This window comes from Populus nigra, chromosome 10 (assembly GCF_951802175.1).
Source record: "Populus nigra chromosome 10, ddPopNigr1.1, whole genome shotgun sequence".
Lineage (NCBI taxonomy): Eukaryota > Viridiplantae > Streptophyta > Magnoliopsida > Malpighiales > Salicaceae > Populus > Populus nigra.
Genome location: NC_084861.1, coordinates 179477 through 467834, shown reverse-complemented (window position 1 = coordinate 467834; position 288358 = coordinate 179477).

The following is a 288358-nucleotide window of genomic DNA, read 5'->3' as shown; positions in this document are numbered from 1 at the left end:
CTAGGGTCCTTGTCGGCTGTCGAATCGACGCGTCATAAGTGACAGCACTTGGTTGATGATTTCTCAGTCCCTAGGGTCTTTCTCGGCGGTCGAATCCACGCTTCACCCGGGACAGCACTTCGTTGATGATTTCTCAGTCCCTAGGGTCTTTGTCGGCTGTCGAATCGACGCGTCACCGGTGACAGCACTTGGTTGATGATTTCTCAGTCCCTATGGTCTTTGTCGGCTGTCGAATCCACGACTCACCCGGGACAGCACTTCGTTGATGATTTCTAAGTCCCTAGGTGTTTTGTCGCCTGTCGAATCCACGCGTCACCGGTGACAGCACTTCGTTGATGATTTCTCAGTCCCTAGGGTCTTTGTCGGCTGTCGAATCGACGCGTCATCGGTGACAGCACTTGGTTGATGATTTCTCAGTCCCTAGGGTCTTTCTCGGCGGTCGAATCCACGCTTCACCCGGGACAGCACTTCGTTGATGATTTCTCAGTCCCTAGGGTCTTTGTCGGCTGTCGAATCCTCGCGTCACCCGTGACACCACTTCGTTGATGATTTCTCAGTCCCTATGGTCTTTGTCGGCTGTCGAATCGACGCGTCATCGGTGACAGCACTTGGTTGATGATTTCTTAGTCCCTAGGGGCTGTGTTGTCTGTCGAATCTTCGCGTCACCAGTGACAACACTCTATTGATGATTTCTCAGTCGCTATGGTCTTTGTCGGCTGTCGAATCCACGCCTCACCCGGGACAGCACTTCGTTGATGATTTCTCAGTCCCTAGGTGTTTTGTCGCCTGTCGAATCCACGCGTCACCGGTGACAGCACTTCGTTGATGATTTCTCAGTCCCTAGGGTCCTTGTCGGCTGTCGAATCGACGCGTCATCGGTGACAGCACTTGGTTGATGATTTCTCAGTCCCTAGGGTCTTTCTCGGCGGTCGAATCCACGCTTCACCCGGGACAGCACTTCGTTGATGATTTCTCAGTCCCTAGGGTCTTTCTCGGCTGTCGAATCGACGCGTCACCGGTGACAGCACTTGGTTGATGATTTCTCAGTCCCTATGGTCTTTGTCGGCTGTCGAATCCACGCCTCACCCGGGACAGCACTTCGTTGATGATTTCTAAGTCCCTAGGTGTTTTGTCGGCTGTCGAATCGACGCGTCACCCGTGACAGCACTTCGTTGATGATTTCTCTGTCCACAGGTGGTGTGTCGGCTGTCGAATCGACGCGTCACCCGTGACAGCACTTCGTTGATGATTTCTAAGTCCCTGGTGCTGTGGCGGCTCTCGAATCCACGCGTCACTTGTGACAGCACTTCGTTGATGATTTCTAAGTCCCTATGGTCTTTGTCGGCTGTCGAATCCACGCCTCACCCGTGACAGCACTTCGTTGATGATTTCTCTGTCCATAGGTGGTGTGTCGGCTATCGAATCGACGCGTCACCCGTGACAGCACTTTGTTGATGATTTCTAAGTCCCTGCTGCTGTGGCGGCTCACGAATCCACGCGTCACCGGTGACAGCACTTCGTTGATGATTTCTCAGTCCCTAGGGTCCTTGTCGGCTGTCGAATCGACGCGTCATCGGTGACACCACTTGGTTGATGATTTCTCAGTCCCTAGGGTCTTTCTCGGCGGTCGAATCCACGCTTCACCCGGGACAGCACTTCGTTGATGATTTCTCAGTCCCTAGGGTCTTTGTCGGCTGTCGAATCGACGCGTCACCGGTGACAGCACTTGGTTGATGATTTCTCAGTCCCTATGGTCTTTATCGGCTGTCGAATCCACGCCTCACCCGGGACAGCACTTCGTTGATGATTTCTCAGTCCCTAGGTGTTTTGTCGGCTGTCGAATCGACGCGTCACCCGTGAGAGCACTTCGTTCATGATTTCTCAGTCCCTATGGTCTTTGTCGGCTGTCGAATCCACGCCTCACCCGGGACAGTACTTCGTTGATGATTTCTCAGTCCCTAGGTGTTTTGTCGGCTGTCGGATCGACGCGTCACCCGTGACAGCACTTCGTTGATGATTTCTCAGACCCTAGGGCTATGTCGGCTGTCGAATCCAGGCGTCACCCATGACAGCACTTCGTTGATGATTTCTCAGTCCCTATGGTCTTTGTCGGCTGTCAAATCCACGCCTCACCCGTGACAGCACTTGGTTGATGATTTCTCAGTCCCTAGGTGTTTTGTCGGCTGTCGAATCGACGCGTCACCCGTGACAGCACTTCGTTGATGATTTCTCAGTCCCCCGGTGTAGTGTCGGGTGTCGAATCCACGCCTCACCCGTGACACCACTTCGTTGATGATTTCTCAGACCCTAGGTGGTGTGTCCGCTGTCGAATCCAGGCATCACCCGTGACAGCACTTCGTTGATGATTTCTCTGTCCATAGGTGGTGTGTCGGCTGTCGAATCGACGCGTCACCCGTGACAGCACTTCGTTGATGATTTCTCAGTCCCTAGGGGCTGTGTCGGCTGTCCAATCCAGGCGTCACCCATGACAGCACTTCGTTGATGATTTCTCAGTCCCTATGGTCTTTGTCGGCTGTCAAATCCACGCCTCACCCGTGACAGCACTTGGTTGATGATTTCTCAGTCCCTAGGTGTTTTGTCGGCTGTCGAATCGACGCGTCACCCGTGACAGCACTTCGTTGATGATTTCTCAGTCCCCCGGTGTAGTGTCGGGTGTCGAATCCACGCCTCACCCGTGACACCACTTCGTTGATGATTTCTCAGACCCTAGGTGGTGTGTCCGCTGTCGAATCCAGGCATCACCCGTGACAGCACTTCGTTGATGATTTCTCTGTCCATAGGTGGTGTGTCGGCTGTCGAATCGACGCGTCACCCGTGACAGCACTTCGTTGATGATTTCTCAGTCCCTAGGGGCTGTGTCGGCTGTCCAATCCAGGCGTCACCCATGACAGCACTTCGTTGATGATTTCTCAGTCCCTAAGGGCTGTGTCGGCTGTCGAATCCTCGCGTCACCCGTGACAGCACTTGGTTGATGATTTCTCAGTCCCTATGGTCTTTGTCGGCTGTCGAATCCACGCCTCACCCGTGACAGCACTTCGTTGATGATTTCTCAGTCCCTAGGGTCTTTGTCGGCTGTCGAATCGACGCGTCACCCGTGACAGCACTTCGTTGATGATTTCTCAGTCCCTCGGTGCCGTGTCGGGTGTCGAATCCACTCCTCACCCGTGACACCACTTCGTTGATGATTTCTCAGACCCTACGTGGTGTGTCCGCTGTCGAATCCAGGCATCACCCGTGACAGCACTTCATTGATGATTTCTAAGTCCCTGGTGCTGTGGCGGCTCTCGAATCCACGCGTCACCTATGACAGCACTTCGTTGACGATTTCTCAGTCCCTAGGGTCTTTGTCGGCTGTCGAATCGACGCGTCACCGGTGACAGCACTTGGTTGATGATTTCTCAGTCCCTAGGGTCTTTCTCGGCTGTCGAATCCACGCTTCACCCGGGACAGCACTTCGTTGATGATTTCTCAGTCCCTAGGGGCTGTGTCGGCTGTCACATCCTCGCGTCACCCGTGACAGCACATCGTTGATGATTTCTCAGTCCCTATGGTCTTTGTCGGCTGTCGAATCCACGCCTCACCCGGGACAGCACTTTGTTGATAATTTCTCAGTCCCTAGGTGTTTTGTCGGCTGTCGAATCGACGCGTCACCCGTGACAGCACTTCGTTGATGATTTCTCAGTCCCTCGGTGCCGTGTCGGGTGTCGAATCCACGCGTCACCCAGGACAGCACTTCGTTGATCATTTCTCAGTCCTTAGGGGCTGTGTCGGCTGTCGAATCCTCGCATCACCCGTGACAACACTTGATTGATGATTTCTCAGTCCCTAAGGGCTGTGTCGGCTTTCGAATTCTCGCGTCACCCGTGACAGCACTTGGTTGATGATTTCTCAGTCCCTATGGTCTTTGTCGGCTTTCGAGTCCACACCTCACCTGGGACAGCACTTCGTTGATGATTTTTCAGTCCCTAGGGTCTTTGTCGGCTGTCGAATCCACACCTCACCCGGGACAGCACGTCGTTGATGATTTCTCAGTCCCTCGGTGCCGTGTCGGGTGTCGAATCCACGCCTCACCCATGACACCACTTCGTTGATGATTTCTCAGACCCTAGGTGGTGCGTCCGCTGTCGAATCCAGGCATCACCCGTGACAGCACTTCGTTGATGATTTCTCTGTCCATAGGTAGTGTGTCGGCTGTCGAATCGACGCGTCACCCGTGACAGCACTTCGTTGATGATTTCTAAGTCCCTGGTGCTGTGGCGGCTCTCGAATCCACGCCTCACCTGTGACAGCACTTCGTTGATGATTTCTTAGTCCCTATGGTCTTTGTCGCCTGTCGAATCCACGCCTCACCTGTGACAGCACTTGGTTGATGATTTCTCAGTCCCTATGGTCTTTATCGACTGTCGAATCCATGCCTCACCTGGGACAGGACTTTGTTGATGATTTCTCAGTCCCTAGGTGTTTTGTCGGCTGTCGAATCGACGCCTCACCCGTGACAGCACTTCGTTGATGATTTCTCAGACCCTAGGGCTATGTCGGCTGTCGAATCCAGGCGTCACCCATGACAGCACTTCGTTGATGATTTCTCAGTCCCTAGGGGCTGTGTCGGCTGTCGAATCCTCGCGTCACCCGTGACAGCACTTGGTTGATGATTTCTCAGTCCCTATGGTCTTTGTCGGCTGTCGAATCCACGCCTCACCCGGGACAACACTTCGTTGATGATTTCTCAGTCCCTAGGGTCTTTGTCGGCTGTCGAATCGACGCGTCACCCCTTACAGCACTTCGTTGATGATTTCTCAGTCCCTCGGTGTCGTGTCGGGTGTCGAATCCACGCCTCACCCGGGACAGCACTTCGTTGATGATTTCTCAAACCCTAGGTGGTGTGTCCGCTGTCGAATCCAGGCATCACCCGTGACAGCACTTCGTTGATGATTTCTCTGTCCATAGGTGGTGTGTCGGCTGTCGAATCGACGCGTCACCCGTGACAGCACTTCGTTGATGATTTCTCAGTCCCTAGGGGCTGTGTCGGCTGTCCAATCCAGGCGTCACCCATGACAGCACTTCGTTGATGATTTCTTAGTCCCTAAGGGCTGTGTCGGCTGTCGAATCCTCGCGTCACTCGTGACAGCACTTGGTTGATGATTTCTCAGTCCCTATGGTCTTTGTCGGCTGTCGAATCCACGCCTCACCCGTGACAGCACTTCGTTGATGATTTCTCAGTCCCTAGGGTCTTTGTCGGCTGTCGAATCGACGCGTCACCCGTGACAGCACTTCGTTGATGATTTCTCAGTCCCTCGGTGCCGTGTCGGGTGTCGAATCCACGCCTCACCCGTGACACCACTTCGTTGATGATTTCTCAGACCCTAGGTGGTGTGTCCGCTGTCGAATCCAGGCATCACCCGTGACAGCACTTCGTTGATGATTTCTCTGTCCATAGGTGGTGTGTTGGCTGTCGAATCGACGCGTCACCCGTGACAGCACTTCATTGATGATTTCTAAGTCCCTGGTGCTGTGGCGGCTCTCGAATCCACGCGTCACCTGTGACAGCACTTCGTTGACGATTTCTCAGTCCCTAGGGTCTTTGTCGGCTGTCGAATCGACGCGTCACCGGTGACAACACTTGGTTGATGATTTCTCAGTCCCTAGGGTCTTTCTCGGCTGTCGAATCCACGCTTCACCCGGGACAGCACTTCGTTGATGATTTCTCAGTCCCTAGGGGCTGTGTCGGCTGTCACATCCTCGCGTCACCCGTGACAGCACTTCGTTGATGATTTCTCAGTCCCTATGGTCTTTGTCGGCTGTCGAATCCACGCCTCACCCGGGACAGCACTTTGTTGATAATTTCTCAGTCCCTAGGTGTTTTGTCGGCTGTCGAATCGACGCGTCACCCGTGACAGCACTTCGTTGATGATTTCTCAGTCCCTCGGTGCCGTGTCGGGTGTCGAATCCACGCGTCACCCGGGACAGCACTTCGTTGATCATTTCTCAGTCCTTAGGGGCTGTGTCGGCTGTCGAATCCTCGCATCACCCGTGACAACACTTGATTGATGATTTCTCAGTCCCTAAGGGCTGTGTCGGGTTTCGAATTCTCGCGTCACCCGTGACAGCACTTGGTTGATGATTTCTCAGTCCCTATGGTCTTTGTCGGCTTTCGAATCCACACCTCACCTGGGACAGCACTTCGTTGATGATTTCTCAGTCCCTAGGGTCTTTGTCGGCTGTCGAATCCACACCTCACCCGGGACAGCACGTCGTTGATGATTTCTCAGTCCCTCGGTGCCGTGTCGGGTGTCGAATCCACGCCTCACCCATGACACCACTTCGTTGATGATTTCTCAGACCCTAGGTGGTGCGTCCGCTGTCGAATCCAGGCATCACCCGTGACAGCACTTCGTTGATGATTTCTCTGTCCATAGGTAGTGTGTCGGCTGTCGAATCGACGCGTCACCCGTGACAGCACTTCGTTGATGATTTCTAAGTCCCTGGTGCTGTGGCGGCTCTCGAATCCACGCCTCACCTGTGACAGCACTTCGTTGATGATTTCTTAGTCCCTATGGTCTTTGTCGCCTGTCGAATCCACGCCTCACCTGTGACAGCACTTGGTTGATGATTTCTCAGTCCCTATGGTCTTTATCGACTGTCGAATCCATGCCTCACCTGGGACAGGACTTTGTTGATGATTTCTCAGTCCCTAGGTGTTTTGTCGGCTGTCGAATCGACGCCTCACCCGTGACAGCACTTCGTTGATGATTTCTCAGACCCTAGGGCTATGTCGGCTGTCGAATCCAGGCGTCACCCATGACAGCACTTCGTTGATGATTTCTCAGTCCCTAGGGGCTGTGTCGGCTGTCGAATCCTCGCGTCACCCGTGACAGCACTTGGTTGATGATTTCTCAGTCCCTATGGTCTTTGTCGGCTGTCGAATCCACGCCTCACCCGGGACAGCACTTCGTTGATGATTTCTCAGTCCCTAGGGTCTTTGTCGGCTGTCGAATCGACGCGTCACCCCTTACAGCACTTCGTTGATGATTTCTCAGTCCCTCGGTGCCGTGTCGGGTGTCGAATCCACGCCTCACCCGGGACAGCACTTCGTTGATGATTTCTCAAACCCTAGGTGGTGTGTCCGCTGTCGAATCCAGGCATCACCTGTGACATCACTTCGTTGATGATTTCTCTGTCCATAGGTGGTGTGTCGGCTGTCGAATCGACAAGTCACCCGTGACAGCACTTCGTTGATGATTTCTAAGTCACTGGTGATGTGGCGGCTCTCGAATCCACGCCTCACCTGTGACAGCACTTCGTTAATGATTTCTTAGTCCCTATGGTCTTTGTCGGCTGTCGAATCCACGCCTCACCCGGTACAGCACTTGATTGATGATTTCTCAGTCCCTAAGGGCTGTGTCGGCTGTCGAATTCTCGCGTCACCCGTGACAGCACTTGGTTGATGATTTCTCAGTCCGTATGGTCTTTGTCGGCTGTCGAATCCACACGTCACCTGGGATAGCACTTCGTTGATGATTTCTCAGTCCCTAGGGTCTTTGTCGGCTGTCGAATCGACGCGTCACCCGTGACAGCACGTCGTTGATGATTTCTCAGTCCCTCGGTGCCGTGTCGGGTGTCGAATCCACGCCTCACCCATGACACCACTTCGTTGATAATTTCTCAGACCCTAGGTGGTGCGTCCCCTGTCGAATCCAGGCATCACCCGTGACAGCACTTGGTTGATGATTTCTCAGTCCCTATGGTCTTTGTCGACTGTCGAATCCATGCCTCACCTGGGACAGCACTTTGTTGATGATTTCTCAGTCCCTAGGGGTTTTGTCGGCTGTCGAATCGACGCCTCACCTGTGACAGCACTTCGTTGATGATTTCTCAGACCCTAGGGCTATGTCGGCTGTCGAATCCAGGCGTCACCCATGACAGCACTTCGTTGATGATTTCTCAGTCCCTAGGGGTTGTGTCGGCTGTCGAATCCTCGCGTCACCCGTGACAGCACTTGGTTGATGATTTCTCAGTCCCTATGGTCTTTGTCGGCTGTCGAATCGACGCGTCACCCGTGACACCACTTCGTTGATGATTTCTCAGTCCGTCGGTGCCGTGTCGGGTGTCGAATCCACGCCTCACCCGTGACACCACTTCGTTGATGATTTCTCAGACCCTAGGTGGTGTGTCCGCTGTCGAATCCAGGCATCACCCGTGACAGCACTTCGTTGATGATTTCTCTGTCCATAGGTGGTGTGTCGGCTGTCGAATCGATGCGTCACCCGTGACAGCACTTCGTTGATGATTTCTAAGTCCCGGGTGCTGTGGCGGCTCTCGAATCCACGCGTCACCTGTGACAGCACTTCGTTGATGATTTCTCAGTCCCTAGGGTCTTTGTCAGCTGTCGAATCGACGCGTCACCGGTGACAGCACTTGCTTGATGATTTCTCAGTCCCTATGGTCTTTGTCGCCTGTCGAATCCACGCCTCACCTGGGACAGCACTTGGTTGATGATTTCTCAGTCCCTAGGTGTTTTGTCGGCTGTCGAATCGACGCGTCACCCGTGACAGCACTTTGTTGATGATTTCTCAATCCCTAAGGGCTGTGTCGGCTGTCGAATCCTCGCGTCACCCGTGACACCACTTGGTTGATGATTTCTCAGTCCCTATGGTCTTTGTCGGCTGTCGAATCCACGCCTCACCCTGGACAGCACTTCGTTGATGATTTCTCAGTCCCTAGGTATTTTGTCGGCTGTCGAATCGACGTGTCACCCGTGACAGCACTTCGTTGATGATTTCTCAGTCCCTCGGTGCAGTGTCGGGTGTCGAATCCACGCCTCACCCGTGACAGCACTTCGTTGATGATTTCTCAGACCCTAGGTGGTGTGTCCGCTGTCGAATCCAGGCATCACCCGTGACAGCACTTCGTTGATGATTTCTGTGTCCATAGGTGGTGTGTCGGCTGTCGAATCGACGCGTCACCCGTGACAGCACTTCGTTGATGATTTCTAAGTCCCTGGTGCTGTGGCGGCTCTCGAATCCACGCGTCACCCGTGACAGCACTTCGTTGATGATTTCTCAGTCCCTAGGTGTTTTGTCGGCTGTCGAATCGACGTGTCACCCGTGACCGCACTTCGTTGATGATTTCTCAGTCCCTAGGGGCTGTGTCGTCTGTCGAATCCTCGCGTCACCAGTGACAACACTCTATTGATGATTTCTCAGTCCCTATGGTCTTTGTCGGCTGTCGAATCCACGCCTCACCCGGGACTGCACTTCGTTGATGATTACTCAGTCCCTAGGTGATTTGTCGGTTGTCGAATCGACGCGTCACCCGTGACAGCACTTCGTTGATGATTTATGAGTCCCTCGGTGTAGTGTCGGGTGTCGAATCCACGCCTCACCCGTGACAGCACTTCGTTGATGATTTCTCAGACCCTAGGTGGTGTGTTCGCTGTCGAATCCAGGCATCACCCGTGACAGCACTTCGTTGATGGTTTTTCTGTCCATAGGTGGTGTGTCGGCTGTCGAATCGACGCGTCACCCGTGACACCACTTCGTTGATGATTTCTAAGTCACTGGTGCTGTGGCGGCTCTCGAATCCACGCGTCACCCGTGACAGCACTTCATTGATGATTTCTCAGGCCCAAGGTGCAGTGTCGGGTGTCGAATCCACGCCTCACCCGTGACAGCACTTCGTTGATGATTTCTCAGTCCCTAGGGCTGTGTCGGCTGTCGAATCCAGGCGTCACCCGTGACAGCACTTCGTTGATGATTTCTAAGTCCCTATGGTCTTTGTTGGCTGTCGAATCCACGCCTCACCCGGGACAGCACTTCGTTGATGATTTCTCAGTCCCTAGGTGTTTTGTCGGCTGTCGAATCGACACGTTACCCGTGACAGCACTTCGTTGATGATTTCTCAGTCCCAAGGTGCAGTGTCGGGTGTCGAATCCACGCCTCACCTGTGACAGCACTTCGTTGATGATTTCTCAGTCCCTAGGGCTGTGTCGGCTGTCGAATACAGGCTTCACCCGTGACAGCACTTCGTTGATGATTTCTAAGTCCCTATGGTCTTTGTCGGCTGTCGAATCCACGCCTCACCCGGGACAGCACTTCGTTGATGATTTCTCAGTCCCTAGGTGTAAACACCCAAAGGAAAACACTCTATTGATGATTTCTCAGTCCCTAGGTGTTTTGTCGAATCCTCGCCTAAGGGCTGTGTTGTCTGTCGAATCCTCGCCTCACCAGTGACAACACTCTATTGATGATTTCTCAGTCCCTAGGTGTTTTGTCGGCTGTCGAATCGACACGTCACCCGTGACAGCACTTCGTTGATGATTTCTCAGTCCCAAGGTGCAGTGTCGGGTGTCGAATCCACGCCTCACCCGTGACAGCACTTCGTTGATGATTTCTCAGTTCCTAGGGTCTTTGTTGGCTGTCGAATCCTCGCATCACCCGTGACAGCACTTCGTTGATGATTTCTCAGACCCTAGGGCTGTGTCGGCTGTCGAATCCAGGCGTCACCCGTGACAGCACTTCGTTGATGATTTCTAAGTCCCTATGGTCTTTGTCGGCTGTCGAATCCACGCCTCACCCGGGACAGCACTTCGTTGATGATTTCTCAGTCCCTAGGTGTTTTGTCGGCTGTCGAATCGACGCGTCACCCGTGACAGCACTTGGTTGATGATTTCTCAGTCCCTGGTGCTGTGGCGGCTCTTGAATCGACGCGTCACCCGTGACTACAGTTCGTTGATGATTTCTCAGTCACTAGGGTCTTTGTCGGCTGTCGAATCCACGCGTCACCTGTGACAATACTTGGTTGATGATTTCTCAGTCCCTAGGGTCTTTGTCGGCTGTCGAATCCTCGCCTCACCCGTGACAGCACTTCGTTGATGATTTCTCAGACCCTAGGGCTGTGTCGGCTGTCGAATCCAGGCGTCACCCCTGACAGCACTTCGTTGATGATTTCTCAGTCCCTAGGGGCTGTGTCGGCTGTCGAATCCTCGCGTAACCCGTGACACCACTTGATTGATGATTTCTCAGTCCCTATGGTCTTTGTCGGCTGTCGAATCCACGCCTCACCCGGGACAGCACTTCGTTGATGATTTCTCAGTCCCTAGGTGTTTTGTCGGCTGTCGAATCGACGCGTCACCCGTGACCGCACTTCGTTGATGATTTCTCAGTCCCTAGGGGCTGTGTCGTCTGTCGAATCCTCGCGTCACCAGTGACACCACTCTATTGATGATTTCTCAGTCGCTATGGTCTTTGTCGGCTGTCGAATCCACGCCTCACCCGGGACTGCACTTCGTTGATGATTACTCAGTCCCTAGGTGGTGTGTCCGCTGTCGAATCCAGGCATCACCCGTTACAGCACTTCGTTGATGATTTCTCTGTCCATAGGTGTCGGCTGTCAAATCGACGCGTCACCCGTGACAGCACTTCGTTGATGATTTCTAAGTCCCTGGTGCTGTGGCGTCTCTCGAATCCACGCGTCACCCGTGACAGCACTTCGTTGATGATTTCTCAGTCCCTAGGTGTTTTGTCGGCTGTCGAATCGACGCGTCACCCTTGACAGCACTTCGTTGATGGTTTCTCACTCCCTAGGGGCTGTGTCGGCTGTCGAATCCTTGCGTCACCCGTGACAACACTTGATTGATGATTTCTCAGTCCCTATGGTTTTGTCGGCTGTCGAATCCACGCCTCACCCGGGACAGCACTTCGTTGATGATTTCTCGGTCCCTAGGTGTTTTGTCGGCTGTCGAATCCACGCCTCACCCGGGAAGCACTTCGTTGATGATTTCTCGGTCCCTAGGTGTTTTGTCGGCTGTCGAATCGACGCGTCACCCGTGACAGCACTTCGTTGATGATTTCTCAGTCCCTAGGGGCTTTGTCGGCTGTCGAATCCTCGCGTCACCCGTGACATCACTTGATTGATGATTTCTCAGTCCCTATGGTCTTTGTCGGCTGTCGAATCCACGCCTCACCCGGGACAGCACTTCGTTGATGATTTCTCAGTCCCTAGGTGTTTTGTCGGCTGTCGAATCGACGCGTCACCCGTGACAGCACTTCGTTGATGATTTATCAGTCCCTAGGTGGTGTGTCCGCTGTCGAATCCAGGCATCACCCGTGACAGCGCTTCGTTGATGATTTCTCTGTCCATAGGTGGTGTGTCGGCTGTCGAATCGACGCGTCACCCATGACACAACTTCGTTGATGATTTCTAAGTCCCTAGTGCTGTGGCGGCTCTCGAACCCACGCGTCACCCGTGACAGCACTTGGTTGATGATTTCTCAGTCCCTAGGTGTTTTGTCGGCTGTCGAATCGACGCGTCACCCGTGACAGCACTTCGTTGATGATTTCTCAGTCCCTAGGGACTGTGTCGGCTGTCGAATCCTCGAGTCACCCGTGACATCACTTGCTTGATGATTTCTCAGTCCCTATGGTCTTTGTCGGCTGTCGAATCCACGCCTCACCCGGGACAGCACTTCGTTGATGATTTCTCAGTCCCTAGGTGTTTTGTCGGCTGTCGAATCGACGCGTCACCCGTGACAGCACTTCGTTGATGATTTCTCAGTCCCTAGGGGCTGTGTCGGCTGTCGAATCCTCGCATCACCCGTGACATCACTTGATTGATGATTTCTCAGTCCCTATGGTCTTTGTCGGCTGTCGAATCCACGCCTCACCCGGGACAGCACTTCGTTGATGATTTCTCAGTCCCTAGGTGTTTTGTCGGCTCTTGAATCGACGCGTCACCCGTGACTACAGTTCGTTGATAATTTCTCAGTCACTAGGGTCTTTGTCGGCTGTCGAATCCACGCGTCACCCGTGACAGCACTTGGTTGATGATTTCTCAGTCCCTAGGGTCTTTGTCGGCTGTCGAATCCTCGCCTCACCCGTGACAGCACTTCGTTGATGATTTCTCAGACCCTTGGGCTGTGTCGGCTGTCGAATCCAGGCGTCACCCCTGACAGCACTTCGTTGATGATTTCTCAGTCCCTAGGGGCTGTGTCGGCTGTCGAATCCTCGCGTCACCCGTGAAAGCACTTGGTTGATGATTTCTCAGTCCCTATGGTCTTTGTCGGCTGTCGAATCTACGCCTCACCCGGGACAGCACTTCGTTGATGATTTCTCAGTCCCTAGGTGTTTTGTCGGCTGTCGAATCGACGCGTCACCCGTGACAGCACTTCGTTGATGATTTATCAGTCCCTAGGTGGTGTGTCCGCTGTCGAATCAAGGCATCACCCGTGACAGCACTTCGTTGATGATTTCTCTGTCCATAGGTGGTGTGTCGGCTGTCGAATCGACGCGTCACCCATGACACAACTTTGTTGATGATTTCTAAGTCCCTAGTGTTGTGGCGGCTCTCGAATCCACGCGTCACCCGTGACAGCACTTGGTTGATGATTTCTCAGTCCCTAGATGTTTTGTCGGCTGTCGAATCGACGCGTCACCCGTGACAGCACTTCATTGATGATTTCTCATTCCCTAGGGGCTGTGTCGGCTGTCGAATCCTCGCGTCACCCGTGACATCACTTGCTTGATGATTTCTCAGTCCCTATGGTCTTTGTCGGCTGTCGAATCCACGCCTCACCCGGGACAGCACTTCGTTGATGATTTCTCAGTCCCTAGGTGTTTTGTCGGCTGTCGAATCGACGCGTCACCCGTGACAGCACTTCGTTGATGATTTCTCAGTCCCTAGGGGCTTTGTCGGCTGTCGAATCCTCGCGTCACCCGTGACATCACTTGATTGATGATTTCTCAGTCCCTATGGTCTTTGTCGGCTGTCGAATCCACGCCTCACCCGGGACAGCACTTCGTTGATGATTTCTCAGTCCCTAGGTGTTTTGTCGGCTGTGTGACAGCACTTCGTTGATGATTTCTCAGACCCTAGGTGGTGTTTCCGCTGTCGAATCCAGTTATCACCCGTGACAGCACTTCGTTGATGATTTCTCTGTCCATAGGTGGTGTGTCGGCTGTCGAATCGACGCGTCACCCGTGACAGCACTTCGTTGATGATTTCTAAGTCCCTGGTGCTGTGGCGGCTCTCGAATCCACGCGTCACCCGAGACAGCACTTCGTTGAAGATTTCTCAGTCCCTAGGGTCTTTGTCGGCTGTCGAATCCACGCGTCACCGGTGACAGCACTTGGTTGATGATTTCTCAGTCCCTAGGGTCTTTCTCGGCTGTTGAATCCACGCTTCACCCGGGACAGCACTTCGTTGATGATTTCTCAGTCCCTAGGGGCTGTGTCGGCTGTCGAATCCTCGCGTCACCCGTGACAGCAATTCATAGATGATTTCTCACTCCCTAGGTGGTGTGTCGGCTGTCGAATCCACGCCTCACCCGGGACAGCACTTCGTTGATGATTTCTCAGTCCCTAGGTGTTTTGTCGGCTGTCGAATCGACGCATCACCCGTGACAGCACTTCGTTGATGATTTCTCAGACCCTAGGTGGTGTGTCCGCTGTCGAATCCAGACATCACCCGTGACAGCACTTCGTTGATGATTTCTCTGTCCATAGGTGGTGTGTCGGCTGTCGAAATGGCGCGGCATCCGTGACACAACTTCGTTGATGATTTTAAGTCCCTGGTGCTGTAGCGGCTCTCGAATCCACGCGTCACCCGTGACAGCACTTTGTTGATGATTTCTCTGTCCATAGGTGGTGTGTCGGCTGTCGAATCGACGCGTCACCCGTGACAGCACTTCGTTGATGATTTCTAAGTCCCTGGTGCTGTGGCGGCTCTCGAATCCACGCGTCACCCGTGACAGCACTTCGTTGATGATTTCTCAGTCCCTAGGGTCTTTGTCGGCTGTCGAATCCACGCGTCACCGGTGACAGCAATTGGTTGATGATTTCTCAGTCCCTAGGGTCTTTCTCGGCTGTCGAATCCACGCTTCACCCGGGACAGCACTTCGTTGATGATTTCTCAGTCCCTAGGGGCTGTGTCGGCTGTCGAATCCTCGCGTCACCCGTGACATCACTTGATTGATGATTTCTCAGTCCCTATGGTCTTTGTCGGCTGTCGAATCCACGCCTCACCCGGGACAGCACTTCGTTGATGATTTCTCAGTCCCTAGGGGCTGTGTCGGCTGTCGAATCCTCGCGTCACCCGTGACATCACTTGATTGATGATTTCTCAGTCCCTATGGTCTTTGTCGGTTGTCGAATCCACGCCTCACCCGGGACAGCACTTCGTTGATGATTTCTCAGTCCCTAGGTGTAAACACCCAAAGGAAAATATATATATATATATATATCTATATATATATATATATATATATATATATTTAGAGAGAGAGGGATGATGATGGATGCAGTTTTCGCTGCTGATGCAGAAATCGGCAGCGACGCAGTTCGGCTGCCGATTCTGGATCGGCAGCGACACAGTTTTCGCTGCCGATGCAGAAATCGGCAGCGATGCAGTTTTCGCTGCCGATTTCTCAATGAACAGTGACGCAGAGCTGGGAGGGAGGGGTAAAACTGGTTTTAGATAAACCAAACAAGGATAAGGACACACCTAAACCAACCCCCAAACAACCCATTTCATTGGATGGGTAGTATAAATACAAAGAGGGGAGAGAGAATGACCCATCTCCTTCCAAATCCAGCAGCTGCATGCCGTTCTTCCCTTCCCCTTTCACAACAGAAACGTAAATCAGACCAGTAGAGATTACTTTGTGAACTTGTGAGGGAGAGATGAGACCTTGAGAGAGGAGTGGGCAGCTGCATAGAGGAGAGGCAAAGGAGAGCCGGAAAAAAAAAAAAAAAAAAAGAAGAAGGAGAACCAGCAGCTGAATAGTGTCAAACCTTCCTCAAACTTAGTTAAATTCAGAAGGTATGGGTCATGAAACTCTCTTCCTCTCCCCCGTAAGATCAAAAAACGAAAATAAAGAAGAAGAAAAAAACCCTAAGAAAAGAATTGATCTAAGACCTAAGCCAGCTGTGAAGGAAGCTGAAATTAACCAAGAGAACAAGCAAACAAAAGTGAAATAAAGTCAATTTCAGAACATCTAACAAATCATGGTAGAGGGCCGGCTTTAACTAGGGGGAATTAATGTGTTCTGCTGTGATGATTGTTGCTGGAATTAATGTGTTCTGCTGTGATGATTGTTGCTGGAATTAATGTGATGTTATTGCTGGAATTAATGTGTTCTGCTATGATGATTGTGCTGAAATTGATGCTCCCGATTATGGGTTGCGCAGCGAAATTCTGTTTCGCTGCCGCAACTGAACCTGCTGCAGCGAATTAATACTCGCTGCCGAGTTGTGTGTTGCGCAGCGAAATTCTGTTTCGCTGCCGCAACTGAACCTGCTGCAGCGAATTAATACTCGCTGCCGAGTTGTGTGTTGCGCAGCGAAATTCTGTTTCGCTGCCGCAACTGAACCTGCTGCAACGAATTAATATTCGCTGCCGAGTTGTGTGTTGCGCAGCGAAATTCTGTTTCGCTGCCGCAGCTGAACCTCCTGCAGCGAAGTGATATTCGCTGCCGAGTTGTGCGTTGTGCAGCGAAACTGTGGCGCCAACAGCGGTGCAGTTCTCGCTGCCGAACTGGCAGCCCGCAGCGAACCAGTTCTCGCTGCCGAATTGGGCAGCCCGCAGCGAACCGGTTCTCGCTGCCGATTCCTACAATAAGCCTCCTAGGCAGGAATGACTTAAATGCTAATAACAATTTCATGATATGATGGTGTAAAATAGGGAACACTTTAATGTGAACATGTGAACTATTGAAATAAGTGTGATGATGAATGTGATTCAAAAATAAAATAAATACAACTGTGCTGATTTGTGACCATTGATGTCTCAGGTGGTGCAGTCGGGATTGGACCATCATCAAGACAGGAACGACCCACAGGTGGAACAGGTAGGTGACTTGCACCTTTCTTTTTCATACGTTGATCCTTAGAACATTTTAACTTGAGTACTACCATATTGTTAGAACCGATATTAAATTGTCGAACGCTTAATTGTTGATAAAAGAGTGATTAGCTTCGGCTAATGGCATCCAAACGGATGGCCGGGACAAAGAGTGATTAGCTTCGGCTAATGGCATCCGAATGGATGGCCGGGACAAAAGAGTGATTAGCTTCGGCTAATGGCATCCAAACGGATGGCCGGGACAAAAGAGTGATTAGCTTCGGCTAATGGCATCCAAACGGATGGCCGGGACAAAAGAGTGATTAGCTTCGGCTAATGGCATCCAAACGGATGACCGGGACAAAGAATGATTAGCTTTGGCTAATGGCGTCCGAATGGATGGCCGGGTTAAAAAGGGATGATTTCGCTGCCGATTGTGGATCGGCAGCGACGCAGTTCCGCTGCCGATTCTGGATCGGCAGCGACGCAGTATTCGCTGCCGATACAGAAATCGGCAGCGACCTAGTTTCCGCTGCCGATACAGAAATCGGCAGCGACGCAGTTCCGCTGCCGATTCTGGATCGGCAGCGACACAGTATTCGCTGCCGATACAGAAATCGGCAGCGACCTAGTTTCCGCTGCCGATACAGAAATCGGCAGCGACGCAGTTTCCGCTGCCGATTTTGGATCGGCAGCGATGCAGTCTTCGCTGCCGATACAGAATTCGGCAGCGACCCAGTTTCGCTGCCGATTCCTTGATCGGCAGCGATGTAGTTTCGGCTGCCGATTTTAGGATTGGCAGTGACGCAGCTATTGCTATGGAATCCGGATGGATAGCCGGGACAAATAAACGACTAGTTTCGGCGAATGGCATTTGAAAACTTGTGTATCTATATGTACTACTAATTGTTACATCAAATACATGAAGAAATTATAAATGTTAATGCTTATTTAATTGCTAGGCCGTTAGTTACCAATATTATTATTATTATTAAGTATTTGTTTTCTCTTAAATGTTTTGTACTGCTGCAGGGACGTCACACCAACAAGATGTCTAGGATACCCGATACATGGGAACCTACTTTTGCAAAGAATTAAGTAGATGCATTCGAACTCACAATGTATTTTGTAGGGATCAATGTACTGAATGTATAACTTTTATTAGACCCTTTTTGTTTAAAATTTTGTGATGGCTATTAGTAGTATAAGAATGCAAACTCATGTCCATGTATATATATTTTTAATAAGAATTTCAAATCATGCAACACTAATATTATGTGTTTGTGTAAGATTCGCTTTTGAATGAACTGTTGATTGTATGGGTTGTATTTTGATGATGTAAGGATTCAAGTTCTTTGATTACCGGCACCAGGTGTATTAAATATATATAAAAAAAAAAATTTACTATTGTTGGGCTTAGAAATCCGAGTCGTTACAGTTGGTATCAGAGCCCTTGGTATGGATCCTGAGGATCATTAATAAATGTGTTGTTGCGATGAATTTCAGGATGGTACGCACCCGACAAGGGACACAAACTGAGCCGCCCTCCTTAGAAAGGAGGGGCATGAACCGAGGTGCCCAAGGTTGGCAAGACGAAGATCTAGATGATACGGCATCTCATGCTCCGATAATACCGCCCGAAACCTTGCAGGGGGAAGATACGATGGCAGGAGAAGGCCCGAGGCCTCATCAGACAGAGGGAACACCCTCAGTCGCAATGGAGCAGCGAGAAAGACCAGAAGCACAGCCATCTACTGTTCCAACTGGTGTGCCCCCACAATATGTAGATGCAGGACTCCTTGTACAAATAGTTAAAGCAGTGATGGAAGGCATGGCTAATTCAGCAGCACAAACAACCCCTACCACGCAGAATCCACCAGCAGCCCCTACGACCAGCATGACCATGGATAATGTGGTACCACTGGTGCGACTAGTCAAGAGTATGAGGGAAATGGGCTGTGAACCGTATATGGGGGAACAAGATGCAGAGATAGCTGGAAGATGGATCAGGAAGGTAGAAAAGACAATGATTCAAATAAGCATACCCGAGGGTTTGAGGGTAAATTGTGCATCCCAGTTACTATCTGATAGGGCCATGACATGGTGGGAAACAGTTCAGCTGAGGCGTGCGACTGAGACCCTAACTTGGAGTGATTTCAAGACAGAGTTTGAGAATCAGTTTTATTCCAAGTATCATCGCAAGGTGAAAGAACAAGAGTTCTTGGCATTAAGACAGGGTGATATGTCAGTATTGGAGTACGAAAGGAGATTCCATGACCTCTCATTGTTCGCCCCACATTATGTGCCGACAGAGGAACATATGATTGAAAAGTTGAGAGATGGTTTACGACAGGATTTGAGACAAGGATTGATCGCCTTGCGATTTAAATCGGTGAGGGAGTTGATTGAGGCTGCACAAGCTCTGGAGGCATGTATTGGAGAAAGCCAAGGGGGGTATCAGAGTATAAGCAAAAAGAGAGATGGGGACTATTTCAGCGGCAGACCACCGCACCCGAAGAAAGGAAAAAGTGGAGTGTTTGAGCAGCACGGAAAGAAGGGGAGTTTGATATTACCGCCTCACCAACAGTCAAGTGGGAGAATGATGGTGGGACAGTCTCACTTGAGGGCAAACTCTTCAGCTGGGACCGGTGACCGCAGGGGAGTTGACTATCCTTTTTGTGAAAAATGTGGACAAAAACACCCTGGGGACTGCTCAGTTTCCCCTGGGCGATGCTTTGTGTGCAGAGGAGAGGGTCATAGGTGGAGGAACTGCCAGTATCTTAGCCAAGGGTGTCATTACTGTGGTGGGAAAGGTCATTACAAGAGGGACTGCCCCAAAAGGAACACCGGACAAGTACAGAGCTATAGACAGCCCAGTCATAGCCACCAGCAGTCAGTCACCGTTAATAGGCCAGTGAGATCTTCTCAATCAGGGGCAAACTCCAGTCGAGGGAAGCCGAGGGCACAAAATGATCGGACCCCAGGGAGGGTCTTCCACCTGACACAGGAGGAGGCCAGGGCTGCATCGGATGTGGTGGCAGGTACACTACTGTTGAATGATTTTAATATGCATGTATTGTTTGATCCGGGTGCCTCCCACTCGTTCATTGCTAAGAGAAGTATCACTAAATTGAGAAAGGAAGTAGAAATAGTAGAGAAGGGGTTTGTAATTGGAACTCCAATGGGAAACATGGTTGAAACAAATATTGTATATGTGGATGTGGGGGTTAGTTTATCCGGGTATGAAACAGAAGTAGACTTGATTCCCTTAGAGCTGCATGACAACACTTGATTGATGATTTCTCAGTCCCTAGGGTCTTTGTCGGCTGTCGAATCGACGCGTCACCCGTGACAGCACTTCGTTGATGATTTCTCAGTCCCTCGGTGCAGTGTCGGGTGTCGAATCCACGCCTCACCCGTGACAGCCCTTCGTTGATGATTTCTCAGACCCTAGGTGGTGTGTCCGCTGTCGAATCCAGGCATCACCCGTGACAGCACTTCGTTGATGATTTCTCTGTCCATAGATGGTGTGTCGGCTGTCGAATCGACGCGTCACCCGTGACACAACTTCGTTGATGATTTCTAAGTCCCTGGTGCTGTGGCGGCTCTCGAATCCACGCGTCACCCGTGACAGCACTTCGTTGATGATTTCTCAGTCCCTAGGTGTTTTGTCGGCTGTCGAATCGACGCGTCACCCGTGACAGCACTTCGTTGATGATTTCTTAGTCCCTAGGGGCTGTGTCGGCTGTCGAATCCTCGCGTAACCCGTGACACCACTTGATTGATGATTTCTCAGTCCCTATGGTCTTTGTCGGCTGTCGAATCCACGCCTCACCCGGGACAGCACTTCGTTGATGATTTCTCGGTCCCTAGGTGTTTTGTCGGCTGTCGAATCGACGCGTCACCCGTGACAGCACTTCGTTGATGATTTCTCAGTCCCTCGGTGCAGTGTCGGGTGTCGAATCCACGCCTCACCCGTGACAGCACTTCGTTGATGATTTCTCAGTCCCTAGGTGGTGTGTCCGCTGTCGAATCCAGGCATCACCCATGACAGCACTTCGTTGATGATTTCTCTGTCCATAGGTGGTGTGTCGGCTGTCGAATCGACGCGTCACCCGTGACAGCACTTCGTTGATGATTTCTCTGTCCATAGGTGGTGTGTCGGCTGTCGAAACGACGCGTCACCCGTGACACAACTTCGTTGATGATTTTATGTCCCTGGTGCTGTGGCGGCTCTCGAATCCACGCGTCACCCGTGACAGCACTTCGTTGATGATTTCTCTGTCCATAGGTGGTGTGTCGACTGTCGAATCGACGCGTCACCCGTGACAGCACTTCGTTGATGATTTCTAAGTCCCTGGTGCTGTGGCGGCTCTCGAATCCACGCGTCACCCGTGACAGCACTTCGTTGATGATTTCTCAGTCCCTAGGGTCTTTGTCGGCTGTCGAATCCACGCGTCACCGGTGACAGCAATTGGTTGATGATTTCTCAGTCCCTAGGGTCTTTCTCGGCTGTCGAATCCACGCTTCACCCGGGACAGCACTTCGTTGATGATTTCTCAGTCCCTAGGGGCTGTGTCGGCTGTCGAATCCTCGCGTCACCCGTGACATCACTTGATTGATGATTTCTCAGTCCCTATGGTCTTTGTCGGCTGTCGAATCCACGCCTCACCCGGGACAGCACTTCGTTGATGATTTCTCAGTCCCTAGGTGTTTTGTCGGCTGTCGAATCGACGCGTCACCCGTGACAGCACTTCGTTGATGATTTCTCAGTCCCTAGGGGCTGTGTCGGCTGTCGAATCCTCGCGTAACCCGTGACACCACTTGATTGATGATTTCTCAGTCCCTATGGTCTTTGTCGGCTGTCGAATCCACGCCTCACCCGGGACAGCACTTCGTTGATGATTTCTCGGTCCCTAGGTGTTTTGTCGGCTGTCGAATCGACGCGTCACCCGTGACAGCACTTCGTTGATGATTTCTCAGTCCCTCGGTGCAGTGTCGGGTGTCGAATCCACGCCTCACCCGTGACAGCACTTCGTTGATGATTTCTCAGTCCCTAGGTGGTGTGTCCGCTGTCGAATCCAGGCATCACCCATGACAGCACTTCGTTGATGATTTCTCTGTCCATAGGTGGTGTGTCGGCTGTCGAATCGACGCGTCACCCGTGACAGCACTTCGTTGATGATTTCTAAGTCCCTGGTGCTGTGGCGGCTCTCGAATCCACGCGTCACCCGAGACAGCACTTCGTTGAAGATTTCTCAGTCCCTAGGGATCTTTGTCGGCTGTCGAATCCACGCGTCACCCGTGAGAGCACTTCGTTGATGATTTCTCAGTCCCTTGGGTCTTTGTCGTCTGTCGAATCCACGCGTCACCGGTGACACCAATTGGTTGATGATTTCTCAGTCCCTAGGGTCTTTCTCGGCTGTCGAATCCACGCTTCACCCGGGACAGCAATTCGTAGATGATTTCTCACTCCCTAGGTGGTGTGTCGGCTGTCGAATCCACTCCTCACCCGGGACAGCACTTCGTTGATGATTTCTCAGTCCCTAGGTGTTTTGTCGGCTGTCGAATCGACGCATCACCCGTGACAGCACTTCGTTCATGATTTCTCAGTCCCTCGGTGCAGTGTCGGGTGTCGAATCCACGCCTCACCCGTGACAGCACTTCGTTGATGATTTCTCAGTCCCTAGGTGGTGTGTCCGCTGTCGAATCCAGACATCACCCGTGACAGCACTTCGTTGATGATTTCTCTGTCCATAGGTGGTGTGTCGGCTGTCGAAACGACGCGTCACCCGTGACACAACTTCGTTGATGATTTTATGTCCCTGGTGCTGTGGCGGCTCTCGAATCCACGCGTCACCCGTGACAGCACTTCGTTGATGATTTCTCTGTCCATAGGTGGTGTGTCGACTGTCGAATCGACGCGTCACCCGTGACAGCACTTCGTTGATGATTTCTAAGTCCCTGGTGCTGTGGCGGCTCTCGAATCCACGCGTCACCCGTGAGAGCACTTCGTTGATGATTTCTCAGTCCCTTGGGTCTTTGTCGTCTGTCGAATCCACGCGTCACCGGTGACACCAATTGGTTGATGATTTCTCAGTCCCTAGGGTCTTTCTCGGCTGTCGAATCCACGCTTCACCCGGGACAGCAATTCGTAGATGATTTCTCACTCCCTAGGTGGTGTGTCGGCTGTCGAATCCACTCCTCACCCGGGACAGCACTTCGTTGATGATTTCTCAGTCCCTAGGTGTTTTGTCGGCTGTCGAATCGACGCATCACCCGTGACAGCACTTCGTTCATGATTTCTCAGTCCCTCGGTGCAGTGTCGGGTGTCGAATCCACGCCTCACCCGTGACAGCACTTCGTTGATGATTTCTCAGTCCCTAGGTGGTGTGTCCGCTGTCGAATCCAGACATCACCCGTGACAGCACTTCGTTGATGATTTCTCTGTCCATAGGTGGTGTGTCGGCTGTCGAAACGACGCGTCACCCGTGACACAACTTCGTTGATGATTTTATGTCCCTGGTGCTGTGGCGGCTCTCGAATCCACGCGTCACCCGTGACAGCACTTCGTTGATGATTTCTCTGTCCATAGGTGGTGTGTCGACTGTCGAATCGACGCGTCACCCGTGACAGCACTTCGTTGATGATTTCTAAGTCCCTGGTGCTGTGGCGGCTCTCGAATCCACGCGTCACCCGTGACAGCACTTCGTTGATGATTTCTCAGTCCCTAGGGTCTTTGTCGGCTGTCGAATCCACGCGTCACCGGTGACAGCAATTGGTTGATGATTTCTCAGTCCCTAGGGTCTTTCTCGGCTGTCGAATCCACGCTTCACCCGGGACAGCACTTCGTTGATGATTTCTCAGTCCCTAGGGGCTGTGTCGGCTGTCGAATCCTCGCGTCACCCGTAACATCACTTGATTGATGATTTCTCAGTCCCTATGGTCTTTGTCGGCTGTCGAATCCACGCCTCACCCGGGACAGCACTTCGTTGATGATTTCTCGGTCCCTAGGTGTTTTGTCGGCTGTCGAATCGACGCGTCACCCGTGACAGCACTTCGTTGATGATTTCTCCGTCCCTCGGTGCAGTGTCGGGTGTCGAATCCATGCCTCACCCGTGACAGCACTTCGTTGATGATTTCTCAGACCCTAGGTGGTGTGTCCGCTATCGAATAGACGCGTCACCCGTGACAGCACTTCGTTGATGATTTCTCTGTCCATAGGTGGTGTATCGGCTGTCGAATCGACGCGTCACCCGTGACAGCACTTCGTTGATGATTTCTCAGTCCCTGGTGCTGTGGCGGCTCTCGAATCCAGGCATCACCCGTGACAGCACTTCGTTGATGATTTCTCTGTCCATAGGTGGTGTGTCGGCTGTCGAATCGACGCGTCACCCGTGACAGCACTTCGTTGATGATTTCTAAGTCCCTGGTGCTGTGGCGGCTCTCGAATCCACGCGTCACCCGTGAGAGCACTTCGTTGATGATTTCTCAGTCCCTTGGGTCTTTGTCGTCTGTCGAATCCACGCGTCACCGGTGACAACAATTGGTTGATGATTTCTCAGTCCCTAGGGTCTTTCTCGGCTGTCGAATCCACGCTTCACCCGGGACAGCACTTCGTTGATGATTAATCAGTCCCTAGGGGCTGTGTCGGCTGTCGAATCCTCGCGTCACCCGTGACAACACTTGATTGATGATTTCTCAGTCCCTAGGGTCTTTGTCGGCTGTCGAATCGACGCGTCACCCGTGACAGCACTTCGTTGATGATTTCTCAGTCCCTCGGTGCAGTGTCGGGTGTCGAATCCACGCCTCACCCGTGACAGCCCTTCGTTGATGATTTCTCAGACCCTAGGTGGTGTGTTCGCTGTCGAATCCAGGCATCACCCGTGACAGCACTTCGTTGATGATTTCTCTGTCCATAGCTGGTGTGTCGGCTGTCGAATCGACGCGTCACCCGTGACACAACTTCGTTGATGATTTCTAAGTCCCTGGTGCTGTGGCGGCTCTCGAATCCAAGCGTCACCCGTGACAGCACTTCGTTGATGATTTCTCAGTCCCTAGGTGTTTTGTCGGCTGTCGAATCGACGCGTCACCCGTGACAGCACTTCGTTGATGATTTCTCAGTCCCTAGGGGCTGTGTCAGCTGTCGAATCCTCGCGTAACCCGTGACACCACTTGATTGATGATTTCTCAGTCCCTATGGTCTTTGTCGGCTGTCGAATCCACGCCTCACCCGGGACAGCACTTCGTTGATGATTTCTCGGTCCCTAGGTGTTTTGTCGGCTGTCGAATCGACGCGTCACCCGTGACAGCACTTCGTTGATGATTTCTCAGTCCCTCGGTGCAGTGTCGGGTGTCGAATCCACGCCTCACCCGTGACAGCACTTCGTTGATGATTTCTCAGTCCCTAGGTGGTGTGTCCGCTGTCGAATCCAGGCATCACCCGTGACAGCACTTCGTTGATGATTTCTCTGTCCATAGATGGTGTGTCGGCTGTCGAATCGACGCGTCACCCGTGACACAACTTCGTTGATGATTTCTAAGTCCCTGGTGCTGTGGCGGCTCTCGAATCCACGCGTCACACGGGACAGCACTTCGTTGATGGTTTCTCAGTCCCTAGGTGTTTTGTCGGCTGTCGAATCGACGCGTCACCCGTGACAGCACTTCGTTGATGATTTCTCAGTCCCTAGGGGCTGTGTCGGGTGTCGAATCCACGCCTCACCCGTGACAGCACTTCGTTGATGATTTCTCAGTCCCTAGGTGGTGTGTCCGCTGTCGAATCCAGGCATCACCCATGACAGCACTTCGTTGGTGATTTCTCTGTCCATAGGTGGTGTGTCGGCTGTCGAATCGACGCGTCACCCGTGACAGCACTTCGTTGATGATTTCTAAGTCCCTGGTGCTGTGGCGGCTCTCGAATCCACGCGTCACCCGAGACAGCACTTCGTTGAAGATTTCTCAGTCCCTAGGGATCTTTGTCGGCTGTCGAATCCACGCGTCACCCGTGAGAGCACTTCGTTGATGATTTCTCAGTCCCTTGGGTCTTTGTCGTCTGTCGAATCCACGCGTCACCGGTGACACCAATTGGTTGATGATTTCTCAGTCCCTAGGGTCTTTCTCGGCTGTCGAATCCACGCTTCACCCGGGACAGCAATTCGTAGATGATTTCTCACTCCCTAGGTGGTGTGTCGGCTGTCGAATCCACTCCTCACCCGGGACAGCACTTCGTTGATGATTTCTCAGTCCCTAGGTGTTTTGTCGGCTGTCGAATCGACGCATCACCCGTGACAGCACTTCGTTCATGATTTCTCAGTCCCTCGGTGCAGTGTTGGGTGTCGAATCCATGCCTCACCCGTGACAGCACTTCGTTGACGATTTCTCAGACCCTAGGTGGTGTGTCCGCTGTCCAATCCAGACATCACCCGTGACAGCACTTCGTTGATGATTTCTCTGTCCATAGGTGGTGTGTCGGCTGTCGAAACGACGCGTCACCCGTGACACAACTTCGTTGATGATTTTATGTCCCTGGTGCTGTGGCGGCTCTCGAATCCACGCGTCACCCGTGACAGCACTTCGTTGATGATTTCTCTGTCCATAGGTGGTGTGTCGACTGTCGAATCGACGCGTCACCCGTGACAGCACTTCGTTGATGATTTCTAAGTCCCTGGTGCTGTGGCGGCTCTCGAATCCACGCGTCACCCGTGACAGCACTTCGTTGATGATTTCTCAGTCCCTAGGGTCTTTGTCGGCTGTCGAATCCACGCGTCACCGGTGACAGCAATTGGTTGATGATTTCTCAGTCCCTAGGGTCTTTCTCGGCTGTCGAATCCACGCTTCACCCGGGACAGCACTTCGTTGATGATTTCTCAGTCCCTAGGGGCTGTGTCGGCTGTCGAATCCTCGCGTCACCCGTGACATCACTTGATTGATGATTTCTCAGTCCCTATGGTCTTTGTCGGCTGTCGAATCCACGCCTCACCCGGGATAGCACTTCGTTGATGATTTCTCGGTCCCTAGGTGTTTTTTCGGCTGTCGAATCGACGCGTCACCCGTGACAGCACTTCGTTGATGATTTCTCAGTCCCTCGGTGCAGTGTCGGGTGTCGAATCCATGCCTCACCCGTGACAGCACTTCGTTGATGATTTCTCAGACCCTAGGTGGTGTGTCCGCTATCGAATAGACGCGTCACCCGTGACAGCACTTCGTTGATGATTTCTCTGTCCATAGGTGGTGTATCGGCTGTCGAATCGACGCGTCACCCGTGAGAGCACTTCGTTGATGATTTCTCAGTCCCTGGTGCTGTGGCGGCTCTCGAATCCAGGCATCACCCGTGACAGCACTTCGTTGATGATTTCTCTGTCCATAGGTGGTGTGTCGGCTGTCGAATCGACGCGTCACCCGTGACAGCACTTCGTTGATGATTTCTAAGTCCCTGGTGCTGTGGCGGCTCTCGAATCCACGCGTCACCCGTGAGAGCACTTCGTTGATGATTTCTCAGTCCCTTGGGTCTTTGTCGTCTGTCGAATCCACGCGTCACCGGTAACAACAATTGGTTGATGATTTCTCAGTCCCTAGGGTCTTTCTCGGCTGTCGAATCCACGCTTCACCCGGGACAGCACTTCGTTGATGATTAATCAGTCCCTAGGGGCTGTGTCGGCTGTCGAATCCTCGCGTCACCCGTGACAACACTTGATTGATGATTTCTCAGTCCCTAGGGTCTTTGTCGGCTGTCGAATCGACGCGTCACCCATGACAGCACTTCGTTGATGATTTCTCAGTCCCTCGGTGCAGTGTCGGGTGTCGAATCCACGCCTCACCCGTGACAGCCCTTGGTTGATGATTTCTCAGACCCTAGGTGGTGTGTTCGCTGTCGAATCCAGGCATCACCCGTGACAGCACTTCGTTGATGATTTCTCTGTCCATAGCTGGTGTGTCGGCTGTCGAATCGACGCGTCACCCGTGACACAACTTCGTTGATGATTTCTAAGTCCCTGGTGCTGTGGCGGCTCTCGAATCCAAGCGTCACCCGTGACAGCACTTCGTTGATGATTTCTCAGTCCCTAGGTGTTTTGTCGGCTGTCGAATCGACGCGTCACCCGTGACAGCACTTCGTTGATGATTTCTCAGTCCCTAGGGGCTGTGTCGGCTGTCGAATCCTCGCGTAACCCGTGACACCACTTGATTGATGATTTCTCAGTCCCTATGGTCTTTGTCGGCTGTCGAATCCACGCCTCACCCGGGACAGCACTTCGTTGATGATTTCTCGGTCCCTAGGTGTTTTGTCGGCTGTCGAATCGACGCGTCACCCGTGACAGCACTTCGTTGATGATTTCTCAGTCCCTCGGTGCAGTGTCGGGTGTCGAATCCACGCCTCACCCGTGACAGCACTTCGTTGATGATTTCTCAGTCCCTAGGTGGTGTGTCCGCTGTCGAATCCAGGCATCACCCGTGACAGCACTTCGTTGATGATTTCTCTGTCCATAGATGGTGTGTCGGCTGTCGAATCGACGCGTCACCCGTGACACAACTTCGTTGATGATTTCTAAGTCCCTGGTGCTGTGGCGGCTCTCGAATCCACGCGTCACCCGGGACAGCACTTCGTTGATGATTTCTCAGTCCCTAGGTGTTTTGTCGGCTGTCGAATCGACGCGTCACCCGTGACAGCACTTCGTTGATGATTTCTCAGTCCCTAGGGGCTGTGTCGGGTGTCGAATCCAGGCCTCACCCGTGACAGCACTTCGTTGATGATTTCTCAGTCCCTAGGTGGTGTGTCCGCTGTCGAATCCAGGCATCACCCATGACAGCACTTCGTTGATGATTTCTCTGTCCATAGGTGGTGTGTCGGCTGTCGAATCGACGCGTCACCCGTGACAGCACTTCGTTGATGATTTCTAAGTCCCTGGTGCTGTGGCGGCTCTCGAATCCACGCGTCACCCGAGACAGCACTTCGTTGAAGATTTCTCACTCCCTAGGGATCTTTGTCGGCTGTCGAATCCACGCGTCACCCGTGAGAGCACTTCGTTGATGATTTCTCAGTCCCTTGGGTCTTTGTCGTCTGTCGAATCCACGCGTCACCGGTGACACCAATTGGTTGATGATTTCTCAGTCCCTAGGGTCTTTCTCGGCTGTCGAATCCACGCTTCACCCGGGACAGCAATTCGTAGATGATTTCTCACTCCCTAGGTGGTGTGTCGGCTGTCGAATCCACTCCTCACCCGGGACAGCACTTCGTTGATGATTTCTCAGTCCCTAGGTGTTTTGTCGGCTGTCGAATCGACGCATCACCCGTGACAGCACTTCGTTCATGATTTCTCAGTCCCTCGGTGCAGTGTCGGGTGTCGAATCCATGCCTCACCCGTGACAGCACTTCGTTGACGATTTCTCAGACCCTAGGTGGTGTGTCCGCTGTCGAATCCAGACATCACCCGTGACAACACTTCGTTGATGATTTCTCTGTCCATAGGTGGTGTGTCGGCTGTCGAAACGACGCGTCACCCGTGACACAACTTCGTTGATGATTTTATGTCCCTGGTGCTGTGGCGGCTCTCGAATCCACGCGTCACCCGTGACAGCACTTCGTTGATGATTTCTCTGTCCATAGGTGGTGTGTCGACTGTCGAATCGACGCGTCACCCGTGACAGCACTTCGTTGATGATTTCTAAGTCCCTGGTGCTGTGGCGGCTCTCGAATCCACGCGTCACCCGTGACAGCACTTCGTTGATGATTTCTCAGTCCCTCGGGTCTTTGTCGGCTGTCGAATCCACGCGTCACCGGTGACAGCAATTGGTTGATGATTTCTCAGTCCCTAGGGTCTTTCTCGGCTGTCGAATCCACGCTTCACCCGGGACAGCACTTCGTTGATGATTTCTCAGTCCCTAGGGGCTGTGTCGGCTGTCGAATCCTCGCGTCACCCGTGACATCACTTGATTGATGATTTCTCAGTCCCTATGGTCTTTGTCGGCTGTCGAATCCACGCCTCACCCGGGACAGCACTTCGTTGATGATTTCTCGGTCCCTAGGTGTTTTGTCGGCTGTCGAATCGACGCGTCACCCGTGACAGCACTTCGTTGATGATTTCTCAGTCCCTCGGTGCAGTGTCGGGTGTCGAATCCACGCCTCACCCGTGACAGCACTTCGTTGATGATTTCTCAGTCCCTAGGTGGTGTGTCCGCTGTCGAATCCAGGCATCACCCGTGACAGCACTTCGTTGATGATTTCTCTGTCCATAGATGGTGTGTCGGCTGTCGAATCGACGCGTCACCCGTGACACAACTTCGTTGATGATTTCTAAGTCCCTGGTGCTGTGGCGGCTCTCGAATCCACGCGTCACCCGGGACAGCACTTCGTTGATGATTTCTCAGTCCCTAGGTGTTTTGTCGGCTGTCGAATCGACGCGTCACCCGTGACAGCACTTCGTTGATGATTTCTCAGTCCCTAGGGGCTGTGTCGGGTGTCGAATCCACGCCTCACCCGTGACAGCACTTCGTTGATGATTTCTCAGTCCCTAGGTGGTGTGTCCGCTGTCGAATCCAGGCATCACCCATGACAGCACTTCGTTGATGATTTCTCTGTCCATAGGTGGTGTGTCGGCTGTCGAATCGACGCGTCACCCGTGACAGCACTTCGTTGATGATTTCTAAGTCCCTGGTGCTGTGGCGGCTCTCGAATCCACGCGTCACCCGAGACAGCACTTCGTTGAAGATTTCTCACTCCCTAGGGATCTTTGTCGGCTGTCGAATCCACGCGTCACCCGTGAGAGCACTTCGTTGATGATTTCTCAGTCCCTTGGGTCTTTGTCGTCTGTCGAATCCACGCGTCACCGGTGACACCAATTGGTTGATGATTTCTCAGTCCCTAGGGTCTTTCTCGGCTGTCGAATCCACGCTTCACCCGGGACAGCAATTCGTAGATGATTTCTCACTCCCTAGGTGGTGTGTCGGCTGTCGAATCCACTCCTCACCCGGGACAGCACTTCGTTGATGATTTCTCAGTCCCTAGGTGTTTTGTCGGCTGTCGAATCGACGCATCACCCGTGACAGCACTTTGTTCATGATTTCTCAGTCCCTCGGTGCAGTGTCGGGTGTCGAATCCATGCCTCACCCGTGACAGCACTTCGTTGACGATTTCTCAGACCCTAGGTGGTGTGTCCGCTGTCGAATCCAGACATCACCCGTGACAGCACTTCGTTGATGATTTCTCTGTCCATAGGTGGTGTGTCGGCTGTCGAAACGACGCGTCACCCGTGACACAACTTCGTTGATGATTTTATGTCCCTGGTGCTGTGGCGGCTCTCGAATCCACGCGTCACCCGTGACAGCACTTCGTTGATGATTTCTCTGTCCATAGGTGGTGTGTCGACTGTCGAATCGACGCGTCACCCGTGACAGCACTTCGTTGATGATTTCTAAGTCCCTGGTGCTGTGGCGGCTCTCGAATCCACGCGTCACCCGTGACAGCACTTCGTTGATGATTTCTCAGTCCCTCGGGTCTTTGTCGGCTGTCGAATCCACGCGTCACCGGTGACAGCAATTGGTTGATGATTTCTCAGTCCCTAGGGTCTTTCTCGGCTGTCGAATCCACGCTTCACCCGGGACAGCACTTCGTTGATGATTTCTCAGTCCCTAGGGGCTGTGTCGGCTGTCGAATCCTCGCGTCACCCGTGACATCACTTGATTGATGATTTCTCAGTCCCTATGGTCTTTGTCGGCTGTCGAATCCACGCCTCACCCGGGACAGCACTTCGTTGATGATTTCTCGGTCCCTAGGTGTTTTGTCGGCAGTCGAATCGACGCGTCACCCGTGACAGCACTTCGTTGATGATTTCTCAGTCCCTCGGTGCAGTGTCGGGTGTCGAATCCATGCCTCACCCGTGACAGCACTTCGTTGATGATTTCTCGGACCCTAGGTGGTGTGTCCGCTATCGAATAGACGCGTCACCCGTGACAGCACTTCGTTGATGATTTCTCTGTCCATAGGTGGTGTATCGGCTGTCGAATCGACGCGTCACCCGTGACAGCACTTCGTTGATGATTTCTCAGTCCCTGGTGCTGTGGCGGCTCTCGAATCCAGGCATCACCCGTGACAGCACTTCGTTGATGATTTCTCTGTCCATAGGTGGTGTGTCGGCTGTCGAATCGACGCGTCACCCGTGACAGCACTTCGTTGATGATTTCTAAGTCCCTGGTGCTGTGGCGGCTCTCGAATCCACGCGTCACCCGTGAGAGCACTTCGTTGATGATTTCTCAGTCCCTTGGGTCTTTGTCGTCTGTCGAATCCACGCGTCACCGGTGACAACAATTGGTTGATGATTTCTCAGTCCCTAGGGTCTTTCTCGGCTGTCGAATCCACGCTTCACCCGGGACAGCACTTCGTTGATGATTAATCAGTCCCTAGGGGCTGTGTCGGCTGTCGAATCCTCGCGTCACCCGTGACAACACTTGATTGATGATTTCTCAGTCCCTAGGGTCTTTGTCGGCTGTCGAATCGACGCGTCACCCGTGACAGCACTTCGTTGATGATTTCTCAGTCCCTCGGTGCAGTGTCGGGTGTCGAATCCACGCCTCACCCGTGACAGCCCTTCGTTGATGATTTCTCAGACCCTAGGTGGTGTGTCCGCTGTCGAATCCAAGCATCACCCGTGACAGCACTTCGTTGATGATTTCTCTGTCCATAGCTGGTGTGTCGGCTGTCGAATCGACGCGTCACCCGTGACACAACTTCATTGATGATTTCTAAGTCCCTGGTGCTGTGGCGGCTCTCGAATCCACGCGTCACCCGTGACAGCACTTCGTTGATGATTTCTCAGTCCCTAGGTGTTTTGTCGGCTGTCGAATCGACGCGTCACCCGTGACAGCACTTCGTTGATGATTTCTCAGTCCCTAGGGGCTGTGTCGGCTGTCGAATCCTCGCGTAACCCGTGACACCACTTGATTGATGATTTCTCAGTCCCTATGGTCTTTGTCGGCTGTCGAATCCACGCCTCACCCGGGACAGCACTTCGTTGATGATTTCTCTGTCCTTAGGTGTTTTGTCGGCTGTCGAATCGACGCGTCACCCGTGACAGCACTTCGTTGATGATTTCTCAGTCCCTCGGTGCAGTGTCGGGTGTCGAATCCACGCCTCACCCGTGACAGCACTTCGTTGATGATTTCTCAGTCCCTAGGTGGTGTGTCCGCTGTCGAATCCAGGCATCACCCGTGACAGCACTTCGTTTATGATTTCTCTGTCCATAGGTGGTGTGTCGTCTCTCGAATCGACGTGTCACCCGTGACACAACTTCGTTGATGATTTCTAAGTCCCTGGTGCTGTGGCGGCTCTTGAATCCACGCGTCATCCGGGACAGCACTTCGTTGATGATTTCTCAGTCCCTAGGTGTTTTGTCGGCTGTCGAATCGACGCGTCACCCGTGACAGCACTTCGTTGATGATTTCTCAGTCCCTAGCGGCTGTGTCGGCTGTCGAATCCTCGCCTCACCCGGGACAGCACTTCGTTGATGATTTCTGAGACCCTAGGTGGTGTGTCCGCTGTCGAATCGAGGCGTCACCCGTGACAGCACTTCGTTGATGATTTCTCTGTCCATAGGTGGTGTGTCGGCTGTCGAATCGACGCGTCACCCGTGACAGCACTTCGTTGATGATTTCTAAGTCCCTGGTGCTGTGGCGGCTCTCGAATCCACGCGTCACCCGAGACAGCACTTCGTTGAAGATTTCTCAGTCCCTAGGGATCTTTGTCGGCTGTCGAATCCACGCGTCACCGGTGACAGCACTTGGTTGATGATTTCTCAGTCCCTAGGGTCTTTCTCGGCTGTTGAATCCACGCTTCACCCGGGACAGCACTTCGTTGATGATTTCTCAGTCCCTAGGGGCTGTGTCGGCTGTCGAATCCTCGCGTCACCCGTGACAGCAATTCGTAGATGATTTCTCACTCCCTAGGTGGTGTGTCGGCTGTCGAATCCACTCCTCACCCGGGACAGCACTTCGTTGATGATTTCTCAGTCCCTAGGTGTTTTGTCGGCTGTCGAATCGACGAATCACCCGTGACAGCACTTCGTTCATGACTTCTCAGTCCCTCGGTGCAGTGTCGGGTGTCGAATCCATGCCACACCCGTGACAGCACTTCGTTGACGATTTCTCAGACCCTAGGTGGTGTGTCCGCTGTCGAATCCAGACATCACCCGTGACAGCACTTCGTTGATGATTTCTCTGTCCATAGGTGGTGTGTCGGCTGTCGAAACGACGCGTCACCCGTGACACAACTTCGTTGATGATTTTATGTCCCTGGTGCTGTGGCGGCTCTCGAATCCACGCGTCACCCGTGACAGCACTTCGTTGATGATTTCTCTGTCCATAGGTGGTGTGTCGACTGTCGAATCGACGCGTCACCCGTGACAGCACTTCGTTGATGATTTCTAAGTCCCTGGTGCTGTGGCGGCTCTCGAATCCACGCGTCACCCGTGACAGCACTTCGTTGATGATTTCTCAGTCCCTAGGGTCTTTGTCGGCTGTCGAATCCACGCGTCACCGGTGACAGCAATTGGTTGATGATTTCTCAGTCCCTAGGGTCTTTCTCGGCTATCGAATCCACGCTTCACCCGGGACAGCACTTCGTTGAAGATTTCTCAGTCCCTAGGGGCTGTGTCGGCTGTCGAATCCTCGCGTCACCCGTGACATCACTTGATTGATGATTTCTCAGTCCCTATGGTCTTTGTCGGCTGTCGAATCCACGCCTCACCCGGGACAGCACTTCGTTGATGATTTCTCAGTCCCTAGGTGTTTTGTCGGCTGTCGAATCGACACGTCACCCGTGACAGCACTTCGTTGATGATTTCTCAGTCCCTCGGTGCAGTGTCGGGTGTCGAATCCATGCCTCACCCGTGACAGCACTTCGTTGATGATTTCTCAGACCCTAGGTGGTGTGTCCGCTATCGAATCGACGCGTCACCCGTGACACCACTTCGTTGATGATTTCTCTGTCCATAGGTGGTGTATCGGCTGTCGAATCCTCGCGTAACCCGTGACACCACTTGATTGATGATTTCTCAGTCCCTATGGTCTTTGTCGGCTGTCGAATCCACGCGTCACCCGTGACAGCACTTCGTTGATGATTTCTCTGTCCATAGGTGGTGTATCGGCTGTCGAATCGACGCGTCACCCGTGACAGCACTTCGTTGATGATTTCTCAGTCCCTGGTGCTGTGGCGGCTCTCGAATCCAGGCATCACCCGTGACAGCACTTCGTTGATGATTTCTCTGTCCATAGGTGGTGTGTCGGCTGTCGAATCGACGCGTCACCCGTGACAGCACTTCGTTGATGATTTCTAAGTCCCTGGTGTTGTGGCGGCTCTCGAATCCACGCGTCACCCGTGAGAGCACTTCGTTGATGATTTCTCAGTCCCTTGGGTCTTTGTCGTCTGTCGAATCCACGCGTCACCGGTGACAACAATTGGTTGATGATTTCTCAGTCCCTAGGGTCTTTCTCGGCTGTCGAATCCACGCTTCACCCGGGACAGCACTTCGTTGATGATTAATCAGTCCCTAGGGGCTGTGTCGGCTGTCGAATCCTCGCGTCACCCGTGACAACACTTGATTGATGATTTCTCAGTCCCTAGGGTCTTTGTCGGCTGTCGAATCGACGCGTCACCCGTGACAGCACTTCGTTGATGATTTCTCAGTCCCTCGGTGCAGTGTCGGGTGTCGAATCCACGCCTCACCCGTGACAGACCTTCGTTGATGATTTCTCAGACCCTAGGTGGTGTGTCCGCTGTCGAATCCAGGCATCACCCGTGACAGCACTTCGTTGATGATTTCTCTGTCCATAGCTGGTGTGTCGGCTGTCGAATCGACGCGTCACCCGTGACACAACTTCGTTGATGATTTCTAAGTCCCTGGTGCTGTGGCGGCTCTCGAATCCACGCGTCACCCGTGACAGCACTTCGTTGATGATTTCTCAGTCCATAGGTGGTGTGTCGGCTGTCGAATCGACGCGTCACCCGGGACAGCACTTCGTTGATGATTTCTGAGACCCTAGGTGGTGTGTCCGCTGTCGAATCGACGCGTCACCCGTGACAGCACTTCGTTGATGATTTCTCTGTCCATAGGTGTTTTGTCGGCTGTCGAATCGACGCGTCACCCGTGACAGCACTTCGTTGATGATTTCTCAGTCCCTAGGGGCTGTGTCGGCTGTCGAATCCTCGCGTAACCCGTGACACCACTTGATTGATGATTTCTCAGTCCCTATGGTCTTTGTCGGCTGTCGAATCCACGCCTCACCCGGGACAGCACTTCGTTGATGATTTCTCGGTCCCTAGGTGTTTTGTCGGCTGTCGAATCGACGCGTCACCCGTGACAGCACTTCGTTGATGATTTCTCAGTCCCTCGGTGCAGTGTCGGGTGTCGAATCCACGCCTCACCCGTGACAGCACTTCGTTGATGATTTCTCAGTCCCTAGGTGGTGTGTCCGCTGTCGAATCCAGGCATCACCCGTGACAGCACTTCGTTGATGATTTCTCTGTCCATAGGTGGTGTGTCGTCTCTCGAATCGACGTGTGACCCGTGACACAACTTCGTTGATGATTTCTAAGTCCCTGGTGCTGTGGCAGCTCTCGAATCCACGCGTCACCCGGGACAGCACTTCGTTGATGATTTCTCAGTCCCTAGGTGTTTTGTCGGCTGTCGAATCGACGCGTCACCCGTGATAGCACTTCGTTGATGATTTCTCAGTCCCTAGCGGCTGTGTCGGCTGTCGAATCCTCGCCTCACCCGGGACAGCACTTCGTTGATGATTTCTGAGACCCTAGGTGGTGTGTCCGCTGTCGAATCGAGGCGTCACCCGTCACAGCACTTCGTTGATGATTTCTCTGTCCATAGGTGGTGTGTCGGCTGTCGAATCGACGCGTCACCCGTGACAGCACTTCGTTGATGATTTCTAAGTCCCTGGTGCTGTGGCGGCTCTCGAATCCACGCGTCACCCGAGACAGCACTTCGTTGAAGATTTCTCAGTCCCTAGGGATCTTTGTCGGCTGTCGAATCCACGCGTCACCGGTGACAGCACTTGGTCGATGATTTCTCAGTCCCTAGGGTCTTTCTCGGCTGTTGAATCCACGCTTCACCCGGGACAGCACTTCGTTGATGATTTCTCAGTCCCTAGGGGCTGTGTCGGCTGTCGAATCCTCGCGTCACCCGTGACAGCAATTCGTAGATGATTTCTCACTCCCTAGGTGGTGTGTCGGCTGTCGAATCCACTCCTCACCCGGGACAGCACTTCGTTGATGATTTCTCAGTCCCTAGGTGTTTTGTCGGCTGTCGAATCGACGCATCACCCGTGACAGCACTTCGTTCATGACTTCTCAGTCCCTCGGTGCAGTGTCGGGTGTCGAATCCATGCCACACCCGTGACAGCACTTCGTTGACGATTTCTCAGACCCTAGGTGGTGTGTCCGCTGTCGAATCCAGACATCACCCGTGACAGCACTTCGTTGATGATTTCTCTGTCCATAGGTGGTGTGTCGGCTGTCGAAACGACGCGTCACCCGTGACACAACTTCGTTGATGATTTTATGTCCCTGGTGCTGTGGCGGCTCTCGAATCCACGCGTCACCCGTGACAGCACTTCGTTGATGATTTCTCTGTCCATAGGTGGTGTGTCGACTGTCGAATCGACGCGTCACCCGTGACAGCACTTCGTTGATGATTTCTAAGTCCCTGGTGCTGTGGCGGCTCTCGAATCCACGCGTCACCCGTGACAGCACTTCGTTGATGATTTCTCAGTCCCTAGGGTCTTTGTCGGCTGTCGAATCCACGCGTCACCGGTGACAGCAATTGGTTGATGATTTCTCAGTCCCTAGGGTCTTTCTCGGCTATCGAATCCACGCTTCACCCGGGACAGCACTTCGTTGATGATTTCTCAGTCCCTAGGGGCTGTGTCGGCTGTCGAATCCTCGCCTCACCCGGGACAGCACTTCGTTGATGATTTCTGAGACCCTAGGTGGTGTGTCCGCTGTCGAATCGAGGCGTCACCCGTCACAGCACTTCGTTGATGATTTCTCTGTCCATAGGTGGTGTGTCGGCTGTCGAATCGACGCGTCACCCGTGACAGCACTTCGTTGATGATTTCTAAGTCCCTGGTGCTGTGGCGGCTCTCGAATCCACGCGTCACCCGAGACAGCACTTCGTTGAAGATTTCTCAGTCCCTAGGGATCTTTGTCGGCTGTCGAATCCACGCGTCACCGGTGACAGCACTTGGTTGATGATTTCTCAGTCCCTAGGGTCTTTCTCGGCTGTTGAATCCACGCTTCACCCGGGACAGCACTTCGTTGATGATTTCTCAGTCCCTAGGGGCTGTGTCGGCTGTCGAATCCTCGCGTCACCCGTGACAGCAATTCGTAGATGATTTCTCACTCCCTAGGTGGTGTGTCGGCTGTCGAATCCACTCCTCACCCGGGACAGCACTTCGTTGATGATTTCTCAGTCCCTAGGTGTTTTGTCGGCTGTCGAATCGACGCATCACCCGTGACAGCACTTCGTTCATGACTTCTCAGTCCCTCGGTGCAGTGTCGGGTGTCGAATCCATGCCACACCCGTGACAGCACTTCGTTGACGATTTCTCAGACCCTAGGTGGTGTGTCCGCTGTCGAATCCAGACATCACCCGTGACAGCACTTCGTTGATGATTTCTCTGTCCATAGGTGGTGTGTCGGCTGTCGAAACGACGCGTCACCCGTGACACAACTTCGTTGATGATTTTATGTCCCTGGTGCTGTGGCGGCTCTCGAATCCACGCGTCACCCGTGACAGCACTTCGTTGATGATTTCTCTGTCCATAGGTGGTGTGTCGACTGTCGAATCGACGCGTCACCCGTGACAGCACTTCGTTGATGATTTCTAAGTCCCTGGTGCTGTGGCGGCTCTCGAATCCACGCGTCACCCGTGACAGCACTTCGTTGATGATTTCTCAGTCCCTAGGGTCTTTGTCGGCTGTCGAATCCACGCGTCACCGGTGACAGCAATTGGTTGATGATTTCTCAGTCCCTAGGGTCTTTCTCGGCTATCGAATCCACGCTTCACCCGGGACAGCACTTCGTTGATGATTTCTCAGTCCCTAGGGGCTGTGTCGGCTGTCGAATCCTCGCGTCACCCGTGACATCACTTGATTGATGATTTCTCAGTCCCTATGGTCTTTGTCGGCTGTCGAATCCACGCCTCACCCGGGACAGCACTTCGTTGATGATTTCTCAGTCCCTAGGTGTTTTGTCGGCTGTCGAATCGACACGTCACCCGTGACAGCACTTCGTTGATGATTTCTCAGTCCCTCGGTGCAGTGTCGGGTGTCGAATCCATGCCTCACCCGTGACAGCACTTCGTTGATGATTTCTCAGACCCTAGGTGGTGTGTCCGCTATCGAATCGACGCGTCACCCGTGACAGCACTTCGTTGATGATTTCTCTGTCCATAGGTGGTGTATCGGCTGTCGAATCCTCGCGTAACCCGTGACACCACTTGATTGATGATTTCTGAGTCCCTATGGTCTTTGTCGGCTGTCGAATCCACGCGTCACCCGTGACAGCACTTCGTTGATGATTTCTCTGTCCATAGGTGGTGTATCGGCTGTCGAATCGACGCGTCACCCGTGACAGCACTTCGTTGATGATTTCTCAGTCCCTGGTGCTGTGGCTGCTCTCGAATCCAGGCATCACCCATGACAGCACTTCGTTGATGATTTCTCTGTCCATAGGTGGTGTGTCGGCTGTCGAATCGACGCGTCACCCGTGACAGCACTTCGTTGATGATTTCTAAGTCCCTGGTGCTGTGGCGGCTCTCGAATCCACGCGTCACCCGTGAGAGCACTTCGTTGATGATTTCTCAGTCCCTTGGGTCTTTGTCGTCTGTCGAATCCACGCGTCACCGGTGACAACAATTGGTTGATGATTTCTCAGTCCCTAGGGTCTTTCTCGGCTGTCGAATCCACGCTTCACCCGGGACAGCACTTCGTTGATGATTAATCAGTCCCTAGGGGCTGTGTCGGCTGTCGAATCCTCGCGTCACCCGTGACAACACTTGATTGATGATTTCTCAGTCCCTAGGGTCTTTGTCGGCTGTCGAATCGACGCGTCACCCGTGACAGCACTTCGTTGATGATTTCTCAGTCCCTCGGTGCAGTGTCGGGTGTCGAATCCACGCCTCACCCGTGACAGACATTCGTTGATGATTTCTCAGACCCTAGGTGGTGTGTCCGCTGTCGAATCCAGGCATCACCCGTGACAGCACTTCGTTGATGATTTCTCTGTCCATAGCTGGTGTGTCGGCTGTCGAATCGACGCGTCACCCGTGACACAACTTCGTTGATGATTTCTAAGTCCCTGGTGCTGTGGCGGCTCTCAAATCCACGCGTCACCCGTGACAGCACTTCGTTGATGATTTCTCAGTCCATAGGTGCTGTGTCGGCTGTCGAATCGACGCGTCACCCGGGACAGCACTTCGTTGATGATTTCTGAGACCCTAGGTGGTGTGTCCGCTGTCGAATCGACGCGTCACCCGTGACAGCACTTCGTTGATGAGTTCTCTGTCCATAGGTGTTTTGTCGGCTGTCGAATCGACGCGTCACCCGTGACAGCACTTCGTTGATGATTTCTCAGTCCCTAGGGGCTGTGTCGGCTGTCGAATCCTCGCGTAACCCGTGACACCACTTGATTGATGATTTCTCAGTCCCTATGGTCTTTGTCGGCTGTCGAATCCACGCCTCACCCGGGACAGCACTTCGTTGATGATTTCTCGGTCCCTAGGTGTTTTGTCGGCTGTCGAATCGACGCGTCACCCGTGACAGCACTTCGTTGATGATTTCTCAGTCCCTCGGTGCAGTGTCGGGTGTCGAATCCACGCCTCACCCGTGACAGCACTTCGTTGATGATTTCTCAGTCCCTAGGTGGTGTGTCCGCTGTCGAATCCAGGCATCACCCGTGACAGCACTTCGTTGATGATTTCTCTGTCCATAGGTGGTGTGTCGTCTCTCGAATCGACGCGTCACCCGTGACACAACTTCGTTGATGATTTCTAAGTCCCTGGTGCTGTGGCAGCTCTCGAATCCACGCGTCACCCGGGACAGCACTTCGTTGATGATTTCTCAGTCCCTCGGTGCAGTGTCGGGTGTCGAATCCATGCCTCACCCGTGACAGCACTTCGTTGATGATTTCTCAGTCCCTAGGTGGTGTGTTCGCTGTCGAATCCAGACATCACCCGTGACAGCACTTCGTTGATGATTTCTCTGTCCATAGGTGGTGTGTCGGCTGTCGAAACGACGCGTCACCCGTGACACAACTTCGTTGATGATTTTATGTCCCTGGTGCTGTGGCGGCTCTCGAATCCACGCGTCACCCGTGACAGCACTTCGTTGATGATTTCTCTGTCCATAGGTGGTGTGTCGACTGTCGAATCGACGCGTCACCCGTGACAGCACTTCGTTGATGATTTCTAAGTCCCTGGTGCTGTGGCGGCTCTCGAATCCTCGCGTCACCCGTGACAGCACTTCGTTGATGATTTCTCAGTCCCTAGGGTCTTTGTCGGCTGTCGAATCCACGCGTCACCGGTGACAGCAATTGGTTGATGATTTCTCAGTCCCTAGGGTCTTTCTCGGCTGTCGAATCCACGCTTCACCCGGGACAGCACTTCGTTGATGATTTCTCAGTCCCTAGGGGCTGTGTCGGCTGTCGAATCCTCGCGTCACCCGTGACATCACTTGATTGATGATTTCTCAGTCCCTATGGTCTTTGTCGGCTGTCGAATCGACGCCTCACCCGGGACAGCACTTCGTTGATGATTTCTCAGTCCCTAGGTGTTTTGTCGGCTGTCGAATCGACGCGTCACCCGTGACAGCACTTCGTTGATGATTTCTCAGTCCCTAGGGGCTGTGTCGGCTGTCGAATCCTCGCGTAACCCGTGACACCACTTGATTGATGATTTCTCAGTCCCTATGGTCTTTGTCGGCTGTCGAATCCACGCCTCACCCGGGACAGCACTTCGTTGATGATTTCTCGGTCCCTAGGTGTTTTGTCGGCTGTCGAATCGACGCGTCACCCGTGACAGCACTTCGTTGATGATTTCTCAGTCCCTCGGTGCAGTGTCGGGTGTCGAATCCACGCCTCACCCGTGACAGCACTTCGTTGATGATTTCTCAGTCCCTAGGTGGTGTGTCCGCTGTCGAATCCAGGCATCACCCGTGACAGCACTTCGTTGATAATTTCTCTGTCCATAGGTGGTGTGTCGTCTCTCGAATCGACGCGTCACCCGTGACACAACTTCGTTGATGATTTCTAAGTCCCTGGTGCTGTGGCGGCTCTCGAATCCACGCGTCACCCGGGACAGCACTTCGTTGATGATTTCTCAGTCCCTCGGTGCAGTGTCGGGTGTCGAATCCATGCCTCACCCGTGACAGCACTTCGTTGATGATTTCTCAGACCCTAGGTGGTGTGTTCGCTGTCGAATCCAGACATCACCCGTGACAGCACTTCGTTGATGATTTCTCTGTCCATAGGTGGTGTGTCGGCTGTCGAAACGACGCGTCACCCGTGACACAACTTCGTTGATGATTTTATGTCCCTGGTGCTGTGGCGGCTCTCGAATCCACGCGTCACCCGTGACAGCACTTCGTTGATGATTTCTCTGTCCATAGGTGGTGTGTCGACTGTCGAATCGACGCGTCACCCGTGACAGCACTTCGTTGATGATTTCTAAGTCCCTGGTGCTGTGGCGGCTCTCGAATCCTCGCATCACCCGTGACAGCACTTCGTTGATGATTTCTCAGTCCCTAGGGTCTTTGTAGGCTGTCGAATCCACGCGTCACCGGTGACAGCAATTGGTTGATGATTTCTCAGTCCCTAGGGTCTTTCTCGGCTGTCGAATCCACGCTTCACCCGGGACAGCACTTCGTTGATGATTTCTCAGTCCCTAGGGGCTGTGTCGGCTGTCGAATCCTCGCGTCACCCGTGACATCACTTGATTGATGATTTCTCAGTCCCTATGGTCTTTGTCGGCTGTCGAATCGACGCCTCACCCGGGACAGCACTTCGTTGATGATTTCTCAGTCCCTAGGTGTTTTGTCGGCTGTCGAATCGACGCGTCACCCGTGACAGCACTTCGTTGATGATTTCTCAGTCCCTTGGGTCTTTGTCGTCTGTCGAATCCACGCGTCACCGGTGACACCAATTGGTTGATGATTTCTCAGTCCCTATGGTCTTTCTCGGCTGTCGAATCCACGCTTCACCCGGGACAGCACTTCGTTGATGATTAATCAGTCCCTAGGGGCTGTGTCGGCTGTCGAATCCTCACGTCACCCGTGACAACACTTGATTGATGATTTCTCAGTCCCTAGGGTCTTTGTCGGCTGTCGAATCGACGCGTCACCCGTGACAGCACTTCGTTGATGATTTCTCAGTCCCTCGGTGCAGTGTCGGGTGTCGAATCCACGCCTCACCCGTGACAGCCCTTCGTTGATGATTTCTCAGACCCTAGGTGGTGTGTCCGCTGTCGAATCCAGGCATCACCCGTGACAGCACTTCGTTGATGATTTCTCTGTCCATAGCTGGTGTGTCGGCTGTCGAATCGACGCGTCACCCGTGACACAACTTCGTTGATGATTTCTAAGTCCCTGGTGCTGTGGCGGCTCTCGAATCCATGCGTCACCCGTGACAGCACTTCGTTGATGATTTCTCAGTCCATAGGTGGTGTGTCGAATGTCGAATCGACGCGTCACCCGGGACAGCACTTCGTTGATGATTTCTGAGACCCTAGGTGGTGTGTCCGCTGTCGAATCGACGCGTCACCCGTGACAGCACTTCATTGATGATTTCTCTGTCCATAGGTGTTTTGTCGGCTGTCGAATCGACGCGTCACCCGTGACAGCACTTCGTTGATGATTTCTCAGTCCCTAGGGGCTGTGTCGGCTGTCGAATCCTCGCGTAACCCGTGACACCACTTGATTGATGATTTCTCAGTCCCTATGGTCTTTGTCGGCTGTCGAATCCACGCCTCACCCGGGACAGCACTTCGTTGATGATTTCTCGGTCCCTAGGTGTTTTGTCGGCTGTCGAATCGACGCGTCACCCGTGACAGCACTTCGTTGATGATTTCTCAGTCCCTCGGTGCAGTGTCGGGTGTCGAATCCACGCCTCACCCGTGACAGCACTTCGTTGATGATTTCTCAGTCCCTAGGTGGTGTGTCCGCTGTCGAATCCAGGCATCACCCGTGACAGCACTTCGTTGATGATTTCTCTGTCCAGAGGTGGTGTGTCGTCTCTCGAATCGACGCGTCACCCGTGACACAACTTCGTTGATGATTTCTAAGTCCCTGGTGCTGTGGCGGCTCTCGAATCCACGCGTCACCCGGGACAGCACTTCGTTGATGATTTCTCAGTCCCTCGGTGCAGTGTCGGGTGTCGAATCCATGCCTCACCCGTGACAGCACTTCGTTGATGATTTCTCAGACCCTAGGTGGTGTGTCGGCTGTCGAATCGACGCGTCACCCGTGACAGCACTTCGTTGATGATTTCTCGGTCCCTAGGTGTTTTGTCGGCTGTCGAATCGACGCGTCACCCGTGACAGCACTTCGTTGATGATTTCTCAGTCCCTCGGTGCAGTGTCGGGTGTCGAATCCACGCCTCACCCGTGACAGCACTTCGTTGATGATTTCTCTGTCCATAGATGGTGTGTCGGCTGTCGAATCGACGCGTCACCCGTGACAGCACTTCGTTGATGATTTCTAAGTCCCTGGTGCTGTGGCGGCTCTCGAATCCACGCGTCACCCGTGACAGCACTTCGCTGATGATTTCTCAGTCCCTAGGGTCTTTGTCGGCTGTCGAATCCACGCGTCACCGGTGACAGCAATTGGTTGATGATTTCTCAGTCCCTAGGGTCTTTCTCGGCTGGCGAATCCACGCTTCACCCGGGACAGCACTTCGTTGATGATTTCTCAGTCCCTAGGGGCTGTGTCGGCTGTCGAATCCTCGCGTCACCCGTGACATCACTTGATTGATGATTTCTCAGTCCCTATGGTCTTTGTCGGCTGTCGAATCCACGCCTCACCCGGGACAGCACTTCGTTGATGTTTTCTCGGTCCCTAGGTGTTTTGTCGGCTGTCGAATCGACGCGTCACCCTTGACAGCACTTCGTTGATGATTTCTAAGTCCCTGGTGCTGTGGCGGCTCTCGAATCCACGCGTCACCCGTGACAGCACTTCGTTGATGATTTCTCAGTCCCTAGGGTCTTTGTCGGCTGTCGAATCCACGCGTCACCGGTGACAGCAATTGGTTGATGATTTCTCAGTCCCTAGGGTCTTTCTCGGCTGTCGAATCCACGCGTCACCCGGGACAGCACTTCGTTGATGATTTCTGAGTCCCTAGGTGTTTTGTCGGCTGTCGAATCCACGCCTCACCCGTGACAGCACTTCGTTGATGATTTCTCAGTCCCTAGGTGGTGTGTCCGCTGTCGACTCCAGGCATCACCCGTGACAGCACTTCGTTGATGATTTCTCTGTCCATAGGTGGTGTGTCGGCTGTCGAATCGACGCGTCACCCGTGACAGCACTTCGTTGATGATTTCTAAGTCCCTGGTGCTGTGGCGGCTCTCGAATCCACGCGTCACCCCTGACAGCACTTCGTTGATGATTTCTCAGTCCCTAGGGTCTTTGTCGGCTGTCGAATCCACCCGTCACCGGTGACAGCAATTGGTTGATGATTTCTCAGTCCCTAGGGTCTTTCTCGGCTGTCGAATCCACGCCTCTCCCGGGACAGCACTTCGTTGATGATTTCTCAGTCCCTAGGTGTTTTGTCGGCTGTCGAATCGACGCGTCACCCGTGACAGCACTTCGTTGATGATTTCTCAGTCCCTCGGTGCAGTGTCGGGTGTCGAATCCACGCCTCACCCATGACAGCCCTTCGTTGATAATTTCTCAGACCCTAGGTGGTGTGTCCGCTGTCGAATCCAGGCATCACCCGTGACAGCACTTCGTTGATGATTTCTCAGTCCCTAGGTGTTTTGTCGGCTGTCGAATCGACGCGTCACCCGTTACAGCACTTCGTTGATGATTTCTCAGTCCCTAGGGGCTGTGTAGGCTGTCGAATCCTCGCGTCACCCGTGACAACACTTGATTGATGATTTCTCATACCCTATGGTCTTTGTCGGCTGTCGAATCCACGCCTCACCCGGGACAGCACTTCGTTGATGATATCTCAGTCCCTAGGTGTTTTGTCGGCTGTCGAATCGACGCGTCACCCGTGACAGCACTTCGTTGATGATTTCTCAGTCCCTTGGTGCAGTGTCGGGTGTCGAATCCACGCCTCACCCGTGACAGCACTTCGTTGATAATTTCTCAGACCCTAGGTGGTGTGTCCGCTGTCGAATCCAGGCATCACCCGTGACAGCACTTCGTTGATGATTTCTCAGACCCTAGGTGGTGTGTCCGCTGTCGAATCCAGGCATCACCCGTGACAGCACTTCGTTGATGATTTCTCTGTCCATAGCTGGTGTGTCGGCTGTCGAATCGACGCGTCACCCGTGACACAACTTCGTTGATGATTTCTAAGTCCCTGGTGCTGTGGCGGCTCTCGAATCCATGCGTCACCCGTGACAGCACTTCGTTGATGATTTCTCAGTCCATAGGTGGTGTGTCGGCTGTCGAATCGACGCGTCACCCGGGACAGCACTTCGTTGATGATTTCTGAGACCCTAGGTGGTGTGTCCGCTGTCGAATCGACGCGTCACCCGTGACAGCACTTCATTGATGATTTCTCTGTCCATAGGTGTTTTGTCGGCTGTCGAATCGACGCGTCACCCGTGACAGCACTTCGTTGATTATTTCTCAGTCCCTAGGGGCTGTGTCGGCTGTCGAATCCTCGCGTAACCCGTGACACCACTTGATTGATGATTTCTCAGTCCCTATGGTCTTTGTCGGCTGTCGAATCCACGCCTCACCCGGGACAGCACTTCGTTGATGATTTCTCGGTCCCTAGGTGTTTTGTCGGCTGTCGAATCGACGCGTCACCCGTGACAGCACTTCGTTGATGATTTCTCAGTCCCTCGGTGCAGTGTCGGGTGTCGAATCCACGCCTCACCCGTGACAGCACTTCGTTGATGATTTCTCAGACCCTAGGTGGTGTGTCCGCTGTCGAATCCAGGCATCACCCGTGACAGCACTTCGTTGATGATTTCTCTGTCCATAGGTGGTGTGTCGGCTGTCGAATCGACGCGTCAACCGTGACACAACTTCGTTGATGATTTCTAAGTCCCTGGTGCTGTGGCGGCTCTCGAATCCACGCGTCACCCGGGACAGCACTTCGTTGATGATTTCTCAGTCCCTAGGTGGTTTGTCGGCTGTCGAATCGACGTGTCACCCGTGACAGCACTTCGTTGATGATTTCTCAGTCCCTAGGGGCTGTGTCGGCTGTCGAATCCTCGCCTCACCCGGGACAGCACTTCGTTGATGATTTCTCAGTCCCTAGGTGTTTTGTCGGCTGTCGAATCGACGCGTCACCCGTGACACCACTTCGTTGATGATTTCTCAGTCCCTCGGTGCAGTGTCGGGTGTCGAATCCACGCCTCACCCGTGACAGCACTTCGTTGATGATTTCTCAGTCCCTAGGTGGTGTGTCCGCTGTCGAATCCAGGCATCACCCGTGACAGCACTTCGTTGATGATTTCTCTGTCCATAGGTGGTGTGTCGGCTGTCGAATCGACGCGTCACCCGTGAAAGCACTTCGTTGATGATTTCTAAGTCCCTGGTGCTGTGGCGGCTCTCGAATCCACGCGTCACCCGTGACAGCACTTCGTTGATGATTTTTCAGTCCCTAGGGGCTGTGTCGGCTGTCGAATCCTCGCGTCACCCGTGACACCACTTGATTGATGATTTCTCAGTGCCTATGGTCTTTCTCGGCTGTCGAATCCACGCCTCACCCGGGACAGCACTTCGTTGATGATTACTCAGTCCCTAGGTGTTTTATCGGCTGTCGAATCGACGCGTCACCCGTGACAGCACTTCGTTGATGATTTCTCAGTCCCTTGGTGCAGTGTCGGGTGTCGAATCCACGCCTCACCCGTGACAGCACTTCGTTGATAATTTCTCAGACCCTAGGTGGTGTGTCCGCTGTCGAATCCAGGCATCACCCGTGACAGCACTTCGTTGATGATTTCTCTGTCCATACTTGGTGTGTCGGCTGTCGAATCGACGCCTCACCCGTGACAGCACTTCGTTGATGATTTCTCAGTCCTTAGGGGCTGTGTCGGCTGTCGAATCCTCGCCTCACCCGGGACAGCACTTCGTTGATGATTTCTCAGTCCCTAGGTGTTTTGTCGGCTGTCGAATCGACACGTCACCCGTGACACCACTTCGTTGATGATTTCTCAGTCCCTCGGTGCAGTGTCGGGTGTCGAATCCATGCCTCACCCGTGACAGCACTTCGTTGATGATTTCTCAGTCCCTAGGTGGTGTGTCCGCTGTCGAATCCAGGCCTCACCCGTGACAGCACTTCGTTGATGATTTCTCAGTCCCTAGGTGGTGTGTCCGCTGTCGAATCCAGGCATCACCCGTGACAGCACTTCGTTGATGATTTCTCTGTCCATAGGTGGTGTGTCGGCTGTCGAATCGACGCGTCACCCGTGACAGCACTTCGTTGATGATTTCTCAGTCCCTAGGGGCTGTGTCGGCTGTCGAATCCTCGCCTCACCCGTGACAGCACTTCGTTGATGATTTCTCAGTCCCTAGGGTCTTTGTCGGCTGTCGAATCCACGCGTCACCGGTGACAGCAATTGGTTGATGATTTCTCAGTCCCCAGGGTCTTTCTCGGCTGTCGAATCCACGCTTCACCCGGGACAGCACTTCGTTGATGATTTTTCAGTCCCTAGGGGCTGTGTCGGCTGTCGAATCCTCGCGTCACCCGTGACAACACTTGATTGATGATTTCTCAGTCCCTATGGTCTTTGTCGGATGTCGAATCCACGCCTCACCCGGGACAGCACTTCGTTGATGATTTCTCAGTCCCTAGGTGTTTTGTCGGCTGTCGAATCGACACGTCACCCGTGACAGCACTTCGTTGATGATTTCTCAGACCCTAGGTGGTGTGTCCGCTGTCGAATCCAGGCATCACCCGTGACAGCACTTCGTTGATGTTTTCTCAGTCCCTAGGGTCTTTCTCGGCTGTCGAATCCACGCTTCACCCGGGACAGCACTTCGTTGATGATTTTTCAGTCCCTAGGGGCTGTGTCGGCTGTCGAATCCTCGCGTCACCCGTGACAACACTTGATTGATGATTTCTCAGTCCCTATGGTCTTTGTCGGCTGTCGAATCCACGCCTCACCCGGGACAGCACTTCGTTGATGATTTCTCAGTCCCTAGGTGTTTTGTCGGCTGTCGAATCGACCCGTCACCCGTGACAGCACTTCGTTGATGATTTCTCAGTCCCTCGGTGCAGTGTCGGGTGTCGAATCCACGCCTCACCCGTGACAGCACTTCGTTGATGATTTTTCAGTCCCTAGGGGCTGTGTCGGCTGTCGAATCCTCGCGTCACCCGTGACAACACTTGATTGATGATTTCTCAGTCCCTATGGTCTTTGTCGGCTGTCGAATCCACGCCTCACCCGGGACAGCACTTCGTTGATGATTTCTCAGTCCCTAGGTGTTTTGTCGGCTGTCGAATCGACGCGTCACCCGTGACAGCACTTCGTTGATGATTTCTCAGACCCTAGGTGGTGTGTCCGCTGTCGAATCCAGGCATCACCCGTTACAGCACTTCGTTGATGTTTTCTCAGTCCCTAGGGTCTTTGTCGGCTGTCGAATCCACGCGTCACTGGTTACAGCAATTGGTTGATGATTTCTCAGTCCCTAGGGTCTTTCTCGGCTGTCGAATCCACGCTTCACCCGGGACAGCACTTCGTTGATGATTTTTCAGTCCCTAGGGGCTGTGTCGGCTGTCGAATCCTCGCGTCACCCGTGACAACACTTGATTGATGATTTCTCAGTCCCTATGGTCTTTGTCGGCTGTCGAATCCACGCCTCACCCGGGACAGCACTTCGTTGATGATTTCTCAGTCCCTAGGTGTTTTGTCGGCTGTCGAATCGACCCGTCACCCGTGACAGCACTTCGTTGATGATTTCTCAGTCCCTCGGTGCAGTGTCGGGTGTCGAATCCACGCCTCACCCGTGACAGCACTTCGTTGATGATTTTTCAGTCCCTAGGGGCTGTGTCGGCTGTCGAATCCTCGCGTCACCCGTGACACCACTTGATTGATGATTTCTCAGTCCCTATGGTCTTTGTCGGCTGTCGAATCCACGCCTCACCCGGGACAGCACTTCGTTGATGATTTCTCAGTCCCTATGTGTTTTGTCGGCTGTCGAATCGACGCGTCACCCGTGACAGCACTTCGTTGATGATTTCTCAGACCCTAGGTGGTGTGTCCGCTGTCGAATCCAGGCATCACCCGTGACAGCACTTCGTTGATGTTTTCTCAGTCCCTAGGGTCTTTGTCGGCTGTCGAATCCACGCGTCACCGGTTACAGCAATTGGTTGATGATTTCTCAGTCCCTAGGGTCTTTCTCGGCTGTCGAATCCACGCTTCACCCGGGACAGCACTTCGTTGATGATTTTTCAGTCCCTAGGGGCTGTGTCGGCTGTCGAATCCTCGCGTCACCCGTGACAACACTTGATTGATGATTTCTCAGTCCCTATGGTCTTTGTCGGATGTCGAATCCACGCCTCACCCGGGACAGCACTTCGTTGATGATTTCTCAGTCCCTAGGTGTTTTGTCGGCTGTCGAATCGACACGTCACCCGTGACAGCACTTCGTTGATGATTTCTCAGTCCCTCGGTGCAGTGTCGGCTGTCGAATCCTCGCCTCACCCGGGACAGCACTTCGTTGATGATTTCTCAGTCCCTAGGTGGTGTGTCCGCTGTCGAATCCAGGCATCACCCGTGACAGCTCTTCGTTGATGATTTCTCTGTCCATAGGTGGTGTGTCGGCTGTCGAATCGACGCGTCACCCGTGACAGCACTTCGTTGATGATTTCTCAGTCCCTATGGTCTTTGTCGGCTGTCGAATCCACGCCTCACCCGGGACAGCACTTCGTTGATGATTTCTCAGTCCCTAGGTGTTTTGTCGGCTGTCGAATCGACGCGTCACCCGTGACAGCACTTCGTTGATGATTTCTCAGACCCTAGGTGGTGTGTCCGCTGTCGAATCCAGGCATCACCCGTTACAGCACTTCGTTGATGTTTTCTCAGTCCCTAGGGTCTTTGTCGGCTGTCGAATCCACGCGTCACTGGTTACAGCAATTGGTTGATGATTTCTCAGTCCCTAGGGTCTTTCTCGGCTGTCGAATCCACGCTTCACCCGGGACAGCACTTCGTTGATGATTTTTCAGTCCCTAGGGGCTGTGTCGGCTGTCGAATCCTCGCGTCACCCGTGACAACACTTGATTGATGATTTCTCAGTCCCTATGGTCTTTGTCGGCTGTCGAATCCACGCCTCACCCGGGACAGCACTTCGTTGATGATTTCTCAGTCCCTAGGTGTTTTGTCGGCTGTCGAATCGACCCGTCACCCGTGACAGCACTTCGTTGATGATTTCTCAGTCCCTCGGTGCAGTGTCGGGTGTCGAATCCACGCCTCACCCGTGACAGCACTTCGTTGATGATTTTTCAGTCCCTAGGGGCTGTGTCGGCTGTCGAATCCTCGCGTCACCCGTGACACCACTTGATTGATGATTTCTCAGTCCCTATGGTCTTTGTCGGCTGTCGAATCCACGCCTCACCCGGGACAGCACTTCGTTGATGATTTCTCAGTCCCTATGTGTTTTGTCGGCTGTCGAATCGACGCGTCACCCGTGACAGCACTTCGTTGATGATTTCTCAGACCCTAGGTGGTGTGTCCGCTGTCGAATCCAGGCATCACCCGTGACAGCACTTCGTTGATGTTTTCTCAGTCCCTAGGGTCTTTGTCGGCTGTCGAATCCACGCGTCACCGGTTACAGCAATTGGTTGATGATTTCTCAGTCCCTAGGGTCTTTCTCGGCTGTCGAATCCACGCTTCACCCGGGACAGCACTTCGTTGATGATTTTTCAGTCCCTAGGGGCTGTGTCGGCTGTCGAATCCTCGCGTCACCCGTGACAACACTTGATTGATGATTTCTCAGTCCCTATGGTCTTTGTCGGATGTCGAATCCACGCCTCACCCGGGACAGCACTTCGTTGATGATTTCTCAATCCCTAGGTGTTTTGTCGGCTGTCGAATCGACACGTCACCCGTGACAGCACTTCGTTGATGATTTCTCAGTCCCTCGGTGCAGTGTCGGCTGTCGAATCCTCGCCTCACCCGGGACAGCACTTCGTTGATGATTTCTCAGTCCCTAGGTGGTGTGTCCGCTGTCGAATCCAGGCATCACCCGTGACAGCTCTTCGTTGATGATTTCTCTGTCCATAGGTGGTGTGTCGGCTGTCGAATCGACGCGTCACCCGTGACAGCACTTCGTTGATGATTTCTCAGTCCCTAGGGGCTGTGTCGGCTGTCGAATCCTCGCCTCACCCGGGACAGCACTTCGTTGATGATTTCTCAGTCCCTAGGTGTTTTGTCGGCTGTCGAATCGACGCGTCACCCGTGACAGCACTTCGTTGATGATTTCTCAGACCCTAGGTGGTGTGTCCGCTGTCGAATCCAGGCATCACCCGTGACAGCACTTCGTTGATGATTTCTCAGTCCCTAGGGTCTTTGTCGGCTGTCGAATCCACGCGTCACCGGTTACAGCAATTGGTTGATGATTTCTCAGTCCCTAGGGTCTTTCTCGGCTGTCGAATCCACGCTTCACCCGGGACAGCACTTCGTTGATGATTTTTCAGTCCCTAGGGGCTGTGTCGGCTGTCGAATCCTCGCGTCACCCGTGACAACACTTGATTGATGATTTCTCAGTCCCTATGGTCTTTGTCGGATGTCGAATCCACGCCTCACCCGGGACAGCACTTCGTTGATGATTTCTCAGTCCCTAGGTGTTTTGTCGGCTGTCGAATCGACACGTCACCCGTGACAGCACTTCGTTGATGATTTCTCAGTCCCTCGGTGCAGTGTCGGCTGTCGAATCCTCGCCTCACCCGGGACAGCACTTCGTTGATGATTTCTCAGTCCCTAGGTGGTGTGTCCGCTGTCGAATCCAGGCATCACCCGTGACAGCTCTTCGTTGATGATTTCTCTGTCCATAGGTGGTGTGTCGGCTGTCGAATCGACGCGTCACCCGTGACAGCACTTCGTTGATGATTTCTCAGTCCCTAGGGGCTGTGTCGGCTGTCGAATCCTCGCCTCACCCGGGACAGCACTTCGTTGATGATTTCTCAGTCCCTAGGTGTTTTGTCGGCTGTCGAATCGACGCGTCACCCGTGACAGCACTTCGTTGATGATTTCTCAGACCCTAGGTGGTGTGTCCGCTGTCGAATCCAGGCATCACCCGTGACAGCACTTCGTTGATGTTTTCTCAGTCCCTAGGGTCTTTGTCGGCTGTCGAATTCACGCGTCACCGGTTACAGCAATTGGTTGATGATTTCTCAGTCCCTAGGGTCTTTCTCGGCTGTCGAATCCACGCTTCACCCGGGACAGCACTTCGTTGATGATTTTTCAGTCCCTAGGGGCTGTGTCGGCTGTCGAATCCTCGCGTCACCCGTGACAACACTTGATTGATGATTTCTCAGTCCCTATGGTCTTTGTCGGATGTCGAATCCACGCCTCACCCGGGACAGCACTTCGTTGATGATTTCTCAGTCCCTAGGTGTTTTGTCGGCTGTCGAATCGACACGTCACCCGTGACAGCACTTCGTTGATGATTTCTCAGTCCCTCGGTGCAGTGTCGGCTGTCGAATCCTCGCCTCACCCGGGACAGCACTTCGTTGATGATTTCTCAGTCCCTAGGTGGTGTGTCCGCTGTCGAATCCAGGCATCACCCGTGACAGCTCTTCGTTGATGATTTCTCTGTCCATAGGTGGTGTGTCGGCTGTCGAATCGACGCGTCACCCGTGACAGCACTTCGTTGATGATTTCTCAGTCCCTAGGGGCTGTGTCGGCTGTCGAATCCTCGCCTCACCCGGGACAGCACTTCGTTGATAATTTCTCAGTCCCTAGGTGTTTTGTCGGCTGTCGAATCGACGCGTCACCCGTGACAGCACTTCGTTGATGATTTCTCAGACCCTAGGTGGTGTGTCCGCTGTCGAATCCAGGCATCACCCGTGACAGCACTTCGTTGATGTTTTCTCAGTCCCTAGGGTCTTTGTCGGCTGTCAAATCCACGCGTCACCGGTTACAGCAATTGGTTGATGATTTCTCAGTCCCTAGGGTCTTTCTCGGCTGTCGAATCCACGCTTCACCCGGGACAGCACTTCGTTGATGATTTTTCAGTCCCTAGGGGCTGTGTCGGCTGTCGAATCCTCGCGTCACCCGTGACACCACTTGATTGATGATTTCTCAGTCCCTATGGTCTTTGTCGGCTGTCGAATCCACGCCTCACCCGGGACAGCACTTCGTTGATGATTTCTCAGTCCCTAGGTGTTTTGTCGGCTGTCGAATCGACCCGTCACCCGTGACAGCACTTCGTTGATGATTTCTCAGTCCCTCGGTGCAGTGTCGGGTGTCGAATCCACGCCTCACCCGTGACAGCACTCCGTTGATGATTTCTCAGTCCCTTGGTGGTGTGTCCGCTGTCGAATCCAGGCATCACCCGTGACAGCTCTTCGTTGATGATTTCTCTGTCCATAGGTGGTGTGTCGGCTGTCGAATCGACGCGTCACCCGTGACAGCACTTCGTTGATGATTTCTCAGTCCCTAGGGGCTGTGTCGGCTGTCGAATCCTCGCCTCACCCGGGACAGCACTTCGTTGATGATTTCTCAGTCCCTAGGTGTTTTGTCGGCTGTCGAATCGACGCGTCACCCGTGACAGCACTTCGTTGATGATTTCTCAGACCCTAGGTGGTGTGTCCGCTGTCGAATCCAGGCATCACCCGTGACAGCACTTCGTTGATGTTTTCTCAGTCCCTAGGGTCTTTGTCGGCTGTCGAATCCACGCGTCACCGGTTACAGCAATTGGTTGATGATTTCTCAGTCCCTAGGGTCTTTCTCGGCTGTCGAATCCACGCTTCACCCGGGACAGCACTTCGTTGATGATTTTTCAGTCCCTAGGGGCTGTGTCGGCTGTCGAATCCTCGCGTCACCCGTGACAACACTTGATTGATGATTTCTCAGTCCCTATGGTCTTTGTCGGATGTCGAATCCACGCCTCACCCGGGACAGCACTTCGTTGATGATTTCTCAGTCCCTAGGTGTTTTGTCGGCTGTCGAATCGACACGTCACCCGTGACAGCACTTCGTTGATGATTTCTAAGTCCCTGGTGCTGTGGCGGCTCTCGAATCCACGCGTCACCCGTGACAGCACTTCGTTGATGATTTTTCAGTCCCTAGGGGCTGTGTCGGCTGTCGAATCCTCGCGTCACCCGTGACACCACTTGATTGATGATTTCTCAGTCCCTATGGTCTTTCTCGGCTGTCGAATCCACGCCTCACCAGGGACAGCACTTCGTTGATGATTACTCAGTCCCTAGGTGTTTTATCGGCTGTCGAATCGACGCGTCACCCGTGACAGCACTTCGTTGATGATTTCTCAGTCCCTTGGTGCAGTGTCGGGTGTCGAATCCACGCCTCACCCGTGACAGCACTTCGTTGATAATTTCTCAGACCCTAGGTGGTGTGTCCGCTGTCGAATCCAGGCATCACCCGTGACAGCACTTCGTTGATGATTTCTCTATCCATACTTGGTGTGTCGGCTGTCGAATCGACGCCTCACCCGTGACAGCACTTCGTTGATGATTTCTAAGTCCCTGGTGTTGTGGCGGCTCTCGAATCCACGTGTCACCCGGGACAGCACTTCGTTGATGATTTCTCAGTCCATAGGTGTTTTGTCGGCTGTCGAATCGACGCGTCACCCGTGACAGCACTTCGTTGATGATTTCTCAGTCCCTAGGTGTTTTGTCGGCTGTCGAATCGACGCGTCACCCGTTACAGCACTTCGTTGATGATTTCTCAGTCCCTAGGGGCTGTGTAGGCTGTCGAATCCTCGCGTCACCCGTGACAACACTTGATTGATGATTTCTCATACCCTATGGTCTTTGTCGGCTGTCGAATCCACGCCTCACCCGGGACAGCACTTCGTTGATGATATCTCAGTCCCTAGGTGTTTTGTCGGCTGTCGAATCGACGCGTCACCCGTGACAGCACTTCGTTGATGATTTCTCAGTCCCTCGGTGCAGTGTCGGGTGTCGAATCCACGCCTCACCCGTGACAGCACTTCGTTGATGATTTCTCAGACCCTAGGTGGTGTGTCCGCTGTCGAATCCAGGCATCACCCGTGACAGTACTTCGTTGATGATTTCTCTGTCCATATGTGGTGTGTCGGCTGTCGAATCGACGCGTCAACCGTGACACAACTTCGTTGATGATTTCTAAGTCCCTGGTGCTGTGGCGGCTCTCGAATCCACCCGTCACCCGGGACAGCACTTCGTTGATGATTTCTCAGTCCCTAGGTGGGTTGTCGGCTGTCGAATCGACGTGTCACCCGTGACAGCACTTCGTTGATGATTTCTCAGTCCCTAGGGGCTGTGTCGGCTGTCGAATCCTCGCCTCACCCGGGACAGCACTTCGTTGATGATTTCTCAGTCCCTAGGTGTTTTGTCGGCTGTCGAATCGACGCGTCACCCGTGACACCACTTCGTTGATGATTTCTCAGTCCCTCGGTGCAGTGTCGGGTGTCGAATCCACGCCTCACCCGTGACAGCACTTCGTTGATGATTTCTCAGTCCCTAGGTGGTGTGTCCGCTGTCGAATCCAGGCATCACCCGTGACAGCACTTCGTTGATGATTTCTCTGTCCATAGGTGGTGTGTCGGCTGTCGAATCGACGCGTCACCCGTGAAAGCACTTCGTTGATGATTTCTAAGTCCCTGGTGCTGTGGCGGCTCTCGAATCCACGCGTCACCCGTGACAGCACTTCGTTGATGATTTTTCAGTCCCTAGGGGCTGTGTCGGCTGTCGAATCCTCGCGTCACCCGTGACACCACTTGATTGATGATTTCTCAGTCCCTATGGTCTTTCTCGGCTGTCGAATCCACGCCTCACCCGGGACAGCACTTCGTTGATGATTACTCAGTCCCTAGGTGTTTTATCGGCTGTCGAATCGACGCGTCACCCGTGACAGCACTTCGTTGATGATTTCTCAGTCCCTTGGTGCAGTGTCGGGTGTCGAATCCACGCCTCACCCGTGACAGCACTTCGTTGATAATTTCTCAGACCCTAGGTGGTGTGTCCGCTGTCGAATCCAGGCATCACCCGTGACAGCACTTCGTTGATGATTTCTCTGTCCATACTTGGTGTGTCGCCTGTCGAATCGACGCCTCACCCGTGACAGCACTTCGTTGATGATTTCTAAGTCCCTGGTGTTGTGGCGGCTCTCGAATCCACGCGTCACCCGGGACAGCACTTCGTTGATGATTTCTCAGTCCATAGGTGTTTTGTCGGCTGTCGAATCGACGCGTCACCCGTGACAGCACTTCGTTGATGATTTCTCAGTCCTTAGGGGCTGTGTCGGCTGTCGAATCCTCGCCTCACCCGGGACAGCACTTCGTTGATGATTTCTCAGTCCCTAGGTGTTTTGTCGGCTGTCGAATCGACACGTCACCCGTGACACCACTTCGTTGATGATTTCTCAGTCCCTCGGTGCAGTGTCGGGTGTCGAATCCATGCCTCACCCGTGACAGCACTTCGTTGATGATTTCTCAGTCCCTAGGTGGTGTGTCCGCTGTCGAATCCAGGCCTCACCCGTGACAGCACTTCGTTGATGATTTCTCAGTCCCTAGGTGGTGTGTCCGCTGTCGAATCCAGGCATCACCCGTGACAGCACTTCGTTGATGATTTCTCTGTCCATAGGTGGTGTGTCGGCTGTCGAATCGACGCGTCACCCGTGACAGCACTTCGTTGATGATTTCTCAGTCCCTAGGGGCTGTGTCGGCTGTCGAATCCTCGCCTCACCCGTGACAGCACTTCGTTGATGATTTCTCAGTCCCTAGGGTCTTTGTCGGCTGTCGAATCCACGCGTCACCGGTGACAGCAATTGGTTGATGATTTCTCAGTCCCCAAGGTCTTTCTCGGCTGTCGAATCCACGCTTCACCCGGGACAGCACTTCGTTGATGATTTTTCAGTCCCTAGGGGCTGTGTCGGCTGTCGAATCCTCGCGTCACCCGTGACAACACTTGATTGATGATTTCTCAGTCCCTATGGTCTTTGTCGGATGTCGAATCCACGCCTCACCCGGGACAGCACTTCGTTGATGATTTCTCAGTCCCTAGGTGTTTTGTCGGCTGTCGAATCGACACGTCACCCGTGACAGCACTTCGTTGATGATTTCTCAGACCCTAGGTGGTGTGTCCGCTGTCGAATCCAGGCATCACCCGTGACAGCACTTCGTTGATGTTTTCTCAGTCCCTAGGGTCTTTCTCGGCTGTCGAATCCACGCTTCACCCGGGACAGCACTTCGTTGATGATTTTTCAGTCCCTAGGGGCTGTGTCGGCTGTCGAATCCTCGCGTCACCCGTGACAACACTTGATTGATGATTTCTCAGTCCCTATGGTCTTTGTCGGCTGTCGAATCCACGCCTCACCCGGGACAGCACTTCGTTGATGATTTCTCAGTCCCTAGGTGTTTTGTCGGCTGTCGAATCGACCCGTCACCCGTGACAGCACTTCGTTGATGATTTCTCAGTCCCTCGGTGCAGTGTCGGGTGTCGAATCCACGCCTCACCCGTGACAGCACTTCGTTGATGATTTTTCAGTCCCTAGGGGCTGTGTCGGCTGTCGAATCCTCGCGTCACCCGTGACAACACTTGATTGATGATTTCTCAGTCCCTATGGTCTTTGTCGGCTGTCGAATCCACGCCTCACCCGGGACAGCACTTCGTTGATGATTTCTCAGTCCCTAGGTGTTTTGTCGGCTGTCGAATCGACGCGTCACCCGTGACAGCACTTCGTTGATGATTTCTCAGACCCTAGGTGGTGTGTCCGCTGTCGAATCCAGGCATCACCCGTTACAGCACTTCGTTGATGTTTTCTCAGTCCCTAGGGTCTTTGTCGGCTGTCGAATCCACGCGTCACTGGTTACAGCAATTGGTTGATGATTTCTCAGTCCCTAGGGTCTTTCTCGGCTGTCGAATCCACGCTTCACCCGGGACAACACTTCGTTGATGATTTTTCAGTCCCTAGGGGCTGTGTCGGCTGTCGAATCCTCGCGTCACCCGTGACAACACTTGATTGATGATTTCTCAGTCCCTATGGTCTTTGTCGGCTGTCGAATCCACGCCTCACCCGGGACAGCACTTCGTTGATGATTTCTCAGTCCCTAGGTGTTTTGTCGGCTGTCGAATCGACCCGTCACCCGTGACAGCACTTCGTTGATGATTTCTCAGTCCCTCGGTGCAGTGTCGGGTGTCGAATCCACGCCTCACCCGTGACAGCACTTCGTTGATGATTTTTCAGTCCCTAGGGGCTGTGTCGGCTGTCGAATCCTCGCGTCACCCGTGACACCACTTGATTGATGATTTCTCAGTCCCTATGGTCTTTGTCGGCTGTCGAATCCACGCCTCACCCGGGACAGCACTTCGTTGATGATTTCTCAGTCCCTAGGTGTTTTGTCGGCTGTCGAATCGACGCGTCACCCGTGACAGCACTTCGTTGATGATTTCTCAGACCCTAGGTGGTGTGTCCGCTGTCGAATCCAGGCATCACCCGTGACAGCACTTCGTTGATGTTTTCTCAGTCCCTAGGGTCTTTGTCGGCTGTCGAATCCACGCGTCACCGGTTACAGCAATTGGTTGATGATTTCTCAGTCCCTAGGGTCTTTCTCGGCTGTCGAATCCACGCTTCACCCGGGACAGCACTTCGTTGATGATTTTTCAGTCCCTAGGGGTTGTGTCGGCTGTCGAATCCTCGCGTCACCCGTGACAACACTTGATTGATGATTTCTCAGTCCCTATGGTCTTTGTCGGATGTCGAATCCACGCCTCACCCGGGACAGCACTTCGTTGATGATTTCTCAGTCCCTAGGTGTTTTGTCGGCTGTCGAATCGACACGTCACCCGTGACAGCACTTCGTTGATGATTTCTCAGTCCCTCGGTGCAGTGTCGGCTGTCGAATCCTCGCCTCACCCGGGACAGCACTTCGTTGATGATTTCTCAGTCCCTAGGTGGTGTGTCCGCTGTCGAATCCAGGCATCACCCGTGACAGCTCTTCGTTGATGATTTCTCTGTCCATAGGTGGTGTGTCGGCTGTCGAATCGACGCGTCACCCGTGACAGCACTTCGTTGATGATTTCTCAGTCCCTAGGGGCTGTGTCGGCTGTCGAATCCTCGCCTCACCCAGGACAGCACTTCGTTGATGATTTCTCAGTCCCTAGGTGTTTTGTCGGCTGTCGAATCGACGCGTCACCCGTGACAGCACTTCGTTGATGATTTCTCAGACCCTAGGTGGTGTGTCCGCTGTCGAATCCAGGCATCACCCGTGACAGCACTTCGTTGATGTTTTCTCAGTCCCTAGGGTCTTTGTCGGCTGTCGAATCCACGCGTCACCGGTTACAGCAATTGGTTGATGATTTCTCAGTCCCTAGGGTCTTTCTCGGCTGTCGAATCCACGCTTCACCCGGGACAGCACTTCGTTGATGATTTTTCAGTCCCTAGGGGCTGTGTCGGCTGTCGAATCCTCGCGTCACCCGTGACAACACTTGATTGATGATTTCTCAGTCCCTATGGTCTTTGTCGGATGTCGAATCCACGCCTCACCCGGGACAGCACTTCGTTGATGATTTCTCAGTCCCTAGGTGTTTTGTCGGCTGTCGAATCGACCCGTCACCCGTGACAGCACTTCGTTGATGATTTCTCAGTCCCTCGGTGCAGTGTCGGGTGTCGAATCCACGCCTCACCCGTGACAGCACTTCGTTGATGATTTCTCAGTCCCTTGGTGGTGTGTCCGCTGTCGAATCCAGGCATCACCCGTGACAGCTCTTCGTTGATGATTTCTCTGTCCATAGGTGGTGTGTCGGCTGTCGAATCGACGCGTCACCCGTGACAGCACTTCGTTGATGATTTCTCAGTCCCTAGGGGCTGTGTCGGCTGTCGAATCCTCGCCTCACCCGGGACAGCACTTCGTTGATGATTTCTCAGTCCCTAGGTGTTTTGTCGGCTGTCGAATCGACGCGTCACCCGTGACAGCACTTCGTTGATGATTTCTCAGACCCTAGGTGGTGTGTCCGCTGTCGAATCCAGGCATCACCCGTGACAGCACTTCGTTGATGATTTCTCAGTCCCTAGGGTCTTTGTCGGCTGTCGAATCCACGCGTCACCGGTTACAGCAATTGGTTGATGATTTCTCAGTCCCTAGGGTCTTTCTCGGCTGTCGAATCCACGCTTCACCCGGGACAGCACTTCGTTGATGATTTTTCAGTCCCTAGGGGCTGTGTCGGCTGTCGAATCCTCGCGTCACCCGTGACACCACTTGATTGATGATTTCTCAGTCCCTATGGTCTTTGTCGGCTGTCGAATCCACGCCTCACCCGGGACAGCACTTCGTTGATGATTTCTCAGTCCCTAGGTGTTTTGTCGGCTGTCGAATCGACCCGTCACCCGTGACAGCACTTCGTTGATGATTTCTCAGTCCCTCGGTGCAGTGTCGGCTGTCGAATCCACGCCTCACCCGTGACAGCACTTCGTTGATGATTTCTCAGTCCCTTGGTGGTGTGTCCGCTGTCGAATCCAGGCATCACCCGTGACAGCTCTTCGTTGATGATTTCTCTGTCCATAGGTGGTGTGTCGGCTGTCGAATCGACGCGTCACCCGTGACAGCACTTCGTTGATGATTTCTCAGTCCCTAGGGGCTGTGTCGGCTGTCGAATCCTCGCCTCACCCGGGACAGCACTTCGTTGATGATTTCTCAGTCCCTAGGTGTTTTGTCGGCTGTCGAATCGACGCGTCACCCGTGACAGCACTTCGTTGATGATTTCTCAGACCCTAGGTGGTGTGTCCGCTGTCGAATCCAGGCATCACCCGTGACAGCACTTCGTTGATGATTTCTCAGTCCCTAGGGTCTTTGTCGGCTGTCGAATCCACGCGTCACCGGTTACAGCAATTGGTTGATGATTTCTCAGTCCCTAGGGTCTTTCTCGGCTGTCGAATCCACGCTTCACCCTGGACAGCACTTCGTTGATGATTTTTCAGTCCCTAGGGGCTGTGTCGGCTGTCGAATCCTCGCGTCACCCGTGACACCACTTGATTGATGATTTCTCAGTCCCTATGGTCTTTATCGGCTGTCGAATCCACGCTTCACCCGGGACAGCACTTCGTTGATGATTTCTCAGTCCCTAGGTGTTTTGTCGGCTGTCGAATCGACACGTCACCCGTGACAGCACTTCGTTGATGATTTCTCAGTCCCTCGGTGCAGTGTCGGGTGTCGAATCCACGCCTCACCCGTGACAGCACTTCGTTGATGATTTCTCAGTCCCTAGGTGGTGTGTCCGCTGTCGAATCCAGGCAGCACCTGTGACAGCACTTCGTTGATGATTTCTCAGTCCCTAGGTGGTGTGTCCGCTGTCGAATCCACTCCTCACCCGTGACAGCACTTCGTTGATGATTTCTCAGTCCCTAGGTGGTGTGTCCGCTGTCGAATCCAGGCATCACCCGTGACAGCACTTCGTTGATGATTTCTCAGTCCCTAGGTGGTGTGTCCGCTGTCGAATCCACTCCTCACCCGAGACAGCACTTCGTTGATGATTTCTCAGTCCCTAGGTGGTGTGTCCGCTGTCGAATCCAGGCATCACCTGTGACAGCACTTCGTTGATGATTTCTCAGTCCCTAGGTGGTGTGTCCGCTGTCGAATCCACTCCTCACCCGTGACAGCACTTCGTTGATGATTTCTCAGTCCCTAGGTGGTGTGTCCGCTGTCGAATCCAGGCATCACCCGTGACAGCACTTCGTTGATGATTTCTCTGTCCATAGGTGGTGTGTCGCCTGTCGAATCGACGCGTCACCCGTGACAGCACTTCGTTGATGATTTCTCAGTCCCTAGGGGCTGTGTCGGCTGTCGAATCCTCGCCTCACCCGGGACAGCACTTCGTTGATGATTTCTCAGTTCCTAGGTGTTTTGTCGGCTGTCGAATCGACGCGTCACCCGTGACAGCACTTCGTTGATGATTTCTCAGACCCTAGGTGGTGTGTCCGCTGTCGAATCCAGGCATCACCCGTGACAGCACTTCGTTGATGATTTCTCAGTCCCTATGGTCTTTGTCGGCTGTCGAATCCACGCGTCACCGGTGACAGCAATTGGTTGATGATTTCTCAGTCCCTAGGGTCTTTCTCGGCTGTCGAATCCTCGCCTCACCCGCGACAGCACTTCGTTGATGATTTCTCAGTCCCTAGGTGGTGTGTCCGATGTCGAATCCAGGCCTCACCCGTGACAGCACTTCGTTGATGATTTCTCAGTCCCTAGGTGGTGTGTCCGGTGTCGAATCCAGGCATCACCCGTGACAGCTCTTCGTTGATGATTTCTCTGTCCATAGGTGGTGTGTCGGCTGTCGAAAGGACGCGTCACCCGTGACAGCACTTCGTTGATGATTTCTCAGTCCCTAGGGGCTGTGTCGGCTGTCGAATCCTCGCCTCACCCGGGACAGCACTTCGTTGATGATTTCTCAGTCCCTAGGTGTTTTGTCCGCTGTCGAATAGACGCGTCACCCGTGACAGCACTTCGTTGATGATTTCTCAGACCCTAGGTGGTGTGTCCGCTGTCGAATCCAGGCATCACCCGGGACAGCACTTCGTTGATGATTTCTCAGACCCTAGGTGGTGTGTCCGCTGTCGAATCCAGGCATCACCCGTGACAGCACTTCGTTGATGATTTCTCAGTCCCTAGGGTCTTTGTCGGCTGTCGAATCCACGCGTCACCGGTTACAGCAATTGGTTGATGATTTCTCAGTCCCTAGGGTCTTTCTCGGCTGTCGAATCCACGCTTCACCCTGGACAGCACTTCGTTGATGATTTCTCAGACCCTAGGTGGTGTGTCCGCTGTCGAATCCAGGCATCACCCGGGACAGCACTTCGTTGATGATTTCTCAGTCCCTAGGTGTTTTGTCGGCTGTCGAATCGACGCGTCACCCGTGACAGCACTTCGTTGATGATTTCTCAGTCCCTCGGTGCACTGTCGGGTGTCGAATCCACGCCTCACCCTTGACAGCACTTCGTTGATGATTTCTCAGTCCCTAGGGGCTGTGTAGGCTGTCGAATCCTCGCCTCACCCGGGACAGCACTTCGTTGATGATTTCTCAGTCCCTAGGTGTTTTGTCGGCTGTCGAATCGACGCGTCACCCGTGACAGCACTTCGTTGATGATTTCTCAGTCCCTAGGGTCTTTGTCGGCTGTCGAATCGACGCGTCACCGGTTACAGCAATTGGTTGATGATTTCTCAGTCCCTAGGGTCTTTCTCGGCTGTCGAATCCACGCTTCACCCGGGACAGCACTTCGTTGATGATTTCTCAGTCCCTCGGTGCACTGTCGGTTGTCGAATCCACGCGTCACCCGTGACAGCACTTCGTTGATGATTTCTCAGTCCCTAGGTGGTGTGTCCGCTGTCGAATCCAGGCATCACCCGTGACAGCTCTTCGTTGATGATTTCTCTGTCCATAGGTGGTGTGTCGGCTGTCGAATCGACGCGTCACCCGTGACAGCACTTCGTTGATGATTTTTCAGTCCCTAGGGGCTGTGTCGGCTGTCGAATCCTCGCGTCACCCGTGACAACACTTGATTGATGATTTCTCAGTCCCTATGGTCTTTGTCGGCTGTCGAATCAACGCGTCACCCGTGACAGCACTTCGTTGATGATTTCTCAGACCCTAGGTGGTGTGTCCGCTGTCGAATCCAGGCCTCACCCGGGACAGCACTTCGTTGATGATTTCTCAGTCCCTAGGTGTTTTGTCGGCTATCGAATCGACGCGTCACCCGTGACAGCACTTCGTTGATGATTTCTCAGTCCCTCGGTGCACTGTCGGTTGTCGAATCCACGCGTCACCCGTGACAGCACTTCGTTGATGATTTCTCAGTCCCTAGGGGCTGTGTCGGCTGTCGAATACTCGCCTCACCCGGGACAGCACTTCGTTGATGATTTCGCAGTCCCTAGGTGTTTTGTCGGCTGTCGAATCGACGCGTCACCCGTGACAGCACTTCCTTGATGATTTCTCAGACCCTAGGTGGTGTGTCCGCTGTCGAATCCAGGCATCACCCGTGACAGCACTTCGTTGATGATTTCTCAGTCCCTAGGTGTTTTGTCGGCTGTCGAATCGACGCGTCACTCGTGACAGCACTTCGTTGATGATTTCTCAGTCCCTAGGGGCTGTGTAGGCTGTCGAATCCTCGCGTCACCCGTGACAACACTTGATTGATGATTTCTCATTCGCTATGGTCTTTGTCGGCTGTCGAATCCTTGCTTCACCCGGGACAGCACTTCGTTGATGATTTCTCAGTCCCTAGGTGTTTTGTCGGCTGTCGAATCGACACGTCACCCGTGACAGAACTTCGTTGATGATTTCTCAGTCCCTCGGTGCAGTGTCGGGTGTCGAATCCAGGCCTCACCAGTGACAGCACTTCGTTGATGATTTCTCAGTCCCTAGGTGGTGTGTCCGCTGTCGAATCCAGGCATCACCCGTGACAGCTCTTCGTTGATGATTTCTCTGTCCATAGGTGGTGTGTCGGCTGTCGAATCGACGCGTCACCCGTGACAGCACTTCGTTGATGATTTCTCAGTCCCTAGGGGCTGTGTCGGCTGTCGAATCCTCGCCTCACCTGGGACAGCACTTCGTTGATGATTTCTCAGTCCCTAGGTGTTTTGTCGGCTGTCGAATCGACGCGTCACCCGTGACAGCACTTCGTTGATGATTTCTCAGACCCTAGGTGGTGTGTCCGCTGTCGAATCCAGGCATCACCCGGGACAGCACTTCGTTGATGATTTCTCAGTCCCTAGGTGTTTTGTCGGCTGTCGAATCGACGCGTCACCCGTGACAGCACTTCGTTGATGATTTCTCAGTCCCTCGGTGCAGTGTCGGGTGTCGAATCCACGCCTCACCCTTGACAGCACTTCGTTGATGATTTCTCAGTCCCTAGGGGCTGTGTAGGCTGTCGAATCCAGGCATCACCCGGGACAGCACTTCGTTGATGATTTCTCAGTCCCTAGGTGTTTTGTCGGCTGTCGAATCGACGCGTCACCCGTGACAGCACTTCGTTGATGATTTCTCAGTCCCTCGGTGCAGTGTCGGGTGTCGAATCCACGCCTCACCCTTGACAGCACTTCGTTGATGATTTCTCATTCCCTAGGGGCTGTGTAGGCTGTCGAATCCTCGCCTCACCCGGGACAGCACTTCGTTGATGATTTCTCAGTCCCTAGGTGTTTTGTCGGCTGTCGAATCGACGCGTCACCCGTGACAGCATTTCGTTGATGATTTCTCAGACCCTAGGTGGTGTGTCCGCTGTCGAATCCAGGCATCACCCGTGACAGCACTTCGTTGATGATTTCTCAGTCCCTAGGTGTTTTGTCGGCTGTCGAATCGACGCGTCACCCGTGACAGCACTTCGTTGATGATTTCTCAGTCCCTAGGGTCTTTGTCGGCTGTCGAATCGACGCGTCACCGGTTACAGCAATTGGTTGATGATTTCTCAGTCCCTAGGGTCTTTCTCGGCTGTCGAATCCACGCTTCACCCGGGACAGCACTTCGTTGATGATTTCTCAGTCCCTAGGTGTTTTGTCGGCTGTCGAATCGACCCGTCACCCGTGACAGCACTTCGTTGATGATTTCTCAGTCCCTCGGTGCAGTGTCGGGTGTCGAATCCACGCCTCACCCGTGACAGCACTTCGTTGATGATTTCTCAGTCCCTAGGTGGTATGTCCGCTGTAGAATCCAGGCATCACCCGTGACAGCACTTCATTGATGATTTCTCTGTCCATAGGTGGTGTGTCGGCTGTCGAATCGACGCGTCACCCGTGACAGCACTTCGTTGATGATTTCTCAGTCCCTAGGGGCTGTGTCGGCTGTCGAATCCTCGCCTCACCCGGGACAGCACTTCATTGATGATTTCTCAGTCCCTAGGTGTTTTGTCGGCTGTCGAATCGACGCGTCACCCGTGACAGCACTTCGTTGATGATTTCTCAGACCCTAGGTGGTGTGTCCGCTGTCGAATCCAGGCCTCACCAGTGACAGCACTTCGTTGATGATTTCTCAGTCCCTAGGTGGTGTGTCCGCTGTCGAATCCAGGCATCACCCGTGACAGCTCTTCGTTGATGATTTCTCTGTCCATAGGTGGTGTGTCGGCTGTCGAATCGACGCGTCACCCGTGACAGCACTTCGTTGATGATTTCTCAGTCCCTAGGGGCTGTGTCGGCTGTCGAATCCTCGCCTCACCCGGGACAGCACTTCGTTGATGATTTCTCAGTCCCTAGGTGTTTTGTCGGCTGTCGAATCGACGCGTCACCCGTGACAGCACTTCGTTGATGATTTCTCAGACCCTAGGTGGTGTGTCCGCTGTCGAATCCAGGCCTCACCAGTGACAGCACTTCGTTGATGATTTCTCAGTCCCTAGGTGGTGTGTCCGCTGTCGAATCCAGGCATCACCCGTGACAGCTCTTCGTTGATGATTTCTCTGTCCATAGGTGGTGTGTCGGCTGTCGAATCGACGCGTCACCCGTGACAGCACTTCGTTGATGATTTCTCAGTCCCTAGGGGCTGTGTCGGCTGTCGAATCCTCGCCTCACCCGGGACAGCACTTCGTTGATGATTTCTCAGTCCCTAGGTGTTTTGTCGGCTGTCGAATCGACGCGTCACCCGTGACAGCACTTTGTTGATGATTTCTCAGACCCTAGGTGGTGTGTCCGCTGTCGAATCCAGGCATCACCCGTGACAACACTTGATTGATGATTTCTCAGTCCCTATGGTCTTTGTCGGCTGTCGAATCGACGCGTCACCCGTGACAGCACTTCGTTGATGATTTCTCAGACCCTAGGTGGTGTGTCAGCTGTCGAATCCAGGCCTCACCCGGGACAGCACTTCGTTGATGATTTCTCAGTCCCTAGGTGTTTTGTCGGCTGTCGAATCGACGCGTCACCCGTGACAGCACTTCGTTGATGATTTCTCAGTCCCTCGGTGCACTGTCGGTTGTCGAATCCACGCGTCACCCGTGACAGCACTTCGTTGATGATTTCTCAGTCCCTAGGGGCTGTGTCGGCTGTCGAATCCTCGCCTCACCCGGGACAGCACTTCGTTGATGATTTCTCAGTCCCTAGGTGTTTTGTCGGCTGTCGAATCGACGCGTCACCCGTGACAGCACTTCCTTGATGATTTCTCAGACCCTAGGTGGTGTGTCCGCTGTCGAATCCAGGCATCACCCGTGACAGCACTTCGTTGATGATTTCTCAGTCCCTAGGTGTTTTGTCGGCTGTCGAATCGACGCGTCACTCGTGACAGCACTTCGTTGATGATTTCTCAGTCCCTAGGGGCTGTGTAGGCTGTCGAATCCTCGCGTCACCCGTGACACCACTTGATTGATGATTTCTCAGTCCCTATGGTCTTTGTTGGCTGTCGAATCCACGCCTCACCCGGGACAGTACTTCGTTGATGATATCTCAGTCCCTAGGTGTGTTGTCAGCTGTCGAATCGACGCGTCACCCGTGACAGCACTTCGTTGATGATTTCTCAGTCCCTCGGTGCAGTGTCGGGTGTCGAATCCACGCCTCACCCGGGACAGCACTTCGTTGATGATTTCTCAGACCCTAGGTGGTGTGTCCGCTGTCGAATCCAGGCATCACCCGGGACAGCACTTCGTTGATGATTTCTCAGTCCCTAGGTGTTTTGTCGGCTGTCGAATCGACGCGTCACCCTTTACAGCACTTCGTTGATGATTTCTCAGTCCCTCGGTGCAGTGTCGGGTGTCGAATCCACGCCTCACCCGTGACAGCACTTCGTTGATGATTTCTCAGTCCCTCGGTGCAGTGTCGGGTGTCGAATCCACGCCTCACCCGTGACAGCACTTCGTTGATGATTTCTCAGTCCCTAGGTGGTGTGTCCGCTGTCGAATCCAGGCCTCACCCGTGACAGCACTTCGTTGATGATTTCTCAGTCCCTAGGTGGTGTGTCCGCTGTCGAATCCAGGCATCACCCGTGACAGCTCTTCGTTGATGATTTCTCTGTCCATAGGTGGTGTGTCGGCTGTCGAATCGACGCGTCACCCGTGACAGCACTTCGTTGATGATTTCTCAGTCCCTAGGGGCTGTGTCGGCTGTCGAATCCTCGCCTCACCCGGGACAGCACTTCGTTGATGATTTCTCAGTACCTAGGTGTTTTGTCGGCTGTCGAATCGACGCGTCACCCGTGACAGCACTTCGTTGATGATTTCTCAGTCCCTAGGGGCTGTGTCGGCTGTCGAATCCTCGCCTCACCCGGGACAGCACTTCGTTGATGATTTCTCAGACCCTAGGTGGTGTGTCCGCTGTCGAATCCAGGCATCACCCGTGACAGCACTTCGTTGATGATTTCTCAGTCCCTATGGTCTGTGTCGGCTGTCGAATCCTCGCGTCACCCGTGAAAGCACTTGGTTGATGATTTCTCAGTCCCTATGGTCTTTGTCGGCTGTCGAATCCACGCCTCACCCGGGACAGCACTTCGTTGATGATTTCTCAGTCCCTAGGTGTTTTGTCGGCTGTCGAATCGACCCGTCACCCGTGACAGCACTTCGTTGATGATTTCTCAGTCCCTCGGTGCAGTGTCGGGTGTCGAATCCACGCCTCACCCGTGACAGCACTTCGTTGATGATTTCTCAGTCCCTAGGTGGTATGTCCGCTGTAGAATCCAGGCATCACCCGTGACAGCACTTCATTGATGATTTCTCTGTCCATAGGTGGTGTGTCGGCTGTCGAATCGACGCGTCACCCGTGACAGCACTTCGTTGATGATTTCTCAGTCCCTAGGGGCTGTGTCGGCTGTCGAATCCTCGCCTCACCCGGGACAGCACTTCATTGATGATTTCTCAGTCCCTAGGTGTTTTGTCGGCTGTCGAATCGACGCGTCACCCGTGACAGCACTTCGTTGATGATTTCTCAGACCCTAGGTGGTGTGTCCGCTGTCGAATCCAGGCCTCACCAGTGACAGCACTTCGTTGATGATTTCTCAGTCCCTAGGTGGTGTGTCCGCTGTCGAATCCAGGCATCACCCGTGACAGCTCTTCGTTGATGATTTCTCTGTCCATAGGTGGTGTGTCGGCTGTCGAATCGACGCGTCACCCGTGACAGCACTTCGTTGATGATTTCTCAGTCCCTAGGGGCTGTGTCGGCTGTCGAATCCTCGCCTCACCCGGGACAGCACTTCGTTGATGATTTCTCAGTCCCTAGGTGTTTTGTCGGCTGTCGAATCGACGCGTCACCCGTGACAGCACTTCGTTGATGATTTCTCAGACCCTAGGTGGTGTGTCCGCTGTCGAATCCAGGCCTCACCAGTGACAGCACTTCGTTGATGATTTCTCAGTCCCTAGGTGGTGTGTCCGCTGTCGAATCCAGGCATCACCCGTGACAGCTCTTCGTTGATGATTTCTCTGTCCATAGGTGGTGTGTCGGCTGTCGAATCGACGCGTCACCCGTGACAGCACTTCGTTGATGATTTCTCAGTCCCTAGGGGCTGTGTCGGCTGTCGAATCCTCGCCTCACCCGGGACAGCACTTCGTTGATGATTTCTCAGTCCCTAGGTGTTTTGTCGGCTGTCGAATCGACGCGTCACCCGTGACAGCACTTTGTTGATGATTTCTCAGACCCTAGGTGGTGTGTCCGCTGTCGAATCCAGGCATCACCCGGGACAGCACTTCGTTGATGATTTCTCAGTCCCTAGGTGTTTTGTCGGCTGTCGAATCGACGCGTCACCCGTGACAGCACTTCGTTGATGATTTCTCAGTCCCTAGGGGCTGTGTCGGCTGTCGAATCCAGGCCTCACCAGTGACAGCACTTCGTTGATGATTTCTCAGTCCCTAGGTGGTGTGTCCGCTGTCGAATCCAGGCATCACCCGTGACAGCACTTCGTTGATGATTTCTCAGTCCCTAGGTGTTTTGTCGGCTGTCGAATCGACGCGTCACTCGTGACAGCACTTCGTTGATGATTTCTCAGTCCCTAGGGGCTGTGTAGGCTGTCGAATCCTCGCGTCACCCGTGACACCACTTAATTGATGATTTCTCAGTCCCTATGGTCTTTGTTGGCTGTCGAATCCACGCCTCACCCGGGACAGTACTTCGTTGATGATATCTCAGTCCCTAGGTGTGTTGTCAGCTGTCGAATCGACGCGTCACCCGTGACAGCACTTCGTTGATGATTTCTCAGTCCCTCGGTGCAGTGTCGGGTGTCGAATCCACGCCTCACCCGGGACAGCACTTCGTTGATGATTTCTCAGACCCTAGGTGGTGTGTCCGCTGTCGAATCCAGGCATCACCCGGGACAGCACTTCGTTGATGATTTCTCAGTCCCTAGGTGTTTTGTCGGCTGTCGAATCGACGCGTCACCCTTTACAGCACTTCGTTGATGATTTCTCAGTCCCTCGGTGCAGTGTCGGGTGTCGAATCCACGCCTCACCCGTGACAGCACTTCGTTGATGATTTCTCAGTCCCTCGGTGCAGTGTCGGGTGTCGAATCCACGCCTCACCCGTGACAGCACTTCGTTGATGATTTCTCAGTCCCTAGGTGGTGTGTCCGCTGTCGAATCCAGGCCTCACCCGTGACAGCACTTCGTTGATGATTTCTCAGTCCCTAGGTGGTGTGTCCGCTGTCGAATCCAGGCATCACCCGTGACAGCTCTTCGTTGATGATTTCTCTGTCCATAGGTGGTGTGTCGGCTGTCGAATCGACGCGTCACCCGTGACAGCACTTCGTTGATGATTTCTCAGTCCCTAGGGGCTGTGTCGGCTGTCGAATCCTCGCCTCACCCGGGACAGCACTTCGTTGATGATTTCTCAGTACCTAGGTGTTTTGTCGGCTGTCGAATCGACGCGTCACCCGTGACAGCACTTCGTTGATGATTTCTCAGTCCCTAGGGGCTGTGTCGGCTGTCGAATCCTCGCCTCACCCGGGACAGCACTTCGTTGATGATTTCTCAGACCCTAGGTGGTGTGTCCGCTGTCGAATCCAGGCATCACCCGTGACAGCACTTCGTTGATGATTTCTCAGTCCCTATGGTCTGTGTCGGCTGTCGAATCCTCGCGTCACCCGTGAAAGCACTTGGTTGATGATTTCTCAGTCCCTATGGTCTTTGTCGGCTGTCGAATCCACGCCTCACCCGGGACAGCACTTCGTTGATGATTTCTCAGTCCCTAGGTGTTTTGTCGGCTGTCGAATCGACCCGTCACCCGTGACAGCACTTCGTTGATGATTTCTCAGTCCCTCGGTGCAGTGTCGGGTGTCGAATCCACGCCTCACCCGTGACAGCACTTCGTTGATGATTTCTCAGTCCCTAGGTGGTATGTCCGCTGTAGAATCCAGGCATCACCCGTGACAGCACTTCATTGATGATTTCTCTGTCCATAGGTGGTGTGTCGGCTGTCGAATCGACGCGTCACCCGTGACAGCACTTCGTTGATGATTTCTCAGTCCCTAGGGGCTGTGTCGGCTGTCGAATCCTCGCCTCACCCGGGACAGCACTTCATTGATGATTTCTCAGTCCCTAGGTGTTTTGTCGGCTGTCGAATCGACGCGTCACCCGTGACAGCACTTCGTTGATGATTTCTCAGACCCTAGGTGGTGTGTCCGCTGTCGAATCCAGGCCTCACCAGTGACAGCACTTCGTTGATGATTTCTCAGTCCCTAGGTGGTGTGTCCGCTGTCGAATCCAGGCATCACCCGTGACAGCTCTTCGTTGATGATTTCTCTGTCCATAGGTGGTGTGTCGGCTGTCGAATCGACGCGTCACCCGTGACAGCACTTCGTTGATGATTTCTCAGTCCCTAGGGGCTGTGTCGGCTGTCGAATCCTCGCCTCACCCGGGACAGCACTTCGTTGATGATTTCTCAGTCCCTAGGTGTTTTGTCGGTTGTCGAATCGACGCGTCACCCGTGACAGCACTTCGTTGATGATTTCTCAGACCCTAGGTGGTGTGTCCGCTGTCGAATCCAGGCCTCACCAGTGACAGCACTTCGTTGATGATTTCTCAGTCCCTAGGTGGTGTGTCCGCTGTCGAATCCAGGCATCACCCGTGACAGCTCTTCGTTGATGATTTCTCTGTCCATAGGTGGTGTGTCGGCTGTCGAATCGACGCGTCACCCGTGACAGCACTTCGTTGATGATTTCTCAGTCCCTAGGGGCTGTGTCGGCTGTCGAATCCTCGCCTCACCCGGGACAGCACTTCGTTGATGATTTCTCAGTCCCTAGGTGTTTTGTCGGCTGTCGAATCGACGCGTCACCCGTGACAGCACTTTGTTGATGATTTCTCAGACCCTAGGTGGTGTGTCCGCTGTCGAATCCAGGCATCACCCGGGACAGCACTTCGTTGATGATTTCTCAGTCCCTAGGTGTTTTGTCGGCTGTCGAATCGACGCGTCACCCGTGACAGCACTTCGTTGATGATTTCTCAGTCCCTAGGGGCTGTGTCGGCTGTCGAATCCAGGCCTCACCAGTGACAGCACTTCGTTGATGATTTCTCAGTCCCTAGGTGGTGTGTCCGCTGTCGAATCCAGGCCTCACCAGTGACAGCACTTCGTTGATGATTTCTCAGTCCCTAGGTGGTGTGTCCGCTGTCGAATCCAGGCATCACCCGTGACAGCTCTTCGTTGATGATTTCTCTGTCCATAGGTGGTGTGTCGGCTGTCGAATCGACGCGTCACCCGTGACAGCACTTCGTTGATGATTTCTCAGTCCCTAGGGGCTGTGTCGGCTGTCGAATCCTCGCCTCACCCGGGACAGCACTTCGTTGATGATTTCTCAGTCCCTAGGTGTTTTGTCGGCTGTCGAATCGACGCGTCACCCGTGACAGCACTTCGTTGATGATTTCTCAGACCCTAGGTGGTGTGTCCGCTGTCGAATCCAGGCCTCACCAGTGACAGCACTTCGTTGATGATTTCTCAGTCCCTAGGTGGTGTGTCCGCTGTCGAATCCAGGCATCACCCGTGACAGCTCTTCGTTGATGATTTCTCTGTCCATAGGTGGTGTGTCGGCTGTCGAATCGACGCGTCACCCGTGACAGCACTTCGTTGATGATTTCTCAGTCCCTAGGGGCTGTGTCGGCTGTCGAATCCTCGCCTCACCCGGGACAGCACTTCGTTGATGATTTCTCAGTCCCTAGGTGTTTTGTCGGCTGTCGAATCGACGCGTCACCCGTGACAGCACTTCGTTGATGATTTCTCAGACCCTAGGTGGTGTGTCCGCTGTCGAATCCAGGCATCACCCGGGACAGCACTTCGTTGATGATTTCTCAGTCCCTAGGTGTTTTGTCGGCTGTCGAATCGACGCGTCACCCGGGACAGCACTTCGTGGATGATTTCTCAGTCCCTAGGGGCTGTGTCGGCTGTCGAATCCTCGCCTCACCCGGGACAGCACTTCGTCGATGATTTCTCAGTCCCTAGGTGTTTTGTCGGCTGTCGAATCGACGCGTCACCCGTGACAGCACTTCGTTGATGATTTCTCAGACCCTAGGTGGTGTGTCCGCTGTCGAATCCAGGCATCACCCGTGACAGCACTTCGTTGATGATTTCTCAGTCCCTAGGGTCTGTGTCGGCTGTCGAATCCTCGCGTCACCCGTGAAAGCACTTGGTTGATGATTTCTCAGTCCCTATGGTCTTTGTCGGCTGTCGAATCCACGCCTCACCCGGGACAGCACTTCGTTGATGATTTCTCAGTCCCTAGGTGTTTTGTCGGCTGTCGAATCGACGCGTCACCCGTGACAGCACTTCGTTGATGATTTCTCAGTCCCTAGGGGTTGTGTCGGCTGTCGAATCCTCGCCTCACCCGGGACAGCACTTCGTTGATGATTTCTCAGTCCCTAGGTGGTGTGTCCGCTGTCGAATCCAGGCATCACCCGTGACAGCTCTTCGTTGATGATTTCTCTGTCCATAGGTGGTGTGTCGGCTGTCGAATCGACGCGTCACCCGTGACAGCACTTCGTTGATGATTTCTTAGTCCCTAGGGGCTGTGTCGGCTGTCGAATCCTCCCCTCACCCGGGACAGCACTTCGTTGATGATTTCTCAGTCCCTAGGTGTTTTGTCGGCTGTCGAATCGACGCGTCACCCGTGACAGCACTTCGTTGATGATTTCTCAGACCCTAGGTGGTGTGTCCGCTGTCGACTCCAGGCATCACCCGGGACAGCACTTCGTTGATGATTTCTCAGTCCCTAGGTGTTTTGTCGGCTGTCGAATCGACGCGTCACCCGTGACAGCACTTCGTTGATGATTTCTCAGACCCTAGGTGGTGTGTCCGCTGTCGAATCCAGGCCTCACCAGTGACAGCACTTCGTTGATGATTTCTCAGTCCCTAGGTGGTGTGTCCGCTGTCGAATCCAGGCATCACCCGTGACAGCTCTTCGTTGATGATTTCTCTGTCCATAGGTGGTGTGTCGGCTGTCGAATCGACGCGTCACCCGTGACAGCACTTCGTTGATGATTTCTCAGTCCCTAGGGGCTGTGTCGGCTGTCGAATCCTCGCCTCACCCGGGACAGCACTTCGTTGATGATTTCTCAGTCCCTAGGTGTTTTGTCGGCTGTCGAATCGACGCGTCACCCGTGACAGCACTTCGTTGATGATTTCTCAGACCCTAGGTGGTGTGTCCGCTGTCGAATCCAGGCATCACCCGTGACAGCACTTCGTTGATGATTTCTCAGTCCCTAGGGTCTGTATCGGCTGTCGAATCCTCGCGTCACCCGTGAAAGCACTTGGTTGATGATTTCTCAGTCCCTATGGTCTTTGTCGGCTGTCGAATCCACGCCTCACCCGGGACAGCACTTCGTTGATGATTTCTCAGTCCCTAGGTGTTTTGTCGGCTGTCGAATCGACGCGTCACCCGTGACAGCACTTCGTTGATGATTTCTCAGTCCCTAGGGGCTGTGTCGGCTGTCGAATCCTCGCCTCACCCGGGACAGCACTTCGTTGATGATTTCTCAGACCCTAGGTGGTGTGTCCGCTGTCGAATCCAGGCATCACCCGTGACAGCTCTTCGTTGATGATTTCTCTGTCCATAGGTGGTGTGTCGGCTGTCGAATCGACGCGTCACCCGTGACAGCACTTCGTTGATGATTTCTCAGTCCCTAGGGGCTGTGTCGGCTGTCGAATCCTCGCCTCACCCGGGACAGCACTTCGTTGATGATTTCTCAGTCCCTAGGTGTTTTGTCGGCTGTCGAATCGACGCGTCACCCGTGACAGCACTTTGTTGATGATTTCTCAGACCCTAGGTGGTGTGTCCGCTGTCGAATCCAGGCATCACCCGGGACAGCACTTCGTTGATGATTTCTCAGTCCCTAGGTGTTTTGTCGGCTGTCGAATCGACGCGTCACCCGTGACAGCACTTCGTTGATGATTTCTCAGTCCCTAGGGGCTGTGTCGGCTGTCGAATCCAGGCCTCACCAGTGACAGCACTTCGTTGATGATTTCTCAGTCCCTAGGTGGTGTGTCCGCTGTCGAATCCAGGCCTCACCAGTGACAGCACTTCGTTGATGATTTCTCAGTCCCTAGGTGGTGTGTCCGCTGTCGAATCCAGGCATCACCCGTGACAGCTCTTCGTTGATGATTTCTCTGTCCATAGGTGGTGTGTCGGCTGTCGAATCGACGCGTCACCCGTGACAGCACTTCGTTGATGATTTCTCAGTCCCTAGGGGCTGTGTCGGCTGTCGAATCCTCGCCTCACCCGGGACAGCACTTCAATGATGATTTCTCAGTCCCTAGGTGTTTTGTCGGCTGTCGAATCGACGCGTCACCCGTGACAGCACTTCGTTGATGATTTCTCAGACCCTAGGTGGTGTGTCCGCTGTCGAATCCAGGCCTCACCAGTGACAGCACTTCGTTGATGATTTCTCAGTCCCTAGGTGGTGTGTCCGCTGTCGAATCCAGGCATCACCCGTGACAGCTCTTCGTTGATGATTTCTCTGTCCATAGGTGGTGTGTCGGCTGTCGAATCGACGCGTCACCCGTGACAGCACTTCGTTGATGATTTCTCAGTCCCTAGGGGCTGTGTCGGCTGTCGAATCCTCGCCTCACCCGGGACAGCACTTCGTTGATGATTTCTCAGTCCCTAGGTGTTTTGTCGGCTGTCGAATCGACGCGTCACCCGTGACAGCACTTCGTTGATGATTTCTCAGACCCTAGGTGGTGTGTCCGCTGTCGAATCCAGGCATCACCCGGGACAGCACTTCGTTGATGATTTCTCAGTCCCTAGGTGTTTTGTCGGCTGTCGAATCGACGCGTCACCCGGGACACCACTTGGTTGATGATTTCTCAGTCCCTATGGTCTTTGTCGGCTGTCGAATCCACGCCTCACCCGGGACAGCACTTCGTTGATGATTTCTCAGTCCCTAGGTGTTTTGTCGGCTGTCGAATCGACGCGTCACCCGTGACAGCACTTCGTTGATGATTTCTCAGTCCCTAGGGGCTGTGTCGGCTGTCGAATCCTCGCCTCACCCGGGACAGCACTTCGTTGATGATTTCTCAGACCCTAGGTGGTGTGTCCGCTGTCGAATCCAGGCATCACCCGTGACAGCTCTTCGTTGATGATTTCTCTGTCCATAGGTGGTGTGTCGGCTGTCGAATCGACGCGTCACCCGTGACAGCACTTCGTTGATGATTTCTCAGTCCCTAGGGGCTGTGTCGGCTGTCGAATCCTCGCCTCACCCGGGACAGCACTTCGTTGATGATTTCTCAGTCCCTAGGTGGTGTGTCCGCTGTCGAATCCAGGCATCACCCGTGACAGCTCTTCGTTGATGATTTCTCTGTCCATAGGTGGTGTGTCGGCTGTCGAATCGACGCGTCACCCGTGACAGCACTTCGTTGATGATTTCTCAGTCCCTAGGGGCTGTGTCGGCTGTCGAATCCTCGCCTCACCCGGGACAGCACTTCGATGATGATTTCTCAGTCCCTAGGTGTTTTGTCGGCTGTCGAATCGACGCGTCACCCGTGACAGCACTTCGTTGATGATTTCTCAGACCCTAGGTGGTGTGTCCGCTGTCGAATCCAGGCCTCACCAGTGACAGCACTTCGTTGATGATTTCTCAGTCCCTAGGTGGTGTGTCCGCTGTCGAATCCAGGCATCACCCGTGACAGCTCTTCGTTGATGATTTCTCTGTCCATAGGTGGTGTGTCGGCTGTCGAATCGACGCGTCACCCGTGACAGCACTTCGTTGATGATTTCTCAGTCCCTAGGGGCTGTGTCGGCTGTCGAATCCTCGCCTCACCCGGGACAGCACTTCGTTGATGATTTCTCAGTCCCTAGGTGTTTTGTCGGCTGTCGAATCGACGCGTCACCCGTGACAGCACTTCGTTGATGATTTCTCAGACCCTAGGTGGTGTGTCCGCTGTCGAATCCAGGCATCACCCGGGACAGCACTTCGTTGATGATTTCTCAGTCCCTAGGTGTTTTGTCGGCTGTCGAATCGACGCGTCACCCGGGACACCACTTGGTTGATGATTTCTCAGTCCCTATGGTCTTTGTCGGCTGTCGAATCCACGCCTCACCCGGGACAGCACTTCGTTGATGATTTCTCAGTCCCTAGGTGTTTTGTCGGCTGTCGAATCGACGCGTCACCCGTGACAGCACTTCGTTGATGATTTCTCAGTCCCTAGGGGCTGTGTCGGCTGTCGAATCCTCGCCTCACCCGGGACAGCACTTCGTTGATGATTTCTCAGACCCTAGGTGGTGTGTCCGCTGTCGAATCCAGGCATCACCCGTGACAGCTCTTCGTTGATGATTTCTCTGTCCATAGGTGGTGTGTCGGCTGTCGAATCGACGCGTCACCCGTGACAGCACTTCGTTGATGATTTCTCAGTCCCTAGGGGCTGTGTCGGCTGTCGAATCCTCGCCTCACCCGGGACAGCACTTCGTTGATGATTTCTCAGTCCCTAGGTGGTGTGTCCGCTGTCGAATCCAGGCATCACCCGTGACAGCTCTTCGTTGATGATTTCTCTGTCCATAGGTGGTGTGTCGGCTGTCGAATCGACGCGTCACCCGTGACAGCACTTCGTTGATGATTTCTCAGTCCCTAGGGGCTGTGTCGGCTGTCGAATCCTCGCCTCACCCGGGACAGCACTTCGTTGATGATTTCTCAGTCCCTAGGTGTTTTGTCGGCTGTCGAATCGACGCGTCACCCGTGACAGCACTTTGTTGATGATTTCTCAGACCCTAGGTGGTGTGTCCGCTGTCGAATCCAGGCATCACCCGGGACAGCACTTCGTTGATGATTTCTCAGTCCCTAGGTGTTTTGTCGGCTGTCGAATCGACGCGTCACCCGTGACAGCACTTCGTTGATGATTTCTCAGTCCCTAGGGGCTGTGTCGGCTGTCGAATCCAGGCCTCACCAGTGACAGCACTTCGTTGATGATTTCTCAGTCCCTAGGTGGTGTGTCCGCTGTCGAATCCAGGCCTCACCAGTGACAGCACTTCGTTGATGATTTCTCAGTCCCTAGGTGGTGTGTCCGCTGTCGAATCCAGGCATCACCCGTGACAGCACTTCGTTGATGATTTCTCAGTCCCTAGGGGCTGTGTCGGCTGTCGAATCCAGGCCTCACCAGTGACAGCACTTCGTTGATGATTTCTCAGTCCCTAGGTGGTGTGTCTGCTGTCGAATCCAGGCCTCACCAGTGACAGCACTTCGTTGATGATTTCTCAGTCCCTAGGTGGTGTGTCCGCTGTCGAATCCAGGCATCACCCGTGACAGCTCTTCGTTGATGATTTCTCTGTCCATAGGTGGTGTGTCGGCTGTCGAATCGACGCGTCACCCGTGACAGCACTTCGTTGATGATTTCTCAGTCCCTAGGGGCTGTGTCGGCTGTCGAATCCTCGCCTCACCCGGGACAGCACTTCGATGATGATTTCTCAGTCCCTAGGTGTTTTGTCGGCTGTCGAATCGACGCGTCACCCGTGACAGCACTTCGTTGATGATTTCTCAGACCCTAGGTGGTGTGTCCGCTGTCGAATCCAGGCCTCACCAGTGACAGCACTTCGTTGATGATTTCTCAGTCCCTAGGTGGTGTGTCCGCTGTCGAATCCAGGCATCACCCGTGACAGCTCTTCGTTGATGATTTCTCTGTCCATAGGTGGTGTGTCGGCTGTCGAATCGACGCGTCACCCGTGACAGCACTTCGTTGATGATTTCTCAGTCCCTAGGGGCTGTGTCGGCTGTCGAATCCTCGCCTCACCCGGGACAGCACTTCGTTGATGATTTCTCAGTCCCTAGGTGTTTTGTCGGCTGTCGAATCGACGCGTCACCCGTGACAGCACTTCGTTGATGATTTCTCAGACCCTAGGTGGTGTGTCCGCTGTCGAATCCAGGCATCACCCGGGACAGCACTTCGTTGATGATTTCTCAGTCCCTAGGTGTTTTGTCGGCTGTCGAATCGACGCGTCACCCGGGACACCACTTGGTTGATGATTTCTCAGTCCCTATGGTCTTTGTCGGCTGTCGAATCCACGCCTCACCCGGGACAGCACTTCGTTGATGATTTCTCAGTCCCTAGGTGTTTTGTCGGCTGTCGAATCGACGCGTCACCCGTGACAGCACTTCGTTGATGATTTCTCAGTCCCTAGGGGCTGTGTCGGCTGTCGAATCCTCGCCTCACCCGGGACAGCACTTCGTTGATGATTTCTCAGACCCTAGGTGGTGTGTCCGCTGTCGAATCCAGGCATCACCCGTGACAGCTCTTCGTTGATGATTTCTCTGTCCATAGGTGGTGTGTCGGCTGTCGAATCGACGCGTCACCCGTGACAGCACTTCGTTGATGATTTCTCAGTCCCTAGGGGCTGTGTCGGCTGTCGAATCCTCGCCTCACCCGGGACAGCACTTCGTTGATGATTTCTCAGTCCCTAGGTGGTGTGTCCGCTGTCGAATCCAGGCATCACCCGTGACAGCTCTTCGTTGATGATTTCTCTGTCCATAGGTGGTGTGTCGGCTGTCGAATCGACGCGTCACCCGTGACAGCACTTCGTTGATGATTTCTCAGTCCCTAGGGGCTGTGTCGGCTGTCGAATCCTCGCCTCACCCGGGACAGCACTTCGTTGATGATTTCTCAGTCCCTAGGTGTTTTGTCGGCTGTCGAATCGACGCGTCACCCGTGACAGCACTTTGTTGATGATTTCTCAGACCCTAGGTGGTGTGTCCGCTGTCGAATCCAGGCATCACCCGGGACAGCACTTCGTTGATGATTTCTCAGTCCCTAGGTGTTTTGTCGGCTGTCGAATCGACGCGTCACCCGTGACAGCACTTCGTTGATGATTTCTCAGTCCCTAGGGGCTGTGTCGGCTGTCGAATCCAGGCCTCACCAGTGACAGCACTTCGTTGATGATTTCTCAGTCCCTAGGTGGTGTGTCCGCTGTCGAATCCAGGCCTCACCAGTGACAGCACTTCGTTGATGATTTCTCAGTCCCTAGGTGGTGTGTCCGCTGTCGAATCCAGGCATCACCCGTGACAGCTCTTCGTTGATGATTTCTCTGTCCATAGGTGGTGTGTCGGCTGTCGAATCGACGCGTCACCCGTGACAGCACTTCGTTGATGATTTCTCAGTCCCTAGGGGCTGTGTCGGCTGTCGAATCCTCGCCTCACCCGGGACAGCACTTCGTTGATGATTTCTCAGTCCCTAGGTGTTTTGTCGGCTGTCGAATCGACGCGTCACCCGTGACAGCACTTCGTTGATGATTTCTCAGACCCTAGGTGGTGTGTCCGCTGTCGAATCCAGGCCTCACCAGTGACAGCACTTCGTTGATGATTTCTCAGTCCCTAGGTGGTGTGTCCGCTGTCGAATCCAGGCATCACCCGTGACAGCTCTTCGTTGATGATTTCTCTGTCCATAGGTGGTGTGTCGGCTGTCGAATCGACGCGTCACCCGTGACAGCACTTCGTTGATGATTTCTCAGTCCCTAGGGGCTGTGTCGGCTGTCGAATCCTCGCCTCACCCGGGACAGCACTTCGTTGATGATTTCTCAGTCCCTAGGTGTTTTGTCGGCTGTCGAATCGACGCGTCACCCGTGACAGCACTTCGTTGATGATTTCTCAGACCCTAGGTGGTGTGTCCGCTGTCGAATCCAGGCATCACCCGGGACAGCACTTCGTTGATGATTTCTCAGTCCCTAGGTGTTTTGTCGGCTGTCGAATCGACGCGTCACCCGGGACAGCACTTCGTGGATGATTTCTCAGTCCCTAGGGGCTGTGTCGGCTGTCGAATCCTCGCCTCACCCGGGACAGCACTTCGTCGATGATTTCTCAGTCCCTAGGTGTTTTGTCGGCTGTCGAATCGACGCGTCACCCGTGACAGCACTTCGTTGATGATTTCTCAGACCCTAGGTGGTGTGTCCGCTGTCGAATCCAGGCATCACCCGTGACAGCACTTCGTTGATGATTTCTCAGTCCCTAGGGTCTGTGTCGGCTGTCGAATCCTCGCGTCACCCGTGAAAGCACTTGGTTGATGATTTCTCAGTCCCTATGGTCTTTGTCGGCTGTCGAATCCACGCCTCACCCGGGACAGCACTTCGTTGATGATTTCTCAGTCCCTAGGTGTTTTGTCGGCTGTCGAATCGACGCGTCACCCGTGACAGCACTTCGTTGATGATTTCTCAGTCCCTAGGGGTTGTGTCGGCTGTCGAATCCTCGCCTCACCCGGGACAGCACTTCGTTGATGATTTCTCAGTCCCTAGGTGGTGTGTCCGCTGTCGAATCCAGGCATCACCCGTGACAGCTCTTCGTTGATGATTTCTCTGTCCATAGGTGGTGTGTCGGCTGTCGAATCGACGCGTCACCCGTGACAGCACTTCGTTGATGATTTCTTAGTCCCTAGGGGCTGTGTCGGCTGTCGAATCCTCGCCTCACCCGGGACAGCACTTCGTTGATGATTTCTCAGTCCCTAGGTGTTTTGTCGGCTGTCGAATCGACGCGTCACCCGTGACAGCACTTCGTTGATGATTTCTCAGACCCTAGGTGGTGTGTCCGCTGTCGAATCCAGGCATCACCCGGGACAGCACTTCGTTGATGATTTCTCAGTCCCTAGGTGTTTTGTCGGCTGTCGAATCGACGCGTCACCCGTGACAGCACTTCGTTGATGATTTCTCAGACCCTAGGTGGTGTGTCCGCTGTCGAATCCAGGCCTCACCAGTGACAGCACTTCGTTGATGATTTCTCAGTCCCTAGGTGGTGTGTCCGCTGTCGAATCCAGGCATCACCCGTGACAGCTCTTCGTTGATGATTTCTCTGTCCATAGGTGGTGTGTCGGCTGTCGAATCGACGCGTCACCCGTGACAGCACTTCGTTGATGATTTCTCAGTCCCTAGGGGCTGTGTCGGCTGTCGAATCCTCGCCTCACCCGGGACAGCACTTCGTTGATGATTTCTCAGTCCCTAGGTGTTTTGTCGGCTGTCGAATCGACGCGTCACCCGTGACAGCACTTCGTTGATGATTTCTCAGACCCTAGGTGGTGTGTCCGCTGTCGAATCCAGGCATCACCCGTGACAGCACTTCGTTGATGATTTCTCAGTCCCTAGGGTCTGTATCGGCTGTCGAATCCTCGCGTCACCCGTGAAAGCACTTGGTTGATGATTTCTCAGTCCCTATGGTCTTTGTCGGCTGTCGAATCCACGCCTCACCCGGGACAGCACTTCGTTGATGATTTCTCAGTCCCTAGGTGTTTTGTCGGCTGTCGAATCGACGCGTCACCCGTGACAGCACTTCGTTGATGATTTCTCAGTCCCTAGGGGCTGTGTCGGCTGTCGAATCCTCGCCTCACCCGGGACAGCACTTCGTTGATGATTTCTCAGACCCTAGGTGGTGTGTCCGCTGTCGAATCCAGGCATCACCCGTGACAGCTCTTCGTTGATGATTTCTCTGTCCATAGGTGGTGTGTCGGCTGTCGAATCGACGCGTCACCCGTGACAGCACTTCGTTGATGATTTCTCAGTCCCTAGGGGCTGTGTCGGCTGTCGAATCCTCGCCTCACCCGGGACAGCACTTCGTTGATGATTTCTCAGTCCCTAGGTGTTTTGTCGGCTGTCGAATCGACGCGTCACCCGTGACAGCACTTCGTTGATGATTTCTCAGACCCTAGGTGGTGTGTCGGCTGTCGAATCCAGGCATCACCCGGGACAGCACTTCGTTGATGATTTCTCAGTCCCTAGGGGCTGTGTCGGCTGTCGAATCCTCGCCTCACCCGGGACAGCACTTCGTTGATGATTTCTCAGTCCCTAGGTGTTTTGTCGACTGTCGAATCGACGCGTCACCCGTGACAGCACTTCGTTGATGATTTCTCAGACCCTAGGTGGTGTGTCCGCTGTCGAATCCAGGCATCACCCGGGACAGCACTTCGTTGATGATTTCTCAGTCCCTAGGTGTTTTGTCGGCTGTCGAATCGACGCGTCACCCGTGACAGCACTTCGTTGATGATTTCTCAGTCCCTAGGGGCTGTGTCGGCTGTCGAATCCTCGCCTCACCCGGGACAGCACTTCGTTGATGATTTCTCAGTCCCTAGGTGTTTTGTCGGCTGTCGAATCGACGCGTCACCCGTGACAGCACTTCGTTGATGATTTCTCAGACCCTAGGTGGTGTGTCGGCTGTCGAATCCAGGCATCACCCGGGACAGCACTTCGTTGATGATTTCTCAGTCCCTAGGTGTTTTGTCGGCTGTCGAATCGACGGGTCACCCGTGACAGCACTTCGTTGATGATTTCTCAGTCCCTCGGTGCAGTGTCGGGTGTCGAATCCACGCCTCACCCGGGACAGCACTTCGTTGATGATTTCTCAGACCCTAGGTGGTGTGTCCGCTGTCGAATCCAGGCATCACCCGGGACAGCACTTCGTTGATGATTTCTCAGTCCCTCGGTGCAGTGTCGGGTGTCGAATCCACGCCTCACCCGTGACAGCACTTCGTTGATGATTTCTCAGTCCCTAGGTGGTGTGTCCGCTGTCGAATCCAGGCCTCACCCGTGACAGCACTTCGTTGATGATTTCTCAGTCCCTAGGTGGTGTGTCCGCTGTCGAATCCAGGCATCACCCGTGACAGCTCTTCGTTGATGATTTCTCTGTCCATAGGTGGTGTGTCGGCTGTCGAATCGACGCGTCACCCGTGACAGCACTTCGTTGATGATTTCTCAGTCCCTAGGGGCTGTGTCGGCTGTCGAATCCTCGCCTCACCCGGGACAGCACTTCGTTGATGATTTCTCAGTCCCTAGGTGTTTTGTCGGCTGTCGAATCGACGCGTCACCCGTGACAGCACTTCGTTGATGATTTCTCAGACCCTAGGTGGTGTGTCCGCTGTCGAATCCAGGCATCACCCGGGACAGCACTTCGTTGATGATTTCTCAGTCCCTAGGTGTTTTGTCGGCTGTCGAATCGACGCGTCACCCGTGACAGCACTTCGTTGATGATTTCTCAGTCCCTCGGTGCAGTGTCGGGTGTCGAATCCAGGCCTCACCCGTGACAGCACTTCGTTGATGATTTCTCAGTCCCTAGGTGGTGTGTCCGCTGTCGAATCCAGTCATCACCCGTGACAGCTCTTCGTTGATGATTTCTCTGTCCATAGGTGGTGTGTCGGCTGTCGAATCGACGCGTCACCCGTGACAGCACTTCGTTGATGATTTCTCAGTCCCTAGGGGCTGTGTCGGCTGTCGAATCCTCGCCTCACCCGGGACAGCACTTCGTTGATGATTTCTCAGTCCCTAGGTGTTTTGTCGGCTGTCAAATCGACGCGTCACCCGTGACAGCACTTCGTTGATGATTTCTCAGACCCTAGGTGGTGTGTCCGCTGTCGAATCCAGGCATCACCCGTGACAGCACTTCGTTGATGATTTCTCAGTCCCTAGGGTCTGTATCGGCTGTCGAATCCTCGCGTCACCCGTGAAAGCACTTGGTTGATGATTTCTCAGTCCCTATGGTCTTTGTCGGCTGTCGAATCCACGCCTCACCCGGGACAGCACTTCGTTGATGATTTCTCAGTCCCTAGGTGTTTTGTCGGCTGTCGAATCGACGCGTCACCCGTGACAGCACTTCGTTGATGATTTCTCAGTCCCTAGGGGCTGTGTCGGCTGTCGAATCCTCGCCTCACCCGGGACAGCACTTCGTTGATGATTTCTCAGACCCTAGGTGGTGTGTCCGCTGTCGAATCCAGGCATCACCCGTGACAGCTCTTCGTTGATGATTTCTCTGTCCATAGGTGGTGTGTCGGCTGTTGAATCGACGCGTCACCCGTGACAGCACTTCGTTGATGATTTCTCAGTTCCTAGGGGCTGTGTCGGCTGTCGAATCCTCGCCTCACCCGGGACAGCACTTCGTTGATGATTTCTCAGTCCCTAGGTGTTTTGTCGGCTGTCGAATCGACGCGTCAACCGTGACAGCACTTCGTTGATGATTTCTCAGTCCCTAGGTGTTTTGTCGGCTGTCGAATCGACGCGTCACCCGTGACAGCACTTCGTTGATGATTTCTCAGACCCTAGGTGGTGTGTCCGCTGTCGAATCCAGGCATCACCCGTGACAGCACTTCGTTGATGATTTCTCAGTCCCTAGGGTCTGTATCGGCTGTCGAATCCTCGCGTCACCCGTGAAAGCACTTGGTTGATGATTTCTCAGTCCCTATGGTCTTTGTCGGCTGTCGAATCCACGCCTCACCCGGGACAGCACTTCGTTGATGATTTCTCAGTCCCTAGGTGTTTTGTCGGCTGTCGAATCGACGCGTCACCCGTGACAGCACTTCGTTTATGATTTCTCAGTCCCTAGGGGCTGTGTCGGCTGTCGAATCCTCGCCTCACCCGGGACAGCACTTCGTTGATGATTTCTCAGACCCTAGGTGGTGTGTCCGCTGTCGAATCCAGGCATCACCCGTGACAGCTCTTCGTTGATGATTTCTCTGTCCATAGGTGGTGTGTCGGCTGTCGAATCGACGCGTCACCCGTGACAGCACTTCGTTGATGATTTCTCAGTCCCTAGGGGCTGTGTCGGCTGTCGAATCCTCGCCTCACCCGGGACAGCACTTCGTTGATGATTTCTCAGTCCCTAGGTGTTTTGTCGGCTGTCGAATCGACGCGTCACCCGTGACAGCACTTCGTTGATGATTTCTCAGTCCCTAGGGGCTGTGTCGGCTGTCGAATCCTCGCCTCACCCGGGACAGCACTTCGTTGATGATTTCTCAGTCCCTAGGTGTTTTGTCGGCTGTCGAATCGACGCGTCACCCGTGACAGCACTTCGTTGATGATTTCTCAGACCCTAGGTGGTGTGTCCGCTGTCGAATCCAGGCATCACCCGGGACAGCACTTCGTTGATGATTTCTCAGTCCCTAGGTGTTTTGTCGGCTGTCGAATCGACGCGTCACCCGTGACAGCACTTCGTTGATGATTTCTCAGTCCCTCGGTGCAGTGTCGGGTGTCGAATCCAGGCCTCACCCGTGACAGCACTTCGTTGATGATTTCTCAGTCCCTAGGTGGTGTGTCCGCTGTCGAATCCAGGCATCACCCGTGACAGCTCTTCGTTGATGATTTCTCTGTCCATAGGTGGTGTGTCGGCTGTCGAATCGACGCGTCACCCGTGACAGCACTTCGTTGATGATTTCTCAGTCCCTAGGGGCTGTGTCGGCTGTCGAATCCAGGCATCACCCGTGACAGCACTTCGTTGATGATTTCTCAGTCCCTAGGGTCTGTATCGGCTGTCGAATCCTCGCGTCACCCGTGAAAGCACTTGGTTGATGATTTCTCAGTCCCTATGGTCTTTGTCGGCTGTCGAATCCACGCCTCACCCGGGACAGCACTTCGTTGATGATTTCTCAGTCCCTAGGTGTTTTGTCGGCTGTCGAATCGACGCGTCACCCGTGACAGCACTTCGTTGATGATTTCTCAGTCCCTAGGGGCTGTGTCGGCTGTCGAATCCTCGCCTCACCCGGGACAGCACTTCGTTGATGATTTCTCAGACCCTAGGTGGTGTGTCCGCTGTCGAATCCAGGCATCACCCGTGACAGCACTTCGTTGATGATTTCTCAGTCCCTAGGGTCTGTATCGGCTGTCGAATCCTCGCGTCACCCGTGAAAGCACTTGGTTGATGATTTCTCAGTCCCTATGGTCTTTGTCAGCTGTCGAATCCACGCCTCACCCGGGACAGCACTTCGTTGATGATTTCTCAGTCCCTAGGTGTTTTGTCGGCTGTCGAATCGACGCGTCACCCGTGACAGCACTTCGTTGATGATTTCTCAGTCCCTCGGTGCAGTGTCGGGTGTCGAATCCAGGCCTCACCCGTGACAGCACTTCGTTGATGATTTCTCAGTCCCTAGGTGGTGTGTCCGCTGTCGAATCCAGGCATCACCCGTGACAGCACTTCGTTGATGATTTCTCAGTCCCTAGGGGCTGTGTCGGCTGTCGAATCCTCGCCTCACCCGGGACAGCACTTCGTTGATGATTTCTCAGTCCCTAGGTGTTTTGTCGGCTGTCGAATCGACGCGTCACCCGTGACAGCACTTCGTTGATGATTTCTCAGACCCTAGGTGGTGTGTCCGCTGTCGAATCCAGGCATCACCCGGGACAGCACTTCGTTGATGATTTCTCAGTCCCTAGGTGTTTTGTCGGCTGTCGAATCGACGCGTCACCCGTGACAGCACTTCGTTGATGATTTCTCAGTCCCTCGGTGCAGTGTCGGGTGTCGAATCCAGGCCTCACCCGTGACAGCACTTCGTTGATGATTTCTCAGTCCCTAGGTGGTGTGTCCGCTGTCGAATCCAGGCATCACCCGTGACAGCTCTTCGTTGATGATTTCTCTGTCCATAGGTGGTGTGTCGGCTGTCGAATCGACGCGTCACCCGTGACAGCACTTCGTTGATGATTTCTCAGTCCCTAGGGGCTGTGTCGGCTGTCGAATCCTCGCCTCACCCGGGACAGCACTTCGTTGATGATTTCTCAGTCCCTAGGTGTTTTGTCGGCTGTCAAATCGACGCGTCACCCGTGACAGCACTTCGTTGATGATTTCTCAGACCCTAGGTGGTGTGTCCGCTGTCGAATCCAGGCATCACCCGTGACAGCACTTCGTTGATGATTTCTCAGTCCCTAGGGTCTGTATCGGCTGTCGAATCCTCGCGTCACCCGTGAAAGCACTTGGTTGATGATTTCTCAGTCCCTATGGTCTTTGTCGGCTGTCGAATCCACGCCTCACCCGGGACAGCACTTCGTTGATGATTTCTCAGTCCCTAGGTGTTTTGTCGGCTGTCGAATCGACGCGTCACCCGTGACAGCACTTCGTTGATGATTTCTCAGTCCCTAGGGGCTGTGTCGGCTGTCGAATCCTCGCCTCACCCGGGACAGCACTTCGTTGATGATTTCTCAGACCCTAGGTGGTGTGTCCGCTGTCGAATCCAGGCATCACCCGTGACAGCTCTTCGTTGATGATTTCTCTGTCCATAGGTGGTGTGTCGGCTGTTGAATCGACGCGTCACCCGTGACAGCACTTCGTTGATGATTTCTCAGTTCCTAGGGGCTGTGTCGGCTGTCGAATCCTCGCCTCACCCGGGACAGCACTTCGTTGATGATTTCTCAGTCCCTAGGTGTTTTGTCGGCTGTCGAATCGACGCGTCAGCCGTGACAGCACTTCGTTGATGATTTCTCAGACCCTAGGTGGTGTGTCGGCTGTCGAATCCAGGCATCACCCGGGACAGCACTTCGTTGATGATTTCTCAGTCCCTAGGGGCTGTGTCGGCTGTCGAATCCTCGCCTCACCCGGGACAGCACTTCGTTGATGATTTCTCAATCCCTAGGTGTTTTGTCGGCTGTCGAATCGACGCGTCACCCGTGACAGCACTTCGTTGATGATTTCTCAGACCCTAGGTGGTGTGTCCGCTGTCGAATCCAGGCATCACCCGGGACAGCACTTCGTTGATGATTTCTCAGTCCCTAGGTGTTTTGTCGGCTGTCGAATCGACGCGTCACCCGTGACAGCACTTCGTTGATGATTTCTCAGTCCCTAGGGGCTGTGTCGGCTGTCGAATCCTCGCCTCACCCGGGACAGCACTTCGTTGATGATTTCTCAGTCCCTAGGTGTTTTGTCGGCTGTCGAATCGACGCGTCACCCGTGACAGCACTTCGTTGATGATTTCTCAGACCCTAGGTGGTGTGTCCGCTGTCGAATCCAGGCATCACCCGTGACAGCACTTCGTTGATGATTTCTCAGTCCCTAGGGTCTGTATCGGCTGTCGAATCCTCGCGTCACCCGTGAAAGCACTTGGTTGATGATTTCTCAGTCCCTATGGTCTTTGTCGGCTGTCGAATCCACGCCTCACCCGGGACAGCACTTCGTTGATGATTTCTCAGTCCCTAGGTGTTTTGTCGGCTGTCGAATCGACGCGTCACCCGTGACAGCACTTCGTTGATGATTTCTCAGTCCCTAGGGGCTGTGTCGGCTGTCGAATCCTCGCCTCACCCGGGACAGCACTTCGTTGATGATTTCTCAGACCCTAGGTGGTGTGTCCGCTGTCGAATCCAGGCATCACCCGTGACAGCTCTTCGTTGACGATTTCTCTGTCCATAGGTGGTGTGTCGGCTGTCGAATCGACGCGTCACCCGTGACAGCACTTCGTTGATGATTTCTCAGTCCCTAGGGGCTGTGTCGGCTGTCGAATCCTCGCCTCACCCGGGACAGCACTTCGTTGATGATTTCTCAGTCCCTAGGTGTTTTGTCGGCTGTCGAATCGACGCGTCACCCGTGACAGCACTTCGTTGATGATTTCTCAGACCCTAGGTGGTGTGTCGGCTGTCGAATCCAGGCATCACCCGGGACAGCACTTCGTTGATGATTTCTCAGTCCCTAGGGGCTGTGTCGGCTGTCGAATCCTCGCCTCACCCGGGACAGCACTTCGTTGATGATTTCTCAGTCCCTAGGTGTTTTGTCGGCTGTCGAATCGACGCGTCACCCGTGACAGCACTTCGTTGATGATTTCTCAGACCCTAGGTGGTGTGTCCGCTGTCGAATCCAGGCATCACCCGGGACAGCACTTCGTTGATGATTTCTCAGTCCCTCGGTGCAGTGTCGGGTGTCGAATCCACGCCTCACCCGTGACAGCACTTCGTTGATGATTTCTCAGTCCCTAGGTGGTGTGTCCGCTGTCGAATCCAGGCCTCACCCGTGACAGCACTTCGTTGATGATTTCTCAGTCCCTAGGGGCTGTGTCGGCTGTCGAATCCTCGCCTCACCCGGGACAGCACTTCGTTGATGATTTCTCAGTCCCTAGGTGTTTTGTCGGCTGTCGAATCGACGCGTCACCCGTGACAGCACTTCGTTGATGATTTCTCAGACCCTAGGTGGTGTGTCGGCTGTCGAATCCAGGCATCACCCGGGACAGCACTTCGTTGATGATTTCTCAGTCCCTAGGTGTTTTGTCGGCTGTCGAATCGACGGGTCACCCGTGACAGCACTTCGTTGATGATTTCTCAGTCCCTCGGTGCAGTGTCGGGTGTCGAATCCACGCCTCACCCGGGACAGCACTTCGTTGATGATTTCTCAGACCCTAGGTGGTGTGTCCGCTGTCGAATCCAGGCATCACCCGGGACAGCACTTCGTTGATGATTTCTCAGTCCCTCGGTGCAGTGTCGGGTGTCGAATCCACGCCTCACCCGTGACAGCACTTCGTTGATGATTTCTCAGTCCCTAGGTGGTGTGTCCGCTGTCGAATCCAGGCCTCACCCGTGACAGCACTTCGTTGATGATTTCTCAGTCCCTAGGTGGTGTGTCCGCTGTCGAATCCAGGCATCACCCGTGACAGCTCTTCGTTGATGATTTCTCTGTCCATAGGTGGTGTGTCGGCTGTCGAATCGACGCGTCACCCGTGACAGCACTTCGTTGATGATTTCTCAGTCCCTAGGGGCTGTGTCGGCTGTCGAATCCTCGCCTCACCCGGGACAGCACTTCGTTGATGATTTCTCAGTCCCTAGGTGTTTTGTCGGCTGTCGAATCGACGCGTCACCCGTGACAGCACTTCGTTGATGATTTCTCAGACCCTAGGTGGTGTGTCCGCTGTCGAATCCAGGCATCACCCGGGACAGCACTTCGTTGATGATTTCTCAGTCCCTAGGTGTTTTGTCGGCTGTCGAATCGACGCGTCACCCGTGACAGCACTTCGTTGATGATTTCTCAGTCCCTCGGTGCAGTGTCGGGTGTCGAATCCAGGCCTCACCCGTGACAGCACTTCGTTGATGATTTCTCAGTCCCTAGGTGGTGTGTCCGCTGTCGAATCCAGGCATCACCCGTGACAGCTCTTCGTTGATGACTTCTCTGTCCATAGGTGGTGTGTCGGCTGTCGAATCGACGCGTCACCCGTGACAGCACTTCGTTGATGATTTCTCAGTCCCTAGGGGCTGTGTCGGCTGTCGAATCCTCGCCTCACCCGGGACAGCACTTCGTTGATGATTTCTCAGTCCCTAGGTGTTTTGTCGGCTGTCGAATCGACGCGTCACCCGTGACAGCACTTCGTTGATGATTTCTCAGACCCTAGGTGGTGTGTCCGCTGTCGAATCCAGGCATCACCCGGGACAGCACTTCGTTGATGATTTCTCAGTCCCTAGGGGCTGTGTCGGCTGTCGAATCCTCGCCTCACCCGGGACAGCACTTCGTTGATGATTTCTCAGTCCCTAGGTGTTTTGTCGGCTGTCGAATCGACGCGTCACCCGTGACAGCACTTCGTTGATGATTTCTCAGACCCTAGGTGGTGTGTCCGCTGTCGAATCCAGGCATCACCCGGGACAGCACTTCGTTGATGATTTCTCAGTCCCTAGGTGTTTTGTCGGCTGTCGAATCGACGCGTCACCCGTGACAGCACTTCGTTGATGATTTCTCAGTCCCTAGGGGCTGTGTCGGCTGTCGAATCCTCGCCTCACCCGGGACAGCACTTCGTTGATGATTTCTCAGTACCTAGGTGTTTTGTCGGCTGTCGAATCGACGCGTCACCCGTGACAGCACTTCGTTGATGATTTCTCAGTCCCTAGGGGCTGTGTCGGCTGTCGAATCCTCGCCTCACCCGGGACAGCACTTCGTTGATGATTTCTCAGACCCTAGGTGGTGTGTCCGCTGTCGAATCCAGGCATCACCCGTGACAGCACTTCGTTGATGATTTCTCAGTCCCTAGGGTCTGTGTCGGCTGTCGAATCCTCGCGTCACCCGTGAAAGCACTTGGTTGATGATTTCTCAGTCCCTATGGTCTTTGTCGGCTGTCGAATCCACGCCTCACCCGGGACAGCACTTCGTTGATGATTTCTCAGTCCCTGGGTGTTTTGTCGGCTGTCGAATCGACCCGTCACCCATGACAGCACTTCGTTGATGATTTCTCAGTCCCTCGGTGCAGTGTCGGGTGTCGAATCGACGCGTCACCCGTGACAGCACTTCGTTGATGATTTCTCAGACCCTAGGTGGTGTGTCCGCTGTCGAATCCAGGCATCACCCGGGACAGCACTTCGTTGATGATTTCTCAGTAACTAGGTGTTTTGTCGGCTGTCGAATCGACGCGTCACCCGTGACAGCACTTCGTTGATGATTTCTCAGTCCTTCGGTGCAGTGTCGGGTGTCGAATCCACGCCTCACCCGGGACAGCACTTCGTTGATGATTTCTCAGACCCTAGGTGGTGTGTCCGCTGTCAAATCCAGGCATCACCCGGGACAGCACTTCGTTGATGATTTCTCAGTCCCTCGGTGCAGTGTCGGGTGTCGAATCCACGCCTCACCCGGGACAGCACTTCGTTGATGATTTCTCAGACCCTAGGTGGTGTGTCCGCTGTCGAATCCAGGCATCACCCGGGACAGCACTTCGTTGATGATTTCTCAGTCCCTCGGTGCAGTGTCGGGTGTCGAATCCACGCCTCACCCGTGACAGCACTTCGTTGATGATTTCTCAGTCCCTAGGTGGTGTGTCCGCTGTCGAATCCAGGCCTCACCCGTGACAGCACTTCGTTGATGATTTCTCAGTCCCTAGGTGGTGTGTCCGCTGTCGAATCCAGGCATCACCCGTGACAGCTCTTCGTTGATGATTTCTCTGTCCATAGGTGGTGTGTCGGCTGTCGAATCGACGCGTCACCCGTGACAGCACTTCGTTGATGATTTCTCAGTCCCTAGGGGCTGTGTCGGCTGTCGAATCCTCGCCTCACCCGGGGCAGCACTTCGTTGATGATTTCTCAGTCCCTAGGTGTTTTGTCGGCTGTCGAATCGACGCGTCACCCGTGACAGCACTTCGTTGATGATTTCTCAGACCCTAGGTGGTGTGTCCGCTGTCGAATCCAGGCATCACCCGGGACAGCACTTCGTTGATGATTTCTCAGTCCCTAGGTGTTTTGTCGGCTGTCGAATCGACGCGTCACCCGTGACAGCACTTCGTTGATGATTTCTCAGTCCCTCGGTGCAGTGTCGGGTGTCGAATCCAGGCCTCACCCGTGACAGCACTTCGTTGATGATTTCTCAGTCCCTAGGTGGTGTGTCCGCTGTCGAATCCAGGCATCACCCGTGACAGCTCTTCGTTGATGATTTCTCTGTCCATAGGTGGTGTGTCGGCTGTCGAATCGACGCGTCACCCGTGACAGCACTTCGTTGATGATTTCTCAGTCCCTAGGGGCTGTGTCGGCTGTCGAATCCTCGCCTCACCCGGGACAGCACTTCGTTGATGATTTCTCAGTCCCTAGGTGTTTTGTCGGCTGTCGAATCGACGCGTCACCCGTGACAGCACTTCGTTGATGATTTCTCAGACCCTAGGTGGTGTGTCCGCTGTCGAATCCAGGCATCACCCGGGACAGCACTTCGTTGATGATTTCTCAGTCCCTAGGTGTTTTGTCGGCTGTCGAATCGACGCGTCACCCGTGACAGCACTTCGTTGATGATTTCTCAGTCCCTAGGGGCTGTGTCGGCTGTCGAATCCTCGCCTCACCCGGGACAGCACTTCGTTGATGATTTCTCAGTACCTAGGTGTTTTGTCGGCTGTCGAATCGACGCGTCACCCGTGACAGCACTTCGTTGATGATTTCTCAGTCCCTAGGGGCTGTGTCGGCTGTCGAATCCTCGCCTCACCCGGGACAGCACTTCGTTGATGATTTCTCAGTCCCTAGGGGCTGTGTCGGCTGTCGAATCCTCGCCTCACCCGGGACAGCACTTCGTTGATGATTTCTCAGTCCCTAGGGGCTGTGTCGGCTGTCGAATCCTCGCCTCACCCGGAACAGCACTTCGTTGATGATTTCTCAGTCCCTAGGTGTTTTGTCGGCTGTCGAATCGACGCGTCACCCGTGACAGCACTTCGTTGATGATTTCTCAGACCCTAGGTGGTGTGTCCGCTGTCGAATCCAGGCATCACCCGGGACAGCACTTCGTTGATGATTTCTCAGTCCCTAGGTGTTTTGTCGGCTGTCGAATCGACGCGTCACCCGTGACAGCACTTCGTTGATGATTTCTCAGTCCCTCGGTGCAGTGTCAGGTGTCGAATCCAGGCCTCACCCGTGACAGCACTTCGTTGATGATTTCTCAGTCCCTAGGTGGTGTGTCCGCTGTCGAATCCAGGCATCACCCGTGACAGCTCTTCGTTGATGATTTCTCTGTCCATAGGTGGTGTGTCGGCTGTCGAATCGACGCGTCACCCGTGACAGCACTTCGTTGATGATTTCTCAGTCCCTAGGGGCTGTGTCGGCTGTCGAATCCTCGCCTCACCCGGGACAGCACTTCGTTGATGATTTCTCAGTCCCTAGGTGTTTTGTCGGCTGTCGAATCGACGCGTCACCCGTGACAGCACTTCGTTGATGATTTCTCAGACCCTAGGTGGTGTGTCCGCTGTCGAATCCAGGCCTCACCCGGGACAGCACTTCGTTGATGATTTCTCAGTCCCTAGGTGTTTTGTCGGCTGTCGAATCGACGCGTCACCCGTGACAGCACTTCGTTGATGATTTCTCAGTCCCTAGGGGCTGTGTCGGCTGTCGAATCCTCGCCTCACCCGGGACAGCACTTCGTTGATGATTTCTCAGTACCTAGGTGTTTTGTCGGCTGTCGAATCGACGCGTCACCCGTGACAGCACTTCGTTGATGATTTCTCAGTCCCTAGGGGCTGTGTCGGCTGTCGAATCCTCGCCTCACCCGGGACAGCACTTCGTTGATGATTTCTCAGACCCTAGGTGGTGTGTCCGCTGTCGAATCCAGGCATCACCCGTGACAGCACTTCGTTGATGATTTCTCAGTCCCTAGGGGCTGTGTCGGCTGTCGAATCCTCGCTTCACCCGGGACAGCACTTCGTTGATGATTTCTCAGTCCCTAGGGTCTGTGTCGGCTGTCGAATCCTCGCGTCACCCGTGAAAGCACTTGGTTGATGATTTCTCAGTCCCTATGGTCTTTGTCGGCTGTCGAATCCACGCCTCACCCGGGACAGCACTTCGTTGATGATTTCTCAGTCCCTGGGTGTTTTGTCGGCTGTCGAATCGACCCGTCACCCGTGACAGCACTTCGTTGATGATTTCTCAGTCCCTCGGTGCAGTGTCGGCTGTCGAATCCACGCCTCACCCGTGACAGCACTTCGTTGATGATTTCTCAGTCCCTAGGTGGTGTGTCCGCTGTCGAATCCAGGCCTCACCCGTGACAGCACTTCGTTGATGATTTCTCAGTCCCTAGGTGGTGTGTCCGCTGTCGAATCCAGGCATCACCCGTGACAGCTCTTCGTTGATGATTTCTCTGTCCATAGGTGGTGTGTCGGCTGTCGAATCGACGCGTCACCCGTGACAGCACTTCGTTGATGATTTCTCAGTCCCTAGGGGCTGTGTCGGCTGTCGAATCCTCGCCTCACCCGGGACAGCACTTCGTTGATGATTTCTCAGTCCCTAGGTGTTTTGTCGGCTGTCGAATCGACGCGTCACCCGTGACAGCACTTCGTTGATGATTTCTCAGACCCTAGGTGGTGTGTCCGCTGTCAAATCCAGGCATCACCCGGGACAGCACTTCGTTGATGATTTCTCAGTCCCTAGGTGTTTTGTCGGCTGTCGAATCGACGCGTCACCCGTGACAGCACTTTGTTGATGATTTCTTAGTCCCTCGGTGCAGTGTCGGGTGTCGAATCCAGGCCTCACCCGTGACAGCACTTCGTTGATGATTTCTCAGTCCCTAGGTGGTGTGTCCGCTGTCGAATCCAGGCATCACCCGTGACAGCTCTTCGTTGATGATTTCTCTGTCCATAGGTGGTGTGTCGGCTGTCGAATCGACGCGTCACCCGTGACAGCACTTCGTTGATGATTTCTCAGTCCCTAGGGGCTGTGTCGGCTGTCGAATCCTCGCCTCACCCGAGACAGCACTTCGTTGATGATTTCTCAGTCCCTAGGTGTTTTGTCGGCTGTCGAATCGACGCGTCACCCGTGACAGCACTTCGTTGATGATTTCTCAGACCCTAGGTGGTGTGTCCGCTGTCGAATCCAGGCATCACCCGGGACAGCACTTCGTTGATGATTTCTCAGTCCCTAGGTGTTTTGTCGGCTGTCGAATCGACGCGTCACCCGTGACAGCACTTCGTTGATGATTTCTCAGTCCCTAGGGGCTGTGTCGGCTGTCGAATCCTCGCCTCACCCGGGACAGCACTTCGTTGATGATTTCTCAGTACCTAGGTGTTTTGTCGGCTGTCGAATCGACGCGTCACCCGTGACAGCACTTCGTTGATGATTTCTCAGTCCCTAGGGGCTGTGTCGGCTGTCGAATCCTCGCCTCACCCGGGACAGCACTTCGTTGATGATTTCTCAGACCCTAGGTGGTGTGTCCGCTGTCGAATCCAGGCATCACCCGTGACAGCACTTCGTTGATGATTTCTCAGTCCCTAGGGTCTGTGTCGGCTGTCGAATCCTCGCGTCACCCGTGAAAGCACTTGGTTGATGATTTCTCAGTCCCTATGGTCTTTGTCGGCTGTCGAATCCACGCCTCACCCGGGACAGCACTTCGTTGATGATTTCTCAGTCCCTGGGTGTTTTGTCGGCTGTCGAATCGACCCGTCACCCGTGACAGCACTTCGTTGATGATTTCTCAGTCCCTCGGTGCAGTGTCGGGTTTCGAATCCACGCCTCACCCGTGACAGCACTTCGTTGATGATTTCTCAGTCCCTAGGTGGTGTGTCCGCTGTCGAATCCAGGCCTCACCCGTGACAGCACTTCGTTGATGATTTCTCAGTCCCTAGGTGGTGTGTCCGCTGTCGAATCCAGGCATCACCCGTGACAGCTCTTCGTTGATGATTTCTCTGTCCATAGGTGGTGTGTCGGCTGTCGAATCGACGCGTCACCCGTGACAGCACTTCGTTGATGATTTCTCAGTCCCTAGGGGCTGTGTCGGCTGTCGAATCCTCGCCTCACCCGGGACAGCACTTCGTTGATGATTTCTCAGTCCCTAGGTGTTTTGTCGGCTGTCGAATCGACGCGTCACCCGTGACAGCACTTCGTTGATGATTTCTCAGACCCTAGGTGGTGTGTCCGCTGTCGAATCCAGGCCTCACCCGTGACAGCACTTCGTTGATGATTTCTCAGTCCCTAGGGGCTGTGTCGGCTGTCGAATCCTCGCCTCACCCGGGACAGCACTTCGTTGATGATTTCTCAGTACCTAGGTGTTTTGTCGGCTGTCGAATCGACGCGTCACCCGTGACAGCACTTCGTTGATGATTTCTCAGTCCCTCGGTGCAGTGTCGGGCGTCGAATCCACGCCTCACCCGTGACAGCACTTCGTTGATGATTTCTCAGTCCCTAGGTGGTATGTCCGCTGTCGAATCCAGGCATCACCCGTGACAGCACTTCATTGATGATTTCTCTGTCCATAGGTGGTGTGTCGGCTGTCGAATCGACGCGTCACCCGTGACAGCACTTCGTTGATGATTTCTCAGTCCCTAGGGGCTGTGTCGGCTGTCGAATCCTCGCCTCACCCGGGACAGCACTTCGTTGATGATTTCTCAGTCCCTAGGTGTTTTGTCGGCTGTCGAATCGACGCGTCACCCGTGACAGCACTTCGTTGATGATTTCTCAGACCCTAGGTGGTGTGTCCGCTGTCGAATCCAGGCCTCACCAGTGACAGCACTTCGTTGATGATTTCTCAGTCCCTAGGTGGTGTGTCCGCTGTCGAATCCAGGCATCACCCGTGACAGCTCTTCGTTGATGATTTCTCTGTCCATAGGTGGTGTGTCGGCTGTCGAATCGACGCGTCACCCGTGACAGCACTTCGTTGATGATTTCTCAGTCCCTAGGGGCTGTGTCGGCTGTCGAATCCTCGCCTCACCCGGGACAGCACTTCGTTGATGATTTCTCAGTCCCTAGGTGTTTTGTCGGCTGTCGAATCGACGCGTCACCCGTGACAGCACTTCGTTGATGATTTCTCAGACCCTAGGTGGTGTGTCCGCTGTCGAATCCAGGCATCACCCGGGACAGCACTTCGTTGATGATTTCTCAGTCCCTAGGTGTTTTGTCGGCTGTCGAATCGACGCGTCACCCGTGACAGCACTTCGTTGATGATTTCTCAGTCCCTCGGTGCAGTGTTGGGTATCATCCACGCCTCACCCGTGACAGCACTTCGTTGATGATTTCTCAGTCCCTAGGTGGTGTGTCCGCTGTCGAATCCAGGCCTCACCCGTGACAGCACTTCGTTGATGATTTCTCAGTCCCTAGGTGGTGTGTCCGCTGTCGAATCCAGGCATCACCCGTGAGAGCTCTTCGTTGATGATTTCTCTGTCCATAGGTGGTGTGTCGGCTGTCGAATCGACGCGTCACCCGTGACAGCACTTCGTTGATGATTTCTCAGTCCCTAGGGGCTGTGTCGGCTGTCGAATCCTCGCCTCACCCGGGACAGCACTTCGTTGATGATTTCTCAGTACCTAGGTGTTTTGTCGGCTGTCGAATCGACGCGTCACCCGTGACAGCACTTCGTTGATGATTTCTCAGTCCCTAGGGGCTGTGTCGGCTGTCGAATCCTCGCCTCACCCGGGACAGCACTTCGTTGATGATTTCTCCGTCCCTAGGTGTTTTGTCGGCTGTCGAATCGACGAGTCACCCGTGACAGCACTTCGTTGATGATTTCTCAGACCCTAGGTGGTGTGTCCAATGTCGAATCCAGGCATCACCCGGGACAGCACTTCGTTGATGATTTCTCAGACCCTAGGTGGTGTGTCCGCTGTAGAATCCAGGCATCACCCGTGACAGCACTTCGTTGATGATTTCTTAGTCCCTAGGGTCTTTGTCGGCTATCGAATCCACGCGTCACCGGTGACAGCAATTGGTTGATGATTTCTCAGTCCCTAGGGTCATTCTCGGCTGTCGAATCCACGCTTCACCCGGGACAGCACTTCGTTGATGATTTTTCAGTCCCTAGGGGCTGTGTCGGCTGTCGAATCCTCGCGTCACCCGTGACAACACTTGATTGATGATTTCTCAGTCCCTATGGTCTTTTTCGGCTGTCGAATCCTCGCCTCACCCGGGACAGCACTTCGTTGATGATTTCTCAGTCCCAAGGTGTTTTGTCGGCTGTCGAATCGACACGTCACCCGTGACAGCACTTCGTTGATGATTTCTCAGTCCCTCGGTACAGTGTCGGGTGTCGAATCCACGCCTCACCCGTGACAGCACTTCGTTGATGATTTCTCAGTCCCTAGGGGCTGTGTCGGCTGTCGAATCCTCGCCTCACCCGGGACAGCACTTCGTTGATGATTTCTCAGTCCCTAGGTGTTTTGTCGGCTGTCGAATCGACGCGTCACCCGTGACAGCACTTCGTTGATGATTTCTCAGACCCTAGGTGGTGTGTCCGCTGTCGAATCCAGGCATCACCCGTGACAGCACTTCGTTGATGATTTCTCAGTCCCTAGGGTCTTTGTCGGCTGTCGAATCGACGCGTCACCGGTTACAGCAATTGGTTGATGATTTCTCAGTCCCTAGGGTCTTTCTCGGCTGTCGAATCCACGCTTCACCCGGGACAGCACTTCGTTGATGATTTTTCAGTCCCTAGGGGCTGTGTTGGTTGTCGAATCCTCGCGTCACCCGTGACAACACTTGATTGATGATTTCTCAGTCCCTATGGTCTTTGTCGGCTGTCGAATCCACGCCTCACCCGGGACAGCACTTCGTTGATGATTTCTCAGTCCCTAGGTGTGTTGTCGGCTGTCGAATCGACGCGTCACCCGTGACAGCACTTCGTTGATGATTTCTCAGTCCCTCGGTGCAGTGTCGGGTGTCGAATCCACGCCTCACCCGTGACAGCCCTTCGTTGATGATTTCTCAGACCCTAGGTGGTGTGTCCGCTGTCGAATCCAGGCATCACCCGTGACAGCACTTCGTTGATGATTTCTCAGTCCCTAGGTGTGTTGTCGGCTGTCGAATCGACGCGTCACCCGTGACAGCACTTCGTTGATGATTTCTCAGTCCCTCGGTGCAGTGTCGGGTGTCGAATCCACGCCTCACCCGTGACAGCACTTCGTTGATGATTTCTCAGTCCCTAGGTGGTGTGTCCGCTGTCGAATCCAGGCCTCACCCGTGACAGCACTTCGTTGATGATTTCTCAGTCCCTAGGTGGTGTGTCCGCTGTCGAATCCAGGCATCACCCGTGACACCACTTCGTTGATGATTTCTCTGTCCATAGGTGGTGTGTCGGCTGTCGAATCGACGCGTCACCCGTGACAGCACTTCGTTGATGATTTCTCAGTCCCTAGGGGCTGTGTCGGCTGTCGAATCCTCGCCTCACCCGGGACAGCACTTCGTTGATGATTTCTCAGTCCCTAGGTGTTTTGTCGGCTGTCGAATCGACGCGTCACCCGTGACAGCACTTCGTTGATGATTTCTCAGACCCTAGGTGGTGTGTCCGCTGTCGAATCCAGGCATCACCCGTGACAGCACTTCGTTGATGATTTCTCAGTCCCTAGGGTCTTTGTCGGCTGTCGAATCCACGCGTCACCGGTGACAGCAATTGGTTGATGATTTCTCAGTCCCTAGGGTCTTTCTCGGCTGTCGAATCGACGCGTCACCCGGGACAGCACTTCGTTGATGATTTCTCAGTCCCTAGGTGTTTTGTCGGCTGTCGAATCGACGCGTCACCCGTGACAGCACTTCGTTGATGATTTCTGAGACCCTAGGTGGTGTGTCCGCTGTCGAATCCAGGCATCACCCGTGACAGCACTTCGTTGATGATTTCTCAGTCCCTAGGGTCTTTGTCGGCTGTCGAATCGACGCGTCACCGGTTACAGCAATTGGTTGATGATTTCTCAGTCCCTAGGGTCTTTCTCGGCTGTCGAATCCACGCTTCACCCGGGACAGCACTTCGTTGATGATTTTTCAGTCCCTAGGGGCTGTGTTGGTTGTCGAATCCTCGCGTCACACGTGACAACACTTGATTGATGATTTCTCAGTCCCTATGGTCTTTGTCGGCTGTCGAATCCACGCCTCACCCGGGACAGCACTTCGTTGATGATTTCTCAGTCCCTAGGTGTGTTGTCGGCTGTCGAATCGACGCGTCACCCGTGACAGCACTTCGTTGATGATTTCTCAGTCCCTCGGTGCAGTGTCGGGTGTCGAATCCACGCCTCACCCGTGACAGCCCTTCGTTGATGATTTCTCAGACCCTAGGTGGTGTGTCCGCTGTCGAATCCAGGCATCACCCGTGACAGCACTTCGTTGATGATTTCTCAGTCCCTAGGTGTGTTGTCGGCTGTCGAATCGACGCGTCACCCGTGACAGCACTTCGTTGATGATTTCTCAGTCCCTCGGTGCAGTGTCGGGTGTCGAATCCACGCCTCACCCGTGACAGCACTTCGTTGATGATTTCTCAGTCCCTAGGTGGTGTGTCCGCTGTCGAATCCAGGCCTCACCCGTGACAGCACTTCGTTGATGATTTCTCAGTCCCTAGGTGGTGTGTCCGCTGTCGAATCCAGGCATCACCCGTGACACCACTTCGTTGATGATTTCTCTGTCCATAGGTGGTGTGTCGGCTGTCGAATCGACGCGTCACCCGTGACAGCACTTCGTTGATGATTTCTCAGTCCCTAGGGGCTGTGTCGGCTGTCGAATCCTCGCCTCACCCGGGACAGCACTTCGTTGATGATTTCTCAGTCCCTAGGTGTTTTGTCGGCTGTCGAATCGAGGCGTCACCCGTGACAGCACTTCGTTGATGATTTCTCAGACCCTAGGTGGTGTGTCCGCTGTCGAATCCAGGCATCACCCGTGACAGCACTTCGTTGATGATTTCTCAGTCCCTAGGGTCTTTGTCGGCTGTCGAATCCACGCGTCACCGGTGACAGCAATTGGTTGATGATTTCTCAGTCCCTAGGGTCTTTCTCGGCTGTCGAATCGACGCGTCACCCGGGACAGCACTTCGTTGATGATTTTGTCAGTCCCTAGGGGCTGTGTCGGCTGTCGAATCCTCGCGTCACCCGTGACAACACTTGCTTGATGATTTCTCAGTCCCTATGGTCTTTGTCGGCTGTCGAATCCTCGCCTCACCCGGGACAGCACTTCGTTGATGATTTCTCAGTCCCTAGGTGTTTTGTCGGCTGTCGAATCGACGCGTCACCCGTGACAGCACTTCGTTGATGATTTCTGAGACCCTAGGTGGTGTGTCCGCTGTCGAATCCAGGCATCACCCGTGACAGCACTTCGTTGATGATTTCTCAGTCCCTAGGGTCTTTGTCGGCTGTCGAATCCACGCGTCACCGGTGACAGCAATTGGTTGATGATTTCTCAGTCCCTAGGGTCATTCTCGGCTGTCGAATCCACGCTTCACCCGGGACAGCACTTCGTTGATGATTTTTCAGTCCCTAGGGGCTGTGTCGGCTGTCGAATCCTCGCGTCACCCGTGACAACACTTGATTGATGATTTCTCAGTCCCTATGGTCTTTGTCGGCTGTCGAATCCTCGCCTCACCCGGGACAGCACTTCGTTGATGATTTCTCAGTCCCTAGGTGTTTTGTCGGCTGTCGAATCGACACGTCACCCGTGACAGCACTTCGTTGATGATTTCTCAGTCCCTCGGTACAGTGTCGGGTGTCGAATCCACGCCTCACCCGTGACAGCACTTCGTTGATGATTTCTCAGTCCCTAGGGGCTGTGTCGGCTGTCGAATCCTCGCCTCACCCGGGACAGCACTTCGTTGATGATTTCTCAGTCCCTAGGTGTTTTGTCGGCTGTCGAATCGACGCGTCACCCGTGACATCACTTCGTTGATGATTTCTGAGACCCTAGGTGGTGTGTCCGCTGTCGAATCCAGGCATCACCCGTGACAGCACTTCGTTGATGATTTCTCAGTCCCTAGGGTCTTTGTCGGCTGTCGAATCGACGCGTCACCGGTTACAGCAATTGGTTGATGATTTCTCAGTCCCTAGGGTCTTTCTCGGCTGTCGAATCCACGCTTCACCCGGGACAGCACTTCGTTGATGATTTTTCAGTCCCTAGGGGCTGTGTTGGTTGTCGAATCCTCGCGTCACCCGTGACAACACTTGATTGATGATTTCTCAGTCCCTATGGTCTTTGTCGGCTGTCGAATCCACGCCTCACCCGGGACAGCACTTCGTTGATGATTTCTCAGTCCCTAGGTGTGTTGTCGGCTGTCGAATCGACGCGTCACCCGTGACAGCACTTCGTTGATGATTTCTCAGTCCCTCTGTGCAGTGTCGGGTGTCGAATCCACGCCTCACCCGTGACAGCCCTTCGTTGATGATTTCTCAGACCCTAGGTGGTGTGTCCGCTGTCGAATCCAGACATCACCCGTGACAGCACTTCGTTGATGATTTCTCAGTCCCTAGGTGTGTTGTCGGCTGTCGAATCGACGCGTCACCCGTGACAGCACTTCGTTGATGATTTCTCAGTCCCTCGGTGCAGTGTCGGGTGTCGAATCCACGCCTCACCCGTGACAGCACTTCGTTGATTATTTCTCAGTCCCTAGGTGGTGTGTCCGCTGTCGAATCCAGGCCTCACCCGTGACAGCACTTCGTTGATGATTTCTCAGTCCCTAGGTGGTGTGTCCGCTGTCGAATCCAGGCATCACCCGTGACACCACTTCGTTGATGATTTCTCTGTCCATAGGTGGTGTGTCGGCTGTCGAATCGACGCGTCACCCGTGACAGCACTTCGTTGATGATTTCTCAGTCCCTAGGGGCTGTGTCGGCTGTCGAATCCTCGCCTCACCCGGGACAGCACTTCGTTGATGATTTCTCAGTCCCTAGGTGTTTTGTCGGCTGTCGAATCGACGCGTCACCCGTGACAGCACTTCGTTGATGATTTCTCAGACCCTAGGTGGTGTGTCCGCTGTCGAATCCAGGCATCACCCGTGACAGCACTTCGTTGATGATTTCTCAGTCCCTAGGGTCTTTGTCGGCTGTCGAATCCACGCGTCACCAGTGACAGCAATTGGTTGATGATTTCTCAGTCCCTAGGGTCTTTCTCGGCTGTCGAATCGACGCGTCACCCGGGACAGCACTTCGTTGATGATTTTGTCAGTCCCTAGGGGCTGTGTCGGCTGTCGAATCCTCGCGTCACCCGTGACAACACTTGCTTGATGATTTCTCAGTCCCTATGGTCTTTGTCGGCTGTCGAATCCTCGCCTCACCCGGGACAGCACTTCGTTGATGATTTCTCAGTCCCTAGGTGTTTTGTCGGCTGTCGAATCGACACGTCACCCGTGACAGCACTTCGTTGATGATTTCTCAGTCCCTCGGTGCAGTGTCGGGTGTCGAATCCACGCCTCACCCGTGACAGCACTTCGTTGATGATTTCTCAGTCCCTAGGTGGTGTGTCCGCTGTCGAATCCAGGCCTCACCCGTGACAGCACTTCGTTGATGATTTCTCAGTCCCTAGGTGGTGTGTCCGCTGTCGAATCCAGGCATCACCCGTGACAGCTCTTCGTTGATGATTTCTCTGTCCATAGGTGGTGTGTCGGCTGTCGAAGCGACGCGTCACCCGTGACAGCACTTCGTTGATGATTTCTCAGTCCCTAGGGGCTGTGTCGGCTGTCGAATCCTCGCCTCACCCGGGACAGCACTTCGTTGATGATTTCTCAGTCCCTAGGTGTTTTGTCGGCTGTCGAATCGACGCGTCACCCGTGACATCACTTCGTTGATGATTTCTGAGACCCTAGGTGGTGTGTCCGCTGTCGAATCCAGGCATCACCCGTGACAGCACTTCGTTGATGATTTCTCAGTCCCTAGGGTCTTTGTCGGCTGTCGAATCGACGCGTCACCGGTTACAGCAATTGGTTGATGATTTCTCAGTCCCTAGGGTCTTTCTCGGCTGTCGAATCCACGCTTCACCCGGGACAGCACTTCGTTGATGATTTTTCAGTCCCTAGGGGCTGTGTTGGTTGTCGAATCCTCGCGTCACCCGTGACAACACTTGATTGATGATTTCTCAGTCCCTATGGTCTTTGTCGGCTGTCGAATCCACGCCTCACCCGGGACAGCACTTCGTTGATGATTTCTCAGTCCCTAGGTGTGTTGTCGGCTGTCGAATCGACGCGTCACCCGTGACAGCACTTCGTTGATGATTTCTCAGTCCCTCTGTGCAGTGTCGGGTGTCGAATCCACGCCTCACCCGTGACAGCCCTTCGTTGATGATTTCTCAGACCCTAGGTGGTGTGTCCGCTGTCGAATCCAGGCATCACCCGTGACAGCACTTCGTTGATGATTTCTCAGTCCCTAGGTGTGTTGTCGGCTGTCGAATCGACGCGTCACCCGTGACAGCACTTCGTTGATGATTTCTCAGTCCCTCGGTGCAGTGTCGGGTGTCGAATCCACGCCTCACCCGTGACAGCACTTCGTTGATTATTTCTCAGTCCCTAGGTGGTGTGTCCGCTGTCGAATCCAGGCCTCACCCGTGACAGCACTTCGTTGATGATTTCTCAGTCCCTAGGTGGTGTGTCCGCTGTCGAATCCAGGCATCACCCGTGACACCACTTCGTTGATGATTTCTCTGTCCATAGGTGGTGTGTCGGCTGTCGAATCGACGCGTCACCCGTGACAGCACTTCGTTGATGATTTCTCAGTCCCTAGGGGCTGTGTCGGCTGTCGAATCCTCGCCTCACCCGGGACAGCACTTCGTTGATGATTTCTCAGTCCCTAGGTGTTTTGTCGGCTGTCGAATCGACGCGTCACCCGTGACAGCACTTCGTTGATGATTTCTCAGACCCTAGGTGGTGTGTCCGCTGTCGAATCCAGGCATCACCCGTGACAGCACTTCGTTGATGATTTCTCAGTCCCTAGGGTCTTTGTCGGCTGTCGAATCCACGCGTCACCAGTGACAGCAATTGGTTGATGATTTCTCAGTCCCTAGGGTCTTTCTCGGCTGTCGAATCGACGCGTCACCCGGGACAGCACTTCGTTGATGATTTTGTCAGTCCCTAGGGGCTGTGTCGGCTGTCGAATCCTCGCGTCACCCGTGACAACACTTGCTTGATGATTTCTCAGTCCCTATGGTCTTTGTCGGCTGTCGAATCCTCGCCTCACCCGGGACAGCACTTCGTTGATGATTTCTCAGTCCCTAGGTGTTTTGTCGGCTGTCGAATCGACACGTCACCCGTGACAGCACTTCGTTGATGATTTCTCAGTCCCTCGGTGCAGTGTCGGGTGTCGAATCCACGCCTCACCCGTGACAGCACTTCGTTGATGATTTCTCAGTCCCTAGGTGGTGTGTCCGCTGTCGAATCCAGGCCTCACCCGTGACAGCACTTCGTTGATGATTTCTCAGTCCCTAGGTGGTGTGTCCGCTGTCGAATCCAGGCATCACCCGTGACAGCTCTTCGTTGATGATTTCTCTGTCCATAGGTGGTGTGTCGGCTGTCGAAGCGACGCGTCACCCGTGACAGCACTTCGTTGATGATTTCTCAGTCCCTAGGGGCTGTGTCGGCTGTCGAATCCTCGCCTCACCCGGGACACCACTTCGTTGATGATTTCTCAGTCCCTAGGTGTTTTGTCGGCTGTCGAATCGACGCGTCACCCGTGACAGCACTTCGTTGATGATTTCTCAGTCCCTAGGGTCTTTGTCGGCTGTCGAATCCACGCGTCACCGGTGACAGCAATTGGTTGATGATTTCTTAGTCCCTAGGGTCTTTCTCGGCTGTCGAATCCACGCTTCACCCGGGACAGCACTTCGTTGATGATTTTTCAGTCCCTAGGGGCTGTGTCGGCTGTCGAATCCTCGCGTCACCCGTGACAACACTTGCTTGATGATTTCTCAGTCCCTATGGTCTTTGTCGGCTGTCGAATCCTCGCCTCACCCGGGACAGCACTTCGTTGATGATTTCTCAGTCCCTAGGTGTTTTGTCGGCTGTCGAATCGACACGTCACCCGGGACAGCACTTCGTTGATGATTTCTCAGTCCCTCGGTGCAGTGTCGGGTGTCGAATCCACGCCTCACCCGTGACAGCACTTCGTTGATGATTTCTCAGTCCCTAGGGGCTGTGTCCGCTGTCGAATCCAGGCCTCACCCGTGACAGCACTTCGTTGATGATTTCTCAGTCCCTAGGTGGTGTGTCCGCTGTCGAATCCAGGCATCACCCGTGACAGCTCTTCGTTGATGATTTCTCTGTCCATAGGTGGTGTGTCGGTTGTCGAATCGACGCGTCACCCGTGACAGCACTTCGTTGATGATTTCTCAGTCCCTAGGTGTTTTGTCGGCTGTCGAATCGACGCGTCACCCGTGACAGCACTTCGTTGATGATTTCTCAGACCCTAGGTGGTGTGTCCGCTGTCGAATCCAGGCATCACCCGGGACAGCACTTCGTTGATGATTTCTCAGTCCCTAGGGTCTTTGTCGGCTGTCGAATCGACGCGTCACCCGGGACAGCACTTCGTTGATGATTTCTCAGTCCCTAGGTGTTTTGTCGGCTGTCGAATCAACGCGTCACCCATGACAGCACTTCGTTGATGATTTCTCAGTCCCTAGGGTCTTTGTCGGCTGTCGAATCCACGCGTCACCGGTGACAGCAATTGGTTGATGATTTCTTAGTCCCTAGGGTCTTTCTCGGCTGTCGAATCCACGCTTCACCCGGGACAGCACTTCGTTGATGATTTTTCAGTCCCTAGGGTCTTTGTCGGCTGTCGAATCCACGCGTCACCGGTGACAGCAATTGGTTGATGATTTCTTAGTCCCTAGGGTCTTTCTCGGCTGTCGAATCCACGCTTCACCCGGGACAGCACTTCGTTGATGATTTTTCAGTCCCTAGGGGCTGTGTCGGCTGTCGAATCCTCGCGTCACCCGTGACAACACTTGCTTGATGATTTCTCAGTCCCTATGGTCTTTGTCGGCTGTCGAATCCTCGCCTCACCCGGGACAGCACTTCGTTGATGATTTCTCAGTCCCTAGGTGTTTTGTCGGCTGTCGAATCGACACGTCACCCGGGACAGCACTTCGTTGATGATTTCTCAGTCCCTCGGTGCAGTGTCGGGTGTCGAATCCACGCCTCACCCGTGACAGCACTTCGTTGATGATTTCTCAGTCCCTAGGGGCTGTGTCCGCTGTCGAATCCAGGCCTCACCCGTGACAGCACTTCGTTGATGATTTCTCAGTCCCTAGGTGGTGTGTCCGCTGTCGAATCCAGGCATCACCCGTGACAGCTCTTCGTTGATGATTTCTCTGTCCATAGGTGGTGTGTCGGTTGTCGAATCGACGCGTCACCCGTGACAGCACTTCGTTGATGATTTCTCAGTCCCTAGGTGTTTTGTCGGCTGTCGAATCGACGCGTCACCCGTGACAGCACTTCGTTGATGATTTCTCAGACCCTAGGTGGTGTGTCCGCTGTCGAATCCAGGCATCACCCGGGACAGCACTTCGTTGATGATTTCTCAGTCCCTAGGGTCTTTGTCGGCTGTCGAATCGACGCGTCACCCGGGACAGCACTTCGTTGATGATTTCTCAGTCCCTAGGTGTTTTGTCGGCTGTCGAATCAACGCGTCACCCATGACAGCACTTCGTTGATGATTTCTCAGACCCTAGGTGGTGTGTCCGCTGTCGAATCCAGGCATCACCCGTGACAGCACTTCGTTGATGATTTCTCAGTCCCTAGGGTCTTTGTCGGTTGTCGAATCCACGCCTCACCCGTGACAGCCCTTCGTTGATGATTTCTCAGACCCTAGGTGGTGTGTCCGCTGTCGAATCCAGGCATCACCCGTGACAGCACTTCGTTTATGATTTCTCAGTCCCCAGGTGTTTTGTCGGCTGTCGAATCGACGCGTCACCCGTGACAGCACTTCGTTGATGATTTCTCAGTCCCTAGGTGTTTTGTCGGCTGTCGAATCCACGCCTCACCCGTGACAGCACTTCGTTGATGATTTCTCAGTCCCTGGGTGGTGTGTCCGCTGTCGAATCCAGGCCTCACCCGTGACAGCACTTCGTTGATGATTTCTCAGTCCCTGGGGTCCGATCATTTTGTGCCCTCGGCTTCCCTCGACTGGAGTTTGCCCCTGATTGAGAAGATCTCACTGGCCTATTAACGGTGACTGACTGCTGGTGGCTCTGACTGGGCTGTCTATAGCTCTGTACTTGTCCAGTGTTCCTTTTGGGGCAGTCCCTCTTGTAATGACCTTTCCCACCACAGTAATGACACCCTTGGCTAAGATACTGGCAGTTCCTCCACCTATGACCCTCTCCTCTGCACACAAAGCATCGCCCAGGGGAAACTGAGCAGTCCCCAGGGTGTTTTTGTCCACATTTTTCACAAAAAGGATAGTCAACTCCCCTGCAGTCACCGGTCCCAGTTGAAGAGTTTGCCCTCAAGTGAGACTGTCCCGCCATCATTCTCCCACTTGACTGTTGGTGAGGCGGTAATATCAAACTCCCCTTCTTTCCGTGCTGCTCAAACACTCCACTTTTTCCTTTCTTCGGGTGCGGTGGTCTGCCGCTGAAATAGTCCCCATCTCTCTTTTTGCTTATACTCTGATACCCCCCTTGGCTTTCTCCAATACATGCCTCCAGAGCTTGTGCAGCCTCAATCAACTCCCTCACCGATTTAAATCGCAAGGCGATCAATCCTTGTCTCAAATCCTGTCGTAAACCATCTCTCAACTTTTCAATCATATGTTCCTCTGTCGGCACATAATGTGGGGCGAACAATGAGAGGTCATGGAATCTCCTTTCGTACTCCAATACTGACATATCACCCTGTCTTAATGCCAAGAACTCTTGTTCTTTCACCTTGCGATGATACTTGGAATAAAACTGATTCTCAAACTCTGTCTTGAAATCACTCCAAGTTAGGGTCTCAGTCGCACGCCTCAGCTGAACTGTTTCCCACCATGTCATGGCCCTATCAGATAGTAACTGGGATGCACAATTTACCCTCAAACCCTCGGGTATGCTTATTTGAATCATTGTCTTTTCTACCTTCCTGATCCATCTTCCAGCTATCTCTGCATCTTGTTCCCCCATATACGGTTCACAGCCCATTTCCCTCATACTCTTGACTAGTCGCACCAGTGGTACCACATTATCCATGGTCATGCTGGTTGTAGGGGCTGCTGGTGGATTCTGCGTGGTAGGGGTTGTTTGTGCTGCTGAATTAGCCATGCCTTCCATCACTGCTTTAACTATTTGTACAAGGAGTCCTGCATCTACATATTGTGGGGGCACACCAGTTGGAACAGTAGATGGCTGTGCTTCTGGTCTTTCTCGCTGCTCCATTGCGACTGAGGGTGTTCCCTCTGTCTGATGAGGCCTCGGGCCTTCTCCTGCCATCGTATCTTCCCCCTGCAAGGTTTCGGGCGGTATTATCGGAGCATGAGATGCCGTATCATCTAGATCTTCGTCTTGCCAACCTTGGGCACCTCGGTTCATGCCCCTCCTTTCTAAGGAGGGCGGCTCAGTTTGTGTCCCTTGTCGGGTGCGTACCATCCTGAAATTCATCGCAACAACACATTTATTAATGATCCTCAGGATCCATACCAAGGGCTCTGATACCAACTGTAACGACTCGGATTTCTAAGCCCAACAATAGTAAATTTTTTTTACATATATATATATTTAATACACCTGGTGCCGGTAATCAAAGAACTTGAATCCTTACATCATCAAAATACAACCCATACAATCAACAGTTCATTCAAAAGCGAATCTTACACAAACACATAATATTAGTGTTGCATGATTTGAAATTCATATTAAAAATATATATACATGGACATGAGTTTGCATTCTTATACTACTAATAGCCATCACAAAATTTTAAACAAAAAGGGTCTAATAAAAGTTATACATTCAGTACATTGATCCCTACAAAATACATTGTGAGTTCGAATGCATCTACTTAATTCTTTGCAAAAGTAGGTTCCCATGTATCGGGTATCCTAGACATCTTGTTGGTGTGACGTCCCTGCAGCAGTACAAAACATTTAAGAGAAAACAAATACTTAATAATAATAATAATATTGGTAACTAACGGCCTAGCAATTAAATAAGCATTAACATTTATAATTTCTTCATGTATTTGATGTAACAATTAGTAGTACATATAGATACACAAGTTTTCAAATGCCATTCGCCGAAACTAGTCGTTTATTTGTCCCGGCTATCCATCCGGATTCCATAGCAATAGCTGCGTCACTGCCAATCCTAAAATCGGCAGCCGAAACTACATCGCTGTCGATCAAGGAATCGGCAGCGAAACTGGGTCGCTGCCGAATTCTGTATCGGCAGCGAAGACTGCATCGCTGCCGATCCACAATCGGCAGCGAAAACTGCGTTGCTGCCGATTTCTGTATCGGCAGCGGAAACTAGGTCGCTGCCGATTTCTGTATCGGCAGCGAATACTGTGTCGCTGCCGATCCAGAATCGACAGCGAAACTGCGTCGCTGCCGATTTTTGTATCGGCAGCGGAACCTAGGTCGCTGCCGATTTCTGTATCGGCAGCGAATACTGTGTCGCTGCCGATCCAGAATCGGCAGCGGAACTGCGTCGCTGCCGATTTCTGTATCGGCAGCGGAAACTAGGTCGCTGCCGATTTCTGTATCGGCAGCGAATACTGTGTCGCTGCCGATCCAGAATCGGCAGCGGAACTGCGTCGCTGCCGATTTCTGTATCGGCAGCGGAAACTAGGTCGCTGCCGATTTCTGTATCGGCAGCGAATACTGTGTCGCTGCCGATCCAGAATCGGCAGCGGAACTGCGTCGCTGCCGATCCACAATCGGCAGCGAAATCATCCCTTTTTAACCCGGCCATCCATTCGGACGCCATTAGCCTAATCATTCTTTGTCCCGGTCATCCGTTTGGATGCCATTAGCCGAAGCTAATCACTCTTTTGTCCCGGCCATCCGTTTGGATGCCATTAGCCGAAGCTAATCACTCTTTTGTCCCGGCCATCCGTTTGGATGCCATTAGCCGAAGCTAATCACTCTTTTGTCCCGGCCATCCGTTTGGATGCCATTAGCCGAAGCTAATCACTCTTTGTCCCGGCCATCCGTTTGGATGCCATTAGCCGAAGCTAATCACTCTTTGTCCCGGCCATCCGTTTGGATGCCATTAGCCGAAGCTAATCACTCTTTTATCAACAATTAAGCGTTCGACAATTTAATATCGGTTCTAACAATATGGTAGTACTCAAGTCAAAATGTTCTAAGGATCAACGTATGAAAAAGAAAGGTGCAAGTCACCTACCTGTTCCACCTGTGGGTCGTTCCTGTCTTGATGATGGTCCAATCCCGACTGCACCACCTGAGACATCAATGGTCACAAATCAGCACAGTTGTATTTATTTTATTTTTGAATCACATTCATCATCACACTTATTTCAATAGTTCACATGTTCACATTAAAGTGTTCCCTATTTTACACCATCATATCATGAAATTGTTATTAGCATTTAAGTCATTCCTGCCTAGGAGGCTTATTGTAGGAATCGGCAGCGAGAACCGGTTCGCTGCGGGCTGCCCAATTCGGCAGCGAGAACTGGTTCGCTGCGGGCTGCCAGTTCGGCAGCGAGAACTGCACCGCTGTTGGCGCCACAGTTTCGCTGCACAACGCACAACTCGGCAGCGAATATCACTTCGCTGCAGGAGGTTCAGCTGCGGCAGCGAATATTAATTCGCTGCAGGAGGTTCAGGTGCGGCAGCGAAACAGAATTTCGCTGCGCAACACACAACTAGGCAGCGAATATTAATTCGCTGCAGCAGGTTCAATTGCGGCAGCGAAACAGAATTTCGCTGCGCAACCCATAATCGGGAGCATCAATTTCAGCACAATCATCACAGTAGAACACCTTAATTCCAGCAACAAACATCACAGCAGAACACATTAATTCCAGCAACAACATCACATTAATTCCAGCAACAATCATCACAGCAGAACACATTAATTCCAGCAACAATCATCACAGCAGAACACATTAATTCCAGCAACAACATCACAGCAGAACACATTAATTCCAGCAACAACATCACAGCAGAACACATTAATTCCAGCAACAATCATCACAGCAGAACACATTAATTCCCCCTAGTTAAAGCCGGCCCTCTACCATGATTTGTTAGATGTTCTGAAATTGACTTTATTTCACTTTTGTTTGCTTGTTCTCTTGGTTAATTTCAGCTTCCTTCACAGCTGGCTTAGGTCTTAGATCAATTCTTTTCTTAGGGTTTTTTTTTTCTTCTTCTTTATTTTCGTTTTTTGATCTTACGGGGGAGAGGAAGAGAGTTTCATGACCCATACCTTCTGAATTTAACTAAGTTTGAGGAAGGTTTGACACTATTCAGCTGCTGGTTCTCCTTCTTCTTTTTTTTTTTTTCCGGCTCTCCTTTGCCTCTCCTCTATGCAGCTGCCCACTCCTCTCTCAAGGTCTCATCTCTCCCTCACAAGTTCACAAAGTAATCTCTACTGGTCTGATTTACGTTTCTGTTGTGAAAGGGGAAGGGAAGAACAGCATGCAGCTGCTGAATTTGGAAGGAGATGGGTCATTCTCTCTCCCCTCTTTGTATTTATACTACCCATCCAATGAAATGGGTTGTTTGGGGGTTGGTTTAGGTGCGTCCTTATCCTTGTTTGGTTTATCTAAAACCAGTTTTACCCCTCCCTCCCAGCTCTGCGTCACTGTTCATTGAGAAATCGGCAGCGAAAACTGCATCGCTGCCGATTTCTGCATCGGCAGCAAAAACTGCATCGCTGCCGATTTCTGCATCGGCAGCAAAAACTGTGTCGCTGCCGAAACTGTGTCGCTGCCGATTTCTGCATCGGCAGCCAAAACTGTGTCGCTGCCGATCCAGAATCGGCAGCGGAACTGCGTCGCTGCCGATTTCTGCATCAGCAGCGAAAACTGCATCCATCATCATCCCTCTCTCTCTAAATATATATATATATATATATATATATATATATATATATATATATATATTTTCCTTTGGGTGTTTACATCACCCGTGACAGCACTTCGTTGATGATTTCTCAGTCCCTAGGTGTTTTGTCGGCTGTCGAATCGACGCGTCACCCGTGACAGCACTTCGTTGATGATTTCTCAGACCCTAGGTGGTGTGTCCGCTGTCGAATCCAGGCATCACCCGTGACAGCACTTCGTTGATGATTTCTCTGTCCATAGGTGGTGTGTCGGCTGTCGAATCGACGCGTCACCCGTGACAGCACTTGATTGATGATTTCTCAGTCCCTATGGTCTTTGTCGGCTGTCGAATCCTCGCCTCACCCAGGACAGCACTTCGTTGATGATTTCCCAGTCCCTAGGTGTTTTGTCGGCTGTCGAATCGACACGTCACCCGTGACAGCACTTCGTTGATGATTTCTAAGTCCCTGGTGCTGTGGCGGCTCTCGAATCCACGCGTCACCCGGGACAGCACTTCGTTGATGATTTCTCAGTCCCTAGGTGTTTTGTCGGCTGTCGAATCGACGTGTCACCGGTGACAGCAATTGGTTGATGATTTCTGAGTCCCTAGGGTCTTTCTCGGCTGTCGAATCCTCGCCTCACCCGGGACAGCACTTCGTTGATGATTTCTCAGTCCCTAGGGGCTGTGTCGGCTGTCGAATCCTCGCGTCACCCGTGACACCACTTGATTGATGATTTCTCAGTCCCTATGGTCTTTGTCGGCTGTCGAATCCACACCTCACCCGGGACAACACTTTGTTGATAATTTCTCAGTCCCTAGGTGTTTTGTCGACTGTCGAATCGACGCGTCACCCGTGACAGCACTTCGTTGATGATTTCTCAGTCCCTCGGTGCAGTGTCGGGTGTCGAATCCACGCCTCACCCGTGACAGCACTTCGTTGATGATTTCTCAGTCCCTAGGTGGTGTGTCCGCTGTCGAATCCAGGCATCACCCGTGACAGCACTTCGTTGATGATTTCTCTGTCCATAGGTGGTGTGTCGGCTGTCGAATCGACGCGTCACCCGTGACACAACTTCGTTGATGATTTCTGAGTCCCTGGTGTTGTGGCGGCTCTCGAATCCACGCGTCACCCGTGACAGCACTTCGTTGATGATTTCTCAGTCCCTAGGGTCTTTGTCGGCTGTCGAATCCACGCGTCATCGGTGACAGCAATTGGTTGATGATTTCTCAGTCCCTAGGGTCTTTGTCGGCTGTCGAATCCACGCTTCACCCGGGACAGCACTTCGTTTATGATTTCTCAGTCCCTAGGGGCTGTGTCGGCTGTCGAATCCTCTCGTCACCCGTGACAACACTTGATTGATGATTTCTCAGTCCCTATGGTCTTTGTCGGCTGTCGAATCCACGCCTCACCCGGGACAGCACTTCGTTGATGATTTCTCAGTCCCTCGGTGCAGTGTCGGGTGTCGAATCCACGCCTCACCCGTGACAGCACTTCGTTGATGATTTCTCAGTCCCTAGGTGGTGTGTCCGCTGTCGAATCCAGGCATCACCCGTGACAGCACTTCGTTGATGATTTCTCAGTCCCTCGGTGCAGTGTCGGGTGTCGAATCCACGCCTCACCCGTGACAGCACTTCGTTGATGATTTCTCAGTCCCTAGGTGGTGTGTCCGCTGTTGAATCCAGGCATCACCCGTGACAGCACTTCGTTGATGATTTCTCTGTCCATAGGTGGTGTGTCGGCTGTCGAATCGACGCGTCACCCGTGACAGCAATTCGTTGATGATTTCTAAGTCCTTGGTGCTTTGGCGGCTCTGGAATCCACGCGTCACCCGTGACAGCACTTCGTTGATGATTTCTCAGTCCCTAGGGTCTTTGTCGGCTGTCGAATCCACGCGTCACCGGTGACAGCAATTGGTTGATGATTTCTCAGTCCCTAGGGTCTTTCTCGGCTGTCGAATCCACGCTTCACCCGGGACAGCACTTCGTTGATGATTTCTAAGTCCCTGGTGCTGTGGCGGCTCTCGAATCCACGCGTCACCCGGGACAGCACTTCGTTGATGATTTCTCAGTCCCTAGGGTCTTTGTCGGCTGTCGAATCCACGCGTCACCGATGACAGCAATTGGTTGATGATTTCTCAGTCCCTAGGGTCTTTCTCGGCTGTCGAATCCACGCTTCACCCGGGACAGCACTTCGTTGATGATTTCTCAGTCCCTAGGTGTTTTGTCGGCTGTCGAATCGACGTGTCACCCGTGACAGCACTTCGTTGATGATTTCTCAGTCCCTAGGGGCTGTGTCGGCTGTCGAATCCTCGCCTCACCCGGGACAGCACTTCGTTGATGATTTCTCAGTCCCTAGGTGTTTTGTCGGCTGTCGAATCGACGCGTCACCCGTGACAGCACTTCGTTGATGATTTCTCAGTCCCTCGGTGCAGTGTCGGGTGTCGAATCCACGCCTCACCCGTGACAGCACTTCGTTGATGATTTCTCAGTCCCTAGGGTCTTTGTCGGCTGTCGAATCCACGCGTCACCGGTGACAGCAATTGGTTGATGATTTCTCAGTCCGTAGGGTCTTTCTCGGCTGTCGAATCCACGCTTCACCCGGGACAGCACTTCGTTGATGATTTCTCAGTCCCTAGGAGCTGTGTCGGCTGTCCAATCCTCGCGTCACCCGTGACACCACTTGATTGATGATTTCTCAGTCCCTATGGTCTTTGTCGGCTGTCGAATCCACACCTCACCCGGGACAACACTTTGTTGATAATTTCTCAGTCCCTAGGTGTTTTGTCGACTGTCGAATCGACGCGTCACCCGTGACAGCACTTCGTTGATGATTTCTCAGTCCCTCGGTGCAGTGTCGGGTGTCGAATCCACGCCTCACCCGTGACAGCACTTCGTTGATGATTTCTCAGTCCCTAGGTGGTGTGTCCGCTGTCGAATCCAGGCATCACCCGTGACAGCACTTCGTTGATGATTTCTCTGTCCATAGGTGGTGTGTCGGCTGTCGAATCGACGCGTCACCCGTGACACAACTTCGTTGATGATTTCTAAGTCCCTGGTGCTGAGGCGGCTCTCGAATCCACGCGTCACCCGTGACAGCACTTCGTTGATGATTTCTCAGTCCCTCGGGTCTTTGTCGGCTGTCGAATCCACGCGTCACCGGTGACAGCAATTGGTTGATGATTTCTCAGTCCCTAGGGTCTTTCTCGGCTGTCGAATCCACGCTTCACCCGGGACAGCACTTCGTTGATGATTTCTAAGTCCCTGGTGCTGTGGCGGCTCTCGAATCCACGCGTCACCCGGGACAGCACTTCGTTGATGATTTCTCAGTCCCTAGGGTCTTTGTCGGCTGTCGAATCCACGCGTCACCGGTAACAGCAATTGGTTGATGATTTCTCAGTCCCTAGGGTCTTTCTCGGCTGTCGAATCCACGCTTCACCCGGGACAGCACTTCGTTGATGATTTTGTCAGTCCCTAGGGGCTGTGTCGGCTGTCGAATCCTCGCGTCACCCGTGACAACACTTGCTTGATGATTTCTCAGTCCCTATGGTCTTTGTCGGCTGTCGAATCCTCGCCTCACCCGGGACAGCACTTCGTTGATGATTTCTCAGTCCCTAGGTGTTTTGTCGGCTGTCGAATCGACGCGTCACCCGTGACAGCACTTCGTTGATGATTTCTGAGACCCTAGGTGGTGTGTCCGCTGTCGAATCCAGGCATCACCCGTGACAGCACTTCGTTGATGATTTCTCAGTCCCTAGGGTCTTTGTCGGCTGTCGAATCCACGCGTCACCGGTGACAGCAATTGGTTGATGATTTCTCAGTCCCTAGGGTCATTCTCGGCTGTCGAATCCACGCTTCACCCGAGACAGCACTTCGTTGATGATTTTTCAGTCCCTAGGGGCTGTGTCGGCTGTCGAATCCTCGCGTCACCCGTGACAACACTTGATTGATGATTTCTCAGTCCCTATGGTCTTTGTCGGCTGTCGAATCCTCGCCTCACCCGGGACAGCACTTCGTTGATGATTTCTCAGTCCCTAGGTGTTTTGTCGGCTGTCGAATCGACACGTCACCCGTGACAGCACTTCGTTGATGATTTCTCAGTCCCTCGGTACAGTGTCGGGTGTCGAATCCACGCCTCACCCGTGACAGCACTTCGTTGATGATTTCTCAGTCCCTAGGGGCTGTGTCGGCTGTCGAATCCTCGCCTCACCCGGGACAGCACTTCGTTGATGATTTCTCAGTCCCTAGGTGTTTTGTCGGCTGTCGAATCGACGCGTCACCTGTGACAGCACTTCGTTGATGATTTCTGAGACCCTAGGTGGTGTGTCCGCTGTCGAATCCAGGCATCACCCGTGACAGCACTTCGTTGATGATTTCTCAGTCCCTAGGGTCTTTGTCGGCTGTCGAATCGACGCGTCACCGGTTACAGCAATTGGTTGATGATTTCTCAGTCCCTAGGGTCTTTCTCGGCTGTCGAATCCACGCTTCACCCGGGACAGCACTTCGTTGATGATTTTTCAGTCCCTAGGGGCTGTGTTGGTTGTCGAATCCTCGCGTCACCCGTGACAACACTTGATTGATGATTTCTCAGTCCCTATGGTCTTTGTCGGCTGTCGAATCCACGCCTCACCCGGGACAGCACTTCGTTGATGATTTCTCAGTCCCTAGGTGTGTTGTCGGCTGTCGAATCGACGCGTCACCCGTGACAGCACTTCGTTGATGATTTCTCAGTCCCTCGGTGCAGTGTCGGGTGTCGAATCCACGCCTCACCCGTGACAGCCCTTCGTTGATGATTTCTCAGACCCTAGGTGGTGTGTCCGCTGTCGAATCCAGGCATCACCCGTGACAGCACTTCGTTGATGATTTCTCAGTCCCTAGGTGTGTTGTCGGCTGTCGAATCGACGCATCACCCGTGACAGCACTTCGTTGATGATTTCTCAGTCCCTCGGTGCAGTGTCGGGTGTCGAATCCACGCCTCACCCGTGACAGCACTTCGTTGATGATTTCTCAGTCCCTAGGTGGTGTGTCCGCTGTCGAATCCAGGCCTCACCCGTGACAGCACTTCGTTGATGATTTCTCAGTCCCTAGGTGGTGTGTCCGCTGTCGAATCCAGGCATCACCCGTGACACCACTTCGTTGATGATTTCTCTGTCCATAGGTGGTGTGTCGGCTGTCGAATCGACGCGTCACCCGTGACAGCACTTCGTTGATGATTTCTCAGTCCCTAGGGGCTGTGTCGGCTGTCGAATCCTCGCCTCACCCGGGACAGCACTTCGTTGATGATTTCTCAGTCCCTAGGTGTTTTGTCGGCTGTCGAATCGACGCGTCACCCGTGACAGCACTTCGTTGATGATTTCTCAGACCCTAGGTGGTGTGTCCGCTGTCGAATCCAGGCATCACCCGTGACAGCACTTCGTTGATGATTTCTCAGTCCCTAGGGTCTTTGTCGGCTGTCGAATCCACGCGTCACCAGTGACAGCAATTGGTTGATGATTTCTCAGTCCCTAGGGTCTTTCTCGGCTGTCGAATCGACGCGTCACCCGGGACAGCACTTCGTTGATGATTTTGTCAGTCCCTAGGGGCTGTGTCGGCTGTCGAATCCTCGCGTCACCCGTGACAACACTTGCTTGATGATTTCTCAGTCCCTATGGTCTTTGTCGGCTGTCGAATCCTCGCCTCACCCGGGACAGCACTTCGTTGATGATTTCTCAGTCCCTAGGTGTTTTGTCGGCTGTCGAATCGACACGTCACCCGTGACAGCACTTCGTTGATGATTTCTCAGTCCCTCGGTGCAGTGTCGGGTGTCGAATCCACGCCTCACCCGTGACAGCACTTCGTTGATGATTTCTCAGTCCCTAGGTGGTGTGTCCGCTGTCGAATCCAGGCCTCACCCGTGACAGCACTTCGTTGATGATTTCTCAGTCCCTAGGTGGTGTGTCCGCTGTCGAATCCAGGCATCACCCGTGACAGCTCTTCGTTGATGATTTCTCTGTCCATAGGTGGTGTGTCGGCTGTCGAAGCGACGCGTCACCCGTGACAGCACTTCGTTGATGATTTCTCAGTCCCTAGGGGCTGTGTCGGCTGTCGAATCCTCGCCTCACCCGGGACAACACTTCGTTGATGATTTCTCAGTCCCTAGGTGTTTTGTCGGCTGTCGAATCGACGCGTCACCCGTGACAGCACTTCGTTGATGATTTCTCAGTCCCTAGGGTCTTTGTCGGCTGTCGAATCCACGCGTCACCGGTGACAGCAATTGGTTGATGATTTCTTAGTCCCTAGGGTCTTTCTCGGCTGTCGAATCCACGCTTCACCCGGGACAGCACTTCGTTGATGATTTTTCAGTCCCTAGGGGCTGTGTCGGCTGTCGAATCCTCGCGTCACCCGTGACAACACTTGCTTGATGATTTCTCAGTCCCTATGGTCTTTGTCGGCTGTCGAATCCTCGCCTCACCCGGGACAGCACTTCGTTGATGATTTCTCAGTCCCTAGGTGTTTTGTCGGCTGTCGAATCGACACGTCACCCGGGACAGCACTTCGTTGATGATTTCTCAGTCCCTCGGTGCAGTGTCGGGTGTCGAATCCACGCCTCACCCGTGACAGCACTTCGTTGATGATTTCTCAGTCCCTAGGGGCTGTGTCCGCTGTCGAATCCAGGCCTCACCCGTGACAGCACTTCGTTGATGATTTCTCAGTCCCTAGGTGGTGTGTCCGCTGTCGAATCCAGGCATCACCCGTGACAGCTCTTCGTTGATGATTTCTCTGTCCATAGGTGGTGTGTCGGTTGTCGAATCGACGCGTCACCCGTGACAGCACTTCGTTGATGATTTCTCAGTCCCTAGGTGTTTTGTCGGCTGTCGAATCGACGCGTCACCCGTGACAGCACTTCGTTGATGATTTCTCAGACCCTAGGTGGTGTGTCCGCTGTCGAATCCAGGCATCACCCGGGACAGCACTTCGTTGATGATTTCTCAGTCCCTAGGGTCTTTGTCGGCTGTCGAATCGACGCGTCACCCGGGACAGCACTTCGTTGATGATTTCTCAGTCCCTAGGTGTTTTGTCGGCTGTCGAATCGACGCGTCACCCATGACAGCACTTCGTTGATGATTTCTCAGACCCTAGGTGGTGTGTCCGCTGTCGAATCCAGGCATCACCCGTGACAGCACTTCGTTGATGATTTCTCAGTCCCTAGGGTCTTTGTCGGTTGTCGAATCCACGCCTCACCCGTGACAGCCCTTCGTTGATGATTTCTCAGACCCTAGGTGGTGTGTCCGCTGTCGAATCCAGGCATCACCCGTGACAGCACTTCGTTTATGATTTCTCAGTCCCCAGGTGTTTTGTCGGCTGTCGAATCGACGCGTCACCCGTGACAGCACTTCGTTGATGATTTCTCAGTCCCTAGGTGTTTTGTCGGCTGTCGAATCCACGCCTCACCCGTGACAGCACTTCGTTGATGATTTCTCAGTCCCTGGGTGGTGTGTCCGCTGTCGAATCCAGGCCTCACCCGTGACAGCACTTCGTTGATGATTTCTCAGTCCCTGGGGTCCGATCATTTTGTGCCCTCGGCTTCCCTCGACTGGAGTTTGCCCCTGATTGAGAAGATCTCACTGGCCTATTAACGGTGACTGACTGCTGGTGGCTCTGACTGGGCTGTCTATAGCTCTGTACTTGTCCAGTGTTCCTTTTGGGGCAGTCCCTCTTGTAATGACCTTTCCCACCACAGTAATGACACCCTTGGCTAAGATACTGGCAGTTCCTCCACCTATGACCCTCTCCTCTGCACACAAAGCATCGCCCAGGGGAAACTGAGCAGTCCCCAGGGTGTTTTTGTCCACATTTTTCACAAAAAGGATAGTCAACTCCCCTGCAGTCACCGGTCCCAGTTGAAGAGTTTGCCCTCAAGTGAGACTGTCCCGCCATCATTCTCCCACTTGACTGTTGGTGAGGCGGTAATATCAAACTCCCCTTCTTTCCGTGCTGCTCAAACACTCCACTTTTTCCTTTCTTCGGGTGCGGTGGTCTGCCGCTGAAATAGTCCCCATCTCTCTTTTTGCTTATACTCTGATACCCCCCTTGGCTTTCTCCAATACATGCCTCCAGAGCTTGTGCAGCCTCAATCAACTCCCTCACCGATTTAAATCGCAAGGCGATCAATCCTTGTCTCAAATCCTGTCGTAAACCATCTCTCAACTTTTCAATCATATGTTCCTCTGTCGGCACATAATGTGGGGCGAACAATGAGAGGTCATGGAATCTCCTTTCGTACTCCAATACTGACATATCACCCTGTCTTAATGCCAAGAACTCTTGTTCTTTCACCTTGCGATGATACTTGGAATAAAACTGATTCTCAAACTCTGTCTTGAAATCACTCCAAGTTAGGGTCTCAGTCGCACGCCTCAGCTGAACTGTTTCCCACCATGTCATGGCCCTATCAGATAGTAACTGGGATGCACAATTTACCCTCAAACCCTCGGGTATGCTTATTTGAATCATTGTCTTTTCTACCTTCCTGATCCATCTTCCAGCTATCTCTGCATCTTGTTCCCCCATATACGGTTCACAGCCCATTTCCCTCATACTCTTGACTAGTCGCACCAGTGGTACCACATTATCCATGGTCATGCTGGTTGTAGGGGCTGCTGGTGGATTCTGCGTGGTAGGGGTTGTTTGTGCTGCTGAATTAGCCATGCCTTCCATCACTGCTTTAACTATTTGTACAAGGAGTCCTGCATCTACATATTGTGGGGGCACACCAGTTGGAACAGTAGATGGCTGTGCTTCTGGTCTTTCTCGCTGCTCCATTGCGACTGAGGGTGTTCCCTCTGTCTGATGAGGCCTCGGGCCTTCTCCTGCCATCGTATCTTCCCCCTGCAAGGTTTCGGGCGGTATTATCGGAGCATGAGATGCCGTATCATCTAGATCTTCGTCTTGCCAACCTTGGGCACCTCGGTTCATGCCCCTCCTTTCTAAGGAGGGCGGCTCAGTTTGTGTCCCTTGTCGGGTGCGTACCATCCTGAAATTCATCGCAACAACACATTTATTAATGATCCTCAGGATCCATACCAAGGGCTCTGATACCAACTGTAACGACTCGGATTTCTAAGCCCAACAATAGTAAATTTTTTTTACATATATATATATTTAATACACCTGGTGCCGGTAATCAAAGAACTTGAATCCTTACATCATCAAAATACAACCCATACAATCAACAGTTCATTCAAAAGCGAATCTTACACAAACACATAATATTAGTGTTGCATGATTTGAAATTCATATTAAAAATATATATACATGGACATGAGTTTGCATTCTTATACTACTAATAGCCATCACAAAATTTTAAACAAAAAGGGTCTAATAAAAGTTATACATTCAGTACATTGATCCCTACAAAATACATTGTGAGTTCGAATGCATCTACTTAATTCTTTGCAAAAGTAGGTTCCCATGTATCGGGTATCCTAGACATCTTGTTGGTGTGACGTCCCTGCAGCAGTACAAAACATTTAAGAGAAAACAAATACTTAATAATAATAATAATATTGGTAACTAACGGCCTAGCAATTAAATAAGCATTAACATTTATAATTTCTTCATGTATTTGATGTAACAATTAGTAGTACATATAGATACACAAGTTTTCAAATGCCATTCGCCGAAACTAGTCGTTTATTTGTCCCGGCTATCCATCCGGATTCCATAGCAATAGCTGCGTCACTGCCAATCCTAAAATCGGCAGCCGAAACTACATCGCTGTCGATCAAGGAATCGGCAGCGAAACTGGGTCGCTGCCGAATTCTGTATCGGCAGCGAAGACTGCATCGCTGCCGATCCACAATCGGCAGCGAAAACTGCGTTGCTGCCGATTTCTGTATCGGCAGCGGAAACTAGGTCGCTGCCGATTTCTGTATCGGCAGCGAATACTGTGTCGCTGCCGATCCAGAATCGACAGCGAAACTGCGTCGCTGCCGATTTTTGTATCGGCAGCGGAACCTAGGTCGCTGCCGATTTCTGTATCGGCAGCGAATACTGTGTCGCTGCCGATCCAGAATCGGCAGCGGAACTGCGTCGCTGCCGATTTCTGTATCGGCAGCGGAAACTAGGTCGCTGCCGATTTCTGTATCGGCAGCGAATACTGTGTCGCTGCCGATCCAGAATCGGCAGCGGAACTGCGTCGCTGCCGATTTCTGTATCGGCAGCGGAAACTAGGTCGCTGCCGATTTCTGTATCGGCAGCGAATACTGTGTCGCTGCCGATCCAGAATCGGCAGCGGAACTGCGTCGCTGCCGATCCACAATCGGCAGCGAAATCATCCCTTTTTAACCCGGCCATCCATTCGGACGCCATTAGCCTAATCATTCTTTGTCCCGGTCATCCGTTTGGATGCCATTAGCCGAAGCTAATCACTCTTTTGTCCCGGCCATCCGTTTGGATGCCATTAGCCGAAGCTAATCACTCTTTTGTCCCGGCCATCCGTTTGGATGCCATTAGCCGAAGCTAATCACTCTTTTGTCCCGGCCATCCGTTTGGATGCCATTAGCCGAAGCTAATCACTCTTTGTCCCGGCCATCCGTTTGGATGCCATTAGCCGAAGCTAATCACTCTTTGTCCCGGCCATCCGTTTGGATGCCATTAGCCGAAGCTAATCACTCTTTTATCAACAATTAAGCGTTCGACAATTTAATATCGGTTCTAACAATATGGTAGTACTCAAGTCAAAATGTTCTAAGGATCAACGTATGAAAAAGAAAGGTGCAAGTCACCTACCTGTTCCACCTGTGGGTCGTTCCTGTCTTGATGATGGTCCAATCCCGACTGCACCACCTGAGACATCAATGGTCACAAATCAGCACAGTTGTATTTATTTTATTTTTGAATCACATTCATCATCACACTTATTTCAATAGTTCACATGTTCACATTAAAGTGTTCCCTATTTTACACCATCATATCATGAAATTGTTATTAGCATTTAAGTCATTCCTGCCTAGGAGGCTTATTGTAGGAATCGGCAGCGAGAACCGGTTCGCTGCGGGCTGCCCAATTCGGCAGCGAGAACTGGTTCGCTGCGGGCTGCCAGTTCGGCAGCGAGAACTGCACCGCTGTTGGCGCCACAGTTTCGCTGCACAACGCACAACTCGGCAGCGAATATCACTTCGCTGCAGGAGGTTCAGCTGCGGCAGCGAATATTAATTCGCTGCAGGAGGTTCAGGTGCGGCAGCGAAACAGAATTTCGCTGCGCAACACACAACTAGGCAGCGAATATTAATTCGCTGCAGCAGGTTCAATTGCGGCAGCGAAACAGAATTTCGCTGCGCAACCCATAATCGGGAGCATCAATTTCAGCACAATCATCACAGTAGAACACCTTAATTCCAGCAACAAACATCACAGCAGAACACATTAATTCCAGCAACAACATCACATTAATTCCAGCAACAATCATCACAGCAGAACACATTAATTCCAGCAACAATCATCACAGCAGAACACATTAATTCCAGCAACAACATCACAGCAGAACACATTAATTCCAGCAACAACATCACAGCAGAACACATTAATTCCAGCAACAATCATCACAGCAGAACACATTAATTCCCCCTAGTTAAAGCCGGCCCTCTACCATGATTTGTTAGATGTTCTGAAATTGACTTTATTTCACTTTTGTTTGCTTGTTCTCTTGGTTAATTTCAGCTTCCTTCACAGCTGGCTTAGGTCTTAGATCAATTCTTTTCTTAGGGTTTTTTTTTTCTTCTTCTTTATTTTCGTTTTTTGATCTTACGGGGGAGAGGAAGAGAGTTTCATGACCCATACCTTCTGAATTTAACTAAGTTTGAGGAAGGTTTGACACTATTCAGCTGCTGGTTCTCCTTCTTCTTTTTTTTTTTTTCCGGCTCTCCTTTGCCTCTCCTCTATGCAGCTGCCCACTCCTCTCTCAAGGTCTCATCTCTCCCTCACAAGTTCACAAAGTAATCTCTACTGGTCTGATTTACGTTTCTGTTGTGAAAGGGGAAGGGAAGAACAGCATGCAGCTGCTGAATTTGGAAGGAGATGGGTCATTCTCTCTCCCCTCTTTGTATTTATACTACCCATCCAATGAAATGGGTTGTTTGGGGGTTGGTTTAGGTGCGTCCTTATCCTTGTTTGGTTTATCTAAAACCAGTTTTACCCCTCCCTCCCAGCTCTGCGTCACTGTTCATTGAGAAATCGGCAGCGAAAACTGCATCGCTGCCGATTTCTGCATCGGCAGCAAAAACTGCATCGCTGCCGATTTCTGCATCGGCAGCAAAAACTGTGTCGCTGCCGAAACTGTGTCGCTGCCGATTTCTGCATCGGCAGCCAAAACTGTGTCGCTGCCGATCCAGAATCGGCAGCGGAACTGCGTCGCTGCCGATTTCTGCATCAGCAGCGAAAACTGCATCCATCATCATCCCTCTCTCTCTAAATATATATATATATATATATATATATATATATATATATATATATTTTCCTTTGGGTGTTTACATCACCCGTGACAGCACTTCGTTGATGATTTCTCAGTCCCTAGGTGTTTTGTCGGCTGTCGAATCGACGCGTCACCCGTGACAGCACTTCGTTGATGATTTCTCAGACCCTAGGTGGTGTGTCCGCTGTCGAATCCAGGCATCACCCGTGACAGCACTTCGTTGATGATTTCTCTGTCCATAGGTGGTGTGTCGGCTGTCGAATCGACGCGTCACCCGTGACAGCACTTGATTGATGATTTCTCAGTCCCTATGGTCTTTGTCGGCTGTCGAATCCTCGCCTCACCCAGGACAGCACTTCGTTGATGATTTCCCAGTCCCTAGGTGTTTTGTCGGCTGTCGAATCGACACGTCACCCGTGACAGCACTTCGTTGATGATTTCTAAGTCCCTGGTGCTGTGGCGGCTCTCGAATCCACGCGTCACCCGGGACAGCACTTCGTTGATGATTTCTCAGTCCCTAGGTGTTTTGTCGGCTGTCGAATCGACGTGTCACCGGTGACAGCAATTGGTTGATGATTTCTGAGTCCCTAGGGTCTTTCTCGGCTGTCGAATCCTCGCCTCACCCGGGACAGCACTTCGTTGATGATTTCTCAGTCCCTAGGGGCTGTGTCGGCTGTCGAATCCTCGCGTCACCCGTGACACCACTTGATTGATGATTTCTCAGTCCCTATGGTCTTTGTCGGCTGTCGAATCCACACCTCACCCGGGACAACACTTTGTTGATAATTTCTCAGTCCCTAGGTGTTTTGTCGACTGTCGAATCGACGCGTCACCCGTGACAGCACTTCGTTGATGATTTCTCAGTCCCTCGGTGCAGTGTCGGGTGTCGAATCCACGCCTCACCCGTGACAGCACTTCGTTGATGATTTCTCAGTCCCTAGGTGGTGTGTCCGCTGTCGAATCCAGGCATCACCCGTGACAGCACTTCGTTGATGATTTCTCTGTCCATAGGTGGTGTGTCGGCTGTCGAATCGACGCGTCACCCGTGACACAACTTCGTTGATGATTTCTGAGTCCCTGGTGTTGTGGCGGCTCTCGAATCCACGCGTCACCCGTGACAGCACTTCGTTGATGATTTCTCAGTCCCTAGGGTCTTTGTCGGCTGTCGAATCCACGCGTCATCGGTGACAGCAATTGGTTGATGATTTCTCAGTCCCTAGGGTCTTTGTCGGCTGTCGAATCCACGCTTCACCCGGGACAGCACTTCGTTTATGATTTCTCAGTCCCTAGGGGCTGTGTCGGCTGTCGAATCCTCTCGTCACCCGTGACAACACTTGATTGATGATTTCTCAGTCCCTATGGTCTTTGTCGGCTGTCGAATCCACGCCTCACCCGGGACAGCACTTCGTTGATGATTTCTCAGTCCCTAGGTGTTTTGTCGGCTGTCGAATCGACGCGTCACCCGTGACAGCACTTCGTTGATGATTTCTCAGTCCCTCGGTGCAGTGTCGGGTGTCGAATCCACGCCTCACCCGTGACAGCACTTCGTTGATGATTTCTCAGTCCCTAGGTGGTGTGTCCGCTGTTGAATCCAGGCATCACCCGTGACAGCACTTCGTTGATGATTTCTCTGTCCATAGGTGGTGTGTCGGCTGTCGAATCGACGCGTCACCCGTGACAGCAATTCGTTGATGATTTCTAAGTCCTTGGTGCTTTGGCGGCTCTGGAATCCACGCGTCACCCGTGACAGCACTTCGTTGATGATTTCTCAGTCCCTAGGGTCTTTGTCGGCTGTCGAATCCACGCGTCACCGGTGACAGCAATTGGTTGATGATTTCTCAGTCCCTAGGGTCTTTCTCGGCTGTCGAATCCACGCTTCACCCGGGACAGCACTTCGTTGATGATTTCTAAGTCCCTGGTGCTGTGGCGGCTCTCGAATCCACGCGTCACCCGGGACAGCACTTCGTTGATGATTTCTCAGTCCCTAGGGTCTTTGTCGGCTGTCGAATCCACGCGTCACCGATGACAGCAATTGGTTGATGATTTCTCAGTCCCTAGGGTCTTTCTCGGCTGTCGAATCCACGCTTCACCCGGGACAGCACTTCGTTGATGATTTCTCAGTCCCTAGGTGTTTTGTCGGCTGTCGAATCGACGTGTCACCCGTGACAGCACTTCGTTGATGATTTCTCAGTCCCTAGGGGCTGTGTCGGCTGTCGAATCCTCGCCTCACCCGGGACAGCACTTCGTTGATGATTTCTCAGTCCCTAGGTGTTTTGTCGGCTGTCGAATCGACGCGTCACCCGTGACAGCACTTCGTTGATGATTTCTCAGTCCCTCGGTGCAGTGTCGGGTGTCGAATCCACGCCTCACCCGTGACAGCACTTCGTTGATGATTTCTCAGTCCCTAGGGTCTTTGTCGGCTGTCGAATCCACGCGTCACCGGTGACAGCAATTGGTTGATGATTTCTCAGTCCCTAGGGTCTTTCTCGGCTGTCGAATCCACGCTTCACCCGGGACAGCACTTCGTTGATGATTTCTCAGTCCCTAGGGGCTGTGTCGGCTGTCCAATCCTCGCGTCACCCGTGACACCACTTGATTGATGATTTCTCAGTCCCTATGGTCTTTGTCGGCTGTCGAATCCACACCTCACCCGGGACAACACTTTGTTGATAATTTCTCAGTCCCTAGGTGTTTTGTCGACTGTCGAATCGACGCGTCACCCGTGACAGCACTTCGTTGATGATTTCTCAGTCCCTCGGTGCAGTGTCGGGTGTCGAATCCACGCCTAACCCGTGACAGCACTTCGTTGATGATTTCTCAGTCCCTAGGTGGTGTGTCCGCTGTCGAATCCAGGCATCACCCGTGACAGCACTTCGTTGATGATTTCTCTGTCCATAGGTGGTGTGTCGGCTGTCGAATCGACGCATCACCCGTGACACAACTTCGTTGATGATTTCTAAGTCCCTGGTGCTGAGGCGGCTCTCGAATCCACGCGTCACCCGTGACAGCACTTCGTTGATGATTTCTCAGTCCCTAGGGTCTTTGTCGGCTGTCGAATCCACGCGTCACCGGTGACAGCAATTGGTTGATGATTTCTCAGTCCCTAGGGTCTTTCTCGGCTGTCGAATCCACGCTTCACCCGGGACAGCACTTCGTTGATGATTTCTAAGTCCCTGGTGCTGTGGCGGCTCTCGAATCCACGCGTCACCCGGGACAGCACTTCGTTGATGATTTCTCAGTCCCTAGGGTCTTTGTCGGCTGTCGAATCCACGCGTCACCGGTAACAGCAATTGGTTGATGATTTCTCAGTCCCTAGGGTCTTTCTCGGCTGTCGAATCCACGCTTCACCCGGGACAGCACTTCGTTGATGATTTCTCAGTCCCTAGGGGCTGTGTCGGCTGTCGAATCCTCGCGTCACCTGTGAAAGCACTTGGTTGATGATTTCTCAGTCCCTATGGTCTTTGTCGGCTGTCGAATCCACGCCTCACCCGGGACAGCACTTCGTTGATGATTTCTCAGTCCCTAGGTGTTTTGTCGGCTGTCGAATCGACGCGTCACCCGTGACAGCACTTCGTTGATGATTTCTCAGTCCCTCGGTGCAGTGTCGGGTGTCGAATCCACGCCTCACCCGTGACAGCACTTCGTTGATGATTTCTCAGTCCCTAGGTGGTGTGTCCGCTGTCGAATCCAGGCATCACCCGTGACAGCACTTCGTTGATGATTTCTCTGTCCATAGGTGGTGTGTCGGCTGTCGAATCGACGCGTCACCCGTGACACAACTTCGTTGATGATTTCTAAGTCCCTGGTGCTGTGGTGGCTCTCGAATCCACGCGTCACCCGGGACAGCACTTCGTTGATGATTTCTCAGTCCCTAGGTGTTTTGTCGGCTGTCGAATCGACGTGTCACCCGTGACAGCACTTCGTTGATGATTTCTCAGTCCCTAGGGGCTGTGTCGGCTGTCGAATCCTCGCCTCACCCGGGACAGCACTTCGTTGATGATTTCTCAGTCCCTAGGTGTTTTGTCGGCTGTCGAATCGACGCGTCACCCGTGACAGCACTTCGTTGATGATTTCTCAGTCCCTCGGTGCAGTGTCGGGTGTCGAATCCACGCCTCACCCGTGACAGCACTTCGTTGATGATTTCTCAGTCCCTAGGGTCTTTGTCGGCTGTCGAATCCACGCGTCACCGGTGACAGCAATTGGTTGATGATTTCTCAGTCCCTAGGATCTTTCTCGGCTGTCGAATCCACGCTTCACCCGGGACAGCACTTCGTTGATGATTTCTCAGTCCCTAGGGGCTGTGTCGGCTGTCCAATCCTCGCGTCACCCGTGACACCACTTGATTGATGATTTCTCAGTCCCTATGGTCTTTGTCGGCTGTCGAATCCACACCTCACCCGGGACAACACTTTGTTGATAATTTCTCAGTCCCTAGGTGTTTTGTCGACTGTCGAATCGACGCGTCACCCGTGACAGCACTTCGTTGATGATTTCTCAGTCCCTCGGTGCAGTGTCGGGTGTCGAATCCACGCCTCACCCGTGACAGCACTTCGTTGATGATTTCTCAGTCCCTAGGTGGTGTGTCCGCTGTCGAATCCAGGCATCACCCGTGACAGCACTTCGTTGATGATTTCTCTGTCCATAGGTGGTGTGTCGGCTGTCGAATCGACGCGTCACCCGTGACACAACTTCGTTGATGATTTATGAGTCCCTGGTGTTGTGGCGGCTCTCGAATCCACGCGTCACCCGTGACAGCACTTCGTTGATGATTTCTCAGTCCCTAGGGTCTTTGTCGGCTGTCGAATCCACGCGTCATCGGTGACAGCAATTGGTTGATGATTTCTCAGTCCCTAGGGTCTTTGTCGGCTGTCGAATCCACGCTTCACCCGGGACAGCACTTCGTTTATGATTTCTCAGTTCCTAGGGGCTGTGTCGGCTGTCGAATCCTCTCGTCACCCGTGACAACACTTGATTGATGATTTCTCAGTCCCTATGGTCTTTGTCGGCTGTCGAATCCACGCCTCACCCGGGACAGCACTTCGTTGATGATTTCTCAGTCCCTAGGTGTTTTGTCGGCTGTCGAATCGACGCGTCACCCGTGACAGCACTTCGTTGATGATTTCTCAGTCCCTCGGTGCAGTGTCGGGTGTCGAATCCACGCCTCACCCGTGACAGCACTTCGTTGATGATTTCTCAGTCCCTAGGTGGTGTGTCCGCTGTCGAATCCAGGCATCACCCGTGACAGCACTTCGTTGATGATTTCTCTATCCATAGGTGGTGTGTCGGCAGTGGAATCGACGCGTCACCCGTGACACAACTTCGTTGATGATTTCTAAGTCCCTGGTGTTGTGGCGGCTCTCGAATCCACGCGTCACCCGTGACAGCACTTCGTTGATGATTTCTCAGTCCCTAGGGTCTTTGTCGGCTGTCGAATCCACGCGTCATCGGTGACAGCAATTGGTTGATGATTTCTCAGTCCCTAGGGTCTTTGTCGGCTGTCGAATCCACGCTTCACCCGGGACAGCACTTCGTTTATGATTTCTCAGTCCCTAGGGGCTGTGTCGGCTGTCGAATCCTCTCGTCACCCATGACAACACTTGATTGATGATTTCTCAGTCCCTATGGTCTTTGTCGGCTGTCGAATCCACGCCTCACCCGGGACAGCACTTCGTTGATGATTTCTCAGTCCCTAGGTGTTTTGTCGGCTGTCGAATCGACGCGTCACCCGTGACAGCACTTCGTTGATGATTTCTCAGTCCCTCGGTGCAGTGTCGGGTGTCGAATCCACGCCTCACCCGTGACAGCACTTCGTTGATGATTTCTCAGTCCCTAGGTGGTGTGTCCGCTGTCGAATCCAGGCATCACCCGTGACAGCACTTCGTTGATGATTTCTCTGTCCATAGGTGGTGTGTCGGCTGTCGAATCGACGCGTCACCCGTGACACAACTTCGTTGATGATTTCTGAGTCCCTGGTGTTGTGGCGGCTCTCGAATCCACGCGTCACCCGTGACAGCACTTCGTTGATGATTTCTCAGTCCCTAGGGTCTTTGTCGGCTGTCGAATCCACGCGTCATCGGTGACAGCAATTGGTTGATGATTTCTCAGTCCCTAGGGTCTTTGTCGGCTGTCGAATCCACGCTTCACCCGGGACAGCACTTCGTTTATGATTTCTCAGTTCCTAGGGGCTGTGTCGGCTGTCGAATCCTCTCGTCACCCGTGACAACACTTGATTGATGATTTCTCAGTCCCTATGGTCTTTGTCGGCTGTCGAATCCACGCCTCACCCGGGACAGCACTTCGTTGATGATTTCTCAGTCCCTAGGTGTTTTGTCGGCTGTCGAATCGACGCGTCACCCGTGACAGCACTTCGTTGATGATTTCTCAGTCCCTTGGTGCAGTGTCGGGTGTCGAATCCACGCCTCACCCGTGACAGCACTTCGTTGATGATTTCTCAGTCCCTAGGTGGTGTGTCCGCTGTCGAATCCAGGCATCACCCGTGACAGCACTTCGTTGATGATTTCTCTATCCATAGGTGGTGTGTCGGCTGTCGAATCGACGCGTCACCCGTGACACAACTTCGTTGATGATTTCTAAGTCCCTGGTGTTGTGGCGGCTCTCGAATCCACGCGTCACCCGTGACAGCACTTCGTTGATGATTTCTCAGTCCCTAGGGTCTTTGTCGGCTGTCGAATCCACGCGTCATCGGTGTCAGCAATTGGTTGATGATTTCTCAGTCCCTAGGGTCTTTGTCGGCTGTCGAATCCACGCTTCACCCGGGACAGCACTTCGTTTATGATTTCTCAGTCCCTAGGGGCTGTGTCGGCTGTCGAATCCTCTCGTCACCCATGACAACACTTGATTGATGATTTCTCAGTCCCTATGGTCTTTGTCGGCTGTCGAATCCACGCCTCACCCGGGACAGCACTTCGTTGATGATTTCTCAGTCCCTAGGTGTTTTGTCGGCTGTCGAATCGACGCGTCACCCGTGACAGCACTTCGTTGATGATTTCTCAGTCCCTCGGTGCAGTGTCGGGTGTCGAATCCACGCCTCACCCGTGACAGCACTTCGTTGATGATTTCTCAGTCCCTAGGTGGTGTGTCCGCTGTCGAATCCAGGCATCACCCGTGACAGCACTTCGTTGATGATTTCTCTGTCCATAGGTGGTGTGTCGGCTGTCGAATCGACGCGTCACCCGTGACAGCAATTCGTTGATGATTTCTAAGTCCTTGGTGCTGTGGCGGCTCTGGAATCCACGCGTCACCCGTGACAGCACTTCGTTGATGATTTCTCAGTCCCTAGGGTCTTTGTCGGCTGTCGAATCCACGCGTCACCGGTGACAGCAATTGGTTGATGATTTTTCAGTCCCTAGGGTCTTTCTCGGCTGTCGAATCCACGCTTCACCCGGGACAGCACTTCGTTGATGATTTCTAAGTCCCTGGTGCTGTGGCGGCTCTCGAATCCACGCGTCACCCGGGACAGCACTTCGTTGATGATTTCTCAGTCCCTAGGGTCTTTGTCGGCTGTCGAATCCACGCGTCACCGGTGACAGCAATTGGTTGATGATTTCTCAGTCCCTAGGGTCTTTCTCGGCTGTCGAATCCACGCTTCACCCGGGACAGCACTTCGTTGATGATTTCTCAGTCCCTAGGGGCTGTGTCGGCTGTCGAATCCTCGCGTCACCTGTGAAAGCACTTGGTTGATGATTTCTCAGTCCCTATGGTCTTTGTCGGCTGTCGAATCCACGCCTCACCCGGGACAGCACTTCGTTGATGATTTCTCAGTCCCTAGGTGTTTTGTCGGCTGTCGAATCGACGCGTCACCCGTGACAGCACTTCGTTGATGATTTCTCAGTCCCTCGGTGCAGTGTCGGGTGTCGAATCCACGCCTCACCCGTGACAGCACTTCGTTGATGATTTCTCAGTCCCTAGGTGGTGTGTCCGCTGTCGAATCCAGGCATCACCCGTGACAGCACTTCGTTGATGATTTCTCTGTCCATAGGTGGTGTGTCGGCTGTCGAATCGACGCGTCACCCGTGACACAACTTCGTTGATGATTTCTAAGTCCCTGGTGCTGTGGTGGCTCTCGAATCCACGCGTCACCCGGGACAGCACTTCGTTGATGATTTCTCAGTCCCTAGGGTCTTTGTCGGCTGTCGAATCCACGCGTCACCGGTGACAGCAATTGGTTGATGATTTCTCAGTCCCTAGGGTCTTTCTCGGCTGTCGAATCCACGCTTCACCCGGGACAGCACTTCGTTGATGATTTCTCAGTCCCTAGGGGCTGTGTCGGCTGTCGAATCCTCGCGTCACCTGTGAAAGCACTTGGTTGATGATTTCTCAGTCCCTATGCTCTTTGTCGGCTGTCGAATCCACGCCTCACCCGGGACAGCACTTCGTTGATGATTTCTCAGTCCCTAGGTGTTTTGTCGGCTGTCGAATCGACGCGTCACCCGTGACAGCACTTCGTTGATGATTTCTCAGTCCCTCGGTGCAGTGTCGGGTGTCGAATCCACGCCTCACCCGTGACAGCACTTCGTTGATGATTTCTCAGTCCCTAGGTGGTGTGTCCGCTGTCGAATCCAGGCATCACCCGTGACAGCACTTCGTTGATGATTTCTCTGTCCATAGGTGGTGTGTCGGCTGTCGAATCGACGCGTCACCCGTGACACAACTTCGTTGATGATTTCTAAGTCCCTGGTGCTGTGGTGGCTCTCGAATCCACGCGTCACCCGGGACAGCACTTCGTTGATGATTTCTCAGTCCCTAGGTGTTTTGTCGGCTGTCGAATCGACGTGTCACCCGTGACAGCACTTCGTTGATGATTTCTCAGTCCCTAGGGGCTGTGTCGGCTGTCGAATCCTCGCCTCACCCGGGACAGCACTTCGTTGATGATTTCTCAGTCCCTAGGTGTTTTGTCGGCTGTCGAATCGACGCGTCACCCGTGACAGCACTTCGTTGATGATTTCTCAGTCCCTCGGTGCAGTGTCGGGTGTCGAATCCACGCCTCACCCGTGACAGCACTTCGTTGATGATTTCTCAGTCCCTAGGGTCTTTGTCGGCTGTCGAATCCACGCGTCACCGGTGACAGCAATTGGTTGATGATTTCTCAGTCCCTAGGGTCTTTCTCGGCTGTCGAATCCACGCTTCACCCGGGACAGCACTTCGTTGATGATTTCTCAGTCCCTAGGGGCTGTGTCGGCTGTCCAATCCTCGCGTCACCCGTGACACCACTTGATTGATGATTTCTCAGTCCCTATGGTCTTTGTCGGCTGTTGAATCCACGCCTCACCCGGGACAGCACTTCGTTGATGATTTCTCAGTCCCTAGGTGTTTTGTCGGCTGTCGAATCGACGCGTCACCCGTGACAGCACTTCGTTGATGATTTCTCAGTCCCTCGGTGCAGTGTCGGGTGTCGAATCCACGCCTCACCCGTGACAGCACTTCGTTGATGATTTCTCAGTCCCTAGGTGGTGTGTCCGCTGTCGAATCCAGGCATCACCCGTGACAGCACTTCGTTGATGATTTCTCTATCCATAGGTGGTGTGTCGGCTGTCGAATCGACGCGTCACCCGTGACACAACTTCGTTGATGATTTCTAAGTCCCTGGTGTTGTGGCGGCTCTCGAATCCACGCGTCACCCGTGACAGCACTTCGTTGATGATTTCTCAGTCCCTAGGGTCTTTGTCGGCTGTCGAATCCACGCGTCATCGGTGACAGCAATTGGTTGATGATTTCTCAGTCCCTAGGGTCTTTGTCGGCTGTCGAATCCACGCTTCACCCGGGACAGCACTTCGTTTATGATTTCTCAGTCCCTAGGGGCTGTGTCGGCTGTCGAATCCTCTCGTCACCCGTGAGAACACTTGATTGATGATTTCTCAGTCCCTATGGTCTTTGTCGGCTGTCGAATCCACGCCTCACCCGGGACAGCACTTCGTTGATGATTTCTCAGTCCCTAGGTGTTTTGTCGGCTGTCGAATCGACGCGTCACCCGTGACAGCACTTCGTTGATGATTTCTCAGTCCCTCGGTGCAGTGTCGGGTGTCGAATCCACGCCTCACCCGTGACAGCACTTCGTTGATGATTTCTCAGTCCCTAGGTGGTGTGTCCGCTGTCGAATCCAGGCATCACCCGTGACAGCACTTCGTTGATGATTTCTCTGTCCATAGGTGGTGTGTCGGCTGTCGAATCGACGCGTCACCCGTGACAGCAATTCGTTGATGATTTCTAAGTCCTTGGTGCTGTGGCGGCTCTGGAATCCACGCGTCACCCGTGACAGCACTTCGTTGATGATTTCTCAGTCCCTAGGGTCTTTGTCGGCTGTCGAATCCACGCGTCACCGGTGACAGCAATTGGTTGATGATTTCTCAGTCCCTAGGGTCTTTCTCGGCTGTCGAATCCACGCTTCACCCGGGACAGCACTTCGTTGATGATTTCTAAGTCCCTGGTGCTGTGGCAGCTCTCGAATCCACGCGTCACCCGGGACAGCACTTCGTTGATGATTTCTCAGTCCCTAGGTGTTTTGTCGGCTGTCGAATCGACGTGTCACCCGTGACAGCACTTCGTTGATGATTTCTCAGTCCCTAGGGGCTGTGTCGGCTGTCGAATCCTCGCCTCACCCGGGACAGCACTTCGTTGATGATTTCTCAGTCCCTAGGTGTTTTGTCGGCTGTCGAATCGACGCGTCACCCGTGACAGCACTTCGTTGATGATTTCTCAGTCCCTCGGTGCAGTGTCGGGTGTCGAATCCACGCCTCACCCGTGACAGCACTTCGTTGATGATTTCTCAGTCCCAAGGGTCTTTGTCGGCTGTCGAATCCACGCGTCACCGGTGACAGCAATTGGTTGATGATTTCTCAGTCCCTAGGGTCTTTCTCGGCTGTCGAATCCACGCTTCACCCGGGACAACACTTCTGTAACGACTCGGATTTCTAAGCCCAACAATAGTAAATTTTTTTTACATATATATATATTTAATACACCTGGTGCCGGTAATCAAAGAACTTGAATCCTTACATCATCAAAATACAACCCATACAATCAACAGTTCATTCAAAAGCGAATCTTACACAAACACATAATATTAGTGTTGCATGATTTGAAATTCATATTAAAAATATATATACATGGACATGAGTTTGCATTCTTATACTACTAATAGCCATCACAAAATTTTAAACAAAAAGGGTCTAATAAAAGTTATACATTCAGTACATTGATCCCTACAAAATACATTGTGAGTTCGAATGCATCTACTTAATTCTTTGCAAAAGTAGGTTCCCATGTATCGGGTATCCTAGACATCTTGTTGGTGTGACGTCCCTGCAGCAGTACAAAACATTTAAGAGAAAACAAATACTTAATAATAATAATAATATTGGTAACTAACGGCCTAGCAATTAAATAAGCATTAACATTTATAATTTCTTCATGTATTTGATGTAACAATTAGTAGTACATATAGATACACAAGTTTTCAAATGCCATTCGCCGAAACTAGTCGTTTATTTGTCCCGGCTATCCATCCGGATTCCATAGCAATAGCTGCGTCACTGCCCATCCTAAAATCGGCAGCCGAAACTACATCGCTGCCGATCAAGGAATCGGCAGCGAAACTGGGTCGCTGCCGAATTCTGTATCGGCAGCGAAGACTGCATCGCTGCCGATCCAAAATCGGTAGTGGAAACTGCGTCGCTGCCGATTTCTGTATCGGCAGCGGAAACTAGGTCGCTGCCGATTTCTGTATCGGCAGCGAATACTGTGTCGCTGCCGATCCAGAATCGGCAGCGGAACTGCGTCGCTGCCGATCCAGAATCGGCAGCGGAACTGCGTCGCTGCCGATTTCTGTATCGGCAGCGGAAACTAGGTCGCTGCCGATTTCTGTATCGGCAGCGAATACTGTGTCGCTGCCGATCCAGAATCGGCAGCGGAACTGCGTCGCTGCCGATCCACAATCGGCAGCGAAATCATCCCTTTTTAACCGGGCCATCCATTCGGACGCCATTAGCCAAAGCTAATCATTCTTTGTCCCGGGCATCCGTTTGGATGCCATTAGCCGAAGCTAATCACTCTTTTGTCCCGGCCATCCGTTTGGATGCCATTAGCCGAAGCCAATTACTCTTTTGTCCCGGCCATCCGTTTGGATGCCATTAGCCGAAGCTAATCACTCTTTTGTCCCGGCCATCCATTCGGATGCCATTAGCCGAAGCTAATCACTCTTTGTCCCGGCCATCCGTTTGGATGCCATTAGCCGAAGCTAATCACTCTTTTATCAACAATTAAGCGTTCGACAATTTAATATCGGTTCTAACAATATGGTAGTACTCAAGTTAAAATGTTCTAAGGATCAACGTATGAAAAAGAAAGGTGCAAGTCACCTACCTGTTCCACCTGTGGGTCGTTCCTGTCTTGATGATGGTCCAATCCCGACTGCACCACCTGAGACATCAATGGTCACAAATCAGCACAGTTGTATTTATTTTATTTTTGAATCACATTCATCATCACACTTATTTCAATAGTTCACATGTTCACATTAAAGTGTTCCCTATTTTACACCATCATATCATGAAATTGTTATTAGCATTTAAGTCATTCCTGCCTAGGAGGCTTATTGTAGGAATCGGCAGCGAGAACCGGTTCGCTGCGGGCTGCCCAATTCGGCAGCGAGAACTGGTTCGCTGCGGGCTGCCAGTTCGGCAGCGAGAACTGCACCGCTGTTGGCGCCACAGTTTCGCTGCACAACGCACAACTCGGCAGCGAATATCACTTCGCTGCAGGAGGTTCAGCTGCGGCAGCGAAACAGAATTTCGCTGCGCAACACACAACTCGGCAGCGAATATTAATTCGCTGCAGCATGTTCAGTTGCGGCAGCGAAACAGAATTTCGCTGCGCAACACACAACTCGGCAGCGAATATTAATTCGCTGTAGCAGGTTCAGTTGCGGCAGCGAAACAGAATTTCGCTGCGCAACCCATAATCGGGAGCATCAATTTCAGCACAATCATCATAGTAGAACACCTTAATTCCAGCAACAAACATCACAACAGAACACATTAATTCCAGCAACAACATCACATTAATTCCAGCAACAATCATCACAGCAGAACACATTAATTCCAGCAACAACATCACAGCAGAACACATTAATTCCAGCAACAACATCACAGCAGAACACATTAATTCCCCCTAGTTAAAGCCGGCCCTCTACCATGATTTGTTAGATGTTCTGAAATTGACTTTATTTCACTTTTGTTTGCTTGTTCTCTTGGTTAATTTCAGCTTCCTTCACAGCTGGCTTAGGTCTTAGATCAATTCTTTTCTTAGGGTTTTTTTCTTCTTCTTTATTTCCGTTTTTTGATCTTACGGGGGAGAGGAAGAGAGTTTCATGACCCATACCTTCTGAATTTAACTAAGTTTGAAGAAGGTTTGACACTATTCAGCTGCTGGTTCTCCTTCTTCTTTTTTTTTTTTTTCCGGCTCTCCTTTGCCTCTCCTCTATGCAGCTGCCCACTCCTCTCTCAAGGTCTCATCTCTCCCTCACAAGTTCACAAAGTAATCTCTACTGGTCTGATTTACGTTTCTGTTGTGAAAGGGGAAGGGAAGAACGGCATGCAGCTGCTGCATTTGGAAGGAGATGGGTCATTCTCTATCCCCTCTTTGTATTTATACTACCCATCCAATGAAATGGGTTGTTTGGGGGTTGGTTTAGGTGTGTCCTTATCCTTGTTTGGTTTATCTAAAAACCAGTTTTACCCCTCCCTCCCAGCTCTGCGTCACTGTTCATTGAGAAATCGGCAGCAAAAACTGCATCGCTGCCGATTTCTGCATCGGCAGCAAAAACTGTGTCGCTGCTGCCGATTTCTGCATCGGCAGCAAAAACTGTGTCGCTGCCGATCCAGAATCGGCAGCGGAACTGCGTCGCTGCCGATTTCTGCATCAGCAGCGAAAACTGCATCCATCATCATCCCTCTCTCTATATATATATATATATATATATATATATATATATATATATATTTTCCTTTGGGTGTTTACATTCTCCCCTCCTAAATATGAATTTCGTCCTCGAAATTTAAGAAGTTTTCACAGTCCATACCTGGTAGATCAAATAAAGTGGGGTACTTTTTTCTCATCTCAGCCTCCCTCTCCCAAGTTTCCTCTTCTACTTGAGCATTTCGCCATAAGATTCTAACAATGGGGATCTTTTTGCTCCGCAACTCCTTCACTTCTTGATCTAGTATCCGTATGGGCCTCAATTCCAATGTTAAGTCTTCCTTGACCTCTACTGGGACCTGGGGTAGAACTCGGGCGGGGTCTACGTTAGCCTTCCTTAACAAGGAGACATGGAACACATCATGGACCCTGGCTAACTGTGGGGGCAATTCCACCTTGTAGGCTACTGGTCCAACTCGTTGTAAGATTTTGAAGGGTCCAATGAATCGGGGAGTTAACTTCCCTTTCAATCCAAATCGTAACAAGTTCATCCATGGGGCTACCTTCAGGAACACCTGGTCCCCCGTACTGAACTCGAGAGGTCTTCTCCTCACATCGGCATACTTCTTCTGTCTATCCTGTGCGGCTTTGATGCGATCCCTGATAATTCTCACTTTCTCCGTGGTGACTTGAACTAACTCTGCGCCATATAACTTCCGGTCCCCAATTTCTTCCCAACATAAAGGAGTTCTACACCTCCTACCATACAAAGCTTCATATGGGGCCATCCCTATTGTGGCTTGGTGACTATTGTTATAAGTGAACTCCACCAATGCCATGTGTTCCTCCCAGTTTCCTCCAAATGCTAGCACACATGCCCGTAATAGGTCTTCCAAGACTTGAATGACTCTTTCCGATTGGCCATCCGTTTGGGGGTGAAACGCAGTGCTCATGTCCAATCTTGTTCCCAAGGCATGTTGTATGCTCGGCCAAAGTCGAGAGGTGAACCTAGGATCTCGATCCGATACAATGGACACCGGAATCCCATGAAGTCGTACCACCTCATTTATGTAGATCTTGGCAAGCTTGTCCACCGAGTCGGTCATCTTTACAGGCAAGAATAGTGCGGATTTCGTCAACCGATCTACAATGACCCATATCGCATCATTTCCTTTTCTCCCCTTGGGAAATCCTGACACGAAATCCATGGTGATCATCTCCCACTTCCATTCTGGAATTTGTAATGGCTGTAATGGTCCCGCAGGCCTTTGGTGTTCAACCTTGACTTGTTGACATATCCCACACTTTGACACATACTCAGCTATTTCCCTTTTCATATTAGGCCACCAATAGAGGTGTTTCAGGTCTCGGTACATTTTAGTGCTGCCAGGATGTATGGAGAATTTGGACTCATGTGCTTCTTGCAGAACCATACGTTTGACTGTTTCGTCATCAGGCACATACAACCGTTGTCCCATCATCAAGGATCCATCCTCCGCTACTCGGAATTTCATTTCTACCCCGGCCTCCACATTCTTCCTAATCTTGGATCCCACCTTGTCATGGAATTGGGCATGTAGTATCTGTTCTCGATACGTTGGTCGCACCAATAATTGGGCTACTAACCCACCTCTTGCATCAATTCCCAAATCTGCACCCAACTCTTTTAATTCTGCCAATTGCCGCTCCTTTCCTACTGTTAAGCTTCCCAAGGAGGCTTTATTTTTGCGACTGAGGGCATCTGCCACCACATTTGCTTTCCCCGGGTGGTATTCTATGGTGCAATCATAATCCTTAATGAGCTCTATCCACCTTCTTTGCCGCATGTTCAACTCCTTTTGCGACATCAGATACTTCAGGCTCTTATGATCAGTAAAAATTTGGGTTCGAGACCCATACAAATAGTGTCTCCATATCCTCAAGGCAAATACTACAGCTGCCAACTCCAGGTCGTGCACCGGGTAGTTCACCTCATGAGTCTTTAGTTGCCTTGATGCATAGGCGATCACCTTCCCATGTTGCATCAGAACACACCCCAATCCCTTCCCCGAGGCATCACTATATACCACAAAACCCTCAGTCCCTGAGGGGAGAGTTAAGACTGGAGCAGTGGTGAGCCTCCTCTTCAATTCTTGGAAGCTAGCCTCACATTCTTCCGACCACACCCACTTCTTATCCTTCCTAGTTAGCTGGGTCAAAGGGGTTGCAATCAGGGAAAAACCTTCGATAAATCTCCGATAGTATCCTGCAAGTCCCAGGAAACTACGTATTTCAGTGACTGAAGTCGGTCTTTCCCATTTCAAGACTACTTCGACTTTTTGAGGGTCGACTAAAACACCTTCAGCTGAAATGACATGTCCCAAAAACGTCACCCTTTTCAGCCAAAATTCACATTTACTCAATTTTGCATATAACTGGTGATCTCTCAAGGTTTGTAAGGTTTGTCTCAAGTGTTCTTCGTGTTCCTTGAAATAATTCGAGTACACCAGTATATCATCAATGAATACCACCACAAACTTATCCAGGTATGGTTGGCAAACCCGATTCATCAAATCCATGAAGAGAGCTGGGGCGTCCGTCAACCCGAATGGTAACACCAAAAATTCATAGTGTCCGTAACGAGTTCTAAATGCGGTCTTTGCTACATCCGCTTCTTTAATCTTCATCTGATAGTACCCTGATCTCAGATCTATCTTCGAGAATGCCCTCGCTCCCTTTAATTGATCGAACAAATCATCTATCCGAGGTAACGGATACTTGTTTTTCATTGTTATTTTGTTCAACTGTCGATAGTCAATACAAAGCCTATGGGTTCCATCTTTCTTTCTTACAAATAGGACCGGTGCTCCCCAAGGAGAATTACTGGGTCGTATGAACCCCTTGTCTAATAATTCCTGTAATTGAGTCTTTAACTCGTTCAGTTCTGCTGGAGCCATCCGATACGGTTGTTGGGCTATGGGTGGGACTCCAGGAAAAGTGTCTATAGACACCTCTACCTCTCGCTCCGGGGGTAGTCCTGGTAGTTCTTCTGGAAACACATCTGGGAAATCCTTCACCACAAGAATATCCTTCAATCGTGGACCTTCATCATCAGAGTTTAAGATGTATGCGAGGTATCCCATACATCCCTTTCTTAACAGTTTTTGGGCTGTTACCACCGATATTAGAGCATTCAGTTTGAGAAATCTCTCTCCTTCAAAAGTCATTTTCTCGCCCTTAGGTGTTTGGAAAGTAACAGTTTTAGCATAACAGTCTATTAGTGCCTTGTATTTACTCAACCAATCCATGCCTAGTATTATGTCAAAATCATGCAGCTCTAAGGGAATCAAGTCTACTTCTGTTTCATACCCGGATAAACTAACCCCCACATCCACATATACAATATTTGTTTCAACCATGTTTCCCATTGGAGTTCCAATTACAAACCCCTTCTCTACTATTTCTACTTCCTTTCTCAATTTAGTGATACTTCTCTTAGCAATGAACGAGTGGGAGGCACCCGGATCAAACAATACATGCATATTAAAATCATTCAACAGTAGTGTACCTGCCACCACATCCGATGCAGCCCTGGCCTCCTCCTGTGTCAGGTGGAAGACCCTCCCTGGGGTCCGATCATTTTGTGCCCTCGGCTTCCCTCGACTGGAGTTTGCCCCTGATTGAGAAGATCTCACTGGCCTATTAACGGTGACTGACTGCTGGTGGCTCTGACTGGGCTGTCTATAGCTCTGTACTTGTCCAGTGTTCCTTTTGGGGCAGTCCCTCTTGTAATGACCTTTCCCACCACAGTAATGACACCCTTGGCTAAGATACTGGCAGTTCCTCCACCTATGACCCTCTCCTCTGCACACAAAGCATCGCCCAGGGGAAACTGAGCAGTCCCCAGGGTGTTTTTGTCCACATTTTTCACAAAAAGGATAGTCAACTCCCCTGCGGTCACCGGTCCCAGTTGAAGAGTTTGCCCTCAAGTGAGACTGTCCCGCCATCATTCTCCCACTTGACTGTTGGTGAGGCGGTAATATCAAACTCCCCTTCTTTCCGTGCTGCTCAAACACTCCACTTTTTCCTTTCTTCGGGTGCGGTGGTCTGCCGCTGAAATAGTCCCCATCTCTCTTTTTGCTTATACTCTGATACCCCCCTTGGCTTTCTCCAATACATGCCTCCAGAGCTTGTGCAGCCTCAATCAACTCCCTCACCGATTTAAATCGCAAGGCGATCAATCCTTGTCTCAAATCCTGTCGTAAACCATCTCTCAACTTTTCAATCATATGTTCCTCTGTCGGCACATAATGTGGGGCGAACAATGAGAGGTCATGGAATCTCCTTTCGTACTCCAATACTGACATATCACCCTGTCTTAATGCCAAGAACTCTTGTTCTTTCACCTTGCGATGATACTTGGAATAAAACTGATTCTCAAACTCTGTCTTGAAATCACTCCAAGTTAGGGTCTCAGTCGCACGCCTCAGCTGAACTGTTTCCCACCATGTCATGGCCCTATCAGATAGTAACTGGGATGCACAATTTACCCTCAAACCCTCGGGTATGCTTATTTGAATCATTGTCTTTTCTACCTTCCTGATCCATCTTCCAGCTATCTCTACATCTTGTTCCCCCATATACGGTTCACAGCCCATTTCCCTCATACTCTTGACTAGTCGCACCAGTGGTACCACATTATCCATGGTCATGCTGGTCGTAGGGGCTGCTGGTGGATTCTGCGTGGTAGGGGTTGTTTGTGCTGCTGAATTAGCCATGCCTTCCATCACTGCTTTAACTATTTGTACAAGGAGTCCTGCATCTACATATTGTGGGGGCACACCAGTTGGAACAGTAGATGGCTGTGCTTCTGGTCTTTCTCGCTGCTCCATTGCGACTGAGGGTGTTCCCTCTGTCTGATGAGGCCTCGGGCCTTCTCCTGCCATCGTATCTTCCCCCTGCAAGGTTTCGGGCGGTATTATCGGAGCATGAGATGCCGTATCATCTAGATCTTCGTCTTGCCAACCTTGGGCACCTCGGTTCATGCCCCTCCTTTCTAAGGAGGGCAGCTCAGTTTGTGTCCCTTGTCGGGTGCGTACCATCCTGAAATTCATCGCAACAACACATTTATTAATGATCCTCAGGATCCATACCAAGGGCTCTGATACCAACTGTAACGACTCGGATTTCTAAGCCCAACAATAGTAAATTTTTTTTTTATATATATATATATTTAATACACCTGGTGCCGGTAATCAAAGAACTTGAATCCTTACATCATCAAAATACAACCCATACAATCAACAGTTCATTCAAAAGCGAATCTTACACAAACACATAATATTAGTGTTGCATGATTTGAAATTCATATTAAAAATATATATACATGGACATGAGTTTGCATTCTTATACTACTAATAGCCATCACAAAATTTTAAACAAAAAGGGTCTAATAAAAGTTATACATTCAGTACATTGATCCCTACAAAATACATTGTGAGTTCATCTACTTAATTCTTTGCAAAAGTAGGTTCCCATGTATCGGGTATCCTAGACATCTTGTTGGTGTGACGTCCCTGCAGCAGTACAAAACATTTAAGAGAAAACAAATACTTAATAATAATAATAATTTTGGTAACTAACGGCCTAGCAATTAAATAAGCATTAACATTTATAATTTCTTCATGTATTTGATGTAACAATTAGTAGTACATATAGATACACAAGTTTTCAAATGCCATTCACCGAAACTAGTCGTTTATTTGTCCCGGCTATCCATCCGGATTCCATAGCAATAGCTGCGTCACTGCCAATCCTAAAATCGGCAGCCGAAACTACATCGCTGCCGATCAAGGAATCGGCAGCGAAACTGGGTCGCTGTCGAATTCTGTATCGGCAGCGAAGACTGCATCGCTGCCGATCCAAAATCGGCAGCGGAAACTGCGTCGCTGCCGATTTCTGTATCGGCAGCGGAAACTAGGTCGCTGCCGATTTCTGTATCGGCAGCGAATACTGTGTCGCTGCCGATCCAGAATCGGCAGCGGAACTGCGTCGCTGCCGATTTCTGTATCGGCAGCGGAAACTAGGTCGCTGCCGATTTCAGAATCGGCAGCGGAACTGCGTCGCTGCCGATCCAGAATCGGCAGCGGAACTGCGTCGCTGCCGATCCACAATCGGCAGCGAAATCATCCCTTTTTAACCCGGCCATCCATTCGGACGCCATTAGCCAAAGCTAATCAGTCTTTGTCCCGGTCATCCGTTTGGATGCCATTAGCCGAAGCTAATCACTCTTTTGTCCCGGCCATCCGTTTGGATGCCATTAGCCGAAGCTAATCACTCTTTTGTCCCGGCCATCCGTTTGGAAGCCATTAGCCGAAGCTAATCACTCTTTGTCCCGGCCATCCGTTTGGATGCCATTAGCCGAAGCTAATCACTCTTTTATCAACAATTAAGCGTTCGACAATTTAATATCGGTTCTAACAATATGGTAGTACTCAAGTTAAAATGTTCTAAGGATCAACGTATGAAACAGAAAGGTGCAAGTCACCTACCTGTTCCACCTGTGGGTCGTTCCTGTCTTGATGATGGTCCAATCCCGACTGCACCACCTGAGACATCAATGGTCACAAATCAGCACAGTTGTATTTATTTTATTTTTGAATCACATTCATCATCACACTTATTTCAATAGTTCACATGTTCACATTAAAGTGTTCCCTATTTTACACCATCATATCATGAAATTGTTATTAGCATTTAAGTCAATCCTGCCTAGGAGGCTTATTGTAGGAATCGGCAGCGAGAACCGGTTCGCTGCGGGCTGCCCAATTCGGCAGCGAGAACTGGTTCGCTGCGGGCTGCCAGTTCGGCAGCGAGAACTGGTTCGCTGCGGGCTGCCAGTTCGGCAGCGAGAACTGCACCGCTGTTGGCGCCACAGTTTCGCTGCACACCGCACAACTCGGCAGCGAATATCACTTCGCTGCAGGAGGTTCAGCTGCGGCAGCGAAACAGAATTTCGCTGCGCAACACACAACTCGGCAGCGAATATTAATTCGCTGCAGCAGGTTCAGTTGCGGCAGCGAAACAGAATTTCGCTGCGCAACCCATAATCGGGAGCATCAATTTCAGCACAATCATCACAGTAGAACACCTTAATTCCAGCAACAAACATCACAGCAGAACACATTAATTCCAGCAACAACATCACATTAATTCCAGCAACAATCATCACAGCAGAACACATTAATTCCAGCAACAATCATCACAGCAGAACACATTAATTCCAGCAAGAACATCACAGCAGAACACATTAATTCCAGCAACAACATCACAGCAGAACACATTAATTCCAGCAACAACATCACAGCAGAACACATTAATTCCCCCTAGTTAAAGCCGGTCCTCTACCATGATTTGTTAGATGTTCTGAAATTGACTTTATTTCACTTTTGTTTGCTTGTTCTCTTGGTTAATTTCAGCTTCCTTCACAGCTGGCTTAGGTCTTAGATCAATTCTTTTCTTAGGGTTTTTTTCTTCTTCTTTATTTTCGTTTTTTGATCTTACAGGGGAGAGGAAGAGAGTTTCATGACCCATACCTTCTGAATTTAACTAAGTTTGAGGAAGGTTTGACACTATTCAGCTGCTGGTTCTCCTTCTTCTTCTTTTTTTTTTTTCCGGCTCTCCTTTGCCTCTCCTCTATGCAGCTGCCCACTCCTCTCTCAAGGTCTCATCTCTCCCTCACAAGTTCACAAAGTAATCTCTACTGGTCTGATTTACGTTTCTGTTGTGAAAGGGGAAGGGAAGAACGGCATGCAGCTGCTGAATTTGGAAGGAGATGGGTCATTCTCTCTCCCCTCTTTGTATTTATACTACCCATCCAATGAAATGGGTTGTTTGGGGGTTGGTTTAGGTGTGTCCTTATCCTTGTTTGGTTTATCTAAAACCAGTTTTACCCCTCCCTCCCAGCTCTACGTCACTGTTCATTGAGAAATCGGCAGCGAAAACTGCATCGCTGCCGATTTCTGCATCGGCAGCAAAAACTGTGTCGTTGCCGAAACTGTGTCGCTGCTGATTTCTGCATCGGCAGCAAAAACTGTGTCGCTGCCGATTCTGGATCGGCAGCGGAACTGCATCCATCATCATCCCTCTCTCTCTAAACACCCAAAGGAAAATATATATATATATATATATATATATATATATATATATATATATATATATATATATATTTTCCTTTGGGTGTTTACATTCTCCCCTCCTAAATATGAATTTCGTCCTCGAAATTTAAGAAGTTTTCACAGTCCATACCTGGTAGATCAAATAAAGTGGGGTACTTTTTTCTCATCTCAGCCTCCCTCTCCCAAGTTTCCTCTTCTACTTGAGCATTTCGCCATAAGATTCTAACAATGGGGATCTTTTTGCTCCGCAACTCCTTCACTTCTTGATCTAGTATCCGTATGGGCCTCAATTCCAATGTTAAGTCTTCCTTGACCTCTACTGGGACCTGGGGTAGAACTCGGGCGGGGTCTACGTTAGCCTTCCTTAACAAGGAGACATGGAACACATCATGGACCCTGGCTAACTGTGGGGGCAATTCCACCTTGTAGGCTACTGGTCCAACTCGTTGTAAGATTTTGAAGGGTCCAATGAATCGGGGAGTTAACTTCCCTTTCAATCCAAATCGTAACAAGTTCATCCATGGGGCTACCTTCAGGAACACCTGGTCCCCCGTACTGAACTCGAGAGGTCTTCTCCTCACATCGGCATACTTCTTCTGTCTATCCTGTGCGGCTTTGATGCGATCCCTGATAATTCTCACTTTCTCCGTGGTGACTTGAACTAACTCTGCGCCATATAACTTCCGGTCCCCAATTTCTTCCCAACATAAAGGAGTTCTACACCTCCTACCATACAAAGCTTCATATGGGGCCATCCCTATTGTGGCTTGGTGACTATTGTTATAAGTGAACTCCACCAATGCCATGTGTTCCTCCCAGTTTCCTCCAAATGCTAGCACACATGCCCGTAATAGGTCTTCCAAGACTTGAATGACTCTTTCCGATTGGCCATCCGTTTGGGGGTGAAACGCAGTGCTCATGTCCAATCTTGTTCCCAAGGCATGTTGTATGCTCGGCCAAAGTCGAGAGGTGAACCTAGGATCTCGATCCGATACAATGGACACCGGAATCCCATGAAGTCGTACCACCTCATTTATGTAGATCTTGGCAAGCTTGTCCACCGAGTCGGTCATCTTTACAGGCAAGAATAGTGCGGATTTCGTCAACCGATCTACAATGACCCATATCGCATCATTTCCTTTTCTCCCCTTGGGAAATCCTGACACGAAATCCATGGTGATCATCTCCCACTTCCATTCTGGAATTTGTAATGGCTGTAATGGTCCCGCAGGCCTTTGGTGTTCAACCTTGACTTGTTGACATATCCCACACTTTGACACATACTCAGCTATTTCCCTTTTCATATTAGGCCACCAATAGAGGTGTTTCAGGTCTCGGTACATTTTAGTGCTGCCAGGATGTATGGAGAATTTGGACTCATGTGCTTCTTGCAGAACCATACGTTTGACTGTTTCGTCATCAGGCACATACAACCGTTGTCCCATCATCAAGGATCCATCCTCCGCTACTCGGAATTTCATTTCTACCCCGGCCTCCACATTCTTCCTAATCTTGGATCCCACCTTGTCATGGAATTGGGCATGTAGTATCTGTTCTCGATACGTTGGTCGCACCAATAATTGGGCTACTAACCCACCTCTTGCATCAATTCCCAAATCTGCACCCAACTCTTTTAATTCTGCCAATTGCCGCTCCTTTCCTACTGTTAAGCTTCCCAAGGAGGCTTTATTTTTGCGACTGAGGGCATCTGCCACCACATTTGCTTTCCCCGGGTGGTATTCTATGGTGCAATCATAATCCTTAATGAGCTCTATCCACCTTCTTTGCCGCATGTTCAACTCCTTTTGCGACATCAGATACTTCAGGCTCTTATGATCAGTAAAAATTTGGGTTCGAGACCCATACAAATAGTGTCTCCATATCCTCAAGGCAAATACTACAGCTGCCAACTCCAGGTCGTGCACCGGGTAGTTCACCTCATGAGTCTTTAGTTGCCTTGATGCATAGGCGATCACCTTCCCATGTTGCATCAGAACACACCCCAATCCCTTCCCCGAGGCATCACTATATACCACAAAACCCTCAGTCCCTGAGGGGAGAGTTAAGACTGGAGCAGTGGTGAGCCTCCTCTTCAATTCTTGGAAGCTAGCCTCACATTCTTCCGACCACACCCACTTCTTATCCTTCCTAGTTAGCTGGGTCAAAGGGGTTGCAATCAGGGAAAAACCTTCGATAAATCTCCGATAGTATCCTGCAAGTCCCAGGAAACTACGTATTTCAGTGACTGAAGTCGGTCTTTCCCATTTCAAGACTACTTCGACTTTTTGAGGGTCGACTAAAACACCTTCAGCTGAAATGACATATCCCAAAAACGTCACCCTTTTCAGCCAAAATTCACATTTACTCAATTTTGCATATAACTGGTGATCTCTCAAGGTTTGTAAGGTTTGTCTCAAGTGTTCTTCGTGTTCCTTGAAAGAATTCGAGTACACCAGTATATCATCAATGAATACCACCACAAACTTATCCAGGTATGGTTGGAAAACCCGATTCAGCAAATCCATGAAGAGAGCTGGGGCGTCCGTCAACCCGAATGGTAACACCAAAAATTCATAGTGTCCGTAACGAGTTCTAAATGCGGTCTTTGCTACATCCGCTTCTTTAATCTTCATCTGATAGTACCCTGATCTCAGATCTATCTTCGAGAATGCCCTCGCTCCCTTTAATTGGTCGAACAAATCATCTATCCGAGGTAACGGATACTTGTTTTTCATTGTTATTTTGTTCAACTGTCGATAGTCAATACAAAGCCTATGGGTTCCATCTTTCTTTCTTACAAATAGGACCGGTGCTCCCCAAGGAGAATTACTGGGTCGTATGAACCCCTTGTCTAATAATTCCTGTAATTGAGTCTTTAACTCGTTCAGTTCTGCTGGAGCCATCCGATACGGTTGTTGGGCTATGGGTGGGACTCCAGGAAAAGTGTCTATAGACACCTCTACCTCTCGCTCCGGGGGTAGTCCTGGTAGTTCTTCTGGAAACACATCTGGGAAATCCTTCACCACAAGAATATCCTTCAATCGTGGACCTTCATCATCAGAGTTTAAGATGTATGCGAGGTATCCCATACATCCCTTTCTTAACAGTTTTTGGGCTGTTACCACCGATATTAGAGCATTCAGTTTGAGAAATCTCTCTCCTTCAAAAGTCATTTTCTCGCCCTTAGGTGTTTGGAAAGTAACAGTTTTAGCATAACAGTCTATTAGTGCCTTGTATTTACTCAACCAATCCATGCCTAGTATTATGTCAAAATCATGCAGCTCTAAGGGAATCAAGTCTACTTCTGTTTCATACCCGGATAAACTAACCCCCACATCCACATATACAATATTTGTTTCAACCATGTTTCCCATTGGAGTTCCAATTACAAACCCCTTCTCTACTATTTCTACTTCCTTTCTCAATTTAGTGATACTTCTCTTAGCAATGAACGAGTGGGAGGCACCCGGATCAAACAATACATGCATATTAAAATCATTCAACAGTAGTGTACCTGCCACCACATCCGATGCAGCCCTGGCCTCCTCCTGTGTCAGGTGGAAGACCCTCCCTGGGGTCCGATCATTTTGTGCCCTCGGCTTCCCTCGACTGGAGTTTGCCCCTGATTGAGAAGATCTCACTGGCCTATTAACGGTGACTGACTGCTGGTGGCTCTGACTGGGCTGTCTATAGCTCTGTACTTGTCCAGTGTTCCTTTTGGGGCAGTCCCTCTTGTAATGACCTTTCCCACCACAGTAATGACACCCTTGGCTAAGATACTGGCAGTTCCTCCACCTATGACCCTCTCCTCTGCACACAAAGCATCGCCCAGGGGAAACTGAGCAGTCCCCAGGGTGTTTTTGTCCACATTTTTCACAAAAAGGATAGTCAACTCCCCTGCGGTCACCGGTCCCAGTTGAAGAGTTTGCCCTCAAGTGAGACTGTCCCGCCATCATTCTCCCACTTGACTGTTGGTGAGGCGGTAATATCAAACTCCCCTTCTTTCCGTGCTGCTCAAACACTCCACTTTTTCCTTTCTTCGGGTGCGGTGGTCTGCCGCTGAAATAGTCCCCATCTCTCTTTTTGCTTATACTCTGATACCCCCCTTGGCTTTCTCCAATACATGCCTCCAGAGCTTGTGCAGCCTCAATCAACTCCCTCACCGATTTAAATCGCAAGGCGATCAATCCTTGTCTCAAATCCTGTCGTAAACCATCTCTCAACTTTTCAATCATATGTTCCTCTGTCGGCACATAATGTGGGGCGAACAATGAGAGGTCATGGAATCTCCTTTCGTACTCCAATACTGACATATCACCCTGTCTTAATGCCAAGAACTCTTGTTCTTTCACCTTGCGATGATACTTGGAATAAAACTGATTCTCAAACTCTGTCTTGAAATCACTCCAAGTTAGGGTCTCAGTCGCACGCCTCAGCTGAACTGTTTCCCACCATGTCATGGCCCTATCAGATAGTAACTGGGATGCACAATTTACCCTCAAACCCTCGGGTATGCTTATTTGAATCATTGTCTTTTCTACCTTCCTGATCCATCTTCCAGCTATCTCTGCATCTTGTTCCCCCATATACGGTTCACAGCCCATTTCCCTCATACTCTTGACTAGTCGCACCAGTGGTACCACATTATCCATGGTCATGCTGGTCGTAGGGGCTGCTGGTGGATTCTGCGTGGTAGGGGTTGTTTGTGCTGCTGAATTAGCCATGCCTTCCATCACTGCTTTAACTATTTGTACAAGGAGTCCTGCATCTACATATTGTGGGGGCACACCAGTTGGAACAGTAGATGGCTGTGCTTCTGGTCTTTCTCGCTGCTCCATTGCGACTGAGGGTGTTCCCTCTGTCTGATGAGGCCTCGGGCCTTCTCCTGCCATCGTATCTTCCCCCTGCAAGGTTTCGGGCGGTATTATCGGAGCATGAGATGCCGTATCATCTAGATCTTCGTCTTGCCAACCTTGGGCACCTCGGTTCATGCCCCTCCTTTCTAAGGAGGGCGGCTCAGTTTGTGTCCCTTGTCGGGTGCGTACCATCCTGAAATTCATCGCAACAACACATTTATTAATGATCCTCAGGATCCATACCAAGGGCTCTGATACCAACTGTAACGACTCGGATTTCTAAGCCCAACAATAGTAAATTTTTTTTTTTATATATATATATATATTTAATACACCTGGTGCCGGTAATCAAAGAACTTGAATCCTTACATCATCAAAATACAACCCATACAATCAACAGTTCATTCAAAAGCGAATCTTACACAAACACATAATATTAGTGTTGCATGATTTGAAATTCATATTAAAAATATATATACATGGACATGAGTTTGCATTCTTATACTACTAATAGCCATCACAAAATTTTAAACAAAAAGGGTCTAATAAAAGTTATACATTCAGTACATTGATCCCTACAAAATACATTGTGAGTTCATCTACTTAATTCTTTGCAAAAGTAGGTTCCCATGTATCGGGTATCCTAGACATCTTGTTGGTGTGACGTCCCTGCAGCAGTACAAAACATTTAAGAGAAAACAAATACTTAATAATAATAATAATTTTGGTAACTAACGGCCTAGCAATTAAATAAGCATTAACATTTATAATTTCTTCATGTATTTGATGTAACAATTAGTAGTACATATAGATACACAAGTTTTCAAATGCCATTCGCCGAAACTAGTCGTTTATTTGTCCCGGCTATCCATCCGGATTCCATAGCAATAGCTGCGTCATTGCCAATCCTAAAATCGGCAGCCGAAACTACATCGCTGCCGATCAAGGAATCAGCAGCGAAACTGGGTCGCTGCCGAATTCTGTATCGGCAGCGAAGACTGCATCGCTGCCGATCCAAAATCGGCAGCGGAAACTGCGTCGCTGCCGATTTCTGTATCGGCAGCGGAAACTAGGTCGCTGCCGATTTCTGTATCGGCAGCGAATACTGTGTCGCTGCCGATCCAGAATCGGCAGCGGAACTGCGTCGCTGCCGATTTCTGTATCGGCAGCGGAAACTAGGTCGCTGCCGATTTCAGAATCGGCAGCGGAACTGCGTCGCTGCCGATCCAGAATCGGCAGCGGAACTGCGTCGCTGCCGATCCACAATCGGCAGCGAAATCATCCCTTTTTAACCCGGCCATCCATTCGGACGCCATTAGCCAAAGCTAATCAGTCTTTGTCCCGGTCATCCGTTTGGATGCCACTAGCCGAAGCTAATCACTCTTTTGTCCCGGCCATCCGTTTGGATGCCATTAGCCGAAGCGAATCACTCTTTTGTCCCGGCCATCCGTTTGGATGCCATTAGCCGAAGCTAATCACTCTTTTGTCCCGGCCATCCATTCGGATGCCATTAGCCGAAGCTAATCACTCTTTGTCCCGGCCATCCGTTTGGATGCCATTAGCCGAAGCTAATCACTCTTTTATCAACAATTAAGCGTTCGACAATTTAATATCGGTTCTAACAATATGGTAGTACTCAAGTTAAAATGTTCTAAGGATCAACGTATGAAACAGAAAGGTGCAAGTCACCTACCTGTTCCACCTGTGGGTCGTTCCTGTCTTGATGATGGTCCAATCCCGACTGCACCACCTGAGACATCAATGGTCACAAATCAGCACAGTTGTATTTATTTTATTTTTGAATCACATTCATCATCACACTTATTTCAATAGTTCACATGTTCACATTAAAGTGTTCCCTATTTTACACCATCATATCATGAAATTGTTATTAGCATTTAAGTCAATCCTGCCTAGGAGGCTTATTGTAGGAATCGGCAGCGAGAACCGGTTCGCTGCGGGCTGCCCAATTCGGCAGCGAGAACTGGTTCGCTGCGGGCTGCCAGTTCGGCAGCGAGAACTGGTTCGCTGCGGGCTGCCAGTTCGGCAGCGAGAACTGCACCGCTGTTGGCGCCACAGTTTCGCTGCACACCGCACAACTCGGCAGCGAATATCACTTCGCTGCAGGAGGTTCAGCTGCGGCAGCGAAACAGAATTTCGCTGCGCAACACACAACTCGGCAGCGAATATTAATTCGCTGCAGCAGGTTCAGTTGCGGCAGCGAAACAGAATTTCGCTGCGCAACCCATAATCGGGAGCATCAATTTCAGCACAATCATCACAGTAGAACACCTTAATTCCAGCAACAAACATCACAGCAGAACACATTAATTCCAGCAACAACATCACATTAATTCCAGCAACAATCATCACAGCAGAACACATTAATTCCAGCAACAATCATCACAGCAGAACACATTAATTCCAGCAAGAACATCACAGCAGAACACATTAATTCCAGCAACAACATCACAGCAGAACACATTAATTCCAGCAACAACATCACAGCAGAACACATTAATTCCCCCTAGTTAAAGCCGGTCCTCTACCATGATTTGTTAGATGTTCTGAAATTGACTTTATTTCACTTTTGTTTGCTTGTTCTCTTGGTTAATTTCAGCTTCCTTCACAGCTGGCTTAGGTCTTAGATCAATTCTTTTCTTAGGGTTTTTTTCTTCTTCTTTATTTTCGTTTTTTGATCTTACGGGGGAGAGGAAGAGAGTTTCATGACCCATACCTTCTGAATTTAACTAAGTTTGAGGAAGGTTTGACACTATTCAGCTGCTGGTTCTCCTTCTTCTTCTTTTTTTTTTCCGGCTCTCCTTTGCCTCTCCTCTATGCAGCTGCCCACTCCTCTCTCAAGGTCTCATCTCTCCCTCACAAGTTCACAAAGTAATCCACGAGTCACCCCTCACAGCACTTCGTTGATGATTTCTCAGTCCCTAGGCGTTTTGTGGGCTGTCGAATCGACGCGTCACCCGTGACAACACTTCGTTGATGATTTCTCAGTCCCTAGGTGGTGTGTCGGCTGTCGAATCCACGCGTCACCCCTCACAGCACTTCGTTGATGATTTCTCAGTCCCTAGGGGCTGTGTCGGCTGTCGAATGCACGCGTCACCCGTGACAGCACTTCGTTGATGATTTCTGAGTTCCTAGGGGCTGTGTCGGCTGTCGAATGCACGCGTCACCCGTGATAGAAATTCGTTGATGATTCTCAGTCCCTAGGGGCTGTGTCGGCTGTCGAATCCTCACATTACCCGTGACAGCACTTCGTTGATGATTTCTCAGTCCCTAGGGGCTGTGTCGGGTGTCGAATGCACGCGTCACTCGTGACAGCACTTCGTTGATGATTTCTGAGTCCCTAGGTGGTGTGTCAGCTGTCGAATCCACGCGTCACCCTTCACAGCACTTCATTGATGATTTCTCAGTCCCTAGGTGCTGTGCCGGCTCTCCAATCCTCGCGTCACCCGTTACAGCACTTCGTTGAAGATTTCTCAGTCCCTAGGTGGTGTGTCGGCTGTCGAATCCACGTGTCACCCCTCACAGCACTTCGTTGATGAATTCTTAGTCCTTCAGGGTTGTGGGGGATGTTGAATCCACGCGTCACCTGTGACACCACTTCGTTGATGATTTCGCAGTCCCTAGGGGCTGTGTCCGCTGTCGAATCCTCGCGTCACCCGTAACAGCACTTCGTTGATGATTTCTCAGTCCCTAGGTGTTTTGTTAGCTGTCGAATCGACGCGTTACCCATGACAGCACTTCGTTGATGATTTCTCAGTCCCTAGGTGGTGTGTCGGCTGTCGAATCCACGCGTCACCCCTCACAGCACTTCGTTGATGATTTCTCAGTCCCTAGGGGCTGTGTCGGCTGTCGAATGCACGCGTCACCCGTGACAGCACTTCGTTGATGATTTCTGAGTCCCTAGGGGCTGTGTCGGATGTCGAATGCACGCGTCACCCGTGACAGAAATTCGTTGATGATTTCTCAGTCCTTAGGGGCTGTGTCGGCTGTCGAATGCACGCGTCACCCGTGACACACTTCGTTGATGATTTCTGAGTCCCTAGGGGATGTGTCGGCTGTCGAATGCACGCGTCACCCGTGAGAGAAATTCGTTGATGATTCTCAGTCCCTAGGGGCTGTGTCGGCTGTCGAATCCTCACATTACCCGTGACAGCACTTCGTTGATGATTTCTCAGTCCCTAGGGGCTGTGTCGGCTGTCGAATGCACGCGTCACCCGTGACAGCACTTCGTTGATGATTTCTGAGTGCCTAGGTGGTGTGTCGGCTCTCCAATCCTCGCGTCACCCGTGACAGCACTTCGTTGATGATTTCTCAGTCCCTAGGTGGTGTGTCGGCTGTCGAATCCACGCGTCACCCCTCACAGCACTTCGTTGATGATTTCTCAGTCCCTAGGGGCTGTGTCGGCTGTCGAATGCACGCGTCACCCGTGACAGCACTTCGTTGATGATTTCTGAGTCCCTAGGTGGTGTGTCGACTGTCGAATCCACGCGTCACCCCTCACAGCACTTCGTTGATGATTTCTCAGTCCCTAGGGGCTGTGTCCGCTGTCGAATCCTCGCGTCACCCGTGACAGCACTTCGTTGATGATTTGTCAGTCCCTAGGTGTTTTGTTGGCTGTCGAATCGACGCGTCACCCGTGACAGCACTTCGTTGATGATTTCTCAGTCCCTAGGTGGTGTGTCGGCTGTCGAATCCACGCGTCACCCCTCACAGCACTTAGTCCTTAGGGCCTGTGGGGGATGTTGAATCCACGCGTCACCTGTGACAGCACTTCGTTGATGATTTCTCAGTCCCTAGGGGCTGTGGGGGATGTTGAATCCACGCGTCACCTGTGACAGCACTTCGTTGATGATTTCTCAGTCCCTAGGGGCTGTGTCCGCTGTCGGATCCTCGCGTCACCCGTGACAGCACTTCGTTGATGATTTCTCAGTCCCTAGGGGCTGTGTCCGCTGTCGGATCCTCGCGTCACCCGTGACAGCACTTCGTTGATGATTTCTCAGTCCCTAGGTGTTTTGTGGGCTGTCGAATCGACGCGTCACCCGTGACAGCACTTCGTTGATGATTTCTCAGTCCCTAGGTGGTGTGTCGGCTGTCGAATCCACGCGTCACCCCTCACAGCACTTCGTTGATGATTTCTCAGTCCCTAGGTGCTGTGTTGGCTCTCCAATCCTCGCGTCACCCGTGACAGCACTTCGTTGATGATTTCTCAGTCCCTAGGTGGTGTGTCGACTGTCGAATCCACGTGTCACCCCTCACACCACTTCGTTGATGATTTCTCAGTCCCAGGGGCTGTGTCGGCTCTTGAATCCTCACCTCACCCGTGACAGCACTTCGTTGATGATTTCTCAGTCTCTAGGGGCTGTGTCGGCTGTCGAATGCACGCGTCACCCGTGACAGCACTTCGTTGATGATTTCTGAGTGCCTAGGTGGTGTGTCGGCTCTCCAATCCTCGCGTCACCCGTGACAGCACTTCGTTGATGATTTCTGAGTCCCTAGGTGGTGTGTCCGCTGTCGAATCCACGCGTCACCCCTCACAGCACTTCGTTGATGATTTATCAGTCCCTAGGTGCTGTGTCGGCTCTCCAATCCTCGCGTCACCCGTGACAACACTTCGTTGAAGATTTCTCAGTCCCTAGGTGGTGTGTCGGCTGTCGAATCCACGTGTCACCCCTCACAGCACTTCGTTGATGAATTCTTAGTCCTTAGGGCCTGTGGGGGATGTTGAATCCACGCGTCACCTGTGACAGCACTTCGTTGATGATTTCTCAGTCCCTAGGGGCTGTGTCCGCTGTCGGATCCTCGCGTCACCCGTGACAGCACTTCGTTGATGATTTCTCAGTCCCTAGGGGCTGTGTCTGCTGTCGGATCCTCGCGTCACCCGTGACAGCACTTCGTTGATGATTTCTCAGTCCCTAGGTGTTTTGTGGGCTGTCGAATCGACGCGTCACCCGTGACAGCACTTCGTTGATGATTTCTCAGTCCCTAGGTGGTGTGTCGGCTGTCGAATCCACGCGTCACCCCTCACAGCACTTCGTTGATGATTTCTCAGTCCCTAGGTGCTGTGTGGGCTCTCCAATCCTCGCGTCACCCGTGACAGCACTTCGTTGATGATTTCTCAGTCCCTAGGTGGTGTGTCGACTGTCGAATCCACGTGTCACCCCTCACACCACTTCGTTGATGATTTCTCAGTCCCTAGGTGGTGTGTCGGCTGTCGAATCCATGTGTCACCCCTCACAGCACTTAGTCCTTAGGGCCTGTGGGGGATGTTGAATCCACGCGTCACCTGTGACAGCACTTCGTTGATGATTTCTCAGTCCCTAGGGGCTGTGGGGGATGTTGAATCCACGCGTCACCTGTGACAGCACTTCGTTGATGATTTCTCAGTCCCTAGGGGCTGTGTCCGCTGTCGGATCCTCGCGTCACCCGTGACAGCACTTCGTTGATGATTTCTCAGTCCCTAGGGGCTGTGTCCGCTGTCGGATCCTCGCGTCACCCGTGACAGCACTTCGTTGATGATTTCTCAGTCCCTAGGTGTTTTGTGGGCTGTCGAATCGACGCGTCACCCGTGACAGCACTTCGTTGATGATTTCTCAGTCCCTAGGTGGTGTGTCGGCTGTCGAATCCACGCGTCACCCCTCACAGCACTTCGTTGATGATTTCTCAGTCCCTAGGTGCTGTGTTGGCTCTCCAATCCTCGCGTCACCCGTGACAGCACTTCGTTGATGATTTCTCAGTCCCTAGGTGGTGTGTCGACTGTCGAATCCACGTGTCACCCCTCACACCACTTCGTTGATGATTTCTCAGTCCCAGGGGCTGTGTCGGCTCTTGAATCCTCACCTCACCCGTGACAGCACTTCGTTGATGATTTCTCAGTCTCTAGGGGCTGTGTCGGCTGTCGAATGCACGCGTCACCCGTGACAGCACTTCGTTGATGATTTCTGAGTGCCTAGGTGGTGTGTCGGCTCTCCAATCCTCGCGTCACCCGTGACAGCACTTCGTTGATGATTTCTGAGTCCCTAGGTGGTGTGTCCGCTGTCGAATCCACGCGTCACCCCTCACAGCACTTCGTTGATGATTTATCAGTCCCTAGGTGCTGTGTCGGCTCTCCAATCCTCGCGTCACCCGTGACAACACTTCGTTGAAGATTTCTCAGTCCCTAGGTGGTGTGTCGGCTGTCGAATCCACGTGTCACCCCTCACAGCACTTCGTTGATGAATTCTTAGTCCTTAGGGCCTGTGGGGGATGTTGAATCCACGCGTCACCTGTGACAGCACTTCGTTGATGATTTCTCAGTCCCTAGGGGCTGTGTCCGCTGTCGGATCCTCGCGTCACCCGTGACAGCACTTCGTTGATGATTTCTCAGTCCCTAGGGGCTGTGTCTGCTGTCGGATCCTCGCGTCACCCGTGACAGCACTTCGTTGATGATTTCTCAGTCCCTAGGTGTTTTGTGGGCTGTCGAATCGACGCGTCACCCGTGACAGCACTTCGTTGATGATTTCTCAGTCCCTAGGTGGTGTGTCGGCTGTCGAATCCACGCGTCACCCCTCACAGCACTTCGTTGATGATTTCTCAGTCCCTAGGTGCTGTGTGGGCTCTCCAATCCTCGCGTCACCCGTGACAGCACTTCGTTGATGATTTCTCAGTCCCTAGGTGGTGTGTCGACTGTCGAATCCACGTGTCACCCCTCACACCACTTCGTTGATGATTTCTCAGTCCCTAGGTGGTGTGTCGGCTGTCGAATCCATGTGTCACCCCTCACAGCACTTAGTCCTTAGGGCCTGTGGGGGATGTTGAATCCACGCGTCACCTGTGACAGCACTTCGTTGATGATTTCTCAGTCCCTAGGGGCTGTGGGGGATGTTGAATCCACGCGTCACCTGTGACAGCACTTCGTTGATGATTTCTCAGTCCCTAGGGGCTGTGTCCGCTGTCGGATCCTCGCGTCACCCGTGACAGCACTTCGTTGATGATTTCTCAGTCCCTAGGGGCTGTGTCCGCTGTCGGATCCTCGCGTCACCCGTGACAGCACTTCGTTGATGATTTCTCAGTCCCTAGGTGTTTTGTGGGCTGTCGAATCGACGCGTCACCCGTGACAGCACTTCGTTGATGATTTCTCAGTCCCTAGGTGGTGTGTCGGCTGTCGAATCCACGCGTCACCCCTCACAGCACTTCGTTGATGATTTCTCAGTCCCTAGGTGCTGTGTTGGCTCTCCAATCCTCGCGTCACCCGTGACAGCACTTCGTTGATGATTTCTCAGTCCCTAGGTGGTGTGTCGACTGTCGAATCCACGTGTCACCCCTCACACCACTTCGTTGATGATTTCTCAGTCCCAGGGGCTGTGTCGGCTCTTGAATCCTCACCTCACCCGTGACAGCACTTCGTTGATGATTTCTCAGTCTCTAGGGGCTGTGTCGGCTGTCGAATGCACGCGTCACCCGTGACAGCACTTCGTTGATGATTTCTGAGTGCCTAGGTGGTGTGTCGGCTCTCCAATCCTCGCGTCACCCGTGACAGCACTTCGTTGATGATTTCTCAGTCCCTAGGTGGTGTGTCGGTTGTTGAATCCACGTGTCACCCCTTACAGCACTTCGTTGATGATTTCTCAGTCCCTAGGGGCTGTGTCGGCTCTCGAATCCTCACCTCACCCGTGACAGCACTTCGTTGATGATTTCTCAGTCCCTAGGTGGTGTGTCGGTTGTTGAATCCACGTGTCACCCCTTACAGCACTTCGTTGATGATTTCTCAGTCCCTAGGGGCTGTGTCGGCTCTCGAATCCTCACCTCACCCGTGACAGCACTTCGTTGATGATTTCTCAGTCCCTAGGGCTGTGTCGGCTGTCGAATGCACGCGTCACCCGTGACAGCACTTCGTTGATGATTTCTGAGTCCCTAGGTGGTGTGTCCGCTGTCGAATCCACGCGTCACCCCTCACAGCACTTCGTTGATGATTTATCAGTCCCTAGGTGCTGTGTCGGCTCTCCAATCCTCGCGTCACCCGTGACAGCACGTCGTTGATGATTTCTCAGTCCCTAGGGGCTGTGTCCGCTGTCGGATCCTCGCGTCACCCGTGACAGCACTTCGTTGATGATTTCTCAGTCCCTAGGGGCTGTGTCCGCTGTCGGATCCTCGCGTCACCCGTGACAGCACTTCGTTGATGATTTCTCAGTCCCTAGGTGTTTTGTGGGCTGTCGAATCGACGCGTCACCCGTGACAGCACTTCGTTGATGATTTCTCAGTCCCTAGGTGGTGTGTCGGCTGTCGAATCCACGCGTCACCCCTCACAGCACTTCGTTGATGATTTCTCAGTCCCTAGGTGCTGTGTTGGCTCTCCAATCCTCGCGTCACCCGTGACAGCACTTCGTTGATGATTTCTCAGTCCCTAGGTGGTGTGTCGACTGTCGAATCCACGTGTCACCCCTCACACCACTTCGTTGATGATTTCTCAGTCCCAGGGGCTGTGTCGGCTCTTGAATCCTCACCTCACCCGTGACAGCACTTCGTTGATGATTTCTCAGTCTCTAGGGGCTGTGTCGGCTGTCGAATGCACGCGTCACCCGTGACAGCACTTCGTTGATGATTTCTGAGTGCCTAGGTGGTGTGTCGGCTCTCCAATCCTCGCGTCACCCGTGACAGCACTTCGTTGATGATTTCTCAGTCCCTAGGTGGTGTGTCGGTTGTTGAATCCACGTGTCACCCCTTACAGCACTTCGTTGATGATTTCTCAGTCCCTAGGGGCTGTGTCGGCTCTCGAATCCTCACCTCACCCGTGACAGCACTTCGTTGATGATTTCTCAGTCCCTAGGTGGTGTGTCGGTTGTTGAATCCACGTGTCACCCCTTACAGCACTTCGTTGATGATTTCTCAGTCCCTAGGGGCTGTGTCGGCTCTCGAATCCTCACCTCACCCGTGACAGCACTTCGTTGATGATTTCTCAGTCCCTAGGGCTGTGTCGGCTGTCGAATGCACGCGTCACCCGTGACAGCACTTCGTTGATGATTTCTGAGTCCCTAGGTGGTGTGTCCGCTGTCGAATCCACGCGTCACCCCTCACAGCACTTCGTTGATGATTTATCAGTCCCTAGGTGCTGTGTCGGCTCTCCAATCCTCGCGTCACCCGTGACAACACTTCGTTGAAGATTTCTCAGTCCCTAGGTGGTGTGTCGGCTGTCGAATCCACGTGTCACCCCTCACAGCACTTCGTTGATGAATTCTTAGTCCTTAGGGCCTGTGGGGGATGTTGAATCCACGCGTCACCGGTGACAGCACTTCGTTGATGATTTCTCAGTCCCTAGGGGCTGTGTCCGCTGTCGGATCCTCGCGTCACCCGTGACAGCACTTCGTTGATGATTTCTCAGTCCCTAGGGGCTGTGTCTGCTGTCGGATCCTCGCGTCACCCGTGACAGCACTTCGTTGATGATTTCTCAGTCCCTAGGTGTTTTGTGGGCTGTCGAATCGACGCGTCACCCGTGACAGCACTTCGTTGATGATTTCTCAGTCCCTAGGTGGTGTGTCGGCTGTCGAATCCACGCGTCACCCCTCACAGCACTTCGTTGATGATTTCTCAGTCCCTAGGTGCTGTGTGGGCTCTCCAATCCTCGCGTCACCCGTGACAGCACTTCGTTGATGATTTCTCAGTCCCTAGGTGGTGTGTCGACTGTCGAATCCACGTGTCACCCCTCACACCACTTCGTTGATGATTTCTCAGTCCCTAGGTGCTGTGTCGGCTCTCGAATCCTCACCTCACCCGTGACAGCACTTCGTTGATGATTTCTCAGTCCCTAGGTGGTGTGTCGGCTGTCGAATCCACGTGTCACCCCTCACACCACTTCGTTGATGATTTCTCAGTCCCAGGGGCTGTGTCGGCTCTCGAATCCTCACCTCACCCGTGACAGCACTTCGTTGATGATTTCTCAGTCTCTAGGGGCTGTGTCGGCAGTCGAATGCACGCGTCACCCGTGACAGCACTTCGTTGATGATTTGTCAGTCCCTAGGTGTTTTGTTGGCTGTCGAATCGACGCGTCACCCGTGACAGCACTTCGTTGATGATTTCTCAGTCCCTAGGTGGTGTGTCGGCTGTCGAATCCACGCGTCACCCCTCACAGCACTTCGTTGATGATTTCTCAGTCCCTAGGTGCTGTGTCGGCTCTCCAATCCTCGCGTCACCCGTGACAGCACTTCGTTGATGATTTCTCAGTCCCTAGGTGGTGTGTCGGCTGTCGAATCCACGTGTCACCCCTCACACCACTTCGTTGATGATTTCTCAGTCCCAGGGGCTGTGTCGGCTCTCGAATCCTCACCTCACCCGTGACAGCACTTCGTTGATGATTTCTCAGTCTCTAGGGGCTGTGTCGGCTGTCGAATGCACGCGTCACCCGTGACAGCACTTCGTTGATGATTTCTGAGTGCCTAGGTGGTGTGTCGGCTCTCCAATCCTCGCGTCACCCGTGACAGCACTTCGTTGATGATTTCTCAGTCCCTAGGTGGTGTGTCGGGTGTTGAATCCACGTGTCACCCCTCACAGCACTTCGTTGATGATTTCTCAGTCCCTAGGGGCTGTGTCGGCTCTCGAATCCTCACCTCACCCGTGACAGCACTTCGTTGATGATTTCTCAGTCCCTAGGTGGTGTGTCGGCTGTCGAATCCACGCGTCACCCCTCACAGCACTTCGTTGATGATTTCTCAGTCCCTAGGGGCTGTGTCCGCTGTCGAATCCTCACGTCACCCGTGACAGCACTTCGTTGATGATTTGTCAGTCCCTAGGTGTTTTGTTGGCTGTCGAATCGACGCGTCACCCGTGACAGCACTTCGTTGATGATTTCTCAGTCCCTAGGTGGTGTGTCGGCTGTCGAATCCACGCGTCACCCCTCACAGCACTTCGTTGATGATTTCTCAGTCCCTAGGTGCTGTGTCGGCTCTCCAATCCTCGCGTCACCCGTGACAGCACTTCGTTGATGATTTCTCAGTCCCTAGGTGGTGTGTCGGCTGTCGAATCCACGTGTCACCCCTCACAGCACTTCGTTGATGAATTCTTAGTCCTTAGGGCCTGTGGGGGATGTTGAATCCACGCGTCACCTGTGACAGCACTTCGTTGATGATTTCTCAGTCCCTAGGGCTGTGTCCGCTGTCGGATCCTCACGTCACCCGTGACAGCACTTCGTTGATGATTTCTCAGTCCCTAGGGGCTGTGTCCGCTGTCGGATCCTCGCGTCACCCGTGACAGCACTTCGTTGATGATTTCTCAGTCCCTAGGTGCTGTGTCGGCTCTCCAATCCTCGCGTCACCCGTGACAACACTTCGTTGAAGATTTCTCAGTCCCTAGGTGGTGTGTCGGCTGTCGAATCCACGTGTCACCCCTCACAACACTTAGTCCTTAGGGCCTGTGGGGGATGTTGAATCCACGCGTCACCTGTGACAGCACTTCGTTGATGATTTCTCAGTCCTAGGGGCTGTGGGGGATGTTGAATCCACGCGTCACCTGTGACAGCACTTCGTTGATGATTTCTCAGTCCCTAGGGGCTGTGTCCGCTGTCGGATCCTCGCGTCACCCGTGACAGCACTTCGTTGATGATTTCTCAGTCCCTAGGGGCTGTGTCCGCTGTCGGATCCTCGCGTCACCCGTGACAGCACTTCGTTGATGATTTGTCAGTCCCTAGGTGTTTTGTGGGCTGTCGAATCGACGCGTCACCCGTGACAGCACTTCGTTGATGATTTCTCAGTCCCTAGGTGGTGTGTCGGCTGTCGAATCCACGCGTCACCCCTCACAGCACTTCGTTGATGATTTCTCAGTCCCTAGGTGCTGTGTCGGCTCTCCAATCCTCGCGTCACCCGTGACAGCACTTCGTTGATGATTTCTCAGTCCCTAGGTGGTGTGTCGGCTGTCGAATCCACGTGTCACCCCTCACACCACTTCGTTGATGATTTCTCAGTCCCAGGGGCTGTGTCGGCTCTCGAATCCTCACCTCACCCGTGACAGCACTTCGTTGATGATTTCTCAGTCTCTAGGGGCTGTGTCGGCTGTCGAATGCACGCGTCACCCGTGACAGCACTTCGTTGATGATTTCTGAGTGCCTAGGTGGTGTGTCGGCTCTCCAATCCTCGCGTCACCCGTGACAGCACTTCGTTGATGATTTCTCAGTCCCTAGGTGGTGTGTCGGGTGTTGAATCCACGTGTCACCCCTCACAGCACTTCGTTGATGATTTCTCAGTCCCTAGGGGCTGTGTCGGCTCTCGAATCCTCACCTCACCCGTGACAGCACTTCGTTGATGATTTCTCAGTCCCTAGGTGGTGTGTCGGCTGTCGAATCCACGCGTCACCCCTCACAGCACTTCGTTGATGATTTCTCAGTCCCTAGGGGCTGTGTCGGCTCTCGAATCCTCACCTCACCCGTGACAGCACTTCGTTGATGATTTCTCAGTCCCTAGGTGGTGTGTCGGCTGTCGAATCCACGTGTCACCCCTCACACCACTTCGTTGATGATTTCTCAGTCCCAGGGGCTGTGTCGGCTCTCGAATCCTCACCTCACCCGTGACAGCACTTCGTTGATGATTTCTCAGTCTCTAGGGGCTGTGTCGGCTGTCGAATGCACGCGTCACCCGTGACAGCACTTCGTTGATGATTTCTGAGTGCCTAGGTGGTGTGTCGGCTCTCCAATCCTCGCGTCACCCGTGACAGCACTTCGTTGATGATTTCTCAGTCCCAGGGGCTGTGTCGGCTCTCGAATCCTCACCTCACCCGTGACAGCACTTCGTTGATGATTTCTCAGTCTCTAGGGGCTGTGTCGGCTCTCGAATGCACGCGTCACCCGTGACAGCACTTCGTTGATGATTTCTGAGTGACTAGGTGGTGTGTCGGCTCTCCAATCCTCGCGTCACCCGTGACAGCACTTCGTTGATGATTTCTCAGTCCCTAGGTGGTGTGTCGGGTGTTGAATCCACGTGTCACCCCTCACAGCACTTCGTTGATGATTTCTCAGTCCCTAGGGGCTGTGTCGGCTCTCGAATCCTCACCTCACCCGTGACAGCACTTCGTTGATGATTTCTCAGTCCCTAGGTGGTGTGTCGGCTGTCGAATCCACGCGTCACCCCTCACAGCACTTCGTTGATGATTTCTCAGTCCCTAGGGGCTGTGTCGGCTCTCGAATCCTCACCTCACCCGTGACAGCACTTCGTTGATGATTTCTCAGTCCCTAGGTGGTGTGTCGGCTGTCGAATCCACGTGTCACCCCTCACACCACTTCGTTGATGATTTCTCAGTCCCAGGGGCTGTGTCGGCTCTCGAATCCTCACCTCACCCGTGACAGCACTTCGTTGATGATTTCTCAGTCTCTAGGGGCTGTGTCGGCTGTCGAATGCACGCGTCACCCGTGACAGCACTTCGTTGATGATTTCTGAGTGCCTAGGTGGTGTGTCGGCTCTCCAATCCTCGCGTCACCCGTGACAGCACTTCGTTGATGATTTCTCAGTCCCTAGGTGGTGTGTCGGTTGTTGAATCCACGTGTCACCCCTCACAGCACTTCGTTGATTATTTCTCAGTCCCTAGGGGCTGTGTCGGCTCTCGAATCCTCACCTCACCCGTGACAGCACTTCGTTGATGATTTCTCAGTCCCTAGGTGGTGTGTCGGCTGTCGAATCCACGCGTCACCCCTCACAGCACTTCGTTGATGATTTCTCAGTCCCTAGGGGCTGTGTCGGCTGTCGAATGCACGCGTCACCCGTGACAGCACTTCGTTGATGATTTCTGAGTCCCTAGGTGGTGTGTCCGCTGTCGAATCCACGCGTCACCCCTCACAGCACTTCGTTGATGATTTCTCAGTCCCTAGGGGCTGTGTCCGCTGTCGAATCCTCGCGTCACCCGTGACAGCACTTCGTTGATGATTTGTCAGTCCCTAGGTGTTTTGTTGGCTGTCGAATCGACGCGTCACCCGTGACAGCACTTCGTTGATGATTTCTCAGTCCCTAGGTGGTGTGTCGGGTGTTGAATCCACGTGTCACCCCTCACAGCACTTCGTTGATGATTTCTCAGTCCCTAGGGGCTGTGTCGGCTCTCGAATCCTCACCTCACCCGTGACAGCACTTCGTTGATGATTTCTCAGTCCCTAGGTGGTGTGTCGGCTGTCGAATCCACGCGTCACCCCTCACAGCACTTCGTTGATGATTTCTCAGTCCCTAGGGGCTGTGTCCGCTGTCGAATCCTCACGTCACCCGTGACAGCACTTCGTTGATGATTTGTCAGTCCCTAGGTGTTTTGTTGGCTGTCGAATCGACGCGTCACCCGTGACAGCACTTCGTTGATGATTTCTCAGTCCCTAGGTGGTGTGTCGGCTGTCGAATCCACGCGTCACCCCTCACAGCACTTCGTTGATGATTTCTCAGTCCCTAGGTGCTGTGTCGGCTCTCCAATCCTCGCGTCACCCGTGACAGCACTTCGTTGATGATTTCTCAGTCCCTAGGTGGTGTGTCGGCTGTCGAATCCACGTGTCACCCCTCACAGCACTTCGTTGATGAATTCTTAGTCCTTAGGGCCTGTGGGGGATGTTGAATCCACGCGTCACCTGTGACAGCACTTCGTTGATGATTTCTCAGTCCCTAGGGCTGTGTCCGCTGTCGGATCCTCACGTCACCCGTGACAGCACTTCGTTGATGATTTCTCAGTCCCTAGGGGCTGTGTCCGCTGTCGGATCCTCGCGTCACCCGTGACAGCACTTCGTTGATGATTTCTCAGTCCCTAGGTGCTGTGTCGGCTCTCCAATCCTCGCGTCACCCGTGACAACACTTCGTTGAAGATTTCTCAGTCCCTAGGTGGTGTGTCGGCTGTCGAATCCACGTGTCACCCCTCACAACACTTAGTCCTTAGGGCCTGTGGGGGATGTTGAATCCACGCGTCACCTGTGACAGCACTTCGTTGATGATTTCTCAGTCCTAGGGGCTGTGGGGGATGTTGAATCCACGCGTCACCTGTGACAGCACTTCGTTGATGATTTCTCAGTCCCTAGGGGCTGTGTCCGCTGTCGGATCCTCGCGTCACCCGTGACAGCACTTCGTTGATGATTTCTCAGTCCCTAGGGGCTGTGTCCGCTGTCGGATCCTCGCGTCACCCGTGACAGCACTTCGTTGATGATTTGTCAGTCCCTAGGTGTTTTGTGGGCTGTCGAATCGACGCGTCACCCGTGACAGCACTTCGTTGATGATTTCTCAGTCCCTAGGTGGTGTGTCGGCTGTCGAATCCACGCGTCACCCCTCACAGCACTTCGTTGATGATTTCTCAGTCCCTAGGTGCTGTGTCGGCTCTCCAATCCTCGCGTCACCCGTGACAGCACTTCGTTGATGATTTCTCAGTCCCTAGGTGGTGTGTCGGCTGTCGAATCCACGTGTCACCCCTCACACCACTTCGTTGATGATTTCTCAGTCCCAGGGGCTGTGTCGGCTCTCGAATCCTCACCTCACCCGTGACAGCACTTCGTTGATGATTTCTCAGTCTCTAGGGGCTGTGTCGGCTGTCGAATGCACGCGTCACCCGTGACAGCACTTCGTTGATGATTTCTGAGTGCCTAGGTGGTGTGTCGGCTCTCCAATCCTCGCGTCACCCGTGACAGCACTTCGTTGATGATTTCTCAGTCCCTAGGTGGTGTGTCGGGTGTTGAATCCACGTGTCACCCCTCACAGCACTTCGTTGATGATTTCTCAGTCCCTAGGGGCTGTGTCGGCTCTCGAATCCTCACCTCACCCGTGACAGCACTTCGTTGATGATTTCTCAGTCCCTAGGTGGTGTGTCGGCTGTCGAATCCACGCGTCACCCCTCACAGCACTTCGTTGATGATTTCTCAGTCCCTAGGGGCTGTGTCGGCTCTCGAATCCTCACCTCACCCGTGACAGCACTTCGTTGATGATTTCTCAGTCCCTAGGTGGTGTGTCGGCTGTCGAATCCACGTGTCACCCCTCACACCACTTCGTTGATGATTTCTCAGTCCCAGGGGCTGTGTCGGCTCTCGAATCCTCACCTCACCCGTGACAGCACTTCGTTGATGATTTCTCAGTCTCTAGGGGCTGTGTCGGCTGTCGAATGCACGCGTCACCCGTGACAGCACTTCGTTGATGATTTCTGAGTGCCTAGGTGGTGTGTCGGCTCTCCAATCCTCGCGTCACCCGTGACAGCACTTCGTTGATGATTTCTCAGTCCCAGGGGCTGTGTCGGCTCTCGAATCCTCACCTCACCCGTGACAGCACTTCGTTGATGATTTCTCAGTCTCTAGGGGCTGTGTCGGCTCTCGAATGCACGCGTCACCCGTGACAGCACTTCGTTGATGATTTCTGAGTGCCTAGGTGGTGTGTCGGCTCTCCAATCCTCGCGTCACCCGTGACAGCACTTCGTTGATGATTTCTCAGTCCCTAGGTGGTGTGTCGGGTGTTGAATCCACGTGTCACCCCTCACAGCACTTCGTTGATGATTTCTCAGTCCCTAGGGGCTGTGTCGGCTCTCGAATCCTCACCTCACCCGTGACAGCACTTCGTTGATGATTTCTCAGTCCCTAGGTGGTGTGTCGGCTGTCGAATCCACGCGTCACCCCTCACAGCACTTCGTTGATGATTTCTCAGTCCCTAGGGGCTGTGTCGGCTCTCGAATCCTCACCTCACCCGTGACAGCACTTCGTTGATGATTTCTCAGTCTCTAGGGGCTGTGTCGGCTGTCGAATGCACGCGTCACCCGTGACAGCACTTCGTTGATGATTTCTGAGTGCCTAGGTGGTGTGTCGGCTCTCCAATCCTCGCGTCACCCGTGACAGCACTTCGTTGATGATTTCTCAGTCCCTAGGTGGTGTGTCGGTTGTTGAATCCACGTGTCACCCCTCACAGCACTTCGTTGATTATTTCTCAGTCCCTAGGGGCTGTGTCGGCTCTCGAATCCTCACCTCACCCGTGACAGCACTTCGTTGATGATTTCTCAGTCCCTAGGTGGTGTGTCGGCTGTCGAATCCACGCGTCACCCCTCACAGCACTTCGTTGATGATTTCTCAGTCCCTAGGGGCTGTGTCGGCTGTCGAATGCACGCGTCACCCGTGACAGCACTTCGTTGATGATTTCTGAGTCCCTAGGTGGTGTGTCCGCTGTCGAATCCACGCGTCACCCCTCACAGCACTTCGTTGATGATTTCTCAGTCCCTAGGGGCTGTGTCCGCTGTCGAATCCTCGCGTCACCCGTGACAGCACTTCGTTGATGATTTGTCAGTCCCTAGGTGTTTTGTTGGCTGTCGAATCGACGCGTCACCCGTGACAGCACTTCGTTGATGATTTCTCAGTCCCTAGGTGGTGTGTCGGCTGTCGAATCCACGCGTCACCCCTCACAGCACTTCGTTGATGATTTCTCAGTCCCTAGGTGCTGTGTCGGCTCTCCAATCCTCGCGTCACCCGTGACAGCACTTCGTTGATGATTTCTCAGACCCTAGGGGCTGTGTCCGCTGTCGGATCCTCGCGTCACCCGTGACAGCACTTCGTTGATGATTTCTCAGTCCCTAGGTGTTTTGTGGGCTGTCGAATCGACGCGTCACCCGTGACAGCACTTCGTTGATGATTTCTCAGTCCCTAGGGGCTGTGTCGGCTCTCGAATCCTCACCTCACCCGTGACAGCACTTCGTTGATGATTTCTCAGTCCCTAGGTGGTGTGTCGGCTGTCGAATCCACGCGTCACCCCTCACAGCACTTCGTTGATGATTTCTCAGTCCCTAGGGGCTGTGTCCGCTGTCGAATCCTCACGTCACCCGTGACAGCACTTCGTTGATGATTTGTCAGTCCCTAGGTGATTTGTTGGCTGTCGAATCGACGCGTCACCCGTGACAGCACTTCGTTGATGATTTCTCAGTCCCTAGGGGCTGTGTCGGCTCTCGAAACCTCACCTCACCCGTGACAGCACTTCGTTGATGATTTCTCAGTCCCTAGGTGGTGTGTCGGCTGTCGAATCCACGCGTCACCCCTCACAGCACTTCGTTGATGATTTCTCAGTCCCTAGGGGCTGTGTCCGCTGTCGAATCCTCACGTCACCCGTGACAGCACTTCGTTGATGATTTGTCAGTCCCTAGGTGTTTTGTTGGCTGTCGAATCGACGCGTCACTCGTGACAGCACTTCGTTGATGATTTCTCAGTCCCTAGGTGGTGTGTCGGCTGTCGAATCCACGCGTCACCCCTCACAGCACTTCGTTGATGATTTCTCAGTCCCTAGGGGCTGTGTCGGCTCTCGAATCCTCACCTCACCCGTGACAGCACTTCGTTGATGATTTCTCAGTCCCTAGGTGGTGTGTCGGCTGTCGAATCCACGCGTCACCCCTCACAGCACTTCGTTGATGATTTCTCAGTCCCTAGGGGCTGTGTCCGCTGTCGAATCCTCACGTCACCCGTGACAGCACTTCGTTGATGATTTGTCAGTCCCTAGGTGTTTTGTTGGCTGTCGAATCGACGCGTCACCCGTGACAGCACTTCGTTGATGATTTCTCAGTCCCTAGGTGGTGTGTCGGCTGTCGAATCCACGCGTCACCCCTCACAGCACTTCGTTGATGATTTCTCAGTCCCTAGGTGCTGTGTCGGCTCTCCAATCCTCGCGTCACCCGTGACAGCACTTCGTTGATGATTTCTCAGTCCCTAGGTGGTGTGTCGGCTGTCGAATCCACGTGTCACCCCTCACACCACTTCGTTGATGATTTCTCAGTCCCAGGGGCTGTGTCGGCTCTCGAATCCTCACCTCACCCGTGACAGCACTTCGTTGATGATTTCTCAGTCTCTAGGGGCTGTGTCGGCTGTCGAATGCACGCGTCACCCGTGACAGCACTTCGTTGATGATTTCTGAGTGCCTAGGTGGTGTGTCGGCTCTCCAATCCTCGCGTCACCCGTGACAGCACTTCGTTGATGATTTCTCAGTCCCTAGGTGGTGTGTCGGGTGTTGAATCCACGTGTCACCCCTCACAGCACTTCGTTGATGATTTCTCAGTCCCTAGGGGCTGTGTCGGCTCTCGAATCCTCACCTCACCCGTGACAGCACTTCGTTGATGATTTCTCAGTCCCTAGGTGGTGTGTCGGCTGTCGAATTCACGCGTCACCCCTCACAGCACTTCGTTGATGATTTCTCAGTCCCTAGGGGCTGTGTCGGCTCTCGAATCCTCACCTCACCCGTGACAGCACTTCGTTGATGATTTCTCAGTCCCTAGGTGGTGTGTCGGCTGTCGAATCCACGTGTCACCCCTCACACCACTTCGTTGATGATTTCTCAGTCCCAGGGGCTGTGTCGGCTCTCGAATCCTCACCTCACCCGTGACAGCACTTCGTTGATGATTTCTCAGTCTCTAGGGGCTGTGTCGGCTGTCGAATGCACGCGTCACCCGTGACAGCACTTCGTTGATGATTTCTGAGTGCCTAGGTGGTGTGTCGGCTCTCCAATCCTCGCGTCACCCGTGACAGCACTTCGTTGATGATTTCTCAGTCCCTAGGTGGTGTGTCGGGTGTTGAATCCACGTGTCACCCCTCACAGCACTTCGTTGATGATTTCTCAGTCCCTAGGGGCTGTGTCGGCTCTCGAATCCTCACCTCACCCGTGACAGCACTTCGTTGATGATTTCTCAGTCCCTAGGTGGTGTGTCGGCTGTCGAATCCACGCGTCACCCCTCACAGCACTTCGTTGATGATTTCTCAGTCCCTAGGGGCTGTGTCGGCTCTCGAATCCTCACCTCACCCGTGACAGCACTTCGTTGATGATTTCTCAGTCCCTAGGTGGTGTGTCGGCTGTCGAATCCACGTGTCACCCCTCACACCACTTCGTTGATGATTTCTCAGTCCCAGGGGCTGTGTCGGCTCTCGAATCCTCACCTCACCCGTGACAGCACTTCGTTGATGATTTCTCAGTCTCTAGGGGCTGTGTCGGCTGTCGAATGCACGCGTCACCCGTGACAGCACTTCGTTGATGATTTCTGAGTGCCTAGGTGGTGTGTCGGCTCTCCAATCCTCGCGTCACCCGTGACAGCACTTCGTTGATGATTTCTCAGTCCCTAGGTGGTGTGTCGGTTGTTGAATCCACGTGTCACCCCTCACAGCACTTCGTTGATTATTTCTCAGTCCCTAGGGGCTGTGTCGGCTCTCGAATCCTCACCTCACCCGTGACAGCACTTCGTTGATGATTTCTCAGTCCCTAGGTGGTGTGTCGGCTGTCGAATCCACGCGTCACCCCTCACAGCACTTCGTTGATGATTTCTCAGTCCCTAGGGGCTGTGTCGGCTGTCGAATGCACGCGTCACCCGTGACAGCACTTCGTTGATGATTTCTGAGTCCCTAGGTGGTGTGTCCGCTGTCGAATCCACGCGTCACCCCTCACAGCACTTCGTTGATGATTTCTCAGTCCCTAGGGGCTGTGTCCGCTGTCGAATCCTCGCGTCACCCGTGACAGCACTTCGTTGATGATTTGTCAGTCCCTAGGTGTTTTGTTGGCTGTCGAATCGACGCGTCACCCGTGACAGCACTTCGTTGATGATTTCTCAGTCCCTAGGTGGTGTGTCGGCTGTCGAATCCACGCGTCACCCCTCACAGCACTTCGTTGATGATTTCTCAGTCCCTAGGTGCTGTGTCGGCTCTCCAATCCTCGCGTCACCCGTGACAGCACTTCGTTGATGATTTCTCAGTCCCTAGGTGGTGTGTCGGCTGTCGAATCCACGTGTCACCCCTCACAGCACTTCGTTGATGAATTCTTAGTCCTTAGGGCCTGTGGGGGATGTTGAATCCACGCGTCACCTGTGACAGCACTTCGTTGATGATTTCTCAGTCCCTAGGGGCTGTGTCCGCTGTCGGATCCTCGCGTCACCCGTGACAGCACTTCGTTGATGATTTCTCAGACCCTAGGGGCTGTGTCCGCTGTCGGATCCTCGCGTCACCCGTGACAGCACTTCGTTGATGATTTCTCAGTCCCTAGGTGTTTTGTGGGCTGTCGAATCGACGCGTCACCCGTGACAGCACTTCGTTGATGATTTCTCAGTCCCTAGGTGGTGTGTCGGCTGTCGAATCCACGCGTCACCCCTCACAGCACTTCGTTGATGATTTCTCAGTCCCTAGGGGCTGTGTCGGCTCTCGAATCCTCACCTCACCCGTGACAGCACTTCGTTGATGATTTCTCAGTCTCTAGGGGCTGTGTCGGCTGTCGAATGCACGCGTCACCCGTGACAGCACTTCGTTGATGATTTCTGAGTGCCTAGGTGGTGTGTCGGCTCTCCAATCCTCGCGTCACCCGTGACAGCACTTCGTTGATGATTTCTCAGTCCCTAGGTGGTGTGTCGGCTGTCGAATCCACGCGTCACCCCTCACAGCACTTCGTTGATGATTTCTCAGTCCCTAGGGGCTGTGTCGGCTGTCGAATGCACGCGTCACCCGTGACAGCACTTCGTTGATGATTTCTGAGTCCCTAGGTGGTGTGTCAGCTGTCGAATCCACGCGTCACCCCTCACAGCACTTCGTTGATGATTTCTCAGTCCCTAGGGGCTGTGTCCGCTGTCGAATCCTCGCGTCACCCGTGACAGCACTTCGTTGATGATTTGTCAGTCCCTAGGTGTTTTGTTGGCTGTCGAATCGACGCGTCACCCGTGACAGCACTTCGTTGATGATTTCTCAGTCCCTAGGTGGTGTGTCGGCTGTCGAATCCACGTGTCACCCCTCACAGCACTTCGTTGATGAATTCTTAGTCCTTAGGGCCTGTGGGGGATGTTGAATCCACGCGTCACCTGTGACAGCACTTCGTTGATGATTTCTCAGTCCCTAGGGGCTGTGTCCGCTGTCGGATCCTCGCGTCACCCGTGACAGCACTTCGTTGATGATTTCTCAGTCCCTAGGGGCTGTGTCCGCTCTCGGATCCTCGCGTCACCCGTGACAGCACTTCGTTGATGATTTCTCAGTCCCTAGGTGTTTTGTGGGCTGTCGAATCGACGCGTCACCCGTGACAGCACTTCGTTGATGATTTCTCAGTCCCTAGGTGGTGTGTCGGCTGTCGAATCCACGCGTCACCCCTCACAGCACTTCGTTGATGATTTCTCAGTCCCTAGGTGCTGTGTCGGCTCTCCAATCCTCGCGTCACCCGTGACAGCACTTCGTTGATGATTTCTCAGTCCCTAGGTGGTGTGTCGGCTGTCGAATCCACGTGTCACCCCTCACAGCACTTCGTTGATGAATTCTTAGTCCTTAGGGCCTGTGGGGGATGTTGAATCCACGCGTCACCTGTGACAGCACTTCGTTGATGATTTCTCAGTCCCTAGGGCTGTGTCCGCTGTCGGATCCTCGCGTCACCCGTGACAGCACTTCGTTGATGATTTCTCAGTCCCTAGGGGCTGTGTCCGCTGTCGGATCCTCGCGTCACCCGTGACAGCACTTCGTTGATGATTTCTCAGTCCCTAGGTGGTGTGTCGGTTGTTGAATCCACGTGTCACCCCTCACAGCACTTCGTTGATGATTTCTCAGTCCCTAGGGGCTGTGTCGGCTCTCGAATCCTCACCTCACCCGTGACAGCACTTCGTTGATGATTTCTCAGTCCCTAGGGCTGTGTCGGCTGTCGAATGCACGCGTCACCCGTGACAGCACTTCGTTGATGATTTCTGAGTCCCTAGGTGGTGTGTCCACTGTCGAATCCACGCGTCACCCCTCACAGCACTTCGTTGATGATTTATCAGTCCCTAGGTGCTGTGTCGGCTCTCCAATCCTCGCGTCACCCGTGACAACACTTCGTTGAAGATTTCTCAGTCCCTAGGTGGTGTGTCGGCTGTCGAATCCACGTGTCACCCCTCACAGCACTTAGTCCTTAGGGCCTGTGGGGGATGTTGAATCCACGCGTCACCTGTGACAGCACTTCGTTGATGATTTCTCAGTCCCTAGGGGCTGTGGGGGATGTTGAATCCACGCGTCACCTGTGACAGCACTTCGTTGATGATTTCTCAGTCCCTAGGGGCTGTGTCCGCTGTCGGATCCTCGCGTCACCCGTGACAGCACTTCGTTGATGATTTCTCAGTCCCTAGGGGCTGTGTCCGCTGTCGGATCCTCGCGTCACCCGTGATAGCACTTCGTTGATGATTTCTCAGTCCCTAGGTGTTTTGTGGGCTGTCGAATCGACGCGTCACCCGTGACAGCACTTCGTTGATGATTTCTCAGTCCCTAGGTGGTGTGTCGGCTGTCGAATCCACGCGTCACCCCTCACAGCACTTCGTTGATGATTTCTCAGTCCCTAGGTGCTGTGTCGGCTCTCCAATCCTCGCGTCACCCGTGACAGCACTTCGTTGATGATTTCTCAGTCCCTAGGTGGTGTGTCGGCTGTCGAATCCACGTGTCACCCCTCACACCACTTCGTTGATGATTTCTCAGTCCCAGGGGCTGTGTCGGCTCTCGAATCCTCACCTCACCCGTGACAGCACTTCGTTGATGATTTCTCAGTCTCTAGGGGCTGTGTCGGCTGTCGAATGCACGCGTCACCCGTGACAGCACTTCGTTGATGATTTCTGAGTGCCTAGGTGGTGTGTCGGCTCTCCAATCCTCGCGTCACCCGTGACAGCACTTCGTTGATGATTTCTCAGTCCCTAGGTGGTGTGTCGGGTGTTGAATCCACGTGTCACCCCTCACAGCACTTCGTTGATGATTTCTCAGTCCCTAGGGGCTGTGTCGGCTCTCGAATCCTCACCTCACCCGTGACAGCACTTCGTTGATGATTTCTCAGTCCCTAGGTGGTGTGTCGGCTGTCGAATCCACGCGTCACCCCTCACAGCACTTCGTTGATGATTTCTCAGTCCCTAGGGGCTGTGTCGGCTCTCGAATCCTCACCTCACCCGTGACAGCACTTCGTTGATGATTTCTCAGTCCCTAGGTGGTGTGTCGGCTGTCGAATCCACGTGTCACCCCTCACACCACTTCGTTGATGATTTCTCAGTCCCAGGGGCTGTGTCGGCTCTCGAATCCTCACCTCACCCGTGACAGCACTTCGTTGATGATTTCTCAGTCTCTAGGGGCTGTGTCGGCTGTCGAATGCACGCGTCACCCGTGACAGCACTTCGTTGATGATTTCTGAGTGCCTAGGTGGTGTGTCGGCTCTCCAATCCTCGCGTCACCCGTGACAGCACTTCGTTGATGATATCTCAGTCCCTAGGTGGTGTGTCGGTTGTTGAATCCACGTGTCACCCCTCACAGCACTTCGTTGATTATTTCTCAGTCCCTAGGGGCTGTGTCGGCTCTCGAATCCTCACCTCACCCGTGACAGCACTTCGTTGATGATTTCTCAGTCCCTAGGTGGTGTGTCGGCTGTCGAATCCACGCGTCACCCCTCACAGCACTTCGTTGATGATTTCTCAGTCCCTAGGGGCTGTGTCGGCTGTCGAATGCACGCGTCACCCGTGACAGCACTTCGTTGATGATTTCTGAGTCCCTAGGTGGTGTGTCCGCTGTCGAATCCACGCGTCACCCCTCACAGCACTTCGTTGATGATTTCTCAGTCCCTAGGGGCTGTGTCCGCTGTCGAATCCTCGCGTCACCCGTGACAGCACTTCGTTGATGATTTGTCAGTCCCTAGGTGTTTTGTTGGCTGTCGAATCGACGCGTCACCCGTGACAGCACTTCGTTGATGATTTCTCAGTCCCTAGGTGGTGTGTCGGCTGTCGAATCCACGTGTCACCCCTCACAGCACTTCGTTGATGAATTCTTAGTCCTTAGGGCCTGTGGGGGATGTTGAATCCACGCGTCACCTGTGACAGCACTTCGTTGATGATTTCTCAGTCCCTAGGGGCTGTGTCCGCTGTCGGATCCTCGCGTCACCCGTGACAGCACTTCGTTGATGATTTCTCAGTCCCTAGGGGCTGTGTCCGCTCTCGGATCCTCGCGTCACCCGTGACAGCACTTCGTTGATGATTTCTCAGTCCCTAGGTGTTTTGTGGGCTGTCGAATCGACGCGTCACCCGTGACAGCACTTCGTTGATGATTTCTCAGTCCCTAGGTGGTGTGTCGGCTGTCGAATCCACGCGTCACCCCTCACAGCACTTCGTTGATGATTTCTCAGTCCCTAGGTGCTGTGTTGGCTCTCCAATCCTCGCGTCACCCGTGACAGCACTTCGTTGATGATTTCTCAGTCCCTAGGTGGTGTGTCGACTGTCGAATCCACGTGTCACCCCTCACACCACTTCGTTGATGATTTCTCAGTCCCTAGGTGCTGTGTCGGCTCTCCAATCCTCGCGTCACCCGTGACAGCACTTCGTTGATGATTTCTCAGTCCCTAGGTGGTGTGTCGGCTGTCGAATCCACGTGTCACCCCTCACAGCACTTCGTTGATGATTTCTCAGTCCCTAGGTGCTGTGTTGGCTCTCCAATCCTCGCGTCACCCGTGACAGCACTTCGTTGATGATTTCTCAGTCCCTAGGTGGTGTGTCGACTGTCGAATCCACGTGTCACCCCTCACACCACTTCGTTGATGATTTCTCAGTCCCTAGGTGCTGTGTCGGCTCTCCAATCCTCGCGTCACCCGTGACAGCACTTCGTTGATGATTTCTCAGTCCCTAGGTGGTGTGTCGGCTGTCGAATCCACGTGTCACCCCTCACACCACTTCGTTGATGATTTCTCAGTCCCAGGGGCTGTGTCGGCTCTCGAATCCTCACCTCACCCGTGACAGCACTTCGTTGATGATTTCTCAGTCTCTAGGGGCTGTGTCGGCTGTCGAATGCACGCGTCACCCCTGACAGCACTTCGTTGATGATTTCTCAGTCCCTAGGGGCTGTGTCGGCTCTCGAATCCTCACCTCACCCGTGACAGCACTTCGTTGATGATTTCTCAGTCCCTAGGTGGTGTGTCGGCTGTCGAATCCACGCGTCACCCCTCACAGCACTTCGTTGATGATTTCTCAGTCCCTAGGGGCTGTGTCGGCTGTCGAATGCACGCGTCACCCGTGACAGCACTTCGTTGATGATTTCTGAGTCCCTAGGTGGTGTGTCCGCTGTCGAATCCACGCGTCACCCCTCACAGCACTTCGTTGATGATTTCTCAGTCCCTAGGGGCTGTGTCCGCTGTCGAATCCTCGCGTCACCCGTGACAGCACTTCGTTGATGATTTGTCAGTCCCTAGGTGTTTTGTTGGCTGTCGAATCGACGCGTCACCCGTGACAGCACTTCGTTGATGATTTCTCAGTCCCTAGGTGGTGTGTCGGCTGTCGAATCCACGCGTCACCCCTCACAGCACTTCGTTGATGATTTCTCAGTCCCTAGGTGCTGTGTCGGCTCTCCAATCCTCGCGTCACCCGTGACAGCACTTCGTTGATGATTTCTCAGTCCCTAGGTGGTGTGTCGGCTGTCGAATCCACGTGTCACCCCTCACAGTACTTCGTTGATGAATTCTTAGTCCTTAGGGCCTGTGGGGGATGTTGAATCCACGCGTCACCTGTGACAGCACTTCGTTGATGATTTCTCAGTCCCTAGGGGCTGTGTCCGCTGTCGGATCCTCGCGTCACCCCTCACAGCACTTCGTTGATGATTTCTCAGTCCCTAGGGGCTGTGTCCGCTATCGCATCCTCGCGTCACCCGTGACAGCACTTCGTTGATGATTTGTCAGTCCCTAGGTGTTTTGTTGGCTGTCGAATCGACGCGTCACCCGTGACAGCACTTCGTTGATGATTTCTCAGTCCCTAGGTGGTGTGTCGGCTGTCGAATCCAGGCGTCACCCCTCACAGCACTTCGTTGATGATTTCTCAGTCCCTAGGTGCTGTGTCGGCTCTCCAATCCTCGCGTCACCCGTGACAGCACTTCGTTGATGATTTCTCAGTCCCTAGGTGGTGTGTCGGCTGTCGAATCCACGTGTCACCCCTCACAGCACTTCGTTGATGAATTCTTAGTCCTTAGGGCCTGTGGGGGATGTTGAATCCACGCGTCACCTGTGACAGCACTTCGTTGATGATTTCTCAGTCCCTAGGGGCTGTGTCCGCTGTCGGATACTCGCGTCACCCGTGACAGCACTTCGTTGATGATTTCTCAGTCCCTAGGTGTTTTGTGGGCTGTCGAATCGATGCGTCACCCGTGACAGCACTTCGTTGATGATTTCTCAGTCCCTAGGTGGTGTGTCGGCTGTCGAATCCACGCGTCACCCCTCACAGCACTTCGTTGATGATTTCTAAGTCCCTAGGTGCTGTGTTGGCTCTCCAATCCTCGCGTCACCCGTGACAGCACTTCGTTGATGATTTCTCAGTCCCTAGGTGGTGTGTCGACTGTCGAATCCACATGTCACCCCTCACCCCACTTCGTTGATGATTTCTCAGTCCCAGGGGCTGTGTCGGCTCTCGAATCCTCACCTCACCCGTGACAGCACTTCGTTGATGATTTCTCAGTCTCTAGGGGCTGTGTCGGCTGTCGAATGCACGCGTCACCCGTGACAGCACTTCGTTGATGATTTCTGAGTGCCTAGGTGGTGTGTCGGCTCTCCAATCCTCGCGTCACCCGTGACAGCACTTCGTTGATGATTTCTCAGTCCCTAGGTGGTGTGTCGGCTGTCGAATCCACGCGTCACCCCTCACAGCACTTCGTTGATGATTTCTCAGTCCCTAGGGGCTGTGTCGGCTGTCGAATGCACGCGTCACCCGTTACAGCACTTCGTTGATGATTTCTGAGTCCCTAGGTGGTGTGTCAGCTGTCGAATCCACGCGTCACCCCTCACAGCACTTCGTTGATGATTTCTCAGTCCCTAGGGGCTGTGTCCGCTGTCGAATCCTCGCGTCACCCGTGACAGCACTTCGTTGATGATTTGTGAGTCCCTAGGTGTTTTGTTGGCTGTCGAATCGACGCGTCACCCGTGACAAAACTTCGTTGATGATTTCTCAGTCCCTAGGTGGTGTGTCGGCTGTCGAATCCACGCGTCACCCCTCACAGCACTTCGTTGATGATTTCTCAGTCCCTAGGTGCTGTGTCGGCTCTCCAATCCTCGCGTCACCCGTGACAGCACTTCGTTGATGATTTCTCAGTCCCTAGGTGGTGTGTCGGCTGTCGAATCCACGTGTCACCCCTCACACCACTTCGTTGATGATTTCTCAGTCCCAGGGGCTGTGTCGGCTCTCGAATCCTCACCTCACCCGTGACAGCACTTCGTTGATGATTTCTCAGTCTCTAGGGGCTGTGTCGGCTGTCGAATGCACGCGTCACCCGTGACAGCACTTCGTTGATGATTTGTCAGTCCCTAGGTGTTTTGTTGGCTGTCGAATCGACGCGTCACCCGTGACAAAACTTCGTTGATGATTTCTCAGTCCCTAGGTGGTGTGTCGGCTGTCGAATCCACGCGTCACCCCTCACAGCACTTCGTTGATGATTTCTCAGTCCCTAGGTGCTGTGTCGGCTCTCCAATCCTCGCGTCACCCGTGACAGCACTTCGTTGATGATTTCTCAGTCCCTAGGTGGTGTGTCGGCTGTTGAATCCACGTGTCACCCCTCACACCACTTCGTTGATGATTTCTCAGTCCCAGGGGCTGTGTCGGCTCTCGAATCCTCACTTCACCCGTGACAGCACTTCGTTGATGATTTCTCAGTCTCTAGGGGCTGTGTCGGCTGTCGAATGCACGCGTCACCCGTGACAGCACTTCGTTGATGAATTCTTAGTCCTTAGGGCCTGTGGGGGATGTTGAATCCACGCGTCACCTGTGACAGCACTTCGTTGATGATTTCTCAGTCCCTAGGGGCTGTGTCCGCTGTCGGATCCTCGCGTCACCCGTGACAGCACTTCGTTGATGATTTCTCAGTCCCTAAGGGCTGTGTCCGCTGTCGGATCCTCGCGTCACCCGTGACAGCACTTCGTTGATGATTTCTCAGTCCCTAGGTGTTTTGTTGGCTATCGAATCGACGCGTCACCCGTGACAGCACTTCGTTGATGATTTCTCAGTCCCTAGGTGGTGTGTCGGCTGTCGAATCCACGCGTCACCCCTCACAGCACTTCGTTGATGAATTTTCAGTCCCTAGAGGCTGTGTCGGCTGTCGAATCGACGCGTCACCCGTGACAGCACTTCGTTGATGATTTCTCAGTCCCTAGGGGTTGTGTCGGCTCTCGAATCCTCACATCCCCGTGACAGCACTTCGTTGATGATTTCTCAGTCCCTAGGTGCTGTGTTGGCTCTCCAATCCTCGCGTCACCCGTGACAGCACTTCGTTGATGATTTCTCAGTCCCTAGGTGGTGTGTCGACTGTCGAATCCACGTGTCACCCCTCACACCACTTCGTTGATGATTTCTCAGTCTCAGGGGCTGTGTCGGCTCTCGAATCCTCACCTCACCCGTGACAGCACTTCGTTGATGATTTCTCAGTCTCTAGGGGCTGTGTCGGCTGTCGAATGCACGCGTCACCCGTGACAGCACTTCTTTGATGATTTCTGAGTGCCTAGGTGGTGTGTCGGCTCTCCAATCCTCGCGTCACCCGTGACAGCACTTCGTTGATGATTTCTCAGTCCCTAGGTGGTGTGTCGGCTGTCGAATCCACGCGTCACCCCTCACAGCACTTCGTTGATGATTTCTCAGTCCCTAGGGGCTGTGTCGGCTGTCGAATGCACGCGTCACCCGTGACAGCACTTCGTTGATGATTTCTGAGTCCCTAGGTGGTGTGTCAGCTGTCGAATCCACGCGTCACCCCTCACAGCACTTCGTTGATGATTTCTCAGTCCCTAGGGGCTGTGTCCGCTGTCGAATCCTCGCGTCACCCGTGACAGCACTTCGTTGATGATTTGTCAGTCCCTAGGTGTTTTGTGGGCTGTCGAATCGACGCGTCACCCGTGACAGCACTTCGTTGATGATTTCTCAGTCCCTAGGTGGTGTGTCGGCTGTCGAATCCACGCGTCACCCCTCACAGCACTTCGTTGATGATTTCTCAGTCCCTAGGTGCTGTGTCGGCTCTCCAATCCTCGCGTCACCCGTGACAGCACTTCGTTGATGATTTCTCAGTCCCTAGGTGGTGTGTCGGCTGTCGAATCCACGGGTCACCCCTCACACCATTTCGTTGATGATTTCTCAGTCCCAGGGGCTGTGTCGGCTCTCGAATCCTCACCTCACCCGTGACAGCACTTCGTTGATGATTTCTCAGTCTCTAGGGGCTGTGTCGGCTGTCGAATGCACGCGTCACCCGTGACAGCACTTCGTTGATGATTTCTGAGTGCCTAGGTGGTGTGTCGGCTCTCCAATCCTCGCGTCACCCGTGACAGCACTTCGTTGATGATTTCTCAGTCCCTAGGTGGTGTGTCGGTTGTTGAATCCACGTGTCACCCCTCACAGCACTTCGTTGATGATTTCTCAGTCCCTAGGGGCTGTGTCGGCTCTCGAATCCTCACCTCACCCGTGACAGCACTTCGTTGATGATTTCTCAGTCCCTAGGGCTGTGTCGGCTGTCGAATGCACGCGTCACCCGTGACAGCACTTCGTTGATGATTTCTGAGTCCCTAGGTGGTGTGTCCGCTGTCGAATCCACGCGTCACCCCTCACAGCACTTCGTTGATGATTTATCAGTCCCTAGGTGCTGTGTCGGCTCTCCAATCCTCGCGTCACCCGTGACAACACTTCGTTGAAGATTTCTCAGTCCCTAGGGGTTGTGTCGGCTCTCGAATCCTCACATCCCCGTGACAGCACTTCGTTGATGATTTCTCAGTCCCTAGGGGCTGTGTCCGCTGTCGAATCCTCGCGTCCCCCGTGACAGCACTTCGTTGATGATTTCTCAGTCCCTAGGTGTTTTGTTGGCTGTCGAATCGACGCGTCACCCGTGACAGCACTTCGTTGATGATTTCTCAGTCCCTAGGTGGTGTGTCGGCTGTCGAATCCACGCGTCACCCCTCACAGCACTTCGTTGATGATTTCTCAGTCCCTAGGGGCTGTGTCGGCTGTCGAATGCAAGCGTCACCCGTGACAGCACTTCGATGATGATTTCTGAGTCCCTAGGTGGTGTGTCGGCTGTCGAATCCACGTGTCACCCCTCACACCACTTCGTTGATGATTTCTCACTCCCAAGGGCTGTGTCGGCTCTCGAATCCTCACCTCACCCGTGACAGCACTTCGTTGATGATTTCTCAGTCCCTAGGTGGTGTGTCGGCTGTCGAATCCACGCGTCACCCCTCACAGCACTTCGTTGATGATTTCTCAGTCCCTAGGGGCTGTGTCGGCTGTCGAATGCAAGCGTCACCCGTGACAGCACTTCGATGATGATTTCTGAGTCCCTAGGTGGTGTGTCGGCTGTCGAATCCACGTGTCACCCCTCACACCACTTCGTTGATGATTTCTCACTCCCAGGGGCTGTGTCGGCTCTCGAATCCTCACCTCACCCGTGACAGCACTTCGTTGATGATTTCTCAGTCCCTAGGGGCTGTGTCGGCTGTCGAATGCACGCGTCACCCGTGACAGCACTTCGTTGATGATTTCTGAGTGCCTAGGTGGTGTGTCGGCTCTCCAATCCTCGCGTCACCCGTGACAGCACTTCGTTGATGATTTCTCAGTCCCTAGGTGGTGTGTCGGTTGTTGAATCCACGTGTCACCCCTCACACCACTTCGTTGATGATTTCTCAGTCCCAGGGGCTGTGTCGGCTCTCGAATCCTCACCTCACCCGTGACAGCACTTCGTTGATGATTTCTCAGTCCCTAGGGGTTGTGTCGGCTGTCGAATGCACGCGTCACCCGTGACAGCACTTCGTTGATCATTTCTGAGTCCCTAGGTGGTGTGTCGGTTGTCGAATCCACGCGTCACCCCTCACAGCACTTCGTTGATGATTTCTCAGTCCCTAGGGGCTGTGTCGGCTGTCGAATGCACGCGTCACCCGTGACAGCACTTCGTTGATGATTTCTGAGTCCCTAGGTGGTGTGTCCGCTGTCGGATCCTCGCGTCACCCGTGACAGCACTTCGTTGATGATTTCTCAGTCCCTAGGGGCTGTGTCCGCTGTCGGATCCTCGAGTCACCCGTGACAGTACTTCGTTGATGATTTCTCAGTCCCTAGGTGGTGTGTCGGCTGTCGAATCCACGTGTCACCCCTCACAGCACTTCGTTGATGAATTCTTAGTCCTTAGGGCCTGTGGGGGATGTTGAATCCACGCGTCACCGGTGACAGCACTTCGTTGATGATTTCTCAGTCCCTAGGGGCTGTGTCCGCTGTCGAATCCTCGCGTCACCCGTGACAGCACTTCGTTGATGATTTGTCAGTCCCTAGGTGTTTTGTTGGCTGTCGAATCAACGCGTCACCTGTGACAGCACTTCGTTGATGATTTCTCAGTCCCTAGGGTCTGTGTCGGCTGTCGAATGCACGCGTCACCCGTGAGAGCACTTCGTTGATGATTTTTGAGTCCCTAGGTGGTGTGTCGGCTGTCGAATCCACGTGTCACCCCTCACAGCACTTCGTTGATGAATTCTGAGTCCTTAGGGCCTGTGGGGGATGTTGAATCCACGCGTCACCGGTGACAGCACTTCGTTGATGATTTCTCAGTCCCTAGGGGTTGTTTCGGCTGTCGAATCCTCGCGTCACCCGTGACAGCACTTCGTTGATGATTTTTCAGTCCCTAGGTGTTTTGTTGGCAGTCGAATCGACGCGTCACCCGTGACAGCACTTCGTTGATGATTTCTGAGTCCCTAGGTGGTGTGTCGGTTGTCGAATCCACGCGTCACCCCTCACAGCACTTCGTTGATGATTTCTCAGTCCCTAGGTGCTGTGTCGGCGTTCCAATCCTCGAGTCACCCGTGACAGTACTTCGTTGATGATTTCTCAGTCCCTAGGTGGTGTGTCGGCTGTCGAATCCACGTGTCACCCCTCACAGCACTTCGTTGATGAATTCTTAGTCCTTAGGGCCTGTGGGGGATGTTGAATCCACGCGTCACCGGTGACAGCACTTCGTTGATGATTTCTCAGTCCCTAGGGGCTGTGTCCGCTGTCGAATCCTCGCGTCACCCGTGACAGCACTTCGTTGATGATTTGTCAGTCCCTAGGTGTTTTGTTGGCTGTCGAATCGACGCGTCACCCGTGACAGCACTTCGTTGATGATTTCTCAGTCCCTAGGTGGTGTGTCGGCTGTCGAATCCACGCGTCACCCCTCACAGCACTTCGTTGATGATTTCTCAGTCCCTAGGGGCTGTGTCGGCTGTCGAATGCACGCGTCACCCGTGACAGCACTTCGATGATGATTTCTGAGTCCCTAGGGGCTGTGTCGGCTGTCGAATGCACGCGTCACCCGTGACAGATATTCGTTGATGATTCTCAGTCCCTAGGGGCTGTGTCGGCTGTCGAATCCTCACATTACCCGTGACACACTTCGTTGATGATTTCTCAGTCCCTAGGGGCTGTGTCGGCTGTCGAATGCACGCGTCACCCGTGATAGGACTTCGTTGATGATTTCTGAGTCCCTAGGTGGTGTGTCCGCTGTCGAATCCACGCGTCACCCCTCACAACACTTCGTTGATGATTTCTCAGTCCCTAGGTGCTGTGTCGGCTCTCCAATCCTCGCGTCACCCGTGACAGCACTTCGTTGAAGATTTCTCAGTCCCTAGGTGGTGTGTTGGCTGTCGAATCCACGTGTCACCCCTCACAGCACTTCGTTGATGATTTCTCAGTCCCTAGGTGTTTTGTTGGCTGTCGAATCGACGCGTCACCCGTGACAGCACTTCGTTGATGATTTCTCAGTCCCTCGGTGGTGTGTCGGCTGTCGAATCCATGCGTCACCCCTCACAGCACTTCATTGATGATTTCTCAGTCCCTAGGGGCTGTGTCGGCTGTCGCATGCACGCGTCACCCATGACAGCACTTCGTTGATGATTTCTGAGTCCCTAGGCGCTGTGTCGGCTGTCGAATCGACGCGTCACCCGTGACAGCACTTCGTTGATGATTTCTCAGTCCCTAGGGGCTGTGTCGGCTCTCGAATCCTCACCTCACCCGTGACAGCACTTCGTTGATGATTTCTCAGTCCCTAGGGTCTGTGTCGGCTGTCGAATGCACGCGTCACCCGTGACACCACTTCGTTGATGATTTCTGAGTCCCTAGGTGGTGTGTCGGCTGTCGAATCCACGTGTCACCCCTCACAGCACTTCGTTGATGAATTCTTAGTCCTTAGGGCCTGTGGGGGATGTTGAATCCACGCGTCACCGGTGACAGCACTTCGTTGATGATTTCTCAGTCCCTAGGGGCTGTGTCTGCTGTCGAATCCTCGCGTCACCCGTGACAGCACTTCGTTGATGATTTTTCAGTCCCTAGGTGTTTTGTTGGCAGTCGAATCGACGCGTCACCCGTGACAGCACTTCGTTGATGATTTCTCAGTCCCTAGGTGGTGTGTCGGTTGTCGAATCCACGCGTCACCCCTCACAGCACTTCGTTGATGATTTCTCAGTCCCTAGGTGCTGTGTCGGCGTTCCAATCCTCGAGTCACCCGTGACAGTACTTCGTTGATGATTTCTCAGTCCCTAGGTGGTGTGTCGGCTGTCGAATCCACGTGTCACCCCTCACAGCACTTCGTTGATGAATTCTTAGTCCTTAGGGCCTGTGGGGGATGTTGAATCCACGCGTCACCGGTGACAGCACTTCGTTGATGATTTCTCAGTCCCTAGGGGCTGTGTCGGCTGCCGAATGCAAGCGTCCTCCGTGACAGAACTACGTTGATGAATTCTGAGTCCCTAGGTGTTTTGTTGGCTGTCGAATCGACGCGTCACCCGTGACAGCACTTCGTTGATGATTTCTCAGTCCCTAGGTGGTGTGTCGGCTGTCGAATCCACGCGTCACCCCTCACAGCACTTCGTTGATGATTTCTCAGTCCCTAGGGGCTGTGTCGGCTGTCGAATGCACGCGTCACCCGTGACAGCACTTCGATGATGATTTCTGAGTCCCTAGGGGCTGTGTCGGCTGTCGAATGCACGCGTCACCCGTGACAGAAATTCGTTGATGATTCTCAGTCCCTAGGGGCTGTGTCGGCTGTCGAATCCTCACATTACCCGTGACACACTTCGTTGATGATTTCTCAGTCCCTAGGGGCTGTGTCGGCTGTCGAATGCACGCGTCACCCGTGACAGTACTTCGTTGATGATTTCTGAGTCCCTAGGTGGTGTGTCAGCTGTCGAATCCACGCGTCACCCCTCACAACACTTCGTTGATGATTTCTCAGTCCCTAGGTGCTGTGTCGGCTCTCCAATCCTCGCGTCACCCGTGACAGCACTTCGTTGAAGATTTCTCAGTCCCTAGGTGGTGTGTTGGCTGTCGAATCCACGTGTCACCCCTCACAGCACTTCGTTGATGATTTCTCAGTCCCTAGGTGTTTTGTTGGCTGTCGAATCGACGCGTCACCCGTGACAGCACTTCGTTGATGATTTCTCGGTCCCTCGGTGGTGTGTCGGCTGTCGAATCCATGCGTCACCCCTCACAGCACTTCCTTGATGATTTCTCAGTCCCTAGGTGGTGTGTCCGCTGTCGAATCCACGCGTCACCCCTCACAGCACTTCGTTGATGATTTCTCAGTCCCTAGGTGCTGTGTCGGCTCTCCAATCCTCGCGTCACACGTGACAGCACTTCGTTGAAGATTTCTCAGTCCCTAGGTGGTGTGTCGGCTGTCGAATCCACGTGTCACCCCTCACAGCACTTCGTTGATGAATTCTGAGTCCTTAGGGCCTGTGGGGGATGTTGAATCCACGCGTCACCGGTGACAGCACTTCGTTGATCATTTCTCAGTCCCTAGGGGCTGTGTCCGCTGTCGAATCCTCGCGTCACCCGTGACAGCACTTCGTTGATGATTTTTCAGTCCCTAGGTGTTTTGTTGGCTGTCGAATCAACGCGTCACCCGTGACAGCACTTCGTTGATGATTTCTCAGTCCCTAGGTGGTGTGTCGGCTGTCGAATCCACGCGTCACCCCTGACAGCACTTCGTTGATGATTTCTCAGTCCCTAGGTGCTGTGTCGGCTCTCCAATCCTCGCGTCACCCGTGACAGCACTTCGTTGATGATTTCTCAGTCCCTAGGGTCTGTGTCGGCTGTCGAATGCACGCGTCACCCGTGACAGCACTTCGTTGATGATTTCTGAGTCCCTAGGGGCTGTGTCGGCTGTCGAATGCACGCGTCACCCGTGACAAAAATTCGTTGATGATTCTCAGTCCCTAGGGGCTGTGTCGGCTGTCGAATGCACGCGTCACCCGTGACAGCACTTCGTTGATGATTTCTGAGTCCCTAGGTGGTGTGTCAGCTGTCGAATCCATACGTCACCCCTCACAGCACTTCGTTGATGATTTCTCAGTCCCTATGTGCTGTCTCGGCTCTCCAATCCTCGCGTAACCCGTGACAGCACTTCGTTGAAGATTTCTCAGTCCCTAGGTGGTGTGTCGGCTGTCGAATCCACGTTTCCCCTCTCATAGCACTTCGTTGATGAATTCTTAGTCCTTAGGGGCTGTGGGGGATGTTGAATCCACGCGTCACCCGTGACAGCACTTCGTTGATGATTTCTCAGTCCCTAGGGGCTGTGTCGGCTGTAGAATCCTCGCGTCACCCGTGACAGCACTTCGTTGATGATTTCTCAGTCCCTAGGGGCTGTGTCGGCTGTCGAATCCTCGCGTCGCCCGTGACAGCACTTCGTTGATGATTTCTCAGTCCCTAGGGGCTGTGTCGGCTGTCGAATCCTCGCGTCGCCCGTGACAGCACTTCGTTGATGATTTCTCAGTCCCTAGGGGCTGTGTCCGCTGTCGAATCCTCGCGTCCCCCGTGACAGCACTTCATTGATGATTTCTCAATCCCTAGGTGGTGTGTCGGCTGTCGAATCCACGCGTCACCCCTCACAGCACTTCGTTGATGATTTCTCAGTCCCTAGGGGCTGTGTCGGCTGTCGAATGCAAGCGTCACCCGTGACAACACTTCGATGATGATTTCTGAGTCCCTAGGTGGTGTGTCGGCTGTCGAATCCACGTGTCACCCCTCACACCACTTCGTTGATGATTTCTCACTCCCAGGGGCTGTGTCGTCTCTGGAATCCTCACCTCACCCGTGACAGCACTTCGTTGATGATTTCTCAGTCCCTAGGGGCTGTGTCGGCTGTCGAATGCACGCGTCACCCGTGACAGCACTTCGTTGATGATTTCTGAGTCCCTATGTGGTGTGTCGGCTGTCGAATCCACGTGTCACCCCTAACAGCACTTCGTTGATGAATTATGAGTCCTTAGGGCCTGTGGGGGATGTTGAATCCACGCGTCACCGGTGACAGAACTTCGTTGATGATTTCTCAGTCCCTAGGGGCTGTGTCCGCTGTCGAATCCTCGCGTCACCCGTGACAGCACTTCGTTGATGATTTCTCAGTCCCTAGTTGTTTTGTTGGCTGTCGAATCGACGCGTCACCCGTGACAGCACTTCGTTGATGATTTCTCAGTCCCTAGGTGGTGTGTCGGCTGTCGAATCCACGAGTCACCCCTCACAGCACTTCGTTGATGATTTCTCAGTCCCTAGGGGCTGTGTCGGCTGTCGAATGCACGCGTCACCCGTGACAGCACTTCGTTGATGATTTCTGAGTCCCTAGGGGCTGTGTCGGCTGTCGAATGCACGCGTCACCCGTGACAAAAATTCGTTGATGATTCTCAGTCCCTAGGGGCTGTGTCGGCTGTCGAATGCACGCGTCACCTGTGACAGCACTTCGTTGATGATTTCTGAGTCCCTAGGTGGTGTGTCAGCTGTCGAATCCATACGTCACCCCTCACAGCACTTCGTTGATGATTTCTCAGTCCCTATGTGCTGTGTCGGCTCTCCAATCCTCGCGTCACCCGTGACAGCACTTCGTTGAAGATTTCTCAGTCCCTAGGTGGTGTGTCGGCTGTCGAATCCACGTTTCCCCTCTCATAGCACTTCGTTGATGAATTCTTAGTCCTTAGGGGCTGTGGGGGATGTTGAATCCACGCGTCACCTATGACAGCACTTCGTTGATGATTTCTCAGTCCCTAGGGGCTGTGTCGGCTGTAGAATCCTCGCGTCACCCGTGACAGCACTTCGTTGATGATTTCTCAGTCCCTAGGGGCTGTGTCGGCTGTCGAATCCTCGCGTTGCCCGTGACAGCACTTCGTTGATGATTTCTCAGTCCCTAGGGGCTGTGTCGGCTGTCGAATCCTCGCGTCGCCCGTGACAGCACTTCGTTGATGATTTCTCAGTCCCTAGGGGCTGTGTCCGCTGTCGAATCCTCGCGTCCCCCGTGACAGCACTTCATTGATGATTTCTCAGTCCCTAGGTGGTGTGTCGGCTGTCGAATCCACGCGTCACCCCTCACAGCACTTCGTTGATGATTTCTCAGTCCCTAGGGGCTGTGTCGGCTGTCGAATGCAAGCGTCACCCGTGACAACACTTCGATGATGATTTCTGAGTCCCTAGGTGGTGTGTCGGCTGTCGAATCCACGTGTCACCCCTCACACCACTTCGTTGATGATTTCTCACTCCCAGGGGCTGTGTCGTCTCTGGAATTCTCACCTCACCCGTGACAGCACTTCGTTGATGATTTCTCAGTCCCTAGGGGCTGTGTCGGCTGTCGAATGCACGCGTCACCCGTGACAGCACTTCGTTGATGATTTCTGAGTGCCTAGGTGGTGTGTCGGCTCTCCAATCCTCGCGTCACCCGTGACAGCACTTCGTTGATGATTTCTCAGTCCCTAGGTGGTGTGTCGGTTATTGAATCCACGTGTCACCCCTCACACCACTTCGTTGATGATTTCTCAGTCCCAGGGGCTGTGTCGGCTCTCGAATCCTCACCTCACCCGTGACAGCACTTCGTTGATGATTTCTCAGTCCCTAGGGGTTGTGTCGGCTGTCGAATGCACGCGTCACCCGTGACAGCACTTCGTTGATCATTTCTGAGTCCCTAGGTGGTGTGTCGGGTGTCGAATCCACGCGTCACCCCTCACAGCACTTCGTTGATGATTTCTCAGTCCCTAGGTGCTGTGTCGGCGTTCCAATCCTCGAGTCACCCGTGACAGTACTTCGTTGATGATTTCTCAGTCCCTAGGTGGTGTGTCGGCTGTCGAATCCACGTGTCACCCCTCACAGCACTTCGTTGATGAATTCTTAGTCCTTAGGGCCTGTGGGGGATGTTGAATCCACGCGTCACCGGTGACAGCACTTCGTTGATGATTTCTCAGTCCCTAGGGGTTGTTTCGGCTGTCGAATCCTCGCGTCACCCGTGACAGCACTTCGTTGATGATTTTTCAGTCCCTAGGTGTTTTGTTGGCTGTCGAATCGACGCGTCACCCGTGACAGCACTTCGTTGATGATTTCTCAGTCCCTCGGTGGTGTGTCGGCTGTCGAATCCACGCGTCACCCCTGACAGCACTTCGTTGATGATTTCTCAGTCCCTAGGTGCTATGTCGGCTCTCCAATCCTCGCGTCACCCGTGACAGCACTTCGTTGAAGATTTCTCAGTCCCTAGGTGGTGTGTCGGCTGGCGAATCCACGTTTCACCCCTCACAGCACTTCGTTGATGATTTCTCAGTCCCTAGGTGTTTTGTTGGCTGTCGAATCGACGCGTAACCCGTGACAGCACTTCGTTGATGATTTCTCAGTCCCTCGGTGGTGTGTCGGCTGTCGAATCCATGCGTCACCCCTCACAGCACTTCATTGATGATTTCTCAGTCCCTAGGGGCTGTGTCGGCTGTCGAATGCACGCGTCACCCGTGACAGCACTTCGTTGATGATTTCTCAGTCCCTAGGGGCTGTGTCGGCTCTCGAATCCTCACCTCACCCGTGACAGCACTTCGTTGATGATTTCTCAGTCCCTAGGGTCTGTGTCGGCTGTCGAATGCACGCGTCACCCATGACAGCACTTCGTTGATGATTTCTGAGTCCCTAGGTGGTGTGTCGGCTGTCGAATCCACGTGTCACCCCTCACAGCACTTCGTTGATGAATTCTTAGTCCTTAGGGCCTGTGGGGGATGTTGAATCCACGCGTCACCGGTGACAGCACTTCGTTGATGATTTCTCAGTCCCTAGGGGCTATGTCCGCTGTCGAATCCTCGCGTCACCCGTGACAGCACTTCGTTGAAGATTTCTGAGTCCCTAGGTGGTGTGTCGGCTGTCGAATCCACGTTTCACCCCTCACAGCACTTCGTTGATGAATTCTTAGTCCTTAGGGGCTGTGGGGGATGTTGAATCCACGCGTCACCTGTGACAGCACTTCGTTGATGATTTCTCAGTCCCTAGGGGCTGTGTCCGCTGTCGAATCCTCGCGTCACCCGTGACAGCACTTCGTTGATGATTTCTCAGTCCCTAGTTGTTTTGTTGGCTCTCGAATTCTCCCCTCACCCGTGACAGCACTTCGTTGATGATTTCTCAGTCCCTAGGGTCTGTGTCGGCGAATCCACGTGTCACCCCTCACAGCATTTCGTTGATGAATTCTTAGTCCTTAGGGCCTGTGGGGGATGTTGAATCCACGCGTCACCGGTGACAGCACTTCGTTGATGATTTCTCAGTCCCTAGGGGTTGTGTCCGCTGTCGAATCCTCGCGTCACCCGTGACAGCACTTCGTTGATGATTTCTCAGTCCCTAGTTGTTTTGTTGGCTGTCGAATCCACACGTCACCCGTGACAGCACTTCGTTGATGATTTCTCAGTCCCTAGGTGGTGTGTCGGCTGTCGAATCCACGAGTCACCCCTCACAGCACTTCGTTGATGATTTCTCAGTCCCTAGGGGCTGTGTCGGCTGTCGAATGCACGCGTCACCCGTGACAGCAATTCGTTGATGATTTCTGAGTCCCTAGGGGCTGTGTCGGCTGTCGAATGCACGCGTCACCCGTGACAGAAATTCGTTGATGATTCTCAGTCCCTAGGGGCTGTGTCGGCTGTCGAATGCACGCGTCACCCGTGACAGCACTTCGTTGATGATTTCTGAGTCCCTAGGTGGTGTGTCAGCTGTAGAATCCATACGTCACCCCTCACAGCACTTCGTTGATGATTTCTCAGTCCCTAGGTGCTGTGTCGGCTCTCCAATCCTCGCGTCACCCGTGACAGCACTTCGTTGAAGATTTCTCAGTCCCTAGGTGGTGTGTCGGCTGTCGAATCCACGTTTCACCCCTCATAGCACTTCGTTGATGAATTCTTAGTCCTTAGGGGCTGTGGGGGATGTTGAATCCACGCGTCACCTGTGACAGCACTTCGTTGATGATTTCTCAGTCCCTAGGGGCTGTGTCGGCTGTCAAATGCACGCGTCACCCGTGACAGCACTTCGTTGCTGCTTTCTCAGTCCCTAGGGGTTGTTTCGGCTGTCGAATCCTCGCGTCACCCGTGACAGCACTTCGTTGATGATTTCTCAGTCCCTAGGTGTTTTGTTGGCTGTCGAATCGACGTGTCACCTGTGACAGCACTTCGTTGATGATTTCTCAGTCCCTAGGTGTTTTGTTGGCTATCGAATCGACGCGTCATCCGTGACAGCACTTCGTTGATGATTTCTCAGTTCCTAAGGGCTGTGTCGGCTGTCGAATCCTCGCGTCACCCGTGACAGCACTTCGTTGATGATTTCTCAGTCCCTAGGGGCTGTGTCGGCTGTCGAATCCTCGCGTCGCCCGTGACAGCACTTCGTTGATGATTTCTCAGTCACTAGGTGTTTTGTTGGCTGTCGAATCGACGCGTCACCCGTGACAGCAATTCGTTGATGATTTCTCAGTCCCTAGGGGGTGTGTCAGCTGTCGAATCCACGCGTCACCCCTCACAGCACTTCATTGATGATTTCTCAGTCCCTAGGGGCTGTGACGGCTGTCGAATCCTCGCGTCAACCCGTGACAGAACTTCGTTGATGTATTCTAAATCCCTAGGGCCTGTATGGGATGTCGAATCCACGCGTCACCCGTGACAGCACTTCGTTGATGATTTTTCAGTCCCTAGGTGTTTTGTTGGCTGTCGAATCGACGCGTCACCCGTGACAGCACTTCGTTGATGATTTCTCAGTCCCTAGGGGCTGTGTCGGCTGTCGAATCCTCGCGCCACCCGTGACAACACTTCGGTGTTGATTTCTCAGTCCCTATGGGCTGTGTCGGCTGTCGCATCCTCCCGTCACCCGTGACAGCACTTCGTTCATGATTTCACAGTCCCTAGGTGGTGTGTCCGCTGTCGAATCGACGCGTCACCCGTGACAGTACTTCGTTGATGATTTCTCAATCCCTAGGGGCTGTGTCGGCTGTCGAATGCACGCGTCACCCGTGACAGCACTTCATTGATGATTTCTGAGTCCCTAGGGGTTGTGTCGGCTGTCGAATGCACGCGTCACCCGTGACAGCACTTCGTTGCTGCTTTCTCAGTCCCTAGGGGTTGTTTCGGCTGTCGAATCCTCGCGTCACCCGTGACAGCACTTCGTTGATGATTTCTCAGTCCCTAGGTGTTTTGTCGGCTGTCGAATCGACGTGTCACCCGTGACAGCACTTCGTTGATGATTTCTCAGTCCCTAGGTGTTTTGTTGGCTATCGAATCGACGCGTCACCCGTGACAGCACTTCGTTGATGATTTCTCAGTTCCTAAGGGCTGTGTCGGCAGTCGAATCCTCGCGTCACCCGTGACAGCACTTCGTTGATGATTTCTCAGTCCCTAGGGGCTGTGTCGGCTGTCGAATCCTCGCGTCACCCGTGACAGCACTTCAGTGATGATTTCTCAGTCCCTACGGGCTGTGTCGGCTGTCGAATCTTCACGTCACCCGTGACAGCACTTCGTTGATGATTTCTCAGTCCCTAGGGGCTGTGTCGGCTGTCGAATCCTCACGTCACCCGTGACAGCACTTCGTTGATGATTTCTCAGTCCCTAGGGGCTCTGTCGGCTCTCGAATCCTCCCCTCACCCGTGACAGCACTTCGTTGATGATTTCTCAGTCCCTAGGGTCTGTGTCGGCTGTCGAATGCACGCGTCACCCGTGACAGCACTTCGTTGATGATTTCTGAGTCCCTAGGTGGTGTGTCAGCTGTCGAATCCACGTGTCACCCCTCACAGCACTTCGTTGATGAATTCTTAGTCCTTAGGGCCTGTGGGGGATGTTGAATCCACGCGTCACCGGTGACAGCACTTCGTTGATGATTTCTCAGTCCCTAGGGGTTGTGTCCGCTGTCGAATCCTCGCGTCACCCGTGACAGCACTTCGTTGATGATTTCTCAGTCCCTAGTTGTTTTGTTGGCTGTCGAATCGACACGTCACCCGTGACAGCACTTCGTTGATGATTTCTCAGTCCCTAGGTGGTGTGTCGGCTGTCGAATCCACGAGTCACCCCTCACAGCACTTCGTTGATGATTTCTCAGTCCCTAGGGGCTGTGTCGGCTGTCGAATGCACGCGTCACCCGTGACAGCAATTCGTTGATGATTTCTGAGTCCCTAGGGGCTGTGTCGGCTGTCGAATGCACGCGTCACCCGTGACAGAAATTCGTTGATGATTCTCAGTCCCTAGGGGCTGTGTCGGCTGTCGAATGCACGCGTCACCCGTGACAGCACTTCGTTGATGATTTCTGAGTCCCTAGGTGGTGTGTCAGCTGTAGAATCCATACGTCACCCCTCACAGCACTTCGTTGATGATTTCTCAGTCCCTAGGTGCTGTGTCGGCTCTCCAATCCTCGCGTCACCCGTGACAGCACTTCGTTGAAGATTTCTCAGTCCCTAGGTGGTGTGTCGGCTGTCGAATCCACGTTTCACCCCTCATAGCACTTCGTTGATGAATTCTTAGTCCTTAGGGGCTGTGGGGGATGTTGAATCCACGCCTCAGCTGTGACAGCACTTCATTGATGATTTCTCAGTCCCTAGGGGCTGTGTCGGCTGTCGAATCCTCCCGTCACCCGTGACAGCACTTCGTTGATGATTTCTCAGTCCCTAGGGGCTGTGTCGGCTGTCGAATCCTCGCGTCACCCGTGACAGCACTTCGTTGATGATTTATCAGTCCCTACGGGCTGTGTCGGCTGTCGAATCTTCACGTCACCCGTGACAGCACTTCGTTGATGATTTCTCAGTCCCTAGGGGCTGTGTCGGCTGTCGAATCCTCACGTCACCAGTGACAGCACTTCGTTGATGATTTCTCAGTCCCTAGGGGTTGTGTCGGCTCTCGAATCCTCCCCTCACCCGTGACAGCACTTCGTTGATGATTTCTCAGTCCCTAGGGTCTGTGTCGGCTGTCGAATGCACGTGTCACCCGTGACAGCACTTCGTTGATGATTTCTGAGTCCCTAGGTGGTGTGTCAGCTGTCGAATCCACGTGTCACCCCTCACAGCACTTCGTTGATGAATTCTTAGTCCTTAGGGCCTGTGGGGGATGTTGAATCCACGCGTCACCGGTGACAGCACTTCGTTGATGATTTCTCAGTCCCTAGGGGTTGTGTCCGCTGTCGAATCCTCGCGTCACCCGTGACAGCACTTCGTTGATGATTTCTCAGTCCCTAGTTGTTTTGTTGGCTGTCGAATCGACACGTCACCCGTGACAGCACTTCGTTGATGATTTCTCAGTCCCTAGGGGCTGTGTCGGCTGTCGATTGCACGCGTCACCCGTGACAGCAATTCGTTGATGATTTCTGAGTCCCTAGGGGCTGTGTCGGCTGTCGAATGCACGCGTCACCCGTGACAGAATTTCGTTGATGATTCTCAGTCCCTGTGTCGGCTGTCGAATGCACGCGTCACCCGTGACAGCACTTCGTTGATGATTTCTGAGTCCCTAGGTGGTGTGTCAGCTGTAGAATCCATACGTCACCCCTCACAGCACTTCGTTGATGATTTCTCAGTCCCTAGGTGCTGTGTCGGCTCTCCAATCCTCGCGTCACCCGTGACAGCACTTCGTTGAAGATTTCTCAGTCCCTAGGTGGTGTGTCGGCTGTCGAATCCACGTTTCACCCCTCATAGCACTTCGTTGATGATTTCTCAGTCCCTACGGGCTGTGTCGGCTGTCGAATCTTCACGTCACCCGTGACAGCACTTCGTTGATGATTTCTCAGTCCCTAGGGGCTGTGTCGGCTGTCGAATCCTCGCGTCACCCGTGACAGCACTTCGTTGATGATTTCTCAGTCCCTAGGGGCTGTGTCGGCTCTCGAATCCTCCCCTCACCCGTGACAGCACTTCGTTGATGATTTCTCAGTCCCTAGGGTCTGTGTCGGCTGTCGAATGCACGCGTCACCCGTGACAGCACTTCGTTGATGATTTCAGAGCCCCTAGGTGGTGTGTCAGCTGTCGAATCCATGTGTCACCCCTCACAGCACTTCGTTGATGAATTCTTAGTCCTTAGGGCCTGTGGGGGATGTTGAATCCACGCGTCACCGGTGACAGCACTTCGTTGATGATTTCTCAGTCCCTAGGGGTTGTGTCCGCTGTCGAATCCTGGCGTCACCCGTGACAGCACTTCGTTGATGATTTCTCAGTCCCTAGTTGTTTTGTTGGCTGTCGAATCGACACGTCACCCGTGACAGCACTTCGTTGATGATTTCTCAGTCCCTAGGTGGTGTGTCGGCTGTCGAATCCACGAGTCACCCCTCACAGCACTTCGTTGATGATTTCTCAGTCCCTAGGGGCTGTGTCGGCTGTCGAATGCACGCGTCACCCGTGACAGCAATTCGTTGATGATTTCTGAGTCCCTAGGGGCTGTGTCGGCTGTCGAATGCACGCGTCACCCGTGACAGAATTTCGTTGATGATTCTCAGTCCCTGTGTCGGCTGTCGAATGCACGCGTCACCCGTGACAGCACTTCGTTGATGATTTCTGAGTCCCTAGGTGGTGTGTCAGCTGTAGAATCCATACGTCACCCCTCACAGCACTTCGTTGATGATTTCTCAGTCCCTAGGTGCTGTGTCGGCTCTCCAATCCTCGCGTCACCCGTGACAGCACTTCGTTGAAGATTTCTCAGTCCCTAGGTGGTGTGTCGGCTGTCGAATCCACGTTTCACCCCTCATAGCACTTCGTTGATGAATTCTTAGTCCTTAGGGGCTGTGGGGGATGTTGAATCCACGCGTCACCTGTGACAGCACTTCGTTGATGATTTCTCAGTCCCTAGGGGCTGTGTCGGCTGTCGAATCCTCGCGTCACCCGTGACAGCACTTCGTTGATGATTTCTGAGTCCCTAGGGGCTGTGTCGGCTGTCGAATCCTCGCGTCGCCCGTGACAGCACTTCGTTGATGATTTCTCAGTCCCTAGGTGTTTTGTGGGCTGTCGAATCGACGCGTCACCCGTGACAGCAATTCGTTGATGATTTCTCAGTCCCTAGGGGGTGTGTCAGCTGTCGAATCCACGCGTCACCCCTCACAGCACTTCATTGATGATTTCTCAGTCCCTAGGGGCTGTGACGGCTGTCGAATCCTCGCGTCAACCCGTGACAGAACTTCGTTGATGTATTCTAAATCCCTAGGGCCTGTATGGGATGTCGAATCCACGCGTCACCCGTGACAGCACTTCGTTGATGATTTTTCAGTCCCTAGGTGTTTTGTTGGCTGTCGAATCGACGCGTCACCCGTGACAGCACTTCGTTGATGATTTCTCAGTCCCTAGGGGCTGTGTCGGCTGTCGAATCCTCGCGCCACCCGTGACACCACTTCGGTGTTGATTTCTCAGTCCCTATGGGCTGTGTCGGCTGTCGCATCCTCCCGTCACCCGTGACAGCACTTCGTTCATGATTTCACAGTCCCTAGGTGGTGTGTCCGCTGTCGAATCGACGCGTCACCCGTGACAGTACTTCGTTGATGATTTCTCAATCCCTAGGGGCTGTGTCGGCTGTCGAATGCACGCGTCACCCGTGACAGCACTTCATTGATGATTTCTGAGTCCCTAGGGGTTGTGTCGGTTGTCGAATGCATGTGTCACCCGTGACAGAACTTCGTTGATGAATTCTAACTCCCTAGGGCCTGTGTCGGCTGTCGAATCCTCCCATCACCCGTGACAGCACTTCGTTGATGATTTCTCAGTCCCTAGGGGCTGTGTCGGCTGTCGAATGCACGCGTCACCCGTGACAGCACTTCGTTGCTGCTTTCTCAGTCCCTAGGGGTTGTTTCGGCTGTCGAATCCTCGCGTCACCCGTGACAGCACTTCGTTGATGATTTCTCAGTCCCTAGGTGTTTTGTCGGCTGTCGAATCGACGTGTCACCCGTGACAGCACTTCGTTGATGATTTCTCAGTCCCTAGGTGTTTTGTTGGCTGTCGAATCCTCGCGTCACCCGTGACAGCACTTCGTTGATGATTTCTGAGTCCCTAGGGGCTGTGTCGGCTGTCGAATCCTCGCGTCGCCCGTGACAGCACTTCGTTGATGATTTCTCAGTCCCTAGGTGTTTTGTGGGCTGTCGAATCGACGCGTCACCCGTGACAGCAATTCGTTGATGATTTCTCAGTCCCTAGGGGGTGTGTCAGCTGTCGAATCCACGCGTCACCCCTCACAGCACTTCATTGATGATTTCTCAGTCCCTAGGGGCTGTGACGGCTGTCGAATCCTCGCCTCACCCGTGACAGCACTTCGGTGTTGATTTCTCAGTCCCTATGGGCTGTGTCGGCTGTCGCATCCTCCCGTCACCCGTGACAGCACTTCGTTCATGATTTCACAGTCCCTAGGTGGTGTGTCCGCTGTCGAATCGACGCGTCACCCGTGACAGTACTTCGTTGATGATTTCTCAATCCCTAGGGCCTGTGTCGGCTGTCGAATGCACGCGTCACCCGTGACAGCACTTCATTGATGATTTCTGAGTCCCTAGGGGTTGTGTCGGTTGTCGAATGCATGTGTCACCCGTGACAGAACTTCGTTGATGAATTCTCAGTCCCTAGGGTCTGTGTCGGCTGTCGAATGCACGCGTCACCCGTGACAGCACTTCGTTGATGATTTCTCAGTCCCTAGGGGTTGTGTCCGCTGTCGAATCCTCGCGTCACCCGTGACAGCACTTCGTTGATGATTTCTCAGTCCCTAGTTGTTTTGTTGGCTGTCGAATCGACACGTCACCCGTGACAGCACTTCGTTGATGATTTCTCAGTCCCTAGGTGGTGTGTTGGCTGTCGAATCCACGAGTCACCCCTCACAGCACTTCGTTAATGATTTCTCAGTCCCTAGGGGCTGTGTCGGCTGTCGAATGCACGCGTCACCCGTGACAGCAATTCGTTGATGATTTGTGTCGGCTGTCGAATGCACGCGTCACCCGTGACAGCACTTCGTTGATGATTTCTGAGTCCCTAGGTGGTGTGTCAGCTGTAGAATCCATACGTCACCCCTCACAGCACTTCGTTGATGATTTCTCAGTCCCTAGGTGCTGTGTCGGCTCTCCAATCCTCGCGTCACCCGTGACAGCACTTCGTTGAAGATTTCTCAGTCCCTAGGTGGTGTGTCGGCTGTCGAATCCACGTTTCACCCCTCATAGCACTTCGTTGATGAATTCTTAGTCCTTAGGGGCTGTGGGGGATGTTGAATCCACGCGTCACCTGTGACAGCACTTCGTTGATGATTTCTCAGTCCCTAGGGGCTGTGTCGGCTGTCGAATCCTCGCGTCACCCGTGACAGCATTTCGTTGATGATTTCTGAGTCCCTAGGGGCTGTGTCGGCTGTCGAATCCTCGCGTCGCCCGTGACAGCACTTCGTTGATGATTTCTCAGTCCCTAGGTGTTTTGTTGGCTGTCGAATCGACGCGTCGCCCGTGACAGCAATTCGTTGATGATTTCTCAGTCCCTAGGGGGTGTGTCAGCTGTCGAATCCACGCGTCACCCCTCACAGCACTTCATTGATGATTTTTCAGTCCCTAGGGGCTGTGACGGCTGTCGAATCCTCGCGTCAACCCGTGACAGAACTTCGTTGATGTATTCTAAATCCCTAGGGCCTGTATGGGATGTCGAATCCACGCGTCACCCGTGACAGCACTTCGTTGATGATTTTTCAGTCCCTAGGTGTTTTGTTGGCTGTCGAATCGACGCGTCACCCGTGACAGCACTTTGTTGATGATTTCTCAGTCCCTAGGGGCTGTGTCGGCTGTCGAATCCTCGCGTCACCCGTGACAGCACTTCGGTGTTGATTTCTCAGTCCCTATGGGCTGTGTCGGCTGTCGCATCCTCCCGTCACCCGTGACAGCACTTCGTTCATGATTTCACAGTCCCTAGGTGGTGTGTCCGCTGTCGAATCGACGCGTCACCCGTGACAGTACTTCGTTGATGATTTCTCAATCCCTAGGGGCTGTGTCGGCTGTCGAATGCACGCGTCACCCGTGACAGCACTTCATTGATGATTTCTGAGTCCCTAGGGGTTGTGTCGGTTGTCGAATGCATGTGTCACCCGTGACAGAACTTCGTTGATGAATTCTAAGTCCCTAGGGCCTGTGTCGGCTGTCGAATCCTCCCATCACCCGTTACAGCACTTCGTTGATGATTTCTCAGTCCCTAGGGGCTGTGTCGGCTGTCGAATGCATGCGTCACCCGTGACAGCACTTCGTTGATGCTTTCTCAGTCCCTAGGGGTTGTTTCGGCTGTCGCATCCTCGCGTCACCCGTGACAGCACTTCGTTGATGATTTCTCAGTCCCTAGGTGTTTTGTCGGGTGTCGAATCGACGTGTCACCCGTGACAGCACTTCGTTGATGATTTCTCAGTCCCTAGGGGCTGTGTCGGCTGTCGAATGCACGCGTCACCCGTGACAGCACTTCGTTGCTGCTTTCTCAGTCCCTAGGGGTTGTTTCGGCTGTCGAATCCTCGCGTCACCCGTGACAGCACTTCGTTGATGATTTCTCAGTCCCTAGGTGTTTTGTCGGCTGTCGAATCGACGTGTCACCCGTGACAGCACTTCGTTGATGATTTCTCAGTCCCTAGGTGTTTTGTTGGCTATCGAATCGACGCGTCACCCGTGACAGCACTTCGTTGATGATTTCTCAGTTCCTAAGGGCTGTGTCGGCTGTCGAATCCTCGCGTCACCCGTGACAGCACTTCGTTGATGATTTCTCAGTCCCTAGGGGCTGTGTCGGCTGTCGAATCCTCGCGTCACCCGTGACAGCACTTCGGTGTTGATTTCTCAGTCCCTATGGGCTGTGTCGGCTGTCGCATCCTCCCGTCACCCGTGACAGCACTTCGTTCATGATTTCACAGTCCCTAGGTGGTGTGTCCGCTGTCGAATCGACGCGTCACCCGTGACAGTACTTCGTTGATGATTTCTCAATCCCTAGGGCCTGTGTCGGCTGTCGAATGCACGCGTCACCCGTGACAGCACTTCATTGATGATTTCTGAGTCCCTAGGGGTTGTGTCGGTTGTCGAATGCATGTGTCACCCGTGACAGAACTTCGTTGATGAATTCTCAGTCCCTAGGGTCTGTGTCGGCTGTCGAATGCACGCGTCACCCGTGACAGCACTTCGTTGATGATTTCTGAGTCCCTAGGTGGTGTGTCAGCTGTCGAATCCACGTGTCACCCCTCACAGCACTTCGTTGATGAATTCTTAGTCCTTAGGGCCTGTGGGGGATGTTGAATCCACGCGTCACCGGTGACAGCACTTCGTTGATGATTTCTCAGTCCCTAGGGGTTGTGTCCGCTGTCGAATCCTCGCGTCACCCGTGACAGCACTTCGTTGATGATTTCTCAGTCCCTAGTTGTTTTGTTGGCTGTCGAATTGACACGTCACCCGTGACAGCACTTCGTTGATGATTTCTCAGTCCCTAGGTGGTGTGTCGGCTGTCGAATCCACGAGTCACCCCTCACAGCACTTCGTTAATGATTTCTCAGTCCCTAGGGGCTGTGTCGGCTGTCGAATGCACGCGTCACCCGTGACAGCAATTCGTTGATGATTTCTGAGTCCCTAGGGGCTGTGTCGGCTGTCGAATGCACGCGTCACCCGTGACAGAAATTCGTTGATGATTCTCAGTCCCTAGGGGCTGTGTCGGCTGTCGAATGCACGCGTCACCCGTGACAGCACTTCGTTGATGATTTCTGAGTCCCTAGGTGGTGTGTCAGCTGTAGAATCCATACGTCACCCCTCACAGCACTTCGTTGATGATTTCTCAGTCCCTAGGTGCTGTGTCGGCTCTCCAATCCTCGCGTCACCCGTGACAGCACTTCGTTGAAGATTTCTCAGTCCCTAGGCGGTGTGTCGGCTGTCGAATCCACGTTTCACCCCTCATAGCACTTCGTTGATGAATTCTTAGTCCTTAGGGGCTGTGGGGGATGTTGAATCCACGCGTCACCTGTGACAGCACTTCGTTGATGATTTCTCAGTCCCTAGGGGCTGTGTCGGCTGTCGAATCCTCGCGTCGCCCGTGACAGCACTTCGTTGATGATTTCTCAGTCCCTAGGTGTTTTGTTGGCTGTCGAATCGACGCGTCACCCGTGACAGTAATTCGTTGATGATTTCTCAGTCCCTAGGGGGTGTGTCAGCTGTCGAATCCACGCGTCACCCCTCACAGCACTTCATTGATGATTTCTCAGTCCCTAGGGGCTTTGACGGCTGTCGAATCCTCGCGTCAACCCGTGACAGAACTTCATTGATGTATTCTAAATCCCTAGGGCCTGTATGGGATGTCGAATCCACGCGTCACCCGTGACAGCACTTCGTTGATGATTTTTCAGTCCCTAGGTGTTTTGTTGGCTGTCGAATCGACGCGTCACCCGTGACAGCACTTCGTTGATGATTTCTCAGTCCCTAGGGGCTGTGTCGGCTGTCGAATCCTCGCGTCACCCGTGACAGCACTTCGGTGTTGATTTCTCAGTCCCTATGGGCTGTGTCGGCTGTCGCATCCTCCCGTCACCCGTGACAGCACTTCGTTCATGATTTCACAGTCCCTAGGTGGTGTGTCCGCTGTCGAATCGACGCGTCACCCGTGACAGTACTTCGTTGATGATTTCTCAATCCCTAGGGACTGTGTCGGCTGTCGAATGCACGCGTCACCCGTGACAGCACTTCATTGATGATTTCTGAGTCCCTAGGGGTTGTGTCGGTTGTCGAATGCATGTGTCACCCGTGACAGAACTTCGTTGATGAATTCTAAGTCCCTAGGGCCTGTGTCGGCTGTCGAATCCTCCCATCACCCGTTACAGCACTTCGTTGATGATTTCTCAGTCCCTAGGGGCTGTGTCGGCTGTCGAATGCATGCGTCACCCGTGACAGCACTTCGTTGATGCTTTCTCAGTCCCTAGGGGTTGTTTCAGCTATCGCATCCTCGCGTCACCCGTGACAGCACTTCGTTGATGATTTCTCAGTCCCTAGGTGTTTTGTCGGCTGTCGAATCGACGTGTCACCCGTGACAGCACTTCGTTGATGATTTCTCAGTCCCTAGGGGCTGTGTCGACTGTCGAATGCACGCGTCATCCGTTACAGAACTACGTTGATGAATTCTGAGTCCCTAGGGCCTGTGTGGGATGTCGAATCCACGGGTCACCCGTGACAGCACTTCCTTGTTGCTTTCTCAGTCCCTAGGGGCTGTGTCGGCTGTGGAATCCTCGCGTCACCAGTGAGAGCACTTCGTTGATGATTTCTCAGTCCCTAGGGGCTGTGTCGGCTGTCGAATCCTCGCGTCACCCGTGACAGCACTTCGTTGATGATTTCTCAGTCCCTAGGGGCTGTGTCGGCTGTGGAATCCTCGCATCACCCGTGATAGCACTTCGTTGATGATTTCTCAGTACCTAGGGGCTGTGTCCGCTGTCGAATCCTCGCGTCACCCGTGACAGCACTTCGTTGATGATTTCTCAGTCCCTAGTTGTTTTGTTGGCTGTCGAATCGACACGTCACCCGTGACAGCACTTCGTTGATGATTTCTCAGTCCCTAGGTGGTGTGTCGGCTGTCGAATCCACGAGTCACCCCTCACAGCACTTCGTTGATGATTTCTCAGTCCCTAGGGGCTGTGTAGGCTGTCGAATGCACGCGTCACCCGTGACAGCACTTCGTTGATGATTTCTAAGTCCCTAGGGACTGTGTCGGCTGTCGAATGCACGCGTCACCCGTGACAGAAATTCGTTGATGATTCTCAGTCCCTAGGGGCTGTGTCGGCTGTCGAATGCACGCGTCACCCGTGACAGCACTTCGTTGATGATTTCTGAGTCCCTAGGTGGTGTGTCGGCTGTCGAATCCACGTGTCACCCCTCACAGCACTTCGTTGATGAATTCTTAGTCCTTAGGGCCTGTGGGGGATGTTGAATCCACGCGTCACCGGTGACAGCACTTCGTTGATGATTTCTCAGTCCCTAGGGGTTGTGTCCGCTGTCGAATCCTCGCGTCACCCGTGACAGCACTTCGTTGATGATTTCTCAGTCCCTAGTTGTTTTGTTGGCTGTCGAATCGACGCGTCACCCGTGACAGCACTTGGTTGATGATTTCTCAGTCCCTAGGTGGTGTGTCGGCTGTCGAATCCACGAGTCACCCCTCACAGCACTTCGTTGATGATTTCTCAGTCCCTAGAGGCTGTGTCGGCTGTCGAATGCACGCGTCACCCGTGACAGAAATTCGTTGATGATTCTCAGTCCCTAGGGGCTGTGTCGGCTGTCGAATGCACGCGTCACCCGTGACAGCACTTCGTTGATGATTTCTCAGTCCCTAGGTGGTGTGTCAGCTGTCGAATGCATACGTCACCCCTCACAGCACTTCGTTGATGATTTCTCAGTCCCTAGGTGCTGTGTCGGCTCTCCAATCCTCGCGTCACCCGTGACAGCACTTCGTTGAAGATTTCTCAGTCCCTAGGTGGTGTGTCGGCTGTCGAATCCACGTTTCACCCCTCATAGCACTTCGTTGATGAATTCTTAGTCCTTAGGGGCTGTGGGGGATGTTGAATCCACGCGTCAACTATGACAGCACTTCGTTGATGATTTCTCAGTCCCTAGGGGCTGTGTCGGCTGTCGAATCCTCGCGTCACCCGTGACAGCACTTCGTTGATGATTTCTCAGTCCCTAGGGGCTGTGTCGGCTGTCGAATCCTCGCGTCACCCGTGACAGCACTTCGTTGATGATTTCTCAGTCCCTAGGGGCTGTGTCGGCTGTCGAATCCTCGCGTCGCCCGTGACAGCACTTCGTTGATGATTTCTCAGTCCCTAGGGACTGTGTCCGCTGTCGAATCCTCGCGTCCCCCGTGATAGCACTTCGTTGATGATTTCTCAGTCCCTAGGTGTTTTGTTGGCTGTCGAATCGACGCGTCACCCGTGACAGCAATTCGTTGATGATTTCTCAGTCCCTAGGGGGTGTGTCAGCTGTCGAATACACGCGTCAACCCTCACAACACTTCATTGATGATTTCTCAGTCCCTAGGGGCTGTGTCGGCTGTCGAATGCACGCGTCACCCGTGACAGCACTTCGTTGATGATTTCTCAGTCCCTAGGGGCTGTGTCGGCTGTCGAATCCTCGCGTCACCCGTGACAGCACTTCGTTGATGATTTCTCAGTCCCTAGGGGTTGTGTCCGCTGTCGAATCCTCGCGTCACCCGTGACAGCACTTCGTTGATGATTTCTCAGTCCCTAGTTGTTTTGTTGGCTGTCGAATCGACACGTCACCCGTGACAGCACTTCGTTGATGATTTCTCAGTCCCTAGGTGGTGTGTCGGCTGTCGAATCCACGAGTCACCCCTCACAGCACTTCGTTGATGATTTCGCAGTCCCTAGGGGCTGTGTAGGCTGTCGAATGCACGCGTCACCCGTGACAGCACTTCGTTGATGATTTCTCAGTCCCTAGGGGTTGTGTCGGCTGTCGAATGCACGCGTCACCCGTGACAGAAATTCGTTGATGATTCTCAGTCCCTAGGGGCTGTGTCGGCTGTCGAATGCACGCGTCACCCGTGACAGCACTTCGTTGATGATTTCTGAGTCCCTAGGTGGTGTGTCAGCTGTCGAATGCATACGTCACCCCTCACAGTACTTCGTTGATGATTTCTCAGTCCCTAGGTGCTGTGTCGGCTCTCCAATCCTCGCGTCACCCGTGAGAGCACTTCGTTGAAGATTTCTCAGTCCCTAGGTGGTGTGTCAGCTGTCGAATGCATACGTCACCCCTCACAGCACTTCGTTGATGATTTCTCAGTCCCTAGGTGCTGTGTCGGCTCTCCAATCCTCGCGTCACCCGTGACAGCACTTCGTTGAAGATTTCTCAGTCCCTAGGTGGTGTGTCGGCTGTCGAATCCACGTTTCACCCCTCATAGCACTTCGTTGATGAATTCTTAGTCCTTAGGGGCTGTGGGGGATGTTGAATCCACGCGTCACCTCTGACAGCACTTCGTTGATGATTTCTCAGTCCCTAGGGCTGTGTCGGCTGTCGAATCCTCGCGTCACCCGTGACAGCACTTGGTTGATGATTTCTCAGTCCCTAGGGGCTGTGTCGGCTGTCGAATCCTCGCGTCACCCGTGACAGCACTTCGTTGATGATTTCTCAGTCCCTAGGGGCTGTGTCGGCTGTCGAATCCTCGCGTCGCCCGTGACAGCACTTCGTTGATGATTTCTCAGTCCCTAGGGGCTGTGTCCGCTGTCGAATCCTCGCGTCCCCCGTGACAGCACTTCGTTGATGATTTCTCAGTCCCTAGGTGGTGTGTCGGCTGTCGAATCCACGAGTCACCCCTCACAGCACTTCGTTGATGATTTCTCAGTCCCTAGGGGCTGTGTCGGCTGTCGAATCCTCGCGTCACCCGTGACAGCACTTCGTTGATGATTTCTCAGTCCCTAGGGGCTGTGTCCGCTGTCGAATCCTCGCGTCACCTGTGACAGCACTTCGTTGATGATTTCTCAGTCCCTAGGGGCTGTGTCGGCTGTCGAATCCTCGCGTCACCCGTGACAGCACTTCGTTGATGATTTCTCAGTCCCTAGGGGCTGTGTCGGCTGTCGAATCCTCGCGTCGCCCGTGACAGCACTTCGTTGATGATTTCTCAGTCCCTAGGGGCTGTGTCCGCTGTCGAATCCTCGCGTCCCCCGTGATAGCACTTCGTTGATGATTTCTCAGTCCCTAGGTGTTTTGTTGGCTGTCGAATCGACGCGTCACCCGTGACAGCAATTCGTTGATGATTTCTCGGTCCCTAGGGGGTGTGTCAGCTGTCGAATCCACGCGTCACCCCTCACAACACTTCATTGATGATTTCTCAGTCCCTAGGGGCTGTGTCGGCTGTCGAATGCACGCGTCACCCGTGACAGCACTTCGTTGATGCTTTCTCAGTCCCTAGGGGTTGTTTCGGCTGTCGAATCCTCGCGTCACCCGTGACAGCACTTCGTTGATGATTTCTCAGTCCCTAGGTGTTTTGTCGGCTGTCGAATCGACGTGTCACCCGTGACAGCACTTCGTTGATGATTTCTCAGTCCCTAGGGGCTGTGTCGGCTGTCGAATGCACGCGTCATCCGTGACAGAACTACGTTGATGAATTCTGTGTCCCTAGGGCCTGTGTGGGATGTCGAATCCACGGGTCACCCGTGACAGCACTTCCTTGTTGCTTTCTCAGTCCCTAGGGGCTGTGTCGGCTGTGGAATCCTCGCGTCACCAGTGAGAGCACTTCGTTGATGATTTCTCATTCCCTAGGGGCTGTGTCGGCTGTCGAATCCTCGCGTCAGCCGTGACAGCACTTCGTTGATGATTTCTCAGTCCCTAGGGGCTGTGTCGGCTGTCGAATCCTCGCGTCACCCGTGACAGCACTTCGTTGATGATTTCTCAGTCCCTAGGGGCTGTGTCGGCTGTCGAATCCTCGCGTCACCCGTGACAGCACTTCGTTGATGATTTCTCAGTCCCTAGGGGCTGTGTCGGCTCTCGAATGCACGCGTCACCCGTGACAGCACTTCGTTGATGATTTCTGAGTCCCTAGGTTGTGTGTCGGCTGTCGAATCCACGTGTCACCCCTCACAGCACTTCGTTGATGAATTCTTAGTCCTTAGGGCCTGTGGGGGATGTTGAATCCACGCGTCACCGGTGACAGCACTTCGTTGATGATTTCTCAGTCCCTAGGGGCTGTGTCCGCTGTCGAATCCTCGCGTCACCCGTGACAGCACTTCGTTGATGATTTCTCAGTCCCTAGTTTTTTTGTTGGTTGTCGAATCGACGTGTCACCCGTGACAGCACTTCTGTAAACGCCCAAAGGAATATATATATATATATATATATATATATATATATATATATATATATATATTTAGAGAGAGAGGGATGATGATGGATGCAGTTGATGATGGATGCAGTTTGCGCTGCTGATGCAGAAATCGGCAGCGACGCAGTTCCGCTGCCGATTCTGGATCGGCAGCGACACAGTTTTTGCTGCCGATGCAGAAATCGGCAGCGATGCAGTTTTCGCTGCCGATTTCTCAATGAACAGTGACGCAGAGCTGGGAGGGAGGGGTAAAACTGGTTTTAGATAAACCAAACAAGGATAAGGACACACCTAAACCAACCCCCAAACAACCCATTTCATTGGATGGGTAGTATAAATACAAAGAGGGGAGAGAGAATGACCCATCTCCTTCCAAATCCAGCAGCTGCATGCCGTTCTTCCCTTTCACAACAGAAACGTAAATCAGACCAGTAGAGATTACTTTGTGAACTTGTGAGGGAGAGATGAGACCTTGAGAGAGGAGTGGGCAGCTGCATAGAGGAGAGGCAAAGGAGAGCCGGAAAAAAAAAAAAAGAAGAAGGAGAACCAGCAGCTGAATAGTGTCAAACCTTCCTCAAACTTAGTTAAATTCAGAAGGTATGGGTCATGAAACTCTCTTCCTCTCCCCCGTAAGATCAAAAAACGAAAATAAAGAAGAAGAAAAAAACCCTAAGAAAAGAATTGATCTAAGACCTAAGCCAGCTGTGAAGGAAGCTGAAATTAACCAAGAGAACAAGCAAACAAAAGTGAAATAAAGTCAATTTCAGAACATCTAACAAATCATGGTAGAGGGCCGGCTTTAACTAGGGGGAATTAATGTGTTCTGCTGTGATGTTGTTGCTGTAATTAATGTGTTCTGCTGTGATGATTGTTGCTGGAATTAATGTGTTCTGCTGTGATGTTGTTGCTGGAATTAATGTGTTCTGCTGTGATGATTGTTGCTGGAATTAATGTGTTCTGCTGTGATGATTGTTGCTGGAATTAATGTGATGTTGTTGCTGGAATTAATGTGTTCTGCTGTGATGTTTGTTGCTGGAATTAAGGTGTTCTACTGTGATGATTGTGCTGAAATTGATGCTCCCGATTATGGGTTGCGCAGCGAAATTCTGTTTCGCTGCCGCAACTGAACCTGCTGCAGCGAATTAATTTTCGCTGCCGAGTTGTGTGTTGCGCAGCGAAATTCTGTTTCGCTGCCGCAACTGAACCTGCTGCAGCGAATTAATTTTCGCTGCCGAGTTGTGTGTTGCGCAGCGAAATTCTGTTTCGCTGCCGCAACTGAACCTGCTGCAGCGAATTAATATTCGCTGCCGAGTTGTGTGTTGCGCAGCGAAATTCTGTTTCGCTGCCGCAGCTGAACCTCCTGCAGCGAAGTGATATTCGCTGCCGAGTTGTGCGTTGTGCAGCGAAACTGTGGCGCCAACAGCGGTGCAGTTCTCGCTGCCGAACTGGCAGCCCGCAGCGAACCAGTTCTCGCTGCCGAATTGGGCAGCCCGCAACGAACCGGTTCTCGCTGCCGATTTCTACAATAAGCCTCCTAGGCAGGAATGACTTAAATGCTAATAACAATTTCATGATATGATGGTGTAAAATAGGGAACACTTTAATGTGAACATGTGAACTATTGAAATAAGTGTGATGATGAATGTGATTCAAAAATAAAATAAATACAACTGTGCTGATTTGTGACCATTGATGTCTCAGGTGGTGCAGTCGGGATTGGACCATCATCAAGACAGGAACGACCCACAGGTGGAACAGGTAGGTGACTTGCACCTTTCTTTTTCATACGTTGATCCTTAGAACATTTTAACTTGAGTACTACCATATTGTTAGAACCGATATTAAATTGTCGAACGCTTAATTGTTGATAAAAGAGTGATTAGCTTCGGCTAATGGCATCCAAACGGATGGCCGGGACAAAAGAGTGATTAGCTTCGGCTAATGGCATCCAAACGGATGGCCGGGACAAAAGAGTGATTAGCTTCGGCTAATGGCATCCAAACGGATGGCCGGGACAAAAGAGTGATTAGCTTCGGCTAATGGCATCCAAACGGATGGCCGGGACAAAAGAGTGATTAGCTTCGGCTAATGGCATCCAAACGGATGACCGGGACAAAGAATGATTAGCTTTGGTTAATGGCGTCCGAATGGATGGCCGGGTTAAAAAGGGATGATTTCGCTGCCGATTGTGGATCGGCAGTGACGCAGTTCTGCTGCCGATTCTGGATCGGCAGCGACACAGTATTCGCTGCCGATTCTGGATCGGCAGCGACACAGTATTCGATGCCGATACAGAAATCGGCAGCGACCTAGTTTCCGCTGCCGATACAGAAATCGGCAGCGACGCAGTTTCCGCTGCCGATTTTGGATCGGCAGCGATGCAGTCTTCGCTGCCGATACAGAATTCGGCAGCGACCCAGTTTCGCTGCCGATTCCTTGATCGGCAGCGATGTAGTTTCGGCTGCCGATTTTAGGATTGGCAGTGACGCAGCTATTGCTATGGAATCCGGATGGATAGCCGGGACAAATAAACGACTAGTTTCGGCGAATGGCATTTGAAAACTTGTGTATCTATATGTACTACTAATTGTTACATCAAATACATGAAGAAATTATAAATGTTAATGCTTATTTTGCTAGGCCGTTAGTTACCAATATTATTATTATTATTAAGTATTTGTTTTCTCTTAAATGTTTTGTACTGCTGCAGGGACGTCACACCAACAAGATGTCTAGGATACCCGATACATGGGAACCTACTTTTGCAAAGAATTAAGTAGATGCATTCGAACTCACAATGTATTTTGTAGGGATCAATGTACTGAATGTATAACTTTTATTAGACCCTTTTTGTTTAAAATTTTGTGATGGCTATTAGTAGTATAAGAATGCAAACTCATGTCCATGTATATATATTTTTAATATGAATTTCAAATCATGCAACACTAATATTATGTGTTTGTGCAAGATTCGCTTTTGAAAGAACTGTTGATTGTATGGGTTGTATTTTGATGATGTAAGGATTCAAGTTCTTTGATTACCGGCACCAGGTGAATTAAATATATATATAAAAAAAAAATTTACTATTGTTGGGCTTAGAAATCCGAGTCGTTACAACTTCGTTGATGATTTCTCAGTCCCTAGGTGGTGTGTCGGCTGTCGAATCCACGAGTCACCCCTCACAGCACTTCGTTGATGATTTCTCAGTCCCTAGGGGCTGTGTCGGCTGTCGAATGCACGCGTCAACCGTGAGAGCACTTCGTTGATGATTTCTGAGTCCCTAGGGGCTGTGTCGGCTGTCGAATGCACGCGTCACCCGTGACAGAAATTCGTTGATGATTCTCAGTCCCTAGGGGCTGTGTCGGCTGTCGACTGCACGCGTCACCCGTGACAGCACTTCGTTGATGATTTCTGAGTCCTTAGGTGGTGTGTCAGCTGTCGAATCCATACGTCACCCCTCACAGCACTTCGTTGATGATTTCTCAGTCCCTACGTGCTGTGTCGGCTCTCCAATCCTCGCGTCACCCGTGACAGCACTTCGTTGAAGATTTCTCAGTCCCTAGGTGGTGTGTCGGCTGTCGAATCCACGTTTCACCCCTCATAGCACTTCGTTGATGAATTCTTAGTCCTTAGGGGCTGTGGGGGATGTTGAATCCACGCGTCACCTGTGACAGCACTTCGTTGATGATTTCTCAGTCCCTAGGGGCTGTGTCGGCTGTCGAATCCTCGCGTCACCCGTGACAGCACTTCGTTGATGATTTCTCAGTCCCTAGGGGCTGTGTCGGCTGTCGAATCCTCGCGTCACCCGTGACAGCACTTCGTTGATGATTTCTCAGTCCCTAGGGGCTGTGTCGGCTGTCGAATCCTCGCGTCGCCCGTGACAGCACTTCGTTGATGATTTCTCAGTCCCTAGGGGCTGTGTCCGCTGTCGAATCCTCGCGTCTCCCGTGACAGCACTTCGTTGATGATTTCACAGTCCCTAGGTGTTTTGTTGGCTGTCGAATCGACGCGTCACCCGTGACAGCACTTCGTTGATGATTTCTCAGTCCCTAGGGGCTGTGTCGGCTGTCGAATCCACGCGTCACCCGTGACAGCACTTCGTTGATGAATTCTGAGTCCCTAGGGGCTGTGTCCGCTGTCGAATCATCGCGTCACCGGTGACAGCACTTCGTTGATGATTTCTCAGTCCCTAGGTGGTGTGTCTGCTGTCGAATCCACGCGTCACCCCTCACAGCACTTCGTTGATGATTTCTCAATCCCTAGAGGCTGTGTCGGCTGTCGAATGCACGCGTCACCCGTGACAGCACTTCCTTGATGATTTCTGAGTCCCTAGGGGCTGTGTCGGCTGTCGAATCCTCGCGTCCCCCGTGATAGCACTTCGTTGATGATTTCTGAGTCCCTAGGGGCTGTGTCGGCTGTCGAATGCACGCGTCGCCCGTGACAGCACTTCGTTGATGATTTCTCAGTCCCTAGGGGCTGTGTCCGCTGTCGAATCCTTGCGTCCCCCGTGATAGCACTTCGTTGATGATTTCTCAGTCCCTAGGTGTTTTGTTGGCTGTCGAATCGACGCGTCACCCGTGACAGCAATTCGTTGATGATTTCTCGGTCCCTAGGGGGTGTGTCAGCTGTCGAATCCACGCGTCACCCCTCACAACACTTCGTTGATGATTTCTCAGTCCCTAGGGGCTGTGTCGGCTGTCGAATCCTCGCGTCGCCCGTGACAGCACTTCGTTGATGATTTCTCAGTCCCTAGGGGCTGTGTCCGCTGTCGAATCCTCGCGTCCCCCGTGACAGCACTTCGTTGATGATTTCTCAGTCCCTAGGTGTTTTGTTGGCTGTCGAATCGACGCGTCACCCGTGACAGCAATTCGTTGATGATTTCTCAGTCCCTAGGGGGTGTGTCAGCTGTCGAATCCACGCGTCACCCCTCACAGCACTTCATTGATGATTTCTCAGTCCCTAGGGGCTGTGACGGCTGTCGAATCCTCGCGTCAACCCGTGACAGAACTTCGTTGATGAATTCTAAATCCCTAGGGCCTGTATGGGATGTCGAATCCACGCGTCACCCGTGACAGCATTTCGTTGATGATTTTTCAGTCCCTAGGTGTTTTGTTGGCTGTCGAATCGACGCGTCACCCGTGACAGCACTTCGTTGATGATTTCTCAGTCCTTAGGGGCTGTGTCGGCTGTCGAATCCTCGCGTCACCCGTGACAGCACTTCGTTGTTGATTTCTCAGTCCCTATGGGCTGTGTCGGCTGTCGCATCCTCCCGTCACCCGTGACAGCACTTCGTTCATGATTTCTTAGTCCCTAGGTGGTGTGTCCGCTGTCGAATCGACGCATCACCCGTGACAGTACTTCGTTGATGATTTCTCAATCCCTAGGGGCTGTGTCGGCTGTCGAATGCACGCGTCACCCGTGACAGCACTTCATTGATGATTTCTGAGTCCCTAGGGGTTGTGTCGGTTGTCGAATGCATGTGTCACCCGTGACAGAACTTCGTTGATGAATTCTAAGTCCCTAGGGCCTGTGTCGGCTGTCGAATCCTCCCATCACCCATTACAGCACTTCGTTGATGATTTCTCAGTCCCTAGGGGTTGTGTCGGCTGTCGAATGCACGCGTCACCCGTGACAGCACTTCGTTGATGCTTTCTCAGTCCCTAGGGGTTGTTTCGGCTGTCGAATCCTCGCGTCACCCGTGACAGCACTTCGTTGATGATTTCTCAGTCCCTAGGTGTTTTGTCGGCTGTTGAATCGACGTGTCACCCGTGACAGCACTTCGTTGATGATTTCTCAGTCCCTAGGGGCTGTGACGGCTGTCGAATCCTCGCGTCAACCCGTGACAGAACTTCGTTGATGAATTCTAAATCCCTAGGGCCTGTATGGGATGTCGAATCCACGCGTCACCCGTGACAGCATTTCGTTGATGATTTCTCAGTCCCTAGGTGTTTTGTTGGCTGTCGAATCGACGCGTCACCCGTGACAGCACTTCGTTGATGATTTCTCAGTCCCTAGGGGCTGTGTCGGCTGTCGAATCCTCGCGTCACCCCTGACAGCACTTTGTTGATGATTTCTCAGTCCCTAGGGGCTGTGTCCGCTGTCGAATCCTCGCCTCACCCGTGACAGCACTTCGTTGATCATTTCTCAGTCCCTAGGTGTTTTGTTGGCTGTCGAATCGACGCGTCACCCGTGACAGCACTTCGTTGATGATTTCTCAGTCCCTAGGGGCTGTGTCGGCTGTCGAATCCTCGCGTCACCCGTGACAGCATTTCGTTGATGATTTCTCAGTCCCTAGGTGTTTTGTTGGCTGTCGAATCGACGCGTCACCCGTGACAGCACTTCGTTGATGATTTCTCAGTCCCTAGGGGCTGTGTCGGCTGTCGAATCCTCGCGTCACCCGTGACAGCACTTCGTTGATGATTTCTCAGTCCTTAGGGGCTGTGTTGGCTGTCGAATCCTCGCGTCACCCGTGACAGCACTTCGTTGATGATTTCTCAGTCCCTAGGGGCTGTGTCGGCTGTCGAATCTTCGCGTCACCCGTGACAGCACTTCGTTGATGATTTCTCAGTCCCTAGGTGGTGTGTCTGCTGTCGAATCCACGTTTCACCCCTCATAGCACTTCGTTGATGAATTCTTAGTCCTTAGGGGCTGTGGGGGATGTTGAATCCACGCGTCACCGGTGACAGCACTTCGTTGATGATTTCTCAGTCCCTAGGTGTTTTGTTGGCTGTCGAATCGACGCGTCACCCGTGACAGCACTTCGTTGATGATTTCTCAGTCCCTAGGGGCTGTGTCGGCTGTCGAATCCTCGCGTCACCCCTGACAGCACTTTGTTGATGATTTCTCAGTCCCTAGGGGCTGTGTCCGCTGTCGAATCCTCGCCTCACCCGTGACAGCACTTCGTTGATCATTTCTCAGTCCTAGGTGTTTTGTTGGCTGTCGAATCGACGCGTCACCCGTGACAGCACTTCGTTGATGATTTCTCAGTCCCTAGGGGCTGTGTCGGCTGTCGAATCCTCGCGTCACCCCTGACAGCACTTCGTTGATCATTTCTCAGTCCCTAGGTGTTTTGTTGGCTGTCGAATCGACGCGTCACCCGTGACAGCACTTCGTTGATGATTTCTCAGTCCCTAGGGGCTGTGTCGGCTGTCGAATCCTCGCGTCACCCATGACAGCACTTCGTTGATCATTTCTCAATCCCTAGGTGTTTTGTTGGCTGTCGAATCGACGCGTCACCCGTGACAGCACTTCGTTGATGATTTCTCAATCCCTATGGGCTGTGTCGGCTGTCGCATCCTCCCGTCACCCGTGACAGCACTTCGTTGATGATTTCTCAGTCCCTAGGTGGTGTGTCTGCTGTCAAATCCACGGCTCACCCCTCACAGCACTTCGTTGATGATTTCTCAATCCCTAGGGGCTGTGTCGGCTGTCGAATGCACGCGTCACCCGTGACAGCACTTCATTGATGATTTCTGAGTCCCTAGGGGCTCTGTCGGCTGTCGAATGCACGTGTCACCCGTGACAGCACTTCGTTCATGATTTCTGAGTCCCTAGGGGTTGTGTCGGTTGTCGAATGCATGCGTCACCCGTGACAGAAATTCGTTGATGATTTCTCAGTCCCTGGGGGCTGTGTCGGCTGTCGAATCCTCCCATCACCCGTTACAGCACTTCGTTGATGATTTCTCAGTCCCTAGGGGCTGTGTCGGCTGTCGAATGCACGCGTCACCCGTGACAGCACTTCGTTGATGCTTTCTCAGTCCCTAGGGGTTGTTTCGGCTGTCGAATCCTCGCGTCACCCGTGACAGCACTTCGTTGATGATTTCTCAGTCCCTAGGTGTTTTGTCGGCTGTCGAATCGACGTGTCACCCGTGACAGCACTTCGTTGATGATTTCTCAGTCCCTAGGGGCTGTGTCGGCTGTCGAATGCAAGCGTCCTCCGTGACAGAACTACGTTGATGAATTCTGAGTCCCTAGGGCCTGTGTGGGATGTCGAATCCACGCGTCACCCGTGACAGCACTTCGTTGTTGCTTTCTCCGTCCCTAGGGGCTGTGTCGACTGTGGAATCCTCGCGTCACCAGTGAGAGCACTTCGTTGATGATTTCTCAGTCCCTAGGGGCTGTGTCGGCTGTCGAATCCTCGCGTCACCCGTGACAGCACTTCGTTGATGATTTCTCAGTCCCTAGGGGCTGTGTCGGCTGTCGAATCCTCGCGTCACCCGTGACAGCACTTCGTTGATGATTTCTCAGTCCCTAGGGGCTGTGTCCGCTGTCGAATCCTCGCGTCACCCGTGACAGCACTTCGTTGATGATTTCACAGTCCCTAGGTGTTTTGTTGGCTGTCGAATCGACGCGTCACCCGTGACAGCACTTCGTTGATGATTTCTCAGTCCCTAGGGGCTGTGTCGGCTGTCGAATCCACGCGTCACCCGTGACAGCACTTCGTTGATGAATTCTGAGTCCCTAGGGGCTGTGTCCGCTGTCGAATCATCGCGTCACCGGTGACAGCACTTCGTTGATGATTTCTCAGTCCCTAGGTGGTGTGTCTGCTGTCGAATCCACGCATCACCCCTCACAGCACTTCGTTGATGATTTCTCAATCCCTAGAGGCTGTGTCGGCTGTCGAATGCACGCGTCACCCGTGACAGCACTTCCTTGATGATTTCTAAGTCCCTAGGGGCTGTGTCGGCTGTCGAATGCACGTGTCACCCGTGACAGCACTTCGTTCATGATTTCTGAGTCCCTAGGGGTTGTGTCGGGTGTCGAATGCATGCGTCACCCGTGACAGAAATTCGTTGATGATTTCTCAGTCCCTAGGGGCTGTGTCGGCTGTCGAATCCTCCCATCACCCGTGACAGCATTTCGTTGATGATTTCTCAATCCCTAGGGGCTGTGTCGGCTGTCGAATGCACGCGTCACCCGTGACAGCACTTCGTTGATGATTTCTGAGTCCCTAGGGGTTGTGTCGGGTGTCGAATGCATGCGTCACCCGTGACAGAAATTTGTTGATGATTTCTCAGTCCCTGGGGGCTGTGTCGGCTGTCGAATCCTCCCATCACCCGTTACAGCACTTCGTTGATGATTTCTCAGTCCCTAGGGGCTGTGTCGGCTGTCGAATGCACGCGTCACCCGTGACAGCACTTCGTTGATGCTTTCTCAGTCCCTAGGGGTTGTTTCGGCTGTCGAATCCTCGCGTCACCCGTTACAGCACTTCGTTGATGATTTCTCAGTCCCTAGGTGTTTTGTCGGCTGTCGAATCGACGCGTCACCCGTGACAGCATTTCGTTGATGATTTCTCAGTCCCTGGGGGCTGTGTCGGCTGTCGAATCCTCCCATCACCCGTTACAGCACTTCGTTGATGATTTCTCAGTCCCTAGGGGCTGTGTCGGCTGTCGAATGCACGCGTCACCCGTGACAGCACTTCGTTGATGATTTCTCAGTCCCTAGGTGTTTTGTCGGCTGTCGAATCGACGTGTCACCCGTGACAGCACTTCGTTGATGATTTCTCAGTCCCTAGGGGCTGTGTCGGCTGTCGAATGCAAGCGTCCTCCGTGACAGAACTACGTTGATGAATTCTGAGTCCCTAGGGCCTGTGTGGGATGTCGAATCCACGCGTCACCCGTGACAGCACTTCGTTGTTGCTTTCTCCGTCCCTAGGGGCTGTGTCGACTGTGGAATCCTCGCGTCACCAGTGAGAGCACTTCGTTGATGATTTCTCAGTCCCTAGGGGCTGTGTCGGCTGTCGAATCCTCGCGTCACCCGTGACAGCACTTCGTTGATGATTTCTCAGTCCCTAGGGGCTGTGTCGGCTGTCGAATCCTCGCGTCACCCGTGACAGCACTTCGTTGATGATTTCTCAGTCCCTAGGGGCTGTGTCCGCTGTCGAATCCTCGCGTCACCCGTGACAGCACTTCGTTGATGATTTCACAGTCCCTAGGTGTTTTGTTGGCTGTCGAATCGACGCGTCACCCGTGACAGCACTTCGTTGATGATTTCTCAGTCCCTAGGGGCTGTGTCGGCTGTCGAATCCACGCGTCACCCGTGACAGCACTTCGTTGATGAATTCTGAGTCCCTAGGGGCTGTGTCCGCTGTCGAATCATCGCGTCACCGGTGACAGCACTTCGTTGATGATTTCTCAGTCCCTAGGTGGTGTGTCTGCTGTCGAATCCACGCATCACCCCTCACAGCACTTCGTTGATGATTTCTCAATCCCTAGAGGCTGTGTCGGCTGTCGAATGCACGCGTCACCCGTGACAGCACTTCCTTGATGATTTCTAAGTCCCTAGGGGCTGTGTCGGCTGTCGAATGCACGTGTCACCCGTGACAGCACTTCGTTCATGATTTCTGAGTCCCTAGGGGTTGTGTCGGGTGTCGAATGCATGCGTCACCCGTGACAGAAATTCGTTGATGATTTCTCAGTCCCTAGGGGCTGTGTCGGCTGTCGAATCCTCCCATCACCCGTGACAGCATTTCGTTGATGATTTCTCAATCCCTAGGGGCTGTGTCGGCTGTCGAATGCACGCGTCACCCGTGACAGCACTTCGTTGATGATTTCTGAGTCCCTAGGGGTTGTGTCGGGTGTCGAATGCATGCGTCACCCGTGACAGAAATTTGTTGATGATTTCTCAGTCCCTGGGGGCTGTGTCGGCTGTCGAATCCTCCCATCACCCGTTACAGCACTTCGTTGATGATTTCTCAGTCCCTAGGGGCTGTGTCGGCTGTCGAATGCACGCGTCACCCGTGACAGCACTTCGTTGATGCTTTCTCAGTCCCTAGGGGTTGTTTCGGCTGTCGAATCCTCGCGTCACCCGTTACAGCACTTCGTTGATGATTTCTCAGTCCCTAGGTGTTTTGTCGGCTGTCGAATCGACGCGTCACCCGTGACAGCATTTCGTTGATGATTTCTCAGTCCCTGGGGGCTGTGTCGGCTGTCGAATCCTCCCATCACCCGTTACAGCACTTCGTTGATGATTTCTCAGTCCCTAGGGGCTGTGTCGGCTGTCGAATGCACGCGTCACCCGTGACAGCACTTCGTTGATGCTTTCTCAGTCCCTAGGGGTTGTTTCGGCTGTCGAATTCACGCGTCACCCGTGACAGCACTTTGTTGATGCTTTCTCAATCCCTAGGGGCTGTGTCGGCTGTCGAATCCTTGCGTCACTCATGACAGCACTTCGTTGATGATTTCTCAGTCCCTGGGTTTTTTGTCGGCTGTCGAATCGACGCGTCACCCGTGACAGCAATTCATTGATGATTTCTCAGTCCCTCGGTGGTGTGTCAGCTGTCGAATCCACGCGTCACCCTCACAGCACTTCGTTGATGATTTCTCAGTCCCTAGGTGGTGTGTCTGCTGTCGAATCCACGCGTCACCCCTCACAGCACTTCGTTAATGATTTCTCAATCCCTAGGGGCTGTGTCGGCTATCGAATGCACGCGTCACCCGTGACAGCACTTCATTGATGATTTCTGAGTCCCTAGGGGCTTTGTCGGCTGTCGAATGCACGTGTCACCCGTGACAGCACTTCGTTCATGATTTCTGAGTCCCTAGGGGTTGTCTCGGTTGTCGAATGCATGCGTCACCCGTGACAGAAATTCGTTGATGATTTCTCAGTCCCTAGGAGCTGTGTCGGCTGTCGAATCCTCCCATCACCCGTTACAGCACTTCGTTGATGATTTCTCAGTCCCTAGGGGCTGTGTCGGCTGTTGAATGCACGCGTCACCCGTGACAGCACTTCGTTGATGCTTTCTCAGTCCCTAGGGGTGTGTCGGCTGTCGAATCGACGTGTCACCCGTGACAGCACTTCGTTGATGATTTCTCAGTCCCTAGGGGCTGTGTCGGCTGTCGCATCCTGACGTCACCCGTGACAGCACTTCGTTGATGATTTCTCAGTCCCTAGGGGCTGTGTCGGCTGTTGAATCCTCGCGTCACCCGTGACAGCACTTCGTTGATGATTTCTCAGTCCCTAGGGGCTGTGTCCGCTGTCGAATCCTCGCGTCACCCGTTACAGCACTTCGTTGATGATTTCTCAGTCCCTAGGGGTGTGTCGGCTGTCGAATCTACGTGTCACCCGTGACAGCACTTCGTTGATGATTTCTCAGTCCCTAGGGGCTGTGTCGGCTGTCGCATCCTGACGTCACCCGTGACAGCACTTCGTTGATGATTTCTCAGTCCCTAGGGGCTGTGTCGGCTGTCGAATCCTCGCGTCACCCGTGACAGCACTTCGTTGATGATTTCTCAGTCCCTAGGGGCTGTGTCCGCTGTCGAATCCTCGCGTCCCCCGTGATAGCACTTCGTTGATGATTTCTCAGTCCCTAGGTGTTTTGTCGGCTGTCGAATCGACGCATCAGCCGTGACAGCACTTCATTGATGATTTCTGAGTCCCTAGGGGTTGTGTCGGTTGTCAAATGCATGTGTCACCCGTGACAGAACTTCGTTGATGAATTCTCAGTCCCTAGGGCCTGTGTCGGCTGTCGAATCCTCCCATCACCCGTTACAGCACTTCGTTGATGATTTCTCAGTCCCAAGGTGGTGTGTCTGCTGTCGAATCCACGCGTCACCCCTCACAGCACTTCGTTAATGATTTCTCAATCCCTAGGGGTTGTGTCGGCTGTCGAATGCACGCGTCACCCGTGACAGCACTTCATTGATGATTTCTGAGTCCCTAGGGGCTGTGTCGGCTGTCGAATGCACGTGTCACCCGTGACAGCACTTCGTTCATGATTTCTGAGTCCCTAGGGGTTGTGTCGGTTGTCGAATGCATGCGTCACCCGTGACAGAAATTCGTTGATGATTTCTCAGTCCCTAGGGGCTGTGTCGGCTGTCGAATCCTCCCATCACCCGTTACAGCACTTCGTTGATGATTTCTCAGTCCCTAGGGGCTGTGTCGGCTGTTGAATGCACGCGTCACCCGTGACAGCACTTCGTTGATGCTTTCTCAGTCCCTAGGGGTTGTTTCGGTTGTCGAATCCTCGCGTCACCCGTGACAGCACTTCGTTGATGATTTCTCACTCCCTAGGTGTTTTGTCGGCTGTCGAATCGACGTGTCACCCGTGACAGCACTTCGTTGATGATTTCTCAGTCCCTAGGGGCTGTGTCGGCTGTCGAATGCAAGCGTCCTCCGTGACAGAACTACGTTGATGAATTCTGAGTCCCTAGGGCCTGTGTGGGATGTCGAATCCACGCGTCACCCGTGACAGCACTTCGTTGTTGCTTTCTCAGTCCCTAGGGGCTGTGTCGGCTGTGGAATCCTCGCGTCACCAGTGAGAGCACTTCGTTGATGATTTCTCAGTCCCTAGGGGCTGTGTCGGCTGTCGAATCCTCGCGTCACCCGTGACAGCACTTCGTTGATGATTTCTCAGTCCCTAGGGGCTGTGTCGGCTGTCGAATCCTCGCGTCACCCGTGACAGCACTTCGTTGATGATTTCTCAGTCCCTAGGGGCTGTGTCCGCTGTCGAATCCTCGCGTCACCCGTGACAGTACTTCGGTGATGATTTCTCAGTCCCTAGGTGTTTTGTTGGCTGTCGAATCGACGCGTCACCCGTGACAGCACTTCGTTGTTGCTTTCTCAGTCCCTAGGGGCTGTGTCGGCTGTTGAATCCTCGCGTCAACCCGTGACAGAACTTCGTTGATGAATTCTAAATCCCTAGGGCCTGTATGGGATGTCGAATCCACGCGTCACCCATGACAGCACTTCGTTGATGCTTTCTCACTCCCTAGGGGCTGTGTCCGCTGTCGAATCCTCTCGTCACTCATGACAGCACTTCGTTGATGATTTCTCAGTCCCTAGGTGTTTTGTCGGCTGTCGAATCGACGTGTCACCCGTGACAGCACTTCGTTGATGATTTCTCAGTCCCTAGGGGCTGTGTCGGCTGTCGAATGCAAGCGTCCTCCATCACAGAACTACGTTGATGAATTCTGAGTCCCTAGGGCCTGTGTGGGATTTCGAATCCACGCGTCACCCGTGACAGCACTTCGTTGTTGCTTTCTCAGTCCCTAGGGGCTGTGTCGGCTGTTGAATCCTCGCGTCACCAGTGAGAGCACTTCGTTGATGATTTCTCAGTCCCTAGGGGCTGTGTCGGCTGTCGAATCCTCCCATCACCCGTTACAGCAATTCGTTGATGATTTCTGAGTCCCTAGGTGTTTTGTCGGCTGTCGAATCGACGCGTCAGCCGTGACAGCACTTCATTGATGATTTCTGAGTCCCTAGGGGTTGTGTCGGTTGTCGAATCCTCGCGTCACCCGTGACAGCACTTCGTTGATGATTTCTCAGTCCTTAGGTGTTTTGTCGGCTGTCGAATCCTCGCGTCACCCGTGACAGCACTTCGTTGTTGATTTCTCAGTCCCTATGGGCTGTGTCGGCTGTCGCATCCTCCCGTCACCCGTGACAGCACTTCGTTAATGATTTCTCAGTCCCTAGGTGGTGTGTCAGCTGTCGAATCGACGCGTCACCCGCGACAGCACTTCGTTGATGATTTCTCAATCCCTAGGGGCTGTGTCGGCTGTCGAATGCACGCGTCACCCGTGACAGCACTTCGTTGATGATTTCTGAGTCCCTAGGGGTTGTGTCGGTTGTCAAATGCATGTGTCACCCGTGACAGAACTTCGTTGATGAATTCTAAGTCCCTAGGCCTGTGTCGGCTGTCGAATCCTCCCATCACCCGTTACAGCATTTCGTTGATAATTTCTCAGTCCCAAGGTGGTGTGTCTGCTGTCGAATCCACGCGTCACCCCTCACAGCACTTCGTTAATGATTTCTCAATCCCTAGGGGCTGTGTCGGCTGTCGAATGCACGCGTCACCCGTGACAGCACTTCATTGATGATTTCTGAGTCCCTAGGGGCTGTGTCGGCTGTCGAATGCACGTGTCACCCGTGACAGCACTTCGTTCATGATTTCTGAGTCCCTAGGGGTTGTGTCGGTTGTCGAATGCATGCGTCACCCGTGACAGAAATTCGTTGATGATTTCTCAGTCCCTAGGGGCTGTGTCGGCTGTCGAATCCTCCCATCACCCGTTACAGCACTTCGTTGATGATTTCTCAATCCCTAGGGGCTGTCTCGGCTGTTGAATGCACGCGTCACCCGTGACAGCACTTCGTTGATGCTTTCTCAGTCCCTAGGGGTTGTTTCGGTTGTCGAATCCTCGCGTCACCCGTGACAGCACTTCGTTGATGATTTCTCACTCCCTAGGTGTTTTCTCGGCTGTCGAATCGACGTGTCACCCGTGACAGCACTTCGTTGATGATTTCTCAGTCCCTAGGGGCTGTGTCGGCTGTCGAATGCAAGCGTCCTCCGTGACAGAACTACGTTGATGAATTCTGAGTCCCTAGGGCCTGTGTGGGATGTCGAATCCACGCGTCACCCGTGACAGCACTTCGTTGTTGCTTTCTCAGTCCCTAGGGGCTGTGTCGGCTGTGGAATCCTCGCGTCACCAGTGAGAGCACTTCGTTGATGATTTCTCAGTCCCTAGGGGCTGTGTCGGCTGTCGAATCCTCGCGTCACCCGTGACAGCACTTCGTTGATGATTTCTCAGTCCCTAGGGGCTGTGTCGGCTGTCGAATCCTCGCGTCACCCGTGACAGCACTTCGTTGATGATTTCTCAGTCCCTAGGGGCTGTGTCCGCTGTCGAATCCTCGCGTCACCCGTGACAGCAATTCGTTGATGATTTCTCAGTCCCTAGGTGTTTTGTCGGCTGTCGAATCGACGCGTCAGCCGTGACAGCACTTCATTGATGATTTCTGAGTCCCTAGGGGTTGTGTCGGTTGTCGAATGCATGTGTCACCCGTGACAGAACTTCGTTGATGAATTCTCAGTCCCTAGGGCGTGTGTCGGCTGTCGAATCCTCCCATCACCCGTTACAGCACTTCGTTGATGATTTCTCAGTCCCAAGGTGGTGTGTCTGCTGTCGAATCCACGCGTCACCCCTCACAGCACTTCGTTAATGATTTCTCAATCCCTAGGGGCTGTGTCGGCTGTCGAATGCACGCGTCACCCGTGACAGCACTTCATTGATGATTTCTGAGTCCCTAGGGGCTGTGTCGGCTGTCGAATGCACGTGTCACCCGTGACAGCACTTCGTTCATGATTTCTGAGTCCCTAGGGGCTGTGTCGGCTGTCGAATGCACGTGTCACCCGTGACAGCACTTCGTTCATGATTTCTGAGTCCCTAGGGGTTGTGTCGGTTGTCGAATGCATGCGTAACCCGTGACAGAAATTCGTTGATGATTTCTCAGTCCCTAGGGGCTGTGTCGGCTGTCGAATCCTCCCATCACCCGTTACAACACTTCGTTGATGATTTCTCAGTCCCTAGGGGCTGTGTCGGCTGTTGAATGCACGCGTCACCCGTGACAGCACTTCGTTGATGCTTTCTCAGTCCCTAGGGGTTGTTTCGGTTGTCGAATCCTCGCGTCACCCGTGATAGCACTTCGTTGATGATTTCTCACTCCCTAGGTGTTTTGTCGGCTGTCGAATCGACGTGTCACCCGTGACAGCACTTCGTTGATGATTTCTCAGTCCCTAGGGGCTGTGTCGGCTGTCGAATGCAAGCGTCCTCCGTGACAGAACTACGTTGATGAATTCTGAGTCCCTAGGGCCTGTGTGGGATGTCGAATCCACGCGTCACCCGTGACAGGACTTCGTTGTTGCTTTCTCAGTCCCTAGGGGCTGTGTCGGCTGTTGAATCCTCGCGTCACCAGTGAGAGCACTTCGTTGATGATTTCTCAGTCCCTAGGGGCTGTGTCGGCTGTCGAATCCTCGCGTCACCCGTGACAGCACTTCGTTGATGATTTCTCAGTCCCTAGGGGCTCTGTCGGCTGTCGAATCCTCGCGTCACCCGTGAGAGCACTTCGTTGATGATTTCTCAGTCCCTAGGTGTTTTGTTGGCTGTCGAATCGACGCGTCACCCGTGACAGCACTTCGTTGTTGCTTTCTCAGTCCCTAGGGGCTGTGTCGGCTGTTGAATCCTCGCGTCAACCCGTGACAGAACTTCGTTGATGAATTCTAAATCCCTAGGGCCTGTAGGGGATGTCGAATCCACGCGTCACCCGTGACAGCACTTCGTTGATGCTTTCTCAATCCCTGGGGCTGTGTCCGCTGTCGAATCCTCGCGTCACTCCTGACAGCACTTCGTTGATGATTTCTCAGTCCCTAGGTGTTTTGTCGGCTGTCGAATCGACGCGTCACCCGTGACAGCAATTCGTTGATGATTTCTCAGTCCCTAGGTGGTGTGTCAGCTGTCGAATCCACGCGTCACCCCTCACAGCACTTCGTTGATGATTTCTGAGTCCCTAGGGGTGTGTCGGCTGTCGAATCGATGTGTCACCCGTGACAGCACTTCGTTGATGATTTCTCAGTCCCTAGGGGCTGTGTCGGCTGTCGCATCCTGACGTCACCCGTGACAGCACTTCGTTGATGATTTCTCAGTCCCTAGGGGCTGTGTCGGCTGTCGAATCCTCGTGTCACCCGTGACAGCACTTCGTTGATGATTTCTCAGTCCCTAGAGGCTGTGTCCGCTGTCGAATCCTCGCGTCACCCGTGACAGCAATTCGTTGATGATTTCTCAGTCCCTAGGTGTTTTGTCGGCTGTCGAATCGACGCGTCAGCCGTGACAGCACTTCATTGATGATTTCTGAGTCCCTAGGGGTTGTGTCGGTTGTCGAATGCATGTGTCACCCGTGACAGAACTTCGTTAATGAATTCTCAGTCCCTAGGGCCTGTGTCGGCTGTCGAATCCTCGCGTCACCCGTGACAGCAATTCGTTGATGATTTCTCAGTCCCTAGGTGTTTTGTCGGCTGTCGAATCGACGCGTCAGCCGTGACAGCACTTCATTGATGATTTCTGAGTCCCTAGGGGTTGTGTCGGTTGTCGAATGCATGTGTCACCCGTGACAGAACTTCGTTGATGAATTCTCAGTCCCTAGGGCCTGTGTCGGCTGTCGAATCCTCCCATCACCCGTTACAGCATTTCGTTGATGATTTCTCAGTCCCAAGGTGGTGTGTCTGCTGTCGAATCCACGCGTCACCCCTCACAGCACTTCGTTAATGATTTCTCAATCCCTAGGGGCTGTGTCGGCTGTCGAATGCACGCGTCACCCGTGACAGCACTTCATTGATGATTTCTGAGTCCCTAGGGGCTGTGTCGGCTGTCGAATGCACGTGTCACCCGTGACAGCACTTCGTTCATGATTTCTGAGTCCCTAGGGGCTGTGTCGGCTGTCGAATGCACGTGTCACCCCTCACAGCACTTCGTTCATGATTTCTGAGTCCCTAGGGGTTGTGTCGGTTGTCGAATGCATGCGTCACCCGTGACAGAAATTCGTTGATGATTTCTCAGTCCCTAGGGGCTGTGTCGGCTGTCGAATCCTCCCATCACCCGTTACAGCACTTCGTTGATGATTTCTCAGTCCCTAGGGGCTGTGTCGGCTGTTGAATGCACGCGTCACCCGTGACAGCACTTCGTTGATGCTTTCTCAGTCCCTAGGGGTTGTTTCGGTTGTCGAATCCTCGCGTCACCCGTGACAGCACTTCGTTGATGATTTCTCACTCCCTAGGTGTTTTGTCGGCTGTCGAATCGACGTGTCACCCGTGACAGCACTTCGTTGATGATTTCTCAGTCCCTAGGGGCTGTGTTGGCTGTCGAATGCACGTGTCACCCGTGACAGCACTTCGTTCATGATTTCTGAGTCCCTAGGGGTTGTGTCGGTTGTCGAATGCATGCGTCACCCGTGACAGAAATTCGTTGATGATTTCTCAGTCCCTAGGGGTTGTGTCGGCTGTCGAATCCTCCCATCACCCGTTACAGCACTTCGTTGATGATTTCTCAATCCCTAGGGGCTGTCTCGGCTGTGGAATGCACGCGTCACCCGTGACAGCACTTCGTTGATGCTTTCTCAGTCCCTAGGGGTTGTTTCGGTTGTCGAATCCTCGCGTCACCCGTGACAGCACTTCGTTGATGATTTCTCACTCCCTAGGTGTTTTCTCGGCTGTCGAATCGATGTGTCACCCGTGACAGCACTTCGTTGATGATTTCTCAGTCCCTATGGGCTGTGTTGGCTGTCGAATGCAAGCGTCCTCCGTGACAGAACTACGTTGATGAATTCTGAGTCCCTAGGGCCTGTGTGGGATGTCGAATCCACGCGTCACCCGTGACAGCACTTCGTTGTTGCTTTCTCAGTCCCTAGGGGCTGTGTCGGCTGTGGAATCCTCGCGTCACCAGTGAGAGCACTTCGTTGATGATTTCTCAGTCCCTAGGGGCTGTGTCGGCTGTCGAATCCTCGCGTCACCCGTGACAGCACTTCGTTGATGATTTCTCAGTCCCTAGGGGCTGTGTCGGCTGTCGAATCCTCGCGTCACCCGTGACAGCACTTCGTTGATGATTTCTCAGTCCCTAGGGGCTGTGTCCGCTGTCGAATCCTCGCGTCCCCCGTGATAGCACTTCGTTGATGATTTCTCAGTCCCTAGGTGTTTTGTCGGCTGTCGAATCGACGCATCAGCCGTGACAGCACTTCATTGATGATTTCTGAGTCCCTAGGGGTTGTGTCGGTTGTCAAATGCATGTGTCACCCGTGACAGAACTTCGTTGATGAATTCTCAGTCCCTAGGGCCTGTGTCGGCTGTCGAATCCTCCCATCACCCGTTACAGCACTTCGTTGATGATTTCTCAGTCCCAAGGTGGTGTGTCTGCTGTCGAATCCACGCGTCACCCCTCACAGCACTTCGTTAATGATTTCTCAATCCCTAGGGGCTGTGTCGGCTGTCGAATGCACGCGTCACCCGTGACAGCACTTCATTGATGATTTCTGAGTCCCTAGGGGCTGTGTCGGCTGTCGAATGCACGTGTCACCCGTGACAGCACTTCGTTCATGATTTCTGAGTCCCTAGGGGCTGTGTCGGCTGTCGAATGCACGTGTCACCCGTGACAGCACTTCGTTCATGATTTCTGAGTCCCTAGGGGTTGTGTCGGTTGTCGAATGCATGCGTCACCCGTGACAGAAATTCATTGATGATTTCTCAGTCCCTAGGGGCTGTGTCGGCTGTCGAATCCTCCCATCACCCGTTACAGCACTTCGTTGATGATTTCTCAGTCCCTAGGGGCTGTGTCGGCTGTTGAATGCACGCGTCACCCGTGACAGCACTTCGTTGATGCTTTCTCAGTCCCTAGGGGTTGTTTCGGTTGTCGAATCCTCGCGTCACCCGTGACAGCACTTCGTTGATGATTTCTCACTCCCTAGGTGTTTTGTCGGCTGTCGAATCGACGTGTCACCCGTGACAGCACTTCGTTGATGATTTCTCAGTCCCTAGGGGCTGTGTTGGCTGTCGAATGCAAGCGTCCTCCGTGACAGAATTACGTTGATGAATTCTGAGTCCCTAGGGCCTGTGTGGGATGTCGAATCCACGCGTCACCCGTGACAGCACTTCGTTGTTGCTTTCTCAGTCCCTAGGGGCTGTGTCGGCTGTGGAATCCTCGCGTCACCAGTGAGAGCACTTCGTTGATGATTTCTCAGTCCCTAGGGGCTGTGTCGGCTGTCGAATCCTCGCGTCACCCGTGACAGCACTTCGTTGATGATTTCTCAGTCCCTAGGGGCTGTGTCGGCTGTCGAATCCTCGCGTCACCCGTGAGAGCACTTCGTTGATGATTTCTCAGTCCCTAGGGGCTGTGTCCGCTGTCGAATCCTCGCGTCACCCGTGACAGCACTTCGTTGATGATTTCTCAGTCCCTAGGTGTTTTGTTGGCTGTCGAATCGACGCGTCACCCGTGACAGCACTTCGTTGTTGCTTTCTCAGTCCCTAGGGGCTGTGTCGGCTGTTGAATCCTCGCGTCAACCCGTGACAGAACTTCGTTGATGAATTCTAAATCCCTAGGGCCTATAGGGGATGTCGAATCCACGCGTCACCCGTGACAGCACTTCGTTGATGCTTTCTCAATCCCTGGGGCTGTGTCCGCTGTCGAATCCTCGCGTCACTCATGACAGCACTTCGTTGATGATTTCTCAGTCCCTAGGTGTTTTGTCGGCTGTCGAATCGACGCGTCACCCGTGACAGCAATTCGTTGATGATTTCTCAGTCCCTAGGTGGTGTGTCAGCTGTCGAATCCACGCGTCACCCCTCACAGCACTTCGTTGATGATTTCTGAGTCCCTAGGGGTGTGTCGGCTGTCGAATCGACGTGTCACCCGTGACAGCACTTCGTTGATGATTTCTCAGTCCCTAGGGGCTGTGTCGGCTGTCGCATCCTGACGTCACCCGTGACAGCACTTCGTTGATGATTTCTCAGTCCCTAGGGGCTGTGTCAGCTGTCGAATCCTCGCGTCACCCGTGACAGCACTTCGTTGATGAATTCTCAGTCCCTAGAGGCTGTGTCCGCTGTCGAATCCTCGCGTCACCCGTGACAGCAATTCGTTGATGATTTCTCAGTCCCTAGGTGTTTTGTCGGCTGTCGAATCGACGCGTCAGCCGTGACAGCACTTCATTGATGATTTCTGAGTCCCTAGGGGTTGTGTCGGTTGTCGAATGCATGTGTCACCCGTGACAGAACTTCGTTGATGAATTCTCAGTCCCTAGGGCCTGTGTCGGCTGTCGAATCCTCCCATCACCCGTTACAGCACTTCGTTGATGATTTCTCAGTCCCTAGGGGCTGTGTCGGCTGTCGAATGCACGCGTCACCCGTGACAGCACTTCGTTGATGCTTTCTCAGTCCCTAGGGGTTGTTTCGGCTGTCGAATCCTCGCGTCACCCGTGACAGCACTTCGTTGATGATTTCTCAGTCCCTAGGTGTTTTGTCGGCTGTCGAATCGACGTGTCACCCGTGACAGCACTTCGTTGATGATTTCTCAGTCCCTAGGGGCTGTGTCGGCTGTCGAATGCATATGTCACCCGTGACAGAACTTCGTTGATGAATTCTAAATCCCTAGGGCCTGTATGGGATGTCGAATCCACGCGTCACCCGTGACAGCACTTCGTTGATGCTTTCTCAATCCCTAGGGGCTGTGTCCGCTATCGAATCCTCGCGTCACTCATGACAGCACTTCGTTGATGATTTCTCAGTCCCTAGGTGTTTTGTCGGCTGTCGAATCGACGCGTCACCCGTGACAGCAATTCGTTGATGATTTCTCAGTCCCTAGGTGGTGTGTCAGCTGTCGAATCCACGCGTCACCCCTCACAGCACTTCATTGATGATTTCTCAGTCCCTAGGGGTGTGTCGGCTGTCGAATCGACGTGTCACCCGTGACAGCACTTCGTTGATGATTTCTCAGTCCCTAGGGGCTGTGTCGGCTGTCGCATCCTGACGTCACCCGGGACAGCACTTCGTTGATGATTTCTCAGTCCCTAGGGGCTGTGTCGGCTGTCGAATCCTCGCGTCACCCGTGACAGCACTTCGTTGATGATTTCTCAGTCCCTAGGGGCTGTGTCCGCTGTCGAATCCTCGCGTCACCCGTGACAGCAATTCGTTGATGATTTCTCAGTCCCTAGGTGTTTTGTCGGCTGTCGAATCGACGCGTCAGCCGTGACAGCACTTCATTGATGATTTCTGAGTCCCTAGGGGTTGTGTCGGTTGTCGAATGCATGGGTCACCCGTGACAAAACTTCGTTGATGATTTCTCAGTCCCTAGGGGCTGTGTCGGCTGTCGAATGCAAGCGTCCTCCGTGACAGAACTACGTTGATGAATTCTGAGTCCCTAGGGCCTGTGTAGGATGTCGAATCCACGCGTCACCCGTGACAGCACTTCGTTGTTGCTTTCTCAGTCGCTAGGGGCTGTGTCGGCTGTTGAATCCTCGCGTCACCAGTGAGAGCACTTCGTTGATGATTTCTAAGTCCCTAGGGGCTGTGTCGGCTGTCGAATCCTCGCGTCACCCGTGACAGCACTTCGTTGATGATTTCTCAGTCCCTAGGGGCTGTGTCGGCTGTCGAATCCTCGCGTCACCCGTGACAGCACTTCGTTGATGATTTCTCAGTCCCTAGGGGCTGTGTCCGCTGTCGAATCCTCGCGTCACCCGTGACAGCACTTCGTTGATGATTTCTCAGTCCCTAGGTGTTTTGTTGGCTGTCGAATCGACGCGTCACCCGTGACAGCACTTCGTTGTTGCTTTCTCAGTCCCTAGGGGCTGTGTCGGCTGTTGAATCCTCGCGTCAACCCGTGACAGAACTTCGTTGATGAATTCTAAATCCCTAGGGCCTGTAGGGGATGTCGAATCCACGCGTCACCCGTGACAGCACTTCGTTGATGCTTTCTCAATCCCTGGGCTGTGTCCGCTGTCGAATCCTCGCGTCACTCATGACAGCACTTCGTTGATGATTTCTCAGTCCCTAGGTGTTTTGTCGGCTGTCGAATCGCCGCGTCACCCGTGACAGCAATTCGTTGATGATTTCTCAGTCCCTAGGTGGTGTGTCAGCTGTCGAATCCACGCGTCACCCCTCACAGCACTTCGTTGATGATTTCTGAGTCCCTAGGGGTGTGTCGGCTGTCGAATCGACGTGTCACCCGTGACAGCACTTCGTTGATGATTTCTCAGTCCCTAGGGGCTGTGTCGGCTGTCGCATCCTGACGTCACCCGTGACAGCACTTCGTTGATGATTTCTCAGTCCCTAGGGGCTGTGTCGGCTGTCGAATCCTCGCGTCACCCGTGACAGCACTTCGTTGATGATTTCTCAGTCCCTAGGGGCTGTGTCCGCTGTCGAATCCTCGCGTCACCCGTGACAGCAATTCGTTGATGATTTCTCAGTCCCTAGGTGTTTTGTCGGCTGTCGAATCGACGCGTCAGCCGTGACAGCACTTCATTGATGATTTCTGAGTCCCTAGGGGTTTTGTCGGGTGTCGAATGCATGTGTCACCCGTGACAGAACTTCGTTGATGAATTCTCAGTCCCTAGGGCCTGTGTCGGCTGTCGAATCCTCCCCTCCCCCGTTACAGCACTTCGTTGATGATTTCTCAGTCCCTAGGGGCTGTGTCGGCTGTCGAATGCACGCGTCACCCGTGACAGCACTTCGTTGATGCTTTCTCAGTCCCTAGGGGTTGTTTCGGCTGTCGAATCCTCGCGTCACCCGTGACAGCACTTCGTTGATGATTTCTCAGTCCCTAGGTGTTTTGTCGGCTGTCGAATCGACGTGTCACCCGTGACAGCACTTCGTTGATGATTTCTCAGTCCCTAGGGGCTGTGTCGGCTGTCGAATGCATATGTCACCCGTGACAGAACTTCGTTGATGAATTCTAAATCCCTAGGGCCTGTACGGGATGTCGAATCCACGCGTCACCCGTGACAGCACTTCGTTGATGCTTTCTCAATCCCTAGGGGCTGTGTCCGCTATCGAATCCTCGCGTCACTCATGACAGCACTTCGTTGATGATTTCTCAGTCCCTAGGTGTTTTGTCGGCTGTCGAATCGACGCGTCACCCGTGACAGCAATTCGTTGATAATTTCTCAGTCCCTAGGTGGTGTGTCAGCTATCGAATCCACGCGTCACCCCTCACAGCACTTCGTTGATGATTTCTCAGTCCCTAGGGGTGTGTCGGCTGTCGAATCGACGTGTCACCCGTGACAGCACTTCGTTGATGATTTCTCAGTCCCTAGGGGCTGTGTCGGCTGTCGCATCCTGACGTCACCCGTGACAGCACTTCGTTGATGATTTCTCAGTCCCTAGGGGCTGTGTCGGCTGTCGAATCCTCGCGTCACCCGTGACAGCACTTCGTTGATGATTTCTCAGTCCCTAGGGGCTGTGTCCGCTGTCGAATCCTCGCGTCACCCGTGACAGCAATTCGTTGATGATTTCTCAGTCCCTAGGTGTTTTGTCGGCTGTCAAATCGACGCGTCAGCCGTGACAGCACTTCATTGATGATTTCTGAGTCCCTAGGGGTTTTGTCGGTTGTCGAATGCATGTGTCACCCGTGACAGAACTTCGTTGATGAATTCTCAGTCCCTAGGGCCTGTGTCGGCTGTCGAATCCTCCCATCACCCGTTACAGCACTTCGTTGATGATTTCTCAGTCCCAAGGTGGTGTGTCTGCTGTCGAATCCACGCGTTACCCCTCACAGCACTTCGTTAATGATTTCTCAATCCCCAGGGGCTGTGTCGGCTGTCGAATGCACGCGTCACCCGTGACAGCACTTCATTGATGATTTCTGAGTCCCTAGGGGCTGTGTCGGCTGTCGAATGCACGTGTCACCCGTGACAGCACTTCGTTCATGATTTCTGAGTCCCTAGGGGTTGTGTCGGTTGTCGAATGCATGCATTACCCGTGACAGAAATTCGTTGATGATTTCTCAGTCCCTAGGGGCTGTGTCGGCTGTCGAATCCTCCCATCACCCGTTACAGCACTTCGTTGATGATTTCTCAGTCCCTAGGGGCTGTGTCGGCTGTTGAATGCACGCGTCACCCGTGACAGCACTTCGTTGATGCTTTCTCAGTCCCTAGGGGGTGTTTCGGATGTCGAATCCTCGCGTCACCCGTGACAGCACTTCGTTGATGATTTCTCACTCCCTAGGTGTTTTGTCGGCTGTCGAATCGACGCGTCACCCGTGACAGCACTTCGTTGTTGCTTTCTCAGTCCCTAGGGGCTGTGTCGGCTGTCGAATCCTCGCGTCACCCGTGACAGCACTTCGTTGATGATTTCTCAGTCCCTAGGGGCTGTGTCCGCTGTCGAATCCTCGCGTCACCCGTGACAGCACTTCGTTGATGATTTCTCAGTCCCTAGGTGTTTTGTTGGCTGTCGAATCGACGCGTCACCCGTGACAGCACTTCGTTGTTGCTTTCTCAGTCCCTAGGGGCTGTGTCGGCTGTTGAATCCTCGCGTTACCCGTGACAGCACTTCATTGATGATTTCTCAGTCCCTAGGGGCTGTGTCCGCTGTCGAATCCTCGCGTCACCCGTGACAGCACTTCGTTGATGATTTCTCAGTCCCTAGGTATTTTGTCGGCTGTCGAATCGACGCGTCAGCCGTGACAGCACTTCATTGATGATTTCTGAGTCCCTAGGGGTTGTGTCGGTTGTCGAATGCATGTGTCACCCGTGACAGAACTTCGTTGATGAATTCTCAGTCCTTAGGGCCTGTGTCGGCTGTCGAATCCTCCCATCACCCGTTACAGCACTTCGTTGATGATTTCTCAGTCCCAAGGTGGTGTGTCTGCTGTCGAATCCACGCGTCACCCCTCACAGCACTTCGTTAATGATTTCTCAATCCCTAGGGGCTGTGTCGGCTGTCGAATGCACGCGTCACCCGTGACAGCACTTCATTGATGATTTCTGAGTCCCTAGGGGCTGTGTCGGCTGTCGAATGCACGTGTCACCCGTGACAGCACTTCGTTCATGATTTCTGAATCCCTAGGGGTTGTGTCGGTTGTCGAATGCATGCGTCACCCGTGACAGAAATTCGTTGATGATTTCTCAGTCCCTAGGGGCTGTGTCGGCTGTCGAATCCTCCCATCACCCGTTACAGCACTTCGTTGATGATTTCTCAGTCCCTAGGGGCTGTGTCGGCTTTTGAATGCACGCGTCACCCGTGACAGCACTTCGTTGATGCTTTCTCAGTCCCTAGGGGTTGTTTCGGTTGTCGAATCCTCGCGTCACCCGTGACAGCACTTCGTTGATGATTTCTCAGTCCCTAGGTGTTTTGTTGGCTGTCGAATCGACGCGTCACCCGTGACAGCACTTCGTTGTTGCTTTCTCAGTCCCTAGGGGCTGTGTCGGCTGTTGAATCCTCGCGTCAACCCGTGACAGAACTTCGTTGATGAATTATAAATCCCTAGGGCCTGTGTGGGATGTCGAATCCACGCGTCACCCGTGACAGCACTTCGTTGATGCTTTCTCAGTCCCTAGGGGCTGTGTCAGCTGTTGAATCCTCGCGTCACCCGTGACAGCACTTCGTTGATGCTTTCTCAGTCCCTAGGTGTTTTGTTGGCTGTCGAATCCTCGCGTCACCCGTGACAGCACTTCGTTGTTGCTTTCTCAGTCCCTAGGGGCTGTGTCGGCTGTTGAATCCTCGCGTCAACCCGTGACAGAACTTCGTTGATGAATTCTAAATCCCTAAGGCCTGTATGGGATGTCGAATCCACGCGTCACCCGTGACAGCACTTCGTTGATGCTTTCTCACTCCCTAGGGGCTGTGTCCGCTGTCGAATCCTCGCGTCACCCGTGACAGCACTTCGTTGATGATTTCTCAGTCCCTAGGGGCTGTGTCGGCTGTCGAATCCTCGCGTCACCCGTGACAGCACTTCGTTGATGAATTCTGAGTCCCTAGGGCCTGTGTGGGATGTCGAATCCACGCGTCACCCGTGACAGCACTTCGTTGTTGCTTTCTTAGTCCCTAGGGGCTGTGTCGGCTGTGGAATCCTCGCGTCACCATTGAGAGCACTTCGTTGATGATTTCTCAGTCCCTAGGGGCTGTGTCGGCTGTCGAATCCTCGCGTCACCCGTGACAGCACTTCGTTGATGATTTCTCAGTCCCTAGGGGCTGTGTCGGCTGTCGAATCCTCGCGTCACCCGTGACAGCACTTCGTTGATGAATTCTGAGTCCCTAGGGCCTGTGTGGGATGTCGAATCCACGCGTCACCCGTGACAGCACTTCGTTGTTGCTTTCTCAGTCCCTAGGGGCTGTGTCGGCTGTTGAATCCTCGCGTCACCAGTGAGAGCACTTCGTTGATGATTTCTCAGTCCCTAGGGGCTGTGTCGGCTGTCGAATCCTCGCGTCACCCGTGACAGCACTTCGTTGATGATTTCTCAGTCCCTAGGGGCTGTGTCGGCTGTCGAATCCTCGCGTCACCCGTGACAGCACTTCATTGATGAATTCTGAGTCCCTAGGGCCTGTGTGGGATGTCGAATCCACGCGTCACCCGTGACAGCACTTCGTTGTTGCTTTCTCAGTCCCTAGGGGCTGTGTCAGCTGTTGAATCCTCGCGTCACCAGTGAGAGCACTTCGTTGATGATTTCTCAGTCCCTAGGGGCTGTGTCGGCTGTCGAATCCTCGCGTCACCCGTGACAGCACTTCGTTGTTGCTTTCTCAGTCCCTAGGGGCTGTGTCGGCTGTTGAATCCTCGCGTCAACCCGTGACAGAACTTCGTTGATGAATTCTAAATCCCTACGGCCTGTATGGGATGTCGAATCCACGCGTCACCCGTGACAGCACTTCGTTGATGCTTTCTCACTCCCTAGGGGCTGTGTCCGCTGTCGAATCCTCGCGTCACCCGTGACAGCACTTCGTTGATGATTTCTCAGTCCCTAGGGGCTGTGTCGGCTGTCGAATCCTCGCGTCACCCGTGACAGCACTTCGTTGATGAATTCTGAGTCCCTAGGGCCTGTGTGGGATGTCGAATCCACGCGTCACCCGTGACAGCACTTCGTTGTTGCTTTCTCAGTCCCTAGGGGCTGTGTCGGCTGTGGAATCCTCGCGTCACCATTGAGAGCACTTCGTTGATGATTTCTCAGTCCCTAGGGGCTGTGTCGGCTGTCGAATCCTCGCGTCCCCCGTGACAGCACTTCGTTGATGATTTCTCAGTCCCTAGGGGCTGTGTCGGCTGTCGAATCCTCGCGTCACCCGTGACAGCACTTCGTTGATGAATTCTGAGTCCCTAGGGCCTGTGTGGGATGTCGAATCCACGCGTCACCCGTGACAGCACTTCGTTGTTGCTTTCTCAGTCCCTAGGGGCTGTGTCGGCTGTGGAATCCTCGCGTCACCAGTGAGAGCACTTCGTTGATGATTTCTCAGTCCCTAGGGGCTGTGTCGGCTGTCGAATCCTCGCGTCACCCGTGACAGCACTTCATTGATGAATTCTGAGTCCCTAGGGCCTGTGTGGGATGTCGAATCCACGCGTCACCCGTGACAGCACTTCGTTGTTGCTTTCTCAGTCCCTAGGGGCTGTGTCCGCTGTTGAATCCTCGCGTCACCAGTGAGAGCACTTCGTTGATGATTTCTCAGTCCCTAGGGGCTGTGTCGGCTGTCGAATCCTCGCGTCACCCGTGACAGCACTTCGTTGATGATTTCTCAGTCCCTAGGGGCTGTGTCGGCTGTCGAATCCTCGCGTCACCCGTGACAGCACTTCGTTGATGATTTCTCAGTCCCTAGGGGCTGTGTCCGCTGTCGAATCCTCGCGTCACCCGTGACAGCACTTCGTTGATGATTTCTCAGTCCCTAGGTGTTTTGTCGGCTGTCGAATCGACGCGTCAGCCGTGACAGCACTTCATTGATGATTTCTGAGTCCCTAGGGGTTGTGTCGGTTGTCGAATGCATGTGTCACCCGTGACAGAACTTCGTTGATGAATTCTCAGTCCCTAGGGCCTGTGTCGGCTGTCGAATCCTCCCATCACCCGTTATAGCACTTCGTTGATGATTTCTCAGTCCCAAGGTGGTGTGTCTGCTGTCGAATCCACGCGTCACCCCTCACAGCACTCCGTTAATGATTTCTCAATCCCTAGGGGCTGTGTCGGCTGTCGAATGCACGCGTCACCCGTGACAGCACTTCATTGATGATTTCTCAGTCCCTAGGGGTTGTTTCGGTTGTCGAATCCTCGCGTCACCCGTGACAGCACTTCGTTGATGATTTCTCAGTCCCTAGGTGTTTTGTTGGCTGTCGAATCGACGCGTCACCCGTGACAGCACTTCGTTGTTGCTTTCTCAGTCCCTAGGGGCTGTGTCGGCTGTTGAATCCTCGCGTCAACCCGTGACAGAACTTCGTTGATGAATTCTAAATCCCTAAGGCCTGTATGGGATGTCGAATCCACGCGTCACCCGTGACAGCACTTCGTTGATGCTTTCTCACTCCCTAGGGGCTGTGTCCGCTGTCGAATCCTCGCGTCACCCGTGACAGCACTTCGTTGATGATTTCTCAGTCCCTAGGGGCTGTGTCGGCTGTCGAATCCTCGCGTCACCCGTGACAGCACTTCGTTGATGAATTCTGAGTCCCTAGGGCCTGTGTGGGATGTCGAATCCACGCGTCACCCGTGACAGCACTTCGTTGTTGCTTTCTTAGTCCCTAGGGGCTGTGTCGGCTGTGGAATCCTCGCGTCACCATTGAGAGCACTTCGTTGATGATTTCTCAGTCCCTAGGGGCTGTGTCGGCTGTCGAATCCTCGCGTCACCCGTGACAGCACTTCGTTGATGATTTCTCAGTCCCTAGGGGCTGTGTCGGCTGTCGAATCCTCGCGTCACCCGTGACAGCACTTCGTTGATGAATTCTGAGTCCCTAGGGCCTGTGTGGGATGTCGAATCCACGCGTCACCCGTGACAGCACTTCGTTGTTGCTTTCTCAGTCCCTAGGGGCTGTGTCGGCTGTTGAATCCTCGCGTCACCAGTGAGAGCACTTCGTTGATGATTTCTCAGTCCCTAGGGGCTGTGTCGGCTGTCGAATCCTCGCGTCACCCGTGACAGCACTTCGTTGATGATTTCTCAGTCCCTAGGGGCTGTGTCGGCTGTCGAATCCTCGCGTCACCCGTGACAGCACTTCATTGATGAATTCTGAGTCCCTAGGGGCTGTGTCCGCTGTCGAATCCTCGCGTCACCCGTGACAGCACTTCGTTGATGATTTCTCAGTCCCTAGGTGTTTTGTCGGCTGTCGAATCGACGCGTCAGCCGTGACAGCACTTCATTGATGATTTCTGAGTCCCTAGGGGTTGTGTCGGTTGTCGAATGCATGTGTCACCCGTGACAGAACTTCGTTGATGAATTCTCAGTCCCTAGGGCCTGTGTCGGCTGTCGAATCCTCCCGTCACCCGTTATAGCACTTCGTTGATGATTTCTCAGTCCCAAGGTGGTGTGTCTGCTGTCGAATCCACGCGTCACCCCTCACAGCACTTCGTTAATGATTTCTCAATCCCTAGGGGCTGTGTCGGCTGTCGAATGCACGCGTCACCCGTGACAGCACTTCATTGATGATTTCTGAGTCCCTAGGGGCTGTGTCGGCTGTCGAATGCACGTGTCACCCGTGACAGCACTTCGTTCATGATTTTTGAGTCCCTAGGGGTTGTGTCGGTTGTCGAATGCATGCGTCACCCGTGACAGAAATTCGTTGATGATTTCTCAGTCCCTAGGGGCTGTGTCGGCTGTCGAATCCTCCCATCACCCGTTACAACACTTCGTTGATGATTTCTCAGTCCCTAGGGGCTGTGTCGGCTGTTGAATGCACGCGTCACCCGTGACAGCACTTCGTCGATGCTTTCTCAGTCCCTAGGGGTTGTTTCGGTTGTCGAATCCTCGCGTCACCCGTGACAGCACTTCGTTGATGATTTCTCAGTCCCTAGGTGTTTTGTTGGCTGTCGAATCGACGCGTCACCCGTGACAGCACTTCGTTGTTGCTTTCTCAGTCCCTAGGGGCTGTGTCGGCTGTTGAATCCTCGCGTCAACCCGTGACAGAACTTCGTTGATGAATTCTAAATCCCTAGGGCCTGTATGGGATGTCGAATCCACGCGTCACCCGTGACAGCACTTCGTTGATGCTTTCTCACTCCCTAGGGGCTGTGTCCGCTGTCGAATCCTCGCGTCACTCATGACAGCACTTCGTTGATGATTTCTCAGTCCCTAGGTGTTTTGTTGGCTGTCGAATCGACGCGTCACCCGTGACAGCACTTCGTTGTTGCTTTCTCAGTCCCTAGGGGTTGTGTCGGCTGTTGAATCCTCGCGTCACCCGTGACAGCACTTCATTGATGATTTCTCAGTCCCTAGGGGCTGTGTCCGCTGTCGAATCCTCGCGTCACCCGTGACAGCACTTCGTTGATGATTTCTCAGTCCCTAGGGGCTGTGTCGGCTGTCGAATCCTCGCGTCACCCGTGACAGCACTTCGTTGATGAATTCTCAGTCCCTAGGGGCTGTGTCGGCTGTCGAATCCTCGCGTCACCCGTGACAGCACTTCGTTGATGAATTCTGAGTCCCTAGGGCCTGTGTGGGATGTTGAATCCACGCGTCACCCGTGACAGCACTTCGTTGTTGCTTTCTCAGTCCCTAGGGGCTGTGTCCGCTGTTGAATCCTCGCGTCACCAGTGAGAGCACTTCGTTGATGATTTCTCAGTCCCTAGGGGCTGTGTCGGCTGTCGAATCCTCGCGTCACCCGTGACAGCACTTCGTTGATGATTTCTCAGTCCCTAGGGGCTGTGTCGGCTGTCGAATCCTCGCGTCACCCGTGACAGCACTTCGTTGTTGCTTTCTCAGTCCCTAGGGGCTGTGTCCGCTGTCGAATCCTCGCGTCACCCGTGACAGCACTTCGTTGATGATTTCTCAGTCCCTAGGGGCTGTGTCGGCTGTCGAATCCTCGCGTCACCCGTGACAGCACTTCGTTGATGATTTCTCAGTCCCTAGGGGCTGTGTCCGCTGTCGAATCCTCGCGTCACCCGTGACAGCACTTCGTTGATGATTTCTCAGTCCCTATGTGTTTTGTTGGCTGTCGAATCGACGCGTCACCCGTGACAGCACTTCGTTGTTGCTTTCTCAGTCCCTAGGGGCTGTGTCGGCTGTTGAATCCTCGCGTCAACCCGTGACAGAACTTCGTTGATGAATTCTAAATCCCTAGGGCCTGTATGGGATGTCGAATCCACGCGTCACCCGTGACAGCACTTCGTTGATGATTTCTCAGTCCCTAGGGGCTGTGTCGGCTGTCGAATCCTCGCGTCACCAGTGAGAGCACTTCGTTGATGATTTCTCAGTCCCTAGGTGTTTTGTTGGCTGTCGAATCGACGCGTCACCCGTGACAGCACTTCGTTGTTGCTTTCTCAGTCCCTAGGGGTTGTGTCGGCTGTTGAATCCTCGCGTCACCCGTGACAGCACTTCATTGATGATTTCTCAGTCCCTAGGGGCTGTGTCCGCTGTCGAATCCTCGCGTCACCCGTGACAGCACTTCGTTGATGATTTCTCAGTCCCTAGGGGCTGTGTCGGCTGTCGAATCCTCGCGTCACCCGTGACAGCACTTCGTTGATGAATTCTCAGTCCCTAGGGGCTGTGTCGGCTGTCGAATCCTCGCGTCACCCGTGACAGCACTTCGTTGATGAATTCTGAGTCCCTAGGGCCTGTGTGGGATGTTGAATCCACGCGTCACCCGTGACAGCACTTCGTTGTTGCTTTCTCAGTCCCTAGGGGCTGTGTCCGCTGTTGAATCCTCGCGTCACCAGTGAGAGCACTTCGTTGATGATTTCTCAGTCCCTAGGGGCTGTGTCGGCTGTCGAATCCTCGCGTCACCCGTGACAGCACTTCGTTGATGATTTCTCAGTCCCTAGGGGCTGTGTCGGCTGTCGAATCCTCGCGTCACCCGTGACAGCACTTCGTTGTTGCTTTCTCAGTCCCTAGGGGCTGTGTCCGCTGTCGAATCCTCGCGTCACCCGTGACAGCACTTCGTTGATGATTTCTCAGTCCCTAGGGGCTGTGTCGGCTGTCGAATCCTCGCGTCACCCGTGACAGCACTTCGTTGATGATTTCTCAGTCCCTAGGGGCTGTGTCCGCTGTCGAATCCTCGCGTCACCCGTGACAGCACTTCGTTGATGATTTCTCAGTCCCTATGTGTTTTGTTGGCTGTCGAATCGACGCGTCACCCGTGACAGCACTTCGTTGTTGCTTTCTCAGTCCCTAGGGGCTGTGTCGGCTGTTGAATCCTCGCGTCAACCCGTGACAGAACTTCGTTGATGAATTCTAAATCCCTAGGGCCTGTATGGGATGTCGAATCCACGCGTCACCCGTGACAGCACTTCGTTGATGATTTCTCAGTCCCTAGGGGCTGTGTCGGCTGTCGAATCCTCGCGTCACCCGTGACAGCACTTCGTTGATGAATTCTGAGTGCCTAGGGCCTGTGTGGGATGTCGAATCCACGCGTCACCCGTGACAGCACTTCGTTGTTGCTTTCTCAATCCCTAGGGGCTGTGTCGGCTGTTGAATCCTCGCGTCACCAGTGAGAGCACTTCGTTGATGAATTCTGAGTCCCTAGGGCCTGTGTGGGATGTCGAATCCACGCGTAACCCGTGACAGCACTTCGTTGTTGCTTTCTCAGTCCCTAGGGGCTGTGTCCGCTGTCGAATCCTCGCGTCACCCGTGACAGCACTTCGTTGATGATTTCTCAGTCCCTAGGGGCTGTGTCGGCTGTCGAATCCTCGCGTCACCCGTGACAGCACTTCGTTGATGATTTCTCAGTCCCTAGGGGCTGTGTCGGCTGTCGAATCCTCGCGTCACCCGTGACAGCACTTCGTTGATGATTTCTCAGTCCCTAGGTGTTTTGTTGGCTGTCGAATCGACGCGTCACCCGTGACAGCACTTCGTTGTTGCTTTCTCAGTCCCTAGGGGCTGTGTCGGCTGTTGAATCCTCGCGTCAACCCGTGACAGAACTTCGTTGATGAATTCTAAATCCCTAGGGCCTGTATGGGATGTCGAATCCACGCGTCACCCGTGACAGCACTTCGTTGTTGCTTTCTCAGTCCGTAGGGGCTGTGTCGGCTGTTGAATCCTCGCGTCACCTGTGAGAGCACTTCGTTGATGAATTCTGAGTCCCTAGGGCCTGTGTGGGATGTCGAATCCACGCGTCACCCGTGACAGCACTTCGTTGTTGCTTTCTCAGTCCCTAGGGGCTGTGTCGGCTGTCGAATCCTCGCGTCACCCGTGACAGCACTTCGTTGATGAATTCTGAGTCCCTAGGGCCTGTGTGGGATGTTGAATCCACGCGTCACCCGTGACAACACTTCGTTGTTGCTTTCTCAGTCCCTAGGGGCTGTGTCCGCTGTTGAATCCTCGCGTCACCAGTGAGAGCACTTCGTTGATGATTTCTCAGTCCCTAGGGGCTGTGTCGGCTGTCGAATCCTCGCGTCACCCGTGACAGCACTTCGTTGATGATTTCTCAGTCCCTAGGGGCTGTGTCGGCTGTCGAATCCTCGCGTCACCCGTGACAGCACTTCGTTGATGATTTCTCAGTCCCTAGGGGCTGTGTCCGCTGTCGAATCCTCGCGTCACCCGTGACAGCACTTCGTTGATGATTTCTCAGTCCCTAGGTGTTTTGTTGGCTGTCGAATCGACGCGTCACCAGTGAGAGCACTTCGTTGATGAATTCTGAGTCCCTAGGGCCTGTGTGGGATGTCGAATCCACGCGTCACCCGTGACAGCACTTCGTTGTTGCTTTCTCAGTCCCTAGGGGCTGTGTCGGCTGTTGAATCCTCGCGTCACCAGTGAGAGCACTTCGTTGATGAATTCTGAGTCCCTAGGGCCTGTGTGGGATGTCGAATCCACGCGTCACCCGTGACAGCACTTCGTTGTTGCTTTCTCAGTCCCTAGGGGCTGTGTCCGCTGTCGAATCCTCGCGTCACCCGTGACAGCACTTCGTTGATGATTTCTCAGTCCCTAGGGGCTGTGTCGGCTGTCGAATCCTCGCGTCACCCGTGACAGCACTTCGTTGATGATTTCTCAGTCCCTAGGGGCTGTGTCCGCTGTCGAATCCTCGCGTCACCCGTGACAGCACTTCGTTGATGATTTCTCAGTCCCTATGTGTTTTGTTGGCTGTCGAATCGACGCGTCACCCGTGACAGCACTTCGTTGTTGCTTTCTCAGTCCCTAGGGGCTGTGTCGGCTGTTGAATCCTCGCGTCAACCCGTGACAGAACTTCGTTGATGAATTCTAAATCCCTAGGGCCTGTATGGGATGTCGAATCCACGCGTCACCCGTGACAGCACTTCGTTGTTGCTTTCTCAGTCCGTAGGGGCTGTGTCGGCTGTTGAATCCTCGCGTCACCAGTGAGAGCACTTCGTTGATGAATTCTGAGTCCCTAGGGCCTGTGTGGGATGTCGAATCCACGCGTCACCCGTGACAGCACTTCGTTGTTGCTTTCTCAGTCCCTAGGGGCTGTGTCGGCTGTTGAATCCTCGCGTCACCAGTGAGAGCACTTCGTTGATGAATTCTGAGTCCCTAGGGCCTGTGTGGGATGTCGAATCCACGCGTCACCCGTGACAGCACTTCGTTGTTGCTTTCTCAGTCCCTAGGGGCTGTGTCGGCTGTTGAATCCTCGCGTCACCAGTGAGAGCACTTCGTTGATGAATTCTGAGTCCCTAGGGCCTGTGTGGGATGTCGAATCCACGCGTCACCCGTGACAGCACTTCGTTGTTGCTTTCTCAGTCCCTAGGGGCTGTGTCCGCTGTCGAATCCTCGCGTCACCCGTGACAGCACTTCGTTGATGATTTCTCAGTCCCTAGGGGCTGTGTCGGCTCTCGAATCCTCGCGTCACCCGTGACACCACTTCGTTGATGATTTCTCAGTCCCTAGGGGCTGTGTCCGCTGTCGAATCCTCGCGTCACCCGTGACAGCACTTCGTTGATGATTTCTCAGTCCCTATGTGTTTTGTTGGCTGTCGAATCGACGCGTCACCCGTGACAGCACTTCGTTGTTGCTTTCTCAGTCCCTAGGGGCTGTGTCGGCTGTTGAATCCTCGCGTCAACCCGTGACAGAACTTCGTTGATGAATTCTAAATCCCTAGGGCCTGTATGGGATGTCGAATCCACGCGTCACCCGTGACAGCACTTCGTTGTTGCTTTCTCAGTCCGTAGGGGCTGTGTCGGCTGTTGAATCCTCGCGTCACCAGTGAGAGCACTTCGTTGATGAATTCTGAGTCCCTAGGGCCTGTGTGGGATGTCGAATCCACGCGTCACCCGTGACAGCACTTCGTTGTTGCTTTCTCAGTCCCTAGGGGCTGTGTCGGCTGTTGAATCCTCGCGTCACCAGTGAGAGCACTTCGTTGATGAATTCTGTGTCCCTAGGGCCTGTGTGGGATGTCGAATCCACGCGTCACCCGTGACAGCACTTCGTTGTTGCTTTCTCAGTCCCTAGGGGCTGTGTCCGCTGTCGAATCCTCGCGTCACCCGTGACAGCACTTCGTTGATGATTTCTCAGTCCCTAGGGGCTTTGTCGGCTGTCGAATCCTCGCGTCACCCGTGACAGCACTTCGTTGATGATTTCTCAGTCCCTAGGGGCTGTGTCCGCTGTCAAATCCTCGCGTCACCCGTGACAGCACTTCGTTGATGATTTCTCAGTCCCTAGGGGCTGTGTCCGCTGTCGAATCCTCGCGTCACCCGTGACAGCACTTCGTTGATGATTTCTCAGTCCCTAGGTGTTTTGTTGGCTGTCGAATCGACGCGTCACCCGTGACAGCACTTCGTTGTTGCTTTCTCAGTCCCTAGGGGCTGTGTCGGCTGTTGAATCCTCGCGTCAACCCGTGACAGAACTTCGTTGATGAATTCTAAATCCCTAGGGCCTGTATGGGATGTCGAATCCACGCGTCACCCGTGACAGCACTTCGTTGATGCTTTCTCACTCCCTAGGGGCTGTGTCGGCTGTTGAATCCTCGCGTCACCAGTGAGAGCACTTCGTTGATGATTTCTCAGTCCCTAGGTGTTTTGTTGGCTGTCGAATCGACGCGTCACCCGTGACAGCACTTCGTTGTTGCTTTCTCAGTCCCTAGGGGCTGTGTCGGCTGTGGAATCCTCGCGTCACCCGTGACAGCACTTCATTGATGATTTCTCAGTCCCTAGGGGCTGTGTCCGCTGTCGAATCCTCGCGTCACCCGTGACAGCACTTCGTTGGTGATTTCTCAGTCCCTAGGGGCTGTGTCGGCTGTCGAATCCTCGCGTCACCCGTGACAGCACTTCGTTGATGAATTTTGAGTCCCTAGGGCCTGTGTGGGATGTCGAATCCACGCGTCACCCGTGACAGCACTTCGTTGTTGCTTTCTCAGTCCCTAGGGGCTGTGTCGGCTGTCGAATCCTCACGTCACCAGTGAGAGCACTTCGTTGATGATTTCTCAGTCCTTAGGGGCTGTGTCGGCTGTCGAATCCTCGCGTCACCCGTGACAGCACTTCGTTGATGATTTCTCAGTCCGTAGGGGCTGTGTCGGCTGTCGAATCCTCGCGTCACCCGTGACAGCACTTCGTTGATGATTTCTCAGTCCCTAGGGGCTGTGTCCGCTGTCGAATCCTCGCGTCACCCGTGACAGCACTTCGTTGATGATTTCTCAGTCCCTAGGGGCTGTGTCCGCTGTCGAATCCTCGCGTCACCCGTGACAGCACTTCGTTGATGATTTCTCAGTCCCTAGGGGCTGTGTCCGCTGTCGAATCCTCGCGTCACCCGTGACAGCACTTCGTTGATGATTTCTCAGTCCCTAGGTGTTTTGTTGGCTGTCGAATCGACGCGTCACCCGTGACAGCACTTCGTTGTTGCTTTCTCAGTCCCTAGGGGTTGTTTCGGTTGTCGAATCCTCGCGTCACCCGTGACAGCACTTCGTTGATGATTTCTCAGTCCCTAGGTGTTTTGTTGGCTGTCGAATCGACGCGTCACCCGTGACAGCACTTCGTTGTTGCTTTCTCAGTCCCTAGGGGCTGTGTCGGCTGTTGAATCCTCGCGTCAACCCGTGACAGAACTTCGTTGATGAATTCTAAATCCCTAGGGCCTGTATGGGATGTCGAATCCACGCGTCACCCGTGACAGCACTTCGTTGATGCTTTTTCACTCCCTAGGGGCTGTGTCGGCTGTTGAATCCTCGCGTCACCAGTGAGAGCACTTCGTTGATGATTTCTCAGTCCCTAGGTGTTTTGTTGGCTGTCGAATCGACGCGTCACCCGTGACAGCACTTCGTTGTTGCTTTCTCAGTCCCTAGGGGCTGTGTCGGCTGTTGAATCCTCGCGTCACCCGTGACAGCACTTCATTGATGATTTCTCAGTCCCTAGGGGCTGTGTCGGCTGTCGAATCCTCGCGTCACCCGTGACAGCACTTCGTTGATGATTTCTCAGTCCCTTGGGGCTGTGTCGGCTGTCGAATCCTCGCGTCACCCGTGACAGCACTTCGTTGATGATTTCTCAGTCCCTAGGGGTTGTGTCGGCTGTCGAATCCTCGCGTCACCCGTGACAGCACTTCGTTGATGAATTCTGAGTCCCTAGGGCCTGTGTGGGATGTCGAATCCACGCGTCACCCGTGACAGCACTTCGTTGTTGCTTTCTCAGTCCCTAGGGGCTGTGTCGGCTGTGGAATCCTCGCGTCACCAGTGAGAGCACTTCGTTGATGATTTCTCAGTCCCTAGGGGCTGTGTCGGCTGTCGAATCCTCGCGTCACCCGTGACAGAACTTCGTTGATGAATTCTAAATCCCTAGGGCCTGTATGGGATGTCGAATCCACGCGTCACCCGTGACAGCACTTCGTTGATGCTTTCTCACTCCCTAGGGGCTGTGTCCGCTGTCGAATCCTCGCGTCACTCATGACAGCACTTCGTTGATGATTTCTCAGTCCCTAGGTGTTTTGTTGGCTGTCGAATCGACGCGTCACCCGTGACAGCACTTCGTTGTTGCTTTCTCAGTCCCTAGGGGCTGTGTCGGCTGTTGAATCCTCGCGTCACCCGTGACAGCACTTCATTGATGATTTCTCAGTCCCTAGGGGCTGTGTCCACTGTCGAATCCTCGCGTCACCCGTGACAGCACTTCGTTCCTGATTTCTTAGTCCCTAGGGGCTGTGTCGGCTGTCGAATCCTCGCGTCACCCGTGACAGCACTTCGTTGATGAATTCTGAGTCCCTAGGGCCTCTGTGGGATGTCGAATCCACGCGTCACCCGTGACAGCACTTCGTTGTTGCTTTCTCAGTCCCTAGGGGCTGTGTCGGCTGTGGAATCCTCGCGTCACCAGTGAGAGCACTTCGTTGATGATTTCTCAGTCCCTAGGGGCTGTGTCGGCTGTCGAATCCTCGCGTCACCCGTGACAGCACTTCGTTGATGATTTCTCAGTCCCTAGGGGCTGTGTCGGCTGTCGAATCCTCGCGTCACCCGTGACAGCACTTCGTTGTTGCTTTCTCAGTCCCTAGGGGCTGTGTCGGCTGTGGAATCCTCGCGTCACCAGTGAGAGCACTTCGTTGATGATTTCTCAGTCCCTAGGGGCTGTGTCGGCTGTCGAATCCTCGCGTCACCCGTGACAGCACTTCGTTGATGATTTCTCAGTCCCTAGGGGCTGTGTCGGCTGTCGAATCCTCGCGTCACCCGTGACAGCACTTCGTTGATGAATTCTGAGTCCCTAGGGCCTGTGTGGGATGTCGAATCCACTCGTCACCCGTGACAGCACTTCGTTGTTGCTTTCTCAGTCCCTAGGGGCTGTGTCGGCTGTTGAATCCTCGCGTCACCAGTGAGAGCACTTCGTTGATGATTTCTCAGTCCCTAGGGGCTGTGTCGGCTGTCGAATCCTCGCGTCACCCGTGACAGAACTTCGTTGATGAATTCTAAATCCCTAGGGCCTGTATGGGATGTCGAATCCACGCGTCACCCGTGACAGCACTTCGTTGATGCTTTCTCACTCCCTAGGGGCTGTGTCCGCTGTCGAATCCTCGCGTCACTCATGACAGCACTTCGTTGATGATTTCTCAGTCCCTAGGTGTTTTGTTGGCTGTCGAATCGACGCGTCACCCGTGATAGCACTTCGTTGTTGCTTTCTCACTCCCTAGGGGCTGTGTCGGCTGTTGAATCCTCGCGTCACCAGTGAGAGCACTTCGTTGATGATTTCTCAGTCCCTAGGTGTTTTGTTGGCTGTCGAATCGACGCGTCACCCGTGATAGCACTTCGTTGTTGCTTTCTCAGTCCCTAGGGGCTGTGTCGGCTGTTGAATCCTCGCGTCACCCGTGACAGCACTTCATTGATGATTTCTCAGTCCCTAGGGGCTGTGTCGGCTGTCGAATCCTCGCGTCACCCGTGACAGCACTTCGTTGATGATTTCTCAGTCCCTTGGGGCTGTGTCGGCTGTCGAATCCTCGCGTCACCCGTGACAGCACTTCGTTGATGATTTCTCAGTCCCTAGGGGTTGTGTCGGCTGTCGAATCCTCGCGTCACCCGTGACAGCACTTCGTTGATGAATTCTGAGTCCCTAGGGCCTGTGTGGGATGTCGAATCCACGCGTCACCCGTGACAGCACTTCGTTGTTGCTTTCTCAGTCCCTAGGGGCTGTGTCGGCTGTGGAATCCTCGCGTCACCAGTGAGAGCACTTCGTTGATGATTTCTCAGTCCCTAGGGGCTGTGTCGGCTGTCGAATCCTCGCGTCACCCGTGACAGAACTTCGTTGATGAATTCTAAATCCCTAGGGCCTGTATGGGATGTCGAATCCACGCGTCACCCGTGACAGCACTTCGTTGATGCTTTCTCACTCCCTAGGGGCTGTGTCCGCTGTCGAATCCTCGCGTCACTCATGACAGCACTTCGTTGATGATTTCTCAGTCCCTAGGTGTTTTGTTGGCTGTCGAATCGACGCGTCACCCGTGACAGCACTTCGTTGTTGCTTTCTCAGTCCCTAGGGGCTGTGTCGGCTGTTGAATCCTCGCGTCACCCGTGACAGCACTTCATTGATGATTTCTCAGTCCCTAGGGGCTGTGTCCGCTGTCGAATCCTCGCGTCACCCGTGACAGCACTTCGTTGCTGATTTCTCAGTCCCTAGGGGCTGTGTCGGCTGTCGAATCCTCGCGTCACCCGTGACAGCACTTCGTTGATGAATTCTGAGTCCCTAGGGCCTCTGTGGGATGTCGAATCCACGCGTCACCCGTGACAGCACTTCGTTGTTGCTTTCTCAGTCCCTAGGGGCTGTGTCGGCTGTGGAATCCTCGCGTCACCAGTGAGAGCACTTCGTTGATGATTTCTCAGTCCCTAGGGGCTGTGTCGGCTGTCGAATCCTCGCGTCACCCGTGACAGCACTTCGTTGATGATTTCTCAGTCCCTAGGGGCTGTGTCGGCTGTCGAATCCTCGCGTCACCCGTGACAGCACTTCGTTGTTGCTTTCTCAGTCCATAGGGGCTGTGTCGGCTGTGGAATCCTCGCGTCACCAGTGAGAGCACTTCGTTGATGATTTCTCAGTCCCTAGGGGCTGTGTCGGCTGTCGAATCCTCGCGTCACCCGTGACAGCACTTCGTTGATGATTTCTCAGTCCCTAGGGGCTGTGTCGGCTGTCGAATCCTCGCGTCACCCGTGACAGCACTTCGTTGATGAATTCTGAGTCCCTAGGGCCTGTGTGGGATGTCGAATCCACTCGTCACCCGTGACAGCACTTCGTTGTTGCTTTCTCAGTCCCTAGGGGCTGTGTCGGCTGTTGAATCCTCGCGTCACCAGTGAGAGCACTTCGTTGATGATTTCTCAGTCCCTAGGGGCTGTGTCGGCTGTCGAATCCTCGCGTCACCCGTGACAGAACTTCGTTGATGAATTCTAAATCCCTAGGGCCTGTATGGGATGTCGAATCCACGCGTCACCCGTGACAGCACTTCGTTGATGCTTTCTCACTCCCTAGGGGCTGTGTCCGCTGTCGAATCCTCGCGTCACTCATGACAGCACTTCGTTGATGATTTCTCAGTCCCTAGGTGTTTTGTTGGCTGTCGAATCGACGCGTCACCCGTGATAGCACTTCGTTGTTGCTTTCTCAGTCCCTAGGGGCTGTGTCGGCTGTTGAATCCTCGCGTCACCCGTGACAGCAATTCATTGATGATTTCTCAGTCCCTAGGGGCTGTGTCCGCTGTCGAATCCTCGCGTCACCCGTGACAGCACTTCGTTGATGATTTCTCAGTCCCTAGGGGCTGTGTCGGCTGTCGAATCCTCGCGTCACCCGTGACAGCACTTCGTTGATGAATTCTGAGTCCCTAGGGCCTGTGTGGGATGTCGAATCCACGCGTCACCCGTGACAGCACTTCGTTGTTGCTTTCTGAGTCCCTAGGGGCTGTGTCGGCTGTGGAATCCTCGCGTCACCAGTGAGAGCACTTCGTTGATGATTTCTCAGTCCCTAGGGGCTGTGTCGGCTGTCAAATCCTCGCGTCACCCGTGACAGCACTTCGTTGATGATTTCTCAGTCCCTAGGGGCTGTGTCGGCTGTCGAATCCTCGCGTCACCCGTGACAGCACTTCGTTGATGAATTCTGAGTCCCTAGGGCCTGTGTGGGATGTCGAATCCACGCGTCACCCTTGACAGCACTTCGTTGTTGCTTTCTCAGTCCCTAGGGGCTGTGTCGGCTGTGGAATCCTCGCGTCACCAGTGAGAGCACTTCGTTGATGATTTCTCAGTCCCTAGGGGCTGTGTCGGCTGTCGAATCCTCGCGTCACCCGTGACAGCACTTCGTTGATGATTTCTCAGTCCCTAGGGGCTGTGTCGGCTGTCGAATCCTCGCGTCACCCGTGACAGCACTTCGTTGATGAATTCTGAGTCCCTAGGGCCTGTGTGGGATGTCGAATCCACGCGTCACCCGTGACAGCACTTCGTTGTTGCTTTCTCAGTCCCTAGGGGCTGTGTCCGCTGTTGAATCCTCGCGTCACCAGTGAGAGCACTTCGTTGATGATTTCTCAGTCCCTAGGGGCTGTGTCGGCTGTCGAATCCTCGCGTCACCCGTGACAGCACTTCGTTGATGATTTCTCAGTCCCTAGGGGCTGTGTCGGCTGTCAAATCCTCGCGTCACCCGTGACAGCACTTCGTTGATGATTTCTCAGTCCCTAGGGGCTGTGTCGGCTGTCGAATCCTCGCGTCACCCGTGACAGCACTTCGTTGATGAATTCTGAGTCCCTAGGGCCTGTGTGGGATGTCGAATCCACGCGTCACCCGTGACAGCACTTCGTTGTTGCTTTCTCAGTCCCTAGGGGCTGTGTCGGCTGTGGAATCCTCGCGTCACCAGTGAGAGCACTTCGTTGATGATTTCTCAGTCCCTAGGGGCTGTGTCGGCTGTCGAATCCTCGCGTCACCCGTGACAGCACTTCGTTGATGATTTATCAGTCCCTAGGGGCTGTGTCGGCTGTCGAATCCTCGCGTCACCCGTGACAGCACTTCGTTGATGCTTTCTCACTCCCTAGGGGCTGTGTCCGCTGTCGAATCCTTGCGTCACCCGTGACAGCACTTCGTTGATGATTTCTCAGTCCCTAGGTGTTTTGTTGGCTGTCGAATCGACGCGTCACCCGTGACAGCACTTCGTTGTTGCTTTCTCAGTCCCTAGGGGCTGTGTCGGTTGTTGAATCCTCGCGTCAAACCGTGACAGAACTTCGTTGATGAATTCTAAATCCCTAGGGCCTGTATGGGATGTCGAATCCACGCGTCACCCGTGACAGCACTTCGTTGATGCTTTCTCACTCCCTAGGGGCTGTGTCGGCTGTTGAATCCTCGCGTCACCAGTGAGAGCACTTCGTTGATGATTTCTCAGTCCCTAGGTGTTTTGTTGGCTGTCGAATCGACGCGTCACCCGTGACAGCACTTCGTTGTTGCTTTCTCAGTCCCTAGGGGCTGTGTCGGCTGTGGAATCCTCGCGTCACCCGTGACAGCACTTCATTGATGATTTCTCAGTCCCTAGGGGCTGTGTCCGCTGTCGAATCCTCGCGTCACCCGTGACACCACTTCGTTGGTGATTTCTCAGTCCCTAGGGGCTGTGTCGGCTGTCGAATTCTCGCGTCACCCGTGACAGCACTTCGTTGATGAATTCTGAGTCCCTAGGGCCTGTGTGGGATGTCGAATCCACGCGTCACCCGTGACAGCACTTCGTTGATGCTTTCTCACTCCCTAGGGGCTGTGTCGGCTGTTGAATCCTCGCGTCACCAGTGAGAGCACTTCGTTGATGATTTCTCAGTCCCTAGGTGTTTTGTTGGCTGTCGAATCGACGCGTCACCCGTGACAGCACTTCGTTGTTGCTTTCTCAGTCCCTAGGGGCTGTGTCGGCTGTGGAATCCTCGCGTCACCCGTGACAGCACTTCATTGATGATTTCTTAGTCCCTAGGGGCTGTGTCCGCTGTCGAATCCTCGCGTCACCCGTGACACCACTTCGTTGGTGATTTCTCAGTCCCTAGGGGCTGTGTCGGCTGTCGAATTCTCGCGTCACCCGTGACAGCACTTCGTTGATGAATTCTGAGTCCCTAGGGCCTGTGTGGGATGTCGAATCCACGCGTCACCCGTGACAGCACTTCGTTGTTGCTTTCTCAGTCCCTAGGGGCTGTGTCGGCTGTGGAATCCTCGCCGCACCAGTGAGAGCACTTCGTTGATGATTTCTCAGTCCCTAGGGGCTGTGTCGGCTGTCGAATCCTCGCGTCACCCGTGACAGAACTTCGTTGATGAATTCTAAATCCCTAGGGCCTGTATGGGATGTCGAATCCACGCGTCACCCGTGACAGCACTTCGTTGATGCTTTCTCACTCCCTAGGGGCTGTGTCCGCTGTCGAATCCTCGCGTCACTCATGACAGCACTTCGTTGATGATTTCTCAGTCCCTAGGTGTTTTGTTGGCTGTCGAATCGACGCGTCACCCGTGATAGCACTTCGTTGTTGCTTTCTCAGTCCCTAGGGGCTGTGTCGGCTGTTGAATCCTCGCGTCACCCGTGACAGCACTTCATTGATGATTTCTCAGTCCCTAGGGGCTGTGTCCGCTGTCGAATCCTCGCGTCACCCGTGACAGCACTTCGTTGATGATTTCTCAGTCCCTAGGGGCTGTGTCGGCTGTCGAATCCTCGCATCACCCGTGACAGCATTTCGTTGATGAATTCTGAGTCCCTAGGGCCTGTGTGGGATGTCGAATCCACGCGTCACCCGTGACAACACTTCGTTGTTGCTTTCTCAGTCCCTAGGGGCTGTGTCGGCTGTGGAATCCTCGCGTCACCAGTGAGAGCACTTCGTTGATGATTTCTCAGTCCCTAGGGGCTGTGTCGGCTGTCAAATCCTCGCGTCACCCGTGACAGCACTTCGTTGATGATTTCTCAGTCCCTAGGGGCTGTGTCGGCTGTCGAATCCTCGCGTCACCCGTGACAGCACTTCGTTGATGAATTCTGAGTCCCTAGGGCCTGTGTGGGATGTCGAATCCACGCGTCACCCTTGACAGCACTTCGTTGTTGCTTTCTCAGTCCCTAGGGGCTGTGTCGGCTGTGGAATCCTCGCGTCACCAGTGAGAGCACTTCGTTGATGATTTCTCAGTCCCTAGGGGCTGTGTCGGCTGTCGAATCCTCGCGTCACCCGTGACAGCACTTCGTTGATGATTTCTCAGTCCCTAGGGGCTGTGTCGGCTGTCGAATCCTCGCGTCACCCGTGACAGCACTTCGTTGATGATTTCTCAGTCCCTAGGGGCTGTGTCGGCTGTCGAATCCTCGCGTCACCCGTGACAGCACTTCGTTGTTGCTTTCTCAGTCCCTAGGGGCTGTGTCGGCTGTGGAATCCTCGCGTCACCAGTGAGAGCACTTCGTTGATGATTTCTCAGTCCCTAGGGGCTGTGTCGGCTGTCGAATCCTCGCGTCACCCGTGACAGCACTTCGTTGATGATTTCTCAGTCCCTAGGGGCTGTGTCGGCTGTCGAATCCTCGCGTCGCCCGTGACAGCACTTCGTTGATGAATTCTGAGTCCCTAGGGCCTGTGTGGGATGTCGAATCCACTCGTCACCCGTGACAGCACTTCGTTGTTGCTTTCTCAGTCCCTAGGGGCTGTGTCGGCTGTTGAATCCTCGCGTCACCAGTGAGAGCACTTCGTTGATGATTTCTCAGTCCCTAGGGGCTGTGTCGGCTGTCGAATCCTCGCGTCACCCGTGACAGAACTTCGTTGATGAATTCTAAATCCCTAGGGCCTGTATGGGATGTCGAATCCACGCGTCACCCGTGACAGCACTTCGTTGATGCTTTCTCACTCCCTAGGGGCTGTGTCCGCTGTCGAATCCTCGCGTCACTCATGACAGCACTTCGTTGATGATTTCTCAGTCCCTAGGTGTTTTGTTGGCTGTCGAATCGACGCGTCACCCGTGATAGCACTTCGTTGTTGCTTTCTCAGTCCCTAGGGGCTGTGTCGGCTGTTGAATCCTCGCGTCACCCGTGACAGCAATTCATTGATGATTTCTCAGTCCCTAGGGGCTGTGTCCGCTGTCGAATCCTCGCGTCACCCGTGACAGCACTTCGTTGATGATTTCTCAGTCCCTAGGGGCTGTGTCGGCTGTCGAATCCTCGCGTCACCCGTGACAGCACTTCGTTGATGAATTCTGAGTCCCTAGGGCCTGTGTGGGATGTCGAATCCACGCGTCACCCGTGACAGCACTTCGTTGTTGCTTTCTGAGTCCCTAGGGGCTGTGTCGGCTGTGGAATCCTCGCGTCACCAGTGAGAGCACTTCGTTGATGATTTCTCAGTCCCTAGGGGCTGTGTCGGCTGTCAAATCCTCGCGTCACCCGTGACAGCACTTCGTTGATGATTTCTCAGTCCCTAGGGGCTGTGTCGGCTGTCGAATCCTCGCGTCACCCGTGACAGCACTTCGTTGATGAATTCTGAGTCCCTAGGGCCTGTGTGGGATGTCGAATCCACGCGTCACCCTTGACAGCACTTCGTTGTTGCTTTCTCAGTCCCTAGGGGCTGTGTCGGCTGTGGAATCCTCGCGTCACCAGTGAGAGCACTTCGTTGATGATTTCTCAGTCCCTAGGGGCTGTGTCGGCTGTCGAATCCTCGCGTCACCCGTGACAGCACTTCGTTGATGATTTCTCAGTCCCTAGGGGCTGTGTCGGCTGTCGAATCCTCGCGTCACCCGTGACAGCACTTCGTTGATGAATTCTGAGTCCCTAGGGCCTGTGTGGGATGTCGAATCCACGCGTCACCCGTGACAGCACTTCGTTGTTGCTTTCTCAGTCCCTAGGGGCTGTGTCCGCTGTTGAATCCTCGCGTCACCAGTGAGAGCACTTCGTTGATGATTTCTCAGTCCCTAGGGGCTGTGTCGGCTGTCGAATCCTCGCGTCACCCGTGACAGCACTTCGTTGATGATTTCTCAGTCCCTAGGGGCTGTGTCGGCTGTCGAATCCTCGCGTCGCCCGTGACAGCACTTCGTTGATGAATTCTGAGTCCCTAGGGCCTGTGTGGGATGTCGAATCCACGCGTCACCCGTGACAGCACTTCGTTGTTGCTTTCTCAGTCCCTAGGGGCTGTGTCGGCTGTGGAATCCTCGCGTCACCAGTGAGAGCACTTCGTTGATGATTTCTCAGTCCCTAGGGGCTGTGTCGGCTGTCAAATCCTCGCGTCACCCGTGACAGCACTTCGTTGATGATTTCTCAGTCCCTAGGGGCTGTGTCGGCTGTCGAATCCTCGCGTCACCCGTGACAGCACTTCGTTGATGAATTCTGAGTCCCTAGGGCCTGTGTGGGATGTCGAATCCACGCGTCACCCGTGACAGCACTTCGTTGTTGCTTTCTCAGTCCCTAGGGGCTGTGTCGGCTGTGGAATCCTCGCGTCACCAGTGAGAGCACTTCGTTGATGATTTCTCAGTCCCTAGGGGCTGTGTCGGCTGTCGAATCCTCGCGTCACCCGTGACAGCACTTCGTTGATGATTTATCAGTCCCTAGGGGCTGTGTCGGCTGTCGAATCCTCGCGTCACCCGTGACAGCACTTCGTTGATGCTTTCTCACTCCCTAGGGGCTGTGTCCGCTGTCGAATCCTTGCGTCACCCGTGACAGCACTTCGTTGATGATTTCTCAGTCCCTAGGTGTTTTGTTGGCTGTCGAATCGACGCGTCACCCGTGACAGCACTTCGTTGTTGCTTTCTCAGTCCCTAGGGGCTGTGTCGGTTGTTGAATCCTCGCGTCAAACCGTGACAGAACTTCGTTGATGAATTCTAAATCCCTAGGGCCTGTATGGGATGTCGAATCCACGCGTCACCCGTGACAGCACTTCGTTGATGCTTTCTCACTCCCTAGGGGCTGTGTCGGCTGTTGAATCCTCGCGTCACCAGTGAGAGCACTTCGTTGATGATTTCTCAGTCCCTAGGTGTTTTGTTGGCTGTCGAATCGACGCGTCACCCGTGACAGCACTTCGTTGTTGCTTTCTCAGTCCCTAGGGGCTGTGTCGGCTGTGGAATCCTCGCGTCACCCGTGACAGCACTTCATTGATGATTTCTCAGTCCCTAGGGGCTGTGTCCGCTGTCGAATCCTCGCGTCACCCGTGACACCACTTCGTTGGTGATTTCTCAGTCCCTAGGGGCTGTGTCGGCTGTCGAATTCTCGCGTCACCCGTGACAGCACTTCGTTGATGAATTCTGAGTCCCTAGGGCCTGTGTGGGATGTCGAATCCACGCGTCACCCGTGACAGCACTTCGTTGATGCTTTCTCACTCCCTAGGGGCTGTGTCGGCTGTTGAATCCTCGCGTCACCAGTGAGAGCACTTCGTTGATGATTTCTCAGTCCCTAGGTGTTTTGTTGGCTGTCGAATCGACGCGTCACCCGTGACAGCACTTCGTTGTTGCTTTCTCAGTCCCTAGGGGCTGTGTCGGCTGTGGAATCCTCGCGTCACCCGTGACAGCACTTCATTGATGATTTCTCAGTCCCTAGGGGCTGTGTCCGCTGTCGAATCCTCGCGTCACCCGTGACACCACTTCGTTGGTGATTTCTCAGTCCCTAGGGGCTGTGTCGGCTGTCGAATTCTCGCGTCACCCGTGACAGCACTTCGTTGATGAATTCTGAGTCCCTAGGGCCTGTGTGGGATGTCGAATCCACGCGTCACCCGTGACAGCACTTCGTTGTTGCTTTCTCAGTCCCTAGGGGCTGTGTCGGCTGTGGAATCCTCGCCGCACCAGTGAGAGCACTTCGTTGATGATTTCTCAGTCCCTAGGGGCTGTGTCGGCTGTCGAATCCTCGCGTCACCCGTGACAGAACTTCGTTGATGAATTCTAAATCCCTAGGGCCTGTATGGGATGTCGAATCCACGCGTCACCCGTGACAGCACTTCGTTGATGCTTTCTCACTCCCTAGGGGCTGTGTCCGCTGTCGAATCCTCGCGTCACTCATGACAGCACTTCGTTGATGATTTCTCAGTCCCTAGGTGTTTTGTTGGCTGTCGAATCGACGCGTCACCCGTGATAGCACTTCGTTGTTGCTTTCTCAGTCCCTAGGGGCTGTGTCGGCTGTTGAATCCTCGCGTCACCCGTGACAGCACTTCATTGATGATTTCTCAGTCCCTAGGGGCTGTGTCCGCTGTCGAATCCTCGCGTCACCCGTGACAGCACTTCGTTGATGATTTCTCAGTCCCTAGGGGCTGTGTCGGCTGTCGAATCCTCGCGTCACCCGTGACAGCATTTCGTTGATGAATTCTGAGTCCCTAGGGCCTGTGTGGGATGTCGAATCCACGCGTCACCCGTGACAACACTTCGTTGTTGCTTTCTCAGTCCCTAGGGGCTGTGTCGGCTGTGGAATCCTCGCGTCACCAGTGAGAGCACTTCGTTGATGATTTCTCAGTCCCTAGGGGCTGTGTCGGCTGTCAAATCCTCGCGTCACCCGTGACAGCACTTCGTTGATGATTTCTCAGTCCCTAGGGGCTGTGTCGGCTGTCGAATCCTCGCGTCACCCGTGACAGCACTTCGTTGATGAATTCTGAGTCCCTAGGGCCTGTGTGGGATGTCGAATCCACGCGTCACCCTTGACAGCACTTCGTTGTTGCTTTCTCAGTCCCTAGGGGCTGTGTCGGCTGTGGAATCCTCGCGTCACCAGTGACAGCACTTCGTTGATGATTTCTCAGTCCCTAGGGGCTGTGTCGGCTGTCGAATCCTCGCGTCACCCGTGACAGCACTTCGTTGATGATTTCTCAGTCCCTAGGGGCTGTGTCGGCTGTCGAATCCTCGCGTCACCCGTGACAGCACTTCGTTGATGAATTCTGAGTCCCTAGGGCCTGTGTGGGATGTCGAATCCACGCGTCACCCGTGACAGCACTTCGTTGTTGCTTTCTCAGTCCCTAGGGGCTGTGTCGGCTGTCGAATCCTCGCGTCACCAGTGAGAGCACTTCGTTGATGATTTCTCAGTCCCTAGGGGCTGTGTCGGCTGTCGAATCCTCGCGTCACCCGTGACAGCACTTCGTTGATGAATTCTGAGTCCCTAGGGGCTGTGTCGGCTGTCGAATCCTCGCGTCGCCCGTGACAGCACTTCGTTGATGAATTCTGAGTCCCTAGGGCCTGTGTGGGATGTCGAATCCACGCGTCACCCGTGACAGCACTTCGTTGTTGCTTTCTCAGTCCCTAGGGGCTGTGTCGGCTGTGGAATCCTCGCGTCACCAGTGAGAGCACTTCGTTGATGATTTCTCAGTCCCTAGGGGCTGTGTCGGCTGTGGAATCCTCGCGTCACCCGTGACAGCACTTCGTTGATGATTTCTCAGTCCCTAGGGGCTGTGTCGGCTGTCGAATCCTCGCGTCACCCGTGACAGCACTTCGTTGATGATTTCTCAGTCCCTAGGGGCTGTGTCGGCTGTCGAATCCTCGCGTCACCCGTGACAGCACTTCGTTGATGAATTCTGAGTCCCTAGGGCCTGTGTGGGATGTCGAATCCACGCGTCACCCGTGACAGCACTTCGTTGTTGCTTTCTCAGTCCCTAGGGGCTGTGTCGGCTGTTGAATCCTCGCGTCACCAGTGAGAGCACTTCGTTGATGATTTCTCAGTCCCTAGGGGCTGTGTCGGCTGTCGAATCCTCGCGTCACCCGTGACAGCACTTCGTTGATGAATTCTGAGTCCCTAGGGGCTGTGTCGGCTGTCGAATCCTCGCGTCGCCCGTGACAGCACTTCGTTGATGAATTCTGAGTCCCTAGGGCCTGTGTGGGATGTCGAATCCACGCGTCACCCGTGACAGCACTTCGTTGTTGCTTTCTCAGTCCCTAGGGGCTGTGTCGGCTGTGGAATCCTCGCGTCACCAGTGAGAGCACTTCGTTGATGATTTCTCAGTCCCTAGGGGCTGTGTCGGCTGTCAAATCCTCGCGGCACCTGTGACAGCACTTCATTGATGATTTCTCAGTCCCTAGGGGCTGTGTCGGCTGTCGAATCCTCGCGTCACCCGTGACAGCACTTCGTTGATGATTTCTCAGTCCCTAGGGGCTGTGTCGGCTGTCGAATCCTCGCGTCACCCGTGACAGCACTTCATTGATGAATTCTGAGTCCCTAGGGCCTGTGTGGGATGTCGAATCCACGCGTCACCCGTGACAGCACTTCGTTGTTGCTTTCTCAGTCCCTAGGGGCTGTGTCGGCTGTTGAATCCTCGCGTCACCAGTGAGAGCACTTCGTTGATGATTTCTCAGTCCCTAGGGGCTGTGTCGGCTGTCGAATCCTCGCGTCACCCGTGACAGCACTTCGTTGATGAATTCTGAGTCCCTAGGGGCTGTGTCGGCTGTCGAATCCTCGCGTCGCCCGTGACAGCACTTCGTTGATGAATTCTGAGTCCCTAGGGCCTGTGTGGGATGTCGAATCCACGCGTCACCCGTGACAGCACTTCGTTGTTGCTTTCTCAGTCCCTAGGGGCTGTGTCGGCTGTGGAATCCTCGCGTCACCAGTGAGAGCACTTCGTTGATGATTTCTCAGTCCCTAGGGGCTGTGTCGGCTGTGGAATCCTCGCGTCACCCGTGACAGCACTTCGTTGATGATTTCTCAGTCCCTAGGGGCTGTGTCGGCTGTCGAATCCTCGCGTCACCCGTGACAGCACTTCGTTGATGATTTCTCAGTCCCTAGGGGCTGTGTCGGCTGTCGAATCCTCGCGTCACCCGTGACAGCACTTCGTTGATGAATTCTGAGTCCCTAGGGCCTGTGTGGGATGTCGAATCCACGCGTCACCCGTGACAGCACTTCGTTGTTGCTTTCTCAGTCCCTAGGGGCTGTGTCGGCTGTTGAATCCTCGCGTCACCAGTGAGAGCACTTCGTTGATGATTTCTCAGTCCCTAGGGGCTGTGTCGGCTGTCGAATCCTCGCGTCACCCGTGACAGCACTTCGTTGATGAATTCTGAGTCCCTAGGGGCTGTGTCGGCTGTCGAATCCTCGCGTCGCCCGTGACAGCACTTCGTTGATGAATTCTAAGTCCCTAGGGCCTGTGTGGGATGTCGAATCCACGCGTCACCCGTGACAGCACTTCGTTGTTGCTTTCTCAGTCCCTAGGGGCTGTGTCGGCTGTGGAATCCTCGCGTCACCAGTGAGAGCACTTCGTTGATGATTTCTCAGTCCCTAGGGGCTGTGTCGGCTGTCAAATCCTCGCGGCACCTGTGACAGCACTTCATTGATGATTTCTCAGTCCCTAGGGGCTGTGTCCGCTGTCGAATCCTCGCGTCACCCGTGACAGCACTTCGTTGATGATTTCTCAGTCCCTAGGGGCTGTGTCGGCTGTCGAATCCTCGCGTCACCCGTGACAGCACTTCGTTGATGAATTCTGAGTCCCTAGGGCCTGTGTGGGATGTCGAATCCACGCGTCACCCTTGACAGCACTTCGTTGTTGCTTTCTCAGTCCCTAGGGGCTGTGTCGGCTGTGGAATCCTCGCGTCACCAGTGAGAGCACTTCGTTGATGATTTCTCAGTCCCTAGGGGCTGTGTCGGCTGTCGAATCCTCGCGTCACCCGTGACAGCACTTCGTTGATGATTTCTCAGTCCCTAGGGGCTGTGTCGGCTGTCGAATCCTCGCGTCACCCGTGACAGCACTTCGTTGATGAATTCTGAGTCCCTAGGGCCTGTGTGGGATGTCGAATCCACGCGTCACCCGTGACAGCACTTCGTTGTTGCTTTCTCAGTCCCTAGGGGCTGTGTCCGCTGTTGAATCCTCGCGTCACCAGTGAGAGCACTTCGTTGATGATTTCTCAGTCCCTAGGGGCTGTGTCGGCTGTCGAATCCTCGCGTCACCCGTGACAGCACTTCGTTGATGATTTATCAGTCCCCAGGGGCTGTGTCGGCTGTCGAATCCTCGCGTCACCCGTGACAGCACTTCGTTGATGCTTTCTCACTCCCTAGGGGCTGTGTCCGCTGTCGAATCCTTGCGTCACCCGTGACAGCACTTCGTTGATGATTTCTCAGTCCCTAGGTGTTTTGTTGGCTGTCGAATCGACGCGTCACCCGTGACAGCACTTCGTTGTTGCTTTCTCAGTCCCTAGGGGCTGTGTCGGTTGTTGAATCCTCGCGTCAAACCGTGACAGAACTTCGTTGATGAATTCTAAATCCCTAGGGCCTGTATGGGATGTCGAATCCACGCGTCACCCGTGACAGCACTTCGTTGATGATTTCTCAGTCCCTAGGGGCTGTGTCGGCTGTCGAATCCTCGCGTCGCCCGTGACAGCACTTCGTTGATGAATTCTGAGTCCCTAGGGCCTGTGTGGGATGTCGAATCCACGCGTCACCCGTGACAGCACTTCGTTGTTGCTTTCTCAGTCCCTAGGGGCTGTGTCGGCTGTGGAATCCTCGCGTCACCAGTGAGAGCACTTCGTTGATGATTTCTCAGTCCCTAGGGGCTGTGTCGGCTGTCAAATCCTCGCGTCACCCGTGACAGCACTTCGTTGATGATTTCTCAGTCCCTAGGGGCTGTGTCGGCTGTCGAATCCTCGCGTCACCCGTGACAGCACTTCGTTGATGAATTCTGAGTCCCTAGGGCCTGTGTGGGATGTCGAATCCACGCGTCACCCGTGACAGCACTTCGTTGTTGCTTTCTCAGTCCCTAGGGGCTGTGTCGGCTGTGGAATCCTCGCGTCACCAGTGAGAGCACTTCGTTGATGATTTCTCAGTCCCTAGGGGCTGTGTCGGTTGTCGAATCCTCGCGTCACCCGTGACAGCACTTCGTTGATGATTTCTCAGTCCCTAGGGGCTGTGTCGGCTGTCGAATCCTCGCGTCACCCGTGACAGCACTTCGTTGATGAATTCTGAGTCCCTAGGGCCTGTGTGGGATGTCGAATCCACGCGTCACCCGTGACAGCACTTCGTTGTTGCTTTCTCAGTCCCTAGGGGCTGTGTCGGCTGTTGAATCCTCGCGTCACCAGTGAGAGCACTTCGTTGATGATTTCTCAGTCCCTAGGGGCTGTGTCGGCTGTCGAATCCTCGCGTCACCCGTGACAGCACTTCGTTGATGAATTCTGAGTCCCTAGGGGCTGTGTCGGCTGTCGAATCCTCGCGTCGCCCGTGACAGCACTTCGTTGATGAATTCTGAGTCCCTAGGGCCTGTGTGGGATGTCGAATCCACGCGTCACCCGTGACAGCACTTCGTTGTTGCTTTCTCAGTCCCTAGGGGCTGTGTCGGCTGTGGAATCCTCGCGTCACCAGTGAGAGCACTTCGTTGATGATTTCTCAGTCCCTAGGGGCTGTGTCGGCTGTGGAATCCTCGCGTCACCCGTGACAGCACTTCGTTGATGATTTCTCAGTCCCTAGGGGCTGTGTCGGCTGTCGAATCCTCGCGTCACCCGTGACAGCACTTCGTTGATGATTTCTCAGTCCCTAGGGGCTGTGTCGGCTGTCGAATCCTCGCGTCACCCGTGACAGCACTTCGTTGATGAATTCTGAGTCCCTAGGGCCTGTGTGGGATGTCGAATCCACGCGTCACCCGTGACAGCACTTCGTTGTTGCTTTCTCAGTCCCTAGGGGCTGTGTCGGCTGTTGAATCCTCGCGTCACCAGTGAGAGCACTTCGTTGATGATTTCTCAGTCCCTAGGGGCTGTGTCGGCTGTCGAATCCTCGCGTCACCCGTGACAGCACTTCGTTGATGAATTCTGAGTCCCTAGGGGCTGTGTCGGCTGTCGAATCCTCGCGTCGCCCGTGACAGCACTTCGTTGATGAATTCTGAGTCCCTAGGGCCTGTGTGGGATGTCGAATCCACGCGTCACCCGTGACAGCACTTCGTTGTTGCTTTCTCAGTCCCTAGGGGCTGTGTCGGCTGTGGAATCCTCGCGTCACCAGTGAGAGCACTTCGTTGATGATTTCTCAGTCCCTAGGGGCTGTGTCGGCTGTCAAATCCTCGCGGCACCTGTGACAGCACTTCATTGATGATTTCTCAGTCCCTAGGGGCTGTGTCCGCTGTCGAATCCTCGCGTCACCTGTGACAGCACTTCGTTGATGATTTCTCAGTCCCTAGGGGCTGTGTCGGCTGTCGAATCCTCGCGTCACCCGTGACAGCACTTCGTTGATGAATTCTGAGTCCCTAGGGCCTGTGTGGGATGTCGAATCCACGCGTCACCCTTGACAGCACTTCGTTGTTGCTTTCTCAGTCCCTAGGGGCTGTGTCGGCTGTGGAATCCTCGCGTCACCAGTGAGAGCACTTCGTTGATGATTTCTCAGTCCCTAGGGGCTGTGTCGGCTGTCGAATCCTCGCGTCACCCGTGACAGCACTTCGTTGATGATTTCTCAGTCCCTAGGGGCTGTGTCGGCTGTCGAATCCTCGCGTCACCCGTGACAGCACTTCGTTGATGAATTCTGAGTCCCTAGGGCCTGTGTGGGATGTCGAATCCACGCGTCACCCGTGACAGCACTTCGTTGTTGCTTTCTCAGTCCCTAGGGGCTGTGTCCGCTGTTGAATCCTCGCGTCACCAGTGAGAGCACTTCGTTGATGATTTCTCAGTCCCTAGGGGCTGTGTCGGCTGTCGAATCCTCGCGTCACCCGTGACAGCACTTCGTTGATGATTTATCAGTCCCCAGGGGCTGTGTCGGCTGTCGAATCCTCGCGTCACCCGTGACAGCACTTCGTTGATGCTTTCTCACTCCCTAGGGGCTGTGTCCGCTGTCGAATCCTTGCGTCACCCGTGACAGCACTTCGTTGATGATTTCTCAGTCCCTAGGTGTTTTGTTGGCTGTCGAATCGACGCGTCACCCGTGACAGCACTTCGTTGTTGCTTTCTCAGTCCCTAGGGGCTGTGTCGGTTGTTGAATCCTCGCGTCAAACCGTGACAGAACTTCGTTGATGAATTCTAAATCCCTAGGGCCTGTATGGGATGTCGAATCCACGCGTCACCCGTGACAGCACTTCGTTGATGCTTTCTCACTCCCTAGGGGCTGTGTCGGCTGTTGAATCCTCGCGTCACCAGTGAGAGCACTTCGTTGATGATTTCTCAGTCCCTAGGTGTTTTGTTGGCTGTCGAATCGACGCGTCACCCGTGACAGCACTTCGTTGTTGCTTTCTCAGTCCCTAGGGGTTGTGTCGGCTGTGGAATCCTCGCGTCACCCGTGACAGCACTTCATTGATGATTTCTCAGTCCCTAGGGGCTGTGTCCGCTGTCGAATCCTCGCGTCACCCGTGACACCACTTCGTTGGTGATTTCTCAGTCCCTAGGGGCTGTGTCGGCTGTCGAATCCTCGCGTCACCCGTGACAGCACTTCGTTGATGAATTCTGAGTCCCTAGGGCCTGTGTGGGATGTCGAATCCACGCGTCACCCGTGACAGCACTTCGTTGTTGCTTTCTCAGTCCCTAGGGGCTGTGTCGGCTGTGGAATCCTCGCCGCACCAGTGAGAGCACTTCGTTGATGATTTCTCAGTCCGTAGGGGCTGTGTCGGCTGTCGAATCCTCGCGTCACCCGTGACAGCACTTCGTTGATGATTTCTCAGTCCCTAGGGGCTGTGTCGGCTGTCGAATCCTCGCGTCACCCGTGACAGCACTTCGTTGATGATTTCTCATTCCCTAGGGGCTGTGTCGGCTGTCGAATCCTCGCGTCACCCGTGACAGCACTTCGTTGATGCTTTCTCACTCCCTAGGGGCTGTGTCCGCTGTCGAATCCTCGCGTCACTCATGACAGCACTTCGTTGATGATTTCTCAGTCCCTAGGTGTTTTGTTGGCTGTCGAATCGACGCGTCACCCGTGACAGCACTTCGTTGTTGCTTTCTCAGTCCCTAGGGGCTGTGTCGGCTGTTGAATCCTCGCGTCACCCGTGACAGCACTTCATTGATGATTTCTCAGTCCCTAGGGGCTGTGTGGGATGTTGAATCCACGCGTCACCCGTGACAGCACTTCGTTGTTGCTTTCTCAGTCCCTAGGGGCTGTGTCGGCTGTGGAATCCTCGCGTCACCAGTGAGAGCACTTCGTTGATGATTTCTCAGTCCGTAGGGGCTTTGTCGGCTGTCGAATCCTCGCGTCACCCGTGACAGCACTTCGTTGGTGATTTCTCAGTCCCTAGGGGCTGTGTCGGCTGTCGAATCCTCGCGTCACCCGTGACAGCACTTCGTTGCTGATTTCTCAGTCCCTAGGGGCTGTGTCGGCTGTCGAATCCTCGCGTCACCCGTGACAGCACTTCGTTGATGAATTCTGAGTCCCTAGGGCCTGTGTGGGATGTCGAATCCACGCGTCACCCGTGACAGCACTTCGTTGTTGCTTTCTCAGTCCCTAGGGGCTGTGTCGGCTGTTGAATCCTCGCGTCACCAGTGAGAGCACTTCGTTGATGATTTCTCAGTCCCTAGGGGCTGTGTCGGCTGTCGAATCCTCGCGTCACCCGTGACAGAACTTCGTTGATGAATTCTAAATCCCTAGGGCCTGTATGGGATGTCGAATCCACGCGTCACCCGTGACAGCACTTCGTTGATGATTTCTCAGTCCCTAGGGGCTGTGTCGGCTGTCGAATCCTCGCGTCGCCCGTGACAGCACTTCGTTGATGAATTCTGAGTCCCTAGGGCCTGTGTGGGATGTCGAATCCACGCGTCACCCGTGACAGCACTTCGTTGTTGCTTTCTCAGTCCCTAGGGGCTGTGTCGGCTGTGGAATCCTCGCGTCACCAGTGAGAGCACTTCGTTGATGATTTCTCAGTCCCTAGGGGCTGTGTCGGCTGTCAAATCCTCGCGTCACCCGTGACAGCACTTCGTTGATGATTTCTCAGTCCCTAGGGGCTGTGTCGGCTGTCGAATCCTCGCGTCACCCGTGACAGCACTTCGTTGATGAATTCTGAGTCCCTAGGGCCTGTGTGGGATGTCGAATCCACGCGTCACCCGTGACAGCACTTCGTTGTTGCTTTCTCAGTCCCTAGGGGCTGTGTCGGCTGTGGAATCCTCGCGTCACCAGTGAGAGCACTTCGTTGATGATTTCTCAGTCCCTAGGGGCTGTGTCGGTTGTCGAATCCTCGCGTCACCCGTGACAGCACTTCGTTGATGATTTCTCAGTCCCTAGGGGCTGTGTCGGCTGTCGAATCCTCGCGTCACCCGTGACAGCACTTCGTTGATGAATTCTGAGTCCCTAGGGCCTGTGTGGGATGTCGAATCCACGCGTCACCCGTGACAGCACTTCGTTGTTGCTTTCTCAGTCCCTAGGGGCTGTGTCGGCTGTTGAATCCTCGCGTCACCAGTGAGAGCACTTCGTTGATGATTTCTCAGTCCCTAGGGGCTGTGTCGGCTGTCGAATCCTCGCGTCACCCGTGACAGCACTTCGTTGATGAATTCTGAGTCCCTAGGGGCTGTGTCGGCTGTCGAATCCTCGCGTCGCCCGTGACAGCACTTCGTTGATGAATTCTGAGTCCCTAGGGCCTGTGTGGGATGTCGAATCCACGCGTCACCCGTGACAGCACTTCGTTGTTGCTTTCTCAGTCCCTAGGGGCTGTGTCGGCTGTGGAATCCTCGCGTCACCAGTGAGAGCACTTCGTTGATGATTTCTCAGTCCCTAGGGGCTGTGTCGGCTGTGGAATCCTCGCGTCACCCGTGACAGCACTTCGTTGATGATTTCTCAGTCCCTAGGGGCTGTGTCGGCTGTCGAATCCTCGCGTCACCCGTGACAGCACTTCGTTGATGATTTCTCAGTCCCTAGGGGCTGTGTCGGCTGTCGAATCCTCGCGTCACCCGTGACAGCACTTCGTTGATGAATTCTGAGTCCCTAGGGCCTGTGTGGGATGTCGAATCCACGCGTCACCCGTGACAGCACTTCGTTGTTGCTTTCTCAGTCCCTAGGGGCTGTGTCGGCTGTTGAATCCTCGCGTCACCAGTGAGAGCACTTCGTTGATGATTTCTCAGTCCCTAGGGGCTGTGTCGGCTGTCGAATCCTCGCGTCACCCGTGACAGCACTTCGTTGATGAATTCTGAGTCCCTAGGGGCTGTGTCGGCTGTCGAATCCTCGCGTCGCCCGTGACAGCACTTCGTTGATGAATTCTGAGTCCCTAGGGCCTGTGTGGGATGTCGAATCCACGCGTCACCCGTGACAGCACTTCGTTGTTGCTTTCTCAGTCCCTAGGGGCTGTGTCGGCTGTGGAATCCTCGCGTCACCAGTGAGAGCACTTCGTTGATGATTTCTCAGTCCCTAGGGGCTGTGTCGGCTGTCAAATCCTCGCGGCACCTGTGACAGCACTTCATTGATGATTTCTCAGTCCCTAGGGGCTGTGTCCGCTGTCGAATCCTCGCGTCACCTGTGACAGCACTTCGTTGATGATTTCTCAGTCCCTAGGGGCTGTGTCGGCTGTCGAATCCTCGCGTCACCCGTGACAGCACTTCGTTGATGAATTCTGAGTCCCTAGGGCCTGTGTGGGATGTCGAATCCACGCGTCACCCTTGACAGCACTTCGTTGTTGCTTTCTCAGTCCCTAGGGGCTGTGTCGGCTGTGGAATCCTCGCGTCACCAGTGAGAGCACTTCGTTGATGATTTCTCAGTCCCTAGGGGCTGTGTCGGCTGTCGAATCCTCGCGTCACCCGTGACAGCACTTCGTTGATGATTTCTCAGTCCCTAGGGGCTGTGTCGGCTGTCGAATCCTCGCGTCACCCGTGACAGCACTTCGTTGATGAATTCTGAGTCCCTAGGGCCTGTGTGGGATGTCGAATCCACGCGTCACCCGTGACAGCACTTCGTTGTTGCTTTCTCAGTCCCTAGGGGCTGTGTCCGCTGTTGAATCCTCGCGTCACCAGTGAGAGCACTTCGTTGATGATTTCTCAGTCCCTAGGGGCTGTGTCGGCTGTCGAATCCTCGCGTCACCCGTGACAGCACTTCGTTGATGATTTATCAGTCCCCAGGGGCTGTGTCGGCTGTCGAATCCTCGCGTCACCCGTGACAGCACTTCGTTGATGCTTTCTCACTCCCTAGGGGCTGTGTCCGCTGTCGAATCCTTGCGTCACCCGTGACAGCACTTCGTTGATGATTTCTCAGTCCCTAGGTGTTTTGTTGGCTGTCGAATCGACGCGTCACCCGTGACAGCACTTCGTTGTTGCTTTCTCAGTCCCTAGGGGCTGTGTCGGTTGTTGAATCCTCGCGTCAAACCGTGACAGAACTTCGTTGATGAATTCTAAATCCCTAGGGCCTGTATGGGATGTCGAATCCACGCGTCACCCGTGACAGCACTTCGTTGATGCTTTCTCACTCCCTAGGGGCTGTGTCGGCTGTTGAATCCTCGCGTCACCAGTGAGAGCACTTCGTTGATGATTTCTCAGTCCCTAGGTGTTTTGTTGGCTGTCGAATCGACGCGTCACCCGTGACAGCACTTCGTTGTTGCTTTCTCAGTCCCTAGGGGTTGTGTCGGCTGTGGAATCCTCGCGTCACCCGTGACAGCACTTCATTGATGATTTCTCAGTCCCTAGGGGCTGTGTCCGCTGTCGAATCCTCGCGTCACCCGTGACACCACTTCGTTGGTGATTTCTCAGTCCCTAGGGGCTGTGTCGGCTGTCGAATCCTCGCGTCACCCGTGACAGCACTTCGTTGATGAATTCTGAGTCCCTAGGGCCTGTGTGGGATGTCGAATCCACGCGTCACCCGTGACAGCACTTCGTTGTTGCTTTCTCAGTCCCTAGGGGCTGTGTCGGCTGTGGAATCCTCGCCGCACCAGTGAGAGCACTTCGTTGATGATTTCTCAGTCCGTAGGGGCTGTGTCGGCTGTCGAATCCTCGCGTCACCCGTGACAGCACTTCGTTGATGATTTCTCAGTCCCTAGGGGCTGTGTCGGCTGTCGAATCCTCGCGTCACCCGTGACAGCACTTCGTTGATGATTTCTCATTCCCTAGGGGCTGTGTCGGCTGTCGAATCCTCGCGTCACCCGTGACAGCACTTCGTTGATGCTTTCTCACTCCCTAGGGGCTGTGTCCGCTGTCGAATCCTCGCGTCACTCATGACAGCACTTCGTTGATGATTTCTCAGTCCCTAGGTGTTTTGTTGGCTGTCGAATCGACGCGTCACCCGTGACAGCACTTCGTTGTTGCTTTCTCAGTCCCTAGGGGCTGTGTCGGCTGTTGAATCCTCGCGTCACCCGTGACAGCACTTCATTGATGATTTCTCAGTCCCTAGGGGCTGTGTGGGATGTTGAATCCACGCGTCACCCGTGACAGCACTTCGTTGTTGCTTTCTCAGTCCCTAGGGGCTGTGTCGGCTGTGGAATCCTCGCGTCACCAGTGAGAGCACTTCGTTGATGATTTCTCAGTCCGTAGGGGCTTTGTCGGCTGTCGAATCCTCGCGTCACCCGTGACAGCACTTCGTTGGTGATTTCTCAGTCCCTAGGGGCTGTGTCGGCTGTCGAATCCTCGCGTCACCCGTGACAGCACTTCGTTGCTGATTTCTCAGTCCCTAGGGGCTGTGTCGGCTGTCGAATCCTCGCGTCACCCGTGACAGCACTTCGTTGATGAATTCTGAGTCCCTAGGGCCTGTGTGGGATGTCGAATCCACGCGTCACCCGTGACAGCACTTCGTTGTTGCTTTCTCAGTCCCTAGGGGCTGTGTCGGCTGTTGAATCCTCGCGTCACCAGTGAGAGCACTTCGTTGATGATTTCTCAGTCCCTAGGGGCTGTGTCGGCTGTCGAATCCTCGCGTCACCCGTGACAGAACTTCGTTGATGAATTCTAAATCCCTAGGGCCTGTATGGGATGTCGAATCCACGCGTCACCCGTGACAGCACTTCGTTGATGCTTTCTCACTCCCTAGGGGCTGTGTCCGCTGTCGAATCCTCGCGTCACTCATGACAGCACTTCGTTGATGATTTCTCAGTCCCTAGGTGTTTTGTTGGCTGTCGAATCGACGCGTCACCCGTGACAGCACTTCGTTGTTGCTTTCTCAGTCCCTAGGGGCTGTGTCGGCTGTTGAATCCTCGCGTCACCCGTGACAGCACTTCATTGATGATTTCTCAGTCCCTAGGGGCTGTGTCCGCTGTCGAATCCTCGCGTCACCCGTGACAGCACTTCGTTGATGATTTCTCAGTCCCTAGGGGTTGTGTCGGCTGTCGAATCCTCGCGTCACCCGTGACAGCACTTCGTTGATGAATTCTGAGTCCCTAGGGCCTGTGTGGGATGTCGAATCCACGCGTCACCCGTGACAGCACTTCGTTGTTGCTTTCTCAGTCCCTAGGGGCTGTGTCGGCTGTTGAATCCTCGCGTCACCCGTGACAGCACTTCGTTGATGATTTCTCAGTCCCTAGGGGCTGTGTCCGCTGTCGAATCCTCGCGTCACCCGTGACAGCACTTCGTTGATGATTTCTCAGTCCCTAGGGGCTGTGTCGGCTGTCGAATCCTCGCGTCACCCGTGACAGCACTTCGTTGATGAATTCTGAGTCCCTAGGGCCTGTGTGGGATGTCGAATCCACGCGTCACCCGTGACAGCACTTCGTTGTTGCTTTCTCAGTCCCTAGGGGCTGTGTCGGCTGTGGAATCCTCGCGTCACCAGTGAGAGCACTTCGTTGATGATTTCTCAGTCCGTAGGGGCTGTGTCGGCTGTCGAATCCTCGCGTCACCCGTGACAGCACTTCGTTGATGATTTCTCAGTCCCTAGGGGCTGTGTCGGCTGTCGAATCCTCGCGTCACCCGTGACAGCACTTCGTTGATGATTTCTCAGTCCCTAGGGGCTGTGTCGGCTGTCGAATCCTCGCGTCACCCGTGACAGCACTTCGTTGATGAATTCTGAGTGCCTAGGGCCTGTGTGGGATGTCGAATCCACGCGTCACCCGTGACAGCACTTCGTTGTTGCTTTCTCAGTCCCTAGGGGTTGTGTCGGCTGTTGAATCCTCGCGTCACCAGTGAGAGCACTTCGTTGATGATTTCTCAGTCCCTAGGGGCTGTGTCGGCTGTCGAATCCTCGCGTCACCCGTGACAGCACTTCGTTGATGAATTCTGAGTCCCTAGGGCCTGTGTGGGATGTCGAATCCACGCGTCACCCGTGACAGCACTTCGTTGTTGCTTTCTCAGTCCCTAGGGGCTGTGTCGGCTGTCGAATCCTCGCGTCACCCGTGACAGAACTTCGTTGATGAATTCTAAATCCCTAGGGCCTGTATGGGATGTCGAATCCACGCGTCACCCGTGACAGCACTTCGTTATTGCTTTCTCACTCCCTAGGGGATGTGTCGGCTGTCGAATCCTCGCGTCACCCGTGACAGCACTTCGTTGATGAATTCTGAGTCCCTAGGGCCTGTGTGGGATGTCGAATCCACGCGTCACCCGTGACAGCACTTCGTTGTTGCTTTCTCAGTCCCTAGGGGCTGTGTCGGCTGTTGAATCCTCGCGTCACCAGTGAGAGCACTTCGTTGATGATTTCTCAGTCCCTAGGGGCTGTGTCGGCTGTCGAATCCTCGCGTCACCCGTGACAGCACTTCGTTGATGAATTCTGAGTCCCTAGGGGCTGTGTCGGCTGTCGAATCCTCGCGTCGCCCGTGACAGCACTTCGTTGATGAATTCTGAGTCCCTAGGGCCTGTGTGGGATGTCGAATCCACGCGTCACCCGTGACAGCACTTCGTTGTTGCTTTCTCAGTCCCTACGGGCTGTGTCGGCTGTGGAATCCTCGCGTCACCAGTGAGAGCACTTCGTTGATGATTTCTCAGTCCCTAGGGGCTGTGTCGGCTGTCAAATCCTCGCGTCACCCGTGACAGCACTTCGTTGATGATTTCTCAGTCCCTAGGGGCTGTGTCGGCTGTCGAATCCTCGCGTCACCCGTGACAGCACTTCGTTGATGAATTCTGAGTCCCTAGGGCCTGTGTGGGATGTCGAATCCACGCGTCACCCTTGACAGCACTTCGTTGTTGCTTTCTCAGTCCCTAGGGGCTGTGTCGGCTGTGGAATCCTCGCGTCACCAGTGAGAGCACTTCGTTGATGATTTCTCAGTCCCTAGGGGCTGTGTCGGCTGTCGAATCCTCGCGTCACCCGTGACAGCACTTCGTTGATGATTTCTCAGTCCCTAGGGGCTGTGTCGGCTGTCGAATCCTCGCGTCACCCGTGACAGCACTTCGTTGATGAATTCTGAGTCCCTAGGGCCTGTGTGGGATGTCGAATCCACGCGTCACCCGTGACAGCACTTCGTTGTTGCTTTCTCAGTCCCTAGGGGCTGTGTCCGCTGTTGAATCCTCGCGTCACCAGTGAGAGCACTTCGTTGATGATTTCTCAGTCCCTAGGGGCTGTGTCGGCTGTCGAATCCTCGCGTCACCCGTGACAGCACTTCGTTGATGATTTATCAGTCCCCAGGGGCTGTGTCGGCTGTCGAATCCTCGCGTCACCCGTGACAGCACTTCGTTGATGCTTTCTCACTCCCTAGGGGCTGTGTCCGCTGTCGAATCCTTGCGTCACCCGTGACAGCACTTCGTTGATGATTTCTCAGTCCCTAGGTGTTTTGTTGGCTGTCGAATCGACGCGTCACCCGTGACAGCACTTCGTTGTTGCTTTCTCAGTCCCTAGGGGCTGTGTCGGTTGTTGAATCCTCGCGTCAAACCGTGACAGAACTTCATTGATGAATTCTAAATCCCTAGGGCCTGTATGGGATGTCGAATCCACGCGTCACCCGTGACAGCACTTCGTTGATGCTTTCTCACTCCCTAGGGGCTGTGTCGGCTGTTGAATCCTCGCGTCACCAGTGAGAGCACTTCGTTGATGATTTCTCAGTCCCTAGGTGTTTTGTTGGCTGTCGAATCGACGCGTCACCCGTGACAGCACTTCGTTGTTGCTTTCTCAGTCCCTAGGGGTTGTGTCGGCTGTGGAATCCTCGCGTCACCCGTGACAGCACTTCATTGATGATTTCTCAGTCCCTAGGGGCTGTGTCCGCTGTCGAATCCTCGCGTCACCCGTGACACCACTTCGTTGGTGATTTCTCAGTCCCTAGGGGCTGTGTCGGCTGTCGAATTCTCGCGTCACCCGTGACAGCACTTCGTTGATGAATTCTGAGTCCCTAGGGCCTGTGTGGGATGTCGAATCCACGCGTCACCCGTGACAGCACTTCGTTGTTGCTTTCTCAGTCCCTAGGGGCTGTGTCGGCTGTGGAATCCTCGCCGCACCAGTGAGAGCACTTCGTTGATGATTTCTCAGTCCGTAGGGGCTGTGTCGGCTGTCGAATCCTCGCGTCACCCGTGACAGCACTTCGTTGATGATTTCTCAGTCCCTAGGGGCTGTGTCGGCTGTCGAATCCTCGCGTCACCCGTGACAGCACTTCGTTGATGATTTCTCATTCCCTAGGGGCTGTGTCGGCTGTCGAATCCTCGCGTCACCCGTGACAGCACTTCGTTGATGCTTTCTCACTCCCTAGGGGCTGTGTCCGCTGTCGAATCCTCGCGTCACTCATGACAGCACTTCGTTGATGATTTCTCAGTCCCTAGGTGTTTTGTTGGCTGTCGAATCGACGCGTCACCCGTGACAGCACTTCGTTGTTGCTTTCTCAGTCCCTAGGGGCTGTGTCGGCTGTTGAATCCTCGCGTCACCCGTGACAGCACTTCATTGATGATTTCTCAGTCCCTAGGGGCTGTGTCGGCTGTGGAATCCTCGCGTCACCAGTGAGAGCACTTCGTTGATGATTTCTCAGTCCGTAGGGGCTGTGTCGGCTGTCGAATCCTCGCGTCACCCGTGACAGCACTTCGTTGGTGATTTCTCAGTCCCTAGGGGCTGTGTCGGCTGTCGAATCCTCGCGTCACCCGTGACAGCACTTCGTTGCTGATTTCTCAGTCCCTAGGGGCTGTGTCGGCTGTCGAATCCTCGCGTCACCCGTGACAGCACTTCGTTGATGAATTCTGAGTCCCTAGGGCCTGTGTGGGATGTCGAATCCACGCGTCACCCGTGACAGCACTTCGTTGTTGCTTTCTCAGTCCCTAGGGGCTGTGTCGGCTGTTGAATCCTCGCGTCACCAGTGAGAGCACTTCGTTGATGATTTCTCAGTCCCTAGGGGCTGTGTCGGCTGTCGAATCCTCGCGTCACCCGTGACAGAACTTCGTTGATGAATTCTAAATCCCTAGGGCCTGTATGGGATGTCGAATCCACGCGTCACCCGTGACAGCACTTCGTTGATGCTTTCTCACTCCCTAGGGGCTGTGTCCGCTGTCGAATCCTCGCGTCACTCATGACAGCACTTCGTTGATGATTTCTCAGTCCCTAGGTGTTTTGTTGGCTGTCGAATCGACGCGTCACCCGTGACAGCACTTCGTTGTTGCTTTCTCAGTCCCTAGGGGCTGTGTCGGCTGTTGAATCCTCGCGTCACCCGTGACAGCACTTCATTGATGATTTCTCAGTCCCTAGGGGCTGTGTCCGCTGTCGAATCCTCGCGTCACCCGTGACAGCACTTCGTTGATGATTTCTCAGTCCCTAGGGGCTGTGTCGGCTGTCGAATCCTCGCGTCACCCGTGACAGCACTTCGTTGATGAATTCTGAGTCCCTAGGGCCTGTGTGGGATGTCGAATCCACGCGTCACCCGTGACAGCACTTCGTTGTTGCTTTCTCAGTCCCTAGGGGCTGTGTCGGCTGTTGAATCCTCGCGTCACCCGTGACAGCACTTCGTTGATGATTTCTCAGTCCCTAGGGGCTGTGTCCGCTGTCGAATCCTCGCGTCACCCGTGACAGCACTTCGTTGGTGATTTCTCAGTCCCTAGGGGCTGTGTCGGCTGTCGAATCCTCGCGTCACCCGTGACAGCACTTCGTTGATGAATTCTGAGTCCCTAGGGCCTGTGTGGGATGTCGAATCCACGCGTCACCCGTGACAGCACTTCGTTGTTGCTTTCTCAGTCCCTAGGGGCTGTGTCGGCTGTGGAATCCTCGCGTCACCAGTGAGAGCACTTCGTTGATGATTTCTCAGTCCGTAGGGGCTGTGTCGGCTGTCGAATCCTCGCGTCACCCGTGACAGCACTTCGTTGATGATTTCTCAGTCCCTAGGGGCTGTGTCGGCTGTCGAATCCTCGCGTCACCCGTGACAGCACTTCGTTGATGATTTCTCAGTCCCTAGGGGCTGTGTCGGCTGTCGAATCCTCGCGTCACCCGTGACAGCACTTCGTTGATGAATTCTGAGTCCCTAGGGCCTGTGTGGGATGTCGAATCCACGCGTCACCCGTGACAGCACTTCGTTGTTGCTTTCTCAGTCCCTAGGGGCTGTGTCGGCTGTTGAATCCTCGCGTCACCAGTGAGAGCACTTCGTTGATGATTTCTCAGTCCCTAGGGGCTGTGTCGGCTGTCGAATCCTCGCGTCACCCGTGACAGCACTTCGTTGATGAATTCTGAGTCCCTAGGGCCTGTGTGGGATGTCGAATCCACGCGTCACCCGTGACAGCACTTCGTTGTTGCTTTCTCAGTCCCTAGGGGCTGTGTCGGCTGTCGAATCCTCGCGTAACCCGTGACAGAACTTCGTTGATGAATTCTAAATCCCTAGGGCCTGTATGGGATGTCGAATCCACGCGTCACCCGTGACAGCACTTCGTTATTGCTTTCTCACTCCCTAGGGGATGTGTCGGCTGTCGAATCCTCGCGTCACCCGTGACAGCACTTCGTTGATGAATTCTGAGTCCCTAGGGCCTGTGTGGGATGTCGAATCCACGCGTCACCCGTGACAGCACTTCGTTGTTGCTTTCTCAGTCCCTAGGGGCTGTGTCGGCTGTGGAATCCTCGCCGCACCAGTGAGAGCACTTCGTTGATGATTTCTCAGTCCGTAGGGGCTGTGTCCGCTGTCGAATCCTCGCGTCACCAGTGAGAGCACTTCGTTGATGATTTCTCAGTCCCTAGGGGCTGTGTCGGCTGTCGAATCCTCGCGTCACCCGTGACAGAACTTCGTTGATGAATTCTAAATCCCTAGGGCCTGTATGGGATGTCGAATCCACGCGTCACCCGTGACAGCACTTCGTTGATGCTTTCTCACTCCCTAGGGGCTGTGTCCGCTGTCGAATCCTCGCGTCACTCATGACAGCACTTCGTTGATGATTTCTCAGTCCCTAGGTGTTTTGTTGGCTGTCGAATCGACGCGTCACCCGTGACAGCACTTCGTTGTTGCTTTCTCAGTCCCTAGGGGCTGTGTCGGCTGTTGAATCCTCGCGTCACCCGTGACAGCACTTCATTGATGATTTCTCAGTCCCTAGGGGCTGTGTCCGCTGTCGAATCCTCGCGTCACCCGTGACAGCACTTCGTTGATGATTTCTCAGTCCCTAGGGGTTGTGTCGGCTGTCGAATCCTCGCGTCACCCGTGACAGCACTTCGTTGATGAATTCTGAGTCCCTAGGGCCTGTGTGGGATGTCGAATCCACGCGTCACCCGTGACAGCACTTCGTTGTTGCTTTCTCAGTCCCTAGGGGCTGTGTCGGCTGTTGAATCCTCGCGTCACCCGTGACAGCACTTCGTTGATGATTTCTCAGTCCCTAGGGGCTGTGTCCGCTGTCGAATCCTCGCGTCACCCGTGACAGCACTTCGTTGATGATTTCTCAGTCCCTAGGGGCTGTGTCGGCTGTCGAATCCTCGCGTCACCCGTGACAGCACTTCGTTGATGAATTCTGAGTCCCTAGGGCCTGTGTGGGATGTCGAATCCACGCGTCACCCGTGACAGCACTTCGTTGTTGCTTTCTCAGTCCCTAGGGGCTGTGTCGGCTGTGGAATCCTCGCGTCACCAGTGAGAGCACTTCGTTGATGATTTCTCAGTCCGTAGGGGCTGTGTCGGCTGTCGAATCCTCGCGTCACCCGTGACAGCACTTCGTTGATGATTTCTCAGTCCCTAGGGGCTGTGTCGGCTGTCGAATCCTCGCGTCACCCGTGACAGCACTTCGTTGATGATTTCTCAGTCCCTAGGGGCTGTGTCGGCTGTCGAATCCTCGCGTCACCCGTGACAGCACTTCGTTGATGAATTCTGAGTGCCTAGGGCCTGTGTGGGATGTCGAATCCACGCGTCACCCGTGACAGCACTTCGTTGTTGCTTTCTCAGTCCCTAGGGGTTGTGTCGGCTGTTGAATCCTCGCGTCACCAGTGAGAGCACTTCGTTGATGATTTCTCAGTCCCTAGGGGCTGTGTCGGCTGTCGAATCCTCGCGTCACCCGTGACAGCACTTCGTTGATGAATTCTGAGTCCCTAGGGCCTGTGTGGGATGTCGAATCCACGCGTCACCCGTGACAGCACTTCGTTGTTGCTTTCTCAGTCCCTAGGGGCTGTGTCGGCTGTCGAATCCTCGCGTCACCCGTGACAGAACTTCGTTGATGAATTCTAAATCCCTAGGGCCTGTATGGGATGTCGAATCCACGCGTCACCCGTGACAGCACTTCGTTATTGCTTTCTCACTCCCTAGGGGATGTGTCGGCTGTCGAATCCTCGCGTCACCCGTGACAGCACTTCGTTGATGAATTCTGAGTCCCTAGGGCCTGTGTGGGATGTCGAATCCACGCGTCACCCGTGACAGCACTTCGTTGTTGCTTTCTCAGTCCCTAGGGGCTGTGTCGGCTGTTGAATCCTCGCGTCACCAGTGAGAGCACTTCGTTGATGATTTCTCAGTCCCTAGGGGCTGTGTCGGCTGTCGAATCCTCGCGTCACCCGTGACAGCACTTCGTTGATGAATTCTGAGTCCCTAGGGGCTGTGTCGGCTGTCGAATCCTCGCGTCGCCCGTGACAGCACTTCGTTGATGAATTCTGAGTCCCTAGGGCCTGTGTGGGATGTCGAATCCACGCGTCACCCGTGACAGCACTTCGTTGTTGCTTTCTCAGTCCCTACGGGCTGTGTCGGCTGTGGAATCCTCGCGTCACCAGTGAGAGCACTTCGTTGATGATTTCTCAGTCCCTAGGGGCTGTGTCGGCTGTCAAATCCTCGCGTCACCCGTGACAGCACTTCGTTGATGATTTCTCAGTCCCTAGGGGCTGTGTCGGCTGTCGAATCCTCGCGTCACCCGTGACAGCACTTCGTTGATGAATTCTGAGTCCCTAGGGCCTGTGTGGGATGTCGAATCCACGCGTCACCCTTGACAGCACTTCGTTGTTGCTTTCTCAGTCCCTAGGGGCTGTGTCGGCTGTGGAATCCTCGCGTCACCAGTGAGAGCACTTCGTTGATGATTTCTCAGTCCCTAGGGGCTGTGTCGGCTGTCGAATCCTCGCGTCACCCGTGACAGCACTTCGTTGATGATTTCTCAGTCCCTAGGGGCTGTGTCGGCTGTCGAATCCTCGCGTCACCCGTGACAGCACTTCGTTGATGAATTCTGAGTCCCTAGGGCCTGTGTGGGATGTCGAATCCACGCGTCACCCGTGACAGCACTTCGTTGTTGCTTTCTCAGTCCCTAGGGGCTGTGTCCGCTGTTGAATCCTCGCGTCACCAGTGAGAGCACTTCGTTGATGATTTCTCAGTCCCTAGGGGCTGTGTCGGCTGTCGAATCCTCGCGTCACCCGTGACAGCACTTCGTTGATGATTTATCAGTCCCCAGGGGCTGTGTCGGCTGTCGAATCCTCGCGTCACCCGTGACAGCACTTCGTTGATGCTTTCTCACTCCCTAGGGGCTGTGTCCGCTGTCGAATCCTTGCGTCACCCGTGACAGCACTTCGTTGATGATTTCTCAGTCCCTAGGTGTTTTGTTGGCTGTCGAATCGACGCGTCACCCGTGACAGCACTTCGTTGTTGCTTTCTCAGTCCCTAGGGGCTGTGTCGGTTGTTGAATCCTCGCGTCAAACCGTGACAGAACTTCATTGATGAATTCTAAATCCCTAGGGCCTGTATGGGATGTCGAATCCACGCGTCACCCGTGACAGCACTTCGTTGATGCTTTCTCACTCCCTAGGGGCTGTGTCGGCTGTTGAATCCTCGCGTCACCAGTGAGAGCACTTCGTTGATGATTTCTCAGTCCCTAGGTGTTTTGTTGGCTGTCGAATCGACGCGTCACCCGTGACAGCACTTCGTTGTTGCTTTCTCAGTCCCTAGGGGTTGTGTCGGCTGTGGAATCCTCGCGTCACCCGTGACAGCACTTCATTGATGATTTCTCAGTCCCTAGGGGCTGTGTCCGCTGTCGAATCCTCGCGTCACCCGTGACACCACTTCGTTGGTGATTTCTCAGTCCCTAGGGGCTGTGTCGGCTGTCGAATTCTCGCGTCACCCGTGACAGCACTTCGTTGATGAATTCTGAGTCCCTAGGGCCTGTGTGGGATGTCGAATCCACGCGTCACCCGTGACAGCACTTCGTTGTTGCTTTCTCAGTCCCTAGGGGCTGTGTCGGCTGTGGAATCCTCGCCGCACCAGTGAGAGCACTTCGTTGATGATTTCTCAGTCCGTAGGGGCTGTGTCGGCTGTCGAATCCTCGCGTCACCCGTGACAGCACTTCGTTGATGATTTCTCAGTCCCTAGGGGCTGTGTCGGCTGTCGAATCCTCGCGTCACCCGTGACAGCACTTCGTTGCTGATTTCTCATTCCCTAGGGGCTGTGTCGGCTGTCGAATCCTCGCGTCACCCGTGACAGCACTTCGTTGATGCTTTCTCACTCCCTAGGGGCTGTGTCCGCTGTCGAATCCTCGCGTCACTCATGACAGCACTTCGTTGATGATTTCTCAGTCCCTAGGTGTTTTGTTGGCTGTCGAATCGACGCGTCACCCGTGACAGCACTTCGTTGTTGCTTTCTCAGTCCCTAGGGGCTGTGTCGGCTGTTGAATCCTCGCGTCACCCGTGACAGCACTTCATTGATGATTTCTCAGTCCCTAGGGGCTGTGTCGGCTGTGGAATCCTCGCGTCACCAGTGAGAGCACTTCGTTGATGATTTCTCAGTCCGTAGGGGCTGTGTCGGCTGTCGAATCCTTGCGTCACCCGTGACAGCACTTCGTTGGTGATTTCTCAGTCCCTAGGGGCTGTGTCGGCTGTCGAATCCTCGCGTCACCCGTGACAGCACTTCGTTGCTGATTTCTCAGTCCCTAGGGGCTGTGTCGGCTGTCGAATCCTCGCGTCACCCGTGACAGCACTTCGTTGATGAATTCTGAGTCCCTAGGGCCTGTGTGGGATGTCGAATCCACGCGTCACCCGTGACAGCACTTCGTTGTTGCTTTCTCAGTCCCTAGGGGCTGTGTCGGCTGTTGAATCCTCGCGTCACCAGTGAGAGCACTTCGTTGATGATTTCTCAGTCCCTAGGGGCTGTGTCGGCTGTCGAATCCTCGCGTCACCCGTGACAGAACTTCGTTGATGAATTCTAAATCCCTAGGGCCTGTATGGGATGTCGAATCCACGCGTCACCCGTGACAGCACTTCGTTGATGCTTTCTCACTCCCTAGGGGCTGTGTCCGCTGTCGAATCCTCGCGTCACTCATGACAGCACTTCGTTGATGATTTCTCAGTCCCTAGGTGTTTTGTTGGCTGTCGAATCGACGCGTCACCCGTGACAGCACTTCGTTGTTGCTTTCTCAGTCCCTAGGGGCTGTGTCGGCTGTTGAATCCTCGCGTCACCCGTGACAGCACTTCATTGATGATTTCTCAGTCCCTAGGGGCTGTGTCCGCTGTCGAATCCTCGCGTCACCCGTGACAGCACTTCGTTGATGATTTCTCAGTCCCTAGGGGCTGTGTCGGCTGTCGAATCCTCGCGTCACCCGTGACAGCACTTCGTTGATGAATTCTGAGTCCCTAGGGCCTGTGTGGGATGTCGAATCCACGCGTCACCCGTGACAGCACTTCGTTGTTGCTTTCTCAGTCCCTAGGGGCTGTGTCGGCTGTTGAATCCTCGCGTCACCCGTGACAGCACTTCGTTGATGATTTCTCAGTCCCTAGGGGCTGTGTCCGCTGTCGAATCCTCGCGTCACCCGTGACAGCACTTCGTTGGTGATTTCTCAGTCCCTAGGGGCTGTGTCGGCTGTCGAATCCTCGCGTCACCCGTGACAGCACTTCGTTGATGAATTCTGAGTCCCTAGGGCCTGTGTGGGATGTCGAATCCACGCGTCACCCGTGACAGCACTTCGTTGTTGCTTTCTCAGTCCCTAGGGGCTGTGTCGGCTGTCGAATCCTCGCGTCACCCGTGACAGAACTTCGTTGATGAATTCTAAATCCCTAGGGCCTGTATGGGATGTCGAATCCACGCGTCACCCGTGACAGCACTTCGTTATTGCTTTCTCACTCCCTAGGGGATGTGTCGGCTGTCGAATCCTCGCGTCACCCGTGACAGCACTTCGTTGATGAATTCTGAGTCCCTAGGGCCTGTGTGGGATGTCGAATCCACGCGTCACCCGTGACAGCACTTCGTTGTTGCTTTCTCAGTCCCTAGGGGCTGTGTCGGCTGTTGAATCCTCGCGTCACCAGTGAGAGCACTTCGTTGATGATTTCTCAGTCCCTAGGGGCTGTGTCGGCTGTCGAATCCTCGCGTCACCCGTGACAGCACTTCGTTGATGAATTCTGAGTCCCTAGGGCCTGTGTGGGATGTCGAATCCACGCGTCACCCGTGACAGCACTTCGTTGTTGCTTTCTCAGTCCCTAGGGGCTGTGTCGGCTGTCGAATCCTCGCGTCACCCGTGACAGAACTTCGTTGATGAATTCTAAATCCCTAGGGCCTGTATGGGATGTCGAATCCACGCGTCACCCGTGACAGCACTTCGTTATTGCTTTCTCACTCCCTAGGGGATGTGTCGGCTGTCGAATCCTCGCGTCACCCGTGACAGCACTTCATTGATGATTTCTCAGTCCCTAGGGGCTGTGTCCGCTGTCGAATCCTCGCGTCACCCGTGACAGCACTTCGTTGATGATTTCTCAGTCCCTAGGGGCTGTGTCGGCTGTCGAATCCTCGCGTCACCCGTGACAGCACTTCGTTGATGAATTCTGAGTCCCTAGGGCCTGTGTGGGATGTCGAATCCACGCGTCACCCGTGACAGCACTTCGTTGTTGCTTTCTCAGTCCCTAGGGGCTGTGTCGGCTGTTGAATCCTCGCGTCACCCGTGACAGCACTTCATTGATGATTTCTCAGTCCCTAGGGGCTGTGTCCGCTGTCGAATCCTCGCGTCACCCGTGACAGCACTTCGTTGATGATTTCTCAGTCCCTAGGGGCTGTGTCGGCTGTCGAATCCTCGCGTCACCCGTGACAGCACTTCGTTGATGAATTCTGAGTCCCTAGGGCCTGTGTGGGATGTCGAATCCACGCGTCACCCGTGACAGCACTTCGTTGTTGCTTTCTCAGTCCCTAGGGGCTGTGTCGGCTGTTGAATCCTCGCGTCACCCGTGACAGCACTTCGTTGATGATTTCTCAGTCCCTAGGGGCTGTGTCCGCTGTCGAATCCTCGCGTCACCCGTGACAGCACTTCGTTGGTGATTTCTCAGTCCCTAGGGGCTGTGTCGGCTGTCGAATCCTCGCGTCACCCGTGACAGCACTTCGTTGATGAATTCTGAGTCCCTAGGGCCTGTGTGGGATGTCGAATCCACGCGTCACCCGTGACAGCACTTCGTTGTTGCTTTCTCAGTCCCTAGGGGCTGTGTCGGCTGTCGAATCCTCGCGTCACCCGTGACAGAACTTCGTTGATGAATTCTAAATCCCTAGGGCCTGTATGGGATGTCGAATCCACGCGTCACCCGTGACAGCACTTCGTTATTGCTTTCTCACTCCCTAGGGGATGTGTCGGCTGTCGAATCCTCGCGTCACCCGTGACAGCACTTCGTTGATGAATTCTGAGTCCCTAGGGCCTGTGTGGGATGTCGAATCCACGCGTCACCCGTGACAGCACTTCGTTGTTGCTTTCTCAGTCCCTAGGGGCTGTGTCGGCTGTTGAATCCTCGCGTCACCAGTGAGAGCACTTCGTTGATGATTTCTCAGTCCCTAGGGGCTGTGTCGGCTGTCGAATCCTCGCGTCACCCGTGACAGCACTTCGTTGATGAATTCTGAGTCCCTAGGGCCTGTGTGGGATGTCGAATCCACGCGTCACCCGTGACAGCACTTCGTTGTTGCTTTCTCAGTCCCTAGGGGCTGTGTCGGCTGTCGAATCCTCGCGTCACCCGTGACAGAACTTCGTTGATGAATTCTAAA